General features: G+C 37.2%; 4 protein-coding genes across 4 annotated transcripts; all 4 read right to left on the bottom strand.

Annotated features, from left to right (window-relative positions):
* Nucleotides 1-73431: 73431 nt before the first annotated feature.
* On the bottom strand, nt 73432-74010 carry LOC149142682 (RING-H2 finger protein ATL70-like). The gene has a single exon (XM_089451556.1). The coding sequence runs from the start codon at nt 74008-74010 to the stop codon at nt 73432-73434; it is 579 nt and encodes a 192-aa protein (XP_089307682.1).
* A 4944-nt stretch (nt 74011-78954) lies between these two features.
* LOC149142681 (RING-H2 finger protein ATL70-like) lies at nt 78955-79533 on the bottom strand. The gene has a single exon (XM_089451555.1). The coding sequence runs from the start codon at nt 79531-79533 to the stop codon at nt 78955-78957; it is 579 nt and encodes a 192-aa protein (XP_089307681.1).
* Nucleotides 79534-97668: 18135 nt separating this feature from the next.
* Nucleotides 97669-280753, bottom strand: LOC149142680 (putative protein phosphatase 2C 44). The gene is made up of 3 exons (XM_089451554.1): nt 280474-280753; nt 280213-280316; nt 97669-97869 (listed from the first exon to the last, which is right to left on the bottom strand). The coding sequence occupies exons 1-3, from the start codon at nt 280751-280753 to the stop codon at nt 97669-97671; spliced, it is 585 nt and encodes a 194-aa protein (XP_089307680.1).
* Nucleotides 280754-283138: 2385 nt separating this feature from the next.
* On the bottom strand, nt 283139-287266 carry LOC149142679 (putative protein phosphatase 2C 44). Its single transcript, XM_089451553.1, has 3 exons — nt 286987-287266; nt 286715-286818; nt 283139-283237 (listed from the first exon to the last, which is right to left on the bottom strand). The coding sequence occupies exons 1-3, from the start codon at nt 287264-287266 to the stop codon at nt 283139-283141; spliced, it is 483 nt and encodes a 160-aa protein (XP_089307679.1).
* Nucleotides 287267-288358: the final 1092 nt, after the last annotated feature.

Raw genomic sequence — 288358 nt, 5'->3', positions numbered from 1 at the left:
TCCTCATAATGTGCTATCATTTCCTCCATGAAAATTGACCACGTAACAAGTTGTTTACGAGAAAAAAGCCCTTCATACCATAAAAATTGATCCAGTTCTAAATATGAAGATGCAATACATACCTTTTGTAACAGTGGTACACCATGTAGATAAAAATATTGCTCCATTTGAAGTATCAAATTTACTGGATCCTTGCCATCAAACTTCCTCATCTTGTTTTTTCTTGATTTTAGGTGCTCGATCTTGAAACAACTGTAACTTTGTACTTTCAGATCTTTAAGTTCTGCAATTGTGACCTATAGTAGCCCTCTATGTCCTCTTTCCAATGCCACTAGTCTAATCCAAACTGGATTCTCCAAAAAATAGTTATGCACAATCTCCCAAGATGACCTGATTATAGAACTTTCCAGAAGAGTGAACTTGTATGAAGTGCCACGTGTCATTGTTTTGACCTTTGCCTCTAAACATTATCTACAAGAAACTATAGTCTGTCCAATTTCTGTAACTTCTTACAAAATTTCAATCCGATGCTCAAAAATAAATTTATGACGATGTTCCCTAGGTCACCTGTTTGGAATGTAATTCAGGAGTCTGCAAAAATACCAACTTCCTCAGATCATATCTCTGCAAATATAGCGTGAAAAGCTCTGAAATTTGGATCCGAGATTCAACGCGATTATTTCTCAATTGGGTTTGTTTTTTAGCTTTCGAAACATCACAGAAAAACAGTTATAGCGAAAATGCCACGATGACGTGTTTGGAGCAGCGAAACCCTAAAATCCAAGGCTTTGATACCAAATGTTATGAAACTAGCTCACAAAAAGATAGAAAAGAGAGATCAACGCCTTAGAATTCAGCCTCTTCAAGGGGGAAACCTCATTTACATTACATAAATGAGCAATTCTCAGATGATACAAATGAAAAGACCTCCTTTCTATATAGGAGTCTAAGGGTTCATAATATAATCAGAGCCGACATAGCAATAATAATGTAAGGGCACAATAATAACAATAATGGGCTTCTATGGGGCACAATAGTAACAATATTGGCACTGCATGGTTACATCAATATAATAAGGGGGTTGTAGTAATAACAATAAGGGGTTACACTAGTAGTATAGGGGCCTAACATCTAATGGTCATTGTAAGTTTCTGATAAGGAAAATGAGGTCTTAGTTTTCATGTTATTTTAATTCATGTCAACTTACTTGCTACTGAAAAAAAGTGAGGTTGTTGTTGTGCTTAAGAAGTTTTATGAATTTATGAATTTATAATTTTTTGGTTACTTAATAATCTCATCCATTGTAGTTTAGTCAGATTGACAAAACATTAATATAACAAAGAGTGTTATCCATTGTATTTTGAATTAAAAGTGATATGAGATTACTTACGCTATGAAGAAAATTAATTAAAAAAGACTATACTTATAATAATCCAAGGAGATATTTACCCAGTACCAACCTCGGTCGGCATGACACAACATGACATCAATTTGTTGGCAAATCTACAAATCTTGGCATTTACATGCAATGTAAATTACAAGGTTAAACAAGATAAGTCCACAAAGAAAGCTTAAGCCCAAAAAGAGTACTGGTAGCGTACAAATACTACATATGCCCCAAATTTGCAAACTTTTATACAATTTTCCATGCCAAACTTTATATATGAAGATACAGTAGGAAGGATACAGTTGCATTTACTCATCAATTTAAACATAGTAACAATCACACCAGTAAAAGAGATGAAATAAATATATTCTTCCAGTGATGTATGAAGCATTCAGATTTGGTATATCAAAATTTACTCGCAAAATATTACTAACACCAAAAGTTGAAAACCAACAAATCCTTTCAAAAATATCAAGAAGTGGGCTTCAACACTCTGTTCGTAAAGAAGTAGAGGAACATATACCTAGCAAAGCTCTGTTGTACCATTCAAGCTGGGTTCAAATCATCAAGATACAAGTCGCCCCAAATATGTCTTATAGCAAGCAAGTAAATATTAGAGCAATCGATTTTGGCAATATTAACTACAAGAAGTCTTTAAAAAAGGCATCAGAAAAGGGGTGGTAACTTGGAGAGAAATGAGGAAATATGTAAGCTTCAGGCTTCTGAATTATTTTGGCTCCTTTGGTTTAGGGTGGTTGTTTGAAGAATAATGGGCTAAGGAGCCAATAATTCCTGGTCTAGATTGTTGTCCCATTTCCAATGGCGCCTCTCTAGCCTCGATTGTTTTAACTTTTGGCATCCCCATTTTTAGATTTTCTTCCTAGATGTCTTTTTTCTTCAATACTGAAGTGGCCAAAAATCCTCATCCTCCTTACCTGAGGCAGTTGTGGGGGGTTTCTATAGATTCACCACATGGTTTGTCTACTTTGGACAAGCCTCTATAAGGTAGCAAAAAAAGTAATAGTGTTGACAATGGAATGTTGTACTTTAATAAATCGAGTGTTTTTATAAATCCAATGGTTACAGCCACTGTGTTTCTTGTAGGTTAAGAATTATTAGATTTTGGTGAGATTTTTTCTTACATGTATCTTCATGAAAATTTTGGTATAGGTAGACAAGGATTTTTCAACCCTTATGCCATAACAGTTTCATGTTCTCTCAAAAGGCTTCCACCTAGAAATGAATGAGGGTTTTGATGATATTTACCCACACTGAATTGGTTGAGATTGGAAATGTGGCCAAATAAAATTTTGGAAACCATTGTTTTATGTAAGAACCACATTCATTTTGGAAACATTATTTTATGTTAGAACCACATTAATTTTGGAAAGACTGTTATATGTTAGAACCACATTCATTTTGGAAACATTGTTTTATGTCAGAACTGCATTCATTCTGGAAACATTGTTTTATGTTAGAGGTGCATGCATTTTGAAGCATCATTTTATGATAGCCGTCATTCATTCTGGAAACCATTGTTTTATAATATACCTTCATTTCTGGAGAACTATCAAATATTGTCATGGGTCCTGTTAGCTCTGCTACATTCTGTAAAGCTGGAGGCCAACTTTGCCCGTGGTCGTGCTCAAAGAAAGGCTCGCGGTGGTCATCCTCACCTTCCCCTTTACCTCTCTTACCCTCCTGCGTCTTTACTTCTTGTGTTTTCATTCAAAACCTCAGTCAAGCCCTTTCCTGTCACGGGCTTGGATACACACAAAACCTTGTAAATTCGCGACTGCACGCTTACCTGCCTTCATAACTCCACTCTCCAACCCAAGCCGTTGATCTCCGTCGCTTTGATCTAACGGCTCCCATTGCAGAAACCTGCACAGCCGTTCTCCACTGTCCGATCATCTTACCTCGCGATTGGACGGTGATCGCACTTCCCGCTTCCGTTAACTGCCCGTGCGTTAACTCGCGATCACAGTGGTTTTGTTCATGTCCCATCTGCCACGTGTCGGCAAGTGATTCATATCACGAGCCCATGTATGAATACCACTACGGCTCCAAATGTGGTGTGGGGAATACCGCCTGTTAGGTTCCTATAGCAATAAGTTTCATTTTTCATGATTGACAGTGGAAGTGCCAAATATGTTCATCCTTGCATGCTGCAGAGGTTTCATATTTTGTGAACAGGAAAAGAAAATGAAAAAAGGTAAAGAGGGTGTGCCCTAAAAGAATAATCAAAGGGAAAAAAGATTAAATTGGTCAGGAAAAATAATAGAAATGAACCCCAAATCAAAAGACAAGGAAAGTGGCCAGCCAAAATGCCACTGCTATCTCATTTGCAGCTTCACAACGTGAAAATACTGCTTCTTATCACACTTGATGGGTGGCCCAATAGTTCAATCTCAACCATTCCATATTTGAATTTATTGTTGTAGAATAGAGAATGAATATCTGTCCAAACAGTTCAAGCTTGGCAGATGAGTAGCTAGGCAGAGAATTTAAGGAGCCCAACTACTTAATCTGGGCCCTCGGAAGAAATAAGGGTAAATTTAGATAGGAGGGCAGTCAAAAGAAAAGAGGACAATCAGGGTTTGCCACTTCAAGTGCACCCAATCAAACGAAGAAAAAATGCTAGGTGTATTAGGCTGGGTAGGTAGCTTGAGGTTGCAGAAGCAAGGTCATGATCAGTTTTTGTCTTGTCAAAGAAAGATTCATCTCATCAATGACATTGGTATCATAGTAGTTGTTCGGTTGCATAACAATGGAAGCATGTCTAATTTCCCTTCATTCCCCCATAAATCATTTACTAACATCCCCTCAAGGAGCTTGGGATCTACCCAAGTGTCTTGTTTCAGTTCGTTTTCATGCTAAATGCTGAGTTGAGTCTTGACTCCACTTAGGGAAAGAAGCCACATTTCTCGTGTAAAAATCCTCATTCCAAGCTCCATTCATTTCTTATGGACCTAAGTTTCACTTAATAAACTTCGCATCTCTCCTTACAGTTTCACTGCACAAAATCATTTTAACTTCTAATTTTTTTGTATAGCCCCCTAAACTACTTTCCCATCCCTATTTCTACAAAAACTATGTAAAAACCCCAAAAAATATTAAAATATTCCTACCCCATAGCACTATAGCTATGTGACACAGTTCTAGGAAATTTTAGTCCATTTGGGACTAATATGAACCCTTCCGCGTCCTAACCTGGAGTTAATTCAACCTTTGGTTAAGTTAACAACCATTGTTCCCCCCCCCCTTTCGCTCATAAACCTTACCCTTCTGTTCTCCACGCTCATTATTAAAGTTTGGTGTTTAAATGTTTTAAATAGACATTAAACTATATACCCCCGTGCACAACCCTAAACCCCCTTACCCAAAGTCTAACCTTAGTGCATACATTACACATTGAATCTTAAGCGGGTCCCGCTCCAAACTTGCACGTTGCTCCGCTTCCGTCATTCGCCGTCCGATGTTCTGTGCCGCAGATCTAACGGTGGGCGGTCGATTTGAAATCTCAATCCGCCGGAGGTTAGCGTCCGGGGGATTGGCGGTTTCGCTGTTGTACCACTGCCATGCGTCATCCTCCTAGCGTGTTCAGAGGCCCTCTCCCCGATACCGCTCAGGCCCAAATGTGGTGCGGGAGAATACCACAGACCACTCTCTACCCCTGACATTAGCACCACGTCGCCACTGACGTCACCTCCGCATTGACTCGTCGCTACCCTATCCCTTTGCCACCTCACCTGCTTGCATCATCACCCCGCCAGCTTATCCGTCGCCACGACATTGCCTGAGTCAGCAACCACATCACCACGCTATACCCGTTACCCGCCAGATGATGTCATGCTGACGTCGTCTGAAAAAAGTGCCAAAAAGTCACAAATTTCATAAAAACATGCGAAATGACCATTTTCTTTCATTTTCATTGGACAACTTGGGAGCTCTGTGTTCGCTGTTTTACATCGTTTTACCACCCAAGTTCGAATTCGATCATCCACGCCACTGCCGCCTACACTTTTAACTCCATCGTTCGTCATTGTACCAGATCAACCACCCTCAACGACATAAATCCAGGTATTTGACGAATTTCACCTGTTAACCCCTATTTTCGTCATTTTCTCCATTTCACTCGCTTAAAACTTTGAAAATTCTCAAACTAAAGTCACTCATACACCTAAATGTTGCCTAAAATTCACTGATTAACCCCCTGTTCGAAGAAAACACTACGAAATTGCACCCATTTTCAAATTCATCGTTGAAAAATCATTTTCAAGTTCTTGTTCCCGACAAAAAACTCCATATCGGTCGTGCATTGTCCCCTTTCACCAAAATCCTCTGCAAAAACTTCAGCCATTGGGCTAAAATGATCCCCATTCCCTCTGTATTTGCCCTTGCAAGCTTATCAACCCAGTGAATTCATCAAAGAGAAGAAAAGCCTGTTTGAACCTGGTAAATTTGCATCTTTTCTCATAAGCTACAGACAGTGAAGACTACTGCCTCATTTTAACTCATTTTCCAGCCCCTTTGTAAATCATCACAAGCAAGCTTTATCAGTCTGTTGTTGCCCTAATCTTCATTCCAAATACAAGAACAGAAAGACTTCAATATGGCCACTCCAGCAGCTTTAAACATTACTCATATCAATCCACCCATCAAAGAGCTTGAAGAAATGCCTCTAGTTGATAAGGATTACCTCATTCAAGATTTGGTTGGGGACAGGAATCACTTGCATACCTTCTGTCAGTTGAGAAACAGTTATTTGAAGAACTGTGACATGTATGGCATATGGGAGTCTAATTTACCTTTTTACTTCCTTCCTTCTGTTAATATTTTTCCTGAGATTATCCATCTATGTGCTGAAAACTATGATCCAACCCAAAGAGCTATCAAGTCTCCATCTGGGAGCATACTCTTCCATATCACTCCTGATTCTATCAACCAAATGCTAAATTTCAAGCAGACTCAGCTTCTAGTCCCTTTTTCTATGAAATACCTGTTGGATGAAGGCTCCAAGCTCTCCAGCTCTGAGATTGCAAGAATTGCCAAGACATTCATGAGGGCAGACCGCCAGCCTACAGAAACACCTCCATTCCTATATGTCAACTTCAATGAGGTGGGAAAACTGCTTGTAGATATGATTTCCTCTGTGCTTGGTTTTAAATCAAGTGAGCACATTGATGAAACAGTGCTGGTCTTATTGTCTGCATACAGCCCAGGACAACCCCCTGCTGTCAAATACAACTATGCCAAGTTCATTGCTAATAAAATGCATGACCAACTAGTGAAGCTGGATAGGGAGGGAATCTTCAAATATTCATCATATATCTATCATTTGTTCATGTATTACCAGTCTGAATGTTTCCAATGTCCCATCAAGAAGTTGGATTCAAAGGGTGAAAGAAGGTCTGCTATTTTTTGGTCATCAATCTTCCATCAAGTCCAAGACTCTCCCTACTCTTACTGTGAGTTCATTGACCAATTTGTTTACCTAGTCTCCTGTCTCTTGAAAAGAAATCCTCCTCCTAGATTATCATATGACATGCAAAAGATATTGCAGTTGTCCAAAAATTACAAAAAAGGTGATTGGTATCTCTACCAAAATCACATTGTCATTAGAATCTATGGTTGTGAGCTTTGTCCTTACAGGCTCCCAAGATATGTACCAATGAGACTGTTTGCCCTAGAATATTACAGGCAACTCATAAATTCTAATCTCACTCATTTTCATATTGCCAAGAAGAAAGCTCGCCTGAAATTTAAAGACCATCTAGGCCCCTTTATTATGAACAAGAAAGAAGGTTGACATGATGTTGATCAAATATTGGGGCAAAAGCTCAAGTTGAAAAGGAGTTTCTAGTGGGTTCCTTATGACCCAAATGGCTTTATCAGTGCGAGAAAGGTAAAATATAGGCTGACAACCTATGAGCATTGTAGAATCCCACAAATTTGAACAATATGCCAACCAAGATGAGTGGGTCACAGGGACACTAGTTGAGGAGTTTACCCAAGAAGAAATTATGGAGCAAAATGTCAAAGATTTAAAAAAAAACTCTTGACTTGGATTCTTTTGACCAAGTAACTTTAAAACTTCCACAACAAATCAGAGAGGGCTCATCCAGTGCTGCAGCTTCACAAGCTGCCCAAGATCCATCTGCATCAGCAACAGGTACAACAAAAGGAAAAGAAGTGATGCATGCAGAGCAAGAAATGGTTACAGAATAGCCTGCCACCTCAATGAAGCAAACTCAAGGGCAGGCCCCTCCACAGCAAACAGAGGCACTACAAGTGCCAGCTTTACAAACTCCTGCTAATGAGGAAAGAGGTAAGAAGCGAGACCGAGAAGACTCCACACCTGCTAGTGGGTCTACACAACAACCTGAAGCCAAGAGGCAAAGAGTTGATCCTCCAGTTGAGGAGGAAATTAGTGAATAAATCCTTGAAAGTCCAAGGAGAGACAGGGAAACAAGCCAGCAGACACCTACTAGCTCATTCCAGCAAGAGCAAGAGAGGCAGCATGGCATGGAGGTGTCCTCCTCAACACAACAAAGCAAGCGGCCACCTAGTATCAAAACTGCTTTCATGGAAATCAAGGCTCAAAATGAACTGTTAAGAGTACAGTTATATGATCAGTTCCTCAAGGCAACACCTGCCAAACAACAAAGATTGATGGTAGCTTATGACTTCAAAGAAGAAAAAATGATTCTTAGCCATTTCAAGCCGAAGATACAACAGCCACAGTCAGTTGCAGATTATGTGAAGACAAATTTAGAGGTCCTTGCCAAGGACATTCACCCCATGGACCAAATAGAATTGCACAAGCAAACAGGTGAGATGGTCTATGCCACTCTAGCAGATAAGGCCATGCTGGCCCATGAACTGAAGGAATCATTGAAAAACACAAACACTCAGTTGGATTTGGAAAGAATATCTTCCTATGCCAAAGATAACAGAATAAATACTTTGGAGGAAATCATTGTTGATCTATGGCATGATCTTAAGAAGGACGCCAAAGCCATTCAAGCCCTCATGAGGAAGAAAGAGGATGATATTGCTGCACTCCAAAAACAATTGAGGTTGTCCTCAACTATGCACCCACAAATAGCAAAACTTGTGCAAGAGAAAGAAGTTGAGGATACAATGGATCTACTGATGCAAATGAACCAGAGAATAATTCAGATGGAGGGAGAGTTGGAGAGATCACTGCAGGGCAAGCAGGGAGAGTCGGCCTCCCAGCCACCTCAAACAACTCTAATTGTTGCTACTATTCCTCCTACACAAGCAGTGGTGACCCCTCCTATTATCCCAGCATCCACAACAGCTTCATCCACTACAGATGCTACAACAGCAGCAACAACAACAGCACCTGAATCTAGCATGAGCATGGAAGAAATGATGAAAGCAGTTAAAGAGGTAGAACTTCACGCAACAGAGGTGAAAGAGGCCAAAAAAAGTTGTCCAAAATGGAAGTAAGCTACGATAAGTCCAAGATGACAGTAGCTGAAAAAACAAGGGAAATTAAGGCCTTGAACGACAAAATAAAAGCCTTGGAGAAGGAGTTGACTTTGGACAAGACTCTAGCTGAAATAAAAAAGATTTTGTGGGCCAAAATTGGCCAATCAATCACTAGACAATGGAAATCGATCCAAACCATGCATGAACAGATAGAATTGATAGGCCTAGCTCAATTTGAGAATCAAAGGGCTAGGGCAGCATTGGGAAATATGCCTGAGCAGGCTACTAAAATGATTCATTTCTTGAACACTCATGCCAAAGAAGAGTTGGCAGCATAAAATATCAGTAACAGGACAAATAATATTTTGACAGCAAAAAAGGCACTGACCCTAAGAAATTCTGTACAAATTCTAGAAAGAAAGTGTCAGGAAATGCAGGCAGAAGTAGATGATTTCAAACTAAAGCTTGCAGCATTGCAGAACAAAGGATTTCCCAGCCTATTGACCAGCGCTAAAGACTACTGACCCATGAACAGTATGTTACCAGGATGAATAATTATATTTCAAATCAGATTACAACATCCACAAGTACCTCAGAGGAAACAGGACCTCCATCTGGACAGAGCCTTTATGACAAGTTGGAAAACATATTTTACATTGAGCATGAGATCAATCACTTGTTTGAGGTCCTGCCTAGTTTTTACAGATATACCGAGGCAGATGAGACATTAATAAAGATACAAAGACATCAACTGCCTAAAGAAGAATGGTGGCAGGCAATGCTGGAAATTTTGCCCAGGTAATTTTGGTCTTTTTTCCTCTTCTTTCAGCTTAAGGTTTTGGTCAGCTACAGGTCAGTTACATGTCAGCAAAATCAAGTACGCAAACAACAGGCAGAATAGGTCAAAGCAGTGACTCAGCAAAGCATTGGGATGGCAAGCCCAAAAACGCAAATTTAAAAGCGTAGCCTCAGCCGACTCAGTTGGTCCCAAAAGTCAAAATTTTCTGACAAAGTGGACATCTATCACATTCATTTTTACTGCAGCATTTACTCTTTCATCTACTATTCCTTAAGAGTTGGTAAAAGAAGTTATGAGTTATTAACTCATCAACTAGATATTTTGTATCTCTTTTTTGTATATATACCTCCCCACAGAACGTATTTGGGGTTGGTGATTTTCTCTCTAAGACATTGCGCTGTAAATTTTCAAACTTTCTAATACAAATGCCTGGTGAAGTTCATGGTCATGCACTGTCTAGATGTGAAAGTAATGAACTATGTTCTGCTACAGAATTCCTGTGTCATTTAATGGAACAATAAGTTTTCCTAAACCGTGTTTCGTCTTTTTTGTGTTTACAAGTTTTATATATGTTTCATGATCTTAGCAATAGAGAAGAAGAATAGCTCAAGACTTGTTTGAATACACCTTGTGCTCAATCTCTGTTTCTAACTATGTTTTCTTCAGAATTTGTCATAAATATGAATTCTTAATTGCTCATGTTTGCACTAATTCCTTCATTATGAATGTTGTTTAGGAATTCTTAATTGCTCCTATATAATAATCTCACACTTTCCCTCTATCAGCATAGTGAAAGATCCTTGACTACCTTTCATTCCCTGATTCCATGCCATTGATTTCCAGATTTGAAGAATTGTTCCATAGATGCCTATCTGACTCTATAGCATTACCTTTTCCCCAAAGAAATACTTCCAGCAGTACACCATCATTGACTCCATTGCCCAATAGTCTAGACTGTTCTGAGACTGCATCCCAGTTCTGCCTGGAATCATCATCCAACCAAATTTGAAACAAAACCCTGTACATCATAACTAGCCTAAAATTACTCCAAAACAAAGCTAAAATATAAAGAGAGAGCCCTCTCTGGTTGCAGGTAGGCTAGTATCTGCAGCTAAAAGATTGGTTAGTGGTTACCTCGACCGTATTCCCTTCAGGAGGCAGGGAACAACCTGAGTGATAACATTATTGGCGACTCCACTGGGGACTTTGAATGTTTGCAACTACTGTCTATTTTCTAAAACTAAACATGGAGCCTGAAGGTAGCTAGGTAGCCTTTGAAACTATATTTTTTGTGCATTTACAGTAGTAGACAAAAGTTGTTGCGGTCAATCTCCGGTATAGTTTTAGGCTAGAAACAGTTGTTCCAAAAAATTCGATCAGTTTCCCTGTTTCAAAATATTTAAAGAAGAAACCCAAAGCCTCCCATATTTCAAGGAAAATAACAAAAAAAAAAATTAGAAGCTGGCTCCAAAGAAGAAAATATGATACACCAGGTCAAACCTTGACCCAGATCCTCCAGCTGTTTTTGAAAATCCCAACTTGATCCCTAAGATCCTTAGGAAACAAGAAATTCAAGAAGATTTTGTTGATTCAAGTCCTGAAATAGTTCAACAGAACTTTATCCCAACTCCTGCTAAAGGTTCAGTCCATCCTCACCTCACAGTTGCTTCCCCTAGTTCTTCATCCACCTCTCAAAACACCTTCTCCACACCTCCATCCACTGCAGATATTTCAACTCCTATCCCTGTTGTTCCAGCTGCCCCATTTCTTCCCGGTGCTCCATTTATCCCTGTAAACATGGAAAATAGATATGCTCCTTTATAGTTACCTAGAAATCCTGGGGCTATGCCTCAAGATTATCAAAGTAAGATCACTTATTTTTATGGTACTGGTACATATACAACCCAACAACATACAAAGAAAATGCAAGACTATTTTGAGAACTATGAAATTGACGATGATGATGTAAGAAAGAAGATTTTCATCCAAAGTCTAACTTGTGACGTTAGGACTTGGTTTAGAGCACTTGCTGCAAACTCTATAGCCAATCCTGATGCCCTTTATCAGTCATTTTTGAATAGGTGGGAAAAGAAGAGGGATCCATTGCATATCCTATCAGAGTATGACAGTATAAGAAGAGGCCCACAAGAAACTGTCCTAGATTATTGTGCTAGATTCAATAGTGTATACAATGCCATCCCTCAAAACCTTAGACCTCCACCTGACTTAGCCCTAATCAAATTCCCTGATGGATTTGATTCTGACATGGCATATGAACTGAGGGAAAGAGCCCCTCCAACCTTAGCAGGCATGCAAAATATAGTGGTTAGTGTGGAGGCAAACATTATTGCTAAGCGAAACCGAGAAAGAGTTGAAAGAAGAACAAGTTTCAAGGAAGAACCTTTAGCATTCGAACAAAATCTTGATGCAATCATCAAAGGCATGGAAAGACTTGGAGATAGAGTAGAGACCATTGAAATGAAATCTTCTTGGGAAGGGCATCCAAGTAACACAACAAGGAACCCAAATTTTAGAAAAAACCAAAATCCAAATGTTGGAAGGATTGGCCCTGACCAGAACATCAGACCTCCATTTCAAGAGAACTATGTCGAAGCCTCAACATATAGTGAACCAACAGAGGACCCTCACATCAACTTGATTGGTTTAGACAGTGAACACCAAGTCTTTCTAACACAAGAAGATCAAGAGGCTCATAACATCAATCAATTTCAAACCAAATCCGGAGAGTCATTTGATTTTAGGGAAGGCTATGATGCGACAGTCTATGAGGTTCATAAATAGTACAAGTTGAGAAGTAGAACCATAGATGTGCCTGAACCCAGCAAGCTGAAAGATACTAAACAGCCAAAGAGAGCAAAAGATAAAGTTTTCTCGATAGAACTCCCTGCCAAAACAGACTTAAATCCAACGGAAGTCTCTGTTGAGGACATATCAGATGAACAACCCTCTAAAAATCAGCCATACACTCCCTCTCCTCCAAAATAAAATGGAACCGGACCTCCTAAAAACAACTTAAAAACAAATTTGATTCAAAAACAAATTCAGCATGAGGAGAAATTCATTGAAAATCCAGCTGAAAAGGAAAAGTTTGTTGTCCACAACACAAAACTGCAGATAGAAAAACCATTTAATTTAGAAACAGAAATTGGCAAGATAAAAGTAGTTGTTCCTCTCTCTGAATTGGCTAAACATGAGGTGTACAGGCTGCAAATCTATAGGTCATTACAAATATCAGAGAGTAGGGATGCAGTTAATGTTCTTGACGATCGACTAGAGTTAATTTTTGGTCTAGAAGTCAATGGTAAAACAGCAGATGGAGGAGTTCCTCCATTTTATGTGAGTTTAAACATTCATGACAAGGTGCTCCATAATGCTATGTTTGATTCAGGAGCTTCCCACAACCTAATGCTAAATTCTGTGATGGAAAGACTGGACCTGGACATCACAAGACCCTACAAAGATTTATTTTCATTTGATTCTAGCCAGGTCAGGTGTCTAGGCCTAATTAAAGACCTTTGTGTATCCTTAGTCCAATATCCGGCGAAAAAAATCTTGATGGATGTGGTGGTAGCTGACATTCCACCCAAGTATGACATGCTTTTATCCAAATCTTGGGGTGCAAAACTCCAAGGATCTTTACAATTAGACATGTCCTATGCCACTATTTCAATCTTTGGACAGCCAAAGAGATTGTACCGTGAAACCCTAATCAAATATGTGGTTAGTAGTCAAGAAAAACCCCAAAAATTCCCCATCTATTCTCTGCATCCTGACATGGATTCATTTATCTTATACAATGCTGACATGTGTCCCAAAACTGATGCCAAGCTCCTGATAATAGCACAACTAGAAAGCATGAATGAACAATCTGCTGCTCAAGATCAAAAAAGTTGATGTGATTAATGTAACAAAGGGAAGTGATATATCATGTGACCTACAAGACCCAAATCTTCCCATTGAACAAACTTCTAAAACTTTTAAGACAAGTCATAACCAAGAAATCTTATGGTACTTAGAGTTTGATGGCCCGGTAAACAAATTAGGGGCAAGGGCAGGGGTTTGGATACACAACATGCAGAATGACCATGCTGAAGGTCATGCATATAGGTTAAACATCAGATGTACAAACAATATGGCCGAGTATGAAGCCCTGCTGTTGGGACTCAAACTCATTAGAGGTCTTGGGGCAACTAAGGTTTCAATTCTAGGGGATTTAGATCTGATCATATAGCAGATGAAGGGAAACTTTGTTACAAACGATCTAAGGTCGAGGGCTTACAAAGGGGCAACAATTGAGATACTTAACGCTTTTTCATAATCTCAACTCACCAAAATTCCTAGAAAACATAATTTACATGCACATAGCTTGGCAACTTTTGCCAGCACTTGCAAGCTTCCTTTTGAACCCAACCACAATTTCACTGCTGAAATCAAACATATGCCTGTTCTCCCAGATAATGTCAAAAATTGGCAAGTCTTTGAAAGTGACACACAGATAAATAATTGTCTGACTTTGAAGGAGGAATTCTCCAGCACGAACATTAATACTAGCGTTGTGGATGATCAACAACAGATAGATAGAATTGAACAAAATATATCAGCTGAAACAACAAATCTGATCTTGCACCCAACTACTTTTGATGACAAGAAGGTACAAGAACTGAGGCAAACAGACCATGATGAAATAGCTGAGGCAGAAGATGAAGTAATTGATATAAAAGACAATTTTCTTCCCACAGGTTTAACCCCTTTGGAGGATTTATTCGATTCAAATGACATTTCAAGGATGCCAAAAATGCAACCACTGAATGCTGAAATTGAGGACTGCAACATTGGAACCACAGAAAATCCAAAAATGGTAAAACTATCCAAAGCATTGCCTGCTGATCAGAAGTTGAAATATATTTACTTGTTCAAGGAATTCCAAGATGTCTTTGCCTGGGGTTATGAGGACCTCAATTCCTATGATACTTCATTCATCCAACATACTATACCTTTGAAAGAGAATCAAAAACCTTTTAAACAAAAGCTTAGAAGAGTGAATCTTGTCCTCCTCCCTCTGATCGAAAAGGAAGTTAAAAGAATGTATGAAGCCGGAATCATTGCACCTATCAGGTTCTCAAAGTGGATCTCAAATATAGTGCCCACTAGGAAGAAAACCGGAGAGATAAGACTACTTGTTGACTTAAGAAACTTGAACAAAGTCTCCCTCAAAGACCATTACCCTTTACCAAAAATGGACCATATCTTACAACGGGTGGTGGGAGCTTCTAGGATCTCATTGCTAGATGGATTCTCAGGATTCAATCAGATTTTGGTCCACCCGGATGATCAAGACAAAACTACCTTCACAACACCTTGGGGAACCTTTAAATATGTCAAAATGACTTTTGGACTAAAAAATGCAGGGGCCACATTTCAAAGAGCAATGCATATAGCCTTTGCCAAAGAAATCCATGATTTCTTAGTCATATTTCTTGATGATCTCACTGCTTTTTCAAAATTGGACGAAGAACATTTAAAACATCTTAGACAAGTGTTCTTAATTTGCAGAAAATATGGCATATCATTGAATCCAAAGAAATCACTGTTTGGCCTGGAAGAAGGAAAACTCCTAGGTCACATTTTTTCAAAAGATGGCATTAGGATTGACCCGGACAGAATTCAAGCTATCCTTCAAGTCCCCCATCCAAGAAACATCAAAGAACTGCAAGCTTTTTTAGGGAAGATTAATTCCCTAAGAAGGTTCATTCCAAATTTGGTTGAGTTAATTAGACTGTTAAATAATATGTTGAAGAAATATTCTAAGGTCAAATGGACTATGGAAGCCAAACAAGCCTTTGAGGACATCAAAACAACCCTAACAAAAACACCAGTCCTCACCAGCCCCAAGTTTGATAGAGATTTCATCATTTTTTCCTTTGCCTCTGAGCATACTATTGTTGTTGTCCTATTACAAAAAGATGACCAAGGATCTGAGAAGCCAATTGCTTTCTTTAGCAAAGATCTTAGAGATGCTCCCTTAAAATATCAGATCATGGAAAAGCAAGCTTATGCCCTTGTAAAAGCCATCAAGGATTTCAAAGTTTACATCTTGTACTCTCATGTGATCGCCTATGTTCCAAATGCTGTGGTGAAGGAAATTTTAACATCCTAGAATATGATATTGAAATTAAGCCTACAAAATTGATAAAAGGACAAGGGCTAGCCAAACTCATGACTAAAACCAATTTCCAAGCCCTTGACATCAATGAACTGGACAACGACGAGGAGATGGCGACTCCACAACTCAATCAAGTCTTTTTACAATCACCCTAGTATGCTGACATACGTTTTGTATTGTTAAAACCGCAAGCTCCCCCAGGGTTGTCCAGGACTAAAAAGAGATTCTTGAAAATGAAGGCATCAAAGTTTTGTATTTTAGACAGTGCCTTGTTTTGGAAAAATCATGAAGGTATTTTGCTTAATTGTCTAACATTGAATGAAACTGACAAAGTTATGAAGGAATTTCATGCAGGGGACTGTGGTGGACACTTGTACTGGAAATCAAGAGCTGATAAAATCCTAAGGGTTGGATTCTATTGGCCCTCCATGTTTGTTGATGTGAAGAAATTTGTTGTTTCATGCCATAAATTCCATATCTTTGAAGGCAAGAGAAAGTTGTTTCCTTTACCCCTAAAACCTGTTTCAACTGAAAGACCTTTTCAGCAATGGGGTTTAGACTTCATTGGTGAAATTCACCCCTCCTCTTCTGGCCAACATAGGTGGATTTTGACTGCCACGGACTATTTCAACCAATGGATAGAAGCCATCCCTTGTAGGCAAGCCAATGACTCCATTATTATGCAATTTTTAGAAACCAACATCTTGTCCAGATTTGGCTGTCTAGATAAAATTATTACAGACAATGCTGCTACTTTCAAATCCAAAAGAATGATCACTTTTTGCCACAAATACCACATTACTTTAGGCCATTCCAAAGCCTATTATCCTCAAGGTAATGGCTTAGCTGAGTCCTCCAACAAAAGCCTTGTTACCGGGAAAAGTGTCTATTTAGAACTGCTCTATCCCACTAAGGTGTGACAACTACCTTAGAAACAAACAGAGAAAAACTACTTTCGTATTTCCTTTATGAATTATAGATAGAGAGGAATAGAAAGAACCAACCTGTGTCTTGTGCTACTCCTTTGATCCAATCCCTCTCTTCTTTGATAGTCTCCAGTTACCTGCTCCCTTGCTTGCCCAGCTTCACAAAGTACCTGTAAGATCACAGTATAAGAGAACTATAAAAAGACATGGATCTATATTCATAAACAACTTAGGATCAGATTTAAGTTAACCATACAAAATGTAACAAGCATCAATGATACAAAAGCATGGAGGAAAACTAAAATAGTTTTTATTGATAAACAAGAAAAGATCCAGGAGGAGTTATAACGAGTGGTTCCGACCCAGCATCAACCTCCCAGCAAAGAAGCCCCTCTTCGCCTCAAACAAAGCATAAATCACCCAACAATCTGATGTTTGTCTCTATAAACCAACAGTAATTCCTTACAATATGAAAAATTCCAGCCTCTGGATCTCTGGGATGAGGGATCCATATATAGATATCTGTAAGGAGGATGAGTAAGCTTGTGATTTGATTAGTGTCTTCTCTCTATCAGTTCTTGCTTCCACTTGGAGACTGAGGGCCTCTTACTCATCCTTGGTCGAATTCAGTGAGGCAAGTGTCATAGGAGAAGATTCTGGAAGCTTCCATTGCCTTTCCACCTCGTGGAATGACACTTCCATTTGTCATTTCTCGCCCATCGCACCCTACAGAAGGGAGTTTTGAAATGCAACACACCCTCACAGTGCATTTGGGTGAGATGCAACGCACGTAGCCAGTGGAGCAGCTGCAATGATCCTGTTTTGACCAATTCTGAGCAGTTTCTGGTGGAGAACTTCTGGGAGAAGCTGTAATCTGTTGACCTTGTTCCTTTAGGGGTTAGAACAACACTTTTAGGGACTTAGGAGCCCTTGTTTTATGGACATTTCATGCTTAGAGTTGTAGGGAAAAAAAATGTCTATAACAGTTGCCCCCTAAAGTATGAGACCGTTAACCTTTTGGTGTCGGGTGAAATGCTTTATTATGAGGATCCGAAGTTCTTTCAATGTTGGGAGGAGACCTGTAATAAGATACAATACAATACATTATCTTCAATTTGTTTTCATGATCTAGCTGAGGCAGGCATTCCCATGCTCAACTTTATAAATTCATTTTCATGTACATAGGACAGATAATCGTCTGAGTCTAGAGTGATGATTCTGATAGAGCCATCATCCTTTTGGTAGGATGATTATCTGTGCTACAATGTTGTACATTTAATGTCTTTATTTCCCCAAATATATATCGCAGCCCGGATGGATGAAACTAGATCTGGGGTCTTCAATCTCGTCCGATCTTCACTCGAAGTACAAGTCAATCCATGTGAGAAATGTTCTGAAGTCGAACATGGAAAGACATCGCTTGATTACCAGTTAATGTTGTAAATTGTTAACAAGCGTGAGAGGAATCACTGATAATGATAATCATCCTCAAGGTACTGCAGTACAATTCACGTGGTGTGAATAAAGGACTTGGCGTCGAACACCACGTAAAATCTTTCGGTCGAAGGCCATTGATGTAAACCTGTCGCCGGAAGTGAGAAACTTGCCATTGAGGCATGCAAGCTTCAAAGTACTGAATGGGGTGTTCCTAGATCAACTTCTTGGATAATGAGCTGATGTCGACAAGAAGTGATCCGTCACAGGAGGGCCTTAATGAATCCCACACCAATGACACGGAACGGAACAAATGATTTTGATGGAGGTGAAAATGATCTGGTGATATAAGGTTCAGGGTGGCGGTCATGAAAGAATGGAGTATAATGTATGGTAGTGGGTGAGACACAGGTGACTTCTCTGGATGACTTCTCTTGAACATATCGGCGACACTGATGTGATGGATTGGTAGCATTAACCCCAAATGTGGATGGTATGGCGTGACCATGGTGATGTGACCAGTGAATGAAACAACCCAACCCGACTCAGACATGGAGTGGAAGTGTCATGTTCAAGAGCGACTTGCTACCAACAAAGTTTCTTTGAGTTTTCTTCCCAATTTTTCCCCAGTCATTGCTGACCAGTACCTCTTTATTTTTGTCAAGCTTGACGAGGATAACATATGCTTGTTCTATAATTTGCCCTTCGGGCAAACCCATCGCTATGTTTTAATGAGCCTAGCGATAGTGAAACTCGTTCTCGTCTAAAGACAAGTTTTTTGCTATTAATATTTTTAATGAGTTTAACGACAAAGATAACTCGGTCCTTTTCAATTTTAGAGAGTCTGAAAAAGAACATAAAGGTAGCTCCAAATTTCCTTTTTCGTCATCTAATCCCTTAAGTCTGAAAAAGTATAAAACAATACAGAAGGGATGAATTTTCGATAGTTTTAATGAGCCGAACAAAACAAGCGCTCGATCTTTTTGTGTAATAATCCCTCAGGTCCAAAAAGATTAAAATCTAGAGGAGGGATAGCACTTCCTATCCCTTTAACGAGCTGGAGAGGCCAATGGCTCGGTAATCTTTTCATATTTTACGAGTCAGTTGAAAAGAGCTTAAAGGAGACTCGTCTTTTGAGGAACGAGTGATAAAACGGGTAGCAGCTGATTCCAGGAAAGGTTTGGAATTTTCCAATCACGGCAGTGTCACAAGGATAGCTAGTGAAATCACTCTTCGTAGCTATTCCTCAAAATGGGTAAACAATCAAATGGAGGTGAATGATCGGCCAATGAAAAGTGGAGGTGATGGTGCAGACACGACCAAGGTTTTAACGGCTGAAGTACTACGTTCACGATGGTTATTTATCGGGGAATAGTTCATTTTTTAATGAGCTTAAACGCAGTTGGAAACATTTGCTCATGTCTTATGTTTATTTTTTAACGAGCTTGAACTATGTGCTAAAACTGCTCGATTAATCCAGTCGTGTGATAAGAATGTCTCATATAAAAACGGCAACTTTTAGAGATTTGCCCCACATCCTTTCTTTATGCAAGTTAGGAAATGACTAATCCTACGAGTTTAAAGGGGGAGAGGTCCTAAAAATTTAAAAAATAAATAGTCGTTCTTCGCTTGCATTCCAAAAGGTTTGCATGCCCCCAGGTATAAAACAGAGTTTCAAGGTTACCCCTTCTTTAGTCCGTTAAAAAATTTGTTTTACCGAGAGAGGCCTACCTCTTACAGGTTACCCAAAGATCGTTCTATTCACAGTGCAAAAGAAACACTTCTCCGGCGATGTCTACCGAAATAAAAAAAGGTAAGCGGCGGTGCTCGCCAACTCACATAACTTTGACAAGAGAATCTTGTTCCAGAATAACCCCCTCTTCCAATCACGGACAGGGGTACAGACTAGCCATATTCTCCTGCGGAAACCTACCCTATACCCGAAGTTTTCCTGTCGAGGCAGACTAGGGTGCATGCCCCCTGGGTTTCAGTCGTATCCCTCCCAATCACTCGCACTCATCGGGAGGACGGACTAGAGATTGAGACATTTCTTGCGTGAATAGACCATTCAGGGATGGTATATGACTATTTTCTCTGTATGATCTGGGAAATGAAAGCTGGTCCGCGAGCTTGACCACTCTTCCTCCGTGCGGGAAACACATTACTCTAAAGAGTGTGGAGACAATTGCTCCCATGCAATAAATATACTCTCGTCCAAGGAGTAGATTGTAATCCAGGGGTCCTCGAACTACCATTATGTTCATGTGAACAGTTTTCCCTCTCAATGTTATGGGCACATCGGGAAGGATCCCTAATGGTCGACTGGTTCCTTTATCAAAGCCTGTCAGATTTCTCATCTCAGGTAAAAGCGATGGCGAACCAAGCGCTTTCCAAGCAGTTGAGGAAAGGATACTCAGCGACGCCCCCTCATCTATGATGGTACCAGCCATAACCATTCTATATATTTGAACAATAATTCGGAATGGTATACTAGCTGGTAAACGGGGTCTGCCTAGTTGATTCCAGTCGAAGGAGACAACTAGGTTGCTTGGAGGTGGGACCGAATAAACGGCCGGGTACGACTCTGACGAACTTCCTTCCTGCAGTAAAGGAACGGGTAAATTATCCCCATGTCCGTTGGAGTATGTGCTTTTAAAAAGAATTTGGACGGTGTCATCCTTGTTCTCTTCAGTGATTGTATCATCTGAAGATGGAACCTCTGAAGGCAAGACCGGGTCAACTGCCGCCTCGACCTTTTGACTTTCGTCTGGTATGGATTCAGATGGTTCATCTTCAATGACAGATGCATCGGCCGACCACCTGAGCGGGTCAACCAGATTTTCAACTAGTGACGGACTCGGCAAGAGTTTTTTATATCCAGGAGGAAGTCGTAACAGTGAAAGCGGACGATCATCCAAAACTCTTTTAGCTTCGTCTAAGAAGTGACAACGGTGGACGCATGATCACCTTCACACAGTTTACAAGGAAATCTATATTTTCCTTTTTGTCCTGGGGCTTCACTTTCACTAGTTGACGGTGTGTTTTCAACACGATCATCAGAGGTTGATGACACCGGGTTGTGCAAACGAGGAGTCCAGTCCCTTAAGATCTGAGGGATGCAAGGACAATCTCTGTGAAAATGGTCTCCTTTGCAAATGACACATGGTGATTTAGGCCTGGTCGGTGCAGTGTGTGGATTTTCGTTAGACGACACTCGTTTGCCCCCATTCGCTTTTGGCTCCTTCTTCTTCTTCTCTTTCTTCTTCTTTTCCTTCTTCTCCTTAGGAACCTGACTTTTGGCTTTACCAGCCCCATCAAGCGAAGAGGAAGGAGGAGAGGAAGAATTAGAGGAAGTATAAGGTTGGTGGGTAACTCTGGACTCGTCTAATTACTGATTCGATTGTTCAGGAATAGTGGTGTTCTGAATGAGAGAGGTTGAGAAGAGCCATACAGGCAAACCAATTGTCAGTCCTGGAAGCGACAATGTGGCCATATGGGGTGCACCAACATCTCCCCAAGAGGAGAAGGGACTAGGATTTCCTCCAAGGGGAATTCCTTGGTTGGTGGACTCTATCTTCTCAACCCAAGATCAACGTAGGAAAGGGGTAATGAATATTCCGTTTAAAATAAATTTTCAGACGCTTTGACACAACTTGTTTTTTCAGTTTTTAAGAGTCGAGAAAAAACAAAAGATGACTCTAGTCACCTTCGATTTTTAACGAGCCTGAAGTGAAAAGTGCTCAGATGGACCTTTTCCATTAAGGAGTCTGAAAAGGAATGAAAGGGACTACTCTGGACATCTAGGTAGAGGGAGTACCAAACCAATCACAAAACTGCAAAATACTTTTTACGGTAGGGCAATCAATCTTCCCGAATGCTGTGTTCAGTGCATTGCGATCGATAGGGCGGCAGAGACGGCTTCCTAAGGATAAAGGATTTAAGCCTATAGGGGTCTCCCAAAATATACTCGACGGTACGTGGGAGCAAAAGTGCGGACTGGCACTTATCGTCTCAAAGTGGAGGAATCACCCAACCATCAGTGAGGACAACAGTTACCAGGCTTTACGACGCCGGAATATGTCTCTAGCCTAGACCTATAAATGTTGTGCGTTAAGTTCCAAAGCGTTGTTAGATTCATTGAATTTATTTTAAGTTGATCTTGTTTATGAAGTTTGCCTTTCGGGTTCACCATGAGATGTAGATGTAATCCCTAAAATGCAATCTAAATATGATAAACAAACTTTTATCTCTTTTGTGCAATGAAAATCCTAGCTACTAGGGGAAAAGAAAGACATAATCTTTTCATAAAGAGCAAAGAGCACACTGTAAATGCACTTTCCTAAATCGAACCAAACAGACTGCCTATATGCAAATGCACATGCATGTATTTGTTTTCGACTTTCTTAGTATTGATGCTAAAAAGAAAGTTGATGTACAAATCTGAATTTCTTTTCAAGCGACAAATATAAACAAGCTCTTTTTTCGAAATCAAAAACAGAGATGATTACGACACCTTACGATTTCGAAATGAACACTCGTTCTTGACACTAGAAAATTACAAATTCAGACCAAAGGAAATACTAACAGTATAATCGACCATCAACAGCAATCAAACTTTCTCCTATGATTGAAATTGGCACTTGCGACAGATTCAAATCAAAGGACGACAGTACGACTATTCTACTTTTGCAATGGAAAACTGTAAACGACTCAAAAAACACACAAAAACATCTACAGTTCTTTTGTACAAAGGAGGCAGAATAACAGCAAGAAAAGAGGTTTCAAACAGACATATACTGATCACAGGCAACAAAATTCAGGGATAGAACTGGAAAGAATGAAGCACAAGAACCACAACTGCACATAGCCAGTCTGATCAGCGCACCTATAACACAGAGAATCTGAAATGCAGCACAGGTTGCCCCTTCGAGAAGTGCGCTGAAATTCAGGATCTCTGAACAGTACCTGCACTGGGCCAGAAACGAGACTCTGTCCGGGTTCCAGGTCACAGTTTGTAGTTCAGTCCTTGGTTTTTGGCCGAGTAAAAAGCAATTAGTAATGCAATAATCAGGGGTAGATCTAAGGAAGAATTAAGAGCTATCACAAGGGCAATCAGATAGTTTGTGAATCAGCTGTTGAAATCATAAACAGATTCAGTGAATGGATTGAAGCAGCAGTTATCTACTTTGCATTTGTTATGGCAAATGCAGTTCGAAATCTACTTATAAGTTTATGAAACAAACAACAAAGAATGATACATAAACAAACTAATTAGACATTCCCCAGCGAAGTCGCCATTTTGTTACCGAGAAAAGTGTCTATTTAGAACTACTCTATCCCACTAAGGTGTGACAGCTGCCTTAGAAACAAACAGAGAAAAACTACTTTTGTATTTCCTTTATGAATTATAGATAGAGAGGAATAGGAAGAACCAACCTGTGTCTTGCGCTAATCCTTTGATCCAATCCCTCTCTTCTTTGATAGTCTCCAACTACCTGCTCCCTTGCTTGCCCAGCTTCACAAAGTACCTGTAAGATCACAGAGGAGGAGAACTATACAAAGACATGGATCTATATTCATAAACAACTTAGGATCAGATTTAAGTTAACCATACAAAATGTAACAAGCATCAATGATACAGAAGCATGGAGGAAAAACTCAAATAGTTTTTATTGATAAACAAGAAAAGATCCAGGAGGAGTTACAACTAGTGGTTCTGACCCAGCATCAACCTCCCAGCAAAGAAGCCCCTCTTCACCTCAAACAAAACATAAATCACCCAAGAATCTGATGTTTGTCTCTAGAAACCAATATCAATTCCTTACAATATGCAAAATTGCAACCTGTGGATCTCTGGGATGAGGGATCCATATATAGATATCTGTAAGGAGGATGAGTCAGCTTGTGATTTGATTAGTGTCTTCTCTCTGTCAGTTATTGCTTCCACTTGGAGACTGAGGGCCTCTTACTCATCCTTGGTCGAATTCAGTGAGGCAAGTGTCACAGGAGAAGATTCTGGAAGCTTCCATTGCCTTTTCACCTCGCGGAATGACACTTCCATTTGTCATTTCACGCCCATCGTACCCTACAGAAGGGAGTTTTGAAATGCAACGCACCCTCACAGTGCATTTGGGTGAGATGCAATGCACCTAGCCAGTGGAGCAGCTGTAATGATCCTGTTTTGACCAATTCTGAGCAGTTTCTGGTGGAGAACTTTTGGGAGAAGCTGTAATCTGTTAACCTTGTTCCTTTAGGGGTTAGAACAACACTTTTAGGGACTTAGGAGCCCTTGTTTTATGGAAATTTCATGCTTGGAGTTGTAGGGAACAAAAATTTCTATAACAAGCCTCATCAACATCATCAAAAAGGTCTTGGAGGAAAATAAGAAAAATTGGCATTAAAAACTTGTGAATACACTATGGGCAGACAGATTGACCACTAAAATATCTATTCGTACAAGTCCCTATGAATTGGTTTATGGAATAGAGGCAAGATTCCCTTCATATTTGGGAATCTCTGTGGTCAAATTGTTGCAAGAAATACAAGCAGAGCCTAATGATATTCAAAGAAGGATCAATCAATCTATTCACTTGCAGCAGAAAAGAGAAGAAGTATATCAGAGAACCCAGATTCTACAAGATAAGCTCAAAAAGATCTTTGATAAAAGAACAAAAGCTGAAGATTTCTTCATAGGAAACAAAGTGTTGAGATGGGATTCTAGAAGAGAGGATAAAGGGAAACATGGCAAATTTGATTTCCTATGGAAGGGGCCTTATGTTATTCATGCTGTACAAGGTAACAACACCTATTTTTTGAAGAGTTTGGATGGCACAAATACTGAAGAAGGCCCAGTCAATGGGAGAATGCTCAAACATTATTTTGATCCCCTTTGATGAACATAACACAGCTATATATTGTACATAAATATTTCTATTTCCAGAATTTTCATTTACAGCAGTTAGATAAGGAACCAAATGCAGTAGATTTTGAGGAAAAAGCCAAGGAATTATATCACTTTTGGTGTATATTTTGAAATTACAACAAAGGATCAAGAAGAAGACTTGGGAAGTATAAAAATGATGACAAATACTTAGAAAAACCAGCAAAGACAGAGTTGTAATTTCACACAGATCATCTCATAAGGACTACATACAGGTTACAAAGATTCAGATCAATGGTCTCCAAGACAAGAAAATTTCAAACTACGCTAAGAGTTGAAAAATAAGGCAATCTGACCTGCTGTTCTTGGCCTTTCACAAGGAAATGCCATCCCCAAGTGGAGCCACTGTTAGGTTCCTATACCAATAGGTTTCATTTTTCATGATTGACAGTGGAAGTGCCAAATATGTTCATCCTTGCATGCTGCAGAGGTTCCATATTTTGTGAACAGAAAAAGAAAATTAAAAAAGGTAAAGAGGGTGTGCCCTAAAAGAATAATCAAAGGGAAAAAAGAGTAAATTTGTCAGGAAAAATAATAGAAATGAACCCCAAATAAAAAGACCAGGAAAGTGGCAAGCCAAAATGCCACTGATATCTCATTTGCAGCTTCACAATGTGTAAATACTTCTTCTTATGACACTTGATGGGTGACCCAACAGTTCAATCTAGACCATTCTGTATTTGAATTTATTGTTGTAGAATAGAGAATGAATATCTGTCCAAATAGTTCAAGCTTGGCAGATGAGTAGCTAGGCAGAGAATTTTAAGAGCCCAACTGCTTAATCTGGGCCCTTGGAAGAAATAAGGGTGAATTTAGATAGGAGGGTAGTCAAAAGTAAAGAGGACAATCAGGGTTTTCCAGTTCAAGTGCACCCAATCAAATGAAGTAAAAATGCTAGGCGTATTAGGCTGGGTAGGTAGCATGAGGTTGCAGAAGCAAGGTCATGATCAGTTTTTGTCTTGTCAAAGAAAGATTCATCTCATCAATGACATTGGTACCATAGCAGTTCTTTGGTTGCATAACAATGGAAGCATGTCTAATTCCCCTTCATTCCACCATAAATCATTTACTAACATCCCCTCAACGAGCTTGGGATCTACCCAAGGGTCCTGTTTCAGTTCGTTTTCATGCTAAATGCTGAGTTGAGTCTTGACTCCACTTAGGGAAAGAAGCCACATTTCTTGTGTAAAAATCCTCATTCCAAACTCCATTCATCTCTTATGTCTAAGTTTCACTTAATAAACTTAGCATCTCTCCTTACAGTTTCACTCCACAAAATCATATTAACTTCTAATTTTATTGTATAGCCCCCTAAACTACTTTCCCATCCCTATTTCTACAAAAACTATGTAAAAACCCCAAAAAATATTAAAATATTCCTACCCTATAGCACTATAGCTATGTGACACAGTTCTGGGAAATATTAGTCCATTTGGGAATAATATGAACCCTTTGGCATCCTAACCTAGAGTTAATTCAACCTTTGGTTAAGTTAACAACCATTGTTCACCCCCCCCTTTCGCTCATAAACCTTACCCTTCTGTTCTCCGCGCTCATTATTAAAGTTTGGTGTTTAAATGTTTTAAATAGACATTAAACTATATACCCCCGCGCACAACCCTAAACCCCCTTACCCAAAGTCTAACCTTAGCGCATACATTACACATTGAATATTAAGCGGGTCCCGCTCCAAACTTGCACGTTGCTCCGCTTGCCCCGTCCGTCGTCCGATGTTCCATGCCGCAGATCTAACGGTGGGCGGTCGATTTCAAATCTCGATCCGCCGGAGGTTAGCATCTGGGGGATTGGCGGTTTCGTTGTCGTACCCCCACCACGCGTCATCCTCCCGGCATGTTCGGAGGCCCCCTCCCCGATACCGCTCAGGCCCAAAGGTGGTGCGGGAGAATACCACAAACCACTCTCCGCCCCTGACGTCAGCACCACGTCGCCACTGACGTCACCTCCGCGTCGACCCGCCGCTGCCCTGTCCCTTTGCCACCTCACCTGCTTGCGTCATCACCCCGCCAGCGTGTCCGTCGCCACGACATTGCCTGAGTCAGCAGCCATGTCACCACGCCGTACCCGTTACCCGCTAGATGACGTCATGCTGACGTCATCCCAAAAAAGCGCCAAAAAGTCCCAAATTTCATAAAAACACGCGAAATGACCGTTTTCTTTCATTGTCATTGGTCAACTTGGGAGCTCCGTGTTCGCTGTTTTACATCGTTTTACCACCCAAGTTCGAATTCGATCATCCACGCCGTTGCCGCCTGCAATTTCAACTCCATTGTTCGTCATTGTACCAGCTCAACCACCCTCGGCGACATAAATCCAGGTATTTGCCGAATTTCACCTGTTAACCCCTGTTTTCGCCGTTTTCTCCATTTCACTCGCTTAAAACTCTGCAAATTCCCAAACTAAAGGCACTCATACACCTAAATGCTGCCTAAAATTCACTGATTAACCCCCTGTTCGAAGAAAACCCTGCGAAATTGCGCCCATTTGCAAATTCACCGTTGAAAAATCATTTTCAAGTTCCTGTTCCTGACCAAAAACTCCATATCGGCCGTGCATTGTCCCCTTTCACCAAAATCCTCTGCAAAAACTTCAGCCATTGGGCTAAAATGATCCCCATTCCCTCTGTATTTTCCCTCGCAAGCTTATCAACCCAGTGAATTCATCAAAGAGAAGAAAAGCCTGTTTGAACCCGGTAAATTTGCATCTTTTGTCATAAGCTACAGACAGTGAAGACTACTGCCTCATTTTAACTCATTTTCCAGCTCCTTTGTAAATCCTCACAAGCAAGCTTTATCAGTCTATTGTTGCCCTAATCTTCATTCCAAATACAAGCACAGAAAGACTTCAAGATGGCCACTCCAGCAGCTTTAAACATTACTCCTATCAATCCACCCAACAAAGAGCTTGAAGCAATGCCTCTAGCTGATAAGGATTACCTCATTCAGGATTTGGTTGGGGACAGGAATCACTTGCAGACCTTCTACCAGTTGAGAAATAGTTATTTAAACAACTGTGACATGTATGGCATATGGGAGTCTAATTTACCTTTTTACTTCCTTCATTCTATTAATATTTTTCCTGAGATTATCCATCTATGTGCTGAAAACTATGATCCAACCCAAAGAGCTATCAAGTCTCCATTTGGGAGCATACTCTTCCATATCATTCCTGATTCTATCAACCAAATGCTAAATTTCAAGTAGACTCAGCTTCTAGTCCCTATTTCTATGAAATACCTGTTGGATGAAGGCTCCAAGCTCTCCAGCTCTGAGATTGCAAGAATTGCCAAGACATTCATGAGGGTAGACCGCCAGCCTATAGAAACACCTCCATTCTTATATGTCAACTTCAATGAGGTGGGCAAACTGCTTGTAGATATGATTTCCTCTATGCTTGGTTTTAAACCAAATGAGCACATTGATGAAACAGTGTTGGTCTTATTGTCTGCATACAGCCCAGGACAGCCCCCTGCTATCAAATACAACTATGCCAAGTTCATTGCTAATAAAATGCATGACCAACTAGTGAAGCTGGATAGGGAGGGAATCTTCAAATATTCATCATATATCTATCATTTATTCATGTATTACCAGTCTGAATGTTTCCAATGTCCCATTAAGAATTTGGATTCAAAGGGTCAAAGAAGGTCTGCTATTTTTTTATCATCAATCTTCCATCAAGTCGAAGACACTCCCTACCCTTACTGTGAGTTCATTGACCAATTTGTTTACCCAGTCTCCTGTCTCTTGAAATGAAATCCTCCTCCTAGATTATCATATGACATGCAGAAGATATTGTAGCTGTCCAAAAATTACAAAATAGGTGATTGGTATCTCTACCAAAATCACACTGTCATTAGAATCTATGGCTATGAGCTTTGTCCTTACAGGATCCCAAGATATTTACCAATGAGACTGTTTGCCCTAGAATATTACAGGCAACTCATCAATTCTGATCTCACTCATTTTCATAGTGCCAAGAAGAAAGCACACCTGAAATTTAAAGACCATCTAGGCCCTTTTATTATGAACAAGAAAGAAGGTTGGTAGGATGCTGATCAAATATTGGGGCAAAAGCTCAAGTTGAAAAGGAGTTTTTGGTGGGTTCCTTATGACCCAGATGGCTTTATTAGTGCCAGAAAGGTAAAGTATAGGCTGACAGCCTATGAGCATTGTAGAATCCCACAAATTGAACAATATGCCAACCAAGATGAGTGGGTTGCAGGGACACTAGTTGAGGAGTTTACCCAAGAAGAAATTATGGAGCAAAATGTCAAAGATTTAGAAAAAACTCTTGACTTGGATTCTTTTGACCAGGTAACTTTCAAACTGCCACAACAAATCGGAGAGGGCTCATCCACTGCTGCAGCTTCACAAGCTTCCCAAGATCCATCTTCATCAGAAACAGGTACAACAAAAGGAAAAGAAGTGATGCATGTAGCGCAAGAAATTGTTATAGAACAGCCTACCACCTGAATGAGGCAAACTCAAGGGCAGGCCCCTCCACAGGAAACAAAGGCATTGCAAGTGCCAGCTTTACAAACTCCTGCCAATGAGGAAAGAGGTAAGAAGCAAGACCGAGAAGACTCCACACCTGCTAGTGGGTCTACATAGCAACCTGAAGCCAAGAGGCAAAGAGTTTATCCTCCAGTGGAGGAGGAAATTTGCGAAGAAATCCTCGAAATTCCAAGGAGAGACAGGGAAACAAGCCATCAGATGCCTACTAGCTCATTCCAGCAAGAGCAAGAGCGGCAGCATGCCATGGAGGTGTCCTCCTCAACACAACAAAGAAAGCGGCCACCTGGTATCAAAACTGCTTTCATGGAAATCAAGGCTCAAAATGAACTGTTAAGAGTACTGTTATATAGTCAGTTCCTCAAGGAAACACCTACCAAACAACAAAGATTGATGGCAGCTTATAACTTCAAAGAAGAAAAAATTATTCTTAGCCATTTCAAGCTGAAGATACAGCAGCCACAGTCAGTTGCAGATTATGTGAAGACAAATTTAGAGGTCCTTGCCAAGGACATTCACCCCATGGACCAAATAGAATTGCACAAGCGAACAGGTGAGATTGTCTATGCCACTCTAGCAGATAAGGCCATGCTGGTCCATGAACTGAAGGAATCATTGAAAAACATAAACACTCAGTTGGATTTGGAAAGAATGTCTTCCTATGCCAAAGATAACATAATGAAGACTTTGGAAGAAATCATTGTTGATCTAGGGCATGATCCTAAGAAGGATGCCAAATCCATTCAAGCCCTCATGAGGAAGAAAAAGGATGATATTGCTGCACTCAAAAAACAATTGAGGCTATCCTGAACTATGCACCCACAAACATCAGAACTTGTGCAAGAGAAAGAAGTTGAGGATACAATGGATCTACTGATGCAAATGAACCAGAGAATAATTCAGATGGAGGGAGAGTTGGAGAGAGCACTGCAAGGCAAGCAGGGAGAGTCGGCCTCCCAGTCACCTCAAAAAACTCTAACTATTGCTACTATTCTTCCTACACAAGTAGCGGTGACCCCTCCTATTATCCCAGCATCCACAATAGCTTCATCCACTATAGATGCTACAGCAACGGCAACAACAACAACACCTGAATCTAGCATGAGCATGGAAGAAATGATGAAAGCAGTTAAAGAGCTATAACTTCAGGCAACTGAGGTGAAATATGCCAAAGAAATGTTGGCCAAACTGGAAGTAAGCTATGATAAGTCCAAGATGACAGTAGCTGAAAAAACAAGGGAAATTAAGGCCTTGAACGAAAAAATAAAAGCCTTGGAGAAGGAGCTGACTTTGGACAAGACTCTAGCTGAAATAAAAAAGATTTTGTGGGCCAAAATTGGCCAATCAATCACTAGACAATGGAAATCGATCCAAACCATGCATGAACAAATAGATTTGATAGGCCTAGCTCAATTTGAGAATCAAAGGGCTAGGGAAGGATTGGGAAACATGCCTGAGCAGGCTACTAAAATGATTCATTTCCTGAACACTCATACCAAAGAAGAGTTGGTAGCATTAAATATTAGTAACAGGACAGATATTGTTCTGACAGCAAAAAAGGCACTGACCCTAATAAATTTTGTACAAATTCTAGAAAGAAAGTGTCAAGAAATGCAGGCAGAAGTAGATGATTTCAAACTAAAGCTTGCAACATTGCAAAACAGAGGATTTCCCAGCCTATTGACCAGTGCTGGAAGACTGCTGACTCGTGAACAGTGTGTTACCAGGATGAGTAATTATATTTCAAATCATATTACAGCATCCGCAAGTACCTCAGAGGAAACAGGACCTCCATCTGGACAGAGCCTTTATGGCAAGCTGGAAAACATATTTTACATTGAGCATGAGATCAATCACATGTTTGAGGTCCCGCCCAATTTTTACAGATATACCGAGGTAGATGAGACATTAATAAAGATACAAAGACATCAACTGCCTAAAGAAGATTGGTGGCAGGCAATGCTGGAAATTTTGCCTAGGTAATTTCGGTCTTTTTTCCTCTTCTTTCAGCTTAAAATTTTGGTCAGGTACAGGTCAGCTACATGTCAGCAAAATTAAGTACGCAGACAATAGGCAGAATAGGTTAAAGCAGTGACTCAACAAAGCATTGGGACGGCAAGCCCAAAAACGTAAATTTAAAAGCGCAACCTCAGCCGACTCAGTTGGTCCTAAAAGTCAAAATTTTATGACAAAGTGGACAGCTATCACAATCATATTTACTACAGCATTTACTCTTTCATCTACTGTTCTTTAAGAGTTGGTAAAAGAAGTTATGAGTTATTAACTCTTCTACTAGATATTTTGTATCTCTTTTTTTGTATATATACCTCCCCACAGAACGTATTTGGGGTTGGTGATTTTCTCTCTAAGACACTGCGCTATAAATTTTCAGGATTTCTAATACAAATGCCTGGTGAAGTTCATGGTCATGCACTGTCTGGATGTGAAATTAATGAACTGCATTCTACTACAGAATTCTTGTGTCGTTTAGTGGAACAATAAGTTTTCCTAAACCGTGTTTTGTCTTTTCTGTGTTTACAAGTTTCATATATGTTTCATAATCTTAACAATAGAGAAGAATAATAGCTCAGGACTTTTTTGAATACACCCTGTGCTCAATCTCTGTTTCTAACTATGTTTTCTTCAGAATTTGTCATAAATATGAATTCTTAATTGCTCATGTTTGCACTAATTCCTTCATTATGAATGTTGTTTAGGAATTCTTAATTGCTCCTAGATAATATTCTCACACTTTCCATCTATCAGCATAGTGAAAGATCCTTGACTGCCTTTCATTCCCTGATTCCATGCCATTGATTCCCAGATTTGAATAATTGTTCCATAGATGCCTATCTGACTCTGTAGCATTACCTTTTCCCCAAAGAAATACTTCCAGCAGTACACCATCATTGACTCCATTTCCCAATTGTCTAGACTGTTCTGAGACTGCATCTCAGTTCTGCCTGGAATCATCATCCAACCAAATTTGAAACAAAACCCTGTACATCATAACTAGCCTAAAATTACTCCAAAACAAAGGTAAAATATAAAGAGAGAGCCCTCTCTAGTTGCAGGTAGGCTAGGATCTGTAGCTAAAATATTTGTTAGTGGTTACCTCGGCCGTATTACCTTCAGGAGGCAGGGAACAACCTGAGTGATAACATCACCCGCCGGCAAAACCATTGTTCCCTGGCCGTTAATCTCCGCACACCTTTCATGCCCCATCGTCGTCGGATCTGCCTGACTGCGATCCGACGGCCCACAATTCACTTCTCCCGTTTCCTCCCATTAGCTGCCCAATGACCACTGGATCTCCCCACCCGAGATCCAACGGCTTGTGATCGTCCATAGCCTTATCGCCCCGATATCCCTCGCCGAAAGATCTATGTTGCTCATTCACTCAATCCAACGGCTAATCTTTCTCCACCATGCCTCCGTCATTTTGTCCACGCCCATAGCCTGTTCTGTGCTCCCGAAAAACGTAGGTGGCCAGCTACCAGTCCCAGTATTGTCTATATTAACTCTTCAACCACTGCAATCAAGGAAAAGCATGGCCAAAAAAGAGAAGGACGCCCTCGAGTAGATCTCATCATTTATCAGTTATGGTGCTCCTCTCAGACAACATTCCACCTGCTCATGAAGGACAACAAAATATCAGAAAAGATTAGATCTATCCATTAAAGCCAGCAGATCGTAGCAGAGACTCCATCAGAGAGTGAATGTGATTGGTGGTTCATTATGACCCCTCCACGCATAGCACAGAAGCATATATTTGTAAACAAACTCTATATATACCCAAAACACAGATGTAATCATGTTTGATGGATATTTTTGTGATGTAAAGTTTGAATTCTGGAGACTGTAACTACTGTGATACCTCCAGCGTCTCGTCTTCATTTTCAGCTAATGAAAGCTTCTTTTGCTGTTAATTTCTCACTTTCCACTTTTTCTTTGTTGTTCCAGGCTGTGCCTGTTATGCATTTTTCATGTTCTCTTGATGTTTAACATTAGAGAGGCTTTCATCCCACCTCTGTGTTAAAATCTAGTATGTTTCATTAAGTGTGTATGCAGGTTTCTACTATTTTAATTCCAGAGAGCTGTCATCCTGTCTATGCATTAGGAAATAGATTTACAAACCTTTTTAACTAGTTGTAGCTGGCCATCATAGGGTCTTGTGCATCTGATGGTGTGCTCATTATTCTCCATCCTCCCCTATTCCTCAAACTATGTGTAATTGGTGGTCTAAAGCCTTGTAGTCTCGGGGTGTTCACCCATGTCTAGTGTTAAGCATAGTAGAAGTGGTTATCTAGCTTGAATATGCATCATTCCTTCCATTCATCCACCATTTTCCAACATTTTTTTTGAGTTTGTAATGTTCCCGAGCATCTCTGATATACAACCTAGGAGAGTTTCTTGGGGTGATAACAGGTCCAATTTCTCATTTCATATGTTGTAATCGACTAGACACATGTTTTTTTTGGGCAAAATCCTTACTAGACAATCTTTACCACATTTGAGTATTGATCCATTTCTTCTCTGCTTCAGCGTTTGGCCAATGGCGATAGGCCATTAAATCTGCATTTGAGTTTTTGTTCATTATGATTTAGGATGGTATTTTCAACTGACATCAGACACTTTGTAAATGGCATTTATCATAGATTCTCTCAATAACAAATTGATACTTGGAGTGTTGTACTTCCGTTGCAACACATCTACTTCATAGTTACCTAAACGACAGAGATTTTCTTTATGGAGTAGACCACAATCCACTAGTTTCAAGTCAGACACAACTTAATAAAAGTGGCATTTTTAGTTGGTTGAACCCAGAAAACACTACTTTATGATAGACCTACATTCATTTTGGAAACCACCGTTTTATACTAGACTTGCATTTTTATGAGAACCATGTCATATTGTCTAAGTTCAAATTTATCTTTTCTTGTGTCGTAAAAGACACATGAAGACACTTCTGGCTAAAGCATTATTAGACAATATTTGCCTCATTAGAGGATTGATCTGTTTCTTCACTACTTCAATGGTTGGCCAATGGCCACCTGCATTTGAGCTTTCATTCGTTATGATTTAGGATGGTGCTTTCAAACGACATTAGGATCACTTCACAAATGAGATTTTTCATTGATTCTGTCAAGACAAATAATAAAACTTAGTACTTGGAGTGTTTCAACTCTATCTCAACAGGTCTACTTTGTATTTTTCCAAAATAGCTGTAAGATTTTCTTATGGAGTATCACACAATCGACTTGTTGCAGGTCAGCCATAACTTAATGAAAGTGGGATTTTTAGTTCACTGAAACCAGGAAACCACAGGAATGAGAATGCAATTTGTGTCAAAGTGTGACAATGAGATTGAAGAAAGCAAGGAATATACCAAATTATGCAAGGAATGAGATGGTCAAGATATCAACATTGACGCTTGTCACATGGAATGAGTCGATCTTGTGGACAAGATTGACCTTCCTAGAATCTAACGATATCTAGTGACAAGCAAGCCAATCAAAAACTATCTTTCTCTAAATATGCAATTTATAAACAAAGGCAAACAAGTGTTTTAGGCCTACCTTGGGTCCAATGCAAGTTTGTGGAAGCCTCGCTCCTTTCATCCAAATGAGCTCCCCTATAGAGAATCTACAAACACAAACAAGCAAACAAATTAAATAGCACCTGAAAAGCCAATATCATAAAGCATACTTATCATGATGATCAAGGAATTCATGAAACAAATGACATAAGACAATTTTTTGAGAAAAATGATTTTGATTGTATTAATTCAAATCAAAGAAGAACTTTACAACCTGTGCCTTGATGTTGTACAAGCTCCTCCCAGGGTCCAACAAGAAGTCTCCTCTATTTTGACAAGTTTCACTCTCTTCCCAATGAAGCCAAAAAGGTATGTGATCTCTCCTCTCAAGCTTAACTAGGAAGTCTCAATTCCACCAGCATTTAGCCTGAAAAATGTTCAGCTTCTAACCTCCCTAGCAACTAGCCCAATGCCTTAATTTATAGCGCAATGGAGGGAAGTTACTAGGTCCTCCTTCAAAGGGATAAAGCCCTCCTTCAAAGGGATAGCTTCTCTCATCAAGGGATTAGCTCCTTCCCTTTTGGGATGCATGAACCACCTAAGAGCGAACAATCCACATCAAAATTCCTTCTAGAATCATCTAGAATTAACCCAAAGTGAGTTTTTTAGAATAAACTTGCACCTTTTTAACTTTCATAGGGGTCCGCATCCACTCCTTTAGAGAGAGAGTGGGTAGGTCTGCAGGTAATGTGAACAGGGGGTGCGGGACCGCAGGCAACAGTGAGAGAAAGTGCAGAACCAGAGCTTTATTGATTTTTAATGTCCTTCTCTCATTTTCAAAGCTTGACATGAAGAGCTGAGGTCTGAGACTTTCTTAGGAGGACATTGTAAGTGATGATAGACCCATACTGACTACAAATAGTCATGGTGATGATATTTTTGTGTAACAGATTGTCCCCGAAAGTGCAAAGTCTGTAGTAGATGAGGATTTCATTTATTGTCTAGGAAGAGTGAAGTACTTTATCATTTCGAGGATCATCTTGTGGAGAGCCAGGTTGGAACCTGTAAAAACATTCAATGCAAAATACATATATGAGATCATATCATCGCTGAGGTAGGCATTCCCATACTCAGATCAAAACTGGCTAGAGAACTAACTACTGCTTTGATATAGGAATGATCTTGTAATACATCACAAGTATAGACACAGTATGGATGCAACCATCTGTTTATGAATAGTCCACAGTATAATGAATACAAAATTGCTCGCAGCCTGGATTGTGGAAACTAGATCCAGGGTCTTCATTTTTACTTCCTGAAACAGTACAATTCTATCCATGCGAATGAATGTGTTGAAGTCGAACATGGTAGAAACCACTTGCTTACCAGTCAATGATGTAAACTGTTAACAAGCATGAGAGAAACCACCATTAATGCCAATGGCTCTCAAAGTACTCAGTACAATCCATGAGATGTGAATAGATGTGTTGATGTCGAACATGTCACGGAGTCATTTGATCGAAGGTAAATGATGCAACCTATCATTGAAGGCGAGAAACCTGCCATTGAGGCATGCAGATCCCAAGGTACTGACGATTTCTAGATCATCTTTCTAGATAATGAGATGAAGTCGATAGAAAGCGATCCGTCGTAGGCAAGCCCACAACATGAAATCATAGATCAAGTTTGAAGAAATTTAGTTGCAAGGACTGACTCAGGGATGATCAAGATGGATGACAGATATTTTGTAGATGAATGGCTTATTTGCACTGACCTATTGAACACATAACGACACGACATATGGTTTTGTGACAATTGACCCAAAGTTAATACCCAGAAACCAGCTGAAGACTTTCAATGTGGTTTGATCAACTGTAAGGCAAAGGATTTCCAAACCCAGGTGAATAAAAGTGTCATTTTCAAGAGTGGTTACAAAGTATGACAAACAGGCTCATTTTTCTCTCTTTCCCCCCACCATTTCTAGCAAGTACCTCTTTATTTTTGATAAGCTTGAGGAGGATAACATTTGCTTGATTATAAGCTCATCCTTCGAATGAGTCCAACTTAGTTTAAATTCGAACCCTAAGAAGGAGTAGTCTGTTCCTGTTTGTAATTGAACAGATCCTTTACTGTTAAATTTTAAAGAGTCCAGTATAGGAGAAACTCGACATTTTTCAATTTTAGAGAGTTTGAAAAAACTTAAGAAAACTCCAGGGTTGACCGTTTTCGTAAATTTGTGTTTCCCAAGCCCGAAAAGGTGTAAAATAATACTTGAGAGAACCACTTGATCATTACGACCAATGAGTAATTTTCGTAATTAGTTCCTCTGATCTGAAAAAGTAAAAAAAGTGATCAATGACACGTCATTTTATAACCAATATCGAATTTGAAACGACAAAAATCCGGCAATTTTTTCATGTTTTTATGGTCAGGAAAGGATCTGTAAGTGGACAATCTTTTTAGTTCTGTTTTAACGATTTTAAAAAGAAAAACTCGAAAATCTTTTCATGTTTTAGGAGTTAGAAAAGAGCTTAAAGGTGATTCTAATGTTTTTTTGTCGAAAATGACCAATTTCGCCTGAAAAATTTGTTATCCTGAACAAAAACTAAAATATTACTCATACCTGTTTAAAATGGATAAAAATGCTACAAAAGTTACCTTTCTAAAGTGAAACATAAACAAATTTACAATTCATTTATTCAAAAAACTTATAAAAAGGGATTTTGTCAATTCATTTTTACCGTTTGGGATTTCGGTGAGAAAATAGAGCTTTTGGTCAGAAACTTCCCGTGAAGATTGCGGAAAATCCGTCCGTCAAAATCGAGCGTCGTCTCCTCCAGGTAATCAACATCATCCTACGCTTCAATTTCATCCGTTTCAAATTGTTTTTTAGGATTTCATTCCATTTTTTAGAGGATATTTAGGCTAGAAATCTACGCACGGGGGCCCGCAGGCACAACACAAGTAACCTGCGGACCCCGATTTTTTCTCAATGGGAAAAATTCAGGGGTCCGCACCTGCCATGAAGGCAAGGTGCGGACCCATGTACTTTCTCTAACAGAGAGGGTGCGGTCCCCACAGCAAGGGTTTTTAACCCTAAATTTCTCAAAATTCACCCAAGAATTTCCATTTTTAATATTCTAATTTTCCTTTTTGTTGGATGTAGAGTATACATCATGCTTGATTGGCAAGAACGGGAGCATGAGGACGTAGATCTTGCCGCGATAAATCACCAACCTTCGATCGATGCATTGAAGGCATGCGGCTTGTACAAATTCTGGGCCATAGCTGGCATGAGGGCCGAGGTGGACTTTCTGCAGTGGCTGGTAGACAGGTGCATCATACAGGACCAATGCTTCTTCATTGGTGATCACCAGCTCAAAATGGAGCTGGCAGACATATACTTTTTGACTGGTTTGCCTAAGAGAGGTGAAGACTTGACTCTATTCGGGACTAGGCCAGGTGGCCAGTCTGTTGATAGCCTCCGGCTAGAGTTCTGTAACAACCAGACTAGAGACAAAGGGATAAACATCAAAACCATATCCCATCCTGAACTCACAGTGATCACGTTTACTGTTACCAGGCTCTGTGGGAGCGTCGTACTACATATAGCCACTGGATCCCAGATGCGGATGGCAGTTGACTGCTTTCGAGTAGGGAAAATTTTAAGAACCCCCCCTTAATTTACATGTATAATAAATGGGCGAATCTCCATGGTATATAGGAAAAATGGAAGGCGATTTTATCAATAATATGATATGTATATATAATTTTTTGGCGAATCTCTCACCAGGAATGGCGAATATTTTACTCAGTTATAAAATCTTATGTTTATTGAATACACAAATGAAATCATTGCATTTCTTTAAAATATCTTTTGAAATCAAAATTACCGAAATTACATATCGATATCCTAGTGGGTGTACAATAAAATTCACCCGTGCCATTCACAAAAAGCATGAGAAAAAACGTAATACTATATATAAAACTAAGAAAAATTCAAATTCATCACTTCTAGGGACCTCGTAACCACCCTGCCAATACACAAGTATGTTCTTGATTGCAATTAGAAAAATTACCCAAATTACAATCTGTTTACTCGAGCATATGTTGGAAAGTTATAGAAGGATGACTAGTGCAATCAATCCATTCCTTTTAGCCCTGGATTTGTTTCTGTTTAAAACAGAAGTATAAAAATATACTTGTCCAATGTCTATGCTTTAACCATTCATCTTAAGATGTTTTTACAATATAATTTCCTAAGTCTATTTAATATCTTCATTATCATAAAAACCAACCCATATCCATCTTAACTCCACATCTACCACTATTAGAGGGATGAAATATATTTATCCCTCTGAGCACTTGGTAGACCCAGAATTAAGATGGATCTAAGATGATAGAATTTCCCCTTTAAATAGTCTATAATCACATGAATACCATGGTATTACCATGGGTCAATATCGTGGGTTATCATAAACTTGGAGCTTAAAAATTACTATTAGTAATTTATAAAAATTAATAAAATTAATAGTTGATTTTTATTTTATTTTTTATTTTAACCAAGCTAAACTGTTTAAAATACATTAAATTACAACATCCATTTTTACTCTTAAATATTTTTTCACTCTATGCTAGTTTTCATATCATGATATTTGATACCTGTCGGGGCTTAGTAGATCCAAAGTAAATATGGATCTATGCTGGTTTAATTCCCCCATTTAAATAGGATACATTCTAGGTTAATACCATGGGTCAATACCATGTGCCATTTTGGTGAATACCATGGGTCAATACCATGTGCCATTTTTATTTTCATTAATACTAATATTAGGGTTAATAATGTTTTTTTGCATGGTATTAATAACAATCTAGTCCATGGTATTTGTCCCATAGTATTTTGCCCATAGGTTTCACCTAAATATAACACATTTTTTGAGTGTTCGTAAATATAAGGTGACTTATGGAGTAAATATAAAAAAATGTTTTATTTGTTTACGATACCTCTCATTTATTTATATTTTTATTAATTTACCATACCTCTTTTAAAAATATGGTATTTGACCCATATGATTCACTTAAATAAAACCTCTTTCTTGAGCCTTCATAAATAGAACGAGGGTTATGGACTAAATATAAAAAGAGGTTTTATTTATTTACCATGCGTCTAGTTTATTTATATTTTTATTTATTTACCATACATTTTGAGTAAGTATAAAAATAAGTTTTATTTATTTACCATACCTCCACTTTACTTATATTTTTATTTGTTTACACCCTTGCATGTATATAAGGTGACTTATGGAGTAAATATAAAAAATGTTTTATTTATTTACCATACCTCTCATTTATTTATATTTCTATTAATTTACCATACCTCTTTTATAAATATGGTATTTGGGCCTTTTTCCCATAGGATTCACTTAAATAAAACCTATTCTTGAAAATGGGCGAATGGAAGGTTGTAACTCCTAATTTCAAGGGCTAAATTTACCTTTTTTACCCTCTCCCTTAAAATAAGGTGGGCTATTAGAGGTGATTTGTAAAAATGTACTATGATACAAAACATTCGCCCACTAAAAATTTAAAAACCCTTAATTTCGCCAAAGGGCAAACATTCGCCCCTAAAATTTTCTATGCTTTCGAGGCACCATCTTTAACTGGTGCGATGCTGTGTTGCCTAATGTAAAAGGCAAATTGACCAGAGCCAAGAACAGACAACCGAAGACCTTTGGATATGGTGCTTTAGTTGTGAGCTTTGGTCTGGAGAGGGTCCCAATGTTGGTCCCGTAGCACCTCATCGTTGGAGCTGGACTTCCTTGAGAGCCCAAACTGATGCGATGGGTTGCAGTTATGGCCCATCATCCTGATGAGGGGACAAAGGTCGTTCGATTCAAACCTGAGTATTTCCATTGGTTGGAAAACCAGGTTTTTGCTATTCAGTACTTTCCTTACGCTGGGGTAGATTTTCGCGGTGACCCAGACATGGCTCTTCCACCAGGAGAGCAATGGGATAACTCAAGTAAAATCATTTTCAACATTTTTCTAGCTTAATTTTTTTTGTTTTTATCTCGTCCCAAAATTGATAGTAAAGTTTCAAATGCAGATGTGGGTCCACAGCGACCAGCCGCTCTCTAGCCTTACGAGAGGAAACAACCAACTGCAGCGGCACCAGCCCCACAGGACGAGTCAGCAGAGACCTTGGCCAAATTGGAGAGCCATCTAGAGTGTTTGACATGAGACATTCTGGAAACTGGCATAGATGACATTCCTCGTCGACTACAGCGCTATGTGATTGGGGTCCCAGGACCTTTTAGGAGGTTCCTTTGTAAGGTGGCCCATACAGTGGTTTCTTATTGAGATCATAACTAGTGATAGGATGATCGTCTATTGTAGACACATGTGACATTTTTTCTTTTTGTACCTATCATTTTTGCCGATCATAAGGTGCTTTTCAACCTATGATCGAGGACGATGTATATTTTGACACACTCCTATATTATACTATATGACTACTACCATCTTATCTTGTAAAACATGTTATGGAATGTTTTTAAATTTATTTGTATGATTATTGCAAATGTCTACTTAACATCTTAGAAGCAATCGCATCTGCAAATGTATTTAAAGATCTTGGAATATGCTGATATTCAATATAATCAAATTCACGTTCCAAGAGATGCACTCTCAAAAATAATCTCAATAATACTAGATTTCTAATGGCATATACTCTATTAAGCTGTAATACAATGAGTTCAGAATCTAAACTCACTATCAAACTCCGAATCCCAAATGAAATAGATTCAGATAATAACTCAATCACTGCACTATACTCAGCAATGTTGTTCGTTGTTTGACCGAGGCTTACACCATGCATAGATACAAACTCGTCAGAGGGCGAATAGATAACCCAAGCTGTGGAAGAAATGTTGCGTGTATTATGACAAGCACCATCAGCAAAACCAATGTATGTTTGGAGAGGCATCGACATCTGCAATATCAATAGTAAAACCACGATAAGCAGGAATAATGACGAAAAACACTCTCTAAGCTAAGCACACTTTTTAAACTAAAACACACCAGCTAGAAAGAAAACTATCCTAACTAAAAATCTCCACACCCATTTTAAGCATAATACCTCTTCAGGTAAAGACCATTTCTGGGTTTACCTAAAGAGACCCCGTCAAATTCTACCAATTCATAGGTCCCTTTTGCCAGCTTTCGCTTGACAACATAGGGACCATGACACATAGGTTAGAATTTTCCAGCACCTAATTTATCATTTCCTTGATCGTACAACAAGACTAGGTCTCCTTCTGAAAAATTTTGAGGGGTCACATTTCGATCATACTGAGCTTGAATACGTTTTGCATGAATTTCGATTGCTAATGCAGCATCACGTTGATTCTCATCTAGCTGAACCAAGAATAACAAATGTCTTTCCTCTTCGGAAGTGGTTGGAAGTAACTCGATGGCCATTTGCAATGATGGGATTTCGCATTAAATGGGTAACACAGCTTCCATACCATAAACTAGTTGGAAAGGAGTGAACCTTGTTGACATTTTTACTGAGGTTCGCTACGCCCAAAGCGCTGAAAATATCATGTTATGCTAATTCAACCGATGAATCCCAATGATTAGTCAGATCATGATGACTAGAACTTTGTTGATGGCTTCAACTACACCATTAGCTTGTGGATAATATGGAGTTGAACTATTGTGACGCAAGCCAAGCTGGCCTGTAAGTTCAATCATCATAACGTTTCGAAAATGACACCCATGATCAATGATAATCTCTTGTGGAACACCAAACTTAGCAATTATATGATTGAACACGAAAATCGCAACTGTTTTTCCGTCTGCCTCAGATGTAGGCATCACCTTGGCCCACTTGGTAAAATAATCCACCGCAAGGATTATATACACATGCCCCCGGCCGAGTGAGGGTTACATGTAATAAAATCGATACCCCATTTTTCCAAACAGATCGACGAAAATTATAGGGTGGAGAGGAGCAGGTGGAGCGCGCATCTTTCGATAAAAAATTTGGCAGTTGTGGCATTTTCGGACCGCGTTAATACAATCTTTAAACAAAGACGGCCAGAAGTAGCGAGCGCACAATATCTTTTGGGCTGTGGCGTACCCAGACATATGACCACCACAAGCTCTAGAGCGATAGTCATTTAGAACCCTTTCAGCTTCCTCATGAGTTAAACAACGTCGAAAAACAGAGTCTGCCCCATGATGATAAAGAGTATCTCCAATAATTGTGAATTGTTAGGACTGGAATCGTATTTTTTGACGTTCCGACCTTGAAATTTCTGGCCAAAAGGATTGGGTCTGGAGATAAGCGATGATATCTCCATACCATGGATCTAAAGTGGTGATTAGAAACAAGGATTTGTCCGCAATGGGCTCTTCCACCACAGTTTCCATGTCAGCACGCGGGAAGTCACACATTAACTCCGCAAAAACTAAAGATTTCTTCGACTTAGACTTTTCAAATTCCAAGTCAAACTCCTGCAGGATGAAAATCCATTTGGAGTACTTTCCCCCTAGCAATTGCTTGGTCAAAATATAGATCATAGGGTTGCAATCAGAAATTACTGTAGTTTTACGTAGTAAAATGTAATGATCAAAACGTTGGACAACTTGAACATCTACCAATGCCAATTTCTCCACATGTGAGTATTTTAGCTTAGTTGGATTTAAAGTTCGACTAAGGTAATATATCACATGTTCGGTACCAAATTCATCTTCTTGAACTAACACCATTCCAATGGTGGAATACGAGGCGGCGAGATACAAGAAGTAGTCCTGGTTGTAGTTGGGAGGATGCAATAACGATGCATGGGTCAACGCGTGTTTTAGTGCATCAACAGATTTCTCAGCTATCTCATCCCAAAAGAATGGAGTATTCTGTTTCAACAACCGGGTAAAACCCTTTGTAATCTCGGTGTAGTTAGGAATGAATCGACGTAAAAAGTTCGCTTTCCCTTGCAAACTTTGGAGTTGGTGAAGACTCGAAGGAGGATGCAATTTGACAATAGGTTCAACCTTCGAGGGATCGACACGAATGCCGGCTTTTGAAACAACAAACCCTAGTAACTGACCCATTTCTATACAGAAAACACACTTGCGTGGATTCAACCTAATCCAATAATGCCTACACCTCATAAAGATTTCTCATAAATGAATGAGATGATCATCTCGATGTAATGAATGAGCAGGAAAACCATCGAGATAGGGTTGCACAATGTGCTTGATATCATGAAACACGTAAGACATGGCCCTTTGAAAAGTTTCTCCCGCATTCTTGAGCCCAAAAGGTAATTTGCAATAAGAAAATGCACCCATGGACAAATGAAAGCCGTTTTTGGTTAATCGGCACGTAGAATATTGATTTGATTGTATCTGGAAAAACTATCCATGAAGGAAAATATTTCACTGTCGGCACAATCATCAATGATTTGATCGATATGGGGAGTTGGATAATTGTCTTTTGGACAGGCTCGATTAATGTCCCTATAATCGATACATATTCTTATTGTCCCTTGCCTTTTGCTAACCGAAACAATATTCGATACCCAATCTGTTAACGGAGTTGGATAAATGAAACCTGCTTTGAGTAATTTTTCAACTTTTGCTTTAATAGAAGCAGCTTTTCTCGGGTGGATCTGACACAAACGTTGTTGGACGGGTTTAGCGTCTTGGTAAGTTTAGATTTCATGAACAACAATTGCGGGGTCAATTTGTGGCATTTCCTCATATGATCAGGCAAACACGTCATAGAATTCTTGAAATAGGGCCTTATATATTTGAATTTTATCTTCTGTACACAAGGCACCTATATGAATGTTTTCAACAATTCCAGGCTTAACTGAAATATCAATAGGAATAGTTCGAGAAATGTTTCCCAAATTTAACTCTGAATCAGGATTTTTCATTGGATTTTGAGGTTCCTTGACATATTCAGTTGTAAAAATTGATGAAAAATCATTTTCAAAATGATCACTCTTGGGTAAAAACGAAGATCTATGATGAAGATCTTCCCATGGTAAATCATCGACACATAGGATTTCACAAATTTTCTCATCAGTGTGAACAAGTTCGGAAAGCATTGTTGAATCCGAGTTTGATGTGAAAAGTGATTCCAAATGGACCACATTCATTGAGTCAATTTTGGTTGAAGATGGGTCGAAAATTGACTGCACGGCCTGATACGCAATTTCATATGGACTCAAAGGCATAACATCACCAAATGAGTCTATCTCAGATTCGAAAGGTGCGATCCAAGGATCATCATAAACAATGGTGTCTGACGAAATCATATGAATGGCTGCAGTAGAAGACAATGTGTTGATAGGAGGAAAAGGAAAAATTCCCAGTAAACCAGCATATTTAACTAGTCCTACTCCAACATCCTTATATGGGATAGTCGTTTTGCCGACATGCTGAATAATTTCAGAAGAGGTTGGGTCGGATGAAAAGTAAGTCAGCTGGTCTATAGTTACGATCTTTCCATTATGAGGGAACTTTATAAGCTGAAAGACCGATGAAATGACCGCTGTCATAGTGTAAGACCAACTACGACCCAAGAGAAGGTTGTAATCTAGAGGGGCATCAAACACCTCCACATCTAGATTAACAGTTTTCCCTTCTACCCGTATATGTAAATCCTGTAGAATGCTAAAAGGATGAAACCCACGGACATCAAAGGCCTTTAGAATCGTCAGGGATTGATTTAGCGAAGGAGAACCAAGCGATCTCCAACACTGTATCGACATAATACACGTTGAGGCTCCCTCATTAATCATAGTCCTATAAATAGGTCTATTTTTTGACTAACACTGGGATCTGGAAAGCCATTTGATGAGGTAAGTGCGGTGTACTATTTTCTAGATCGAAAATTCTAAGGTTCGAGTCCTGAACGTCAACAGCTCCTACAGCCGACAACAGTAATTTATGCTGTGCTGGACATGATTGTAGCATTTCCAAAGCCGACATTGCTGAAGGTGAAACAGCTAAATCTTCAACAATGTTATAGTTCTGAGTCGCTCTCACATGTGGATTGAAAGCTGACTTTCGAAGTATACCCTTGGTGGGCGGTTTGATTACTAAGTCTGGATTAGGTTTCTCGATCTGTAGCGGATCGGAACCGGAAGCTGAGGTTGATGAGTTAGAATGAGAAGATTTCGCTTCTTTATCATCAACAGGACTTTTACGACCATAATCATGCGATCGAGTCGCAATCCTAACATGGGACATCATCAGTATGGGGTTCCTCATTAGCGTTTGAGGAAGAACCTATCATCTTACTATCTTGACTTGGAAAAGGATCCTTCAAAACAGCAGGCGTTTGGGAACCTTTGACAATTTTCGCAACCTCTGCATGATGAGGGCAGTCTCTTGTAAAATGCTCTTCATCACAGATGAGACAAGGATAACGAGGTTTGCGTTTCCCATCATTTGATTCCGCTTTTTCTAGTTTCTCTTTCAAAATTTTATCTGTTTTATTTTTCTTCTTCCCTTTCTTCTTACCACTGGATTTTGATTTGGCTGTAGATGACTCTACATCATGAATATCGGCAGAAATTTCTGTAGAAGAATCTCCTGTCGGGGAATCTGGCAAGGTTATGATAGGAGAAGAATTCTTGGAAGACTTCTTCTTACTTTTGGTATTAATTGTACCAATCATACGATCAGCGGCATGAGACCCTGAAGGAGCTGCAGTGATTTGATTTTTCTTAGGAAGATCGAGGATTTTCTCATGTAACGTACCTGACTGCGTATAAACTAAGCCAAAGTACTGTGCCTGAGAAATTACTTGCTCCTCAGTAACGCCTCCGACCTTAGCTACATCCCCAGTGATCTTTGGCAGTAAAGATTTTACAAACCATTTGGCTAAGATCTGATCCGGAATAAAAACCTTCACTAAACGTTGTCGACATCTCCATTCATGAATGTGATCTGAAATGTAAGTGGACGTTGACTGCTTTAATGGTGTTAATAATTCCGTGCCATTGTCATATCTAACGGGCAACTGAAAATGAGTTAAAAACGAAGTATCTAACTGACTAAAGTTATAAAAAGTGGCTCGCGGTAACTCAATTTACCACTTGGCCGCAAGACCAATTAAAGTGCGTTGGAAAAGCCTTAAACGGATTGAATCATCTGAAATGGAATTAGACGCACACCAGAGGTGATAAGTCATCACATGGTTCGACGAGTCCTCTCCTGATTTGCCTTCAAACTTAGGAATATCACTAGGCAACTTATTCGACATTGGTGGCCAAAACGGAAGATAGTTAATTGGATCGTTTGTAAGGTGCGCCAAGTCAGGCAAGTCCAAAGTTGCGATAAAAGGTAACTGAGGATTACGGTCCCTAAAACTCTGGGTCATGAGACTAGCCCCAGGAGGAGGATATCGAGGATAACTATGAATTGGAATTGCATTTGAGATATTGTATCCTCCCGGAAAACAAGGATTAACCGGACCGTACTGGGATTGTTGAGGTTGTTGATATGTATACCTAGGGTACGGTTGATACTGATAGATTGGTTGCTGCATAGCGGGACCAAATTGGTATTGTCCTTGGTACGGTTGATGAGTAAATTGAGGTTGACTTGTGACAACCGTACTTGAGCCAGGTTTTCCTACAGGCATCTGAACCGAAGTTTGAATTGTAGATCTAGACTAAGGTAAAGATGTCTAAGGAGTTGATACAGGAACAATGGAAACCGGAGTTGTCGATACTCCAAAAGTAGGTGGGGTAGATTGAACAGATGTTGCCGCAGTTGCAGCAGCCGTTTGAGGTGGAGTACGAGGCATACCAGGCCCAGGCTGAGAAACTATAGAACGTACAGAAGTTTGAATAGTAGACTGGACAGGTTGCTGGGGTGAACCAGAAACTAAGGGTTGTCCAGTTTGAGATCACAACTGTACATTCGCTTACAAGACCTATTAAGTTTGACATGGATCCCACACTAAGTTCATTCCGGGGTACAGACCCATAACAGGTTGAGAATATTGAGGACCATAATTGGGTTGAGGGTAGGGTTGAAAATTCAGAGGTACATTTCCAGTTCCTTGAACATATGATTGACCAGAAGGTGGTTGGAAACCTTGGTTCGAGTACTGACCTTGAGGTTGATAACCTTGAGGCACGTACTGATACTGGGGTTGATCTTGAGGTACATATTGATACTAGGGTTGACCTTGAGGTACATATTGAGTCTGGGGTTGACCTTTAGGAACGTACTGTCCCGTAGGTATGTACTGTCCTTGAGGTTGCCCCCTAGGCGCAAATTGGGTACCTTGAGGTTGCCCCCAGGTGATAATTGAGGACTTTGAGGCTGCCCCCCAGGCGGTAACTGGGCACCTTGAGGTTGAGGATCAGGAATAGTACCTGACGTCATGAGAATATCTTCTACACTCAACGGCTTAGTACCATTATTTCCAGTTAATAAACCTTGTTCAATAGGTTGAGGAGATTCTCCTGAAAAAGTACCAGTAAGTGACTGATACCCAGAGGGAGCAGAAAGACCACCATACAAAAAGGATTATGGAGATTGAGAAAACATGGACAACTGTCTTGACATATTTAACGGAGGATAGTAACCTCTAGGTGTTGGGCGATAAGGAATACGAGGTCGTGAAAAACTTAGTCCCGGGTTTTCCAAAAAGCTAGTCAATGAAAGATACCAAGCACTGCTCCTAGGTGGACTGTAAAAGATTGACTCGCGCTCCCTAACTTCTATAATAGGCTCATTTTCAGGATAGGGATTCCTACTTCTTCTTCTGGAGTAGAAAGTTCTTCAATAGCTATAAGTTCAGAAGGAAGATTTTGGGTAATTATTCTTTCTAGCCTGGGTGAGCCAGGACCACTAGAAGTTGGAGAGGTAAACCGCGATGTTGGAGTAGCAGCAAATTCAGTTTCAGGTTCGGATATTTCAGGTTCCTCACCTAAATCACTAGTAGATGAAAAGCTACCAGTAATTTCGGAAACAGACACAGACTGTGGATTATAATCTGCTACTAAAGCTTGAAAATTAGGATGTACCACCAAATAAGACTCACCTTCTTCAAGTGACCCAACTCTATTGTCTTTAGGAGTTACGAGGGCTCTTAACCCTTCAGGCTGGCTCGTTGAAAACGCAGGAGGTTGGCCCCGAATTCTACGGGACTTCCTCGGTAATTTAGCCATGATTAAATATTTTAACTACTTCACACGAAAACAAAGTAAAATCTCAATGAAAACCACCTAAAGCCTCTAAAGAACCAAACAAATTTGAATCACATGCCTAAAGAATCTAGGAGATCAAACCACACACAAACAGGAACTTTCCGTACTGAAAACACTAGTTGGTGATGAAATCCAACGTCGTAGAGTTCAATACAGAAATGGTGGTTGGAACAGTTACCCCGGCAACCTGCTTAATGAATAGGCTGGCAAAAGTTCCTCCACTAAACCGTCTCGAGTGAAGAGAACCCCCCAGAAAATCCAAGTGAGTCTAGCCGACGTCTGCTCCAGGTACAGTGGGATCTTCCCACCACCGTCACCTTAGGAAGAATCCTATAGAATATGGTCACTATGGTTACCAACGGAAACAAATATACCTGGGGGAATAGTCTATGATCCGATACGCACACAAGGGCAGAGTAACAAGCTCAATCCCCTTGAAGGCTCCTTGACATAATCCAAGGTTTTCCAACAAGTAACCCCAGGCTCCTCGACAATGGTTAATCTGAGGTTTACCATCAAGGAAAATTTTAAGGATGGAAAATTTTCTTGAAGTTTAAAACATTGGCGAATCTCACTAATCCCTAATATGCAAATTATAAATGTTTATTGATATATTTGTAAAACTAATCAAATTTATAATTATTTTATATATAGTCTCTCTATAATGTTGGCGATTTTTAAGGTAAAATAATTTTATATTCTAAAATTTGGGCGAATCGTCTTTTATAAAACTGGAAATTAGCGAATCTTTTTTGTGGAAAAATCATGGAAAATTAGCCCACTGGGCGAACATTAGCCCCTAAAATTTTCCATGTTTACCATTTTTAATACGTGAATATCTGGTGTCGTTCCGAATGAGGAAGGATTGATTCCCACACTGGTTTAGACACGATCTCGTGCTTCTCCTTTAAGAGGAGCTTTCCTAGAGCATAGATGCAACAATTGGATTTTTCTCCTACCGTAAGATACAGCTACTTGTTTGTTTTACTGTCTTGGAGAATTAATTACTCCCTACTCCAAGACACTAGCCTAAGCTATGTTGGTGTAATAGAGCCCTAGAAATAAAAATATTACTAGATAGATTTTACTTTAAGCGTTATTTTTATTTGATTTTGTTTAAGTCAAGAGGTGTGGAGATGAAACTCATGGTGTGAATACTCGACTCGAAATCACTAAAAAATGCACTTAAGATGATTAAGCAATATTTTCCCTTCAATGAACTTCTAGCTAGGAAAGAGTTTGAGAATGCAAATGCTTGTAAACACAAATCTTTCTTAACAAACAAATTAAAAGAAGAGCTTTTTGTCTTTTCCAATGCACTCAAAACGAGACAACTAGTTATTTTCACAAAAATTTCCCTTTTCTTTCAAACACTCAAATACTACAAAAACAAAATTTTTCCAAAAGAGATTTTTGATTTTTTATAAAACACTAAAAACTATGGAAATAACTTATCTTGAAATCTATAAACTGTAAAAAACTATTTGAAGTCAAAGCTTACAAGATGTCTTTTTCAAGGATGTTTTACTTAGCTATAAGCAAACTAAGGACTAATTTGTCCAAAATAAAAAATCAGTCGAAAAACAACCAATTTTTGTTTTCTTTTCTAAAAATGAAATCCAAACTTTTAACACAAGTCCTTTTGAAGTTTCTCAAAGAGAAAACACAAGGTGGATTCCTCAACAAAGGTAGATTTTGCAAATAGTCAGAATCATAAGAAGGCCAGTAAAAACCAAGGTGATTTGAGGCTTTTACAGCTTCCAAGCTCTGAGCTACTACAAGACCAAAATGAAAACCAAGCCTGGCAACCAAAACTTCTAGGAATTTCACCTAAAACCCTAACACCAATGGAATTAACCTAAGAAAATATTCTGACAAGTTACATGCAGGTCTGGGCAGGGGATAATAACATCTAAACAAAAACTAAGCTGACTAACAGAGAAAATATTAGGTTTTCCAAAATTTTGACAGGGTCCGCAGGCCCACGGTACACACAGGTGCAGTACCGCTCTATGCGAAAAGAAAAAGTGCGGATAGGTCCGCACAATGTTGCAAGCTGAGGGTGCGGTCCTCTCCCAAAGTTATGAAAAACAAAAAAATAATCCTAGATCTACTAAATCTACCCAATTCCACACACAACAAGCCAAAAACAGAAACAAAAGCACAGTTTCTCAGGTCAAAGTAAAGCAAATCAAGAAATCAAGTCCCCAGCGGAGTCACCATTTTGTCACATGGAATGATTCGATCTTGCGGAAAATATTGACCTTCCTATAATCTAACGATATCTAGTGGCAAGCAAGCCAATCAAAAACTATCTTTCTCTAAATATGCAATTTATAAACAAAGGCAAACAAGTGTTTTAGGCCTACCTTGGGTCCAATGCAAGTTTGTGGAAGCCTCGCTCCTTTCATCCAAATGAGCTCCCCTGTAGCGAATCTACAAATACAAACAAGCAAACAAATTAAATAGCACCTGAAAAGCCAATATCATAAAGCATACTTATCATGATGATCAAGGAATTCATGAAACAAATGACATAAGACAATTTGTTGAGAAAAATGATTCTGATTGTATTAATTCAAATCAAAGAAGAACTTTACAACCTGTGCCTTGATGTTGTACAAGCTCCTCCCAGGGTCCAACAAGAAGTCTCCTCTACTTTGACAAGTTTCACTCTCTTCCCAATGAAGCCAAAAAGGTATGTGATCTCTCCTCTCAAGCTTAACTAGGAAGTCTCAATTCCACCAGCATTTACCCTAAAAAATGTTCAGCTTCTAACCTCCCTAGCAACCAGCCCAATGCCTTAATTTATAGTGCAATGGAGGGAAGTTACTAGGTCCTCCTTCAAAGGGATAAAGCCCTCCTTCAAAGGGATAGCTTCTCTCATCAAGGGATTAGCTCCTTCTCTTTTGGGATGCATGAACCACCTAAGAGCGAACAATCCACGTCAAAATTCCTTCTAGAATCATCTAGAATTAACCCAAAGTGAGTTTTTTAGAATAAACTTGCGCCTTTTCGACTTTCATAGGGCTCCGCACCCACTCCTTTAGAGACAGAGCAGGCAGGTCCGTAGGTAATGTGAACAAGGGGTGCGGGACCACAGGCAACAATGAGAGAAATTGCGGAACCAGAGCTTTGTTGATTTTTAATGTCTTTCTCTCATTTTCAAAGCTTGACATGAAGAGTTGAGGTCTGAGACTTGCTTAGGAGGACAGTATAAGTGATGATAAACCCATAATGACTGCAAATAGTCATGGTGATGATATTTTTGTGTAACAACGCTGACATTGATGTACGGTGAATTGACATCAACATCAACCATAATGCACATTGTTTCCTTAGACCAACATTGTGTGGGTTAGCCGAATCGACTTGACTATTCTGATGCAGAAGTTAAATCCTTGTTGCATCAATATTAGAAGCTAAACAAGTGATTTCAATATAATTTGAAAATCCTATCTATCCTAACTATCCTACTGGCCCATTCTATCTCTATAAATATTTTCCTATGTATTGTATTCACCCTCCTCTCTGGCCAGGATTTCTCTATCAATATTTCCCTTCGTATTGTATTCACCCTACTTTCTAGTTTGGGTCCCTTGTACATGGGATTTATTTTGTATTTTTCAAGCAAAACTTGATTGGATCTAACCCTCTTCCCCAGAATGTCTATATGGAAGGCAGCTCAACCACCATTGATCCAAAATGGATCTAAGATAGACTTTTATGTCTAAGGTGTTCCTCAGAGAGGGAAATGAAAGTCCAAGGATACTCTTGGAAATAGTCCCATTGCATAGATCTTCTCATTCTGAATCTACTACAACTTGAATGGGCTAAAATGGACTTTGGATGAAGAAGTTATTGCAGAAAGAAGATTGCATTTGTCCTTGGGAAAAGGAGGCATTTCTTATAAAAATGGCCTAAAAGTCTCCCTAAGGAAATCGTATTGCAAATGTGCAAAGGGATGGACTTAATTCAAATGTAGAAGTACCCCTGATCAGTGATCTTCGATATATCGGATTGGAGGTAGGCCTTTGCCCGATATCGGGCCCCCAATCAAAGCGACATGTGACTGGGAGATATGTGACAATGTGATTGCGATGAACGATATCAGTGATCGGTGATCAGGGTGATTAGTGATTTGAGGAGCAAAAGGCATAGACCCCAGCCGATGCGATACGTGAGGTGCGATATCTACGATCAGCGGATCGGCAGATCGGCGATCGACATACCCAAAGGACAGACCCCCGGGCCATTGCGATTGCGATTAGTGATGAGGACCTAAACCCGATAGGGATTATGGACCTGATTATATAAAATTTGAAATCCATGATTTTCGGATTTTCTGTGTATTAGAGCCTTTCCCCTATAAAACTGAAATACTAAGGAAATGACCCAAAAGTGATAATGCTGAACCCAATAGGATTTATAGACCCCATTTCATTGAATTTGAAGTCTTGGAATTTGGGAATTTCAACATATTTCCCTTGTATTTGGGTTTTGGTCATTACTCCATGCAATAGTGATTTGCGATAGAATGGTGGACCCGAAAGGTTTATAAATGCAGCCCTATAAATTTTGAAATCCATGGTAAGCGGGATTTCGGGAGGGCCTCAGGCAGTAAGTGGTTTTGAATGGGCATGGCACGAACCCATACACTGGCCAACGCGTGGCATGGCTAAGGAGAGAGAAAACCGTCTTTTCGAGCGAGTAACCTCTATGCACATAAGCCACCCAAAATGGATTGTCAGCCATTGGATCGGAGATCATGCAGATCAAAGATGGGCTTGTGATAGCCATAAAAGGTAGACCTGAACGGGTTTATAGGCGCTATTTCATAATGTTTGAAGTCTGGATTTTTGTGCCTGATAGTGTATTTTCGTTAATACTCTGTGTAATGGAATTTTGTTCCATTTTCGAGTTTTTTTCCTAAATAAAGGCCCGAATTCTTTGTAATGGCCCCTAATCATTGTGCCACACAGAAAGCGGGCATTTTGTAAACAATGATGCATTTTGTAATGTGCAGAGCCATAGAGCCAGAAGCCAGAGGGTCAAATGAAGAGACAAAGGAATGATTATGCGCAGAGAAATGGTTGGGGAAGCCGAAGAGTCGAAAGAATGGCTTGAAGAAGCTAGAGAGTACAATTGATGAGGTAGAGCTATAGAGCTATAGAGAGTAGGCAGAGTGAAAAGTGCAAGTAGCTGAGGGAGTCTTTGGGATCGCTTGGAGGCGAGCAAGTGAACCAAAGAGCTGAAAGTTGTTGAGAGAGTCACTTGGAGGTCAAGCGAATTACAGAGGCATGCAAAGGCCGAGAGAGAGAGCTCAGAGAAGCCAAAGCCAAAGAGCCAGAGCCATAGCCACAAGCTAGAGCTAAGAGCCACAACCACAGCCACAGCCACAGCCAAAGCCGAGAGCCAGAGTGAGAGCTAGAGCCAGAAAGTCGGAGAGCTTCAAAGCCAAGGATAAGATGGTGTTCTAAGCCCATTGTGTTCTATGTAAACCAGTGGAGTTGAGTGTGGTGCTTGTAAAGGACTTTGCCATAATCCTAGAGAGCCTATTCGAGTAGACTAGAGCTTAAGGAGACGTAGCCTAGGAGTTTTGGGTGAACTCCATATTATATTGTTGTTATGTGGATTGCATTTGTTGCTTTATTTACTGTCATATGTATTTTATATCAGTTTAAGAAAGCCAACTTAAAGCAAATAAACAGTAAAAGACAAACACAAGCATACACCTATTTTCAACCACTTTTTAATGTTGCAATTGGTTAATCATAAGGTCTTGGGAATATATAAGCTTTCAAAGTGAGATAGGTTCTTGTAAGCTTGACAAGAAGCCTTTAGACCCCATTTTCAGATCAGGTGGTATCAGAGCTTGAGATTGGTTGATCCCACCTTCAGGAAGGTGATATCAAAGATGGTTATACTAGAGAAAGTGGTATCATGATGCAGGTGCTCAGAAGCACACACTTGAACCAGAGAGTTGTGGAAACTCTGAAAGCCTTGAAGAGATTGATGGTGTTCCAAGGGGAGCCACTTCTTCATTTGCTTCACCTCCTCATGAAGGGCATAAAGGTGAAGGAGAAAGGTATAAATTTGGTTCTAATCATATTCCTTTCGATTATGTTCACCATGATAAATTTCCACATAGATATGGGAAAAGAATTGCATTTTCCTTTTGTGGTTTAGATAACCATAATGTTTCTAGATGTTGGAAGAGAATGGCCACATACAGAAGACTTTTGAAGGAAAGGAAGCAAGAAGCCAAAGGTCCATTGGGCAAGGCAAGTCATGCTGTTAAAAGGATGCACATGCAGTGCACTTACTGCCATAAGCAAGGGCATGTTGTTGAAAGATGTTGGACTCTAAATCCAACAATGCTTCCATAAAAGCTTAAGAAAGTGGAAAGAGAAAATGGCAGAAATGGAAAGGAAGTTTCCATGGATGATGTGTTTTAGGATGATTCACATGTTGATGTTGATGTGAAGATAAAGGAAGGACCTTTGAAAGGGATTGGTAAGAAATTGCTAGAGTTCTTATCCAATTAAGATTGCATGTCTATTGTTGCATCTATTTGAATTTCTTTGTTAATGAGCTGAAAGTTACAGGTTTTTACCAAGAAGGTGAATGGAAAAAGTTGAGTAGGAGACTCACATTGTTGCTGCAACATTATGTTCATTTCAGCTTCGAAAGTACAGTGTGCTTAAGCGAAACTTAAAGGATGAACTGCATGTCTGAGAATGATATGCATGAACACAGGGATGTTGATGATTTCCTTGTATTTGAACATGTATGTGTAATTATCTTGAAGGGTTGATTGCTTTGTTGTAACATGCATGTAATGTTGACTTGGGAGAAGTTAACTTGGTCTCCAAGATGGAGATAATGATGAAGTGTTTCATCTTTGAAAAAGTGTCCTAGAGGTCTTTTTCTACATGCTTGACTTGAAAGTTCATTTGTTTTAAAGTCTTGTTTTGTGGGCTTGTTATCTAGTCCATAATTTGTATGCAGATGTAAGACATGGTGATGTTCACAAGATGTGAAAATCTATTTCTTTTGTTGAAGTAGGAGTTTAGGCCATCTAGTTGTTGTCTGTATTTTTGTTGTTGTTAAAAGTTTTTGTTGACAGCTTTTCAAACAGGTACAAATGAAAATTTTGTAAATCAGATGTAACTTCACATTGGTTTGAGCCACCTTGGATCAATGTTCAAGGCATAGAAGTTCTTAAAACTACCTTCTGTGACCATCTCAGTAGGAGTTCTACATGAAGTCAAGGAGGAAACTAGTTCTTCCCAGGATGACCAACACATCCAGGAAGGAGAGTGGTCAAAGGCTTTGGTTCGGAGGCACTATGCAAGGAAAGTGTATGGAGGTTGAAAGAAGGGGGTTTTGTTACTCTCATTACTGTTCAGATCAGTATGTCAGCCTTTTGGAGACCAAAATTTCTTTTAGTGGGAAGGTGTGATCCAAAATTGATCTAAGATAGACTTCTAATTCTAAGGTGTTCCTTAGAGAGGGAAATGAAAGTCCAAGGATACTCTTGGAAATAGTCCCATTGCATAGAAATTTTCATTCTAAATCTACTGTAACTTGAATGGGCTAAAATGGACTTTGGATGGAGAAGTTATTGTAGAAAGAAGATTGCATTTGTCCTTGGGAAAAGGAGGCATTTCTTCTAAAAATGGCCTAAAAGGCTCCTTAAGGAAATTGCATCGCAAATGTGCAAAGGGATGGACATAACACAAAGGTGGAAGGACCCCCGATCAGCGATCTCTAATATATTGGATTGGAGGTACGCCTTCGCTCAATATCGGGCCCCTAGGCATAATGACATGCGACTAGGTGATATGAGATAATGCGATTGCGATGAGCAATATCGGCGATCGAAAATCGAAGTGATCGATGATTGGAGGAGAAGAAGGAATAGACCCCCTCCAATGTAATACGCGAGGTGCGATATCGGTGATCGGCAGATCGTCAATCGACATACCCGATGGATAGACCCCCGGGCCATTGTGATTGCGATTAGCGATCAAGACCCAGACCCGATAGGGATTATGGACCTCATTGTATAAAATTTGAAAGCCGAGATTTTTGGATTCTCTGTGTATTAGCACCTTTCCGATATAAAACTGAAATACCAAGGAAATGACCTGAAAGCGATAAAGCCGAACCCGATAGGATTTATAGACCTGATTTCATAGAATTTGAAGTCCGGGAACTTTGGAATTTCAATTTATTTCCCATGTATTTGGTTTTGGGCCATTACACCATGCGATAGAAAGGCAGACTTGAAAGGTTTATAAATGCAGCCCTATAAATTTTAAAATCTGTGGTAAGAGGGATTTCAAGTGGGCCTCAATCGATAAGTGGTTTTGAATGGTCATGGCTCGAACCCATACACTGGCCGATAAGTGGCATGGCTGAGGAGAGACAAAACCACCTTTTCAAGCGGGTAAGCTCCGTGCACATAAGACATCCAAAATGGACTATCAACCATTAGATCAGAGATCACGCAGATCAATGGTGGGCTTGTGATAACCATAAAAGGCGGGCCTGAAAGGGTTTATAGGGGCAATTTCATAATTTTTGAAGTCCGGATTTTTGCACCCGATAGTGTAATTTCTGTAAAACTCTATGTAATGGAATTTTGTTATATTTTTGGGTTTTTGCCTAAAGAAAGGCTCGATTCCTTTGTAACAGCCCCTGATCATTGTGTCACGTGGCAAGCGGTCGTTTTGTAGACAATGATGCATTTTGTAACATGCAGAGCCACAAAGCTAGAAGCGAGAGGGCTAGATGAGGAGAGAGAGGAATGATTACGTGCAGAGAAACGGCTGGGGAATCCGCAGAGCTGGAAGAATGCCTCAAAGAAGCCAGAGAGCTCAATTGACTAGGCAAAGTTATAGAGCTATAGAGAGCAGGCAGAGCAGAAAGTGGAGGTAGTTGAGGGAGTCTTCGAGATCACTTGGAGGTTGAACGAGTGAACTAGAGAGCTAAAAGTTCCTGAGAGAGTCTCTTGGAAGTCAAGAGAATTGCAAAGGATGTAGAGGCTGAGAGAGAGCTCTTAGAGAAGCCAGAGCTAGAGAGCTAGAGCCAGAGCAAAGAGCCAGAGCTAGAGATAGAGCCAGAGCCAGAGCTAGAGCCGAGAGCGAGAGCCAAAAAGCCAAAGAACTTTAGAGCCAGGGATAAGATGGTGTTTTACACCCATTGTGTTCTGTGTGAACCAGTGGAGTTGAGCATGGAGCTTGTAAAAGGACTTTTCCATAATCCCAAAGAGCCTAATTGAGTTGACTAGAGCTCAAGGAGACGTAGCCCAAGAGTTTTGGGTGAACTCCATATTATATTGTTGTTATGTGGATTGCATTTGCTTCTTTATTTACTTTTATATGTATTTTATATCATTTTAAGCAAACCAACTTAAAGCACATAAACAATCAATAACAAACAGAAGCATACACCTATTTTCAAGCACTTTTTAATTCTGCAATTGGTTAATCATAAGGTCTTGGAAATATATAAGCTTTGGAAGTGAGAGAGGTTCTTGTAAGCTTGACAAAAACCTTTATGCCCCATTTCCATATAAACCAGCCACAATAGGGGCTAGTAACCCTAAAGGACTTGACAAACTTTGAACCAAATACGCTCTCTCTTGTACTCGAGTCTTGAGCATTAACACCAATTAGACTTCATCATCAAAAACCTTCGCAAGGACTTGGCACTTATATCACATCTCCACTCTCATAATCCAACAAGTTTATTCTAAGACACTCTTGAGTTAGTAGTTTAATATCCTTTGCAACACTACATATATGCATTGATATTGTATTTAACATTGTAATATGAATTGAGCACCTTTAGTGTGATGTTGTTTTAATTATCTGGTTATCGATGTTGTGTACATTATGTTGTAATATAACTGTGAGTGTGTGTTAGTGTGTACATATTTGTGATGTGACAGTATTCTATAGTTCTTTGCAAAAAGCATCATCCCCTTTCTAACCTTGGGATTCCCTTGAATGCCTTGTTTGTCCCCTAAGCCCCTACACCTGGGAAACTGGATCACTCAAAATGTAAAATTGAATATTCTAGGCATGACATCCGGTATTGAAAACAAGATTGTAAGAATGTTATGTGTTCAACATCCCTAGATGATGGGTTTCAAGGAGTTGAATGCCTAATGTGTTTTTCTGTAACTTAAAATGCACGATCATGCACTGTTGCATAAACTTTGTAATACCTCAAGAAAAAAATCTCTACCTCTGGAGGGCCTTGTATTGTGCTTGATAAATCCCCCAAATTCTGCGAACCAGGAATTTAGTGGTTCTTCAATATGACTTTAAGAATTTCTCTCTAACCTGGAAATCAACTTTTCATCCATAATATTAGATTATTGATGTGTGATTGAATTATGTCCATTATTTAATTCTACTATTATTTCAGGGTCATCATTATATTGCATTTTGTGAGAATATGGGTTAGATAGTTTGGTTGTGGTTGTTTGAATTCCATCTCCACGGGTGCATAGAGTCAAAGAGGGCCAAAAGCCCAACTTCTCCACTGGATCTCAAAACATTTTCTAGAGTTGGGAATAGGCATTGGAATGAAAATAGGTTAGATCCCTAGTGAAGTTCTTTTTGGAAGTGAAGCTAGACAATAATGATTGGTTCTCCACATGCATTTACAAATCCCACAGCTATACTTGTGTCACATTCCATGGTCCAAAATCAGCCACGAAACATATATATTCTCATTGTGGAATAAAGAGTGAAATTTTGCAATAAATAGTAAACATTGTATATGCTTAAAAGTATATAACAATAAATACAACAACACCAACATACAAAAAGGAAAAATGAGGATATCATCATCATAACACACAAAAACTTGTAGAGATTGCATAAGGCCAGTGAATGTGTATGAAATATTGTTTACTCCACAATTTATCCAGTTGCAAAAATTGACATGTTTTCTGAGCCTTAATCTAAAACTGGTTTTAGGGAATTCCTGAGTATAAACCTTCACATATTACTATACCTATAAATCAAATTATAACAAACTACAAAATATAATCCAATAAAAATTTCAACATGGAAAAACTATTTCAAGGAGTTATTCTTGAGTGAGCCTCTGTGTTGCTTCCTTAGCCAAACGTTTTTCCTTTGCCTTTGTTTTTGCTTGATATTTGGTTCAAATAATGCCACATCCCCATTGTGGCCAATACTCAAACTTGCCATTGATGTTAGGCTAGAAGGAGAGTTAATTTATTAAGTAAACTGTGTAATTTTGATTTTATGTGGCATTCTTTGATGAATAAAACATAGTGACTGAAGATATCATTAATTTATGTAAAATTGTGATCAGATTACTAAATTGTTGGAATTTTATCTGTAGTCAGCTAACCTCCCTCCTTCCAGTGGTCTGTGCAATAAAACCCATGTCAAGCTCATAAGCACTCCTTCAAAAACTTTAGCAGAGAAGAATTGAAAATAGGGGTCTTTCTAAGAGTGTAAACTTTAGGTTGTGAAACCCTAAGAATGAAGCAAGAACATGGATACATGTCAGATGAGTAATAATTCCAGGCAAAAACCATCACACGAAATGTGATAATCGTGTTTATAGCAAGTGGGAATTTAATATGCAAGCTACCAAGAGTCCATTACAAGCTTCGAGATTCGTTTTCACAGTCAATTACACTTGACCAAACCAAGAACTAAAAATGAAGCAAGAACTTGGATAACTACCAGACGAGTGATAATTCAAAGCAACAACCATAACCCAAAATGTGATAGTCATGTTTCCAACAGGGGAAATTTAACCTGCAAGTTAGAAAGACTATATTAGAAGCTTTGAAATTCGTCTTCATAGTCAATTACCCTTGAGAAAACCAAGAACCAAAAATGAAGCAAGAACTTGGATGACTGCGACACAAGTAATAATTACGAGTTAGCTTGAAATGTTATCCAACATTGCATAATCAACAAACCTATCTCAAATACCCTAAGCATAGAGTTTCCCTATGCAAAATGAAAACGCAAAGAAAATTTCAAATGCAATACAGACCAAAGTTCCCCTATGCAAAATGAAAATGCAAATGCAACACATGCTTCTAGAAAAGGATGGCTTATGAAAACACAAATGCAACCACATTCCTCCAAAGAAGGGTGGATTATGAAAACTCAAATGAAACGCATGCCTCTAAAGAATGGTTGCTTTCAAAAATTACCATTGCAAAAACAAACCCAAGACTGCTTTCAGATATGAAAGAAAATCAATTGTCAAATAACCAACCGTTAATGGTTTTAGAAACTGTAAAATGTGATTGAGGTAGTCGATTGCTTTATTCAATCCATGGTAGAGGATTGTTCAAACGTCTAATAATGGATCAGATAGTCAATATTAGGACATAATGTTAGCCTCACACTCTTAAAAACAATTATAAATCCAAATTAAACTATTAATTAAATTAAATCATGAGAGTTAGTTTCTCAAACTAAGGAGTTTAGTTAGGAGGAGAGATTCTCTCCAACTAGTTCTCCTAAATTAGTGTGTAAGTTGAGAAAATGTCTCAACCAAGTGAGTCTAAGATATATGCACTATCTCAAGACCACTTGCTCATGTATTTAAATGTATTATGAAATTATTTGAATAGAAAAATAGAAATACATGAGCATGAGAGACCACATGACGGCTCTCTCCCTTTTTCGCCAGTTTGTCTTTTATGTGTTGTTAGTTTGATTATTGTGTGTTAATTTGCTGTGTGTGTTATATGCTGCGTGATTTGAAACATGTGGTATCAGAGCTGTGGTGAGATTTGTTAGAGCCTAGCAGAGCTTAAGGGTTTGAGAGTCGAATATTTTATGATTGGAATCTGGATGTGGCCTTATTTTAATGAAGCCCCAGTATCCTGTGGTCTTCACTCTCTTGGCCCCGCTGGGCATTTGGGTATCCTTCATAAATATTTATGTACGCTGTAAAAAATTTCTCAGGCTTGTCGCGAAGCGGAAATGGAGCCCACGCCCAGCGCTTGTAATTAGATGGAGCTAAGAACCAAAGTGTGGACCATCTGACCATCCATCCATTCATTGCCTCTCTGGCTCTGGAAGTTTGAGGGGGCGAGATTCGTCCACTGGACCAACGTGGGTTCAGGATAGGCTGTTGTTTTTGAGAGATGTGAAACCATGGGGGTTGCAGGAATGGAACTGTAGACCTCCTACTGAAGGCCAATAGTGCGAAGGGGTTCGAAATGATGAAGAAGAGAGGGAATTCTTCGTCTTCATTCCCAGACAAGGTGCTGGAGCATGTGTTGTTGTTTGTGGAGACCCGCATGGAAGCATATGGAGAATGGAGTGATAAGTTGTGTGTTTTGTGAGTACTACGAATGGTTGCAGTGAAATTTTGATGCACGTTGACCTATTCATTGTATTAAGAATCTATTGCACATATATTTGAACCTGTGTGCACCAACATGAAGATGAATGCAAAGCAAGTGTTGTGTGAATGCTACCATCACATTGAAGAAACAAAAGGCCCAGTTCAGTGTTGCCATTGCAACAAAGGAGGAGCATCGTGCATCAAATTATGGTGCATTGAATTGGTAAATCATTGTAAATTCCTTTATTTTTTTTTGATAATGTTCGACAAAATTAAGATAAATTGCGCCAAGGATGGCTAGCATCCTAACTGTATTTATGAAGTGCCAGAAGTATGAGAGAAGTGCAATCATTTTGTTTCATCTTCGGTCAACAGCCTCTCATGACATATTGTGCATATCAATGTGTCGTCCTCACCATCAATGGTTTCAGAAGAGGCAACAAGAGCCATAGTAGTGGTTAAGGGATAGTTCCTATAGAGAGCAATGAATCAGTCTTGAAAATTAGGACTCTATAGAATTAGCAGTATTACTATCGTTTTCCAAGAGTTAGAGTACCCGATTACAATCTACAAAACTTCCACTCCATACACGTTACGCTAGAGATCAGGTGTTGTTGAATGGGGTCTTTTTTTTGGGTGGATGCTAGAAGAATACCATTAAAGACTTGCTTTCCCTAGTTGAGGAATCTGTACCCATGGGAAGCCAACAAACCTGCATGGAGTGACCAACAACATAGAACCTATTTTCAAGTGTGAAAGAGACAGAGTAACATAAGCCATTGGATCGTTGCAATAGTCACATGGAACCTACAAGAAACATTGGACCAGGAATAACCTTAAAGCCTGTGGAGGAGCCATTGTACAACACCTGTAAAATTTCTAGTGTAATCCAGCGAGAAGCCAGCCAGCAATAAGCCAACGAACAGTCAGCGTGGAGGACAACTAAAAATAAAAAAATTCCAGCGTCTTAAAGTTTTTTTTTTGGAAATTTAAAGTTGAATCTAAGAAGTGAAGAAGCCTTTGTTGGAGAGATAAGGAATATTTGTAATTCTTTATGTAGTCGAGTGATAAGATGCATATTTTGTATCGAAGAAATAAGAAAATATTTGGGAGAGATAAGGTAAATTTTTTTTTTAGATTTTGGAGCAATAAGTGTGCATTTTTTTTTAAAGTCCAGAGTGGCATGTGAGATTTTTTTTTATAAAGTAAGGGACTATTTATTTGTAATGGAGTGATAACGTGTACTTGTTAAGGAGGTCATTTTCAGATTTCGTTGAAGAAAGTAGGTGAGTCATTTTTGAAGACAAATTGTTTCAAGGAGTTCTCATTGTTTGGTAAATTTCATTCACAATGTTATGAAGGTGAAGGTTGATGTAATTCATTATTTAATAAAAACATATCTTTTTGTGGTGATCATGTCCAAGATCCACCCAAAATTGAATAAGGGGATCATAGGACACATTATGTCGTGGATGTGTTTGCATGAATTGTGTCGAGTTTGTAAAACGCTCTTTTCCTTATGCTTCAACAAAACAACTACATGCACATAAGAAAAATTTACATCTACAAGTCATCAATGAAGCTCCTGAAATTAAAGCTCACATAATCACTTAAGTTCATAAGCACAAAGCGCCACATCATTGACTTGATAAAAGCAATCTTCTGCAACAACATTTCACAACAGCTAATTCATGCCATCAGGTTAGGGACGCTACAAATCAAGCACTTCAATCCTAACGACATCAACACTTTTTGTATCACTTGCAGATAAACTATTCTTGAATTGTACAGGTGCATTTTTGGTTGTAACCGATGCCCTCATTTGATTTGTTAAAGTGCATCATTAAGTCAAGTCAGTTGTTACTTGAACATTGAATTTATCATTTTTCATTTGGGTGCATTTTCGACAGTGCTCTACACCCATCATTTTTCAGCACATTTTGTGCATCACTAAGTGCAGTAATTAAACAAGAGTTCAAGACAATAAGTAATTCAAGAAAAAACAATCAAGCAAGTGAGCGTGTTCATAAAAAAATGAAGCAAGTTAAATCACATAATCAAGCATGTAATCATCATTAAACGAGCGTGACTTCTAATCTGCAAGTGATCATCAAAACAAGCATGTGTCTACAACAAGCACACTAAGATCAAGTGAGCGTGTCAAGTAACCAAATCAAATGCGATAGTGCAATGCACAACAAGCGAGGCTGTGTAAAGTTCATTACAACATTCATAAAGTTTCATTCAAGCAATGTGATCGTCATCAAGTGAGCATACAATCAACAATTCAAGCAAGTGTTCAAAAGCATCAGCAATCAACAACCAGTACAAGTGAGCATGTCATTTCAGTGATCAACTCAAGTGCGCAATTTTCAAGAATGAATTCTACACCAAGCGAGCATGACTTCAAAGTAAGCAAGAAATCATGGTGACACACATTCAGCTACCCCAAATTCTTCACAATTTAATGTTATCATCAGCCAATGACATGGTGCACATCAACAAAACCACTCTTTTTGACATTCAAGTGCATCTTCAACATGCACATGAAACGATTGAGTTCTTTCAACTAGAATCGCAACTACAGAGAATTGAGTTGCAAGAGAAGCATGTTGCTTCCAAGTCTTTTCCAGATACAACTGATCATTCGACTTCATTCATCCAACCAGCTTCAAGTGTTGAAGTTGTTCCAATCCAACTTTCTTCCAAACCCATCATCAATCCATGGGAAGAAATTCAAATATATCAAAATCGACACAGCTTAGGATATGTCGAAGATGATGACAACTTAAATATCACTGATTATTCAAAGCCCATTCATTTCGTCAATGCCAGATTACTTGAACATATCACCTCAGGAAGTTCTTCACAAGTTGCAGACAGACATCAATGCACACAAATTGAAAGTGCAGAAAAACAGAAATGAATGCAAACTCAAGTTGCAGACAAACCGAAATGTGATCATTGTCAAAGAAATGGTCATCTGGAAGATCATTGTTTTGATCTTCATCCTTGTCACCATTGTGGCAAGCAGAATCATTCATTAAAGAAATGCTACAAACAAGACCAACCTGCCAGATTGAAGATAAATTATTCATGGATTGATCCCTAGGAATGGTCATCCACAGCCAAAAGATTGTACAAGTTTTACAATCAAATTCACTCACACATATTGTAGCCAACAGTCAAATGAAGCTGGTACTATCATGCAGTTGAATAGGGGAGTACAACAGTGAAACTCTCCTACACCTGAAGGGGGGGAGTTTAGAATTCAGACATAATTTGAAGAATATTGTCTCTCCTTTCAGCTGACAAAGGGGGGGAAATGTCAATGAAATTGACAAGTGGTTATTAGATTGAAAGTCTCGACAATAGCAGCGAAGCAGCCAGTGGGCATCTTCATCGGCCAGTGGGCATCTTCATCGGCGAGTGGGCATCTTCATCGGCCAGTGGGAATTTTTCATCAGCAATAAGCATAAGCAAATTCGCTAGTGGGTGATCAACAGCAAAAGCAACAGTGAGAAGCTTTCATCATAGCGAAAGAAACATTGAGTTGTTTTTCGACATCTTCAGCTAGTGGGCGATCATCATCAATAAATACGCTAGTGGGCATTCTTCAAATCTTGTTAGTGGGCACCAGATGTTGTTTTCAAGCAAAGGATAGTTGGATCCTTTTGCAGCTTGGCACATGATGAAGTTGTCAAACGACATTCAGAGATGAATCAAACATGTAGTTGATACATGTTCTCTTCATATTTAAGTTTTTTTCAGCATCCAGATTTGGCGGTTTTTTCAGACAAATGATTTTTGAGGAGCAACTTGAGAACTTGGAAGATGGTTCCTTGTTATTTTTGGATTTATCATTGAGGGGGGGAATGTTAGCCTCACTCTCTTAAAAACAATTATAAATCCAAATTAAATTATTAATTAAATTAAATCATGAGAGTTAGTTTTTCAAACCAAGGAGTTTAGTTGGGAGGAGAGATTCTCTCCAACTAGTTCCCCTAAATTATTGTGTAAGTTGAGAAAATGTCTCAACCAAGTGAGTCTAAGATAGACGCACTATCTTAACACCACTTGCTCATGTATTTAAATGTATTATGAAATGATTTTAATAGAAAAAGAGAGAAATACATGAGCACGAGAGACCACATGATGGCTTTGTGCCTCTTCCACCAGTTTGTCATTTATGTGTTGCTGGTTTGATTATTGTGTGTTAATTTGCTATGTGTGTTATATGGCTGTGTGATTTTCAACACATAATAGCAGTTGGGGAAGTTCTTCCCAAAAAAAACCTCTTATAGCATAAATATTAACATTATAAAAAAATCAATTTATATTTTTATTGTTTTATTTTTATTTTTAAATTTCTTATTACCTAATTAGGCTAGTCTTATTGAAAAATGATTATTATTCAATAATCATACTCCTCCTCCCATTATTTATAATATCAACGTTATAAAAAAAAATCAATTTAGTTTTTAATTGTTTTAATTCTATTTTTAAAATTCTTATTATCTAACTAGGCTCGTCTTATTGAATAATGATTATTATCGTGTGCAAAAATCTATTGATTTACTCCTCCTCCTCCAATTGAATAACGATTATTAGCTTGTGCAACAAGCTATTGATTTCCTCCTTAAAAAATTCAAATTATTTTCTTATTGTTTTAATTTTATTTTTAAATTTCTTATAACCTAACTTAGCTAGTCTTATTCAATAATGACTATTAGGTTATGGAAAAAGCTATTAATTTCCTCTTCTTCCTAAAAAAACTAGCAATTTGCACTATATGTTGCAAAGGAAACATCGTAAGATAGTAGCAGTGGCGTAAAAAGGAATAACATAGGAAAAAGAAGTTAAATTTTTATAAATTTTTGTTTCTTTAGTGTTGTTTCTTAAGAAAAAGTTTGAAATTTAAGCTTTGCATATTTGAGCTACAACAATTCTTTGAAATTTAAGCTTTGCATATTTGAGGTACAAGGGCTTTCGGCTAGTCATGTCTCTTACTTAGTGAAGTCATGTCTCTTAGTGATTTCTCTAAATTTTGTTAGTTCATGTCATCTAATTGTGAAATGCTCCACATGAATGTTGAATTTTTTTAGAGTCGAAAACCAGACTCATTAACTTAATTTTTAAAAATTGGTAATGAAAAATCCAATGAATGAGTGAAATATGAACAAACACGAAGTCCAATACAATTGGTAGCTTACTGTTATTGTAATAGCTAATGGTGGGAGAAAAGTGGCGCAATGAAACAAATTGTTTATTCTTTATGTTTTTTTAATTAATGTTTTATTTATAGTTATGCAAAGAATGATAAATTTTAGATTAAACAAATTATTAAAAAAAAATGAATTTATCGAAAATATATTTAAAATAAATAATACAATTATTTTTTATTGTATTAATTCTATTTTTAAATTTCTTATTACCTAACCAAACTAATTTTATTAAACAATAATTATTATTCAATAATCATCCTCTTCCCATTATTTGAAAAAAAAACAATTTTTTTTAATAATAATAATTATTTTTATTATTTTAATATTTTTATTATTTTAATTTCTTATTAGTTAACTTAGCTACTTGTGCGACAAGTTATTGATTTCTTCTCCTAAGAAAATCAATTTATTCCCAATCCTCCTCTGTTTTGGTTCTTTCATATTAAATTTTATTTAATATAATATTTGTATTTGTAATAAATATTATAATATCTTAAAAGAAAACTCCAGGCCTCTTCATTATTGTTTGTATCACACGTTACGTACGTGACACGCTCTGTATCTAATCTTATTCAATATAAGATAAATGAAACCGTATAAAACGTTTGGCCTTTCATACTTAATTGTCACTAATATAATATTTGTATTTGTCATAAATAAGTTAAGTTTTTGGAGTGCTTATATTGAGTGTTGCTAGAATGAAAGATTTTCCAATTATATATGATATAATTATCATAAAGATATATTTGGTTGAAATTACGGATACTATAAAAAAATAATTAGTTTAAATTGCTGATATTTAATTATGATTATTATTATTTATGATTAAACTAATTTATTAATTTATAATTAAATTAAATTATCATTAATAAAATTAAGTTATATGAAATTAACAAATAATAATTAAGCTTATTATTGAAGTTATATATTGAATAATTTTGGGTGGAGAATAAATGTATGCTAGATTCTTTTAAAGGCGTAGAGATTTATGTTTTTGCATGCCATTTCTTTGCTGAGATGAAATTATATATGATTTACTTTAATATATTAATATGGCGGGTTAGGGTCATTTGTATTTATTAAATCAATTTTATATTTTAAAATAATAAGAAATTTTATGCTTTAAAAATTATAAAATATTATATAATAATAAAAAATATTTAATGAAAGATTATTATTATGCTATTGAATTAATTAATTAACTCTTTTATATTATAATCTGAGTTCTTTCTAATTTTAATATAGATATCTAATTATTTTGAAAGAATTTATTTTCCTTTCATAAACACGATATAAAAAAAAAAAAATTACATATTTATATTGTAATGCATTTTTATTAATAATTTAGAGCATAGTTTTAGGTATAACATTGAAACTTGAATGTGATGTTTTATAGTCAATTTCATGTTATTACTCTTTTAATAATATATTTTTGTTATTTTCAAATTTTGGTATACAATAGATTTTTAATAATTATGAAGGAAGCTCTTTCAAACACAAAAATAAAATGATTACATATTCATATTGTAATGTATTTTGTTTATAATTAAGAAACAAATTATATCATAATTTTTAGTGAATAAAGAGAACTTGACTTTCATGGTAAGGAGTTGATTTCAGGTTATCAAAATTGTTTTAATGAGAAACAAATTTAACATCTAAAGACTTCTACTTTTTACTTATAGATGTTTAATAATATTAAAGGAAACTCTTTTCAACATAAAGGCAAAATGATTAGATATTCATGTTGTATTTCATCTTCATTTATGATTAGTTCATGAATTAAAGACCATCACTTTTGGTATACCATGGGAATTTGACTTTCATAGTGGATAGTTGATTTTAGGTTATTATTGTCATCAAAATTATTTAATATATACACATAAAAATACATAAAAATATATTACAATATCCATAAATTAATAGTGTAAAAGGATTTAAATCTAAATGCATATTCTAGCTTAATGTACAAAAAATATAAGTTCACTACAATATATTATTTAATATAAATTCCCTACAATATATTATTTCTCAAGAAACTCTTTAGAACACTTTCATGTATGATTTATCTTCAATATTGACTAGTATAATAAACCATCAGAAATTTTTTGTTGTCAACTTACCTTGAACACTACACATTCGTCTTTGATCATTACACATTCGTCTTTTTCCATGAGAGTGCCATAGAAGCCTTCTCTGAAGGAAATTGTAGTTTTTGTTAAATAAAATATAAATTTGCTATACAAATATATACAAATAATAATAAACAAATATAATATTAAACTTTATAAAAAAATCCATCACAAATAAAGTTTTTATAATCTTTATTTAAGTAAAAATAATACAATGATAAATTATCTTATTAATTTAATTACAATTTTCGTTAATATAAAACTATATATTTTTTATTATTTTCACACCCATTTAACTATATTTAAAATAAGTAGAACTAATTGCTTTACAACCCTGCTTCAAATGTAAAAATTAATTTATACATTTTCAAAGTTCAGTAAAAAGGCAAAACCTTGTTGTATCTCTATAAAGTTTAAGAGGTTCACAACCTTCCTTGATAACCTCAATGGTTTTAACTTTTTGGTTCATTTTCGAAGCGTCCTCCTCGCAGTTGACCGCATCACATAATTATCCTCCCATGAGGATCTTTGTATCTATATGATTGTGGTCTTCGCAGGCCTACAATTTCTCATGTATGGCCTGATCTTTGAATGAACGCCATCAAATGGAACTAGTACACTCCGAGTCTTGATACTCGTACATGTATGGTGTAAACCGTGATATTATTGCGATTAGTATGCAGAAAACTTCCAGTTCTGTAGGTGTGTGGACGGCAGAATAATTTGTTGTTTAGGGTGGTTCTATTAGGACTAATTTGTGGTTTAGGGTGGTTCTATTAGGACTATTTACAAAAAGCAGATTAGTTGGGATTTACTTCTTGTTTGGAAGGTTTTTCTAGTTTTATCGTTAATTTTTATTTTTAATGTTTTAGTGTTTGAAACTGATTTACAAATACTCTCACAGATATTTGTAAATAGTCCTACCCATGCTAAAAATCCCTAGAAAAACTATATTTTACTGAATAAAAACTATTTTTTAAGAAATTTATAGTAGAAAATATCTTTTAAGAAATCTATGGTTAAAAATATTGTCTGAGGCTCACAACGTCATACTTTGTGGCAACTCAATTTTTTTTGGGTCTATAATCAGTATTGAATTTATTTTTTGGTCTCTAATGAGTGTTGAATTTATTGCAGATTTTAAAAACATCTTAGACTCTATAAAGAAAGGTCAATTGTTTTACTACTTTCTTGACTTTCAGATTTTGAAAATATTCCCGTTATTTTATCAAGGTTTGGTTTTATGTTGTTACATTTTTTCAGCATTGGACCCCAGGAAAGTCGCCTTGTTATCTTCCCATGTAAATTTATTATGTTTGGTGTGAGTTACTCCTAGCACATTCTGTTGCCTGTTCCCGTGTAGCATGAACCTATTGTGCGTGTCACCACTGCACCTATTTGCTGAAAATTGTTGATATGGATCTTAAATAAAAGGTCAAGTCAAGAATCCCAATTAAAGTCCCAGAATGCAAGATACGAGTCTAAAACCAAAGGCATTATCTAAAATAAATAACTCAAAAATAATAGAGTTTTTACAAATGGAACTATGATTTATGTCTAGTATTAAGTTGGATGCAGAAAACTTCCAGTTCTGTAGGTGTGTGGACGGCAGAATAATTGGTTCTTTAGGGTGGTTCTATTAGGACTAATTTGTTGTTTAGGGTGGTTTTATTAGGATTCAAAAGGCAGATTAGCTAAGATTTATTTGTTGTTTTGAAAAAAAATTATTTTTATTATTAATTTTTATTTTTAGAATTTTGGTATTTGGAATTGATTTGTAAGTATTTCCACGAATATTTGTAAGTATTCTTATCCATGCTGAAAGTCCCTTAAAAACACTGTATCTGTTCTACCAAATAAGGACTATTTTTTAAAGAAATCTATAATAAAAAATATCATTTAAAAAATCTATGGTAGAAAATATTGTTTGAGGATCACAACCACATACTATGTGATAACTCTTTTTTTTTTCTAATCAGTATTGAGTTTAATTACAGTATTGAGTTTAATTACAGATTTTGGAAATATCTTAGACTCTCAGACTCTATAAAGAGAGGTCAATTGTTTCACAACTTTCTTGACTTTCAATTTTTGAATTATCAATCTTTTATGTTGTTACATTTTTTCAGCATTGGACCCCAGGAAAATCGCCTTGTTATCTTCCAATGTAAAATTTATTATGTTTGGTGTGAGTTACTCCTAGCACATTCTGTTGCCTGTTCCCGGGTAGCAAGGAGCTATTCTGACTGTCACCACTGCAGCTATTTGCTGAAAATTGTTGATATGGATCTTAAATAAAAGGTGAAGTCAAGAATCCCAATTAAAGTCCCAGAATGCAATATACGAGTGTAAAACCAAATGCATCATCTAGAATAAATAACTCTAAAATAATAGAGTTTTTAGAAATGGAATTATGATTTATATCTAGTATTAAGTTGGAATGTGTGATCCAGGAATGTGTGATCCAGGCCTCTTAGGTAAATTCACATAAGGAGTGAAGAATAAATATTAAACAGATTTTTCACGAATTGCAGTGGCTTCTTTAACCATCATTTTGTGTACAGGAGTACCATATCTGTTCCAGTATATAGGACGAGAATGGTTTTCTGATTTTCTTCTGATATGTTTAGAAACACCATAAAAAATACTTATGAACATATGCCATAGAAACGAACCAAATCAAAGTAACGTAATTGGAAGAATGAAAATATTGAGTTATTGCTGTATCTCAAACTAGTTTAATTTTTTTCTGTGCAGTCTGGGCAAGGAATTAGCGAAGTCAGGTTAGAATTGGAAGGATGAAAATAATGAGTTACTGCTGTATCTCAAACTAGTTTAAATTTTTTTGTCCAGTCTGGGCAAGGAATTAGCAAAGTCAGATTAGAATTTGCGAAAGTAGTACATGCAGCGAATAAGAAGATCTGAATCAAAGTAACTTTAGGCTGGGACATTTTCCATCTTGTGTTTTCAATATGAAAAATCAAAATCGTTTTTCAAATTAATCACATTATTGAAATTTTGTCCAAACATTTTACATTAATCAAACGTCACAGATATCTGACATAACATTTTTGAGATAAAAAAATAATTCCACCCAAAAATGACAAACTCTTCATCTCAGTTCCTATAAATCACGCGTCCTCTCTGATGAATTATAAGATATTGATATAATATGGAAACATAGGAAAGCAAAAAGAATATTTTTTTGCGAATGAACACAGTTTTAGGGTGTGTTACAGTACAACCTCAGACTCATACTACTGTAAAAGGGCGGAACGCATCACGATCAACTACTGTGAGAATAGTAGTTGTAGGGGCTTCTTGTGCGAGAGGACTAGAATGCAGTGACGGAAGAGGAGAAGTTCGGCAGATGGGGCATGTTGCGTGCAGGCGAAGCCATTCGTCGATGCAATGAATGTGGAACATGTGAGTACAATCAGGCATAACCCTCACAACCTCCGACTCCTTGTAATCGCTCAGGCAAATCGAGCAACACTTTTTATCCTCTGCTTCGTCTAGTTCATTTCCTTCTGCAGATTTGAAGGATTGGCAAACCTTCTGAGAATATAGCATCCTGGGGAATGAATCCAAGTTCTCCTCATCGATCCCAATTACAACGCGATCATGGTTCAAATGGGTGGTATGAAGGCTGATTGCGCGATGGTTGGCCCATCTTGGTGGATCAAGTAACCGACTTCCGTAGCGAGAACGTATGATGAAATATGGAAGTAAGAAAACGATGACTATTATGAGCACAACTACCAACGATAACACCACTCCAAACTCTCTAGCAGAAATTCCAGTATCTGGTGAAGTTGAATTTTGGTCCATCTCACTGTATACTGATAGCTATGGTTGGCATATGTTGTGAGACTGATTATTAAGCCGGCCGCAATGCATCGACTCGGTGGTTTGCATTCCCTGGACATGTAATGGATGATCGAAGGATTTGTGGGGAAAACTGTAAGAAGATATGAGGGATTCTTGATCTACGGTCCTCATTTTGTCCGGTGAGATGAATGGTTGCAGTTGAACTTTTCCGCTGTGAAGATAATTGTTAGTTGACCAGGCACATAAGGCGCCAGTTACGGAATCTTCATGGATTTCTTCCTTGCGCATCGTTGGTGCTTACATATTTTAATAAGAAATCCACAGTAGTTGTCCGGAATCTTGGGATGAAGACAGGTAACACAGAATCCGCAAGAAAGCGTGTTGCAATGCGATCCGCCTGTCCAACTAAAGAGGAAAGCAAATTGGTGGCGTTTGCATTTGGGGAAATGAGTCGCGCGATGGACTCGTCCAATACAATCACTCTCTATGACTATCTTTTAAACGACTACTCGGATGTTATAGGGTTATAGAAAGAGGTGAGAGAAAGAGGAAAGAAGAAATTATTTTAATATTTATGAAATTAAAGATAGTTTATGAGACATATTGTTTCTTTATCTGCGTGATGTATTTGATTTTTTCTTGTAAAGCTTCAAAATAAATGTTTATAGTTTTTCGACAAATCTCTCTCTAAATAGATTATACCAAGAGCTAGCTGCCAGCGTATTTGGGTAATTTTCCGTGTTGTCTTTGAACGCCTCACATTCTAAAATGAAATGTTTTTCTGTTTCCTCAGAACCAAAAATGCATACTCTTTCCTCCCACACTTCTTTTGGTCTTTTCCAGTGGCCACGGAGTTGATGAGAATTAGTCCTTAACTAAGCAATAAAAATTTTGGCTCTCCAAGAGATATTGGCCTCTATGTATGCTTTTGGTTGATGATTATGAGTGAGATTAAACACTTCAATATAGTATTTTTTCTTTATTCCTAGCTCCTTAGGTAAGTCTGTGAAACTTTCCCATAACAAAAGCTTTTATCTGTTTGTTGTTGTTTATGGGACACAGGTTCAAGCAAATACTCCATTTACTAAACCATTTGTTATTTTGCTGCATCTAAGTATATTTTCTGTTGCACAATTTGTCATTAGAGACAACCTTAGGCCATCTACTCTTCCATTTGCTCAATTTTTTTTAAATACCTTTTGACTAGCGCATAGCAATTTCTTAATAGGAGGAGCGCTTGTTTCACTTAACAATGTAGCATAAGGAATTGCACTATTAATATTGAATTTGTTTGTAATCAAACACTTCTGAATTTTCACAATTTGTCTGTACTACATGTCGGATGCACTGTTGGCCCATAGTTCACAACCATAGAAAGTCAACGGAATCACTAAAAGCCCAAAATAATTTTGAGTGGTTTTCTACACCTATTTTGAAAAGCATAAAATAATTTCCAATCTCCAAAATTCTTTTCTTTCTTTTTTCTTTCTACAACCATTACAACCATTACATACAAGCTAACCAACATTTAAGTTGTTCTTTAAAAAATCCAGCAAGTACACAAGCCAATAGAGTTACCCATTGCGAGTTGTTCGCTAAAAAGTCCAAACACTTAGCAAGTACATAAGCCAATAGAGTTACCCATGGCCAGTTGTTCACTAAAAAGTCGAAACACTAGCAAGTACATAAGCTAATAGAGTTACCCATTACATCCCTACGCTTTTTAAATTTCTATTTGAAATATGGGTGATTTCACCACATAAAACATTACAAAAGATTTATTCTTGCAACCAAATTACTTAAAATAATTGATATAAAAGTGTGTTATTAATAATTTTAGTTTTTTTATTAATTAGATGTATCATTTTATTTTAATTATGGATTCATTAAGTGTTTATTAAAATGCAATGTTACTTTTTAATGCTTAAAATAGAGTTAGTTAGTTGTTAATAATACGAGCAACTGTATGGGGAGGTGTAAAGGAAGGAAAATTGAAAGAGTGGGGAATGTGGAAGGCAATAATCAAGTCAAATATTTGGACAATGAAATACAAAACTAAAGAATACTTGATAAATGTCAAGTTAAAATAGAGTTATGTTAGTTGTTAATAATACTACCAACTAAATCAAAATAATTGGACTCCCAAAGCAATTGTGGGGAGGAGAGGCGAGAGGTTAGGGTTTTAGCAAGAAAATCCTAATAAATCTGTAGAAATATCTGGACAAGAAGGGACTGCACCAACAGAATACAACAGACGTGCTGACTCGGGCCATGAGCAAATTGGTGGGGGGGGGGGAGAGATCCCCTGCTATCGGAATATAACAACACGGAAATCCTGCCAGCACAAAGAAGCGATAGGAAATAATGGCGGCCATGGCAAGGGACCTCCTTTCATGGAAGCAAAATGAAAACTGGGTCTAGGAGGCCAATGCCTACCGCGAGCTGCAAAGAAACCGAGATTCATTATACCCAACAACAAGCTAGAGGAATATGGAAGGTATATGAAGGATCATGCCCTTATATGCAAATTTATTGGAGCATTTGCAACATAAAAGGAGCCGATTAAATGGATTCAACATAGATGAGAGCTAAAGGGCCATATTGATGTCAAAATGGGAGCAAAAGGCTTATTTCCAGTGATATTCTCAAACTTGGAGGACAAAGAGAGGGTTTTTGAGGATCGGCCCTATTTTTTCAACAATGCAAAGCTTTCTATAAGACATTGGGAGGAATGTTACAACTGAGATCAGGAAAAGCTCCTTGTTGCCCCAGTTTGGGTTTGGCTATTCTCCCTCCCAGTGGGTTTCTCGGATCCAGAAATCTTAGTAGGGATTTTCAACTCTATTGGAACCTTTGTTAAGGTTCTAGACTCTACGCGACGGGGAAGGTACACGTCCTATGCTAGAATCTACGTCTACATGAACATTACAAAACCATTTCCATATTTCATAGACTTAGAATATCATGACGAGATCTGGCAACAACCCTTAGATTATGAGCACATCCCTTTCAGATGTCGGCGCTGCCACGAATATGGACACTTGTACCGAGCTTTCCTGTTGAACTAGAATGAAAACCATACAATTGAGAAAAAAGAATGCTAAATGAAGGAAAGTGAAGATGGGGAAGGGTTCCAGGACGTCCATTGACAAAAAAGGAATCAGAGGCCTACCAGAAACTAGAGAGCTAGCCAAAACGAAAAACAGAAGTGAAACCAGAACTGGTTCAAAGTCTTATAGGAGGAAGAAGGAGGGACAATCCCTAACATTACAATGGAAGCTGAAAATCCCCAAAAATCTCCCCAAAAGGAAACAAGCCAAGCAAAAAGCGGTAATAGAACCTCAAGGAAAGGAGAACCCCATGCAAGTGGTAGAGAATAACCACATGGAGACTGGTAACCAGAAGAAAGACTTCAGTATCCAGGAATAGGTGATGAGGTGCTTACTACAAGAATGTAGGCACTTGGAAGAAATTATATAAGGAAACCTTCGAACAATACAAAGCCAAACAGGGTACAACTATCATAGTTCAACTGGAACATCTAGGCTCCCAAGCCAACCAAGTGCAAGACCCAGGACCCTAAGGAAAAGTTGGGAAGAAGAGTGGAAGAAGAACTTTGAATGAGTCCATCGAGATGCTTAGGGAGCTACTAGTAAATTCATCAGTGTTAGAGGTATTCCAACAACCCCCCAAACTGTTGAAATGATTATTACATCTTGGAATATGAGAGGCCTCAACAAGAGATGCAAACAAAGGGATCACAACCACATATTATGTAATAACTCTTTTTTTTTTCTAATCAGTATTGAATTTAATTACAGATTTTGGAAATATCTTAGACTCTCAGACTCTATAAAGAGAGGTCAAATGTTTCACTGCTTTCTTGACTTTCAGATTTTGAAAATATTCCCATTATCTTATCAATCTTTTATGTTGTTACATTCTTTCAGCATTGGACCCCAGGAAAATCTTCTTGTTATCTTCCCATGTAAAATTTATTATGTTTGGTGTGAGTTACTCCTAGCACATTCTGTTGCCTGTTCCCGGGTAGCAAGGATCTATTCTGACTGTCACCACTGCAGCTATTTGCGGAAAATTGTTGATATGGATCTTAAATAAAAGGTGAAGTCAAGAATTCCAATTAAAGTCACAGAATGCAACATACGAATGTAAAACCAAATGCATCATCTAGAATAAATAACTCTAAAATAATAGAGTTTTTACAAATGGAATTATGATTTATATCTAGTATTAAGTTGGAATGTGTGATCCAGACCTCATAGGTAAATTCACATAAGGAGGAGTGAAGAATAAATATTAAACAGATTTTTCACGAATTGCAGTGGCTTCTTTAACCATCGTTTTGTGTACAGGAGTATCATATCTGTTCCATTATATAGGACGAGAATGGTTTTCTGATTTTCTTCTGATATGTTTAGAAACACCATAACAAATACTTATGAACATATGCCATAGAAACGAACCAAATCAAAGTAACGTAATTGGAAGGATGAAAATATTGAGTTACTGCTGTATCTCAAACTAGTTTAATTTAAGGAATTAGCAAAGAGCTTAGAATTTGCGAAAGTAGTACATGCAGCGAATAAGAAGATCTGAATCAAAGTAACTTTAGGATGGGACATTTTCTATCTTGTGTTTTCAATATGAAAAATCAAAATCGTTTTTCAAATTAATCACATTATTGAAATTTTGTCCAAACATTTTACATTAATCAAACGTCACAGATATCTGAAATAACATTTTTGAGATAAAAAAATAATTCCACCCAAAAATGACAAAATCTTCATCTCAGTTCATATAAATCACGCGTCCTCTCTGATGAATTATAAGATATTGATATAATATGGAAACATAGGAAAGCAAAAAGAATATTTTTTTGCGAATGAACACAGTTTTGGGGTGTGTTACAGTACAACCTCAGGCTCATACTACTGTAAAAGGGCGGAACGCATCACGATCAACTACTGTGAGAATAGTAGCTGTAGGGGCTTCTTGTGCGAGAGGACTAGAGTGCAGTGACGGAAGAGGAGAAGTTCGGCAGATGGGACATGTTGCGTGCAGGCGAAGCCATTCGTCGATGCAATGAATGTGGAACATGTGAGTGCAATCAGGCATAACCCTCACAACCTCCGACTCCTTGTAATCTCTCAGGCAAATCGAGCAACACTTTTTATCCTCTGCTTCGTCTAGTTCATTTCCTTCTGCAGATTTGAAGGATTGGCAAACTTTCTGAGAATATAGCATCCTGGGGAATGAATGCAAGGTCTCCTCATCGATCCCAATTACAACGCCATCGTGGTTCAAATGGGTGGTATGAAGGCTGATTGCGCGATGGTTGGCCCATCTTGGTGGATCAAGTAACCGACTTCCGTAGCGAGAACGTATGATGAAATATGGAAGTAAGAAAACGATGACTATTATGAGCGCAACTACCAACGATAACACCACTCCAAACTCTCTAGCAGAAATTCCAGTATCTGGTGAAGTTGAATTTTGGTCCATCTCAGTGTATACTGATAGCTATGGTTGGCATATGTTGTCAGACTGATTATTAAGCCGGCCGCAATGCATCGACTCGGTGGTTTGCATTCCCTGGACATGTAATGGATGATCGAAGGATTTGTGGGGCAAACTGTAAGAAGATATGAGGGATTCTTGATCTACGGTCCTCATTTTATCAGGTGAGATGAATGGCTGCAGTTGAACTTTTCCGCTGTGATGATAATTGTTAGTTGACCCGGCACATAAGGCGCCAGTTACGGAATCTTCATGGATTTCTTCCTTGCACATCATTGGTGCTGACATATTTTAATCAGAAATCCACAGTGGTTGTCCGGAATCTCGGGATGAAGACAGTTAACACAGCATCCGCAAGAAAGCGTGGTCCAATGCGATCCGCCTGTCCAACTAAAGAGGAAAGCAAATTGGTGGCGTATGCATTTGGGGAATGAGTCACGCGCGCTGGACTCGTCCAATACAATCACCGTCTGAGTATCTTTTAAACGACGACTCGGATGTTATAGGGTTATAGAAAGAGGTGAGAGAAAGAAGAAAGAAGAAGATATATTGATATTTATGAAATTAAAAATAGTTTATAGGATAGATTGTTTCTTCATCTGATTGATGTATTCGGTTTTTTTTACGAAGGTTCAAAATAAATGCTCACTGTTTTTGACAAATCTCTAGCTAAATAGATTATACCAAGAGCTAGTTGCCAGTGTATCTGATTGTCTTTTAAGGCCTCATATTCTAAAATGAAATGTTTTTCTGTTTCCTCGTTTCTAGAAGAACCAAAAATGCATACTCTTTCCTCCCACACTTCTTTTGGCATTTTCCAGTGCCCACGGAGTTGATGAGAATTAGTCCTTAACTAAGCAATAAGAAGTTTGGCTCTCCAATATGATGATTATGAGTGAGATTAAACACTTCAATATAGTATTTTTTCTTTATTCCTAGCACGTTAGCCCAAGTAAGCCTGTGAAACTTTCCCATAACAAAAGCTTTTATCTCTTTGTTTATTATGGGACACAGGTTCAAGCAAATACTCCATTTACTAAACCATTTGTTATTTTGTTGCATCTAAGTATTTGTTCTCTTGCACAATTTGTCATTAGAGACAACCTTAGGCCATCTAACCTCTTCCATTTGCTCAATTTTTTTTAAATACCTTTTGACTAGCGCATAGCAATTTACGGAGCAGCGCATGTTTCACTTAACAATGTAGCATAAGGAACTGCACTTTTAATATTGAATTTGTTTGTAATCAAACCCTCTTGAATTTTCTCAATTTGTTTCTACTCATGTCGGATGCACTGCTGGCCCATAGTTCACAACCATAGAGAGTCAACGGAAAGCCCAAAAAAAATTTGAGTGGTTTTCAAGTACCATAACTCTATCTCTCTACACCTATTTTGAAAAACATAAAATAATTTTCAACCCCCAAAATTCTTTTCTTTTTTTTCTTTCTACAACTATTACATACAAGGTAACCAACATTTGAGTTGTTCGTTAAAAAATCCAAACACTTAATAGATACATAAGCCAATAGAGTTACCCCTTGCGAGTTGTTCGCTAAAAAGTCCAAACACTTCGCAGGTACATAAGCCAATAGAGTTACCCATTCCTAGTTGTTCGCTAAAAAGTCGAAACCTTTAGCAAGTACATAAGCTAATAGAGTTACGCATTGCATCCCTACGCTTTTTAAATTTCTATTTGAAATATGGGTGATTTCACCACATAAAACATCACAAAAGATTTATTCTTGCAACCAAATTACTAAAATAATTGATATAAAAGTGTGTTATTAATAATTTTAGTTTTTTTATTAATTACCTGTATAATTTTATTTTAATGATGGATTCATTAAGTGTTTATTAAAATGCAATGTTACTTTTTAATGCTTAAAATAGAGTTATGTTAGTTGTTAATAATACGGGCAATTGTATGGGGAGGTGCAAAGGAAGGTAAATAGAAAGAGTGGGAATGTGGAAGGCAATAATCAAGCCAAATATTTGGACAATGAAATACAAAACTAAAGAATACTTGATAAATGTCAAGTTAAAATAGAGTTATGTTAGTTGTTAATAATACTACCAACTAAATAAAAATAATTAGACTTCCAAAGCAATTGTGGGGAGGAGAGGCGAGAGGTTAGGGTTTTAGCAAGAAAATCCTAACAAACCTGTAGAAATCTCTGGACAAGAAGGGACTGCACCAACAAAATATGACAGACCTGCTGACTGGGGCCATGAGCAAACTGATAGGGGGGGGAGAGATCCCTTGCTATTGGAATATAACAGCAGGGAAATCCTGCCAGCATAGAGCAGCAATATGCAACAACGGTGAGCACGGCAAAGGACCTCCATTCATGGGAGCAAAATGAAAAGCGGGTCTGGGAGGCCAATGCCTACTGCGGGCCGCAAAGAAACTGAGAATCATTATACCCAAGAACAAGCTGGAGGAATACAGAAAGTATATGAAGGATCATGCCTTTATATGCAAAATTATTGGAGCATGGGCAACATAAAAAGAGCCAATTAAATGGGTTCACCATAGATGGTAGCTGAAGGGCCATATTGATCTCAAAATGGGAGCAAAAGGCTTCTTTACAGTGATATTTTCCAACTTGGAGGACAAAGAGAGGGTTTTTGAGGATGGGCCCTATTTTTTCAACAACGCAAAGCTTTCTATAAGACATTGGGAGGAATGTTACAACTGAGATGAGGAAAAGCTCCTTGTTGCCCCAATTTGGGTTTGGCTATTCGCCCTCCCAGTGGGTTTCTCAGATCCAGAAAGCTTAGAAGGGATTTTCAACTCTATTGGAACCTTTGTTAAGGTTCCAGATTCTACGCGATGGGGAAGGTACACCTCCTATACTAGAATCTAAGTCTACATGAACATTACAGAACCATTTCCATATTTCATAGACCTAGAATACCATGACGAGATTTGCCAACAACCCTTAGATTATGAACACATCCCTTTCAGATGTCGGCGCTGCCACGAATATGGACACTTGTACTGATCTTTCCCATTGAACCAGAACGAAGACCCTACAACTGAGAAAAAAGAATGTGAAATGAATGAAAGAGAAGATGGGGAAGGGTTCCAGGATGTCCATCGACAAAAAAGGAATCAGAGGCCTCCCAGAAACTAGAGAGCTAACCAAAACAAAAAAGAGCGCCGAAACCAGAACTGGTTCAAAGTCTTATAGGAGTAAGAGGGAGCGACAATCCCTGACATTACAATGGAAGCTGAAAATCCTCAAAAATCTCCCCAAAAGGAAACAAGCCAAGCAAAAAGCGGCAATAGAACCTCAAGGAAAGGAGAACCTCATGCAAGTGGTAGAGAATAACCACATGGAGACTGGTAACCAGAAGGAAGACTTCAGTATCTAGGGACAGGTGACGAGGTGCTTACTATAAGAATGTAGGCACTTGGATGACCAGAAGACCAGAAGAAATTATATAAGGAAACCTTCCAACAATACAAAGCCAAACAGGGTACAACTATCATAGTTCAACCGGAACATCTAGGCTCCCAAGCCAACCAAGTGCAAGACCCAAGACCCTAAGGAAAAGTGGGAACAAAGCGTGGAAGAAGAACTTTGAATGAGTCCATCCAGATGGTTAGGGAGCTACTAGTAAATTTTGGAAGGGTAGTATCACTGTTAGATGTATTCCAACCCCCCAAACTGTTAAAATGATCATTACATCCTGGAATATAAGAGTCCTCAACAACAGATGCAAACAAAGGTATCTTAAAGAGATATTAAAGAAAGACAAGCCAAACATCATGATAATACAAGAAACAAAAATCAGTGAAAGAAAGCTGAAGGAAATTTTGGAAAATTTCAAACCCCAGTACCAAGTAATGGCTTAGGATGCCAATGGCAGTGTGGGAGGGCTAGCGATCCTATGGAACCCTAGGGAGATAGTGTTTGATGAATGGATCAACCTACCAAAATTGATCTCAGGCAAGTTCCAGAACATCGGATCCAGAGAATGGGTTCTGCTCATAGGGGTTTATGGACAACATATCGCAGGGGAAAGAGGGACATTTCTCTGGAATCTGGCAATATTGAGGATCCTATACCTATAAGACCTATGGGTTTTTAGTGGGGATTTCAATATGATTCCCTCTCTAGCTAAGAAGAAGGGAGGAATGAGAAGAACTGACACTGATATCGATGCCTTTGGAGACATCATTGCGGAGCTCCACTTAGTGGATCTACCAGCGATTAATGGAGTTCACACATGGAATAATAGGAGGGGAGGAAGCCACCAGATTCCCTCCCACATGGATAGATACCTAATTTCAGAGCAAGCCATAAGAAGAGACATATTCATGGAAGCCTCAGTCCTCCCATGTATGGTCTCTAATCACTCTCCAATAAGATTGGAGATACACTTGAAAGTGCAACCTAAGAACCACCGTTTCTGATTTGAGGCATTCTAGTTAAGAGACCCTGATATTTAAAAAAAAATTGAGGAATGGTAGAGAAAGAGCAAAGAGAAAGGAAGAAATTGCATGTATACTATCCAACTAAAATTTAGGGAACTCAAGCACAAAATAAGGAATTGGAACAACGAAGAATTTGAACATATTATGAATTCCCAACACCAGAGGAACAAGAGAATGGGGGATTTGCAGCAAAAAATTATTCAAGAAGGGAGATTTGAGGATCTTGTGAAGGAAGAAGGAATGTTAATAAACCAGCTGGAGGAAAGAAGAAAACAGGAGGAAATTCTTTGGAAACAAAAATCAAGGGTGAACAGGCTTGCGGGAAGGAGAACGAAATACTCATTTCTTCCATAAAGCTATGGTCCAACACAGACAACACAATATAATATATTCATTGAAAGATGTGGATGGGAATCACAGGGTTCAACATGAGGAAATCGAGGATATACTAGTGAACCACTTCAAAGACCACCTCACAGAACCGCTGGAGGACAGATCTGAAGCCATACAAAGAACTACAAACAACATCCCACAACTGATATCACAGGATCATAATCTAGCCCTGATGCAAGCTTCCATGTTGGAGGAGGTGGAAGAGGTTGTGAAAGGAATGCAAAAAATTAAGTCCCCTGTCCCTGATGGGTTCACAATGAAATTCTTCTCGGAAACATGGCGCTTCATGGGACAGGACACTCTGGAGGTGGTGGAGGAATCTCACCGTAATTGGAAGGTATGTCCTAGTTTGAATGCTACTTTCATTTCTCTTATTCCCAAAACTTCAAAATCTAAAGATCCCAAGGGTTTTCCCCCATTGCGCTATGTAATGTCATTTATAAAAGAATTGCTATGGTCATTGTAAAGTGCCTTCAAGCTTTGTTTCCCAACCTCATATCCCCAGAGCAAATCGGAGATTTGTAGAAGGAAGACAAATCCTGGATGGGTTTGTAGCCAATCAAAGAATAATGCATTTGCTAAACACAAGAAAGATTCCAGGGATGACGATTAAGTTGGATCTCTCTAAGGTCTATGACCGGCTAAGCTGGGCCTACTTAAATGACATCCTCAAAGCTTTCAGTTTCGAACCAAAGATGGATAAATTGGATACATGCCATGATATCTTCTGCTATTATCTCCATCCTGCTAAATGGGTCTCCCACCCCCACCTTCAACCCAACCCGTGGCTTAAGACAGGGAGACCCTATATCTCCTTTCCTCTTTATTCTTGTAGCGGAAGCGCTGGGACGTTTTATTAAAAATGAAGTATTGGAATCTGGGCTTCGGGCCTGAGAATCTGGGGCAATGATTTGGCCATCACACACCAACAATTTGTGGATGACATCATGCCCTTTTGTCAAGTATCCTTAAGAGAAGCTTGTCAAATAAAATAAGTCCCGCTCACCTTCATGGAGGCTTTTGGGACAATGATAAACAATGATAAATCATGTATTTTCTTTTTTAACGCCCAGGGAAATGTTCGAACATACCTTGCGAGGATCTTGGCGTTTGGCATTGGATCCCTCCCATGTAAATATTTAGGAATGCCCCTATCTGAAACTATTTGAAGAATGCATGCTATAAATTGATTTTTCAAAAGCTCCATGGAAAGCTCAGTAGTTGGGCCTTCAGATTCCTTTACTTAGCAAGAAGGATAATTCTCCTCAAAGTTGTGCTTTAGTCTATCCCCATTTATAAACTCTCTGGGATGGCCACCATGAAAATGGATTTCTCCAAAATGGTCAACATATTTAAAAAAATTCTTTGGGGTGGTGCACAACATGTTAGGAATTGGGCTTTTGTCTCTTGGCCAGGCCTGGTGAAAAAGAAAATCGAAGGGGGACTAAGCCTCAGAGATTCCTACACTCTAAACTAAGTCATGGGAGAAAAACTATGGTGAATATGGATAGGTGAAGGGATGGACCTTTAGAAACAAATATGGACAAGAAAATATAACATGTTGGGGAGAACTGAAGACATTCTCCGATACAAGGACCCTCCTAAAGGATCGACAGTTTGGAACCTCGTTGCTCAAAACATGAACCTCATCCATCAGCATGTGTTTTGGGAAATTCACCATGGTAAAACAACAAAATTGTGGCATGAATCCTGGCAACAAAGAGAGAGGTTGATTGAAAGGCAAGATCTGAGAGACATATTTATATATACCAGATATAGGAACATCCATCTAGTAGAGAAATTTTAGAGATAAGAACAAGGGGCAGGGGATTGGAGACGATGGAAGAAGAAAGAAGATTGGCATCATGCTACAAAGACTGAGCAGTGGAACCAGTTAGATAAAGAACTGCGATCGAGAAAACTAACTGTCCTAAATGACCCAGATATACTGAGATGGGGTCATACCACAAAAGGTACCTTTACCATAAAAGAAGCATATGATCTTCAAACAGGGCAAGCCCAGGAAGGACATAGTATAATATGGAAAAATATATGGAAGGGAGGATGGTGGCTGAAGATGGCACATTTCTTGTGACTGGTAAGTAAAGGACGTATCTTAACATGGGATCAACTCCAGAAAAGGGGAGTTCATGGACCTTCATTGTGCTGGATGTGCCAACAACACAGGGAAGATCTGGTGCATATGCTTAACACGTGTCCATTTGCTAAACATAAATGGAGGCAAATGCAAGGAGTTTTTGGAAGAATGGACCGAGACCAGCATAATATCTGGGAAAGAATTACCCTCTGGAGAAGCCACATATTTTCTAGCCTGGTTATAAATAGAGCTTCGAAACTGGCCTTAGGACTAAACTTATGGGCCATATGAAAATAATGGAACTATTGAATTTTCAAAAATAAATCCTCAACTCAAGAACAAGTCTGCGAAGGAATAATTTAAAACATTAGAGAAATGATCTTAGCAGATCAATGGCACCAAGAGGATTGGCAGGTACCCCCTTAGGAAGCTTGAATTCTGAAAAAAACTTAACCTATCTCAGGAAATGATAGCTCTCTTTGCATGGAAAAAATGCAGGGTAGGTATGACATCTCTCGATCACTTTACTTCTCTGGGGAAAGGATTTATAAAACTAGGTATGTGGACTCAAAAGGTAACCCTAGACTGGCTGGTCTAGGTAGCCTCTTCCAGGATTCCCAGACCAACACTCGGTTAATATATGCTCTCTTGCAGGTTCATCAGCAACAATGAAGCAAAATTTTCTTCAGCCAAGTAAGGCTTGCAAATAGCCCTCCGCATGGGATACTGAAACTTAATGGTTGAGGGAGATTCAAGCCTGGTCACCAGCATGTTGAAAAATTTGAACCATGTATCCAAGTGGGATAAGCTCAACCATAGTTGGAGAACTGCCAGATTAATCCAAGAAATCATAGAGTTGATTCACAGGTTTGACTACATCATGGTCAATCACGTTAGACGAGAAGGAAATAAAGGGGAAGACTTCTTAGCCAATTGGGGTTATAATCATCAAAATGACTTGGTGAAAAAAGTTTGGCCATTCTAGCCTTGGGATGGCAGGTATCAGGCCTTGCCTGAAATCCTAGTGCAAGGTTAGAGGTAAAGTCTCGAATATGGCCCTCTAAATGGAGAAGACCCCAATCGGTGTGCAAGTCGGTGATTGGGCAGTTGAATAGAGGATTAATGGATTGTACCCCTGAGTACAGTACCATAGACCCCCATACTCCCTAGGTGGTGGGTTCAGTGGCCCCTTACATGGAATGAATATGGGAAAGGTGGCAACGAGAGTTATACTAGTGTTAGCCTTATCAGCAGCAAAGGGAGGAAGTTGGGTGTTATTGCTCAGATTGCTTGCGGACAGGGAGACTGGTACAATAGATGAGTTTTGTGATGCCATCCATAGCAACAAGTATATCATCTATTTGCGGGAGACAACGGTTATGTACTCAGATATCTCTTAGCCCTCGTAATGTTGACTTGCTCTAGTTTTCGTTTGAAGGGAAGGGGAATTTTTATGGATGAGAATTGTGAAATTAAGTAGTGTTAAAGGATCTGTGGGCTTAGGCTAGTGGCATTTTCCTAGTCTTGTGTCTATCTGTAACACACGCTTGGTATTTTATCTACTTCTCTCTACTTTGAAGTCCTTATTTCCCGCAAGGGGATTCTAATAATATTAGATAGCGGAACGAGTGGTGTATCTTGTTGGGGTCCGGATGGTATAGAGAGAGATAGGTAGGATGTAGAGTATGCCAATCCACCTGCAATCTAGGTGATATCCCTTGGTTTAGATGCATGTGTAGCTGCAGGGAGATAGGTGGAAACCTTAGCATGAGGAAGAAGGTCCATAATTATGGGAGGAAGTCTGACAAGGGAGCGGTGCTGGTTATGACAGGCATATAGGAAATGGCAGCATCATGGGGTTCAGGGATGAGTGGGTGACTAGGTTGGGTTCTCTGTTTGCATCCTGGGTAAAGGGGAAAGGGTATGCTTTCCTTGGTCGGCTGAGTGATGGAAAGTGGCAGCGCTCACCAACCTGTAACTGGGGAGCGGAATATTTGTTTGAGGCTAAGAGGAGGCATTTGAGGTGAATGGTAACCACTAGGGCTAGTAGTGGGTCGGCTTTATCCGGGGAATTGACCTATGACCATGAAGGGATCGACACTGAAATCTATGGGGGAGGGGAGAAAGAAGGTGGGTTGGCGAGCTATAATATTACCACTTGTGTGCAAGGCTACTATTATATTACGTTAAATTGTCATTGGATAATGACTTGTTGCAATGAATAGGGTTGGGATAGCAAAACAATGGCTTGTCCTATGCAAATCTGTGGTCAAGGAAGACGGGCCAAAGCAACCAAGACGAACACGGACCCAAGCACGTTTGAGGTCTGCAGAGGTAGGAAATATGTGGAAATATTAATCAATGATGAGGCAAAGGCATACCGAGAAGGCATAAATGAGGGAATTCACAAAATACTCGAGGAATTGGAATAATAATTTAAATAGGGGAGTGAGATAGACACGAAAATCGAGGATAGGAGAAGCCTTGTCCTAGACCCAGGAAACACAAGGGGAAAAATCACCCAATTTAAGAAATACCTATACCTATACTGGTTGATGAAAAGCCTGCTGGGTAAGGCTATGGAGTAGATTTCTATGGGCATGGTTGTCACTATCCAAGGCATGTCGAATTATAAAAAGGAATTCTAGACGGTGTAGTTTCAACTGCACAAGCAGGACGCTAGACTTGGAAGAATTGACAAGCACACGCCTTGTATCTTGGAACAGACTGAGCTGCTGAGAACAAATGCCAAAAGACCCAACGCCTGTGGAATCAACTTTTGCTGAACAACATGACTAGAAATTCTCTCTTGTTGGTTTTGTTTATATATGCATATATGTTTTACATTTCCTTATGCAAATATATATGTAGGTAGATATCTAGAGTATGAACATGAATTTGAAACTTATATAGCTTGGATAGAAAGGTTGAAACTCTTTTGTTATTGGATGGCATACAATGCGGATAGGTGGCCAATGGACTTGTTTTCCCACTGGGCAAGTTGAGTCCACCTAGCCAATATATGTGGTGTAAATTTTCTTTATAAACTAATGAAAAAGAGGATCTAACAAGATTAACAAAAAAAAATAATACTAGAAACTAAATAATACTTGATAAATGTCAAGTTAAAAGAGGGTTATGTTAGTTGTTAATAATACTAGAAATTGCACGAAGAGGTGCAAAGGAACGCCAATAGACGGATTGGGGGAATGTAGAAGGAAACAATCAAGCCAAATATTTGGAAAATGAAATACAAAACTAAAGAATACTTGATAAATGTCAAGTTAAAATAGAGTTATGTTAGTTGTTAATAATACTAGACGAGAGGTACAAAGGAATGTTGATAGAAGGAGTGGGGGAATGTGGAAGGCGATAATTAATTCAAATATTTGGAAAATGAAATACAATAAAAATTTGAGTTTTTATATATCTTCACAGTGTGACCGTTTTAACATTTTTGTTGAAGATTAGGTTTGTTTGTCTTCATTTGAGGTTTGAAGGCCCTTCATGTGATGACCCTAAATAAGACCACCTCTACCACCATAGCCCTTACATGAAGCTGGTGCCTCATTTCTTCCAATCCTATGAGTTGCTAGGGATGAAAAAACAAGTTAGATGGGAAAGAACTGAAACTCCGTCGCAGCTGGATAGATGAATGTACATATAATATTAGTTGAGATTAGTAGCTAGCACTGAAAAATCAGCCCTAGAAATGACATGCAACAAGTGAAATACTCTACTATAAGAACTGGAAAAGAGGGATTGCAACTTGTGAGGCCTTATGTTACTTGAAATATATGGTGCAACACTCACCATTATCTCAAAACATTCATTGTCCTCACACCCATAGACACTAAAAATAAACTCGCCCCTTGATAACCCTACACTTTTATTATCTATGCAGATCTCTTCAACAAGGATCATGTTTGTATTCTCACTGCAAAATACAAGACCTGCATATAAATTATTTAACAAACAAAGATCCTCCTAACACACACTAAAACCTGATAAACTTTTTAATAGTGTTGCACCATGATCCCAATTTGATACAATCCCTTTGACTTTTTTAAATTTGTGGCAAATTGAATACTTGTCGACTCCACTGAATTGTCATTGTACCTCACCCAATTTAACATAAAAAGTGACTCTTATTTCTCATTTCAAAAAACTCAAAGGTTGAATTCGATGGGTTTCCTCCCAAATTTATTAAGACCACATAAATTTCCATTTCTTGGAAGCAGACCTAGGATGGAATATTGCGCAATGTTCAACAAAAACTGCAAAAATTGGCTCTAGCATATTTAAACTCTAATTGCCCCAATAGGGTGCCTACTAAACCAATATGACAAAATGGTAGTATCTTAGCTTCCTTCAATGTAAATATCGAACACTAAAGTACCATAAGGAGAGTCCCAACTTAGTTTTTGGTAGCAAACTTCACTCCTTTCTCAATAGAACACTTGAGTTCTGGTTTCATTGTTTCCAAACCCTGTTGTTCAAAAGGAGAGATGGGGCACAACCCGAAAACCTCCTCGATGCCACTTTTACCCAGTCTCACCTTTAAGGAAAAGAAAGGAAATTCAATAATGTTTGACTGAACATATGTACATTCCACAATATCTAGCACTCCATTCAAACCCTTTAAACATGTGTCAACAAATATTGCTCCAGCATACACCATAGACAATGTTGCAAAACCTTTTGGAGTGTCTGCTTCGACAAATTCAGTTCCTCCATCTTGAGTATGCTTAGTTAGAGCTTTGATTTCATCATCCAAAATATTAGTATTTGGTTTTAGAGTAGCTTGTGAAAGGAGGTGAAGGATAGTGACACTGGCATGCCCTCCTACAACAAGGACATTCACTTCTTCCATAGGGACACCTACTTTGGCAGCATATAATGTGTTTTCTCCAACAACATCAAACATGGTGACACCAAAGAGTTTTTTTCATTATAGGTTCCAACCTTCTTGAAAGCCTTAGCAATAATGGGTACATCTGAATTAACTGGATTGTTGATCATGTTTACTAATGATTCAGGGAAATGTTTTACAATGGATATACATAGGGATTTGACAATGGCAACATCAATATTGAAAATATCGTCACGTTTGAAGACAAAGACATTGAGCACAATATAAGAAAAATTAAGTAATTTTCCAATTGTTTCACCATTTACTAGGATGGAACTAATAATATGAATCTGTTCACACCAATACTTTGGTATGAATCAACTAGATTCAGCGTACCAAAGTTATTGACCTTCCATGGAGCCAAAAAATCAAAAGAAGGGTGGAACCGTGTTGCAAAGATGAGAGCTTTAGCATTCTCTATTGCTTCACTTAGTTTAGCAACACCCTCTATCACACTTTCCTTGACAAATTGAATTTTGGAATCATTAGTGGGGAAATTGTTCTTCGCAGTGCCCATGTTGCGGACACCAGCCCTGACATTGAATCCTTTGGATAAGAGTTGGGTTATAATATGTTTTCCAATGTTTGTTGTGGCACCTGCAACGAATAGTATTTTAGTCGTCCTCTGTTCATTTGGTTCCTATTAGAATAAGGAATTACTAGGGGGGTGAGTCAGTAATAGTGAGATTCTTAAATCCTTTTCCTAAATATGATTTTAGTCCTTTTTATTTTCTGTTACTTATGAGAGCATTCATTCATAAATCAAGTGAGCAGCAAGTTTCAAGAATTTGTATGTTTATATAACCAATCACATGAGTAGCATACAAACTTTTACACTGATGTTCTCATGTCGAAACATGTTGACGATGTTGGAAATCTGTCAAGCAAGGGGTCTCCCTAATGTGATGTCCCAATTAGATCTTACACCATTTGGTGTAGGAGCCCCATCTAGAGTATCATCTCGGTTGCCATATATCTCAAAGATATGCCTTGGCTCTAACTATTAGCAAGGGAGAAGGATGCAATGGTATCATCGAAAAGAAAGAAGGTGTTTATGGGGAGTGTTTAGTTGCAACTGCGTTAAGTTTATTCTAGTGTAGAAAGGGGGAAAAGTGAGCCTCTAAGTGAGAGGTAATAGTACCACCCAAGAAGAGACGCACATGAACCAAGAGGGTTTGTCTAACATTCAATGAAATAGTCCACAGTGGATGCAATAGTCATTACAACCAACAAATGAATAAAGATTTGTCTAATATCCAGCAAAATAGTCCACAAGGATGGGACATCAATAACAACCATTACAACACATTATCAATAATATAAGTACTAAAATAACCGAAATAGTTTAACTATATTAGCACATGTGAAAGAAAACATGAAATAGAAACATCTACATCATAGTCTTACAAACATCCATAATCCATGCATGAAGAACATGTTGGCCTTGAATTCTTTTGTTATTAAGTAAAGGTCCAAGAAACATGTTTACAATGTACATCACTAGCTCTAGTAGGGGAACATTGGAGCCACTTCTTTCTTCTCAAAGAACAAGCTTATCTCTCTAATACCTTGCGAGAGCAACCAAGGTGTAAAGTCCTCTTCTTATTCAATGAGGGTGTATATATAACCAAGGGGTGATGCTTCCCATTTGTGAATCTTTGACTACCCTATGTTATACAAAAAATGACCTCCTCATCAGCTCAGAGGAGAAGGACAATTTGGCTAGAAGAAAATACTGGGTTACAGGCCCATTTGTCAGGGTAACACACCCTAGAAACATAGAAAAGGAGTTATAACACTCATCATGACTTTTCAAATGTAATTAGTCCTTAGTTTAATGCACTTTTTCTCCTAAAGGGTAGTGTTATTAGATATTTATGATATTTTGGAAGTCAAAGCACAAGCTGAGTGACTAACACTCTGTTTTTCACTCAAATGTTGTGGGAAAAGGAGGAAACATCTACCTCAGGCACAACTAAGGACATTTATATTCCTAACAGAGCTTCACGAGAAGGGAAAGAGAAATAATGTGCGCAACATCCAAGATTTTTCCTCATTGGAACTCATGAAAGAATAGGCAAGGAGATATCCTCTCCTCATCTATAAATTAGAGGCTTGGCCATTGTAACAAGGATCAAAAATTTTGAGATCAATATTGTTATGTTGTAAAAGAGTTGAGATAGAGAGAGCGAGAGGGAAAGGAGCCAAGGAGCTAAGGGAATACTTGATTTAACAAACATGGTTGTAATCATTCTTCTCTCATCTGATAATATAGATCTTCTCCTATTTTGTCTACTTGATGATGTTGAAAACTCCTTTCTGTATATGTTGATGTACATGATGATAATCTTAGATGCATGGTAGATTTATATATTCCTATATGTTAATGCTTTTAATTGTCAACACGTATATGTTGTGAAGGTTGCTTCCTTTCTTTTCTATGTGCAGGTTCTCCTCTAGGAAAGGCTGAAGTGGTCCTCCCTTCTCCACATTGAGATATCCGACAAAGATTCACTAGAGATTGTGAGGTAACTCTTCTCTTTTAATTTTTCGATTATGACAGTAACATGAATATATGCATGTGTATTTGAATAGTTGTAGGTCACCTAATTCTATCTGCCTTGGGTACCGAGAGAATTGAGAGGGTTTTTGTTGTCTTCAACCACCTGTGCATTAATCCCTCAACTAGAATTGGCAACTCCACTGGGGAATGCTCTATGTTCCCAACTTTTCTCTCCTTCTTCCCTCACCAAGCCTTCGTGTTCTTCTGGATTCTGATTCTGATCACCTAGTATGCTTCTGAACCTTTTCTACTACTCACAACATCTGATTAAACCTTGATTGAACCCTTTCTGCATCATATTTCTCTGTAATACACAATGCTATAACGTACCCTAGTGTCTGGCACAGAGTGTTAGTCCTACTATTAATGCTCTGATTTTCCTTCTGAGGATAATTATTGAACCAATAGCTTGATATCCACCCAGTTCTATGGATTCTTAGGTTGATAGGTTGTATGTTGTCTGGCCCTTTGGATTTGTAACTATGAATTTTTCTTGGTTGGTTGTTTGCATGCTTATTTTTATTTTTATAAAATAGTTTAATTGCATTTTATTTTTAGAAAAAATAAAATGAAGAAATTTACTTTAGCTTTCTGTTTTAGCTGGTTTGATTTTGTTTATATTGGGTTAGTTTTTAGAGAATTGTATGTATGCATTTTGTACATGTGTTTACTGCATTTGGATGTATCCTGTTGAAATGATGTATACATTTCCACCTGTAAGAAGCTCTTTCATCGAATGAAAAAATTAAAGCATTTCCTTGCATGGTTTGAGTCAGAGTCTCAATGAACTCCATACGTCAACACCCCCTCCGGAGACATTAATACAAGTTCGCATAAAATAAACGCTTAATAAAAGTAATCAAAAACTCTCTTTTCTGAGCTTACACACAAACTAGTCTAGGCTAGGATCTTGGGCAAGGTAGTGGTGAGTAAACTACTCAAGATCACAAAATTGAGACTAGTGTCGTTAATGAGAGTAAAATCTTGTTGCACTCTATCATCCAGGACTGCTCCCTTTAGAAAGGATTTAAATGTGAGACAACATTGGAGTGTGAGAGAAGGTATCCATGCCTTTGATTCCATTTCTACTGGGTACTCTTTGTGCTGGGGATCCCCTCAGGGATATCAAAGATGAGTCTGGGACTCAGGTATCCTGCCCACATAGTATATTGTCTATGACCGTGTCCCCCCCGGTGGTGTCTGTGATTTGAGGTAACCTTACTGGCCAAAATTTTTAGGGATGAACACAATGTGACTGGGGTGGGTTGCCACGGTACTTAAACAAATGAACCTATTCTACCTTTGGTCTATTGGGATGGTTTTTGTCTTCATGAGAGTGCTTGGCCCCTCATGCTGAGGTTCAGGTGAAGCTCAAGAGAATCATAACTATATATTTGGCGATCACTCTCTTTTAGCCACCATGATACTGGGTTTCATATTTGGTGAGTGTTGGTTATTAGACAAAGTTATGCTCCCTGACTTCTTGCTGTTTTCCTTTATAGTTTTTTTATTTTTTATTTTTCTTTATTTTTAGGTGTTTTATTGTTGACACTAAGACTATGAAAAATATCATTTTAAAATTTTTGATAAAATATATCTGTCAGTGTGGCTACATTTAGCGCTCATTGTTTATCCAGATGACAATGAGGTCTTCCTCCATTGACTCTAGAGGACCTGTTGAGCCTTAGTGAGTTGGATTCTCCCTCTCCGGGAAATTAGACTCTAGTGTCCAACACTAAATTATAGTACCTAAGAAGATTTTTAGCGAAGGAGTAGTAACTCCTTAAAATTCTCCACTCAGCAATCCTCTTGGACTAGTGTTGGTTTAGGTAGCACCTGTACCTTTCATGCCTTCATCAATACCCACATCCAATATTCCTCTAACAACTAATGGGTCATGGTCCTCTGTGGAAAATTTTTCTCCACCATCACTTCCCTCGCTTATGGGTAGTACTACACAGCTCACTCGTTACCCTTCTATTCAAACTATGCCTAGTCTGAGCAACCTAGTTACACCAGCTATGAGTGGAATTGAGCACCTCCCTATTTTCACCCCTTTCATGTCTTCTCTAGGACCTTTGATTATTGCTCCTAATAGCATTGTTAGCACCGCTACCTTGAGTAACACTTTTGGCTGGAACCCTTTGCTAAGTTATAGCCCCGAGGTTCAGTTGCCTAGGGGAAATGTTTCCAACATACATATACTAATAGGGGGCATTATTGTTCCCCTTCCACCTATAGGACAACCTACATCTTCACCGATCAACTTACCTCCCCCAAGTGGACACTATTCTAGTATCAATGATGTGCCTATTTTAAACTATATGGCTAGTAGTATCCCTAAACTAGGTCTTGTTACATGCATTTGGGCACCCCCTCCTCAACCACAACTGAGTTAAGGGTCACTTTTTATCCTAGGCGAAACCAGCCTTTTCCCCCCTATCCTAATATCCCATATGGACAACCATCTTATATGACTGCACCACGACAACCTGGAGGTTATTATCTGATGAGACTTATGTATCCTGTAGGGAACAACTTGATGCAGGGACTCCTTGGTCCTTCAATTCATTCTTCATAACCTTTGTTAGATTTAGGGGCACCAACACCTTTGCCTTATTTGGAAACGCTTAATATCCCAAGTTTGCATAAATGGAATACTGATCCCATCAATCATAACTTGCATTGGCCCCCAATCCTCTGCAAGATACCTATTGACATTCCGAAATTTGAAGGGAAACAAGGGCATGATCTGACTAGACATGACACCACCTAGCATTTATGATGTGTATCAAACTCCATGGTGGATGACAGTATATGGCTCAGAATCTTCCCCCATGCCCTTACTGGAAATGTCACCAAGTGGTACCTTGAAATACCACTCACATCACTCAATACCTTTGTTTCCTTGGCAATGGAATTCCTAAAGCACTTCCAACTTCTTATCCCCTACGAAACTGGAACATAACTCCTTACTACTCAATGCTAAGACAACTCTACCCACATCTCTGATCATATCCATGAATGTAGATGTAGGAGGAGTCTTGTCAAAACCCCCATTCCGGAATACCTATTAGAATATTGGTTCTGTAAGTCACTTCTTTCCCAAATTTCCAATGACATTTCCTTACTTGGTGTAGTCATAGAAGACTATATATTCATCGTGCCTGTTAGCTCTGCTATAAGACTAAGATTTTGATGGGTAAAAAATAGGTTTGGCAGTGCCGGTTGTGCCTTCAAGGGGGTCGCAGCAGTTGGTTTTCCTTCCCTCCTTCATTTTCTTTATAACTCTATAGTTCCCGCTACCTCCATTTTCTCCTTCCCCTTCTTTCTCCTTATTCTCCCTTAACCCTGTTATTTCTGTTTTCCTCTATAATCCTTTATAAACCCCGTATAAACCCTTTTTCCCTCGGGTCCCGGGCGCAAAGCTAAACCTATAAAACCATGGTCATATAACTGCGTGCATACAAAAAGCGTTACCGCCGAGGCCCTCCCCTGTCACATCAATCAAATCACATGCTTTAAACCTTGGTCATCTGATCATTTCCTGTGAGATCTGACGGTAGTCGCTCTTCCCGACACCACAACCTGCGCGTTCGTTAATCCGTGGGGAAAGTGGTTTTCCTTTGCCACGTGTCGCACAAAGACTGGATCGCGCCCTCACGTATGAATACCGCCCGCCTCCGATAAGTGGTGCGGGGAAACCGCTTACTGCCATCCGCCTGTCCTCCCGCCCATTAATTTCCGTGCACCTTTCGCACCCGATCGCTGTCGGATCTGCCCGACTGTGATCCGACCGCTCACAATTGTCTCCACCTGCTTCCTCCCGATGGCTCCCTCTGATTCAATCTCCACCGTTCGTCTGTTGGATCCAACAGCTATTGTTTGTTCCTCGACTTGATCTCGCCTCTGTCATATTATCCCTCTTCATAGCCTGTCCTGTGCTCCTGAAAGACGAAGGTGGCCAGCTGCCTGTACCCGGCACAGTTAGTCTTCAACCACCACATTCAAAGAGTAGTATGGCCGAAGGACAAGAAGGACAAGTCTCGAGGAGTTAAAACGTTTATCAGGCACGGAATTTCATCCATATTTCATTCAATCTTCTCAAGAAGGACAACAGAATGTCAGGAAAGGTCAAATTCATTCATTGAAGCATCAAATTGTATCAAAGACCCATATCAGAGAATTAAGGTGGGTGGTGGTCCATTATGACCCCTCCACACATAGGATAGCAGATATTTTGTAAAAATACTCTATATATACCCAAAAACAAGATGTGATAATGGTTGATGAATGTTATTTTGATGCAAAGTTCAACTTTTGGAGACTGTAACTACTGTGATACCTGTAGCTTCTGGTCTTCATTTTCAGCTATTGTAAGATTCTTTTGTTGTTAATTACTCACTTTCCACTTCTTCTTTGTTCCAAGCTGTGCCTGTTATGCATTCTTTTCATGTGCTCTTGATGTTTAGCGTTAGAGGGGTTGTCATCCCACCTTTGTGTTGGAATATAGTATGTATTATTCAAGGTGTATGCAGGTTTATGTTTTCTTGGTGCTAAAGAGATGTCATCCTGTCTGTGCATTAAGAAATAGATTCACAGACCTTTTAACTGGTTGCAGCCGGCCATCACATGGTCTTGTGCATCTGCTGGTGTGATCAGTATTCTCCATATTCACCTATTCCTTGAACTGTGTGTAATTGGTGGTCTAAAGCCTTGTAGTTTCGGGGTGTTCACCCATGTTTGGGGTTAAGCATAGTAGAAGTGGTTATCTAGCTTGAATATGCATCATTCCTTCCATTCATCCACCATTTTCCAACATTTTTGTTGATTTTGTAATGTTCCTAAGCATCTCTGATATACAACCTAGGAGAGTTTCTTGGGTGATAACATAAATTGGCGCCGTTGCTGGGGAAAAGAAATTAAAGTTCAGCTTCCCTGGGAGAACAAAACAGTTCTAGATTTTGATGATAGACAAGGTCTGGGCACATTTTTGGTTGTAATCATCTATCTGGCGACTCCACTGGAGGAAGACCAACATTTGGCGACTCCACATTGAAGTTCTAGCTCAGTTTGTGAGACATACTCGAAGAAATCCTTAGAAATCACGAGCTGAACCATTGCCTGACCCTGAAAAGAGTGTTAAGTCGAAGAAAGCATCACAAAAAGGGGCATTAGGATCAGGTAAACCTAAGAAAACTTCCTTGGTTGATTAAATTTCTGAAACTTCCATTGGGTTATGGAGTCTACAAAATCAACACGGATCTGTCTCAGATTTTCAAAGGAGTTTCAAAGGGAAAGCTAGCTAAATTAACTAGATCCTTTAGATTTAAATGAAATGTAATAGAAGACTAGAAAAAGGTTCAAATAAGAAAAAGAGAAGTTAATAATTCTTTAACTTAATATCAAGAGAAAACATTTAAATTATCCACAACCAGAATCAGAGTGTATCTTTCAACAAATTATGTTCATCAACTTTTTGTAAAATATTTTATATTTAAGAACACGTAAGTATGGAAAGAAATAAACACATAGACAGTGAGAGAAGCACTTCACCAAATAGCCCAACACATGAATCCTATGAAGAATTTCCTTTTTATTACTGATCAACCCATCAAATGGAAAGAGTACAATCGCTTTATGGAATGAAAAAATCAACCCTTCATACTTTAAAAAGGGAAGTATTTATAAGCTTTATTTACAAAATATCATGTCAAAACTGATCAAGATGTATTTTAGGAACTTCTAAAACAAATTATATCTTGTTGTTACAAAATATAGGAAAATCAAAATTGCTTAGATAGGTAGTCGTAGCTTTCTGCAACTGCTGAATATCTGGCCCTTGATTTTCAATTGTGCTGTTAGTCCTGCGTTTGAAAATAAAATCATTTTTTCACTTTAGTAACTTGCACAATTTATCCCAACATTCTTCACTTGGAATAGACATCTTTAGTAATCTTTTGTAAACCTCATCTACTTTAGTGTACTTGGTAAAGGTGGGTTTAATGATAAACAAATGTTTGATCTCATGCTGGACATTCAAATCATTCTCTAAGGTCTCCAAGAAAGCTTTGCCTATAACACAACCTTTCATGCCTACAACTTTGGAGTTGTCCCTTTTCTATATCCACCAACATTTTTTAATAATCATTTAGAGGAATCCGTTTTTCATTTAACACAAACAAGCTTGCAAACCCTTTGTTACCTAGCACTTCAAATTTGCTGAAGAATCTCTAAACATCGATTCCGAGAATTTAACACTTCTCTTCCAACTGCAACAAAAGATTTCTTTTAGTCAATACTTTCTTTGAATTCCAAAATCATTTCAGTCCCGTCTTCTATCCCTAATTCTTCCACCTCATACTTGTTTTGGAATTTACGAACCTAATGAGGTCTGTGGCATCATTAGGCTTATCATATAGTTGTTTTTGGTTCTCCTCAATGATTTCTTTAGATCTTTTATTAATTCATTCTACTCAAAATTAATCTATATATTTTATTTATGGAGTTATGGATATATACCCATATTCTCTCCTTATCTTTAGCTAAGATATGACCAATGGAATCTTATTGTTTTAGTTGTTGCAACCCCTATGCTAGTCTTTGAGATTCCTGGAAATCTCTTGATTTCTTCACCCTGTAAAGACATCCCTTCCATTTATTTTTTCCAGTTTGTCTATAGCTTTTGTAGTCTTTTCAATAGTGGTCATTGATGTAGAAGTTCTGTTGTAGGTATGGCTGCGAGGGGTACAATGTTTAATGGGACTATAGCTAATTGTGTGTTTTATTGCTTTCCTTTGATTAATTTATCCATCTTAGCTTCCATGTCTATGATTTGAGAATTATGCTCAATTATTAGCTTCAACATGTATTCCTTTTGTGCCTTTGTCTCTTCTATTTCCTTGGTTTGCAGGTCCTCCGGGTCTAGAAGCTATAACTACTTTCGAAGAGTTGCAATATCAGAATTTTTCTCTTTGATTGTTTTTTTTTTCTTCTTTGAGATTCTCTGGATCATATCCTATATTAATGACTAGTTCTTCTAGTGATTTAATCCTGGTATGCTTTGCTAGAGAGGAAATATTTTCAAGTTCGAGCTGAGACTGAATATTATTCAGTGACACTTGCAATTTAAAAGCGATCATTACAGTGTGGGTTACGGTGGAATATATCATTGTCCATGTCTGTTTATGCATCTCCATCTGGTAAATGGGATGGATATCCTTGGTGTCAAACTCAAAGGAAGTATTTTTGTAATCTTCTGCCTTTTGAGGACCTGAGCCTGAAGAAAGGCCATCTCCATTCTTCCCTTCTATGTGTCAAAAGATGATAAAGGTCTATTATGAGTAGAATAAGTTTTCTTTCAGAACTGGTTATATGTGTGGCTTTGAGGAGCTCATTTTTGAGCTTTATATCCTTTTATTTGTCAAAAATACTTTTTTTATCTTTCTCCATGAACCAACTCTGATGTTTGAGTTGAATCTAGATTTCCTTGTGAAATTGATGATACTGCTGGAGACCCTTTATCTTGATAGTTTTTCTGTGCTGAAGAAAATGGACCCATCAGGACCAAAATGTTTGAAATTCTTCCTCCTTTAAATAGTCTGTTTTGTGACTTGTTTTGGTTTTCTTTCTATAAATCTTAAATTCTTTGGTTGAGAGTTTTGTGACTGATGGGGAACCTTATTCCCTTGGAATTTTCTATGTCTTTTCCTATGGACAGGAGTGGATGTTGTCAAAAGATGTTATTCTGCTTCCTGTAAAGTGTCCTCCTTCCACTCAATTTGGTTCATATATTTCAGAATTTCGCACCTTTGTGTGTGAACATAAAGATTGGTATTTTGTTCCACCCTTACGTTATAAATTATACCAAATGGGTCATTAGACCAAGTGAATCTGAAATGAAACTTCATTTTCTTCAATATAATATCCGCCTCCTTACTTGTTTCCCTGTTGTTGCAGATAAAAGGTCTAATTTCTGCCTAGATCTTGAATTGAGATTTATTCTTGGATGAAACAAAATGAATTTCATTTGAGTTATCATATGCCTGATTTATTATAGAGCAAATACTATCATGGGGAGGTATTTGGGCACCTTGTAGGGTGGAAACTCACACCCATACACTTTGATCTCCATGTAATTTTGGTACAAGTACGAGTCACCTGTTTTGGCCTTCTCACTCAGGTGTGAAGTCTGCTGAATTTGCTTACTGATCCTAGGCTCTACTCTGTTGCTTAGTAGACTCATTGTTGGATGAATGAACTTTTCAATATAGTCTTTGAAGCTATATTCCTTTGAATCATTCCTCACCAAAGAAGCCCAGAAAATTACTTCTTGATCATTTTCTTCTTCATGTAGCTTCTGGAGCGTGAATGGAAACTTGTCTGCTTGATAGAAAATGAACATGTAAACCAAAATGGATGCATACTTGAACATTCCTTTAGTTAAAAACTTCAAGAATTTTTCATGTATAGCATCAGCAATAAATTGACTGAAATTAAAAATTATGGAGGGTTTTTCTTCACTAGAAAAGATAGGCAGAAAACCTAATATAGGCTCATCTACACACTCATCTGAATTATAACCTAATAAACGTGAAAGGACGGAGACAATTTGCTTTGATTTATTGGGGAATATAGAAGAGGGATAAGGGGGATTATTTTTGGGTAATTGGGCATCTTCAAGCAAAAATATTTCAAAACTATGAGCTCTCTTGGACATAGTTATTAAGTAGTTATTAGTTTATATTACAATTTAGTTTATGCTTCTATTTTTTATTTCATCTGATGTTAACAATCCATTCCTATCCATCCTTTATATCTTTCATCTTCTTTAACTCTCCATATGTTAGAGAAACCTCTCCACTGGTAAGTAGGCCCAATTGATAACCAATCAAAACTGCCATCCCAAATGGAAAAGAGTTTGAATTGGGTCTCTAACTGGGTGATCTACTACTTACTTATGAGTACAATTTTTGCCATGAACAAATCCATAAAATTTTAGTTTGATCGAACTAACTGGTGGTGGCTTTCATTACTATGTATTCAACTTCTTACTTATATAGGCATAGTTACTATGATGTTGTTTCCTTCAACAATTCCAAGGTGCCTAAGTATTATTTTTTTCCTGGATGTCAACCTTCCAATTTTTTGAGAACCAATTTCTAGCGAAACGATTTCTTTGGTACTTTGGATAATATTTTTCCAAACATAATTAAATGACTATTTTTTGTTCTTGAAAATTCCCATCTTCATTTCTTTCTAGGTCTCCTATTGAATGGAGCCTAGCAATAGTTTCCATGCTCTATTTATAGTCATTTTCTTAAATGTTGAGTCCCTCCAATTAATTATGGTATCTAGTCTACTATAATAAAATTGATCATATTCTATAGTGATGGTTATTCCTCTATCTCATAAGTTGGAAGAGAAAGAGTAATAGTATAGTCAATTATCAATTGTTTCCTCTGCTTGATTATAGATATGGAAATATGAGGGGCTAATAAATCCTATATCTTGAAGATTGTACCATTTCAAAATTTTCTTATGTCTTTCTTAGCACATGAAGAGTGTAACTTTGGGGAAATTACATGGAAACCACACCTTTTTTCTAGATTGGGTTGTTCAGATTTTGGTCATAGTCAATCATTGAATTGTAGGATTCATTGAGACTATAGTGCATTATTATTGGTATCTGCATCTTAATTTTTATGTACCTACCTTAATTTTGATTTTCCTCTATTGTAGAACCTCACATATACTTTCAAGTGTCTTTGATGAAGTTTGAAAATTACATTGATCCTGTTGTTCTCTTGAAGACAATTTCTAGCTAGGAAACTATTGCAAGGTACTAGGATGCATGTTTTTAAAAACAGGGGTTATTATGGATTTAAAACCCATATTTGATGTAAAAAAGAACACCCTTCATATATTTAATGAAATTTAGGACTACTTTGAACTATGGCAGATACTAACATAGTTGAAGGTGATGAAAGAATAATTAAGAAATATAGTAGACTCCCTTAAGATTCACATGAATATATTGGTTATTTTATATAGAGAAAAACACATAGGGTAATATTTTAATGGTTTTAAAAAAGAATATGATTTAAGTTACTTGAAATCAAGGGAGCATTGTATATTTTCAAAGGTATCAAACAAACATTCTCGATTTGATCATAGATGGTAGATTGAAATAAAACTTTTCCAAGTGATGTAAGGGAAATTGGTCCTTAATAGAACCTCTTAAATATTTCATGTAACTTTCAATTTTTTCAAATGAAATAGAATATGAAACTTACAGGAAAAAAATATTGACCAAATGCAACAAACTATTATTTGTTGAAAGAATAATATTTTGACTAGAGTTCTCTAAAGGTTTCTTTTGTTAATACAAAATACATATTTTTATCTCCAAAGGAAAATGCTTTACGTGAATTCTACATGAGTTTTATAGAAAATAAACATAAAATCTTTTTTCTACAAAAACTTTTTTCTAGGATCTAGCTATTTAAAATTGAAAGTGTCTCCAATGGTCTAGTCATAAGATGTCATTTGTCCTCTTTAAAATTTGACTTCTATTTAGCACCTCAATTTACTTTATTAAACATAAAATATTAAACTTTATGTAACTCATACAATAATTTTGTTTTAAACATAGTTTTTCTTTTTAAATATTTAAAAATTTCAAAATCTATAAGAAATAAGGTCTTAACATTAGCTCCATCTAGGGACTGCATCTCCTTATGGGATTTTCAAAATCATTTCATGTTCGTTCACCTCAATATATGGAGACAAAAAATATAGAAAATCATCACTATTCCAATGAAATATTAAATCAAACTAGTAATTTACAAAGAAAATGAAATAAGAATAATTGGATTCTTCAGTATTATTTGAAATGATTTAGTTACTACCTATTTACAGGAAGTAATAAAATTTCACCATCCAAATTCTGCAAAATGAATGTATTGTTCCTCTTAGAGTTAGCAATGTTGAAAGGCCCTAACTAAATATTATTACACTTTCCATGTTTTCCCTTCTCCAATCTTGTAGCATCCCATGCAAGAATAAGATCTCCCTGATTTAACTCTCTTTCTCTATTTTTTCTATCAAACATGTTCTTCATATTGTCTTGGTATTGTTGTAGACTTATGTAAACATGTATCTGTCATGTTCAAGATTGATAAGTTGATGTGTTATCCTTATGAAATAATCTAACACTTCTTAAGATTTTTGCAATAAATTCATTACAGGAAATTCCAATTGAGTAGGACAAATGACCTTAATACAATAACCATCTGGAAAGGATATTTGTTGTTTGATCTTCTAATAGAAACTTTGTTGGACAGAAGATAATTTTAGATGAATATCCCAACTCTTTTTATGATCTAGCGCTGATACCTTCTTAATCATATTAACAAGACTTTTGTTTGAGCATTCATCTAATACATTTCCCTAGTGATAATATGTTGTAGAACTATGAGAAGAAAAATGATATTTATGACAAAATTTAGTCATTTTAATTAAGTTCAATGCTTGAGGATTACCAATGATAATTTCTCTAGGACAAATAAATATAGAAAAAAATATTCTCCTCTAAAAAGTTCATTTTCCACTGTATTATTCGCAGCCCTTGTTGTAATGGCCTCTACCCACTTGGTAAAGTAATACATAGCAGTTAAACTCCATTTATTTTGACTATTGGATCATGGGTGTATTTCTTCAATGAAATATAAACCCCATTGAATAAAAGGAGATTCCACTAAGACTAAAATTATTGGAAGATATGGAAATTTTTATTTCCCTACTAACATTTGGTAAGGAATGCAACTTTGGACTTTAGTAACAAATTGAGAAAATAACTTTGGACAATAGTAACCTTATCAACATATTGTCTTCCACATGGCCCTTCATGAACTTCAACAATTATTCCATCTATCTCATCTTTAGTTAGAAGCCACAAAAATATGCCCATGTGTTCTTTCCAATATAATTTTTAATTGATAATGAAAAATTTTATCACCTTGAATTTAAGAGATGTTTCCTAACTTTTGCTTAATTCTAGTGAACAATAAAAATTGGGAAGAAAGAAAACAATATATTTATACTGCAAGGAGGAAGAAATTTTTTCATTTACTATTAGAGAAGGTTCTTATGTATTTTTCTATGAAGTATAATATATAAACTACATAATAGAATTAACGCCTATTACCTTGCAATTGGATTCCTTGAAATCTTTCTACGCATTGCCCCTTACTAATTTGGTTGGTGTACTCTCTAGGTCAAATTCCTGAATCTTAGCAATCCACTTGCCTATCTTTCCATGGTTGTTTGATTCAGTTAAAAATGTTTTCACTAATTATTTGGTACATATTAAATTATCTTAGAATGTAATATATAAGTATTAAAAGACAAGGGCTTGAACAAAAACATATTCCTACTTGTCTATAATATCATATTTTAAATTTGTATCCCTCATAATCTTACTGAAAATTCTATTAAATTTTTAAAATTATCTTCATTTTTCTACAATAACAAAACTACTAATGTTAAATCACAAGAAAATGAAAATATATTAAAAGTTTTACCAATCATGGTTGGAAAGTATTGGATCTTTTGTGGGTGCATCTTTTATCTAGAAAAAATATAACTTTGACTGCACTATCTTGATCTTTCTTGAGAATAAAAAGATCTTTCTTGAGCATATGCATTATGTCCTTCACTATTTCTACATAATTTGGAATAAATATTGTCAAGAAATTAATGTTTTCTATAAATATTGTATTTCCTTCTTATTTTTGGGATGAATTATAACCTGAATTGAAAACACTCATTGGGGACCTATTTTAACCCCTTCCTTAGAAACAATGTGTCTTCACCTTCTTTCATTCAAATTTTTTATTTTTAAGGATCAAGTGAAGTCCAAAATTTCCTACATTTCTAAACAGCCTATCAATGATGCTTCAAATGTTATAAATATGAGTTAGAGATTATAATAAAATCATCCAGATATATTACAATGAAGTTACTTTAAGCACCAGAATTTATTTGTATGGCTCTTTGAAAAGTCACTCTGGAATTCATTAAAGCAAAAGCAGCTTTGCATAGATGAAAGTTCCCCGTGATTTTGTTACAATTGTCTTACTTTGATATTCGTCCTATACTAATATTTTATTGTAACCTAAAAATTTATCTAAAATAGATAATTTGGCTACTTCAGGTACCTTTTATACAACGAAAACCATATTAAGAAGTGGGTAATTATATTTAAAACATGTTCCACTTTAGTTCCTAAATTCCAAACGTAACTTAACTTCTCCACTTCTTTTCCTCATGGGAACCATGTTATTAATCCATTTAGAATATCTTAATGGTACTATACTTTTAGCATCTAGTATCATTTTCACTTATTTTTCAATTATAAATAGCATAATGGGATTATATTTCCTAAGGTTTTGGTTGAAAGACTTAGAACTAAGATTTAAAGGAATATTATGTTGAAGAATGGAGGTATTATAGGTTTTAAATCATCATATTTCCAAGAAAACAAAAGAATGTACTAATGAAACACACCTATGTGCCATTATTTTATCTCAGGTGGTAATTCCTTAGAAATCATGATATACATAGGTTCTTCTATTGTTCAAACATTTAATCTTTTGTTTCTCATGACCGATGAATAACATATGCACTGATATGAACACGGTTTTGATAAAAAAACCTTCTCGAATGGTACTAGTCCCTTGGGAATAAAATTAGTTTATAATTTTATGAGGCTATGATGTGCAATTGTGTTCCTCAATTTTGAATTATGATTATAAATCTCTACTTCATTTCCTTTATCTAACTCATGATAAACATAGGGAGATGAGAATTAATCAATGAATTCCATGATTAATCTTATTTTAGCATAATGTTCAAAACCTTTGCGGTGTGTAAAATAGTTAGTGATTGATGACCTATGTATTACTTTAACCCCATACTGTAATCAAGAATTAATTGACACTTAAAATTTACTACTTAACATAAACAAATAATCAATTGAAAATTTCTCTTCTGTTTGAATAATACTTATGTTAAAAATGCTAAAAACACTTTTCAATAGAGTCTCATACTTATTTTCCATATGACCAAAACCTTGGGTGGTTAGAATTTCAGAGATTTATCCCCTACTCTACCACCAATTCATAATCGCCAAAAAATGTAAGACAAATAATTTTATGTTTTATTTTAGCTTCAAGTCCTAAGAGCTTCATATTTTGCCACATTATTTCTGACTTCAAATTTAAGCTTAAATGGTAGAGTAATTATTTCCTTTCAAGGTGACATTGGAAAAACTCTAGCACATGAGCCATCCTTTAAGGTAGCTCCATCAAAATACATCCTCCATACTTTATTTGTTGAAAGCTATGACATATTTTATGTTTCATATGTTGCATTTGGAATGTTAAATTGATTGTTTATAGATAGAATATAACACCCCCATTGTTGATTAACCGCAGATACATAATGATTAATTTGGTGTTTGACATCATTGACATTGTAGGAAAACTTGGCATCATTGTATAATATCATGCCTTCCCATCCAAAAGCTAGAATTGTAGCAAACATAATGTCCATTTGAAGGCAACCTCCAAATTTAAACAACATGATTTAGATAAGAGCATCTGAAATTTTGAATGAATATTTATTACAACTATTCCCATGACCATATTTTTGACAAGAATAGGTGCTAAATATATGACAACATCATAAGTTAAACATATGCATTCCACTTTATTTGAATAAATGGAATAAAGATCATGGTATGGTCTAGTGATAGATAATCATATCTTTTTCCATAATAGAATTAGGTATCTGATTATGAAATTCCCTTGAATCCATCATACAATTATATGAAAGAAAATCATGAATTTTCAAGGTGAAAAAGGGAGGAGGTTGTTGGAAATATTATGCCATTATTGTCGACAAGTGGTAGCAGATGGAAGTAGGAGGCATAGGTGTCAAGTAAATACCTTAGGGAGTAGGTTCTAGGCACACAAGCAAGGCGAAGGATCCGAATTAGTGCAATGGCTTTGGAGCCAATTCTGGAGTAGTAGATCATCTCAAGAGAAGATGGAAACTAAGATGGAAATTGATTTGAAAGATATTTCCAATGGTGTATAAAAGTCCCAAAATGGCCTCTTTGTTTGAAATATATAGCCAAACAAAGATCTATGTCTCCAAAGTCAAATAATTAAGTTAAAGGAAATTTGGAGGAGCCTTCGTGCATAGCCAAGTTTGGCACATTGTCAAAGTGTAGTGGAAATGATACCAGATCCTCTAAGAGGTAAATTTGAGAAAATGTGGCAGACACATTTGTAGTAGAAAAAATTTTCATTGGAGAAAGAGGAGGACTAGGATGACACCATCCTAGCAATGGTACCTCAAAGGATTCACCACGGAGGTTGGCCGACAGTGCCCAATTCTAGGAAACTAGGTGGAAGTCATTGGGACACTATAGCTAAGAATTTTCCAATGGAGAGCGAGCACTAGAGCCCACAATACAAGCTAGCCTAGTAGAAACAACTTGGAGGGTGAATCTTGGAAAATTGTGTAAGGTGCACATGACTAATCACTAGGAGGAAAGCGTCAGGCTACGTGGAGGCTTTTCAATGACATTGGAGATAGCCCTTTAGACAATATTTGTGGTCACAATAATAAATTTCCCACAAATTTTATCGCAGATATCAATGGTGGAGAGATACCTCAGGGACACCCCTCAAAGCCATAATATGCTCAAGAGTGGTTTTGAGGACAAAAGGCTTGAACCAAATGGTTTTTGAGAAAAAAAAATTAGAAAGGAAAATGGCCACAACATAGGCCTTGGAGGACCCTTCTCTCTCCTCTCCCACAATAGGACAAGCAGTACCTCATGATTGGCCCTGACAATAGAGGACAATGACATCAACATCAACCAATAGGAGTTTGACACGTGACAACAGTATTCAACATTTTTGGGCACCCAAGTGACCCATTTTTAGGTGCACATGTCACCAGTCATAGGTTGAAACATGGCATTAGTGATGACATTATGTCTAGGCAATACCCTAATAGTGAATAAAAATCCATAGAGAGAGTGTTGGGTGACAAGAGTCGAGACATGTCAGTAGCTAACTAGGCCTAGAGAGTTGTTCCATTGGATCTTGGTGTAGTTAGAAGATCCCACAGGACAACTCATCCTGTAATGCACAACCATGCAAGATTATTATGATGCTTGTAGTAAAGAATTGGGTAGCAGGAACCAAGACACAAAGGATAGATAACATGAAAATGAGAACCAATTAAAAATGTCTCAGGCAGTCTCCACGAGGCACACCGACCAAGTGATAAGACCATAGTGGGTTTACAAACATTCACACAAAGAAAGTGCTGAGATAGAAGGGGATATAGTATAAGTGTTTGCACATGAAACTATGCCACAAATAGCAACTGGGGGTGCAGAGAATATGAATATTCATGAATAATCTTGGTCACTTCGTGTAGAAGCACACCTAATGGCATGGAGCCATTTATATAAGGAATTGACACTTGTAGGGCTCAAAAGTGTTTAGTACCCAAAGTGTTAAGCCATGGCCACAGAGATCGGCTCTATGGATAGAAAACCAGGTAAAGGAGTTGAGAAAAGGTGCTTCAAGGTAAAATAGCAGAACTATTATTTTTAGCAGTCAAATTGTGAAGTTAGGCGAAATTAACTACACATAAAAATAGAAGGAGCACTGTTAAACACTGTACAAAGCCATAATTGAAGAAAAAAATAGTTTGACTTAGTTTAACTTGCTGATAATGGATTTTGAGATTAGATAACTTGGAGAACATGTCTAGAATACTTGAATATGAAGATTAAATATAGTTAGAAAATAGATACGAAGAGGATAAAGGAAAACAAATAGTGATGCATGCAAAAATCCAAGAAGCCAAAATTAGCAAAAGAAAAACTATAAAAGAGGTTTTGATCAAGAAAAATGGATATAATTTTGGAGAAATATATTTTCTTGTCGCAAGGTATTAGTATCGTGTTCACAATAATAAGATGTTATTGTAGGTGTTCTTGAAGTGGAGATTTAGATTTAAATGTTTTTGAAAGTAGAGAAGGAAATCATTTATAAAAGTGTTAAAATGGATAAAAGATGGAACATTGAGTTTCTAAAGCAAGTTGCATCCTACTGATTAGGGGTAGGTGCTCGTTGGAGTCGGTGATGGAGAATAGTTTTGGTCGTAGCTCCATTCATTTTGGCTAATAAATGAGGGAGTTGTAGCTTCCTCCTAGTTGTAGCCAGAACATTTCATTTGCAAGTTGTAGCTTGCCCTGTTAATAAAATGGAGAAGAATCTTTGATTTATTTACTTATTCTTTGAATGTTCCATTGATTCCTAAAGTAATTATTGCTTATTGATAAAAAAAAAATTAATGTTTTATTGTGAGAATAAAATTTTAAATTAGTGAAATTGTTACAATAATCATTCGCCCCACCTCTTAGTATTGTTTTAGTTTCCAACATAGGCACCAATTCATATTTCTTTCTTGTAGATATCGACCAAATAACATAGAGGGATTCTCATCTTGAAAATTGGAAGTACCTTATTGTGTTATTGAATTTGAGGAATAAATCAATTTGACCACTTCTTTCTAGTATACAACATCCTTAGCCAACTTTGTGAATGGAATAGGAATTTTAAATTTTTTCTGGTTCCTTTTGAAATTTAATTCAGTAGAGACCTTCTCTACATTAGACTCACCTTCATTGACTAGAATTTCTTGTTATGAAGTAGAGGCCCTTGATATTATCCTTAGGTGGAGTAATAGAAAACTGCTTGGTTTATTAACATGTTTATCTGGGGTTACTATAGGAATTGAATCATGCTTCCTATCATGTTCATCTTGGAGAATCAGAAAAATTATTTATAATGAGAAAGGAGAGAAGGATTTATACCTTCATATGATTCTTGTTCCTAGTAAGGAAAACCTCAATGTGTACCACGAGCTTGATAAATATAACCATTAAGACGATTTACTTCATATGTTGATTGTTAAGGTTCTTCTTCAATCTAATCATCTATAATTAGGGTTTGAATTTTGTGATCAACATTTTGTTTTTCCCTTCGCGGAATCTATAGATTGAGGGGCCTCCAAAACTAACTAGGTGGTATATTTGTATGCTCTCAACCTTACTGTAGTGTCCCTTCTTGGTGAGATAGCTTTGATGACACTTAGAGATGGAGGTTTTGATATAATGATATAATATTATGTGCGAGAAACTTTTTTACATTCTTATATTCTATAGACCTGGTTTGGGTCACCTAGTTGTTGTGTGTTTAGGATAATATCTATGGTTGTGTGTATAAGAATTGATTTTGGTTAAAACATATTATCATTGTTTTTTCTTTTGGTATCTTAGTTTGGCAATATGTGTATGACATGGATGTTGATTCAGGATTGAGACACATAGATCCATGGATGATCATGGTTATGTGGAACATATGGTTAATTATGATTTATGGATGGTACATGATTTATATGATTAAATATGTTTAATCTTGCAATGAGCAAGATGTGGTAGGTACATAGTTATTTGCAAACAAGGATGCTCAAATTGTAAATGACTGTGGAAGTCAATATACATGTTTTTTATGATTTTATATGCTTAATATTGTATTGAGAAGTATGTGATATGGAATGTGGTTATTTTCAAACGAGGATGTTCAAATTTTAAATGGAAATGGAGGTACTTTCTTTAGAACAAAAATGGTTGTGGAAGTCATGCATAATATTTTGTAAAATGTGAATAAGTCAGTTATGAAATTCATTGATTCCCTTGATCTATGAGATTGTGATGTGTGTAGGCCTTGGAAAAATACCTGACAAATGAACCATCAGATGGGTATGAGCTCCCAATCAGTACCTTAAGGTGAAACGTGGAGTTTCAAAGGAGAGTAGATCAGAAGCCATGGAAATTAGAGTGTGGAGTCCTAAATCCATGAAAGGTAAAGATGTGAAGTATTGTATCTATAATAAAATGTTTAGGGCATAGAGTCTTGAATATTTAGAAACATCAAGGTGTGGAATCTTGAATCTTTAGAGTAGATGAGGGCATAGAGTCCTCAATCTACTAAGGCACGAAGATGCATGCAATAGGGGTAAGGAATCCATATGCTCTGAAAGAAAAATACCACTCATGGGAAGCTCAGGGATGAATTTCCTTAATAAAACATCTTTTCTAACAATCCTAGAGTGAATTTCTAAAAATAAAAAGTCATGTCTAGCATCTCAAGCATGACTTTCCAAAAATAGTAAATCACCTTACATAAATTGGCAATCAAGTATAGTTGAAGGAAAATCACTTAACTTATTTTTAATCAATCCTAATCGTTCAATCTCGAATTAATCCTCAATTTTATTAATATTTTAATATCTTTTATGAGACTATGATATTATTATTAAAAGAGAATTACAAGTCACCTTCATCTCCTCAATCAGTTCACATCTCTCTCATTGATGACTCTCATGGCTATATGTAATTCTCTCTCTTTTAATAATCCATTATACTCTATTTTATGCACTCATCAAATAATGGCATATTCCTCTTCAACTCATTAAATACATGCCATAAAATTTTCATCTTACACTTTCTTTAATTCATAAGTTACACTATCCTTAACTAAGACATGCATACCTCTCCTTAATGGCATGAGTTAACTCCTTTAAATGGAATACAATGCTTGCAAATTACTCCTCCTTTATGACAAGAATTTTTTTCTCCTCCTATATATTTGTCTCATGTATTATCACTTAGTGGGAGGGAAGTGAATTGTGATACCAAGAGTTGGAGAGGTTAGAAAAATATTGTGAGAGTGAGAGACTTGGAGAGTAGCCAATTACTTTTGAAATGATTTTGAAATTCAAAATCTAAATTAATATGTAGCTGTACTTGGTGGAGCTTACCATGAGTGGCGTTGGGAGGAAGTGAAACTTATCTTCCTCGGGTTTCCTTGGATATCTCTCTACTGCTATATTTTGGTACTATTTGTGAGCTCTTACAGCTCGGGGGTTCCAGGGGGGAAAATTCTCCTTGGATATGGTTGGGAGGAAAATCAGATGGTTCACAATGATTTGGTAAGGATATTGGAGCAGGAGCACAATCTGATTGGAGCTGGAGCATATTCCCATATTTTTGGAATTGTATAAATACACGACCATGTATGTTCATAAGAATTCTTGAAATTTTAGTTTATTATTAATTTAAAAGTGTTGTAGAATTTTAAAATTCATTGGAAATTGCTACTTGTGAATGTTTATGAGGTATTTACAAATTTATTTATGAGCTACCCAATAATTAATGGTAGTTGTAGTTGAGAATGTACACGCAGGGGGATTAAAACAATAATGTGTTGCCAAAGTTTTAAGTTCTTTTTATAATGATTTTTTTTCCATTCAGGTTGCCATGAGTTGACTACAATACCATACTATCATAAGTTTGAGTTTTTTTTCTCCATGTACAGTTGTAGATGATGTTTGCACACTAAGTGTTTGAGAAAGTGATAAATGAGATATTAGGAATGTTTTTGTTGTTGTTGTTTTAATAAATCACATCTTTGGAAAATTATGTTACTTTCCAGCTCAACATTAGGGTTATCTATGCCATTTGACCATTTAACACCCCATTTGATTCCAAAAAAATACTTTGAAGAACCTAGATCAAAAATCTAAGCAACTTTACAAATTGTTGTTGTCAATTATATGCGTATGTTTTCAAGTTTTTGAAGAGAAACTAAGATTGTTTAGTCCCCGTGATGAGCCCCATAAATAGGTAATTATATGGGCTCATTTTTCCTCCTAACATAGTTAAATCAACCATTCTCTTAGATTATTACATGTTTTTTTATTATATTTATGCTTATGGAGTGAATTGGGTTAGTTATGATGCCATGAGTTCTAATATGTGTTTAATGTAGATTTTTGTTGAATTTTGAAGACAAAGTCAAAGATTCAATGGACAATTGGCAACAATAATTCGAAGTGGAAAAAGGAAAGGATTTATAGGAGGGAATCCCCCTCATTTATTACTTCCCACTTCGAATTCTCCTTCATGTAGCTCGGAGCACAAATAGCCAAATCAATGCACTAGGAGGCAGCCGAGTAAGTGGAGGATAACCTATGTTTATCTCGAGCTTTGGGAGCCAAGCCTCCTTGATTTTAAGGAAGCTATTGGGAGCTTTATTTGTATAAGTAGAGAGGTCTAGGGCCTCACTAGGGTTGAATTTTTGTTGAATTTTTGTTGCAGTTTTGCTCTGCTAAACTTCGAGCTTACTCTTGGTGACAGTTTCATGTAATCCTATTACTATTTTGATAATAAAGATTAGATTCTTCTTGAGCTACCGTTGAGTTACCTCATAGGGTTGAAGTTCTTCGGTTAGGGCCCAATCCAAGTAGCCAAGCTCCTCTTGTGTGTATTTATATGCTTTGTTTCAGTTTATGGATTAGTTGATGTTAGATGAATTTCTTTCTTGGTTAAGAATAGTTTACTTTTGGTGATTCAGAAGGTCGTTTTCAGTTGTGTTCTCTATAGCAGGTTGAATAGTGATAGAAAGAAGATACAAAAGGCTAGAAATAGTTCCTTAGCCTCCTTTCCTCCCTTTGGGACCATGAACTGAGGCCAAGACCCTCTTGTTGCCACAAAAACACAAATTTTCCTTCTCCATAGGATTTCTAGTGTAGCAGTTTGTTACAAGGTTAATGCTTTTCTTTAGATCTCTTTCACCATGCTCATTTCTATCTTTGTGATAAGTCTTCTTCCATGCTTTCTCTCATTATAGCATTTTTCAACATTTCTTTCCATAGCTCATAATTTAGATTAGCTTGATGCAAAATTCTGTCTTTTTTGATGTACTTAATTTCCTTTCTTGCTTGATTTCATTATTTGACTGACAGTTCTTTTGCAGCAAATTTCTTCTCATAGTAGGTTAGCCTATCAGCCATCATGTTCTCTCCCTGATCTATGCCCTACAGGTTGTCCAAATTTCACCTCAAATCTGCCTTAGTTTTCTATGTTTTTGCATAGGATTTCTTCCTCTCTCCTAACCATCTTTCCCTCTTCTAGTGATCCTTGGTGGACCCTAGACACCATGACACATCATCCCAACATTCATATAAGCTTTCCACCCACTCTCACACCTTTAAAACCTTTAAAACTACTCTCAGCATCCTCCTGTAGACCTCGTGTGGATCCCCTGCGTCCTCTTGTAGATTTTCCTGTAGGTTTCCTTTTGAAGACCGATTGTGGGAAAATCCTCTAGAAGGCCACTTGAGACCTCCTAGGATCCATCCACATCATCCTACATCCTCTCAAGTCCCAAAACCACTCTCCAACGCGACCTATTTGCTGCCACATTCACAAACAAATAAATTTGATGCATGACAAATTCACATAAAAATACATAAAAATCCAAAAAGATGTTTTTTCCTCATTTCCTTCTAGAAATAGCTTGAGTAGATGTCGTTTACTTCCTTGAGTAGGTAATGTCATTCATTTAATGGTTTTCATATTTATTTATGCAAAAGTATGGTTAGTTGGTTAAGTAGGGTTTGCTAGGTTTATTTTCCATTTTAGTCTTTTCCCTTTCTGCAAGTAGAGCAAGCTCTGTAGAGTAAGCTTTCCTTTCTTTCATCACATATAGAGCTTCTTCTAGAATCCATAGAAGTTGGCTTGAGGTCCTAGTGATCTTGCACCAGTTGACGAAGTGATAACCTGTAGTAAAAACTAGTACTTGTGCATACAACACTATCGCTTTCAAGTTTGTTACAAACTACCGGGTTGATAAGAGTAAAGTAGGTAGCCCAGGAGTTGCAGCATTATTGTTGCAATACTGGTGCTCACCACTTTTTGGCATTGTTGCCAGGAAAGCTTCAGAGTATTTTGTGATTACTACTTTCTTCAATTTCTATCGCAACATTCTTCTAAGTAGTTTATTTCAACAAAAGTAGAATAGTTGTTTCTTTTAGTTTTTTCATTTCCTTGATTTCTTGTTCAATTCTACAAATTTCATTTCAGCAAAAGTAGAATAGTTGTTTCTTTCAGTTTTTGCATTTCCTTTCTTTCCTTTTCAATTCTACAAATATCATTTCAGCAAAGTTCATATCAGTTAGTTACAATTTGTATTTTTCAATCCATTTCAGTTTTGCATGTACAATCAGTGAAAAAAACAAAAACCAACCAAAAAGATTTCCTTTCATGCCTTGTAGGAATAGATATAATTTAGGAAAATTCTTGCCCAACACCCCCACTACATCACACAGCCAAACTTCTCTCTTCTTCAGTGGCAGTGATCAGGAAGAACCTTTAGGAGAACAACCAGAGATATTTGAAGAACTTATAGGGGAAGAAGAAGAAGAAGACATCCCTCCTGAGCCAATGGCTGAAAACAAAAATTCTAGAGGAAATGGAGAAATAATAGATGGTACCTTTCCCATCCGGGAGACTAATGGGGACACCAAAATGAAGAATATAAGTCCTTCCGCCCTACCTCATTTCCTTGGTTTGACTACAGAAGATCCTGACACCTTATTTTTTGAGTTTACTATCATCTGTTGAACCTATGGCTATGCACAAGATGAGAAAAGTTGAAACTATTCCCTTCTACTCTCAAGGATGCAGCATTGTGCTAGTACATGGGGTTACCTAGTAATAGCATCACAACTTGGGCTTAGATGCAACAGGCCTTTAATAAAAAATATCGAGACTACTGTAGGTCAAAATATACCAAGGAAGAAATCTTCTGAATGATGATGGGAAGTGATGAGTCCTTGAAGGATTATGAAGAGAGGTTCCAGCTCAGTTACAAAAGGGCCAGGTGCACACTTGACCTTGAATCTCTAAAGTTGGTTCTGTTCAGGGGAATCCTGGAAGACCTTCTAAACACCCTCCATCTACTGGCTGGGGGAGACATCTACCAACTATCTTATGAGGACATAAAGGTTGTATTTATAAATCATTCTAGAGCAACCAGAAAGAGAGGTAGGGGGAGTCAACCCATAGCCAGTACCGCCTCTTCCAATACATCCATCAAAGGTGAACTCAGAAACATGTTGAAAGACTTCAAAAGTGAGATGTTGTAGACTCTTGCCATGCAAGCGGATACCTTTCATATCAAAAGGAAACAAGAGGAAGCAGAGAGGGCTTTGGCCATCTTTTGTCCTAGATGCACCAAGAGGCATCCTAGGAATGAATGTCCATTAAACTCTATAGAGGTTTGCTCAGTCTGTGAAGAATATTATTCTACAGATAAGTACCCTTCCTTGCCCAGACTTAATGTTGTATATCAAGGGGCCGAAGGAGCCACCGAACCACTCTATTTCATGAACCAAAGGAGACCGCATGGACCTAGACCATACTAGCAGGGGATGCAGGGGACATCTCAGGCATACTACAACCCCAACCAAGTCATCTTCCATACCTTCTTCGGGCCCTCCTACTCATCCTTCCTGGTCCATGCCTCCTCCTTGGCACTTTCCATCTCAATATCATGCCCAACTATGCCCAACTAGCTACTCATTCATTTCAATCCTATGCTCAGCCGCAACCTTAGTGGAATGCATCTTATCAGGGGTGGAGGCTGCAATACAACTCTCCTCCCACTCTTTTGCCTCCACCACTTGCTTAACCACAACCATTGCCTCCTGCTCCACCAAGGCAATCCCAAATTCCTGCCCAGTCGAATCCGAACCCGAACAACAGACATGCTCAACAAGTATATAGTGGGGAGCCATCATGCCCAACTTATGTCGTGGAGATCTAGGAGATTAACTTGTGATCTGGGAAGGTTCTGCCAGATAGCTAGCCTCCACCTAGGGAGGTTGAGGAAGATAAAGGGGAAAGTGAACCTAAAGCAATTCCACCCTTTCCTTAGAGACTATCCAGGACAACACAGCCTACCCTAGAAGACGTTGAACTTCTGGGAGAATTGAAACAGTTATGTGTGACAACACCACTTCTCCAAGCCATAAAAGATGTACCTATATACAATAGGTTGATCAAAGAGAAGTTCTTTAGGCATTTAGGAAGGCACAAGAGAGATGCCCCCACCATCAATGTGATAGGACAACTATCCAACCTGATGTTGGGGCAAGTAATTTGTCTGAAATATCTGGACCCTGGAAGCCTAGTAGTTGATGTCCACATAAAAGGCACCCTTATCCCACATACCTTGATTGATCTGGGAGCTTCCATTAATGTGATGACAAAGGACACAATGCTAAAAATTAACCTCCAGGGATCCTTGAGGAAGACCATGACAATACTGCAGCTAGCAGACCACTCCATCATGACCCCTGAAAGGATTGTGGAAGATGTGACAGTCTCCATTGATTCTTGGGAGTAACCCGCTGATTTCTTAGATCTCTAGCAGAAGGAAAAGCTCACTGGGTACCCTCTCATCCTAGGAAGACCCTAGTTGGCTACTGCTAATGCGTACATCAACTGTTGAGCTGGGAACATCACCATCAAGAATGGGCATACGTCCAAACAGTTAATACTATAACCTCCTGCCCAACCCTTGCTAGAACATGATCTACCTCTTTGGTTGGAGGAGGAGGAGGATGAGGATGAAGTCTATTCTGCACAACTTTGTGCATTAGAAACCACCATGGGGAGAAACCACAAGATGAGGATTATATCATTGAAAATGTAATTTAGAATCCACCCCCCAGTATCTTACCATTAGAGGACATAGTGAAAGAAACCAAAAAAAACCGCTTCACTGATCTCTGTTTGGCCGACTTGACCTCTCTCCATGTTAATAATATAGAGTTTGGCCTAGGAATAACCTTGAAAATCAATCCATCCCTATCCACTTCCCATGAGAAGGAGTTGTGCAACTTATTGAGAAAACATTTAGATGCCTTCGCCTAGAGTTATAAGTAGATGAAGGGAGTGCACTCTTTAGTATGTATTCATCATATATACATTAAGGAATATTGCAAATTAGTGAAGCAACCTCAAAGGAGGATGAATGCAACACTTAAAGACATTGTTAAGGAAGAGTTGCGAAAATTACTTGATGCAAGATTCATCTACCCCATCTCTGACAGTGAATGGGTCTCTCCTTCGGTGCTAGTGCCAAAGAAAAATGGCAAGTGGAAATTTTTTTTCAACTATCGGGAATTGAACAAAGTCACTAAAAGGGACCATTTTCCTTTGCCTTCATAGATCAAGTGTTAGATGGTCTAGTGGGGAAAAAGCTTTTCTCCTTCCTAGATGGGTTTAGCGGGTACAATTAGATTCAAATCAGCGTAGAAGACCAAGATAAGACCACTTTCACTTGTCCTTGGGGTACCTTTGCATACCGGGTCCTTCATTTTGGTTTTTGTAACACTCCAGCCACTTTCCAGAGAGCGGTATTGAGTATATTTTCTAAACTGGTTCATGATGTAGTGGAAATATATATGGATGATTTTAGTCCTTATGGTTCTGACTTTCAAGAAGCTTTATCTAACCTAGGAAAAGTTTTGGACAAGTTTATTGAGATGAACCTGTCCCTCAGTTTGGAAAAATGTGAATTTTTTATGACTATAGCGACCATGCTAGGTAATGCAATATCGCAACAAGGATTACAGGTGGACCCCAACAAAATTGCCATCATCCAAAGGATCCCACCTCCTCAAAAGGTGAGAGATGTCTAAAGTTTCCTAGGCTTAGTTGGGTATTACCGAAGGTTCATTAAATATTTTAGTAAGCTAGCCTCTCCCTTGTTTGGTTTTCTAGGCAAAGATGTCAAATTTGTATTGTCAGAAAACTGTCAAGAAGCCTAAGATACCTTGAAAAGTAAACTTGTGACTACCCCAATTTTGAGAGGCCCAAACTGGGACCTACCTTTCCACATTCACACAGATGCCTCAAACAAAGCAATAGGAGTAGCATTAGGTCAAATTGATGAAAATTTACCTTATGCCATATAATTTATAAGGAAAAATTTGTCAAAGGCAGAGTTAAACTACACAGTGACCAAGAAGGAACTCCTAGCTATTATGCATTCTTTAAACAATTCAGACATTATATCACAGGCTATCAGACCTTCGTGCACACTGATCATGCTGGAATTAGATATTTAATGAACAAACCGGATATAGATGCTTGCATTATTAGATGGTTACTTTTACTGTAGCAGTTTGATTTGACCATCGTTGATAATCATGGTAAAGAAAATGTTGTTGCTGACTTTTTGTCTGGAGTATATTTGCTTGCGGGTGAAGAAGGAATGGTGGATGATCAAATACTAGATAAGCACATGTTTGCTATCTCAATACTCTCTCCATATTTTGTTGATATAGCAAACTACTTGGTTTCAACATAGTTCCCACCACACCTATCCTCGAAGGAGAAGAGAAATATAGTGAGGAAAAGCACCCCTTTCACCTGGATTTGGGATAATCTCTTCAAACTTGGACCAGATTAGATCTTGAGAAGATGTGTCAAGGAGGAGGAATTTTTTGACATCCTCTTGACCTGTCATGATGGGCCTTATGGAGGTTATTTTGCAACAAAGAGAACTGGCTTCAAAATCTTGCAAGTAGGCTACTATTGGCCCACTCTTCATCAAGATTTGAGGAGATACACCACCCAATGTGATCAGTGTCAAAGGATGGGGAAACCTACTCCAAAGGATGAGATGCCCATGCAACCTCAACTGACTTTTGAACCATTTGAGAAGTGGGGCATGGAATTTGTGGGTCCTATCAACCCTCCTTCAAAATAGAAGCAATACATCATTATGTGTACTGATTACCTGACAAAGTGGGCAGAAACAAAAGTAATCAAAGCAGCAACAGAGGAAAAAGTAGCTGAGTTTTTGAGAGAAAACATATTCTACAGGTTCGGGTATCCAAGAGAATTGGTCATAGATCAAGGCAGTCAGTTCACTTCCAATTGGACTCAAGACCCGCTCACACATCATAAAATCAAGCACAGGACTTCCACCCCTTACCATCCACAAGCCAATGGGTAGGTGGAAGTCACTATTAGAGTTTTGGAAGGAATTCAGACTAAGGTAGTGAGCAACAGTAGAAAATATTGGGCGGATAGATTAGTTGAGGCCACCTGGGCCTACAACACAACATGGAAGACCACCACATGGTTCACACCCTATGAACTGGTCTATGGGAAGAAGCCTTTACTGTCAATATAATTTGAATTCAATACACTAATGATGGTAGCTCAGCTGGTCCTAGAACTCAGCCATGCACAGAAGGAAAGACTACTCCAGCTCAATGGATTTTATGAACAAAGATTGCAGGCCCATCTCCACACAGAGATAGTTCAGCTTTAGAGGAAGATATGGCATGGAAAAAATATGAGGGAGAAGCAATTCCAAGAGGGATATTGGGCACTGCTCTATGATTCAAGGTATAAAAACTTCAAAGGCAAGCTAAGGACAAGATGGCAAGGACCCTACACTGTGGAAAAGTGCAATGACAATGGTTTAGTTCTGATCATAACCATTGATGAGGAAGCCATCCCCACGCTTTTCAATGGACATAGGTTGAAAATAAACAAGAAGCCTCTCTCCAAGTGAGAGTTCATTGAAGATCTGAATAAGACAGTGATGGTAGTGGAGAATGTCTTAGCCTCCATTTCACCCACTCACTGAAGAAACAAAAAAGAGAAATAAAAAATAAGGACTCAAGTGAAAACCTCCATGAGGTGCTTGAATCCTCTCATTGAGTTGAAAACCTCTTCTGAGGTGGCTCAGTGATGCCCAAAAAAGAAAAAGAAAGAAAAAGAGAATAATATTCCTGGGTGAAAAACTCCCTTGGGGATGCCCAGGGTAGGCAATTAGGGTGAAAACCTCCTTAAGGCACCCTAGTTGTCTTCAAAAAAGAAAAAAAAAAAGGAGAGAAAGAAGAAAAGGAAAATTGAATTTTAATGTGTACTACAGGTTGCAGGAGGACCACAGGGAGCAAGAGAAGATGCCAAATAGCATATTTCACCTCCTCCACACTCTTCTCCATCATTTATGACCTTTCTTCCATCCCACTGTGTTTTTTCCAGAAGCTATGTGTTCTACAAGAGGCCCTGTGTTTTCTACAGGAGGCTCCTGTAGGAATCACAGAGAGCCAGAAATGGTTCCAAAAGGCAGTTTGAGGGGCTAGGAAACTTTATGAGGAACATGTAAACCCTCCTACAACTATCAACCCTACTTACCATCCATTCCACAATTGAATCACATCATCATCATCAATTTTTTCCCTTCCTATCACAGAAAAACATAGAAAACCAGTTTTTAGAAAAAAAAAAACAAAAAATAAAGGAAGCAGCACCTCAAATCTCACATGCAGCTTACATAGTACCTCTCCATCTCCATCAGCAACTCTGGCATCGTCCTCACAGCTTCCAGTATATAAATATGCTGAAATTTTAAAGGGAGAAGTAGCTATAGGAGCTCGTGTAGGAATTCTTGTAGCAGCTGATCCCATTAAAATCAAGCCACAACAGGAAAAGAAGTGCAATCATGGGTTCGAAGGAAACATCTAAAGCTTAGAACCAGCTAGAGGATACCTACACAAGACAAACAACCACACATCAGAAAGCAGAGAGCATGCAGCAGGGGAAACACAAGCATGCAACAGTAAAAGGAACCAAAATACATCACAACACATACATTGGACTCACAGGTAAGTGACTAACGTGCATCTCTGTTGCATTTGTGTAATTGAAAGATATGAATAAATGAATGAGATGGTTGGGGTTGAAAAAAAAAAGGTGGCAAGTTAACTTGGCCACCTTCATCAAATTGACTGCACTCATCTGAAGATGTCACCACACGTGCGCATAGTCAACTCAGAGAAAGATCCCAAGGACAGGTAGTGGAGGGTTTGCAAACTCCGATGCAATGATGAGAAGTGATTGCAGGAAGAAACCATAATGACAAGGTAGGTTGGGCCCAATGGTCCAAATATGGCCAACATACCTATTTTCCATCTCACCCGATCACTGGAAATATCTAAAAGAAGGAATAAGTACTCATCCTTAAAACACTCTCACCACCTTTTCTTTCATTCTATCCTCATCCACTTAGCTGCACCAAGATCCTTGTCACCCCACAGCCTTGAAACCATTATTTTCCATCGCTCTCATCCATTCTCCTACTATTGGCGTTCTACAGGTGCACTTACAGCTTCTACAGGAGCACCTATAGGCAGTTTTACAGGAGGGGCAGCGAACTGTTTTTAAGGAGAAAACATGGGTTTTTTACTCGATTTATGGCTTGAGGAGGTAGGTTACATGCATACCCACCTTGATTATGAATATGTGCAAGAAGTGATATCATTTTAAGGAGGAATTGAGTCGATGAAAGAAGAGGAATACATAAAAAAAAATTTGCCTATTTTGAAAAAAAAAAATACAGTTTTCCTCTGTTTTCCTGTTTTCTTCAAAATTCTTGTCTCCATCTCTACATTTGGTGTTCAAAAAGGGTATAAGAAAAATGACAGGAGGATTCATGAGGAAGGAGCCCACTAATTCAATCAAGCTCCATGAACATCCCCAAGTTGTAGCCATATTCACTAGGGCAAATTGGATGACATCTTTTGAGAAATTCTGAGGGTTCAATGAGGAAGTTACTCAGGAATTTGCCCTTTCTTTAGTCCCTCACTCAAGAACCCATGCCACTATCACTTATAGAGGCCTTTCCATGGAACTAACCCTAGAATTAATCAGTAGGGTTACTACCCTTCCTCTTGGATTACCTTGGATCAAAGATGAAAAACCAATTGGACAAGCTGCCAAGAAAAACTTCTTCTAAAACAATGAACATCTTGTAGAAGATAAAAATGGCATTAGAAGGACAAGCATACCCTACCCTTGGGATGAGTTCAGTTACCAAATCATCAAATATATTTCTTGTGAAGGGAGGTATAGCATAGTCTATGGCTACCATTTTAGAATCCTTCATGAGCTGAGATATGGCATGGACACTCCAACACCCCAGAAGCTCAGCATCCCCTATTTCCTCCTGCAGTCCCTCATAGACTCCAGCATTAATTTCAAGGCAGGGAGTCCAGATTAGCTGGCTCACCATGGGTTAATCAAAATTTTAGTGGAAGAAGCCCTCCATACATTCACAATCCCCATAGCATGGGAAATTTTCTGAAACATGACAGCAGAAGATGACATAAAGGCCCTCACCTATGATATCAGTCCTTTTGATAGTGAGGAGGAAGAGTAGCAAGGGGGAGAAGGGGAAGAAGCTAAGGAACAAGAAGAGAAGAAGGAAGAAACCAAAACAGAGTAGGAAGAAACAAAACAAACAAAGACAGAGAAAAAGATAAAAGGAGGAGAAAAAGGGGCAGAAAATACAGAAGTGTCTCCTGAGACTGCCGAAAGAGAGGTAGTAGCTTCTATCACTGCACTTAGCACCCCAATTAAACCAAAACAAAAGAGGAAGAGGCAGACCTCAATGTATTTCAGGGCTAGGAAGAGCACGAGGATCAAAGCAGGGAAACCCTGGGCAGCCTTCTTCTAAAGTGCCTATTGTTATTGAAGGTTCACCCTCTGCCCAAAGAAAGGAATCCCCTTCCAAGGCACCTATCACTTATGAAAGGGGGACTCCTAGATCTCCAACATGGAAGGAAAAAGTAGAACTACATGACCCAAAACCAGTTCTACAAGAGGCACAAATTGTTCTACAGGAGACCTTGTCAAGACTACAGGAGACTGAAAAACTTGAAAAAAGGGTACAAGGATAGCCACAGGGGAAGGAGGAAGCAACAGAGGCACAAGAACCTGACTCCCAACCTAGTGGTGGCTCTTAGTACAACCTTCTTGAGGGGGGGGGATTATTCCACAAAAATTTGCAATCCCACTATTCTTTGAGTTGGAGAAAGAAAGAATAAGGACCCATAGGTGGATGCAAATAGACAAATCCAAGGGAGTTGAGGATATTGGCCATATGGAGAATCAAGTCAGAGAAATGGGCAGAGAATTAAGTGTTGTCAGACATAGAGAAGCAACCACAAGAACTCACCTTGAAACAGGAAATGAATTGCTAAGAAGACAATTGCAAGAGAAGTAGACACAATTGGCATACATGGCCAACTAGTCCATTGGGGCACTACAATGTAGAACACTAGCAAAATCCTATAGATTATACCTCAAGGAACACTGGTTATAGTTTCAAATAAAGACTTTGGCGCAAAGAGGCACAATGCCTTTTCAAGACTACAAATAATTTATGGACCTGTGTGACCAAAGCTCATCAGAAGAGAAGGCAAAAATAGCAGAATTCTATCTGCATAACATGGCCCTCATAGACATGAATGTGTGGGACCCCATTACTAGGCTAGGGGACCTGCAACTAATGGCCATGGCATCATGGATGAATCATGAGGAGTTAAGGGCAATAGAAATAAGAAAGTTGATGATAAAGGAGTATAATGAACCCTTAATGATCAGAGCTGAGCCATCAGATCCCATGGCACTCATCAACACACGCCAGCTACTTGCAAATAATCATCAAATTGCCCCTAGATATATAAGTGATCAAGCACAGGCCATTGCACATTTTGAGGACATGGAAAGGTTACTTAGGGATGACTGTGTACATGCTTGTATGATGAGGTGGAACACCTTACCACACAATTTGCAGATCAGGGAGTATCACTCCCAAACAAGGATGAAAGAGGCATTAAGGAGAGTGCCACTGTACGAGCGCTCCATGCAGAGTTTGAAGGTCAATTGGATTGGCCTCAAATTGAGTCCCCCATTGCTGCTAGGCATGCTAGAAGGCAGAAAAGAGGAAGAAGAGCAATAGCAGTGGGAATACATAGACAGAAAGGCAAGATTCCATGACAAATAAGAAGAGATCACATCAGAAGCATGGGATGTCAGGGAGGCCACGAGGACCATCAAAGATGAGGAGATGGACTAAGTTGTTTAGAGGATGAGAAACACCTTCAGTAGGGGGGTGATGATGATCCCCATAAATGGGTAATTATATGGGCTCATTTTGCCTCCTAACATAGTTAAATCATCCATTCTCTTAGCTTATTGCATTTTTTTAATTATATTTATGCTTATGGAGTGATTTGGGTTAGTTGTGATTCCATGAGGTCAAATATGTGTTTAATGCAGATTTTTTTTGAATTTTGAAGCAAAGTCAAAGATTCAATGGATAATTGGCAGCAATAATTCAAAGTGGACAAAGGAGAGGATTTATAGGAGGGAATCCCCCTCATTTATTACTCCCCACTTCAAATTCTCCTTCATGTAGCTCGGAGCAAAAACAACCAAATCAATGCACTAGGAGGCAATAGAGCAAGTGGAGGATAACTTATGTTTATCTCAAGTTTTGGGAGCCAAACCTCCATGATTTTAAGGAAGCTGTTGGGAGCTTTAGTTGTACAATCAGAGAGGCCTAGGGCCTCACTAGGGTCAATTTTTTGTTGAATTTTTGTTGCAGTTTTGCTCTGCTCAATTTCGAGCTTACTCTTGGTGACAGTTACATGTAATCCTATTAATATTTTGATAATAAAGATGGGATTCTTCTTGAACTAGCACTAAGTTAGCTCAGAGTGCTGAAGCTCTTGGGTTAGGGCCCAATCCAGGTAGCCAAGCTCTTCTTGTCTATATTTATATGCTTTGTTTCAGTTTATGGATTAGTTGTTGTTAGATGAATTCCTTTCTTGGTTAAAAATAGGTTGCTTTTGGTGATTCAGAAGGTTGTTTTTAGTTATGTTCTCTATAGTAGGTTGAATACTGATAGAAAGAAGATAAAAAAGGGCAGCAATAGTGTCTTTTCCTCTTTTCCTCCCTTTAGGACCATGAACTGAGGCCAAGATACTCTTCCCACCACAAAAACACAAATTTTCCTTCTCCATAGGATTTATAGTGTTGTAGTTTGTTAGAAGGTTAATTATGCTTTGCTTTAGATCTCTTTCACCATGCTCATTTCTGTCTTTGCAATAAGTCTTCTTCCATGATTTCTCTCATTATAGCATTTTTTAGCATTTCTTTCCATTTCTCATAATTTAGATTAGCTTGATGCAAAATTATCTTTTTTTTTTTTAATGTACTTAATTTCCTTGCTTGCTTGATTTCACTGTTTGACTGGCAATTCTTTTGAAGCAGGTTTCTTTTCACAATAGGTTAGCCTATCAGCCATCATGTTCTCTCCCTGATCTATGCCCTACAGGTTGCCCAAAGTTCACCTCAAATCTGCCTTAGTTTTCTATGTTTTTCCATAGGATTTCTTCCTCTCTCCCAACCATCTTACCCCCTCCTAGTGATCCTTAGTGGACCCTAGGTGCCCTGACACATCATCCCAACCTTCATCTACCCTTTCCACCCACTCTCACACCTTTAAAACCTTCAAAACTGCTCTCGGCATCCTCCTGTAGACCTCCTGTAGACCTCCTATAGATCCCATGTGTCCTCCTATAGATTTTCCTCTAGGCTTCCTTTTGAAGTCCGGTTGCGGTAAAAGCCTCCAGAAGGCCACCTGAGACGTCTTAGGACCCATCCACACCATCCTACATCCTCTCAAGTCCCAAGACCACCCTCCATCACCACCCATTCATTGCCACATTCACAAACAAATAAATTACATGCATGACAAATTCACATAAAAATACATAAAAATCCAGAAAGATGTTTTTTTCTCATTTCCTTCTAGAAATAGCTTGAGTAGATGTTGTTTACTTCCTTCAGTATGCAATGGAATTCATTTCATGGTTTTCATATTTCTTTCTGCAGAAGTAGGATTAGTTGGTTAAGAAGGGTTTGCTAGGTTTACTTTCCATTTCAGTCTTTGTTTGCATTATGATACAGGTGTTGTCCTTGATGGAAACTCACTCAGAGGTATGATACAAGTGTTTTCCTTAATGGCAACTCACTTAGATGACAAATCATAGTGCAGCAGGTCAAGAGAGAGGTATACGTAGGTTAACCTTGATGAAAGTGCTATACACGTGGGTGAGCAGAACAAAAGGCGCGTATATGTACACTCGCAGGTTCACAGAAGGAAAAGCGTGTACATGTTGGAAAATTAAGTTTTGGTCCGTGGTATTAGGTCCATGGTATTTTGGCATTGGTCCGCGATATTTGGTCCGAGGTGTTGACCCCAGGTATTTGGTCCAAGGTATTGATTCTACATGGTTTTGGACCATGGTATTGAGAGAAGCCTAAACCTATATAAAGAGAAGATCACTAGCCCAAGGGTGTGCAAGTGATGAATATCTGATGAAGGGTGAGATCCAGTATGCTGGTTATGGGTTGGTGATGTTGTGCTTGATCTGAATCAAGGATGCACCTATGCGGTTGATGATGGATGATGGATTGGGATCATAAGGCTTGGAATGTATTATCATTATGTGGTTTGATCATGGATAGACTAGATCTGAATTATTGACGCATGTTTTATTGCATGAATGTTATGATCTGGGTATGACTGATGTCTGGAACAGTTGCAAAGTTTTGAGTTAATATCTGCAGATGTGTATGAGGGTTCACTTTGGTAAAAGCAGGTATGTACACCAATTTGATTCATCGTAGTAGCATATACATTATGAAGTATGATATTTGAAGTTGCAGTTGGGTCTGGTTGTTATTGCAGAGTTCTGTGTTCTGCTCTGTGTTCTAGTTACTGTGTTTTGACGATAGGGTTTCAGTGATTCAGTATTGGGTTATTTAGAGATTGATGATGCAAGTGTAGTTGATGATTGAATTGCAGTGGTGATTATTTTGTATTTATGGATCTAGTTTGAAAATTTATGAAACGTGGTCCCTAGAAGAAAGAGAAGGTTGTAGCCTTCCATAGGTCAGCACCTACGTACTAGTACCTCAACTAGTACAAGAGCCAGGGGATTGGAGCTCCCTTCCAGTAGTAGCTCGAGAACGAGAGAAGGTTGTAGCCTTCTGCAGGTGGGTGCCTGTGTACTGGTATGAGTCTGCACCAGTACAAGATTGTAAACAGGTTTTTCTTATATTAAAGAAAATAGCAGCAGGTGGTCTTTGTGCCACATTGGGTTTCGACCTTATATCATGGTGTTCATGTGCGCTTCTTATGTGTGATCATCTATTCTATTTTACTACACCTATTTACTGTTCATATGGTTAATGAAGTTCTGATCCACTGATCAAAGAACAAAATATAAAGGATTAACTGAATCATAAGTTTACTGGATATACGCTAGTTGCATTAAACATGGTTGCATGTACACGCGGGTTCCCTTAAATAAAGTAGCATATATGTATCTGAGTATGGAAATGAAAAAGTGGTTGATTTGATAATACTGATTCACCCCCCCTCTTAGTATTATTTCCAACAGTCTTTTCCCGTCCTGAAAGTAGAGAAGCCTCTGTAGAGTAAGCTTTCCTTTCTTTCATCACATATAGAGCTTCTTCTAGAATCCATAGAAGTTGGCTTGAGCTCCTAGTGATCTTGTACCAGCTGACCAAGTGACAGCCTACAGTAAGAACTAGTACTTGTGCATACAACACCGTCGCTTCCAAGTTTGTTATGAACTACTAGGTTGATAAGAGTAAAGTAGGCAGCCCAAGAGTTGCATCATTATTGTTGCAATATTGGTGCTCACCAACCTTTTTTAATATGCCAACATTTGAAGTTTCAATTTCCAAATTTTCTGAGTTGAATAGGTTGAAGAAGAATCTCAAATTCACTGTTGCCAAGTGTTTGGAAAAATGCCTCAATGGTTGTAGATTTCATGCTTGCAAAGTGTTTGTCAAAATGCCTTAATGGCTGTAGATTTCATGCTTGCAAAGTGTTTTTCAAAAGACATGAATGACTCTAGTTTTTGTGGATATAAATTGTTAGAGTAAAAGTCATACTTACCGTCCTGCAAAGTGTTCGTGAAAAGACATGAATGGTTGTAGTTTTTTTGCATTTAAATTGTTAGAGTAAAAGTCCACTTACCATTGTTTTTATGTACTAGAAATTTATGAATAGACTATTTGATGGATGTAGCTTCTTATGTTTGCAAGTTTTTGGTATGAACGCGAAAATTAATTTAATAATTTGCTAAAGTGTGAATAGAGAATACGATTGTTGTTACGTTTATTATCTAAGTCTTTCATAAAAAAAGGGGTTGCTGGAAACAATTTATAGTGAATTTCTATAGGATTTTGTGCAAGTGAGCGTAATAAGTTTTGTCTGAGCTACATGTGTTCATGGGTGCACGTAGTAAAAAATGCTTGATTGTGGGCTCCTCTGTGGTGCTTGATGCAGTTTGATTGACTTGAATATTGTGGCTTCGATAGTTCGAAATCTTGGGAGATTTGGTAATGAAATCTAGTAGTTGGAGATTGGCCCTAAGGGCTAACAATGTTTCTGGGAGGAAGTGAAACTTATCTTCCTCAGCTTGCCTTGCATATCTCTATACTGCTATATTTTTGTACTATTTGTGACCTCTTACAACTCGGGGGTTCCAGGGGGAGAAGTTCTCCCTGGATATGGTTGGGAGGAAAAATGGATGGTTCACAATGAGTTGGTAAGGATACGGAGTAGGAGCACAATCTCATTGGAGCTGGAGCTTATTCCCATCTTTTTGGAATTGTATAAATTGTTAGTAGTAAATTGCTACTTGTGAATGTTTATGAGATATTTACAAATTTATTTATGAGCTAACCAATAATGAATGGCAGTTGTAGTTGAGAATGTACATGTAGGGGGATTAAAACAATAATGTGTTGCCAAAGTTTTAAGTTATTTTTATAATGGATTTTTCTCCATTATAGGTTGCCATGAGTTGAATACAGTACCATATTATCATAAATTTGAGTTTTTTTTTCTCCATTTACAGTTGTAGATCAAATTTTCACACTAAGGGTTTGACAAAGTGATAAATGAGATAGTAGGAATGTTTTTGTTGTTGTTGTTTTAATAAATCACATCTTTGGAACATTCTGTACTTTTTCTCTCAACATCATGGGGTATCCGTGTCAAGGGGACATTTAACCTCCCATTTGATTCCAAAAAAGTACTTTGTAGAACCTAGATTGAAAATCGAGGTGATTTTACAGATTATCGATATCATTTATATGCATCTGTTTTTGTGTTTTTGATGAAAAACTAATATTGTTTAGTCCCTTTTTAAAGATGCCAACATTTGAAGTTTCTATTTCTAAATTTTCTGAGTTGAATAGGTTGAAGAATAATCTCACAGTCATTGTTGCCAAGTGTTTGATAAAATTCCTCAATGGAGATTGCATGCTTGCAAATTGTTTGTCAAAATGCCTCAATTGCTGTAGATTGCATGTTTGGAAAGTGTTTGTCAAAAGACATGAATGGTTGTATTTTTTGTGCATATAAATTGTTAGAGTAAAACTCCTACTTACCATAGTTTTTATGTACTAGAAATTTATGAATATACTATTTGATTGATGTAGCTTCTTATGTGCAAGTTTTTGGTATGAACGTGAAAATTAATTTAATATTTTGCCGAAGTGTGAATAGAGAATAGGGTTGTTGTTACTTTTACTATCTAAATATTTCATTAAAAAAAGGGGTTGTTGGAAACAATTTTATAGTGACTTTCTGTAGGATTTTGTACAAGTGAGCATAATAAGTTTGGTCTGAGCTACATGTGTTCATGGGTGCATTCTTGTGCTTCAGTGACTATAGAAAAAAACTACTTGTGCCCAATTTATGCAGTTTTATTGTCTTACATCACTTTTTGAAGAATAACATGTTTCTGAATTAGTAACAATAGTTGCTTTTGTTTCAACATTCATTATATAATTCTCATGATTGCAGCATTGCCTTAATAACTGGGATTGGGAATTATTGATGAAATTGGAAATGTCATTGGGTCAATATATTTTTTATTCTATTTCATAAACATATCATATTTATTAGATTTATTGATGAAGAGAGACATATTCTTCCCTCAGTTACCTTGCTTTAGGTAGGTTAATGCTCATACACTTATATGTGATTTTTGTAAAATAAGTATAATAATTTTCTGGTTATGATATCAAGAGTCAATAAATGAAGCTTACTTAGCATAATCTAGGAAATCAAATAGGTTGATCTAGCTTAATGTTTGCACATGGAATTATGCTAGAATTTATTTCTACTCTTACTTAGAGCTCATGTATAAGTATGAAAAGAGCACATATTATGATATTTTAAACTTCAGAGGAAATGGTTTTTTGGAATTGGCCTTAAGGGAAAGTTATCCTTGACTTCTTATGTTATATTCTTACATTGAAATAGTTGAAGGAACATGATTACATGATAGCTACGTTAGTCATATTATGAGTAAAACAAAATAAGAATAAAAATAAGAGTTGAGTAATAATTTTCAATGTGACCTTTACTTCTCTATACTATTGATGGTTGGTAAGGTGGGACCTTACATATGGTATCAGAGCCAAGTTAAAACATTAGGGCCTAATGGAACAACATGCTTGCTTGCAGGTTGATGCATGAATGGTTATTTTGCACACATGCTGAATTATTGTGTATGTTGACTTGGAAGAATATTGGTTGCATAAAGAATATTATTATTATTATTATGTCATTTAGAAACTCATGAAATAAAAAGAATGGGTTTTTATATTCATTTGAATCTTTGTGAAGACAATTTTAAGAAATATGATAAAGGACTTAATGACATGTAGGGAAAGGATGTGCTTGAGAAGTCGTGGTTAAACCCGAGCATGTGTATGGTTTGATTTTCACTGGGTGAGTGAAATATGTGGAGTGGATGCATGGTTTCATATATGTTTAACGCATCATTATCAATGTGATATGGGCCTACTAAGCATGTCTACTAGTTGAAATTGCATCTACCAAGAAAAATATTAGCCTAATCTAAACTATATCATGCCTACACTAATGGAAACTTAATAGAAGCTAACCTAAAGGATGTCATTTTTAACTGTGAATGTAGATTCAAGAATAATTTATGTGCATTAATTTGATGTGTTAAAATATGATTTGGGAATACATTCTTAATGATTAAGAATGGAATTCCTATGATTTATTTGACATGACTTTGTGTAGTTTGGGTTGACTTTATGCATCAAATAACTTGAAATTACTCAAATACTAGGTTGAGGTATGACCTTCCTAATAAAAAAGAGGCTTAAATGACTTTTGCATGAAGGGTTGTGGAAGCCATTTGAAGGAACACTTGAAGGTTATGTTTTCCCTAAGTTATGTATGGGTGTGGAATCCATACTAGCATATATATATATATATATATATATATATATATATATATATATATATATATATCTTACATAGTAATTTCTTTTTTAAACTTAATATATACATTATTTGTCACATCTACATGATGACCCTTAAATTTTACTTTCATAGGTAAAACACCTCATTGATTCCCAACATCCATTTTATTTATCCTCTATCGAGGAGCATTGGAATGTCTCTACATTTTTGAGTTTTAGCTTGACACACAAACTTGGTTCAACATTATATTGAAACCTTGCTTATCCACTCCCTTATTGTTGAATTTATCCTTCTACGATTTTAAGGCCATGGTTATGTTAAGTTATTAGTCTAGCACAAATCCACTCACATAGTTTAAGGACAAGAGGTTATTATCTTTTTATGTTTATAATGCTTCATACCAAACCTTATAAACATTATGCCACCACTTACAATACTTAATTTTGACACACCTTATACTATTGTACTTTACACACAAAGCATGTTTATATCCTTGATATTAGATTTATTATGCTTCCCTCTAGTAGGTTATATACTATGTGATATTCGACAAATTTTTTTATCCCTTGAAGGTCCTCATGGCACCTTGCACTTACATGGGTGCCATATGGTAATATATTCATGCGAAAGAACTATGCAGAACATGATTTATGTGTCGAATCATGCCCTAAGAATGTGGCTTTTGTTTCAATAGTGGTGAATAGTTCAGTGTAATTGATGGTGGGGATGAATCTAACACTATTAGGGTAACTACCTACACTCATCCCCCATGACACAATAGTGTGATTTTCAATTGAACTGGTTTGAGATCCAAGCTCTAGAACCGCAAGGTTAAATTGGAAGAAAAGAAATGTTTTTCCCTACATCTGAAGTATTTTTCACTATCGTTTGACTTTCTCTTCCTAGCATTTTGATGATAAAAAATGTCGCTTGTCGTCCGAGGCAAGGCTTATAGAATATGATCTAAAATAAACCTTGTACATTGCAAATACTTGTTTCTCTTTACTATATACCTATGTGCAACTTTTCAAAATTATTAGCATGGGTTATGACATAAATTTGTAGGTTTTAGCCCTATACACAAATTACCTTCATACGAATTCTAAAACACAGAAAATAAACAATGCGAGAGCATAACACATCAAACACATATACACAGAGATTTTCCCCTCGATCGCAAAACCAGGACTACCAGCTTGATTTTTCATTATGTTCCTTTCAATATTACAATACATATTTATGCATGTTGAAGCATCCAATACCATGGACCAAAAAACCACCGCGTCCAAAACCATGTACCGAAAACCATCGCATCCAAAACCATGTGCGAAAATCATGCAAAAAACCATAGGTAGCTCTGCCCAACCTAATATAGGGTCCAAAAACAAAATTTTTTGGGGCTCTACCATAGACCCCATAGAGGGGGGTTACCTACACCCCTCAAACCCCCTGTGATCCCCCCTGCTACGAAATCGACGCAACGAAGGGGGGGATCCACCCCCCCTCTAACCCCCTGGTTAACTACGTGGGCTAGTCATGGAAAGAATATAACACAACGCAACATTGTCCCACTTATGTTTTTCTTTCCACAGGGGGACATAAGAGAGCTTAGTCATTTATCTAGCCCTACAATGCCCATTGTTTCTCTACACCAAGAGAACTTCTCAAAGCTCATAGATTTTGTCAATGCATCTACAATATTCTTCAAAGTGTCCACCTTTACCAGCAACATATTTTTCTCTTCTATCCCTCACAAAGTGATACTGAACATCAATGTGCTTTCTCTTTGAATGATATGCAGGGTTATTTGCCAAGAAAATTGCACTTTGGCTGTCACAGTCTATCCTTATAGTTCCCTGTACTAACCCCATACATGAACACAATCTCTGAAACGAAACTACTTCCTCGCTTGCATGAGTGGCTGCCATGTATTCTGCCTCTGTAGTTGATAGTGCCACTACATATTGTTTCTTACTCATCCAACTAACTGCACCTTCAAATATGTTAAACACATACCCACTTATAGATCTTCTCTGATCTAGATCTCCAGCCCAGTCTACATCAACAAAGCCGAATATCTAACACTTTGTCCAATCCTGGTCTTCCTTGGTAGCATAAACCATAATCACTAGTGCCACAAAAATACTGGATAAATCGCTTCACTGTTGTCTACTGCTCCTTCCCTCATTTTGACATAAGCCTGCTCAATACTCCTACTGCATGTGCAATGTCTGGTCTATTACAAACCATTTCATACATCAGGCTACTGACTATACTTTCATATGGAACATGGGACATGTCCTCTTCCTCTTCTTATGTCTTGGGACACTGTTCATCAGATAACTTCACACCTACAGGAATAGGAACCTTCACTGGTTTACTATTCCGCATATTAAACCTCTATAGTATTGTCTCGACATACTTCCTCTGGTTTAAACAAATATTCCTCTCTACTCGATCTCTTTTAATTTCAATGCCCAAAATATAATTTTCAACACCAATATCTTTCATGTCAAATTTGGAGGACAATTGGGTCTTCAAATGCTGGATAATTTCTTTGTCATTTCCAACCAGCAACATATCATCCATATACAAGACTAGATAAATAACACGGTCACCAATTAATTTAAAATACACACCGTGATCTACTTTGCTTATGGTGAAGCCAAGTCCCCATATAAATGTATCAAATTTTTTATATCACATCCGTGGTGACTATTTTAACCCATATAGAGACTTCATTAACTTGCATACCACTTCTTTCTTACCCTTCACCACAAATCCTTCAGGTTGGTTCATGTATATTTCCTCTTCTAGATCCCGGTGAAGAAATTTTGTCTTCACATCCATCTGTTCTACCTCAAAATCAAAAGCAGCAGCAATAGATAAAAGTAATCTAATAGAGGTCACCTTGGCAATAGGAGAAAAAATATCACCAAAATCAATTCCTAGCACCTGGGAAGAACCTTTTTCTACCAACCGAGCTTTGTATTTCTCCACCTTCCCTTCTACATTTGTCTTCTTCTTGAACACCCATTTTCTACCAATGGGTTTCCTTGCAGAAGACAACTCCACCATATCCCAAGCCTCATTTTTGTGTAAAGATTCCATTTCATCAACCATGGCCTCTTTCCATAGTTTTCCATCCTCTGACTCTACTGCTTCCTTCACGGTTCTAGGATCATCATCAATAATAGATAAAGAAAAATTTGAAGAAAAAGCATATGGACTATACCTTTCTGTCTGCCTTCCTTCTCGAACTGATCTTCTTACACTCTGAGTTTGTGGTTCTTCACCTTCTGATTCCTCCTCTATTGTAGAGTCTGATTATTCATGCTTAAGCTCAAAATCTATCTTCTCAGGTTCCTTTTGTTGTACTTCATGTTTAATAACATCTTTTACGTCTCTGAACACCACATATCGACTGTACACAACCTTCCTTGTTACTGGGTTCCAAAGCTTATAACCCTTTAAACCATCCTTATACCCAATAAAGATGCACTTTTTAGATTTACTATCCAACTTGGTTCATTTCTCCTTTGGAACATGTACATATGCATCACATCCAAATACCCTTAGATGTGAAAGAGAGGGTTTCTTACTAGTCCATACCTATTGTGGAGTCTTATCCTCCAACACTAATGAAGGTGATCTGTTGACCAGGTAACATGTTGTCTCCACCGCCTCCGCCCAGAATTCCTTTCCTAACCTGGTACCACTGAGCATGCTCCTTGCCCTTTCCATCAACGTCTTGTTCATTCTTTCTGCAACTCCGTTTTTCGCAGGTGTGTATGGATTAGTATTTTGCCATGCTATGCCACACTTATTACAAAATTCTTCAAATTGCTTGCTGCAAAACTCTCCTCCATTATCTATCCTCAACACCTTTATCTTCTTCTCTGTCTGGTTTTCCACCAAAGCATTAAATTATTTAAACCTTTCAAAGAGTTCAGATTTCTTCCTAAGGAAATATATCCATGTATTCCTTGAGAAGTCATCTATAAATGGTACATATTACATAAACTTACCTAGTGATGGAACCTTCACAGGTTCAAACACATCACTGTGCACAAGTTCTAATATATGTTTCGCCCTCTTAGCACCAGAGGGGAAACTCACCCGATTCTGCTTCCCATATACACAATTTTCACAGAAAATCAAAATCCAGAGAGCTATTACTCATACCTTCTACCATACCTTTACCATGAAGTATTAGAAGACCCTTCTCTCTAATATGTCCAAGCCTTTGATGCCATAGCATGGTCTTCTCTCTAGAGACCACTATATTTTCTGCTCCACTTTCAGGAACCACAGAACTGTTGTACCCATCAACAACAGTGCTACCTTGCAGCTTGTACAGAGTTCCAATTCGAACTCCCCACATCAATACCTATGCTCCCCAAACCATCTTACATGTATCCTTCGCAAACACTATTTTTACACCCGTATCATCCAACTTGCTTATAGAAATCAGATTTCTGGCCAATGCAGGAATATGCAGAACACTCGGAAGTGTTCTAACCCTTCCGCCTTGCAACTTTAAATTTACATTTCCGCGACCAACGATTTTGGCCTTCCTATCATCCCCTATGAAGACTTCACCACCATTGTATTTCTCATACTCACAGAACCACTCTCTATGGGGAGTGAAGTGAAAGGATGAGCCTGAGTCAATCAACAATGGCTCATGATCTACATGTGTACTTGAAGAAGCCAAGTACACATCCCCAACTTCATCTGAGGTGGTTTTCACCTCTATAGAAGGAGCATCATCAGATCCCTTCCGTTTCTCAGGAGCTTTAGATTTACAATCCCTTTTGTAGTGCCCTTCCTTTCCACATTTCTAGCACACGACCTTTACAGGTTTTCTTGGAGATTTAGATCTCCCTCTAGATTTATATCTCCCACTCGATGACTTATTTTGGTTTCTATTATGGGACCATCCTCGTACAAACAAGGCATCATCATTTTGGCTCTCCATATTTTTCCACCTCATCTCCTCCATCAATAAGGATGAGACTATTTCATCAAACTGCGAGGCAATTGTATTGATACCTATTGCAATAACCAGATTGTCCCACGAATCTAGTAGAGAACACAAAAAACTGATGCACTTATCTTCATATGATATATTAATATTAATAGATAATAATGACTTACGACAGTATTAAATTCATTCAGATGCTTTGCCCCCAAGTATCCATCTTTCATCCTCAGGTTATATAGTTTTTTCCACAGGAACAGTTTATTCATGAGAGACTTAGATTGGTACAAAGTCCCTAACTTGTCCCACAAAGCCTTCATCATACCTTCCCCTGATACACTCAACAATACCAAATCTAAGACACATAATCGTATTGTGCTCTTTGCCTTCCGATCCAACTTCTTCCATTATTCATCAGATGCTCCCGTTGGTTTAGTACTCGGATCTACCGTTATCTACTGATCTTTATCCACCAACAGATCCTCCATCTTGAGTTTCCACAACTAAAAACTTTGACCATTAAATTTCTTGATCTCTATCTTTCCACTGCTCACCATCTTCTTTCACCACCAGAATCGGTCTCACAGATCTCCCACTGAACAGGGTCTACTAGAGGCCTAAGAAAAACTCCTCAGCAACAAAGGCATCCCCTTGAAGCCAAATGAGCTCTGATACCAAATGTAGGTTTTAAACTCGTACAAAAATTACCTGCATATGAATTCTAAAACACAAAAAATAAAGAATTTGAGAGCATAACACATAAAACACATATACACGGAGATTTTCCCCTGGATCTCAAAACCGACACTACCAGCTTGATTTTTCATTATGTTCCTTTCAATGTTACAATACATATTTATACATGTCGAAGCATCCAATACCATGGACTAAAAAACCATCGCATCCAAAACCATGGATTGAAAACCATTGCGACCAAAACCAGGGACCGAAAAGCATCGCGTCCAAAAATATGTGTGAAAATCATGCACAAAACCATAGGTAGGTCCACCCAACCTAATATAGTGTCCAAAAACAATTTTTTCTAGGGCGATGCCCTGGACACCATAGAGGGGGGATACCTGCACCCCTCAAATTCCCTGTGCCCCCCCGCTACACAATCGGTGCAAGGAATGGGGTGTTGCGCGCCCCCTCTAACCCGCCCATTAACTATGTGGGCTAGTCATGGAAATAATATAACACAACCCAACAAAATTTTCTTGATTTGGTGGTATAATTATAGATCAAACCCTACTATATTCTGGAGTTTTTCCCGGGACAACCATACTTTGCACAAATTGTGGCATTGCTACACATTCCTCATGGGATTTATTATTGGGTAAATTATTAGAATTAAGTCCTGAGTTAAAAACACTAACTTTATTATTTTCCAGAATGTTTCTTTCCATATGCTTATGACCTTAAGTGCATTTTCTACTATGATTGGGCAGTGTAGTCAAGATTTTTCCTACCCTCCTACAACTTGGGACGTTGTTTTGTAACACAATTATTTTAATAATATTGTTATAACTAATTTCTAGGTAACCCAAGACTACACTAAAGAGTTTATCTTGTTGCTGAAAATATTTTCCTTGACCAGAATTGAGATTTTGTTCTGAGACATATTTAGGGTTAATTACTTAAAATGTTACTTTATTTCCACCTTGGCTGTTACAGAGAGTCATTTTATGCTACCCCTCATAGGTTCTTTGTAAACACCTCCTCCCATATTTACCTAATTTCACCAATCTTCCAAGGTAAACATTAGACAAACAATTAGTATAACATTACCCAACCTCCTAGATTCAGTTGAGGAAGTGAGGCGTAAAACTAACCACCGAATAACAACTCACAAAATTACTTAGGGCCACAGGACATTGAGGGGAAAAGTGACCACCCTAGGTGAGGAAACATTGAGCTTGGGTTTCTTTTTATTGACCTAGGCTCCCAACTGCATGAATGAAAAGGATTCGGTGTAGTTAAGGGCCTCCATCATCATGCATATGACTACCTAAGTGTGGTTGCGACACAAATTTTCTAGTTCAAAGGGTGCAGTCCTTAGATTTGAGTGATAATTCGAGGTCAAACTCTACACCACTGCCTAAAACTTCTTGAAACTTCTAATAATCATTATTGACATGACAACAAAGCTAAAACTTCAAACTTGAATAAGAAACATGACCTAGATTTCCTAGAATACACTATACATTTCCTTAAACACATGGCAAACATGTAAGGTACAAGTCATGAATGCATATCCGATCATAAGAGTCTGAGATTCATGTGAGAGTCATCATGAAGGCTTTATGCCCTCTCCACATATCTGCAACAACACTTATCAATCCATATATTCAATAATTGATCAATAGCTAAACAATTCATGAAAATATCCATAGAATATGCACATCATATAAACAACATATAACCAGAAAATAAACAACATGTAAACCATGCAAAGCCAACCATAATATCACCAATATAATTTCTACAATTACTCATATATTACCATAGGGAAATTTCTCATATTAACATATGAAAATTCTAACCAAATTATGGACTTCCACGTACCACCTAACCATAGATCAAGCTGAACCAAATCTCTTTCAGCAAACCACCCCCACGCCATATTCAGATTATGAATGTCGGATATTGTGGAATAAAATAAGCAAAACCAAACTAGGGCTTCCATATGCCAAACCACGTCAACCCTCAACAAGTGATTCCACCTCATGGTCAAACGTCACTAACACCAACCAAATTGGTCTCTACCAAAGTTTTCCAGGGCTCCAGGAACTAGTAACTCAACGCACAACCTTCCAAGGCTCCGGGAACTAGTAACTCAACCCACAGCCTTCCAGTGCTCCAAAGTGCGTTTCCGACTTGGCTCCTAGGACTAGTAACTCAAACCACCAAGGGCTCTAGAGTGTTTTTCTGAACCTATGATCTAGGACTAGTAACTCAATCCAAGTCATTCCAGGGGTTCTAGAGCATTTGTTCCAACCCAAATCCATAAGGATTTATGAGCACCAACCAAAAACCAATAATGTGGAAAAACCCACAACACCATAACTATCTAGGAAATGGAAAGGCAAATATAAAGCCATTACCAATCAAAATAATCCTCCACACCAATGACAACACATAACCAAAAAATCCCATCTATATACCATGCATTCATAAGTTAGCAAGGAAATCACACATGAAACTTGCTACTTGCAAATAAATCTAGTTGTAGTTTTCATCCACATGTTCCCTTATCCTTTCCTACTTTAATTTGTATTCTTTGTCCAAATTGAATGTATTCCAAAGTGCCCCAAGAATGCTCCAAGATTTATTTAAGGGTGTAAGAGTATGAGAGAAAAGAATATAGCTCCAAAACTAAACTGAAAAAAGTTTGTGAAATTATCCTCGCGAGCCTTATTACCATTAAGACATCTACTTTTTTCATTTTCCTTCAGTTACCCTCTCATGCAAATATGTGACCTTTCATCTCCCTTTTCTCCTATTTTCCTTTATTTTCTTCAATAAATGTCAATTAGTTCCTCTTTTCCTTTGCGAGTACCTTTGCTGATTTCCATAACCATTAATTAATCACCAATGACACCCATCACTACATTTTTCCCAATATTCAACTTGGAATACACATATCATGACCTCATCCTTATTTTATTTTTCTAGGAAATCAACTAGGGCTTATTACAAACCCGTCCACCTAGGGTGGACACTTTTCTTTATTTTCAATGAAAAATATAAACTGGAAAAACATATACTTCCCATGGAGATTTATTACAAAGCTCGATGCAAATTTTACATCATATAATACTACAAAGATCATGACCATAATACCATGAACACCATACCTCTTATTGGAGCTTTATGACACATCTTGATGTAGTATTTACATACATATGCATATATATACCTATCCAAAACACAACATCAAAACATATATCACAATACATCTGCTCAACCAGAAAATAGAGAAGGACACATAGCCCACCCTTGATCATCCATATCCCATGTAGCTTCATCAGGCCCAAAATGCTCCCACTACACTTTATCTTTCTCAATTGCTTGATTCCAAAGCATGACCATATTCCAGTGCAAAATGGAGTAAGGTTCTGTTGGAATTATCCTTATGGTTCTACCTACAATATAGAAAATTCAATCACATGATCAACATCCTTCACATGTTAGAGGTAGTGCAAGTTGGTAGGCCACTGGTCTAATCGTCTCAAGGATCTCTAAAGGCCCGCAATACCGAGGTGTCATCTTCGCACATATTCCAATCCTCAAGGAACTCCTCTTTGGCTTGCTGTGAAAGTACACATGCACCCCAACCTGAAACTCCTTAAATAACCATTGTTGTTCTGCATAATGTTTTATCATGTATTGTGTTTCATTTTGTAACCTCCTCCTCCAAAATTTTCCAAAGTTAATTGGTCTGCTAGAGTTAATATGTGCCAAGAGGTTGCTATGATCTAATTCAACCCCCCATGTAAATTTGAGGAAGTGGAACCAACAAAAAAATACCAACCTAACCTTCTAAACATGCTGCGGAACCTCCAAGAGCCAACCAACCTTCCCAGGTGACCAACCCCCAAGGCAACCCAACATCTTACTGGCCTAGAGACTTAGTCACTCTGATGACAGGGGCATACATGCAATTGGGTCCCTCCAAGCACTCTCACAACAAGGGAATGCAAGCAAGTGTGGTATTTTTCAGCTAGTTCATAGCAAACAACCCTTGATTATGTGCCACTTTTTCGGGGCCAAGTATAAGGCCGATGCCCAGATCTTCATGAAACTCCTAGATATGAAAAATAACATTGAAAAAATGATACAAATGCAAATACTTAAACAAAGGCTTGAATGGACCCCTACTAGCCATGACAAACATTTCATTAAACATATCACAAATATGCATTCTACAGGTTGTAACAACATATCTGAGCATAGGGCTCTCATACTTATCTGAGAATCACTAAGAAGCATTAATGCCTTATCATATTAGGTCCATTATCATCTATTAGGTCATATATTCATTGTTAATTCCTTTACAAATAAAAAAATGATGAGAGCCATATATCATAATTTTCATGAAACATAATCGTAACCAAATTATAAACAACAAAAATAATAAGGATACAAAAGCCATAGAATCCACATATAAAACAATAGATTAAACATGAAATACCAAAGACAAGGAACTCTTATTAATGAATGAAAAATCTAACCAGGTTTAGGACTTACACGATCCACCTGACCATAGATTGGTTGAACCAACTATTTCTTTCATCCAGTCACCTCGATGCCATATTCCAAGAATGTACGCAAGAATCATCACTAAAAAGAAGAACTGAATGAGCAAGGATGCCACACATTTATCCACCACGCCAGGAGGAATTTTAGCATCTCCTATTCATTAGGCTTTAATGCAACCCAAAATCTAATTGAGGGGTCACTAGGCCATGATCGAGACATCACTCCCCAAGATTTATGGTATATCATGACATTCATGCACTAGACATTCCTAGGCTTGATCAAGGGTATGCACCTCTACCATTTACTATATATCCCACCATTCACCAGTCAAGGATTCCTTGGCTCACCGAGGCAACACAAAATCCAACTTTATTGAAACCAACGGTCTGGTTCAAGGGTTACTAGGCTGTGGCTTTACCACAATCCACAATGTAGTTGAGGGATCACTAGGCCATGAGTTCTTCCTTTAAGATATCCACCTCATTCAACTTCGAACCTTTCCATAAATCCATCGTTACCGAAGCATGATAACCCATCACCTCAAGGCTATCTAGTAAAGGCAAGGATAGGCTAAGAAACTTTGTCACACTCGAAAATACTCATGGAAATGACAACAAGAGAACCAAGAACACACATGCATAACCATTCATGCCCAAAATAGCAAGGAAATTACACATGTAAATCGATATGTGAAAATAATTGTGTTGTAGTTGTTATATCCTTCTCTTACTTTCTTTCCTTTTCCTTCTTTTCTTTTCTTGATCCAAGGCTGAAGTTCTCCAAGAACACTTTAAGTGTATAAGAGTGTCAGAGAGATAATAGCGAGGGAGCTCCAAAACTGAGCTGACAAAAGGTTAACCTAGAAAAAGCTATGAATTAATCCTCAAAACCTTTTTATTAATAAGTCCTCTAATTTCTTGAATTTCCATTATTTTCCTTCTTTTTCCTCCTCACATGCAACCTGTGACCTTTCACCTTCATTTTCTCCAATTTTCCATTATTTTCATAAATAAAATGCAAATTAATGCCTCATGCCTTACCAAAGCCTTTGCAATTGCCTTTGCCAATTTCCTTAGCCATAATAAACTAAAATGAATGCCCACTAAGATGTTTTCACCACAATTTAGCTTAGAATATGTGTCCCATGACCTTCATATTATATTTATTTTTACATTAATTTTTAATAGGGTTGTTACAAAACCCTACCCCTTGGGGGAACACCATCCTTGGTATTCAATGACACCTGCAACCTATTAGTGTCTATCAGTCCTTCCAGTAACCAGTGATCAAATGTGCTCCTTCAATGCTTATATTAGAGTCCTAGGTCAAGTTTTTTATGGTTTCTGTAGGTCTTCAAAAAAAAAAACTTTGATCATTGGCTGGTGTGTCTAGGTCAATGCTACTCCCTTCATAGTTCATGGTTATCATTATTCATCATGGTCATGTCATTTTTCAAGTGTTACAGGTCATATATTAGTTAAATAATCATAAAGGTCTTGGTCTATGTCATCACCTGTAATTATCATCATTATGTCAGTTTTAAGCTAAAAAAGACATGTTTATGGTCTTGAGTCCACACATAATGGAGTTAGCATGTTAGGAGGAATATGTAATAAAGATAAAGGTACTACTTTAGCTCATAAAAGTATTTCTGCAAAACACCTCACGTTGGTTTCAAAATGAAGGATGAGATGTCATGTCATGACATATGAAAAAAGTGAATTTAACTCTTATAAGAGACCATACAAGCATTATTTTTACTCATTCCATTGGCATGGAGCACTAATTCACTAGAAAAGCCCATATTAGTACAACACGCATCGAAGGACACTCTCAAAAGATGATTGGCATCCCCTCCAAAGCTCCACACTACATTTTCAGCCAACCGCGCTACGTTTTTACCCTACTAACTACGTTTTCATATGGATGCTACGTTTTCTTGCAAGTGTGGCTTGAAATGCATATCCAAGAACTTTCTTCAACATGTGAATGTCTTCTTAGCTCATCAAAGGTATGTCAAAGGAAAACACCACCTCAGGAAAGTGAAATTTTCAGTTTGAAGGTGTGGAACCCTCTCCTAGGGTTTCCACGCTACGTTTTCATTTTTTCACTCTATGACTTAATTGGCACACAACTAAACTAGTTTGCCCACATTTCCTACCCTTCCTCACATTGATATAAATTTCCCCTATCATTTCTATGCCTTCTCATTTATCCCCATAGCTTCTAGGGAAAACCCAAGAAACCATGCTACGTTTTCAGCAGAAAGGCTAGCGTGGACTACGTAAAAATTACTTTCTTCCCTTCCCATCACTCCCTATGCTATTTATAACTTCCCTAAGGTCCTTAAGACCCCTACCCACCTCCCACATTTTTTCCATTTCTTAATTCCCTCCATAACTCAATTTTCCCCTCACTTCAAATTAGAAAAACTAAATCCCTAGTTTCCCTAACTAAAACTCTATTTTTTCCATTCCTCATAGCCTAGTTTATTGTGAAACATTTGAACATGGAAACTGAAAAGAAAACCTACAACAAGGGAGGAAAAGTGTCAAGATTTGAACCCCTTAATGCTCAGGAGTTGGTCTCCTCACCATTTTCCAAGCAGTGTTCCCAAAATGTTGGTTGTTTAGGGTTTTGTGAGAAAATCCAACAAGTGGGTTATCATACTAAACTAATGAGCCTGTTTGCCACAAACCTTAGAGGAGATAAGGTTAATATTGTAGAGGTAGACTTCATCATTTTATCAGAGACAATAGTTGTTGCCACAGGGATACCCAACCGTGGGGAAAAGTGGTTCAAAAATTTAGATTCGGACACTTCAAATTACAGGGCTTTCATCAAAATTCAATTCAAGGAGGCTCCCAAGAGTATTTTTCCGTTTGGACCTTTGCTTGAATATTTTTCTCCATTAATGAATTTCATAATGAAATATTTTACTTGTGAGCGCAGGTTTTCAGCAGTGTATAAGTATCATATCATATTGTTGATGCACTTCACTAGTGTAAAGCCTCTCATGCTACCTCACTACCTTTACATAAATTTAGCTAAGATGGAAAATAAAGTGAAAAATAGAAAGGGTTATCATCAAGCTAGTCTTTACCACCATGATTTAATTAAAATCCCTGTCCTCCACCATCTTGAACAGAGGAACATCTCTTGGGAAACTTTCATGCGGAACACAATATTTTTTCCTTCTACTAGTCATCCTACTAGCCATAGTACACCACTAGCATCATCCAAACCATGGGAGGTTAGCTCATCTATTAGATTTTCAGTGAAGAAGACACGTAGGGAATAAATCTCTCAAACCTACATCAGAGGGAAGAGGCTTGGGTTTACTCCTAGAGAAGAGGAAAAGGCCAAGCCTACCTCAATTGATAGGGAACTATCTCCACATCACCATGAGACATCATTCCATGAGCATATTCATGAAAAATAAGGAAAATCATTGAATCAACTTGTCATGGAGAAAGAGGCTGAGATTAGAGGTTTGAAAGATAACTTGGATAAAGGCAACTACATTATTGCATTTTTGCAGTAGGAAAATAGGAAACTCAAAGTGAATCAAATGCTATGTCAAAACCTAGAATGCATGTAGAGGATGAGCCCGACAAAGGTAAGAAATTCATTGGGTTAGAGAAAATGGAGGATATTGAAGTTGAATTCAAGCTAAATAGGCCTAGAACCAAGGGCATGAAGAGGAAAGGAGAGAAAATGAGTGCGGCATCTACACCTTTGGAGCTGGAAGACATTAACAAATCCATTGAACAAAATTTTGAGACAAATAAGGAGTATTTGCTGGATAAAGTTAATTTCCACTTGGAGAAGCTCCTTGAAAGGGCCAATAGAGGCACCAACTTGAAAAGACACATGGCTAGCCATTACTACACATGGAACAAGATTTGTCAAATTAGGGTTAAGAGCATGAAGGAAAAACTCAAGAAAACCGTAAAGAAGCTCAAGAAGAAGGACAATTTGGAGTTTATTTTTGATGCATCCTTTATAGTTTGACTTATCTTTGAGAGGGTCAATGAAGAAAAGTTTGAGCAATTTTGGGAAATTTTTGAATTTTTGGGCATTTTTCCAATTTTTAGCAGGTTTTGGCGAGAAAAGGTAATGTGGCCCACACTATGTTTTTGTTGGGGGGCTATATTTGAAAAATCGACTAGTGTACTAGATGACTTTTGACCTCTACATCAATACTAGCAAACCGGACTTTTGATAAAACATGACCTGGGAGGTCTAAAAGTGAAAAAAAGTGCCTAAAAAACACCTTTTTTCCCTCTTTTTGAGCAGCACCTTATATATTTAGAGTAGATGTGGGAGAATTGCGTTCTGTAGGGATAGAATCACTATTTTCAGTGCTGGAGGAATCTATGTTGTAATAGACAAAAAAATATTTCCAATGAGCTATCATGAGCTAAATTTGGAGCTCAGGAACCCCTCCAAAAGTCACTTACAAGCAGCACGCTATATATTTAGAGTAGATGTGGGAGAATTGCGTTCTGTAGGGATAGAATCACTATTTTCAGTGCTGGAGGAATCTATGTTGTAATAGAAAAAAAAAAATTCGAATGAGTTATCATGAGCTAAATTTGGAGCTCAGAAACCCCTCCAAAAGTCACTTACAAGCAGCACGCTATGTTTTCTCCACACACACTGTGTTGTGAGGAAAGTTGCTACGTTTTTTCTTAGAACTCACTTTTCTCAGTTTGCTCAGTCCAGTTCAACTTTTTCTAATGTATTCCTTCTTTTGTGAGTTGAAATGATTTAATAGGAGGTAAATAAACTTGTTAGAGTAATTTCCATGTAATTTTAGGCCTCATTTATGAGGAGAAATTTAGTCAAAGTTTAAAAGGAGGATTTGTTTTAACCTTCGTAAACGTTAGTTTTTGTTGAGCACTTCATGTAATTAGTTCCTAAGCTAAAGGATTTGACCCTAAGAGCGAAAATGGTTATTTGGTATATTTATATCTAGTTTTGAGTCAGATTTGGGGTTGGACATCATTGAGTAGAGCTCTTGGAGCTTGTACTTCATCACTTTTTACAAGAAATCAAAGGACAATTTCAACTATTATTCAAGAATTATTTTGTTGTGAGTTTTCATATTGTTTTCTCTATGTTATATTATTATGTGATTGATAATTTCATCTTCTTTCCATATCTATGATTTTCAGTGATTTTCCTAAGAGGTTTAAACATAATTCTTAAGTTTAAGCTCTGTTTTGTTAGGAACTTCATGTTTATGTTACCTATCCTCTCATAAATGAATTCATTCTTTCCATGCTCATTTTGATCTTTTATTTTCCCATTTCTTAATTCCCTCCATAACTCAATTTTCCCCTCACTTCAAATTAGAAAAACTAAATCCCTAGTTTCCCTAACTAAAACTTTGTTTTTTCCATTCCTCATAACCTAGTTTATTGTGAAACATTTGAACATGGAAACTGACAAGAAAACCTACAACAAGGGAGGAAAAGTGTCAAGATTTGAACCCCTTAACGCTCAGGAGTTGGTCTCCTCACCATTTTCCAAGCAGTGTTCCCAAAATGTTGGTTGTTTAGGGTTTTGTGAGAAAATCCAACACGTGGGTTATCATACTAAACTAATGAGCCTGTTTGCCACAAACCTTAGAGGAGATAAGGTTAATATTGTAGAGGTAGAATTCATCATTTTATCAGAGACAATAGTTGTTGCCACAGGGATACCCAACCGTGGGGAAAAGTGGTTCAAAAATTTAGATTTGGACACTTCAAATTACAGGGCTTTCATCAAAATTCAATTCAAGGAGGCTCCCAAGAGTATTTTTCTGTTTGGACCTTTGCTTGAATATTTTTCTCCATTAATGAAGTTCATAATGAAATATTTTACTTGTGAGCGCAGGATTTCAGTAGTGTATAAGTATCATATCATATTGTTGATGCACTTCGCTAGTGTAAAGCCTCTCATGCTACCTCACTACCTTTACATAAATTTAGCTAAGATGGAAAATAAAGTGAAAAATAGAAAGGGTTATCATCAAGCTAGTCTTTACCACCATGATTTAATTAAAATCCCTGTCCTCCACCATCTTGAACAGAGGAACATCTCTTGGGAAACTTTCATGCAGTCCACAATATTTTTGCCTTCTACTAGTCATCCTACTAGCCATAGTACACCACTAGCATCATCCAAACCATCGGAGGTTAGCTCATCTATTAGATTTTCAGTGAATAAGACATGTAGGGGATAAATCTCTCAAACCTACATCAGAGGGAAGAGGCTTGGGTTTACTCCTAGAGAAGAGGAAAAGGCAAAGCCTACCTCAATTGATAGGGAACCATCTCCACATCACCATGAGACATCATTCCATGAGCATATTCATGAAAAATAAGGAAAATCATTGAATCACCTTGTCATGGAGAAAGAAGCTGAGATTAGAGGTTTGAAAGATAACTTGGATAAAGGCAACTACATTCTTGCATTTTTGCAGTAGGAAAATAGGAAACTCAAAGTGAATCAAATGCTAATGTCAAAACCTAGAATGCATGTAGAGGATGAGCCCGACAAAGGTAAGAAATTCATTGGTTTAGAGAAAATGGAGGATATTGAAGTTGAATTCAAGCTAAATAGGCCTAGAACCAAGGGCATGAAGAGGAAAGGAGAGAAAATGAGTGAGGCATCTACACCTTTGGAGCTGGAAGACATTAACAAATCCATTGAACAAAATTTTGAGACAAATAAGGAGTATTTGCTGGATAAAGTTAATTTCCACTTGGAGAAGCTCCTTGAAAGGGCCAATAGAGGCACCAACTTGCAAAGACACATGGCTAGCCATTACTACACATGGAACAAGATTTGTCAAATTAGGGTTAAGAGCATGAAGGAAAAACTCAAGAAAACCGTAAAGAAGCTCAAGAAGAAGGACAATTTGGAGTTTATTTTTGATGCATCCTTTATAGTTTGACTTATCTTTGAGAGGGTCAATGAAGAAAAGTTTGAGCAATTTTGGGAAATTTTTGAATTTTTGGGCATTTTTCCAATTTTTAGTAGGTTTTGGCGAGAAAAGGTAATGTGGCCCACACTATGTTTTTGTTGGGGGGCTATATTTGAAAAATCGACTAGTGTACTAGATGACTTTTGACCTCTACATCAATCCTAGCAAACCGGACTTTTGATAAAACATGACCTGGGAGGTCTAAAAGTGAAAAAAAGTGCCTAAAAAACACCTTGTTTCCCTCTTTTTGAGCAGCACCCTATATATTTAGAGTAGATGTGGGAGAATTGCGTTCCGTAGGGATAGAATCACTATTTTCAGTGCTGGAGGAATCTATGTTGTAATAGACAAAAAAATATTTCCAATGAGCTATCATGAGCTAAATTTGGAGCTCAGGAACCCCTCCAAAAGTCACTTACAAGCAGCACGCTATATATTTAGAGTAGATGTGGGAGAATTGCGTTCTGTAGGGATAGAATCACTATTTTCAGTGCTGGAGGAATCTATGTTGTAATAGAAAAAAAAAAATTTCCAATGAGTTATCATGAGCTAAATTTGGAGCTCAGAAACCCCTCCAAAAGTCACTTACAAGCAGCACGCTATGTTTTCTCCACACACACTGTGTTGTGAGGAAAGTTGCTACGTTTTTTCTTAGAACTCACTTTTCTCAGTTTGCTCAGTCCAGTTCAACTTTTCCTAATGTATTCCTTCTTTTGTGAGTTGAAATGATGTAATAGGAGGTAAATAAGCTTGTTAGAGTAATTTCCATGTAATTTTAGGCCTCATTTATGAGGAGAAATTTAGTCAAAGTTTAAAAGGAGGATTTGTTTTAACCTTCGTAAACATTAGTTTTTGTTGAGCACTTCATGTAATTAGTTCCTAAGCTAAAGGATTTGACCCTAAGAGCGAAAATGGTTATTTGGTATATTTATATCTAGTTTTGAGTCAGATTTAGGGTTGGACATCATTGAGTAGAGCTCTTGGAGCTTGTACTTCATCACTTTTTACAAGAAATCAAAAGACAATTTCAACTATTATTCAAGAATTATTTTGTTGTGAGTTTTCATAATGTTTTCTCTATGTTATATTATTATGTGATTGATAATTTCATCTTCTTTCCATATCTATGATTTTCAGTGATTTTCCTAAGAGGTTTAAACATAATTCTTAAGTTTAAGCTATGTTTTGTTAGGAACTTCATGTTTATGTTACATATCCTCTCATAAATGAATTCATGCTTTCCATGCTCATTTTGATCTTTTATTTTCCACCCTACACTACATCGACAAAACCCCAACGTATGAAAAAGGCATACCTACCCTTCTCCTTTATATCTCTTGCAATAGAAAAAATTGATCTTTGACCTAGTTCCCTATTTTTCCCTCTTGATCTAGCAAAACCCTAAAATTTACAAAACCCAAAAGTATCATAAAGGAATACCTACCCTACTCCTTTATATCTCTTGCAACTGAAACCTTTGAATACCTGACCTAGTTCCCTGATTTGTACCTTTGATCCAACAAACCATAAATTTGCAAAACGCTAGAGCTGAACATATCTAGCCTAATATTGTTTTCCCACTCCAGTCATATATGGTTGTGAGCTTTATAGAGAGAGCCTTCTCTAGTTTAGTAATGCTAGTTGCTGAACCCTAAGTGTTTTGAGGTTACCTCTGTCAATATCCTTTCTCAGCCTTGGGATATTGTGGAGGATAACATTTTGGCACTGTTGCCATGGAACACAAGATCATATCTTCCCCAGGAAAGAACAAAAAGGATTATATCTAATTTTTGATGGTGAACAATGATCAAACACAGGAAAGGTTGTGCATCTTTCACCTGGAAACTCTAGTGTCAAAGAATCAAAAGGTTTAGAATTTTCATGGGGACTTGATTGTTTAAAAACTAATAGTTTGAAGAACTTCTTGGTGACTTAACTATTTTCAAGATGCATTCAACTACTTGAAGGTATGCGTCTATGAATTAAGATCATATTCCTAGTTTTCCAAACCACGTTCCTTGTATAGTTTGGAAAACAAGGCTGCCAAAGTTTAAAGGTCGGGATGGAGAAGATGCTACTTTGCATTTGGTCAAATTTCATTTTCATATTCATAGGTTAAAGACTAAGTTTCCTGAAGATTTTCTGAGAATATCTTCATGGCTACCTCGAAGGAAATAGCGGGGAAATGGTATGAGAGTCTACCATCTACTAGTTTATATTCTCTAAAGGGTTTTCATTCAGTTTTCTTTCAACATTATCAAAGCTGCAATTTTTCCTTATCAACGATGGATAGAAGTTGTGAGATTTCTAAAAGTTTCATTAATTTTTTTGAAAATTTCTATGAGGATGAAGAATTTATAGAAGAAGAGATATTGAAATCCCTTTATGATTTTTCCTCCCAAAAGAATGAATAGTTTCCTACTTGGATGAAACAGTCTAGGATCAAAATAAAGAAAGGCCTATTCTAGATCCTGAAAATGAAAATCACCAAGCCAATGTTGATTTCTATAAAACTTAGTTTCCTCCTCTATTTGAAGATGAAATAGATCAGCTCCTGAAGAGCCATGATACAGCCCAAGCTAAGGTATGTTTGTAGTTTTCACAAAATCAAGAATGTGTGAGTGAAACTTATTCCATTATTGAAAATGCAAATCTGGGTTTAAATGATGACAGTTGTTAGCCCCCTAATTTGCTCTCTTTTCGCCATTTCCCCTTCCTAAATTATAACCATTTACCACTGTTTTACCTCTCTTATACACCCTCATCTTGCACCAGTCCAAGAATGATGACATATTTTGTATGCACTTTATTTTTCATATTTTTAACTTAACTTAGCATTAATTAATCATTTATTACATGATTTCTTACTTATAATCACTTTTTCTAACTTATCAGTATCTCCAATGTTTATTTGGTAGTCAAAGTACTTACCGTGACTGCTGATCCTAGTGTAGAATCGGATCTTGCACTGGTGCCAACATAGCAAATCCTTGCAGCAAATCCAAACCTCCTTGACCACCGCCTCGTTTTTAGCAGCTTCAACCATGACAATAAGATCAATCTAAAGGCAACCGAGCTTCAGCCACGACACTAAGATCAATCCAAAGGCAACCAAGATTGAATTTATGAAGAACGAACAACTGGAGATTGGTTATGACCATTTTTGTTAAACTGTCTAATTTTGAAGGTTGAAAAGCTAAATTCTGCATTTGATTATGTAATTGGTTAAATGATCTATTTTTTCCTTTGGCCAAAGATATATATAGTGAAGAATGTAAATAGGATGAGATAGTTTTTTGATAGAAATTTTGTCTAGAATAGAGATACGGCCTGAGAGGCAATAACATGTTACTATATTTTGTTATCGCCCAAATCTGGGCTGGACAATGTATTCGTGCATGTATTTACCTCAGTGAATTAATAAAAAGGGAGCCTCGCCTCATGTTTTATAAATTGTGTTTATGTGTTTGAAGCTGATGAATTGGTTGAAGTACTGAGCTACATTTTCATTTGAAAGGGAAGCCCACTGGTTGGCTAGGGCCCAGCCAACCTAGCACATTTACCCTATTTCCTATTTCTTGTAATTTGTGTTTATATTGTCAACTGTGATTTAATTTCAAGCACGTGCATTCCTGTCTGAGTGAAAGTAGATTCTTGGTGTGAAGTAGCTAAATTTCCTTTTCCTACACCTGATTTCAGACTGGTTTTCCCCGCCTGGTCCAAGCAGGAGAAATAAACCTGCACTAGTGCACGTTGATGTGATATTCCTTCTCTGCAGTTCTATTTGGTTGGTTTTCCCCACCTATTCCAAATAGGAGAAATGAACCTGCACTAGTGCACGTTGGTGTGATGCAACAAGCCTTTCTAGTTTACTTCTCACAATTTTCTTGCTTTCGTTAAACACTTTATGACATGATAAATGTATATGGATTGTTTCCTTATTTTTGCACTCTATCAAAATCAGAAACATTCATTTTTATGTGTGCAATTTGATTTAACAATGTAATAGCACTTGCAGTAACTAAACACTTATTTTAAGAATTAAATGCTAAGTGCAAGAAACTCTGATCCAGTGTAAGAACTAGTTTCTTGCCACGGGATCTGAGTGCTTTGAACTTGGAAAAGTTCAAGCCCTTGCAAGAAGTAAAACGTCTTTAGTAAAGACACCATTTATATCCTCTGCATAAATCTTTGTTCCTACACTAGTGCAAGCAGACTGCGATAGTGCATGACAGATTAGTGCAAGAATGAAATCTCTGAAGAATCAGGTTTAAAGGGCCTATCTGATGAGACTGCTAAGTGTCTCTACTAATGAAAAATACACACTCAGTAGTTAAGCAATAGTTATCTAGAGTGATTTCCCTTTATTTCTAATTTCCTTTTGCAGATGCATTCTTTCTTGTTCCAGTCTTAGATTATTTTGATGGTTCAAGTTGCCTTTTCTCTTTTAGCTTGATTTTGCAATCTTTCCTTTAAAGAAAGTATTGATTTATATTAGAAACATTCATTGTTGGAAATAATACTGAGGGGGGGGGGGGGGGGGGGGTGAATCAGTATTATCAAATCAATATAACTTTTTCATTGTCATACTCAGATTCATATACGCTACTATAGTTAAGGATACCCGCTTATATACGCGATTGTGTTTAATGCAACTAGCGTATATCCAGTAAACTTATGGTTCAATTAGTTGATCTTCAATGAGTGCATCAAAACATTATTAACCATATTAACAGTAAAGAGGTGCAGTAGAATAGAACAGATCATCACACATAAGGAGCACACATGAACACCATGATATAAGGTGGAAACCCATTGTGGGTGAAAACCACCTGCTGCAATTTGTCTATATCTTCCTTTAATAAGAAACTTCCTTTTACAAAGATTCTGTACTGGTGCAGTCCTTTACTAGTACGCAGGCTCCAACCTGCAGAGAGCTACAACCCTCTCTCATTCTCTAGCTTCTCCTGGAAGGGAGCTACAACCCCCTTAGCTCTTGTCCTAGCTGGGATACTAGTACATAGGTGCTGACCTACAAAAGGCTACAACCTTCTCTTTTCTTCCAGGGACCACGTTTCATAAATTTTCAGACTAGATCCATGAATACAAAACAATCAATGTTGCAATACAATCATCAAGTTATACCTGCATCATAAATCTCTAAATCACCCAATACTGAATCACTGAAACCCTGTCATCAAAACACAGTTACCAGAATAGAGACCAGAGCCCAAAAATCTGCAACAACCACTAGAACCAAACATCAACCTAAAACACCAAATCTCATAACGCATACGCTACTTGACTATATCAAAACCGTGTGTATACACTCTTTCACCAGAGAGAACCCGCGTGCAGATCTAAAGATAATTACTTATACCTTCGCTACCATTTCCAACTTGATCCAAGCATCACAAAGCCATAACCATCATACTAGATCTTCACACTTCATCAGACATTCATTACTTCCTCATCCACCTTTGCCTAATGATCTTCTCCTTATATAGGTTTAGACTTCTGTTATAGACAATTTTGTGCCTTACAGCAACAGGCATGAATTGTCAATAATCCAAGGGATCCAAAGTCCCTAAACATGATGTTCCTACCCCTAGAGGAACAAGGTCAGCAAACCAACAGCTCTCAGATCAGTTCTCCACCTGAAAACACTCAAAAACAAGCAATCCTGAAATCAAAGCAGGTGCTCCACTAGGCTTTTGCGCTGAAACTCAACTCCTCCATGGTGTACCTGCATTGCAAAGCAAGTGGAACAAAGGCCACCTGCGCTGAGCGAGATGGGACAAGTGGCACATTGAGTCATTGCTCTGGAATCTTCCAAAAATGACAATTGGATCAGGGATTTCGCCTTGTGATGAGTCAAAGGCTCTGTTTCTCCAAGTGGAAGCAAGGTTCTCCAAGTGGACTCAAGAACTGAAGATCAACTGAAGAGAGAGAGGACACAAGGCAGCTACACATCAGTTGTAAGCTGACTCATCCCTTCTCAATTCATCTATATATTGAGCTCTCTCCTATGAGCTCAGGAGGCTGGAATTTTGTGCAAAGTAATGATATGCTGTTGGTTTCATTATAGAGCTATTGGGTGATTGCTTGAAGGAGGTGAAGAGGAGAAATTCTTTCTGCTGGGAGGTGTTGCTAGATTGGGGCCTTCAATGGTTGTAACCTTCTCAGAACTTTACTTCTTCATTAATAAAAGCTATTGAGGTTCTTCTATATGCACTTGTTTCAATGATGTGTTGTGATAATTGTATATTTGATTTATGCTAATCCTTGAATCAGTTATGATTGCATGCTTCTTGTAGTTTCCTTCTTTGTTATTTTACAGGATCTCATTGTAGTTGGGCCAGCAAAAGCGCAAGGAGCTGGGAGCAAGCAGCAAAGAGAAGATTTTAGGATTCGACATTAAGCGCAAGGCAACGGTTAGTGCATTCCTTCATTCTCTCTTGCTTTCATAAAGAAGTAAACCTTAAGTAGTTTTCTTTACAGTTGTTGCTGAGGTACTATCACCCTTAGAGTGGGATAGGGTCATCCGAATCGGATACTTTTCCCTACAACAAACTGGCGATTCCGCTGGGGATCGTATCTATTTGATTGTGTTTGTAGTATTTTGCTATTCATTTCCTGAACAAAAGAGTACCAAATCGAAAAGCTTTTGACTATATCAAAAGCGAAGTAGAGGGCAGCTACTCTAGCTCATTTCTGAGCATGTTCATGATTTGAAGAGCTGATCTACAAGGATCCTTGTAAGCTCTTAGTGATAGCTTTTCATCTTCCTTGTCATCCCTTCGCGTGTGCTTGATTGATTGCTTCTGATTTGAGCAAAAACTGTGCATTTTTTAGAAAATTGTGACCCGGAAACTGAGAAAACGCAACTTTCGTTTTCCAAAGCAGGTAGTACACAGGCTACCTGCTTTGCAACGCAGGTCCCGAAGGGGCTACCTGCGCTGAGAGCCAGACTGGCTGTGCAGCACCTGCGTTGGCCCAATTTTGCCTTGAGCAGTTGGGGTTTCCTCCCTTTTTCTTGCCTGTTTTCACTATAGGTTTTGCAGCCAATTACCAGTCTTGTACCTATTCTGAAACCAACATTACTTGCCATCATTCCGCCTCTGTTATATAACGAAATTGTACTTGTTCTTTTGTATTTCTTACTTCATTTACAATTTCCCATAATGAAGAGTAAACTAGTCTTGCTTTGGCCTCTTAGATCTGAACCTGTGTTAGGTATTTTGCTGGTCTAAAGAGTTAGCTTGTTTGCTGTCCATAGCTGATTAGTCTTTTTACTTTCGTCATTATGGTTTGATTTCATGTATTTCTAGTGATTAAACAAGTAAATCTTAAGGTGTCTTCTGATTTTGGACAAGCTTGTTTACTTTCGCTTTAAATCGAAATCAAAGTTAAATAACAACTTTCTTTTTGTAACACATCAACATTAAGAAAGGGAAAAGAAAATACATGCATTGTGCATTTTGCATTTGACTGTTTGCATGACGATTTAGGAAATATTGCATTAGTGTGTGCTCTATGATCTGTGTGAAAAGATTTGCCTTTCTTCTCCCTCAGTAGTTAAGATTTTCAAAGTTGAAAGATTGAAAAGTTTGCTTCTCATCTTAGACTGCATTCAGGAATTTGTTACATACATCTCGTGGTGATCCTTAAAGGCAAACTGCTAAACAAGATCAACATTAAAATAAATTCAATTTACATAACAACGCTTTGTAACATAATGCAAACACATAGAGGTCTAGGTAGAGACGTGTTCCGGCGTCGTTAAACATAGTGACTATCGATCTCTACGAAGGTGGGTGATTCCTCCTGAGAGTCGGTGGCACTAATATGGATTTGTGCTCCCACGTACCGTCGCGTATATATTGGGAGACCCCTATAGGAACAAAGCCTTTATCCATAGGAAGCCGTGTCGGCCGCCCTACTGATCGCGATGCAGTGAACACAGCATTCACGAAGATCGACCACCCGTACCGTAAAACGTATTCTGTGGTTTCGCGAAAAGTTTGGCACACCCTCTGCCTAGAACTCCAGAGAAGTTTCTTTTGGCCTTTTTCAAACTCTATAACTGAAAAAGTCCATCCGAGCATTTGTCACTTCGGGCTCGTTAAAACATCGAAGGAGACTAGAGTCATCTTTAGCTTTTTCTCGACTCTTAAAACATGAAAAAGCAAAGTTGTGTCTAAAGCGTCCTTAATAAAATTTATTTTAATCGGAACATAATCACCTGTTATTCCCACGTTGATCTTTCAGTTGAAAAGTATGGAGCCCACCAACCAAGGAAGTCACCTTGGCGGAAGTCCCAATCCCTTCTCCTCTTGGGGAGATGTTGGTGCGCCTCATATGGCCACATTGTCACTTCCAGGATTGACAATTGGCCTACCTGTATGGCTCTTTTCAACTAATGTAGTTTAGATCGCCACTAATCCTGAGCAGTCAAATCAACAGTCAGACCAGTCTAGAGCTACCCACCAGCCTTCCACTTCTTACAATTCTTCCTCTGATCCTTCATCTTCGCAAGGTAGAGCCGGCAAAAGTCAGCCTCCCATGGAGAAGAAGGAAAAGAAGAAGAGAGAAAAGAAGCAGAAGGGGCCTATGGCGAAGGCGACTGGGGGAAAGCAAAAGACATCTGACAAAAATCCACACACTGCACCGACCGGGCCTAAATCGCCATGTGTCATTTGCAAAGGGACCCACTTCCACTGTGACTGTCCTTGTATTCCTCGGATACTAAGGGACTGGTCCCCCAGGTTGCACAATCCGGTAGCATCAACCTCTGATAGACATGTTGATTGCATTCCGTCAACTAGCGAGAGTGAAGGACCAAGAGGGAGACCAAGATCACCCTGCAGACTGTGTGAAGGCGATCACGCCATCCACCGTTGTCCATTCTTAGATGAGGCGAAGAGAGTTTTGGAAGATCGTCCAGTTTCACCGTTACGACTTCCTCCTGGATACCAAAAACTCGTGCCTAATCCCTCGATAGTTGAAAATCCAGCTGGCCCGCTCAAGTGGTCAGCTGAAGTGTCAATCATTGAGAATGAACCTGCTGAATCCAGACCAGACGAAAGTCTAAAGGTCGAAACGGCAGTTGACCCGGTTCTTCCTTCAGAGGTTTCATCCTCAAATGACTCCGTCATTGAAGACCCATCTTCAAATGACACCCTCACTGAAGAGGATAAGGATGACACCGTCCATATTCTTTTCATCAACACAGACTCTGATGAGCATCAGGGCAATGCGCCCATTCCTTTATCGCAGGAAGGAACATCGTCAGGGTCGTATCCGGCCGTGTATTCGGTCCCACCACCAAGCAACCTAGTTGTATCCTTTGATTGGAATCAACTAGGCAGACCCCGGTTACCAGCCAGTATCCCATTCAGAATCATCGTCCAAATCTACAGAATGGTGATGGCTGGAACTATCATTGATGAAGGGGCATCTGTGAGTATCCTTTCCTCTATTTCTTGGAAAGCACTGGGTTCCCCGACGCTTTTACCTGAGATGAGAAATCTATCAGGTTTTGATAAAGGAACCAGTCACCCGTTAGGGATTCTCCCCAATGTTCGTATTACATTGAGAGGGAAGACAGTTCATATGAACGTGATGGTCGTCCAGGGACCCTTGGTTTATAACTTACTCCTTGGACGAGACTATATATATTGCATGGAGGCAATAGTGTCCTCACTCTTTAGAGTTATGTGTTTTCCGCACGAAGGAAGAATGGTCAAGCTCGTAGACCAACTTTCATTTCCAGGATCACGCATCGCAAATAGTCAAATACCATCCCTTAACGGTCTATTCACTCAAGGAATGCCTCCACCCCCGGTTCTACTTCCCGATGAATGCGAGTGATTCGAAGGAAAGAACTGGGACCCAGGGGGCATGCACCCTGGCCTGCCTTGGGCAGAGGAAACCTCGGGTATAAAGTTAATTTCCGCAGAAGAATGGAACTAGTCCGTACCCCGTCCGAAGGAAGGAAAAGAGGGTTGTTCTAGGATAAAGTTCTTTTGTCAAAGTTATGTGAGCGAAATAATCGGCTCCCTTTGTCTAGAAATTTGGCTCTCCTGAGGGAGGAGATCCATTTGTGGCGGCAAGTAGCCACCATCTTTAAAGGCAAGCCTCACCCATTAAAACGTATGTTTTGAAGGATAAGTAGGGGCAGCCTCCAAAGAAAGAGATGAAATTGCTGCAACAAGTAGTCACCATCCTTAGCAACCTAGTAATAGACATCGCCGGAAAAAGAGTTTAGTTTGCGGCAGCAAACCGAACCATTTTTCGGATAATAAGTAAGAGGAAGACCCTAGAAATTATACTTTATACCTGGGGCATGCGAACCTTTTGGAGTGCAAGCACGGGACGACTATTTATTTTTTAAATTTTTAGGTCCTCCCTTTAAACCTGTAGGTCTAACCCGTTAAACTCGTAGGATTAGCCGTTTCCAGCTTGCATAAAGAAAGGATGTGGGGCAAAAGTTAAAACTTGCCAAACAGGAGCATAGCTTCGTGAGATAAAGCTCCTTAAAAAATAGCTATCTCACCTGAGGTGTTTCTTGTATTAAGACTGGTATAATCGAGCAGTTTTAGCAATGTTCATGCTCGTTAAAAAATAAACGCAATATCCGAGCAGTTTTAGCACATAGTTCATGCTCGTTAAAAAATAAACATAAGTTGTGAGCAATCTTCCCCTAGAGTTCAAGCTCACCCAGAAAAAATGAACCGGTAAATAACCTTGGTAAATGTAACCTTTGACAGCCATATTAAAGCCCTTGGTCGTGTTCTTGCAGTCTCACCTCCATCCGTTCATTTGGCCAATCGTTCATCTCCATATGTTTATTTACCCATTTTGAGGAATAGCTGCGAAGAGTGATTTCACTTAGCCATCCTTGTGACACTGCCGTGATTGGAAAATTCCAACCTGTACCTGGAATCTGCTGCTATCCCTGTTTATCACTCGTTCCTCAAAAGACGAGTCTTCTTTGAGCTCTTTTCACTGACTTGTAAAATATGAAAAGTTTGCCGAGTTTTGGCCTTCCAGCTCGTTAAAGCGACCGGAAAGCTATCCTTCCTCTAGATTTTAATCTTTTTGGACCTGAGGGATTATTGCACAAAAAGATCGAGCGCTTGTTTTGTTCGGCTCGTTAAAACAATCGAAAATTCATCCCTTCTGTATTGTTTTATACTTTTTCGGACTTAAGGGATTAGATGGCGAAAAAGGAATCCTGGACTTGACTTTATGTACCTTTTCAGACTCTCTAAAAATGAAAAGGACTGAGTTATCCTTGTCGTTAGACTCGTTAAATTCATTAAATAGCGACAAACTTGTCTTTAGACGAGAACGAGTTTCCCTATCGCTAGGCTCGTTAAAACATAGCGATGGGCTTGCCCGAAGGGCAGGTTATAGAACAAGCATATGTTATCCTCCTCAAGCTTGATAAAAATAAAGAGGTACTGGTCAGCAATGACTGGGGAAAAATTGGGAGAACCTCACAGCTTTAATGGTAGCAAGTCACTCTTGAACATGACACTTTGTCCTCCGTATCACATCGGGTTGGGTTGTTTCATTCACCGGTCTCATCACCATTGTCCTCGCCACACCATCCACATTTGGGGTAATGCTACCAATCCATCACATCAGTGTCGTTATATGTTCAAGAGATGTTGTTCTGCAAAGATTCAACCGTGTCCCATCCACTACCATACATTGTCCTTCATCCATTTCATGACCGCCACCCTGAATCATACATCACAGTTTGTTTTCACCTCATCACAATCACTAGCACCGTTCCGTGTCACTGATGTGGGATTCATTAAGGCCCTCCTTTGACGGATCGCTCCTTGTCGACATCAGCTCATTATCCAAGGAGTTGATCTAGGAACAACCCCTTCAGTACTTTGAAGCTTGCATGCCTCAATGGCAAGTTTCTCACTTCCGGCGACAGGTATACATCAATGACCTTCGACCAGAAGATTTTGCATGGTGGTCGACGCCAAGTCCTTTATTCCCACCATGTGAATTGTACTGCCGTACCTTGAGGGTCATCATCCTTATCGGTGATTCCTCTCACGCTTGTTAACGGTTTACATCATTGACCGGTAATCAAGTGATGTCTTTCCATGTTCGACTTCAAGAAATTCTCACATGGATCGACTTGTGCATCGAGTGAAGATCGGAAGAGATTGAAGACCCCGGATCTAGTTTCATCCATCCGGGCTGCGATATATATTCAGGATATAAAGACATTTGATATGTACATCATTGCAGCAGATGATCATCCTTCTCAAAGGATGATAATTTCAGCAGAGAATTATTAGTCTATCATCAGACGATCGTCTGTTCTATGTACCAAAATGTATTTATAAAGCTGAGCATGGGAATGCCCGCCTCAGCTAGATCATGAAAAAGTATGAAAAATAATGTATTGTATTGTATCTTATTACAGGACACTTCTCAGCAGATTGAATGAACTTCAGATTCTCCTAATAAAGCATTTCACCCGATAAATGACCTCATACTTTAGGGGGCATCTGTTATAGACAATTTTGTGCCTTACAGCAACAGGCATGAATTGTCAATAATCCAAGGGATCCAAAGTCCCTAAACATGATGTTCCTACCCCTAGAGGAACAAGGTCAGCAAACCAACAGCTCTCAGATCAGTTCTCCACCTGAAAACACTCAAAAACAAGCAATCCTGAAATCAAAGCAGGTGCTCCACTAGGCTTCTGCACTGAAACTCAACTCCTCCATGGTGTACCTGTGTTTCAAAGCAAGTGGAACAAAGGCCACCTGCGCTGAGCGAGATGGGACAAGTGGCACACTGAGTCATTGCTCTGGAATCTTCCAAAAATGACACTTGGATCAGGGATTTCACCTTGTGATGAGTCAGAGGCTCTGTTTCTCCAAGTGGAAGCAAGGTTCTCCAAGTGGACTCAAGAACTGAAGATCAACTGAAGAGAGAGAGGACACAAGGCAGCTACACATCAGTTGTAAGCTGACTCATCCCTTCTCAATTCATATATATATTGAGCTCTCTCCTATGAGCTCAGGAGGCTGGAATTTTGTGCAAAGTAATGATATGTTGTTGGTTTCATTATAGAGCTATTGGGTGATTGCTTGAAGGAGGTGAAGAGGAGAAATTCTTTCTGCTGGGAGGTGTTGCTGGATTGGGGCCTTCAATGGTTGTAACCTTCTCAGAACTTTACTTCTTCATTAATAAAAGCTATTGAGGTTCTTCTATATGCACTTGTTTCAATGATGTGTTGTGATAATTGTATATTTGATTTATGCTAATCCTTGAATCAGTTATGATTGCATGCTTCTTGTAGTTTCCTTCTTTGTTATTTTACAGGATCTCATTGTAGTTGGGCCAGCAAAAGAGCAAGGAGCTGGGAGCAAGCAGCAAAGAGAAGAGTTTAGGATTCGACATTAAGCGCAAGGCAACGGTTAGTGCATTCCTTCATTCTCTCTTGCTTTCATAAAGAAGTAAACCTTAAGTAGTTTTCTTTACAGTTGTTGCTGAGGTACTATCACCCTTAGAGTGGGATAGGGTCATCCGAATCGGATACTTTTCCCTACAACAACTTCTTTCAATACCATGGTCCAAAACCATGTAGAAACAATACCTTGGACCCAATACCTAGGATCAATGCTTCAGACCAAATACCATGGACCAATACCAAAATACCATGGACCAAATACCCCGGACCAAGACTTAGTTTTCCAACATGTATGCACCTTTCCTTCTATGAGCCTGCGTGTGTACGCATACACGCCTTTTGTTCTTCTCACTCGCATGTATATGCACTTTCATCAAGGTTAACCTGCATATATCTCTCTCTTGACCTGATTTACTAAGATTTTTCCTCTGATAGAGTTGCCATCACCTATATCATACCTCTGAGTGTGTTTCCATCAAGGACTACACTTGAATCATAATGCCAACAATCTCCCCCTTTGGACTTGATGGCAACCACCACACCAAGTCACTCTCCCCCTTTGACATCAAGGTCAAAGCGTAGACCAAGAAGTTCTCTCCCTCTGCTGTCCATACTCCCCCTAAGTACCTATTGAAATCTCTGATTGGGCTCCCCCTTTGTATATGCCAAGATGTACCAGTCTGTTCATGCTCCCCCTGAGCACATGCAAGGTCTTTATAACAAAGACTAGCAATCCATTCAAGACCAAGATAGTCATTAGCCACTATCATACATCATATATGATCTACACCATAAGCATCAACATCCAAACCGGCAATACCATTCCTTTGATCAAACAGCAAGATGTATCATTTAGCCTCATAAACTTCATCAAAGACTTCTAACCATAATGCCAACAATGCATTATTTGAAGTATATGCTCCCCATGAGCCTGTGCCAATCACTATATATCATGACTGAACCATTCCTGATTCTGTTCTGCTGCCTTTTCTTCTGAACTCCATATACGCGACTCTGCAGCCTCTAGCTCACGTATATATGTGACTTATCTTCATTATATCAGCATATTCAAGATGGAATACTGAAGGTCTTCACTTTCAGTTTCCCCTGCGTCTGTTATGTTAGCTAACTGAGTTATGTCACACCTTTCTGTCTCTAATTATGTCTTCTTCAATTCATGGAATTGTGATGATGTACAGTCCTCTTGCTTTGAATTTTGAAATTTTCTCCTGAATTCCCTTGCTTTATGTCCAAGCTTTTGCATGTATAACATCTTACATTTTTCATGTTCCTTCTATTGCAATCAATTGCGTTGTGTCCAAGCGCATTGCAGGCAAAACAATATCCTCTAAAATACCTGGATTGTGATGATCTTGTGTGATCGTCTTGAACCATTCTACTTCTACATCTGGCTGCAACATGTCCATGATTATGACATACGTAACATTCAATATTATTCAATGGAGGAAATATTCGTTTGTCACTTCCATAGTTCGGAGTAAAGGATTTTATTTGAGGAATTTCTTTCCTTGGCTGTTCCTTGTTGAGCATTTCAGATTTCTCATTAGAGTTCCTTGCCTCACCTTATGAGCTAGATTCACCTTCAACCTATTCATAAAAGCCAAGACCAGTTTTCATAGTAGGGGATCTTTGACTCAACCTGTTTTTGTTCTTCCTTTTCCAGACACTGCTTCCTTATGTTTTCTTCAACTTTTCTTCCTTCTTCCACTTGTTGCCTTAATTCGATCACTTCATGTTCTTGTTCTTCAAGAGCTTCCCTATTCTACTTCTTTGATTTTTCAAGATCTTCTTTTAGAGAGAGGATCTTCGATTCAAGTCTCTGAATTCTTATGCTCTGATCTTTTACTACATCCTACAATTGCTCCCTTACTCTGGTTACTGACTCCAATTGTCGTTTAATCTGGTAACTTCTTCTGTTTCTACATCCTTCTTTTCATATGCCATGAGACTTCTAATGCCTTCACTACTATTGAATGAGTCATTAATTTTAACATGGGTATAATAGCTTCTATTACCTTCTTCAGACATCTTTCCTTTGTTATGAGGGCATCTAGCAGCGTAGTGACCAACTCTACCACATGAAAATAATTTTAAAGGTAGCTTACCTTTGAACCCTCCAGTTCCCTGTTCAAGATTCTTGACAAAATTTACCTCATATTCTCCTTTTGAAATGTATCCTGATACTTCGAATGTGGCTTCTGATGGTCCCTCTTTTCTCATCTCATAAGCAGTTAAGATTCCATGAATCTACGTCATGTTGATCTTCTACAAATCCTCCTTTTCTTCTATGGCAGACACTTTGGAATCAAATTTAGCACACAGGGATCTCAAAACCTTTTCAGCTAAGACAACTTCCTTAAATTCTTCACCCAGATTCCTCATACAATTTACAATCTCATCTATACGCAGGAAGTAATTAGCTATGCTTTCATTACTATGCATCTTAAGATTTTTATACCGGATTCTGAGAGTTTGAAGCTTTGCTATTTTTACCTGTTCATCTCCTTCATAGCTTAGAATGATTTTGTCCCATATTTCCTTGGATGATTTGAATTGCATGACCTTCATAAATTCTGATTGTGACAAACTTCCCAATAAGACAGTAACAACTTTTTCTTTGAGTTTTCATATTGCTTTCTCTCTGCTGTATCTGTAGGAATTGCTAATGGGTATGTGTATCCTCCTTCCACAATTCCCCAAACATCCATTCCAAGCAATTGTAGATATGCCATGGTTCTTATCTTCCAGTGGGTAAATTTGCTCCTGTCAAAGATTGGTGGCATGATTGATGCCTCTATTTCTTGATTAGCTATTCTAATGGATCTTTCCTTCAAGCGATCAAGCTTCTTCTAAGGGACCTGCTCTGATTCCAATTGTTGGAAATAATATTGAGAGGGGGGGGGGTGAATCAGTATTATCAAATCAATATAACTTTTTCATTGTCATACTCAGATTCATATACGCTACTTCAGTTAAGGATACCCGCATATATACGCGACTATGTTTAATGCAACTAGCGTATATCGAACAAACTTATGATTCGATTAGTTGATCTTCATTGAGTGCATCACAACATTATTAACCATATTAACAGTAATAGGTGCAGTAGAACAAAATATATCATCACACATAAGCAGCACACATGAACACCATGATATAAGGTGGAAACCCAATGTGGGTGAAAACCACTTGCTGCAATTCATCTCTATCTTCCTTTAATAAGAAACTTCCTTTCACAAATATTCTGTACTGGTGCAGTCCTTTACCAGTACGTAGGCTGCAACCTACAGAGAGCTACAACCCTCTCTCGTTCTCCAGCTTCTCCTGGAAGGGAGCTACAACCCCCTTAGCTCTTGTACTAGCTGAGATACTAGTACATAGGTGCTGACCTACAAAAGGCTACAACCTTCTCTTTTCTTCCAGGGACCACGTTTCATAAATTTTCAGACTGGATCCATGAATACAAAACAATCATTGCTGCAATACAATCATCAACTTATACCTACATCGTAAATCTCTAAATCACCCAATACTGAATCACTGAAAACCTGTCATCAAAACATAGTTACCAGAACATAGATCAGAGCCCAGAACTCTGCAACAACCACTAGAACCAAACAGCAACCTGAAACACCAAATCTCATAATGCATATGCTACTTGATTATATCAAAACCACTTGTATATGAGCTCTCACCAGAGAGAACCCGCGTATAGATCTAAAGGTAATTACTTATACCTTCGGTGCCATTTCAAACTTGAGCCAAGCATCACAAACCCATAACCAACATACTAGATCTTCACACTTCGTCAGACATTCATTACTTCCTCATCCACCTTTGCCTAATGATCTTCTCCTTATAAAGGTTTAGACTTCTCTCAATACCATGGTCCAAAACCATGTAGAAACAATACCTTGGACCCAATACTTGGGATCAACACTTCAGACCAAATACCACAGACCAATACCAAAATACCATGGACGAAATACCATGGACCAAAACTTAGTTTTCCGACATGTACACGCCTTTCCTTCTATGAACTTGCATGTGTACGCATACGTGCCTTTTGTTCTTATCACCTGTGTGTATACGCACTTTCATCAAGGTTAACCTGCGTATATCTCTCTCTTGACCTTCTGTACTAAGATCTGTCCTCTGATAGAGTTGCCATCACCTGTATCATACCTATGAGTGAGTTGCCATCAAGGACAACACTTGAATCATAATGCCAACATTCATACCATCTCTAACATTGCCTGTGCTTCATCTCTAAGTTTATGGATCTCCCGGGTTGACACTTTAAGTATTGATGAGTTTGCTTAAGTGTTATTCTTTCTCTCAACATTTTAGCGCTGTTGCCGGGGAGGCGATTTGATTTGGTAAGAATTTTCTGATTATACAATAGAGGTAAGTTTTCCTTTATTTTTGCAGTATTATTTGGAAAAAAAAATTGATGGAATTTTACTGGAGTTAATTGATTTTTGATAGCATTTTTTATTAGAAGTTGTTTTGTTATTTTTCTTTCTTTTTTGAAATAAATTCCTAGAAAAAGTAAGGGTTCAAAGCCTACTAAGGGCCGAAAGAATTCTGAAAACAATTCTCATATTGGCTCTCCTTCTGTGAGAAGGAAGCACAATCCAATTCAAACCCATCATGTAGGAACAGTCCACCTGGATCCTGGTGACAACAGCTCAGGTGTGGTCCAGTCTGTGGGGAGTAAAAGGGAAAAAATGGTAGACCATGAAGATCATGTGGAAGGGACTGATGACAACCAGGTAAGTAGGAACAATCCACTTTTGTGTTTTCAATTGTGGACCCTGATACTGTGGCGCAAATGAATAATGTTCCACCATCATCTCTCCCTCATTTCCATGGTAAATTTCAAGAAGATCCTTACTCTTTTTTATTCAAGTTCGATATTTTGTGTAGAAGTTATGATTATTCAACTGACGCTCATAAGCTAAGATTATTTCCTGTTACTCTCAAGGCCTCATCTCTATGCTAGTTTATGGGGTTAGGAGGAAACACTATAGCCTCTTAGGATCAGATGAAGAGAGTGTTTTTGTTTAAATATAAAGAATATTGCAAAACTCGAGACATGCAAGATGAGATTTTTACAATCATACATGATGATGATGAAACTCTTGAAGATTACCTAGAAATATTTCTATATATTTTACAAAGGTCGAAACTTAAGCTTGATTCTAGTACTATTAGAACCTTGTTCTTAAGAGGACTTATTGATAATGCTAGAAATAAATTAAATTTGTTAGGGCAAGGTGATATTTCTCAACAAACTTTTGAACAAATTTGTGAATTATGTAGGAAATTTTCAAGAAATCAGTATAGATCTCGTAGAGGAACTCGAAACAGAAATAGATAAACCGAATCTACTGATGCTATGATTATTGGATTAGAAAATAAAATGGAGAACATGAAAATTGATATAATGAAAACTGTTACCAAACAGTTGGACTCTTTAAAATTTCAACAAAAACTCATAAAGGAACAAGAGTCATTATGTATTTTCTGTCCTAAATGTAGAGATAAGCATCCTCCTAAAGAGTGTCCTCTTAATTTTAAAGAAACTAACAAGTGTGCTATTTGTGCAGAAGACCATGTCACATAAAAATGTCCCTTTATACCAGGACTTAAAGCTATATTTACAGGGGGACAACCTAAAGCTGAATACTTGTATGCTATGGGAGAAAAAAGAAAGTGGCCTCAGGTAGGTGTAGGTATGGCTCCTGAATTTTCTCCATACTATTTTGGTTATAATTCACATGCATATTCTTATCCTAACATAATCAGCAGTTGCAGTATGGGAATCAATATCAACATGGGAAACCTTCTCAACCATGGCAACAACGTTGGAGAGGGCCAACTCATTCTCTATATTCCCACTAGCCACCAATGCAGTCATATCCATCTACGCATACACCTTATTCAATGCCTCAATTTCCGAGTCAGTATACTCCACCATTACCTTTACCTCCACGTTTTTGACCTCCTCAGTTGCCTACTCAACCTATGCCCAATCCTAAGAATAATAAAGTAGTGCAAATGATCAATGTAACAAACCCACCTTTACCATTCGAGTACCAGTCTATCCCAGTTGGGGTTCATGATATCCAATTAAGATCGGGAAGGACTGTAACATTAGAAAATAAGAAGAAACCTAGAGTGATTGTTGAAGAGAAAGAGGAAGAGGAAACTCTTAACCATTCTCCAAAAGCTATCACTAAGCAGCCCTTACCCTCGGAATCCTTGCCATATTCTTCCAACCAGCCTCCCTTCCCACAGAGACTAGTAATGGAAAGAAGTGAGCCTATTTCTGAGACTAGCTTGGCATCAGAGCTTCAGAATATTTTCATTAAGATACCTCTGCTCCAAGCCATCAAAGATATCCTTATTTGTACCAAGATTATTAAGGAACTTTGTCTCAAGAAACCCAGGAAGAAGAAACTGGAACCCCAAACCATTCAATTTGTTGGTAGGGTAGCAGAGTTGATGACGGGATGTGTGTCTATGGAAAAATATATTGATCCCGGAAACCCTGTTGTCTCAGTTTAGATTGGTAATGTCCTTGTCTCTAATGTTCTTATAGACCTGGGGGCAACCATTAATGTCATGACTAAGAAAACCATGGATCAACTTCAATTATTTCATCTTCGCCCTACTCCCACTATGCTTGAATTAGTAGATAGATCTAAAATTAAGCCAGAAGGAGTATTGGACGATGTGATCATCTCATTAGATTCTTGGGAATATCCTGCTGATTTCACTGTGCTTTAGCCAAAGAACCTAGTAGGAGGACATCCCTTGATCTTGGGTCGAGCATGGCTTACTATAGCCAATGCATATATTGGATGTTGCTCAGGTGATATGTATATTTCACATGGAGAATCTAGGAAGAAAGTTACCTTATACCCCCCTGCCAGATCCATTCAGGACCTTTGAGATACTTTATGGTTGGATCAAAGTAGTGATGAGGAGACTCAACCCAATTCCCTTATCTATCAGTATACTCTGTCTTCACAAGAAGATGAGATTCAAGATTTCCTGAATAATCTAGACACTATGCCTAATCTTGAGCTATTGAGCCAGACTTTCAGGCTAGGTTTTCAAGATAATCATGATTCTCATTCTTTTGTACCATTGCATTTGACCACCCCCTTGAGTACTCCTGAGCCTAATACTACTCTTGTTGAGATTAGCCCCGGTAAATCCGCGTATATTAGTTCATATTTGGACTCATCTTAGCAAGAGCAGCGCGTAAATTTGTTGCAAAACCATCTTAGTGCCTTTGCATGGTTATATGAAGATATGAAGGGTGTTCCTCCTGAAACTTGTACACATCATATCTATATTCAGGAAGGAACCCGACCTATCTGACAACCCCAAAGGCAAATGAATCCAGCTCTAAGAGATATTGTGAGGAAAGAAGTATAGAAACTCTTCGATGCTAGTTTTATCTATCCTATTTCTGACAGTTAGTGGGTCTCTCCACTAGTGTTAGTACCTAAGAAAGATGGAAGATGGCGTATTTGTATTGATTATCTAGAATTAAACAAAGCCACTCTCAAAGATTATTTCCCTCTCCCTTTTATTGACCAGGTGCTTGATACCCTTGCAGGAGTAATATTTTTCCTTTTTGGATGGCTTCAGTGGTTATAACTAGATACATATTTCACCCGAAGATTATGATAAAACTACTTTTACATGTCCATGGGGTACATTTGATTATAGAGTTCTTCCCTTTGGTTTATGTAATGCCCTGAATACCTTTCAAAGGGCAGTCCTAGCAATTTTTCTGATCTAGAATTTGCAGAAATTTATATGGATGACTTTTTTGTGTTTGGTGATTCTTTTCAGGAAGCTCTCGAAAATATGGAAAAGGTACTTCTTCGTTGTCAGGAAGCCCATCTCACCTTAAGTGACAAGAAATGTAGATTAATGTGGAAAGCGAGGGTGGTACTTGCCCATTTGATTTCTGGTAAAGGTATCCAGGTTGATCCAGCAAAGATCGAAATCATTTTGCATCTTCCTGCACCCAAAACTCAAAGGGAAGTAAGAGGCTTTTTAGGACATGCTGGTTACTATAGGAGATTCATTGAAAATTTTTCTAAGATAGTTGCCCCTCTTTTCCGACTTCTAGCTAAGGATAGTGAATTTTCTTGGACCACAGCTTGCCAACAATCTTTTGAAACATTGAAGGAAAAGTTAGTACATGCACCAGTTTTGAGAGGTCCTAATTGGTCCCTGACTTTTCATATTTCCTCTAATGCTTCAGATTTGGCTATTAGCACAGCTTTAGGACAAGATGAAAATAAAAAATCCTATGCTATTTATTATATTAGTAAGAATTTGTCTTCCGCTGAATTAAATTATACAGTTACAAAGAAAGAGTTTTTAGCTGTAATTTTTGCAATTAATAAGTTCAGACACTATATTACAGGATATGAAGTATTTGTACATACTGATCATTTTGTGATCAAATATTTGAGGAACAAGCCATTAACTAGTGGTAGAGTCAATAGATGGTTACTATTGTTGCAGGAATTTAATATTACTTAATTGTTGATAGACTAGGAAAATCTAATATTGTAGAAGATTTTCTTTCTAGATTAGATAATCTTGGTGAAACAACTCCTGTTAATGATTTTCCGGATGAACATATTTTTGCTATGTCAACAGATTTCCCATGGTTTGCTAAAATTCCTAATTACTTGGTCACTGGGAAAACACCAGCCCACTTATTCACTCGTGAAAAGAGGAGTATTGCTCAAAAAAGTGTTGCATATTCCTGGATTCAAGGAGATCTCTTTTACACTAGTCCAGATCTGATTATCCGTAGGTGTGTAAGAGAGGAGGATGTGTTTGACATATTTAAATCTACTCATGATGAACCCTGTGGAGCCCACTTCACTGATAAGCGGACTGCATATAAAATATTGTGTGTTGGTTACTTTTGGCCTTCCTTGTTTAAGGATGCCAAACAATATGTCAGGCATTTTGATAGTTGTCAGCGAATGGGCTAGCCTAATCAAACCAAAGAAATGCCTTTATGCCAGAGTTATGATTGAGCCATTTGAAAAATGGGCTATTGATTTTATAGGGCCAATAAATCCAACATAATTAAGTAAAAAGCATATCTTGGTTTGTACAAATTTTGTTACAAAATGGGTAGAAGCTAAAGCTGTTCCTTTTGCTACAGAAACAGTTGTTGTTGATTTTCTTTTTACAGTAATCTTTACTAGATTTGGTGTGTCTAGAGAAATTGTTTCTAACAATGGTCTATAGTTTATTTCTAATTTGGTACAAGGTTTGATGGAGCAATATAAGATCAAGCACAGGAAATCCACGTCGTATCACCCGTAAGAAAATGGCCAGGTGGAATCCATAAAGAAAGTGATCGAGTCCATTCTTACAAAGACAGTAAATATTCATCGAAAAGACTGGGATAAAATATTACCAAAGGCTTTGTGGGCATATAGAACCACTTCGATAAATAGCACAAGTCATAGACCATATGAGCTGGTATATGGCAAACAAGTTCTGTTACCAATTGAATTCTAGATCAAAACTTTCAGAACCGCAGTTCAATTAGGACTAGATCTCTCTGAGGCACAACAACAACGTCTTCTCCAATTTAATGAGTTAGATGAATTTCGTAGGGATGTTATTCAGCAGAACATATTAATTCAGCGGCAACACAAAAGGTGGCATGAAAAGTCTATCAAGATAAAGCAATTCCAACCAGGTGATTGGGTGCTCCTTTGTAATTCTAGATTTAAAATCTTTAAAGGGAAATTCCACACATGTTGGATGGGACCTCATGAAGTGATTCGAGTATTTGAGAATGGAGCAGTGGAAGTTAAAACTATTGATGGAAAAAAATCAGTATTCTTGGTAAATGAACACAGGTTAAAGAAGTATTTTCAGCCACCTACCAAGAAAGATTTTACACAACAAATCCAATAGAAATTCGAGACAGTCGTGGTAAATGGTAATACCAACCTTTTGAAAACATGAATTCTTCTTCTTCTTAAAAATAAGAAAAAAAATAATAAAAAATAAAAGTAAGGAAAAGAACATTTTCCTGTAATTATGAAAATCAATTTGCTGACATGATTGCAGAAGGATCAACCTGAAAACCGGCTTGGTGGAAGGAAGATCAAAAATTTCTAATAAAAAGAAAATGTTGCTTGATCTTTAGATATGCTAGTGACCACCAAGTAAAAGTTGGTTTAGTGGAACCAACCTTTATACAATTGGGGTAATTAGCATGGATATTTTTATTCAAGTAACACTTAATTTTCGATGCAGTTATTTTTTCTTGCACCAGTGCAGGCAGAACTTCTAGAAAATTTTCTACCTTTCTTCATATTCCACTTCTGTAATATTCCCTCAGCTTTCTTCTTCAATCCTAGAATGATTAACCTTCCCACATTCTTCTAAATTTTCCGTGTCCGCTTCGAAAAAATCTCACTTTACCCTTGAATTTATTCCTTATCCCACATCTGTTTATTCCCTGTTTTTGCACTATTCCTGGAATCCTTGTAATAGAATTCCTTCCCATTTGGAAATTTCCCTTTTCCCACTTCCTTGTTCCCTCATAAATTTATTGCAGGATCTCGTGCACAAAGAGAAAAAGGATATGCTCTAAAGTATCAAGGAAGGGTGAAGCAAATTTCCAGTATAAGTTGAGGAAGTCATGTGGAAGTCCAGCCTATATTTTGCTTAAATTCTATGTTTTTAGATATTATGCTTGAACTAGTGCCAGCATATTGTCCTATATGATAAAGCAAGCAGAATGGTACTAGCAAAATAGCATAATTTAAGCGGTGCAAGTAGACCAGTGCAAGCATGCACCCTATTAGAACATAGTACAATTTATTCTTCTCATGGCATACGTCCTAGGAAAGTGGTCATCATGAAAATTTATATGAAATCCTTTCACTTAGCTGACAAGTACTTGTGCTATCATGCTAACTACGAGAAAATCATTTAAAGTACAAGGTGTTTTCAAGTTAGGAATCATGATCATTTTTTTAATGAATGCTAAGTTAGTTTTTTGAATTATGAAGGAATGCAGAAGTGTTTAACCATTTCTTGGACATAATTGCCCCCTTTCCACCATAATCCTAGATGTCCTTCACTCATAATTATTACCTCACCTAGCCATTAAAATTCCACCATAAGTACCAATTCGACCTGATCTCAAAGATTGTGCATCTACAGTGAATGAACGAGTGATAAGATGGAAAGGATGGTCGACAGTTGGATCCTTGTTTATAAGAACCGATTCTCCCAGTGTTGCATATAAAATTATTGACTGTTGATAGTCGTTAAGCAACGATGCCGCTTGTTCGAAACGAACCTTCGTCTCTTAGTATGGTAGAATAGACTAGCGAGTATCTCAATAGTCTTGCACTATTACAAGACTTGGTTTTTCTTCATTTCTTACAGAAGTTTGATGGGCACGATAAAGAAGTGGCTTTATAGTTTGCCAGAAGTTTCGAAAACGGCCGAGTAAAAATTGGGCCTCCCAAATTTAAAGTCACAAAATAATTTATAGCATCAACGACAGGGTTGGAAAATACTAATGAGCAGTGGTTCAAAAATAAGAAACTAGAAAGGAACCGATGGCAGCATTTTGTTGTCGATAAGAAGATGGATGTAGAATAGAAGGAAGGAGTTCCATGCAGTGCCCTGGTGGGACAGTGGAAAGACCTCCTTTTCATCTTATAGAAGTTTGTAACCTATGAGGGAAGATACACCTGCACTTTGGTATATCATTTTAGGATGCTGTAGCATTTAGGAGCCGGCCGACACATCCGATGGAGGATGAATTTCCCCTATTTTTTGCTTAAGAGCTTGGAAAAAATGGCCAAAGGTGTACAGGATGGATGGGTAGACCAGGCCAACACGAAGCTATACCACCATGACCTGATAACGATTCTGTTCCTCAAACAACTAGAAGTTAAAGGCATGACATGGGAGGCACTGTTAAAAAAACTGCATAAAGAGACATCTGTTGGAAAGGAGATAGAGGATCCGTCCAGCACAAGTAAGGACCCGAGTAAGAATGAAAGGGGAAGTCCTTCTTGGACTAGTGCAAAAAGGAAATGATCAGAAAAATCAACAAAATAAAAGGAGCCATATTCAAATGAGAAGACAACTAGCACACCTGTTGAAGTGACTCCTTCTATGCCACCAATACAGGTACATACCTCTGAAAATGACAACCTGTCAATCCTTGCGTATGCAACAAAATTTTCAGAGTTCGAAGATGATGCTCTCTTGGCCGATTTCATTAAAAATCCTCAAAAAAAGAATAAAGTATCAGATGTAGGCAAAGAACCACAGTCCCCATAGGGCGTTGAATCTGCTCGTGCACTAGCACTAGAAGAAACACCAACAGAAGAAGAAGAAGAAGCAGGGGCAGAAGAACCAAAAGAAGAAGAGGGAGTAGAGGAAGGATAATTTCTTGATGTAACCATGAGGGATATCGAGGTCCCTAAGGAAGACACAACCCCTTCTGAAACAAAAAAATAAAAATAATTGGTAACTCCTGCTGCTCGTGTAGTTGAGCTAGAGCTTCAAGTGTAGAACTTAGAATAGCTTATAGCTAAAACGTAGGAGGATAAAGAACATAGTGGAGGAGAATTGACTGTGGAGATCCGGAAAAAGAAAAGAGAAGTTAATGTCTGGAAGTACCAAACTGCACAATGTTTCAAGCAACTTAAAAAGGTGACAAAGAAACTGAAGAACATCAGAAAGAAGAAGTCTGAAACATTGCAATCTGATCACAGTATCCCAAAGTAGGATTGTGCTAGAATGGTCAAAGTTTTGAAGCTTTTTTGCAGAGGTAAAGAGTTGTGTGAGGAAACACAATAGTTTAGGGATGGGAGGATGTTAGCCCCATAAGTTTCTCTCTTTTTGTGATTTTCCCCTTCCTAAATTATAACCATTTACCGTTGTTTTACCTCTCTTATACAACCTCATCTTGCACCAGTCCAAGAACGATAACATATTTCGTATGCACTTTATTTTTCATATTTTTAACTTAACTTAGCATTAATTAATCATTTATTACATGATTTCTTGCTTATAATCACTCTTTGTAACTTATCGATATCTCCAATGTTTATTTCGTAGTCAAAGTACTTACCGTGACTGCTGATCCTAGTGCAGGATCAGATCTTGCACCGGTGCTAACACAACAAATCATTGCAACAAATCCGAACCTCCTTGATCACCGCCTCGCTTTTATAAGCTTCAACCATGACAACAAGATCAATCTAAAGGCACCCGAGCTTTAGCCATGATAGTAATATCAATCCAAAGGCGGCCAAGATTGAATTTATGAAGAATGAACAGTTGGAGATTGGCTATGGCCAGTTTTGTTAAACTATCTAATTTTGAAGGCTGAAGAGCTAAATTATGTATTTGGTTATCTAATTGTTTAAACGATCTATTTTTTCCTTTGGCCAAAGATCTATATAATGAAGAATGTAAATAGGACGAGATAGTTTTTGGATAGAAGTTTTGTATGGAACAGAGATACAACCAAAGAGGCGGTAACAGGTTACTGTATTTTGTTATCGCCCTAATCTGGGCTGGACAATGTACTCACACATGTATTTGACTCGGTGAATTAATAAAAAGGGAGCTCCACCTCATGTTTTATAAATCGTATTTCTGTGTTTGAAGCTAATGAATTGATTGAAGTATTGAGCAGAATTTTCATTTGAAAGAGAAACGCGTTGGTTGGCTAGGGCCTAGCCAACCCACCACATTTACCCTATTTCCCATTTCTTGTAATTTGTGTTTTTATTTTCATGTGTGATTTTAGTTCAAGCACATGCATTTCTGTCTGAGTGAAAGAGGATCTATGGTGCGGAGTAGCTAACTTTCCTTTTCATGCACCTAATTTCAGACTGGTTTTCCTTGCCTGGTCGAAGCAGGGGAAATAAACCTTCACTAGTGCACGTTGGTGTGATATTCCTTTCTGTAGTTCTGTTTGGTTGGTTTTCCCTGCCTGGTCCAAGCAAGAGGAATGAACCTACACCAGTGCACATTGGTGTGATGCAACAAGACTTTCTAGTTTTCTTCCCACAATTTTATTTCTTTCGTTAAACACTTTATGACAGGATAAATTTATATGGATTGTTTCTTTATTTCTGCACTTCATCAGAATCAGAAACATTCATTTTTATGTGTGCAATTTTATTTAACAATGTAATAGCACCTGTAGTAACTAAACAATTATTTTTAGAATTAAATGCTAAGTGCAAGAAACTCTGATCCAGTGCAAGAACTAGTTTCTTGCCACGAGATCTGAGTTCTTTGAACCTAGAAAAGTTCAAGCCCTTGCAAGAAGTAAAATGCCTTTAATAAAGACACCATTTATATCCTCTACATAAATATCTATTCCTGCACTAGTGCAAGCAGACTACGATAGTTCAGGACAGATTAGTGCAAGAAGGAAATCTCTAAAGGAGCAGGTTTAAATGGCCTATCTGATGAGACTACTAAGTGTCTCTGCTAAAGAAAAACACACACTTAGTAGTTAAGCAATAGTTAGCTAGAGCGATTGCCCTTTATTTCTAATTCCCTTTTGCAGATGCATTCTTCCTTGTTCTAGTCTTAGATTATTTTGATGGTTCAAGTTGTCTTTTCTCTTTTTAGCTTGATTTTGCAATCTTTTCTTTAAAGAAAGTAGGGATTTATATTAGAAACATTCATACCATCTCTAACATTGCTTGTGCTTCGTCTCTATGTTTATGAATCCTCGGGGTTGACAATTTAAGTGTTGAGGAGTTTGCTTAAGTGTAATTCCTACACCCAACAACAGTCATGAGGCTAATGAAACTATACACGAAGTTGTTGTGAGTAGCCAATTTGTGATGTATATTTCCTACAAGGAGATCAGCTAATAGGGACTATTTGCTTTCATGAAGAGGATAGAGTGGACATGTTTTATAATCTTGAAGAATGTTTTATGTTCAAGGATGATTTAAACTATGAATTGGAAAGAGTATGAGTATGAGAGAGACAATATGTAAGAGATAGAATTAGACTTGCTTATGCTTAAGTAATTTACAGCGAACACTTGGGTAGCAAAATGTCATAATTCCCTATGCCTTCCTATGGATCAACAACCAAGATTTGTTTCAGATCAAAATGAAAGGATTACTTGTATTTTTGTTGGATTTCAAGACAAGATAACATTTCAGATTTTTAAGGATCCTTACACTAATTTTCTACAGTCAACAAAGAAGATTGATTTTCTTGTATTTATGGATCATGAGCACATCTTTAATGGATACTTGGAGTTGCCTAGTTTTTGTTTTTTCTGCCTTCTTAAGGAAAGTTTGAGTAGGATTCAAGTAAGTATCCATTTGCTAGATTTGTTACACTAGAGGGATAATTTCACATGATATATATATATATATATATATATATATATATATATATATATATATATATATATATATATATATATATATCCAGCAAGTGGGTGGTTATGATCAGGATTTGAATCCCGAGGTGAATGACCTAAGATGTCGATGTTCTGTTTCCATAATTAAGTTCAGTTAGTAGTCAAATTTAGAGTTAAGTCAGTTTAGTTTGTCAGTCAGTTTTCAGTTTGGTATTTTTGTTTTTGACTCCATGCCTAATTGATTAGGCTACTTGGTCTATAGTGTTCTTGAAACCTCCTAAAGGAGCTTCCATCCCCATCTGGAGCCAATGTTAGTTTCTTTTAGTCCTGCCAGTCACCAGTGATCAAATGTGCTCTTTAAAATTTTTTGTTAGGGTCCTAGGTCAAGTTTTTTATGGTTTCAATAGGTCTTCAAATAAAAAAATTTGATCATTGGTTGGTGTGTCTAGGTCAATTATACTCCCTTCAACGTTCATGGTTATCATTATTCATCATGGTCATGTCATTTTTCAAGGGTTACATGTCATGGATCAGTTAAATAATCATAAAGATCTTGGTCCAGGTCATCACTTGTAATTGTCATCATTATGTCAGTTTTAAGCTAAAAAATCCATGTTTATGGTCTTAAGTCCACACATAAGGGAGTTGTCATATTAGGAGGCATATGTAATAAAGGTAAAGGTACTAATTCAATGCATAAAGGTATTACTACAAAACTCCTCACATTGGTTTCAGAATGAAGGATGATGTCATGTCATGACATATGTAAAACATGATTTTAACTCTTATAAGAGACTATACAAGCATTTCTTTCACTCATTCCATTGGAATTGAGCACTAATTCGCTAGAAAAGGTCATCTTAGTACAAAAACCATCGAAGGGCACTCTCAAAGGGTGATTGTCTCCCCCTCCAAATCTCCTCGCTGCATTTTTAGCCAACCACGTTGTGTTTTTACCCTACTCGGTACATTTTCATCCAGACGCTACGTTTTCTTGCAAGAGTGGCTTGAAACAAATCTCCAAGCACTTTATTCAATGGGTGAATGTATTCTTAGCTTATTATATGTATGTCAATGGAAAACACCACCTCAGCAAACTGAAATTTTCGATTTGAAGGTGTGGAACCCTCTCCTAGGGTTTCCATGGTATGTTTTTAATTTTACACCTTATGAGTTGATTGGCACACAACTAAACTACTTTCCCAAATTTTTCTGTTGATTCTCGCACTAACATACATTTCCTGTATACTTTCTAACCCTTCTCATTAATCCCCATAGATTCTATGGCAAACCCTAGACCCCAAGCTACATTTTCAGTAAAAAGGTTAGCATGCACTATGTAAAAATTCTTTTCTACCCTTCCCATCACTCCCTATCCTATTTCTAACTTCCATAAGGTCCCTAAGGTCCCTACCCAACTCCTATATTTTCCCATTCCTTAATTCCATCCCTAACTCCTTTTTTCCCTCACTTCAAATTACAAAACCTAAATCCCCATTTTCCCTAATTAAAACTATATTTTTTGCATTCCTCATAATCTAGTTTGTTGTGCAACATTTGAACATGGAAACTAAAAATAAAACCTACAAAAGGGAGGAAAAGTGTCAAGGTTTGAACCCCTTAACACTCAGGGGTTGGTCTCCTTGCATTTGCTAAGCACTGTTTCCAGAATGTTGGTTGCCTAGGGTTTCGTGAGCAAATTCGACAAGTGGGTTATCATGCTAAACTAATGATCATTTTTGCCTCAAACCTTAGAGGAGATAAGGTTAATATTGTATGGGTGGACTTCATAATTTTTTCAGAGACAATAGCTTCTGCCACAAGGATACCGAATAGTGGGGAATAGTGGTTAAAAAACTGAAATTTGGACACTTCAAATTACAAGGCTTTCATCACAATTGGGTTCAAAGAGGCTTCGAAGAGTATTTTTCCTTTTGGACTTTTTATTGAAAAGTTTTCGAAATTAATGAAGTTCAGCATGAATTATTTTACATGTGAGTTAAGGTTTTCAACAGTGTATAAGTATCCTATCATTGTTGATGTACTTCACCGGCGTAAAGCCTGTCAACCTACCTCACTACCTTTAGAGAAATTTAGTTAAGATGGAAAAGAAAGTGAAAAATAGAAATGGTGATCACCAAGCTAGTCCCTACCACCATGATTTAATTAAAATCATTGTCGTACACTAGCTTTAATAGAGGAACATCTCTTGGGAAACTTTCATGCAATCCATAATATGTTTTCCTTCTACTAGTCAACCTACTAGCAACAGTACACCACCAACATCCTCCAAACTAAGCGAGGTTGTGTCATCTAGCAGGATTCCAATGAAGAAGGCACATAGGGAAGAAATCACTCAAACCTACATCAGAGGGAAGAGGCTTGTGTTTACTCCTAGAGAAGAGGAAAGGGCTAATTCTACCTTAGCTGATAGGGAAGCATCTCCACATCACCATGAGACATCATTCCATGAGAATATTTATGAAAAACAAAGAGAATAATTGAAGCATCTTGTTATGGAGAAAGAGGGTGAGATTATAGGTTTTAAAGATGATTTGGCTAAAGCCAAATACATGAATGCATTTTTATAGCAGGCAAATAGGAAACTCAAAGTGAATCAAATGCTAATGTCAAAACTTAGAATGTGTGTAGAGGATGAGCAAGAATAAGGTAAGAAAGTCATTGGTTTAGAGAAAATGGAGGATTATAAAGTGCAAGTCAATATAAAGAGGCCTATAACCAAGGGAATGGAGAGGAAAGGAAACCAAATGAGTGAGCCATCTACACCTTTGGAGCAGTAAGACATTAAAAAATCCATTGAACAAAATATTTAGACAAATAGGGGGTATTTGTTCGATAAATTTAATTCCCATTTGGAGAATCTCCTTGAAAGGGCTAACAGGGCCACCAACTTTCAAAGGCACATGGCTAGGCATTATTACACCCAGAACAGGATTTGTCAAATTAGGGTTAAGAGCACGAAGGAAAAATGCAAGAAAACCCTAAAGAAGTTCAAGAAGAACGATCAATTGGAATTTATTTTTGATGCATCCTTGATAGTCCGTCTTATCTTTCGGAGGGTCAATGGAGTAAATTTTGAGCAATTTTGACAATTTTTTGGATTTTTGGGTATTTTTCCAATTTTTAGCATCTTTTGGCTAGAAAAGGTAATGTGGCCCATGCTACTTTTTTGTTGGGGGCCTCTATTTGACAAATCGATTAATGTTTTGGATGCCTTTTGACCTCTACATCAATCCTAGCAAGTTTTACTTCGACTACAACATGATTTGGCAGGTCAAAAAATCAAAAAAGTCCCTAAAAACACCTTTCTACCCTCCTTTTGAGCAGCATGCTACGTTTTTGGAGTAAATCTGGAATAATTGAAATTTGGAGGTCTAGAATCAATATTTTTCAGTTCTTGAGGAATCTATGGTGTAATAGATAGACGGAGACTTCCAGTGAGCTTTCATGAGCTAAATTTGGAGCTCGAGAATCCCTCCAAAAGTCATTTACAAGAAACACTCAAAGTTTTCTGTAGGAACGCTCTGTTTTCAGGCAATTCGCTACGTTTTTGCCTGGAACTCACTTTTCTTAATTTTCTTAGTCGAGTTAGAATTTTCCTGATGTAATTGTTATTTTATGAGTTGAAATGATCTAATAGTAGGTAAATAAGCTTGTTAGAGTAATGTCCATGTAATTTTAGGCCTCATTTATGAGGAGGAGTTTAGTCAAAGTTTAAAAGGAGGATTTGTTTTAACCTCCATAAACATTAGGTTTTGTTGAGCACTTCATGTAATCAGTTCCTAAACTGAAGGATTCAACCTTGAGGGAGGGGAAACGGTTATTTGGTCTATTGATATCTAGTTTTCAGTCAGACTCAGGGTTGGACATCAGTGAATAGAACTCTTGGAGCTTGTACTTCATCACTTTTTACAGGAAATCAAAGGTCAGTTACAACTATTATTCAAGAATTACTATGTTGTGAGTTTTTGATAATGTTTTCTCTCTGTTATAGTTTTATATGAATGATAATTTCATCTTATTTCCATATCTATTCTTTTCAGTGATTTTCCTAAGAGGTTTTAAACAAAATTATTATGTTTAAGCTCTATTTTGTTAGGAAATTCATGTTTATGTTACCTATCCTTTGATAAATGAATTCATGCTTGCCATGCTCATTTTTATCTTCAATTTTCCACCCAACACTACATCAACAAAACCCCAAAGTATCACAAAGGCATACCTACCCTTCTCCTTTATATCTCTTGCAACTGAAATGTTTGATATTTGACCTACTTCCCTGATCCAAAAAAACCCAAAATTTACAAAACCCCAAAGTATCACAAAGGCATACCTACCCTGCTCCTTTATATCTCTTGCAAATTGAAACCTTTGAAGACCTGACCTAGTTCCTTGATTTGTACCTATCATCTAGCAAACCATAAATCTGTAAAACCTTAGAGCTGAAGATATCTAGCCTAATATATTTTTCCTACTGTAGTCATATTTGGTTGTGAGATTTATAGAGAGAGCCCTCTCTTATTCCACAGGGCTAGCTGTTGAAACCTAAGTGGTTTACGGTTACCTCCATCGATCTCCTTTCTCCACCTTGAAATATTGTGGAGAATAACACAACCAACAAAGCTGCTGAAAGAAAACCATGTTTCCCATGGAGCTTTATAAGTAATCTCGTTGTAGTATTTATGATGACCACTATTGAAAATATGACGAGAATACCACTTACTGGTTCTTTATAACACATCTCATTATGATATTTACAATAAAAACCATATATACAACCATACTATCTATGGAGGTTTATAAATCCATCTCGATACAATATTTACTATAATATGCAGATATACACATATGCACATTTTCTTAAAAAGTAAAAAAAGGATGCGATGCCCATATCAACAACAAGGGAATCTAGAGGCTCACACCTCCGCCCTCAAAGTAGTAGTAGGACTTAACTCCTTACCAGGAAGTCTAGAATCCATTTCCAAATTCAAATATGCATCCAATGTTTAGTGCTACAATCCTTCACTTCTTGTTCCCGTAGTGACCAGTTACCGACTCATTGTTACTAGGCATGCTCCCAACTACATTTGATTCCATCTACAAATGCTAATTACCGAGACAAATCCATCCCTAACCTGCCCTTCCTTGCTACATAGTGTCTTGAGAAATATGGTTACCCCCTTGGATGCAATCACACACCTTCCATGTTCCATGGGTATCCCCTTCTTTGCTACACAGTCCCTCGAGTGACCCTTCCCTTGGAAGGGCTTCCTCGCATCAGAAGGTCAAAATACCAAGGCATATTCCTGCCTCAAAACCATCATACCAGTCATAACATGCTCATGGAAATAAATGGACACTATTGAGTAACAATGTCCCACAATGGCCTTACTCTTGAAGTTCTTTACCAACATACATCTTTTTGTTACAATTTATTTCACTGTTGTTGCTAATTCTTTTAGTTAGTTTCGACCACCAAACTATGTTTTTCCATGCTTTCCTATATGAGACACATAACTTCCATTAGATTCAAAACAAATCGAAATAATTTCACATCTTACCTCATACACTTTCAATCCTCTTTACTTCCTATTACAAGAAGTCAAACTAGTGGTTTGATCAAAACATCATGACTAAACATGTCACATCTGGTTAGCTCAGAACATAGCCATCGTAATCAAAATCATATATCACATGTAACCATCATAAACTAGAATCATATATCACATATAATCATTATAAATCAGATTCATAGATCACATGCATAATAAAACCAAAGTAAAATATTGATACTTATCCTTTAATCAATCCTTAGCTTCTACCGTTATCATTTTTCCTTTCCATATGCACACCGGATTGGTTATCACACCCAACAAACACCTATTCCCTTTTCTTATCTTCAATAATGTATCACATGCATACACCCACACATGTGTACAACACCATACAATACTTTCACCTACACCTGACATACAAAACATACACCTACACCAAGTGTATGATACAATACAATACATACACCTACATCTAATGTACCACACCACACAATACATATACTATAAATAGTACAACAAAACGAATACCCATGTCATGATACCACGACTACAAAATGCACATATATGGTACCGCATGTACACAACACAAATGTATGACATGAACACAATACCACATGTACACTCATACAATATGTATTACACGTACACATTACCACCTATAGATAACACCACTTGCACAACATGTACACAACACCACTTGTACAAAACACCACCTACATAACGTGTACACAACACCACATGTACACAACACCATGTGTACACAACACCACATGTACACAACACCATGTGTACACAACACCACCTGCACAACATGTACACAGAACCACATGGACACAAACACCACATCTACAATCGTACACACAACACCACATATGCATAGTACCATATGTACAACAAGCACACCACACCATATGTACATAGCACTGCATATGCACCATGTATAAAGCACCATATGTACACGACATCACATATCTAATATGTGCACAACACCATATGTACACAACAACACATATCCAACATGCAAACAACACCATATGTACATAACACCACATAAGAAACATATATACAACACTATCTATACACAAAATTGCATAAAAAATGTGTACACACCACCATCTATACCTAGTATTGCATAAATTACATGTACACAACCTCATCTATACATAACATTGCATAAGCGATATGTACACAACACCATATGTACAAACCATTGCATGCGCACAACACCACAAGTGTAATATGTACAACATATATAGAATAGTAGTACTACACATCAATAGACCACACTAAATCTACCAAGAAACCTTGCTTCTAATGTATTTGCACTACTCATGATTGTTCCATCATGTCGTCGATCACATTGCTTCCATCCAGCTGGCTTACCCCTCAGGATTACCTCCCATAGCATAAACATAGACATAGTATAAACATATAATATCAATTCATCCACATGATATTGACATCATATATCTACGTGGGCTACTCTTCCCACTTGATTCCTCATAAACCAAGAACCTCTTCATGTCATTCACCAGCATAAGCAATCATTCCTCCACAAACATGATCCTTGGCGATCATATTCGACAATGACATGCATACATACATAATATAAACATTAACATAAAACAATTATGATCTCTAACAACCCTGTTAGAAAACGAAAAACATAGATACATATATGCATATAAACATTAGCATAAAAAAAATCATGATCCAAGATGACCCTGTTAAACACGACATACATACATACATGTATAGATAAATAAACATCAACGTAATTAGTATCACAACATAATTACCATATAGCGTAAGGTCTATGTTAAAAGAACTCTCTTTATCCAGGCAACCCATGCACAACATTGAGAATATCAATTCACAACATAGTCAACGCATTTGAAACCTCAAATCCAATCAGATTACATTTCTTGATTACATTTCTCATGACTATCCTACCACCATCAATTAACACCAATCGATCCAACCAATTCAACCGATTGTCATACTCTTGCCTTTAGATTCCCTTACTCATGCACTGAGCTCCATTCGGGTCTTACATTACCTGTTGGGTTCCATCAAACTCTTCTTGAACCCCATTAACTTTCCTCCTTCCCAACCAATTCTGAATACCCTCAAAACATGAAATACAAGAACACACGACAAAGAAGAAGATAACCATGAAAACCAATAACAATACAACATCAAAAACAAATTCGAATGATCATGCACTACACACAATCAAGATGGCAAGTCGAGCACAACAAATAAAAAATACCCAAAGCACAAGACTAGCACAAACACCATGACTCAATCCCCATGGCTTCCCAATACTTCCAACGAAACTAAACCTAAGCCTTCTTCAACATTTCATGGTAGTATCGTTTTCCATGCAATCCCTTGCATCATATTGCCACACAAAAATATCAATGCATAAATAAACATAACAATACATCAGTTCCTTATGTTGTTGTGCCAAGCACAATGCCTTGTAACTTAACACACATGTTATACACATGTTCCAAATATCAAGACAATATATCTATTAATTTGAAATCAACCTTTACCAAGTCTAACAACCATGTCATAATTGATAATCAAATCTCATTCATTAGTCATAATACATAATGTTACAAGTATAAGCTATATACGCTCAAGTACATATCAACTGTCTCAACACATATGTGTTAGTACAACCATAATAAAAGAATATCATTTCTTCATGAAATATTATAGACACATAATCATATCATGCAATTAATCAAACATTCAAATAGAAGATATACAACATAATAGACACCAAACTCTCAAACACCAATAGATGACATAAGTAATCTCATACCTTAATGTATATCAATGGATGTGATCTTGTTTGCACTATCAATCTAGATTAGCATGATATAACGTCACACCATATTAACTCAAACATAAATAAGGTCATAATATCCATCATAGTAACTAGCTAACATGTTCACATCAAAAAATGATAAGCAATTGTCATTCATGCATAACAATCACATCTGCATAGTTAGTCCAAATTGGTATGACATAATATCACAACTATGTCAGCTTATACTTGAATATCGTAACCCTAACCATCCTCATATGCCAATCCAAATTAACACGATTTATGTGATATCAAGATATTAAATTAAATCACCTTAATCATCAAGTTAACTAACATATAACAACAACAAGTTAGTCATATAACACAATCATCAACAACATATAACATAGTCATCAAGTTAATACCATGCATGACTAACCAACACATGTACATATGATCACACTAATAAACTAACATCTATCATGTATGTAACCATAAAATCAATAGAATGAAAGGCATACACATAACCATAATGCATATACTAACCCTTAACCTACATACTTGCATATCCACCATATACACCTGTATGACGATCTGCTTTTACCCCAAGGTCCAGTCCTGCAACTTCACTTTCATTGTCTACATCTCTTGCCCTATCTCAGCTGACACATCAACATCATAACACACCAAGAACATCATGATGACCTAAAAATCCTACAACGACCTCATGTGCGGTGACCATGCCCATAATAGTGCATGCACAAGAACATATAGGCACTGAAATGTATAACAAATTTCATATACAGTCGACATGCATTCATGAGAAACACATCCCAACAAAAATTTCATCAACTCCAAAAGAACATCGCAACATAAACAATGACCACTAACATGCATACACAAAAAGCATATAGACCGTAATCATAAGGGCACCTATGCAACCGACATGAATCCATGACCAACAAACCGCCCATCTAGTCCAAGAAGTGACCTATGCTCTGATACCACTCTATAATTACCTCCTCCTAAATTTACCCAAGTTGATCGGTGCGTTGGGGTAAAAATTCAAAGAGAGGCTACTATGATTTGATTAAAATCTCCATGTACAGTTAAGGAAGTGGAATCGATAAAACACAACTAACTTGACCTTCTACACATGCTACAGAACCTCCAGAATCCAACTAACCTTCCCACATGACCAACCCATGAGGCAACCCAACATCTTACTAACATAGAACCTCCATTTCTTCGATGGCACGTGCATGTATGCAATTGGGGTCCTACAGTCTCTTTCACAGCAAGGGCATGCAAGTGACTGAGATATTTTTCGATTAGTTTAAAGCAAATGACCCCATATTCCATGCCAATTTTTCAAGGCCAGGTCTCAGGCCATTGCCTAGAACTTCATGAGACTCCCAAAAATAAAAAATAACATTGAAACAATGATAAAAATGAAAATACTTGAGAAAATGCTTGACTATACCCCTACTAGCCATGATATATATTTCATCAAACAAATCAGAAATATGCATTCGGCAAGTCATAGCAACAAATCTGATCATACGGGTATCATACTTATCTGAGAATCACTAAGAAGCATTAATGCCTTATCACATTAGTTTCCTTATCATCTATTAGGTCGTATATTCATTGTTCATTCATTTATAAATCAAAACATGATGAGATCCATAAAACATCACTGCCATAAAACATACTTGTAACCAACATGTAAAGAACAAAAATAATAAGGATAAAACAACCATAGAATCCACATATAAAATAGCACATTACATATGAAATACCAAGGACAAGGAACTATTATTAATGAATGCAAAATCTAACTAGCTTTGGGACATCCATGAACCACCCATCCATAGTTTGGCTGAACCAATTCTTTCATTCAACCATTCACCCATGTGCCATATTCCAAACATGAATGTGGGACTCATCACCCAAAAAAAGAACCAAATGAGCATTGATGCCACCATATTTCCCCAACTATACCATGAGGAATTTTACTCTTTCTTAGTCCCTAGGCTTTACCACAACCCATAGTCTAATTCATTGGTCACTAGGCCATGATTGTGACACCACCCTCCTAGATTAACCCTATATCCTGCCATTCACTGGGCAAGGTTCCTAGGCCTAATCAAAGGCATCGACCTCTAGGATTTACCATGCAATTCATCAGTCGATGATTCCTAGGCCCACCGAGGAAACACAAATTTTAGCTATACCGAAACCCATAGTCTAGTTTAGGGGTTACTAGGTTGTGGATTTACCGCAACCCACAATATGGTTCATGGATCACTAGGACACGTGCTCTTCCCTTCATATATCCACCTCACTTAGCTTTGAATCCATTTGGCAATCCAACTTCACCAATCCATGAGAACCCATAACCTCAAGGCTATCGGGAAATGGAAAGGCTATGCTAGAAAATATTGTCACAACTGGAAAAACCTTTACTAATGGCTACAAGAGAACCAAGAACACACATGCATAACTGTGCAAGACAGAAATAGAAAGGAAATCACACATGAAAATCAATACCTACAAATAATCTCATTGTAGCTACTAGATCATGCTCTTCCTTGCTTTCCTTTTCCTTCTTTTATTTTCTTTATCGAATGCTGAAGTTCTCCAAGAAAAATCTAAGTGTTGAAGAGTGAGAGAGAGAGAGAGAGAGAATAGAGATTGAGCTCCAAAACTTAACTGACAAAAGGTTGCTTTGGCAAAAGCTACCAATTGATCCTCAAAAGCCTTTTTATCAATGAAACCTCTAATTTCTTCAATTTCCATTATTTTCTTTCATTTTACTCCTCACATGCAACCTGTGACCTTTCAACTTCATTTTCTCCAAATTTCCATTATTTTCCTAAATAAAATGCCAATTAATGTCTCATGCCTTTCCAAATTGTTTTCCATCTCCTTTTCTAATTTTCGTAGCCATAATAAACTGAAATGAACATCAAATAGGATTTTTTTGCCCACCATTCATCTTGGAATACATCTCCCATGACATTGGTCGTATATTTTCTTTTAGACAAATTTTTAACCAGGGTTGTTACACCTTTAGATTCTTCTTGATAACCTACATTTTTTGGTGCATCTCTTCCAACCCAACATATCTATTCCAATAAATACCCTATTTTCTCAATTACTCCATTTTATGGGAGTATTACAATTCTATCCATAGAGTGCCTGAAATGGACTCATCTAAAAATATTCCCGATACCCATTATTATACGCAAACTCCACAAGTGGAATATACGCTTCCCACATATGTTATTAATTCATGGTGTATGTTCTCAACATGTCCTCCAAAATCCTATTGAACCATTACGTCTATCCATTTTTCTATAGATGATAAGCTGGACTGAAGGCTGACTCTATCCTGAAACCCACAAAAAAATCCTTCCAAAACTAGGAAGTGAACTTCACATATTTTTTGGATACAATCTTCCTAGGAATACCATGGAAAACTTAGATGATTGAGATTATGATTGCATTATATTCCTCTTTTTGAGAGGATCAAAATTGACCTAAAGGTCACATTATTTGGACAGGAAAAAGTTGGTTTTTGAATTTATTTATTCACTCAAGTGTATTGGGTTAGGTTGGCCCTAAGAACATGTCAAATTGTATAGGTAAATACCAACCCCAAGTGGACCCTAATGAAAGCCTATAGATAGAAGATACCTCAAGCTCATTTGGACACATTCATGAAGCCATATTCTCTTCCCTTATTGTCTTTGTTTGCACACGTCTGATGGAGGAAATCTCGCGCAAAGGTTCTGAAACTATCAAGCCAAACCTTGCACTGATATAGGGTTTTTTGGATCTTAGACACCAACATGTTGAGTATTTTTGTCCCTAGATGTTGGTACAGTATGGTCCTGAAACCATCCAGGGAGCCTTGGATGTTATCACAAAGTTCTTATGGGAACGTCAGGTAGGATGGGGTTTCTTTTGCTTCATTTCATCCACGGACACAAGGACCATATGGTCTTGAGAGCATTCAAGTTTCCATAAACTATTGCATAAAATTCTTATGGGAGCGTCCAAGGTTTCATAGGCAAATATGGAGGTTTTGGTCCTTGAACGCTCCCATAGAGTGGTCCTAATAGCGTCCAAGTTTTTCTATACGCACACACAATAACTAGAAGAGAGGGTATGGGGGTTTGGAGCAAATATTGTGAGTTGGTCCCTGGACGCATGCATAGAATGGTCTAGGGAGAATCTAGGCTACCATAGATGCTAACATTCAGCTCACAAAGAGTGTCTATGATTGTTATAGAAGCTTACACAACTCCTCCTCCCTGCGTCCAACACTCGAAGATGAGATTTTAGTATTATGAAGATTTCTCTTAGTGACAAGAGTGTTTAGTACAGTGACAACAATATCAAACAGTTGACTACAGTCAATGACAACACAGTGCAATCCTCAAAATTATGGTTGTGATTATAAGCATGATTATATGTATTTCATAGATATCATATTTTTTTTGTTTCATAGATAAAGTTATGGATCAGTGTACTCTCTCTTGGTGAATCATTTGATGACGATCTAAGAAGAAGAAGATTTGCAAGGGTTTTCGCCATAGTGAGTTTTTCCCTGGTCTTAGACCAATCCTGGTTTCTCTATGTGTGTGCATGTCTTTCTTCTATTTTTCCTTTATGTTTCATTGCATTGATGATGATGATTTTGTTATTTCTATGTAATTACCTATGCTAATGAATAATGGTGTAGATGTGAATAATGTAAATATGATATGGGGGTGAAATTAATGTATTAATGAAGAAATGGAATTATCAAAGAAAATAACAATGTGGCCCTATGAGAAATTAACACTGTATCAGAGGTGGGCTGAAGAAAAGCCATGGAGATCACCCTGATCATGACACCTTTAGATGGAAACAAGAAGAGGATGGAGGATACCTAAAAGAATTCTAGAGTTTGAGGAAAGCCTTAGGCAACTTTATTATTAGGGTTTGATGGATTCTATGAGGTTAGAGTTGGAGAGAAAACCCTAGTTTATGGAAACAATACGAGATATGGAAGCTAGTTGGTCAATGTGAAGATGCTCAAGCACTTGAAAATTATTTGATGAAGCCCTATATGTGATAATCCCTAGCAGAATTGGTTGGATAATTGAAGGTAACATTGGTATATGGACCATGAACATTAATATCTTTGAAAGATTGGTTCAAGAGGGAGAGGATCACCTCTCATTGAAGATATGCATTTATTGACTTATGATTCCTCTTACTTTTGTTTGGACCTATGGATCTAATGATTATGTTTATTCCTTATACTTCTTGAATGGATTTGATGAGATTTGATGAGTAGATCCTTCTTGAGGATCATTTGAGATCCAGGAAAGAAAATCTAGATCTAGAAAGAGATAAAGAGGTACTAGATGAAAAGATGATAAAGTGCTTCAAGCAACCTATGTCTAATGTAAATATGCACAGGTATTTGAATGCCACAAGGTATGCAAGGTAGGTTGTATTTCAGTTGTAACATTGGATGGCTCAGTAAATGCTAATACATGATGAGAATGCATATTTCTTTGATGGCTCACACATGCATATGAAATTTACTTGGATATATGTTTCCTATGATGAAATAATGCACCTAATGCTTAACATTTTTACCATCTTGAATTCTATGAGGTTATCTAATATTGATACACTTGATGATTGGCTAACATCCATCTGTTGGACATATTGATCCTATAAGGAAGGCTAACACCTTGAATCTAGTAAAGGATAGTCTTCAACCTTGTCATGATGGATTTCATATAGAAGGACAACTCATTTATTCTTATACATGATACTACTAGTAATGCTTGTGATAAGCATGCTGAAAGAATATGGAAGAGAGATTGATACTCTTGTTGTTTTGGTAAAGTTTTATTTAATGAAATAACTTGATCTCATTGACCATGATTGTTAAGAAACCAGCTCAAGAAAAGATAGAAAAGATAGATAAACGCCTTATAATTTAGCCTCTTTGAGGAGGAAACCTCCTTTACATTACATAAATGAACAATTCTTGGATGGTACAAATGACAAAACCTCCTTTCTATATATAGGAGTATAAGGAGTCACAATATAACCCATCCAACCTAAAGATAATAATATAGATCCACAAAAATAACAATAGAGGGATTCTATTGGGTATAGTAATAACAATATGGGGATAATAGGGGCACAAAAATATTAATAAGGGGTACAACTACAATAGTAATGGGGTAATCACTAGTATTATAGGGACCCAACATGCCCCTCTCCTTCAAAAAAGTGTTATCCTCAACACTTGAGAAGTTGTGGATGCTTCTGTATAAAATTCTAATCCTCCCATGTGGAATCTTTAGCGGATAAGTTATTCCACTTGATAAGATACTCCGAAATTGATCGATTTCGTAGCTGTCGAGTTCTTGTTTCTGTGACTGCTTCCGGTTCCAACATAATTTTTACTTCCTCGTCAAGTTCTGTCAATATTGTTTGAACTGGGAGCTTGTCGCCTATAACCTTCTTTAAACATGAAACATGGAAAACTGGGTGCAATCAAGAAGTTGCAAGAAGCTCCAATTTGTATGCCATAGTATCAATATTTTGCAACACCTTGTATGGACCATAATAGTTTGGTGATAATTTATTATCCTTCTTAGCTTGTTTGAGGGAAATTTTCTTATATGGTTGTAGCCGTAGGAATACCCAATCACCTACATCAAAACTTCTTTCGCTACGATGTTGATCTGCCTGTTGTTTCATTCTATTCTGTGCCAACATGAGGTTATCCTTTAACAATTGGATGACTTGTTGTTGATGTTCGATGTGATGTTCCACTGGTTGAACCTTAGAATCTTCTCTTAAATATGATGTGATGGATGGTGGCTGATACCCATAAAGTGCCATAAATGGGGTCATTTTTGTTGTTGTATGGAAGGAAGCGTTATACCTCCATTCAGCCAAACGCAACCATTTGACCCATTGTGTCTGTTTATTAGATACAAAGCAACGAAGATATCCTTTCAAACATTTGTTCACTATCTCAGTTTTGCCATCAGATTGAGGATGATAAGATGAGACATGAGCTAACTAAGTACCAAGACAAGAAAATAATTTTGTCCAAAAATTTCTAGTGAAAGTGGGATCTCTTTCACTTACAATAATCTTTGGGTTTCCATGTAGCTTTTGAATTGTTTCCATAAATGCAGTAGAAACTGTACTGGCTTTAAATGGATGTGATAATGCACAAAAGTGTGCATACTTGGTAAGTCTGTCAACTACCACCATGATGATACTCTTTCCCTTAGACTTGGGTAAACCTGTGATAAAATCCATTGAAACCTCCTCCCAATGTTGGCTTGGAATGGATAAAGCTTGTAATAGACCCGGTGTCTTAATTGTTTCAACTTTATTTTGTTGGCAAACCAAAAATTCTGCCACAAACTTTTGAATATCTGTTTTAAGGCCATCCTAAAAAAGTCTCTTCTTAACCCTGTGGTAAGTTTTTAAAAATCTTGAGTGCCCTCCTAAGGAAGAAGTGTGCAATTCCATAAGAATCTTTTGTTTTAGCTGGGAATTCTTACAGAGGTATAAGCAATCTTTGTACCATAATGGATCATTTTGCCAGCTAAATGTATCAGACATGCTAGAATCTTGTTGTAACTTTCGAATAAGTTCCCACACTTCTTCGTCATTCTTACATTCCTCCCTTGCTTCGTTTATCCAATCTGGTTGGATAATAGAAATGGCGCACAACAATGCTTCCATATCCTCATCCTTTCTTGAGAGTGCATCTGCCACCACATTTTGCTTCCCTTTTTTGTAGATGATTTCAAAGTCATAACCCAACATCTTTGTGACCCACTTTTTTTGCTCTTCGGAGGATAATATTTGTTTTAAAAAGTATTTAAGGCTATCATGATCCGTTTTTACCTTGAAGTGTCTTCCCCTTAGGTAGGGTCGCCATTTCTTAAGTGCATGGAGTATTGCCAGCATTTCCTTCTCATAAATAGCTTTGTGTAAAAACTTTCCCTTGATTGGACGACTTTCAAAAGCAATGGGTCTTTCATCTTGCATTAAGACAACACCAGTTCCATTTCCTAAAGCATCACATTCCACAATAAAGGTTTTCTTGAAGTCCAGTGTAGCTAAGACTGGTGCTTGGCACATTACCTCTTTAAGATGTTCGAATGCCTTTGTTGCTTCCGGAGTCCATGAAAATGCATCTTTCTTCAATAATGTTGTTAGAGGTGCTGTTATTCTCCCAGAATTCTTAACAAACTTACGATAATACCCTGTCAACCCAAGAAATCCTCGCAGATGCTTTATGGATGTGGGAATTTTCCATTCCTTAATGGATTTAATTTTTCTAGGGTCTACCTTAACTCCTTCATGAGATACAATATGACCCACATATTCCACCTCTTTCACTCCAAAGAAACATTTGGATCTTTTTGCATATAATTGTTTCTCCTCCAATAGTTGTAGCGCCCTGCTAACATGTTCAACATGATCCTTCCAAGACTTGTTGTAGATTAGTATATCATCAAAAAATACTAACACAAATTTTCTAAGAAATGGTTTGAAAATTGAATTCATCAAACCTTGAAATATTGAAGGTGCATTGGTAAGGCCAAAAGGCATGACCAAAAATTCATAATGACCCTCATGAGTTCTAAATGTTGTTTTCAGAATGTCTTCAGTCTTAATTCTGATTTGATGATATCCTGAATGAAGATCCAACTTGGTGAAGTAAATTGATCCATGCAATTCATCCAGTAATTCATCAATGACAGGAATGGGAAACTTATCTTTAATAGTGAGCTTGTTGAGCTCCCTATAATCCGGACACATGCACCATGATCGATCCTTCTTGTGCACCAATACTACTGGAGCATAGAAAGAACTTTGACTCGGTTGAATTATACCAGCCTCTAGCATTTCTGCAACCATACGTTCAATTTCACTCTTTTGGGCATAGGGATATCTGCATGGCCTGGTGTTTGGAGGAACACTTCCTGGAATCAGATGAATAGCATGATCATGATCACGAATAGGTGGGAGACCTTTGGGAGTCTCAAATATCTTGGAATGATTGTCCAAGACTTTTTGGAGATTTGGAGAAATAGATGACTCCAATGTGGAAACATCTAGCGAACATAATTGTGCAATTACACCTATTTTTTCCTTTTTAGAAGCTTTGTCATACCGTTAGAGTTGATTATCTTTCCCGGTTTCCTTGCAATAACCCTTAACTCAACTTCCTTTCCTTCCACAGAAAATTTCATGAAAAGTTCTTGAAAATTAAAAGCTATTGTACCCAAGGATTGTAGCCATTGGACTCCTTGTACAACATCAACACCTCCCATTGGAATGGAAAGCATTGGGCTAGTCAATACATATTCTCCCATGGATAGCTTGATATTATGGCACTTTCCCAAGCAATTTATTGTTCCTCCATTTGCAACCATCACTTGACACTCTGGTGCTGGATATAAGAACAAATTCAATTCTTTTGCTACCTTACAATGAGTAAAATTGTGGGTACTTCCTGAATCAATCAACACTATTACCTTTTTCTTCTTGGTTTGTCCTTCTATCCTGATGGTTTGAGGAGTGGTAATTCCCGTCAATGCATTACAAGATATGGTCAGATTCATTTCTTCTTTATCTAGGCTTTGTTCCTGGAGTATATCCTCTTCTTTTGACCTTTCTTGTTCCTTTTCTTCTTCCTCTTCACAATCTATGTAGAATAATTTCTTCTCAGCACACTTATGAACTTTAGTGTATTTACTATCACAACTGTAACAAAGCCCTTTTTCTCTTTTTTCTTCCAATTGTTGTGGTGTCAACCTTATAGGTTTTGGAAGACTAGGGGCAACAACACTTCCATCTTTATAGTTGTGAGTGGTGTGCTTCCTGGTTTCCATAATTTTGCTTTCCATTTTTCTTGCTAATCTGATTGCCTTCTCTAATGAATCAGGTTCCCAAAGGCAAACATCATGTTGGATATTATCCTTTAAATTCCCTATGAACACATCAATCCTATGCTCCTCTAGAATATTTTTTACCATTATGTTCAATTTTTGGAACTCTTTAATGTGCTCCATTATTGAACCCTTTTTTTTGAGACTTATCAATTGGCTAAAAAAAGTGTTGCTTTTTGTATCCTCATAATGTGCTATCAATTCGTCCATAAAAATTGCCCAAGTGATAATTTGTTTATGAGAGCAAAGCCATTGATTTACAAACTGATATGGTTCCAAATATAAAGTTGCAATACGCACCTTTTGTGTTTTTTTCACATTATTGAGATCAAAATATTGCTCCATCTGTAATATCCATGTTGCGGGATCCTTGCCATCAAACTTCCTCATATCGATTTTTGGAATATGGTGTGTCTTCAATCCAACATTAGGGTCTATGGAATCATGATTAACATTTCTTTTGTTCTCATCATGAGGTTCCTTTACTACCCTTTCACCATCAGTGACCATTTCCTGTAGCAACTTATTCATACTTATCTTCAATTCTTCCATGTCTGTCTTCAAATCTGTCTTCCAATCATCCATCTTAGCTTCCATGCCATTCATCTTAGCTTCCACACCCTTTATCTTAGATTCCATGCCATTTATCTTATCTTCTGTTAGCTTTTGTGAGACTGACATTTGTTGCACTGGGTCTTGTAATTTTGATATATCATGTAGCATTTCTTCCTCTTCTTCATGACTCATGCTACTGCTTTCATGGTGCTTACTAGTTGTTTGCATTTTCTTTCCTTTGGGCATGAGTTATCGATAAAAATTCTCTAGTATGCCCTTTGAATTCCTTCAAAATAATTTTTCAAACCAAGCTTAAGAAAAAATTTAAAAAAATCTACACACTTTTTTTCACTTTGTTGGAGCTCGATATTGCCTCTGATGTATCTTTGTAATTTCTGATCATCCAGTTATGAAATTGCGACCTATAGTAGCCCTCTATGTCCGCTTTCCAATGCCACCAGTCTGATCGCAATTGGATTCTCCAAGGAAGAGTTATGTCAAATCTCCCATACTGACCTGATTATAGACTAGTTCAGTAGAGCGAACTTGTACGACATGCCACGTGTCCTTGTTTCGACCTTTGGCTCTGAAAAAATACACAAGAAACTATAGTCCATCCTCTTTCTGTAGCTTCTTATGAAATTTCAATCCAATGCTGAGAGAGAAATTTATGATGATTTTCCCCAGGTCACCTATTTAGAATGTAATTCAAGAGTCTGCAAAAAGACCAACTTCCTCAGATCATATCTCCGCAAATATAGATCAAAACGCTATGAAATTTGGACGTAAGCTTCAGAACGACGACTTCTCAAATGGGTTTGTTTTAGCTTCTGAAACGTCATAGAAAAATCTCTAGTGAAAATGCCACGATGACCTGTTTGGAGCAGCGAAACCCTAGAATCCAAAGCTTTGATACCAAATGTTAAGAAACCAGCTGAAGAAAAGATAGAAAAGATAGATCAACACCTTAGAATTCAGCCTCTTCAAGGGAGGAACATCCTTTGCATTACATAAATGAACAATTATTGGATGGTACAAATGAAAAAACCTCCTTTCTATATATAGGAGTATAAGGAATCACAATATAACCCAGCCAACCTAACAATAATAATATAAAGCCACAAAAATAACAATAGAGGGATTCTATGGGGCACAGTAATAACAATATGGGGATAATAGGGGCACATCAATATTAATAAGGGGTACAACTACAATAGTAATGGGGTAATCAGTAGTATTATAGGGACCCAACAATGATAATAATCGTACCCTTGATGTTAGAGGTATATCTATGAGATTGATATTCTAGATCTCTTACTACCTGTGGTCTGGTCTTGATGGAATGTGGTTAAACTCAATGTTCTAACTTGATGAAGTGACTTGATAGAAAGTGCTCATAATATTTGAGATATGATGTTGCATCTATATGTTTCTTTGAGTCTAACCTTTGGTGAAATATTGATGTCAAAGCCATTATAGATATATGTTTATGATATAACAGATCTATTGTTGCTTGACTCTAGTAGAGACAGGTTGATAACATGAATGAAGATGAATGAAGTAGATTTTCAGTCAGAAGGAGAATATCTTCTCAAGATTCGTGCTTGCATTACTCTCTGATTTATGTACTCTTGAAGTGTGATTTATCTAAAATTATTGAACTATAGTATAGTCTCATATTTTAATCTTGTACACAAATTAGGTTTTATGTTCTAGACACAGGCACAAAATGTTGAAAATAGCAACAAGAAATTATAAAAATAGAAATGCTAAAAATAGCATTGCTATAAATAGCATTTCAGGATATACTCCAACTCTGTTGAAAATAGAAAAAAAATAGAAATGCTAAAATTAAAATTGCTATAAATAGCATTTCGGGATATATTCCAATTTTAATTTGTCATTGAATTAAAATTGAGAATTAAAATTCGAATTTAGTTTCACTAGTTGTTTGAAAAATAAGTAATTAATTCATCTTGAGTTAATTAATTGGTGAAAATCAAACATGAAGTCTTTGTGAAGACATGCAACAGTTATCCCTTTGATTGAGGAAGTTATCCCTTAATTAAGGAGATAAGGATGAGTTGTATTTGAGTTACAATCAATTAGCTCAGTTAACTGAGTTAAGTCCAGTTAAATTAGTTCCAAATAGTTTGAGGAACTAATTGTGAGTTTAGTGGGTTAATGCATGCATGCATGCAACTAGTGTTCTCGAGATAACTGAATATTCTCTCATAAATAACTTATGCATGTCAGTTTAGACAAAGACCCAGTTGAGATTAAAGATAAGGACATTGTACTATCAGTTGGAGGAATTTTCCTATAAAGGAAACTCATCCATGTAGAAGGAATCCATTTCCTTCAGGATTGCACGGTTACTACAGAGGTTAGCAGTAGTGTGTGAGGTGAGAATTACACAGGTTGTAGTTGGAGGACCCAGGAGAAACTACCCAAGGAAATAGGAAGCTTCGAGGACTAAAGGAAGGCATATGTGTTGTCTATTCTGTCTATGAGAAGCAGTGAGGGATTGTACTGAGAGCTGGATAGCTTGAGAGCTAAAGCTTTGTGTAATCGTGAGATATTTCCACTTGTATGATAATACAAATAGCAGGGTTTTTAGCTGAGGCTTTCCTGAGAGTATTATTCTATGTTTCATGTGTGCTTGAATCTTCTTCTCTGTTATATGTGTTCTTTTTTATATTGCTCAAAATCGATTAAGCTTCTGCAAGTTTGATTGTAGAAGCAGATTAAGTATTTTTCTTTAGTACATTGCATAATCAGTTTAATCTACAGTGAGAATTTCTACACAAAACTCGAAATCTCTTCCTTGGACACACACATGCAAAGGCCCAGGTAGCATCCAGGAAACTAAAGATGCTCTCATGCTAGCTTGAAGGGATGATTTCTAAAGATGTTTGAGCTCTGAATGAAGGTGTTTTTGACATATTCTGCCACTGTAATCGAATTTCCTAGGTTGTTTGGTTAAATTGTTGATCACATAAAAATGAAGTATCTTGCTTGAAATCAGATGTTAACGTGGACGATGTATGTACCAGAGATGTTTTGTAGATAACAACAAGATATGCAAGCAAGAAAATCTTGAATGTTTACCATAACATGAACATACAGATTGAACTTGTGTTTGCAGGTGACTGGGACATACATATAGATACGTCACTACGTTTATGATACAATAGTTTGGGATGATTTAGCTGATTGATAAAAATGATAAGTCATTAGTGTTGTGTTGTGATACTTGACAATAAATTGAAATTTTTTATTGATGATTCAGATATGCTTTGACTATATATCTCTCTACGATATATAATTTGGACTTGACCTCATGACTAATGATCTCATTTAACAATTGTTGGTTTGCCTTGATGTATATTCTATGTGAGCATAATGATTTCTATGGGCATTTAGAAAAATGATTTTGTAATGGCCTCCTTGTTTGTAACACAATGGTTGAGGTACTGTTAGTTGTGATTCAACATGAAATTGAAACCTGCATGACTCATCCTTGGAGTATGCATTTGCACCTAGCAATAGAAATGACTTATGTTATGATTATGAGAATGACCTGATGAATTTTGGATTAATATTGCATGAATCATTACAACTTGTTGGCATGATAATAAATAAATTCAATATTGTAGATGAGCACCACCTATCTCCTGGTTGAAAGGTTTGATACTATGATGTTGATGACTTTGATAATGGTTGTGATTTGACTTGTAGACATTGATATTATGCCTTTATTGACATGGTGGTATAAAATTGATTTATGTAAGGCTGATTATGTTTTCTCAGTAAGGAATTATGCTTAGAGCATTGAATGGGGAAAACTCCTAAATCCATCTATGTCTATATCTAACAATTATATGATGAAGTTACGATGATGAATTCTAAGGTACGGCTTTGATTTTGATTATTGCTTTGGTTTCATATTCTTATGGTCTACTCTTGATAGGTGGTGAGCCTCTCATTATCTAAATCAGAGGAAGATAACTTCTAAAGCTCGAAATGATGTATCATGGCGTGATGAATCAATTTCTGGAATTTGGAAAAGAAATTCTATATTTCAAATCTATTGAATATTTTTTTTATATAATGAAAATTCAAATCCCAAGATACTCTGTTTTGATGTTCAAAGATGTTGTTGAACTTGACATGTCATCCGAATGTTGACTATGTGCATAAAACCTAAATAAATTCATGAGTGAGCCACTTCATTTACCTAGTGTTGCCACCAAGTATCCCTCGAAATATCTGCATGAGATATTCTATTTATTTTTAGGCTCAAATATTTCTCTTATAACATGTGACTGCATGGATGTACTGTTGTTGATATATATCATTGTTAAGAGCATTTGGATGTTTCTTTAGTATGAGATCTTCCATGATATCTTGGATGAGAGGTCCATAGTGAGATTGAGGATGAGTACGGTGTTGCTAGCACAAATAACTATGAAGCTGGATGAAGAAGCTCCTTAGGGAGTTGTCTGAGCATGATTTGGATATGACATAGATACATTCTAATGACATAGAGTGAGATATGGTTGCAATAAACTCCCATATTTATTGTTGGGGCATATATATTCTCATACCTTAAGATAGTGCAGTTGTTCGAAACAAGCTCAGGATTGTGGTTGGCATCTCCATGAGAGGGCAGATGATTATGGTACCCCTTTATGATTTATATGATTTTTTATGTTTTGAAATGATATTTGATTTGATGTCATGTATGAACAAGAAATGGCTATTACTAAGAGAAGCTAATACCAAATTTGAGTATGATGATAACAATGTTGATTCATGACATTGAGCCAACTCTTCCTCCATGTTTGAGCTCCTAGTGTGAGGAATTGAGGTACAAGGGCTCCTGGAGTTGAGGGAACTCTGGAAAATAGGGTATGAACCCTACCTATTACCCATAGCATTGAATACAATGCTCCCCTATCTTCATATGGTCATAGAATGTTTCTCCCCTGTTTGGTCATTGTAGAGTGTACCTAAGTTGGACTCATACCCATAAGCAGGATTTGTCGGGAATATCACTCCTTGTTTGGCCAACGAGTTAAGAGTGTACTCGGGGTGTACAGGCCAAGTTGATTATGATGTAAATGTTCTACCACATAAATTTTTAGGGTCATCAATTGCAAGATCAGTAGGAAATAGGATGGGTTGAGAAAACTGTATGCGATTCTAGGTTGAGATTGAGCTCCCTGATGAGATCCCAGGGTCGATACGTGCTCCCCTCTGTGTTAATATATCCTATTTCTTGATATCAGGTGGTATATGTATAGCTCCCCCATGATATTATGGGTCGAGATTCATTCCCCGATGTGTTTCCAGGTTGAGATGTGTTCCTTGATGATATTTTCTTTGATGACAATTGATGATGATATTCTACGTAGTAGGGTGCTAGTAGATATTCTAGGTAGCATCGTGATAGATAGAGGGTGATAGCTTAATCTCCCCTCTGGTAAAAAATTCTTCTTCTTCTAGATTCGAGAATGTTCAACATACGAGAAAGAACAATAAAGAGATAAGCAGGAATATGCAAGGGATAGATCTAGATGTACATTGATTATTTATGATGATGAGATAATTGAGGTGGTCATTGTATGACACAGATGATCAGGGATGATACATGGTGAAACTTGAAGACACAAGAATGGAATATTAATCGATGGACAAAGATTGGTTGGTGGAATTCTCCCTAGTTGAGAGGGAGTGTTAATTTTTGCAACTATGGTCAAATTCCACCTTGTATAGCTCAGATTACCAACATGATGATTCCATTAGGTTCCTCTTTTTGAGAGGACCAAAATTGACCTAAAGATCACCTCATTTGTACAAGCGAAAGTAAGTTTTTGAATTTATTTATTCACTTATGTATACTGTGTCAAGTGAGCCCTAAGAACATGTTAAATTGGATAGGTCAACCTCAATTCCAAGTGGACCCTCATCAAAGCCTATAAATAGAAAATACCTCAAGACCATTTGGACACATTGGTCAAGCCATATTCTCTTCTCTTATTGTCTTGGTTTGCACAGGTCTGATGGAGGAAATCTTGTGTAAAGGGTCTGAAAATATAGGGTCAAAGCTCACATTGATATAGGGTTTTATGGATCTTGGACACTGGAAAGTAACTGAGTATTTTCGTCCCTGGAAAATGGCATAGTATAGTCATGACCACGTCTAGGGAGCTTTGGACGATGGCACAAAATTTTTATGGGAGTGTTGAGGAGGCTTGGTTTCCAATTGCTCAGTTTGGTCGCCGAGCGCATGCATGGTATGGTCCTAATAGGATATCATATGCAATAGATGCTCACAAAAAATCCTTATGGGAGCATCTAGGGTTTCAGAGGTATATATGGAGCTTTCGGTCCTTATACGCTCACATAGAGTGGTGCTGAGAGCGTCCAAGTTATCCCCGATACACGTGAAGTAACTGGAAGAGATCTCTTGGGGGTTTGGAGTAAATCTGGTGAGTTGGTCCCCTAACACACACACATAATGGTCTAGGGAGCATCCAGGCTACCATAGATGTTGGCATTTGGTTCACAAAGAGCGTCAAAAATTGTTATAGATGCTCGCACAACTCTTCCTCCCTGCGTCAAGGACTCGAAGATGAGATTTGAATATTCCAAAGAATTCACTCAGTGGCAATAGTGTTTAGAAGTGTTCAAAATAGTGACAATAGTATCCAATAGCTGATTACAGTCAGTCACAAGACACTACACTCCTCAGAATCAGGGTTGTGATTATAAGTATGATTAGATATGTTTCATGTATATCATATTTATTTTGTTGCGTAGATAAAGTTATGGACCATTGTACTCTCTTTTGATAAATAATTTCATGACAATCTAAGAAGAAGAATATTTGCAATGGTTTTCCCCATAGTGGGTTTTTCCGTGGTTTTCGACCAATCCTGGTGTCTCTATGTGTGTGCATGCTTTTCTTCTATTGTTCCTTTATGTTTCGCTGCATTGATGATGATGATGTTGTTCCTTCTATATAATTGCATATGCTGATGAATAATGGTGTAGATATGAATAATTTAATGATGATATGTGGTGAAATTAATGCATTAATCAAGAAATGTAATAATCAAAGCAAAGAACAATGTTGACCTACAAAAAACTAGCATCTCCTTCATGAAACTCTGAGTTATGTCGCTCTAAGTTTTAAAATTAACTTTTCTAAATGAGCTACTTTGGTCAACCTACCAACCACAACCATAATAGAATCATATGACTTCGATGTCCTTAGAAAACCCATAACGAAGTCCATGGTAATGGCCTTTCCTTTCCACACTAGAATCGAAATCAGGTACAAAAAACAACCTAGATTCTTACACTTTGTTTTTACTTGTTGATAATAGAAGCACTTTGCAACATAGTCAGCCACCTCTCTCTTCAATTTCGTCCAATGATAGAAATTTTTGACCACTGCCAATGTCTTCTGATATCCCAGGTGACCTAAATATGACTTAGCATGAAATTCCCTCAACATAGCTTCTCTATCTTGTTTTTGTCTAACACATAGATCTTATTCTTAAATCTGACCAAACTATATGTCATGAGATGATAATCCACATCCCAATCACCTGTATCCTATTGCTATAACATGTGCTCAAGTTGTTGGTACTTGTCATCCTACTTTCCAACCTACAAGATCTACTCCTATATCTCCCATATGAACTCATAGTTGCAATGCGATTTACCTGCAACCTTTTGTTATGAACATATACAACCTTGTTCTCCTTACCCTCAATGTACATGATCTAAAAGTCAAACTCACTAAGAGTGGCCAACAACCTATATTTCCTGGAATTCAGATTAGGTTGTTCAAACAAGTATCTCAACCCACTTTGATCACTCATCAAAATAAACCTCTTGACAAGAAGATAATATCTCCACATATTCAAGGCATGAATGATAGTTCGCAACTCTAGATCATGAGTCAAATAATTTTTCTTGTGTTTATTCAATTTCCTTGACTCATAGCATACCATATGTCCTTCCTCCATCAGGGCCCCATCAAGTCCTCTATTGAAAGAATATATACAGAACACAAACTCTTAATATGGATTTGCAATCTTTAAAACTAGAGCATTTGTAAGCAACTACTTCAACTACTCAAAACTAGCTACACGCTCCTCACTCCATTAAAACTTCTCCCCTTTTCTTTGCAAAGATGTAATAGGATATGGAATCCATGAGAATTTCTTGATAAACCTCCTATAATAACCTGTTAGTCTCATGAATGTTGTTACCTCATCCATATTCCTAGGTGTTTCCCACTCCATGATAGCTCTGATATTTTTTGGGTCCATTTTTATACCCTCCTTGGAAACAACATATTCCAAGTACTGAACTTGTGTTTGAAATAAACTGCATTTATTAAGCTTGGTATACAAATGCTACTCTCTGAACAATATTAACACTGCTACTAATTTTTCTATATGTTTTTTCTCATTCTTTGAATATATCGATATCTCATCAATGAATACTATCACAAACTTGTCCAAATAAGGACGCAACACACTATTCATCAAACACATGAAAGGAGTTGGAGCATTAGTCAAACCAAAAGGAACCACAACAAAATCACAATGCTCATACTTGGTCTAGAAATTTGTTTTGTAGATTTCCTCATATTTAATGCATACTTGATGATATCCTGATCTCAAGTCATTCTTTGAAAATACTATTGCTCCCTTGAACCGATAAAAAAACTCATCAATCCACAGAAAAGGGTACTTGTTCTTAATAGTCACCTTGTTCAATGTCCTGTAATCAATGCACAACCTAAGAGTACCATCCTTCTTCTTCAGAAATAATACTGGTTCACCACAAGGTAACACACTTGTCCTACGATATCACTAATCAAGAATTTCCTTAAGCTATAACCTTATTTCCACTAACTCTGGAGTGCTTTTCCTGTATGGTGTCTTCGATGCTACTATTGGTCGTGACTTCAACTCAATAGAAATTTCCACTTCCATGTGAGGTGATAACTCTGAGATATCTACTGGAAATACATCTTGAAACTTTTGCAAAACTAGGTACCTCTTCAAGGCATCAGCATCCTCAACATCCTTCACTTTTTCACTAAATATGAACGACAAACAATACACATCCTTTCCTACTATACACTTTTCCTACATAGTTGTAACAATTCTCACTTATGTAGGATTCTTCTTACCCTATAAGATTCACCCATATCCATCATCATCTAATAACTCAATAGCCTTATCATAGCAATCTACCTTGGTATTTTGAATCTAAAATCAATATATACTCAATAACATATTGTATGATCCCAACGAAAGCACATTTAGATGTACTAATATAGACATACCATTTAGCACAAATTCACAAGATATTAACCAATGATGAACTCTTTCCTTAGTACCTATGTCACAGGGGCTTCATTGGAAGAGAAATACCATACTATGTCCATTCATATTGGGGGATATATATTAAGATAAAACTGACATAATATATTGAGCATATAATAAGGGGTAAAGGGTTTATATTGGAAGGTATAGAAAAAGGAGCTAAAATTTAATGAAAAAATATAAAGGGGTATAAAAGATATTAATGAAAATACTGATACCTACAATATCTAGTGAAAGTAGGGGTTTTTAAATTGGGAAGGTGTATTAAGTTCCTATTGCTAAGGGGGTTAAATATTGTGATTTTTAAATATATATTTTCATTGTATAGTGAGAGGTAATTGAGTGAAGCCCAAATGACCTACATCGAACTACACTAGCAAAGACTCTACATGCACTTCCTTATTCAAGAAACACTTATCCAACAAGTCATAAATGATATAACTATATTTAGACCTCGGATCAATGAAAATAAGAAAACTTGATCACAAAGCTTACCTTCCATCGTGATAATAGATGCTTGATGATCAACTTTCCTATTACCCATTATTTCATAAATGTGAGGAATACTTTTTCCAACATCCCCAATTATTTTCACCTTCTAAGCATTGTAAATATGTAGTTTACGACCTCGATGTTGTGGCAAAAAAATATTCTATGATTATCCTTGCCATAAGTCCAACACTACAAAGGTTTCTTTCCATCACCCTTGTTCTACTCCTGGGACTAAAATCCCTATCCTCTGTCAACTCCATTGAATTCCTTGTACAATGTTTCATTCTCCTTGTCATCTATATCCTTAGGTTTTCCTCTCTTCTTGGACCACTTTCCTTATTCTTCTCATTACATTCCCAGTCTTTCTTAGACTCAGTCTTTCACTTCGATTGCTGATAACAATGCTTCAACCTTCTGATAGCATCGTCCAGTGATCTAGGCTCATCAAACTCGATTATGTCTTTGAATGATACCAAGAACCCACTGACGAATTTCTCACTCTATTCTTTATCCTCCTTAAGATATGGTACATATCTCAAAAACTAGAAGAATCTACTAGTATACTCTTCATCGGCTGTAGATCCCATATTCAACTAATAGAAATCATCTTCCCTATCATCATAATATATTTTAGATAGGTACTTCTTCCTAAAAGTTCTCTCAAACTCACTCTAGGTCAAATCCTCTTCTCAAATGCCCCTAACATTCTTTACATCTTCCCACAAAATGTCTACTTTTCCTTCAAGACTGAAAGTAGCTCTCCTAGATTTTATATTTTTTTGAATAATCATGTAATCTAAAAAACTTATTCCTCTCAAGAAACCAAGCCTTTTCATCTTGTGAATTCTTCATTTCTCCATCAAATGTAGGAGGATTTCCTTTGTTTAACTCCTCTAGTAAGTATTTCTTCTCACTCTTGCCATAAAGATGGTGACAGTGATGTAAATGATGTATCTCTAAACCAAAACTACAATAAAACCCATGGGCATTACTCCTCATATGAGGTGTATCCAAGAGCTTACACTCTTTAACTATGTCATCCTTGTCAAACAACCTATATCGTAATTAAGACCTACTACCATATGCCCCATTAGTAATTTCCTTCAGTCAAGGACTTATCCTAAGCAATCCCTCTCTCTGCAAATCTAATTGAACCTGAAGGATGAATGCACTAAATTACTCTTTCTTTTCCTGTTCCCTCGAAAGACTTTCTTGTGAACGAATGATCCTACCATTATCTTCCTTACAACTTGTAATCTCTGCATTCAAACTTGTCAATGTATCTAGTATGTTAGGAGAGTACTCATCGCCATGTTTTTCATCTGATCTATAAGGAGAATCACATGAACTATATTACATCATTTTTCTTTTTGTCTATGATCTTCTTCTTCCTACAAATATATCATGTCAGATAAACAAAATATAAACATAATCAACATAACTCAGTGAAGTTCAGGAGAGGCTATCTTGTCTGCATAATCAATCCAAACTAGCACAACATATGTATATATGATGAAATAAACATATCCATCATCTCGACACCAACATCATCAACCTCTACATGACGAAACTACTAAACTAATGATTAGCACAATGCATGCATAACAAACACATAGGCAACTAACATGGATGCATGAAAAACACATTTTTCCCATCCAGTCCAAGTTTTTGAAGCTAGAATCTATGATACCAATGTGTAAACACCTCCACTAAAATTTACCCAAATTCACTGATCTGCTAGGGTAAACATGAGATGAAGGGTTATCATGACCTGAACTGACTTGCTAGTTGGAGTTAAGGAGGTGGTGCATACAACTAACCACCAACTAATAAGTCACAACATTCCTCAGGGCTGCAGGACACTCGGGGGCTAAAGGGCCACCCAATACAATGAAATCTTAATTTGTACCTTCTTTTTACAAATATAGCCTCCCAACCACATGCCTCACAAGGCCTAGGTGCAGTCATGGGCTTCAAATCACAAGAAAAACACTGCCTCAGTGTGGTTTTCACCCAAAATTTCCAGTTCAAAGTGTGTGGTCCTGAGATATGAGCCATAATTCAAGGTCATCCTCTAAACCATTCCCAGTACTTCCCGAGGCTTCTCAAAATCATTATTTACATCACAACAAAGCTATACATTTAAAGTTGAATCAGAAAATTAACTTAGACTGCTTAGAACACACTAGACATTTTTCCAAACACACAACAAACATGCAAGATAAAAGTCATGAATGCGTATCTGACCATTAGAGTCTGAGATTCATTTGAGAATAAGCATGAAAGCTATATTCCCTATCCATATATATGCAACAACACTAATTAGTCAATACATTCATGAATGGATCGATAGCTAAACAATTCATGAAAAGAGCCATATATGATACACATAATATAAACAACATATAACCAAAAAATAACTCACATATGAACCATAGAAACCCAACCATAATATCACCAATGTAATCACTATAATTACTCATAGGTAGCTATAAGGAAATGTCTCATATTAACATATGAAAATTCCAACCAAGTCAGAGACATCCATGTACCAACCGACCATAGATTGGCCTTGTTTATGGAAAATTTTGAGCAAACGTAAGCAACTTTTGGTTTATCCATCCAAGAGGGATAAACTTCGTTACGATGATTTAATTGGTCAATTGGGTATCCGTGGGCTAAAAACCCGTTAATTTTGACGTTTTCAATTCCAATCCAATCTTTAGAGATCCAGGATCCAGTCGTTCTTTTTTCTTTTTATTTTTCTCATTTAGAAAACGAATCGAAGAGGGGTTACACATGATCATGCTTGCTGAAAGACCCCCTGATGGTATGTATGGGTCCTCATTATCCATCGATACACGTTGTTCTTCGACTTATTGCTAGATGGTAAAGATTTTATTGGCTGTGAACCTCTATCAGATTATTTACATAGGGGGGTAGGAAGCAAATTGTTTAGAACCGAACAATATCTCCCCTATGTAACACAATGGGATTATTGTGCTACTATGTTCGCAGAGGCAATAAACGTAAATGCGCCGAAAAGATCGATTGGGAAATATGTATCCCAAAGGGCTAGCTATAGCAGAGTGATTATGCTAAAGTTGGGTCGAATAGTTTTTATTTTATAGTCTAAACCAAATATCTCTTTTAGCCAATCACCCTCATGCCATATTCCAAGCATGGATGTGGGATCTCATGGAATAAAAGAAAACAAAACCAAACTAAGGCTTCCAAAGGCCAAACCATTTCAACCCTCAACCAGTGATTCCACCAAACGATCGAACATCACTAACACCAACAAGATCGATCTCTACCTAAGTTGTTATGGATCAAGGAACTAGTAACTCAACCCACATAATTCTAGGGCTCCATGGCATTCATCCGACCTAGCTCAAAGGACTAGTAACTCATCCCACCAAGGGCTCCAAAGCCTTTTACTGAACCTAGGCTCGAGGGCTAGTAACTCAACACAATTTGTTCCATAGGTTGTAGAGCATTTGTTCCAACACACAACCATAACGAATTATGAGCACAAAGTAGAAAAAAATTAAGTGGAAATACCTATAACATCATGGATATCTAGGAAATGACAAGGCCAAGATAAAACCACTATCAATCCAAGAAATCCTCCATCTAGTAACAATTCAAAACTGGAAAATCACTTGCATATGTCATGCACTAATAAATTGCAAGGAAATCAAACATGCAACTTGTTACCTACAAATTAATCTAGTTTTTGTTGTTGGTCAACCCATTGCCTTACACTTTCCTATTTTCCTTTGCCTTATTTCTCCAAATCCAATGCATGCCAAAGTGTTGTAAGAATGCTCCAAGAGTAATCTAAGGGTGAAAGAGTATGAGAGAATAGACTAAAGCTCCAAAATTGAACAATCAAAATGTTGTGAATTGATCCTTAGAAGCCTCTATATCATTGAGGCCTCTATTTTCTTTAGTTTCCTTCATTTTTCCTTCAATTTCCCTCTCATGCAAATATGTGACCTTTCATCTCCCTTTTCTCCTATTTTCCTTTATTTTCATAAACAAATGCCAATTAATGGCTCTTTTTCTTTGCCAATTTCCATAACCATTAATTTATCCTCAATTATATAAACCACTATATTTTTCCCAACATTCAACATGGCATATGTGTCCCATGACATTGGTATTATTTTATTTAAATAGGAAATCAACCAGGGGTTGTTACATTCTTGAAGCCACCGTGGGATTAATATTTGTGCATCAACTACATAAAATGTATTTTTTATTAGAGTATATATAGAAAAGACCTTAATTGGTCAAGGTTTTCAACCTTTATTATATAATTTCCATGAGGAGTTTCATTAGAATTATTAATAAAGAAAGTTTGGCCAATGTAGAAGGAGCCTTATAACATTTCTTTTTAACTAAGGGTTTTCCCCTTTCTACTAACCTAAATATTTCATGCTCTATAATTTGAGTTGCAGGTGAAACTGGCATGGCCAAATATGTAAATTTTCTTCTTCATTCCGAGACATATAAACTATGTATTTACTTTCTTTTGTTGTATTGAGTATGTTATTGTAGTCGTAGTTATTACTTTATGGCATTGTTAGTTCTATTTTATTCTTGTGTTTTAGACATGCATATAAGGGTATTCTTTGCATATGTATCCATGTGCTATATAGTCCATGTATTATTATGAATGCATAACCATATAAATGATACAATTATTATTTAGTTTTACAAAGCACAGAGTATGCGAGAGGCCTGGTTAACTCTTTTCACGGGTTCCCACCCAAGGTTTCTCGTTAAGGACCTATTATTATCTTTTCACTGACTTCATTAGTCGTCTCCAATCAATGCGGTTTCCCTTCCTCATCTATGGCCAACACCATGCTAACCTAGGCATCAACTTCACCTTGTATTCAACTAGATTACTTGTCCTATGATACCGACCTTTCTCTATAGTTTGCAATGAATTTAGTTTTTATACAATTGAAACATTATCATTTAAGGTTTATTTCTTGCATATTTTATATTTGTTTTTATTACCTAGGTAATCCTTTGCTTTAGTTAACTCTCTCTTGATTTCATTTCGTACCAACCTATACAATGGATAACAGGGTTGATTCCTAGTTAGGGTTTCTTCCCAATTCTTCACAACAGAGGAATAATTAGTCTTACATGTACAAAACTTATAGTTAAATAATTTCCCCCCTAACCATCAAGTTTCCTCTATTAGACAAAACAAATACACACACACACACATGCACACACACACATACATTTTTTCACAGAAAACAATTTAGGATTTAGCAATTCACTTTCTTGAATACACCTAGGGGAACATATATATTCATAGCAAAATTCTACCTAATCCATTCAAGACTCTGAACTACATAGGAATAATATTTAACATAGATTTGCTAGATAGGCATATACTTATCCAAAATTTCGTGGAAATATGTTAAATGCTACCATGATCCTCCCAACTTTTGAACTACATTTTGTAGTAGCTCCCTCGAGCCCTAAACCCTTCCTTCTAGGACAACATCTCCCTATTTCTTCCTCAACTTACATCTCCTTAACCCCAAGTGGAATCTTGTTAATTCTAGGCTAAGGTCTAGTTTTTTTTTTCCCACTAATGCCTTTCTTTTTTTTCCAATTGCGTTTATCTCCCATGGTCATTTTTAAAACAACTTCCACCCATGAAATTTATCTCCTGTCATGTATTCCTTTGGTGGTCTACTCAACAAATAGTTCTTTGTGGAAAAATGAAGGTTTTGTTTTTTCCTACCCTCTTCTTGGGCATAACTAATTCCAACTATTTTCTTGGATGTTTGGAATCTAATCTATAACATGACAGCCTTTAATATATCTCCAAAAATAATAATACACAAAACAATTTTATTTTCATTTGTCAAAATAAATATTTACATTGCCATATCATATTACTTTTTACCACTTGAATTTTCAACCACATGTACAACATAAAAATGATTGATTTACCAAGGGCATCACACCTGATTTTCCACTCTAACCATTTTCTATTGTGGAATTTGTGATAACTTATGTTATGGAGATTATTGATATTGAAGACTTTGTCTTTGTAATGCCTTTTGTACTTTTGGAGCTAAAGGATTACCATGTCACTTTATTTTTCCCCATAGTTCAAATCGAGGAAGAGGAATTGAATTAAAAAAATGAAAGTGGTTCCTTTATTTTAACTCGAGGAAATTTAGGCTCACTATAAGTATGAGATTCAAATGCTTCAATTTGTTCAATGAGATAGGGTGTTGGAAGTGAAAGTTATTTTTTAACAAGAAATAATTTTTTTTGGGGATAATTCAGGTAATTGGATCTTAGGATTTTCTTCTAGAATCTCATGGTTCACTTTAAGAGTCTGAAGATTCTCTTCAAAAGTAGGTTCTTGCGGAATAGTTGAAGAAGAAGCTGCAAGAAAACGCCTTTAAACTAACTTGCCTAATTAATTATTCAGGATTACATAGTGATGAATTCTCTTCATGATCTAGATTGACTCTTGTAAATTTCTTATGATTTCCTAGGTTTTTCACAATGGAATTTACCAAGTGAGTTGTTGAAAATAATACTGAGAGGGGGGGTGAATCAATATTATTAGGTCAAATTCTTTTTCACAGATTTGTATACGCTATTTCAGTTAATGAAAACATCTTGTATACACAGTTCTAACTATTGAAACTCGCATATAACTTGCAAACTTATAATTTAATTTATTCTTCAGATGTTGATCATTAATCTGTGTGTCAGTACCATATAATAGTAAGCAGGAACATAAAAGTAGAGCAGACAGTCACACAAAAGAACACAAGATATAAGGTGGAAACCCAATGTGGGTGAAAACCACCTGTTGCAATATGTATCTATCTTATTTCAAATAGAAAATTCTTTTTACAATGATTCAGTACTGGTGCAGACTTATACCAGCGCGCAGGATTCAACCTGCAGAAGGCTACAACCTTCTCTCGTTTTCCAGACTCTCCTGGAAGGGAGCTACAACCCCCTTCGCTCTTGTACTAGCTGAGGTACTAGTATGTAGGTGTTGACCTACAGAAGGCTACAACCTTCTCTTTTCTTCTAGGGACCACGTTTCATAAATTTTCAGACTGGATCCATGAATATCAATCAAAATTCAAATAGATCTGCAACAACCAATCTCCTTTGTAAAAATACTGAATCAACTAATAACTTCTCAGAATGTTGTAACTAGAAAAACAATACCAGTAACCTGAAACCAATTCTGAACCTAGAACACTACAATAATAAATAGAAGCAACTAAAACATATTTGAAGAGACGTACACTACTTCACCAATAGAAACCTGCATACATACACAGATGTGCCAAAACCAACCGGCGTATACACATTCTTCACTTGCTTAACCTGCGTGTATACGCGCTTCTGCTGTTCCGAACCTGCGTACAGATCTATAAAAGATAATTTATCCTCAGACGTCAGTTATACCCAGATTATCAGTTTTATAGATCTAATCATGCGCCAAATATAATAGATCAAAATCACACAATGATACTACAATTCAAGCCTTGAGATCTTGACCCATCAACTTAACCATCTTGTAATGCTCAGGTTCCTCCTTGATTCAGGTCCAGCTATCTCTCACCAACCAATCACCAGTTCTCTAGATCTTGCTCCTCTTAAGATATTCAATACATAAGTCGATGCCCTTGCCAAATGATCTCCTTCCCTTTTTATAGTCTAGGCCTTACTCAAACCATGGTCCAAAACCATTGAGAACTAATACTAGGGACCCAATACTTGGGTTCAACACTTTAAATGCAATACCAAGGACCAAAACCATATGTTTAAATATGTCAGACTAAATACCATGGACCAACCATAAGATTTCCCAAATGTACGCGCTTTTATTTGCATGAAAGTGCGTGCATACGTATACACATCTTTATATCAGTACATCCATGTGTATAGGTGACTTTGATATGAGGAACCTGTGTATACCTTATTTTCTTTCGTTTTGACGACCATTTGAGTGAGTTTCCATCAAGGAAAACACCTGTGCCATAGTGCCAAACCTGTGTCATAATGCCAACAATCTCCCCCTTTGGACTTGATGGCAACCCAAAATCACTCAAAATCATTCTCCCCCATTGACATAAAGGGAAAAGGGTTATGCTCCCCCTGAATACATGCTGAATCCTCTGTTCTGTTGTCCAAGCTCCCCCTCACTATAGGCAAGGTTTGCAAGAAGATGATCTACACAAGATACATGACTTTATACATAATAAAAGACCTTCCTATCACCAAATACCCATACATACAACCATCTCCCAACCAAGTGGGGATATACTAGGAATGACTCATCCACCCAACCAAGTGGGGATACACCAGAAGTTTACACATGACAAATAAGTACAGTACATCATTCATCCCAGGTATAGTGGGGAAACCGAAATAGGCCATTACATGACACTGATAAAAGAAATACAAGACATAGAGACACCATATCTATAGCAAGACTCTGACAGTTATCAACAGTAAACATCAACATCATTTGTCAATCATTATTCAGACTAGCACCCATGTTCTCCTTCTGCACCTGTACCACCTGTAATGAAACCAAATTTGAAACAAGATCTTCTAAGATAATGCCAACAATGCATTATTAGAAGAATATATGCTCCCCCTAAACTTGTGCCAAATGGTCTCTATCAGACCCATATCAGACTCTTTTCATCCTGAGCCTAGCCCCACTGCTTTTCTTCAAACCAAGATATACATGACTGTACCTTAATAAATTGCGTATGTACACGGATCCTCCTCATTCAACTCACGTACAACCATTTTTCTCTGAAACAGATAGGATTCAATAGCAAGATGATGCATAAACTACCCCCAACTTCAGTTTGAGGTATTGAAATGTCTCCTTGGCTAGTGGTTTGGTGAGAATATTAGCAACTTGTTCCTTAGAGGGAACATACTCCAATTTGACCTTTTGTTCTAGTGCTTGTTCTCGAAGAAAATGATACTTGATCGATATGTGTTTAGTCTTTGAATGCATGACAGGATTCTTTGAGATACTGATTGCACTTGTATTATCACAAAAAATGGAGATAGGTGGAGTACAAGTGATTTGAAGGTCTTGCAATGTTTGCATCATCCAAAGGAGTTGTGTGCAGCAAGATGCAGCAGCTACATATTCTGCTTCAGTTGTAGATAAAGCAATAGAGCTTTGATTCTTGCTGAACCAAGATACTAATCTAGGACCCATGAAGAATGCACCACCATTAGTGCTTTTTCTGTCATCCACGCTTCCTGCCCAATCCACATCTGTATATGCATGAAGTGTAGATTTGTACCTCTAGGATACCATAAGCCATAGTTTTGAGTTCCTTGAAGATACTTGAAAATTCTCTTAACTCCCTGAAGATGAGTTTCCTTTGGATTTGCCTGAAATCTTCCAACTATTCCCACTGCATGCATAATGTCTGGTCAGGTACCTGTTAGATATAGCAAACTACCAATCATGGATCTATAGGTTGGTTGATGTACTGCTACTTATTCATCATTTGTGTTGAGGCTGCATCCTGTCACCATAGGGGTACATACTGGTTTCAAATCCTCCATCCCATATTTCTTCAAGATCTGCTTGAGATACTTGGTTTGTGATAGAAAGATGCCATCTTTGTTTTGTTGGACTTGTAAACCAAGAAAATATGTGAGCTCACCAAGCATAGACATTTCAAACTCTTTCTGCATTACCAAGTCAAAATTTTGACTCATGTCTTCTTCATTTCTACCAAATATGATATCATCAACATACACAACAAGTATTAGCAACCTATCATTTTCAATTTTTATATAAAGATTGCTATCAGTTCATCCTTTTATAAATCCTTGTTGACGTAGGTATTTATCCAAGTGATAATACCAAGCCCTTGGAGCCTGTTTAAGGCCATAGAGAGCCTCTTTGAGTCTGTACAAGCTTTGGATCATTTCCAAGGATAAACCCATCTCGTTGCTCAATATACACTTCTTCATCCAAGTCTCCATTTAGAAAAGCAAACTTCACGTCCATTTGAAATACTTTGAACTTCTGAAAGCTAGAAAGAGCAAAGAACATCCTTATGGCCGCCAGTCTGGCAACTGGTGCAAAATTTTCTTCAAAGTCTATGCCTTCCTGTTGAGCATACCCTTTGCAAACAATTGTAGCCTTGTTTCTAATCACATCTCCATTTTCATTCAGCTTATTTTTGAATATCCATTTTGTTCCTATGACATTCTTATCTTTTGGTCTAGGGACCAACTTCCAAGTGTTATTCTTTTCGATCTACTCAAGTTCTTCCTCCATGGTTTTTACCCAACATTCATCTTTTCATGCCTCTCTTACATTTTGTGGTTCAGTGGAGGAGAGTAATGCTAGATAGCTTGAAGCTTCTGAAATGGTTCTTCTTGTCTGTACACCTGCCTCTTTTTGCCCCAAAATTTGAGATTCTAGATGATTCTTCTAAACGTACCTAGATGGAGTCTTTTCTTCTAGCCTTATCTATTCTTCTGGTGCCTCATGGGTTTCTTCTTCATCATGAATCTGATTTGATGTTGATGGATAGTCCTCATCATCTTCGAAATCTTCAGATCTTACCTGCCTAGGAGTGTTTCCTTCTTCATCAACCACTACAACAATACTTTCAACAATTTTTCCAAGCCTTTTATTGTAACACTTGTATGCTTTGCTGTGGGGAGAGTAACCAAGGATAATGCCTTCATCTACTCTAGGTTCAAACTTGCCAAGGTTTTCATCAGTATTTTTGATGTAGCATTTGCTCCCAAAATTTTTGAAGTATTTTACCGTGGGAGTCTTACCATACTATAGTTCATGAGGAGTCTGAGTGTTGTTTACCCGGACATTTGTCTTGTTGATTATAGTAATTGCGAAAAAAGTGGCTTCACCCCAGAAGGTTGCTGGAGTTCTAGACTCATCAAGCATAACACGAGCCATTTGTTGAACCAGTCTATTCATCCTTTCCACTACGCCTTTTTGCTGGGGAGTCCTTGTAGTAGAGAATTCCCTCCTTATTCCATGTTCTTCACAAAAATCAAAAAACTCATTGAGGTAAATTGTCCTCGTCGATCAGACCTGAGGCATTTGATTCTGCGATCTGATTCGTTCTCCACCAAGGCTTTGAATGATTTGAATTTTTCGAAAGCTTCATCTTTATGCTTCATAAGTCCTATCCAACACATCCTGGAAAAGTCATCAATGAAAAATATAAAGTATTCTTCTCCTCGAGGTGACCTTTTCCTAGATGGACCACATACATCAGTATGGACAAGTTCAAGAGGCCTGCTAGCTGATCCTTCCTTCTCAGGGAAATTAGTTCTAGTTTGCTTACCAAATTGACATGATTTTCATATTGTATTGCCTGGAATTCTGATGTTAGGTAGATCACGAACCTCCTGATATTTGCATGCTTTCCTTATCTGTGAGAAGCTTAGATGCCCCAATCTTCTGTGCCATAGCCCGTGTTCATCATTCTTTCTTAGATAACATTGTTGTTGTCCTCCCTTGAGTATATATAAATTATTTGGAGTTCGTATGCCTTTGATCACTATTTCTCCTGTATCAAGCTCACGAACAATGCATCCATTTGATCAAAATATTACTTCATTTCCTTGATCACACATTTGACTGACACTTAATAAATTATGCTTTAAGCCATCAACATACATAACATTTCCAGCCTTGACATTTTCTTTCAAAAGAACATAATCTTTACCTTTTATGAGTGCAGGGGTGTCATTTCCAAATGAGACCTTCTTTTCTTTTTCTAAGGCACTATATGACTGAAGTTTATCTTTATCACTTGTCATATGTTTTGAGAATCCACTATCGATGTACCACTGATTTTCTTGTCCTTCTGCATATAAGGCTATCCCACATCTTTTTGGTTGCAATTCATTCTTTTTCCATGTTTTGAGACACAATGAAACTTGCTCCTTTTGAGTTGTTTGCTGAAACCTTCTCCTACTTTTAGAATCTTCATGATCGAAGTTATTCCAAATATAAAATTCTACATCATTCTCAAGATCATAAAAGCTATTTTAGGTCCATTTCATGATCCCAGTCATACTCATTTGTTTTTGAGCTTCTCTAGTCATGAATGTCTTGTAGGCAACACATTGATCTGCTTTGTGACCAAAGTTATGACAAGAGAAACATTGGCCATTGAAGAAACTCCTGCGATTATCAAATCTACCAACCAAATGATTGTAGTTTCTATTGACATCCATTCTTGAGGCAAATTGAGAATGATTTACTTGTGGTTGGTTATAGCTTCTATTCATCCTTGAAGTAGATTGCCCCCGATTTACCTGGTAGTCTTTGTTCATTCTTGAGGTAAATTGTCCCTGATTTACCTAGTGATCTTCATAAGGTCTTTGCTATCAGTTGTCAACCTGCTCACTTCTCCTTGCAGCTTCAAGATAACTTTTGGAGGTAGATGGCCTCTGTGCTTGAGACGTTTCTTTGGTATACCCAAGAACTGTCTTGATTAGAGGAGAACGCTACACTTTGATAATCTCATCTAAAGTTTCAGATCCTTTAGCAAATCTAAGATTAAGAGCTTTCATTTTCTCAATGTACTTTCTAAGTCCCACAATTTCACATTCTAACTTTTCATTGTGCTTCTCCATTTCAGCAAGTTGGGATGTGAGAGTATCTATAATCATATTCTTTTCTTCTAAACAAATTTTGAGTTTAGAAATTTATTCATAGAGAGCTTCTTCATCTATATAATCCAAGAAATCATTATCTTCAAAAGCCATCAAAAGTCTATAATCATTACGTTGTTCATCTTCATCACTAACTGAATATCCATCACTGTCTTCATGTGTATAATAGTTCTTCTTGATTACATTATGTTTTCTGTTCCATCTAACTGGTTCCTTACCTTTGTCAAGTTTACCTTTATGAGGACATTTTGCAGCATAATGACCGACTCTCCCACAAGCAAAGCATTTGAAAGACAGCTTACCTCTGAATCCTCCAGTTCCCTGTTGAAGATTCTTGACAAAATTAGATTCTTCCTCTTCTTCTGACATATGTTCTGACTCCTTGTAATCTCCTTTTCCTGAGCCTTTGAAAGTAGATTCTCTCCTATCTGATGGTCCACCTTTTCTCATTTCGTAAGCAGATAGGATTCTGTGCAATTGTGACATGTAAGGCTCTGTAGATTTTGCTTTTCTTCTATGGCAGAAACTTTTGAATCAAACTTAGGAGACAAATATCTTAGAACCTTTTCAACCAAAACAACTTCTTTTATTTCTTCACCCAAATTTTTCATACAATTAACAATCTCATCTATACGTAGGAAATAGTTAGCCACACTTTCATCATTATACATTCTGAGATTTTGATATTTAATTCTGAGAGTTTGTAGTTTTGCTCGTTTTACCTATTCACTCCTTCATAGCTCAGAATGATCTTATCCCATATTTCTTTTGAGGTTTTGAGCTGCATAACCTTGACGAATTCTGATTGAGATAGGCTCCCTAATAGAGTATTGACTGCCTTTGCATTTGTTTCATACTGCTTCTTACCAGCTGTATTTGTAGGAGTTGCTGATGGAAAGGTCTATCTTGTTTCCACAATATCCGAAACTTCTGTACCAAGAGATTGAAGATAGGCAGTGATTCTTACCTTCCAATAGACGAAGTTGCTTCCATCAAAAATTGGTGGCCTGATTGATGCTTCTTTTTCGTAGTTGCTCTTGATGATAGATATTCCATCAAGTGATAAAGCTTCTTCTGAACGACATTATATGATACCAATTGTTGAAAATAATACTGAGAGGGGGGTGAATCAGTATTATTAAGTCAAATTATTTTTCACAGATTTTTATACACCACTTCAGTTAATGAAAACAGCGGGTATATGCAGATCTGACTAATGAAACTCCCGTATAACTTGTAGACTTATAATTTAATTTATTCTTCAGATGTTGATCATTAATATGTGTGTTAGTACCATATAATAGTAAGTAGGAACATAAAAGTAGAGCTGACAGTCACACAAAAGAACACAAGATATAAGGTGGAAACCTAATGTGGGTGAAAATCACCTGCTACAATATGTCTCTATCTTATTTCAATTAGAAAATTCTTTTTACAATGATTTTGCTATGGTGCAGACTTATACAAGCACACAGGCTTCAACCTGCAGAAGGCTACAACCTTCTATTGTTTTCCAGACTCTCCTGGAAAGGAGCTACAACCCCCTTAGCTCTTGTACTAGCTGAGGTACTAGTACGTAGGTGCTGACCTACAGAAGGCTACAACCTTCTCTTTCCTTCTAGGGACCACGTTTCATAAATTTTCAGACTGGATCCATAAATATCAATCAAACTTCAAATATATCTGCAACAACCAATTTCCTTTGTACAAATATTGAATCAACCAATAACTTCTCAGAATGTTGTAACCAGAAAAACAATACCAATAACCAGACACCAATTCTGAACCTAGAACACTACAAAAATAAACACAAGCAGCTAAAACATATTTCAAGAGATGTACGCTACTTCACCAATAGAAACGTACGTACATACGCATATGTGCCAAAACCAACCGGCGTATACACATTGTTCACTTGCTTAACCTGCGTGTATAAGCGCTTCTGTCGTCTCGAACCTGCGTATAGATCTATAAAGATAATTTATCCTTAGATGTCAGTTATATCCAAATTATAAGTTTTATAGATCTAATCATGTGCCAAATATAATAGATCAAAATCACACAATGATACTACAATTCAAGCCTTGAGATCTTGACCCATCAACTTAACCATCTTGTAATGCTCAGGTTCCTCCTTGATTTAGGTCCAACTATCTCCTACCAACCAATCACCAGTTCTGTAGATCTTGCTCCTCTTAAGATATTCGATACATAAGTCGATGCCCTTGCCAAATGATCTCCTTCCCTTTCTATATTCTAGGCCTTACTCAAACCATGGTCCAAAACCATTGAGAACCAATACTAGGGACCCAATACTTGGGTTCAACACTTTAAATGCACTACCAAGGACCAAAACCATAGGTTTAAATATGTTGGACTAAATACCATGGATCAACCATAAGATTTCCCAAATGTACGCGCTTTTCTTTGCATGAAAGTGCGTGCATATGTATATGTGCCTTTAGATCAGTACATCCGTGTGTATACGTGACTTTGATATGAGGAACCTGCGTATACCTTATTTTCTTTCATTTTTAGGGCCATTTGAGTGAGTTTCCATCAAGGACAACACTTGTGCCATAGTGCCAAACCTGTGCCATAATGGCAACATGAATAATATTATAATTCCATTTCCTTATTCACCATAAAGAAATTGGTTCAGTCATTGTGCTAGGGAAAAAATATTTCTCTTCTTTACTCCACGACAACAATTCTAATTTGATGTTGTTACCTTGAATATACTTTCTAGGTAGGAAAATATGCCAAGTCACCATGACATGCATATGTTTTGACAATGGAGTTCCTATAGATTTAAAACCTATCTTTGATGTAAAAGAAAAAAACCTCTAGATACTTAACCAAAAGGTTTACTTTCAACTATGATAGATACTAAAGGATATGAATATGATGAAAGAATAATTAAGAAATATAAAAAAGTCCTTTTATATTGACGGGAATATCTCGTCTATATAATATAGTAGAAAACACACAAAATAATATTATAATTCTTTAGCAATAGAAGAGGATTTAAGTTACATGAAATCATGGTGACAATCTATCTTTTCAAAGGTATGACACAAATAGTTTGATTGTATCATAGGTATCAGAATGAAATATAATTTTGTTGGTTGATTTAAGGGAAATTTGTCCTCATTGTAACCTCTCAAATTTTTCATATAACATTAATTTTTCTTAGATTAAATAGAATAGGAAACTCACAAGAAATAAGCATTCATAATAGCTAAAAAAAAAAACCATTTGTTGAAAGAAGAATATTTTGATTAGAATTCTCTGAAGGCTTTGTATCTTAATACAAAATACATATTTTTCTCTCCAAAAGTTAACCATTTACATGATTTGTTAATGATTTTTTATATAAAATACGTGTAAGAACTTTATTATTACAAAAAATATTCTTTTGGATCTAACTATTTAAAATAGAAAGTGATCCATGTGGATATTGGTGGCGGCCTACCTATTCTACTTTGACCCCCGACATTTTTTTCCAATCAATGTCCTATCTGTTAGCACAATTACCTATTTTGGTAGTTTGTTTTTGGTACTTTTTGGTTCCTAAACGTCTGGAGCCATTTTGAGGCCGTAAATGACACTTCTTGGGGAAACAAAAAAGTATGGATAAAATATCCTTGTTTGCAGTGGAAACTTGTTGTCTATATATATAACTTTATAAAGGGCTATTGTACATGGAAAATGGAGATCATATGCCAAATTTATGAGCTTAGGAAGTTGACCTTCCAACTATCCCCATTAGGTCCCATAACTTTCAACACTTCACCTCCCAGGGTATGTTTCTAGATGTTTAGGTTTTCTCAATATTTATTCATGATAAAAAGGAATATGAGCCTCATAATAACACATTTCAAAAGGCATGTATATGTCACATATCTTCTCAGAGATAAACTACTACTACCTAAGCTAGTTTGATTTCACTCTACATGTAATTAGTTTCCAATATTTACTATTTATTAATCAAAGTTCAATCTCCCTATATCTTTATGTTTTTGGTTTAAATATATATTTCATTTTGTTCCTTCATAGATCTAGATTAGTGCCATCAAAGAAGGCTTCAATTTATTTGGTTTTATTTTCATGTCCCAAATGTGGTCGGGATTTAAGGAGTTTGGTCTCGAACTAGTTGAACCCTTGTAAGACCATACTGAGTGACCAAGAGAACCACCCATGGAAGAAAAGAATAAAAATGAGGAAGCAAGAGAATATTTCAATTTGTTTCTTGAAAAATCACTTGAGTGACAGAGGAACAAAATGATGGAACACTTTTCCCAAATCTTTCAGTGCTCACCACTAGGTGATACATCTTCGTCTAGTCATCACTTTGGAGGTGCCAACCCTTTTAAGAAATAACTTAACTTTGATATTCCTATTTTTGAAGGGAAAATATATGTAAATGTCGTGGAAAATTTGTTAGATCTATTAGAATTATATTTTTTGGTCCATGATTTTTTTGATAGAGAAACTATCACTTTTTCAATACTTAAAGACCCCCATGTCAAATACTGGCAGAGAAATTATTGTGAGAAAAATGCCATGAAGGATTTTTCATCATTTTTAATCAAACCCTCTTATAACTCTTTTAAATATGTTTTTAAAAAACAATATTATTTGATTGGATGTTGGGAAGGAAAATACATAAAATGGACCACACTATGGCATGAAAGGTACCATGACATGCCAAAGTTAATGAATTTATTTCATAAATTTCCCACCAAGTTGGGTATAAAGGACTTTGAGTGACCTCTGGTGCTAAAGTATCATGGCTTTTTATAAAAATTGTATAGAAAGAGATGAATTTTCTAGACATCTCCTCACTTGGCCCAACATGCCGGTATGCTAGAACCAAACGAAAATTTAATTAGAATAAGAAAGACTTTGGTTATATGAATCTGAAGCAAGGGAAGGGCACCCCACAACCATAGGAAAAAGGACAAAGCTAAGGTGAAATATCCTAGGACATCCCATCGAGTCCATATGTAAATAATAGAAATTTGAAGATGAAGAAGGACACAAGAAAGTGGTGTGAGTTCCACACAAGACTAACTCATAACACAAATGAGTGTCGAATGAAGTAGTCATTGGTGAACAAGATGAAAACCTCAAATTCATATGTTATTTCCAACTCTAAAGAATACCTCGACAAGGGGTAATAGATCATTGACATAGAGCCAAATGCCCCCATTGCTACCACCAATATCTAGCATGAGGACCTTAAAGATCAAGAGGAAGGTGAGAATCTCTTCTACTCACAGATGTGGGTAAAGGGGGCTCGACTATGCTTGACTGTTGATAGTCGGAGTCCAGAGAACCTCATTTAGGAAATTTCATTAAGAAGTTGGGCCTACCAACAACACCACACCCATAGCCATACACCATCATGTGGCTCCACCAAAGGAAAGATATATCTGTGACCCAACATTGTTTCCTACGCAACAACATCTATTATTCACAAACAAGGTATTTTGTGATGTTACTCCCCTTAAATATTTTTATGTGTTTTTGGACCAAATATACTTGTGGAAGTGCTATGTTGTGTATGAGTCAAGACATTGTACTATTATTATTATTTTGTGAAGAAAAATATATAGATAATGTTGCCTACTATTGTTTCTCTAATCTCTACTAGGCAATGTAGTAAGATCATCTCCCAGACTCAGAAATTTTTCTTCATCCCAATTCACTTTCAAAGTAAGGGTAATATCATGGCAACATCCAAGCCTCCACATAGGGCTCCTCTATGCAGAAATATAAAGTGGAAATGATCATGGAATAATACAAAGACATCTTGTGCTCACCCACAGGGTTACCTATGCATTGTCCCCTCAAGCACTGTATTGATCTAGACCCCCCAGGAAGCTCTACCCGGTGGGTCAATATATCAATGATCTCTTTTGTAATATGAGGAAATCAAGTGTTACATCTAGGATCTTCTACAAAAAATGCATATCCGACCAACTTCCTCACCATTTCGGAGCTGAATAGTACTCATGTCGAAGAAGGATGGGACCTGGAGGCTATGTATTGATTATTGAGCCCTTAACAAAATCAGAGTTAGGAAGAACTAATTGAGTCCATGGATTGATGAACTTATTGATCAACTCAATGGGATCAAATATTTCAAAAAGATTGATTTGAAGTCTAACTATCACAATGTTCCAATAGAACCCATAGATTTGTCGAATACTACTTTGAAGTCCAAGAAGGGCCTTTTTGAGTTTATGATCATGGTATTTAGTTTGGAAAATTCCCCTGCAACTTTCACGAGGCTCTTGGATGACATCTTATGACCTTTCACTAACTTTTTGGTGTTTTATATCTCAACGATATTCTTATCTCTAACAACAGTTAGGAAGAGCACTTATAACACATTTGGTAGGCCTTGGACACTTTTTCGTAGCACAAGCTATGCGTAAACTTGGAAAAATGGTCCTTTGGAATAGAGAAGGTCTAATAGCTAGTTTACATTATTAATGACCAAGGTGTGAATGTGGATCCAACTAAGATCTAAGTCATTTGCGATTGTCCGACCTTGATGAGTCTCACAAAGCTTCAAAAATTCTTGGGCCTTGTTAATTTTTATCACTTATTCATGTTCAAATTCTTTTATATTACTTGGACCTAAGATAAGTTACCAAGTGTGGAGAAAAATAAAATTTCTTTTTTTTTGGGTCACAATAGAGGGCATTCATTGAACTAGAACAATGCCTTTTCTCTACGCCAATCCTCACATTTCCATACCTGCAACAACCATTCGAGATTGAGACATATGCCTCTTACTATGCTATTTGTGTAGTCCTCACTCTACAAGGGAATCCAATCGACTACAATAATGACTCTCTCTAATATTTTTTATGAGAGACCTTACCTATCACAAGGAGATGTATTCCAATGTGTAGGCTTGTCGATAATGGAAACATTACATTTCAGGGAAGGAGATGATTATCAACATAGATCACTAACCTCTTCAATTCATGTAGACATATTGAAAGTTATAAAATGATCACCATCAGAAGTGGTGCAAATATATGAAATAACTCCATTTTAAAATTAAATACAAGAAGGGTAGCACCAATCATGTTGTACATTGCCTCAATTGGCCCTTGATTATATCATTGATCACTGTTCTCAACCCTTGCAGGAATGATACTTCTTGATGGTTGAAAATATACATAAATGATCCAAACTTTTTCACCATATACCAAATATTGATCGAATGAAAGCAAGTTCTAGAGTTCCACCTCTAGGATGCATTATTGTGCTACCTATGACACCTTTCTGTTCCTTCATGAAATTGTGCCAAGCTAATTTGGGAGGCACATTGCGGTCAAGTAGCAAGGAAATTTGGCATGGAGAGGAGAGTCATTGTACTATGGAAGTATTTTTATTGGTCAAAACTCTGATAGGATGTTGCAAATATATCACATCTTGCACTTCTTGTGTCAATGCCAGGCCAACCATTAAGAAGCAAGGCCTATAAAAAACTTGTCGTACTCCTAGCTGACCTTGGGAATCCATCCCCACAGACTATATTTCAAGCCTTCCTTATACCAATCATGGCAATTACTTTATGCTTTTTTTTTTCGTTTAGATATTTTCTAGGATGGCCATATTAACTTCCTCCAAGCAGAGAATGAGAACATAATTCATTGTCAATCTCCTTTTCAAATGACTGTGGGTACATTTTGGAATCCCACAAACCATCATATACTATCAGGATAGCAATTTGTTCAAAATATTTTGGTTGAGATTCTATTCATTGTTGGATACCAAGGTCAGAAAGTCAACTACCTTCCACCCCTAAGCTAATGGCCATACAAAGGTCGTCAACATGATGATAGTGTACATACTGATGAGCCTCATTATTGGTTAACTATATAGACCTTAGTACACCTCCAAGCTCATTTAAATCAACTCTTCTCATAATTCCTTACATATTTTTATTATATTTTTCTTAATGAGATGACTAAAAGTAAGATGTTATGTCTAGTGGACTAATATGCATAGATTTCAGGTTTTTGAGAGAAAATCATGGAAATTTTGGCTAATTAAGGGAAAAAACTTGAATGAGGCAAGGAGGAGATATTGTAGGAGATAAATCCTCTCATTTAATCCTCACCCATTCAAATATTCCCCCATAAAATCACACTAGCTTGGAGTTACAAGCAGTCGAGTCATGAAGATTAAAAGGCAGATAAGCCAGTGAAAGTTAGACAACCAGTTCATCTTGATTTTGGGAGCCGAGCCTCCCTAGATCTAAGGAAGTCATTGGAGAATTTATTTGTGTAAATAAGGAGGCCTAGAGCCTCATTAGGATTTGGATTTTTTATGTAAAAAATCACTAAGCATTTTTGAGTTCAAGATTTGTGGAAGATATTGTTATGTAATTTTTCTGATATGATATTGAGAATGAGAATTTCCTTGATCCATCACTAAGTTGACTCAGAGAGCTAAAGCTCTTGGGTTACAGCCCAGCCATAGCAACAAAGGCTCCTCTTCTTGTACTTGTATGCTTTGTTGATTTCATAGATTAATGGTTGAATTGGTTTTAGCACTATTTCATTGAAAGTAGTTGTGGATTTGATTAGTTTTCTTCCATTTTGTGCATTTCTTTAGTAGCAGCTTAGAAATATAAAGGAATAGAAAAAAGCTGATAGTATGTAGGTTTGGCCTCACTCCTCCCTTCAGGCACTATGGTTTGAGGAAAGAACTCCTATGCAACCCCAAAAAGATAGAATTATGATTTCTTATGGAATTTAGGGTTTTCTGCTACTTAGGCTAGCATCTTCTTAGTTTTCAAGAATAGGATTGAAATGTCATTTCTGATATCTTCAGCCTTGCATTATATCTCATAGTGTTTGCCATTATTCTGCAATTTTTTCCATGCATGAAATAGGCATCTAGATAATGGAATTATGGTTTCTTAGTTGATTGAAAATCTTTCTCATTTGACATGATTCATGGATAAACTCCAGTGATTGATGCAGTGTAGGAGTTTCAATAGTACAAGCATATCTAATTACCAACAACCCTAACCTAACTTCCTCCATCCATGATCATCAAAGGCCACTAAGTCCCTCACCCAATTCATCATTCCAAAAGAGCAACTTTCCAGGGTTGTTGAGCAAATCCAACCATACTAAAAACTCTATTTTTAGGTCTGAAGAAGTCCTAGTCATTCTCTTGCCTTATTTACCCTATCATTCACCTTCCATAAGCCCTACACCGGATTCCAAATCACTCCTATTTCTCTTGACCGGATCCTATAGGAGCATTAGGACATCCTATAGGATGACCTATAGTGGCCTATTTTGAGGCTGAATTGTGGAAAAAGAATCCGAGAAGATATGAGAAGGCCCCTACTTGCCTCCTAAGCCATCTGACCTTCCACCACCATCTCTAACCCACCTGCCACATCACCAAGAGGATTTAGAATTCACATTTTCACACAAAAAAGACAAAAATGAAAAAAACGTTATTGTGTTCATTTACATGCACACCAGTAGAATGTTTGGTTATTTCAGATTGCATGCCCAGGACAATAGGATTACTAACATGTTAACTTAGCATTATTTTAAAGAAAAGCCGCTTAGAAGTTAGTTAGATGAATGGTTTGTTTAAGAATTTGATTTCAGTCTTTCCTTACTACAGTAGACAAGATTTCAGTTAGTGCAAAATCCCTTTTTTCTCATTCGTAATCAAGCTTCTTCTAAATCAATAGAAGGTTGGTTTAAGAAACAATGGTTGTCTATCGCCATCTTATTAGTGACAAAGAGTGGACCCATCACATCTTCTTGTGTACACATCACTATCACCTCCAAGTTTATAAGAACCCTGGGTTGTGTTGATGCCTCAAAAATCGCTGCAACAACATCGGGGATAACCACCCGGTCCCGACCTTAGTACAGCTCCTTTTCCGTTTGGAATAGTGGCTCCGACTGGGGATAATGGGACCAGTTTCCCAAAAGTGGATAAACGGGATGAATGGATGATTTATAAACTAAGCTAGTGGTGAGAGAATAATTAAACTATTAACAAGAATACAAAAACTATGAACTATCCCGGGAATCTATTGAGCTTTAAAGTGTAGCGTTTGATGGTCTGTGTCTAAAGACAGACATATAGATGACTCCATCTAACAGACATAGATATTAATTCATTCAAGATTATTGTGCCTAAATAGTTAAGCAAAGCGATTAGAGCGATATTACCACACTCATCATTTATATTATCGACATATACATGATTAAAAGGAAAGCATATCATAAAACATCCAATAGTTGAAAGAATGTAGAATTGTTGTTAAAGCGCATGCATATAATCAACAATAGCAAGGATAATCAAATAACAATTCACATAACAGGAATGAATTCAGACATAGATAGAAATACCATATGAGATGCTTTGACACTCCCAATATCAATCGCTACTTATAATTCTTCCTTCAACGCAGAAACATTCTCAACAAAGACAATAGTGCACAATTGCATAAAAAGCCTCCTTGTTGAATTAAGAACAACTAGTCCAGTTTCATAAAAGAATATTGACTGAAGCACAATAGTGCAAACTTTAGCCTTTAAGTCTGGTACAAAACTTTACCACCTTTTCCAAAACAATGAAAGGGTCTATAAATACTAAAATAATCTAAATATCTACTAAACTGAAATCCTACTAAATCAGTATCAATAAATCTTGATCTTGTTTAGAAAATCTTCGGCAAAATCACATAACCAATCTTGTGTCGACGCGTTTCGAACCAACCAGTGTGGTTCATCGTCAGGACAAGTTGAAGAAGCAATCTGGCTTAGCTCGATTAAATATAGTGTGCAGAGACTCCAACGGCTAAAATTATAACGGCTAATTTGACCTAATGAACCTGGTCAAATCACTAAAAAAAATTTAATTAATATTTTTCTAGAAATAGTTAAAATTGGTAAAAAGGAATTCATTTGTCAATTTAAAATAAATAGATATATTATTAATATTATTTCTATTAATAGAATCTGTAATATAAATGGTTATTATATGTTAAATGATTTATTATTATTTATTATTTAAATAATTAAATAATAATAAGTTAATTTAAAATAGATATATTATTAATATTATTCCAAATCTCTAGTATAATATTAATACTTTAATTATAATGGTCATTATATAATGATATATTACTATCCAATTATATTATTAAATAATTAATATTTAATATTAATAATGGATATACTATTAAAATGTTAGTATAAAGATAAATAGATATATTATTAATATTGTTTCACATATTAAGAGAATCTATAGTATGATACTCATATTTTAATTATACTGGTCATTAAATAATATATATTAAATGATTTATTATTATTCTATTATTATTTAAATATACGTGAATGGTAATAAATCACTACTCTTTTTATAATTAAGTTACATTAGGTAATTATGTAATAAATTAATGGTCCAATGGTAAGTTAGATTTCCATTATTTATTTCTTTAAAATATATCATATTCATTATTTAAATATAATGGTCATTAAAATAAGTTATATAAAGTAATATATGTTTATCGAATCTTTTATAACTACTTAATGATTTTTAATCCCAAACAAATTGTTAAACCATTATTATTCCTAGAGTCTTGTTATCCTAGGAAATGCCAATGTTAATTCATAATAGTATCAATAATATTGGTAAATCAAAATTTTTATCCTTTAGACTTAATGGTCAAATAATCAATGTTAGTTCAATAATAGAGGTAACTAAGACCTTAGGTAAATAAATTGTTACCTACAAGGTTGAAACTAACCTTATTGGTCTACAATTTATCCTTTAAACTTAAGGTCAAGTTACCATTAATAATCGATATTTATTCAATATTTATTTATTTATTCAATATTTATTTATTCAAAAATATATTAAAGTCAACTATGTCATAAGGTAAGTATTATATTCATTATAAGGATTAAGAAATGGGGTCTTAATAGACATTGATAAAGGGAAACTCAATGTATAATTAATAAATCTATGAAAAAATAATAATAAATGTCCAATGGTATCATAAACCGATTAAGGATAATACACTAATAAGCCGAGACTGATTCCTAACTTATTAAAAACACTCCAAAAAATCAGACAAATCTGTCAAAAGAAAATTCAAGGAGGGGAAGATAGAAACCCTAAGACCAAACAAAAACGGCGAAAGAGGAGGCTAGGAAGACAAGGCTGGGACCCAGCAACTGCTGATCTTCCAGCCATCATCCCTATTAAGATTGATTGGCCTTTTCTCAATCTCCAGGGCCTCTCTAAATTTACGATGGTGAAACTGTGCAACTTTGGCAATGACTTGAGCCTCCTCTATACATACATGATGCATAGTCTTCCCTGCATGCTCAGCCAGGGCCGAGGACTTGGTCCTACCATGTCTTAAATCCGCTGAATGTTTGCTAATCCTCTGATTGATAGAGCGACCAGTCTCACCAATATAAGGGGTGCCACAGGAACTTGGAATGACATAGACGCCCTTCAGGGTCAATCGGGTCTTTCACAGACTTGAGGGAGCCACGGATCGTATTGAGAGGTCTGAAGGTTGCGGGAACATTATACTTCCTCAGAATCCTCGCAATCCTGTCCGTGGTTCCTTGGATGTAAGGAAGATTCACACCCATGATATGATCACTAGGAACCCTTCGGATAGAAGGCTCCTTCTTGGCCCTGAGGAAGGCTTTTAGACCGAGGTGCTTCCTGTAACCATTCTTCTCAAAGACTTCTAGGAGGTGAGCCTTCTCCGACTCCAGGCTTTCCTCATCCGAAATTCTAACAGCACGGGTGGCAAGTGTGCTAAGAACTCCTATCTTCTGAGCGGGAAAATGATGCGACGAAGCATGTAAGTATTGCTCAGTGTGCGTCTTCTTTCTATACACCTGATGAGAAAAGGAGCCATCCACCTTCTTTGAGATGAGAACATCCAAGAACGGGAGACAACCATTATCTTCTTTCTCCATCGTGAATTTAATGGCGGCGGATTGGCTATTGAGGTGACTGAAGAAACGATCCAGCTCTTCAGGTCCATGAGACCAGACCACACCAGTGTCATCAACGAATCTTTTCCAAAGCTTTGGTAAGAGGCGAGAGGAGGCCAAAGCCTTAGACTCAAACTCCTCCATGAAGAGATTAGCCACGACAGGGGACAAAGGGGAGCCCATGGCAACTCCGCAAGTCTGCTCATAGAATTCTCCCTCGAAGCTGAAAAAGGTAGAGGTAAGGCAAAGTTCAACTAACTTAGCCGTATCAGGGTCAGTTAGCTTATTAATTACCTTCATGGCCTCATTGATAGGAATGCAAGTATAAAGAGAGACCACGTCGAAACTTACCAAAATGTCATCGGGCTCAAGATTAATTTTCTTAAGATCCTCAATGAACGAAGCTGAGTCTTTGACAAAGGACTCAGTCTTCCCAACCAAGGGTCTCAACTTTGCAGCGAGGAACTTGGCCAGGAGGTAAGTCGGACCACCGATGGTATTGACAATTGGTCTCAGGGGGACCCCATCCTTATGGATTTTAGGAAGACCATAAATCCTGGGAGTGATGGGGTTACCCTCAATAAGTTTCTGAGCTAGAGGAATCGTGGAATTGCACGACCTGATCGCAAGAGCGACCGCTCTGGAAACCTTTTTGAGGGGATTCTTCGAAAGCTTCTTATAACTACCACTGTTACACAGATGGTCAAGCATCTTACTACTGTAATCATTCCTATCCATGATAACGGCAGCCCCACCTTTATCAGCTTTTAAGACCACGACTTCACGATTCTGGTTCAAGCTCTTCAGAGCCTCAAATTCAGCCTTGCTGATATTGCTACGGGGAGGCTTAGCCTTCCTAAGGGTCACGGAAATCGGTGGCATGATTCATCAAGTAGGCTGCTTGCCTTTAAATATGAGATGACTTATCGTAAGCATTGGCTCTACTTTAGGAGGTTTGTTGAGGCGCGAACTGAGCTGGGCGGCATAGGTGGCATCCTGAATATCGGGAATTATATACCCGATCGCATCTGTTAGACACTTAAGGGCGGCTCTCTGTGTATGCGGCTTTACCAGGAAGAGCCAATATGCTTCCATAGTTAAACTGTTAATCCCAGCGTTTAACCTCCCCTTTTCCTCTAAATCAGGATAACATGATTGCTCCAATGTGTTTGTTGTTGTCAACTTTCCTGGTGTACATTGGGAAATCATATTCGATAAGTAGAGAGTGTTGTTGACTAGTTCAACCAGATTGCTGGAAGTTTATTTACATCTTGAAGCTGCCCTCTCTGCTTTCATCATCTGAGAGTGCCATTCTGTGGAAAGTATATCTTTATGTGTTTCTAAGATTCTGGGAAAATTTGCTGCTCTTCCTTGTTCAGAGTCTTGCCAGTCAAGAAATGCAGTTATGATTTCTTCAGCTTGATCCAATTCATTCCTGGCCTTCTCTACCTGCTGATTTATGGATGTCGTTAATTCACAGAGTGGCTCTGCCTGAGCAATTTGTTGACGCAGAAGCCTAATTTGAGATATTAATGCATTGTTTATTTGTAACGCTTCTGCTCTGAATTCAGCCACTTGTGGAGCGCCCTTTATTATTTCGAGCTGTGATGACAATTGAGCGATTTGCTCATCCTTTGTTTTCATCATTTGCTCGTTTGCTGCCCTTAATTGTGCCAATGCCTCTGATAATTCCTTCTGTTTCTGGATCGCGCTTTGGTCGATCCTTTGCTTTTCTGCCTGCAATTGCTGAGTTAATTGACTGTTCACTTGCTGTTGTGTCGACAATTGCTGCTCTGCCTGCTCTGCCTTCTGCTTTGTCTCAGCCAATTCTGCCTGTAATGCGAAAATTTCTTGGTCCTTGGTTTTCAATAGAAGACTTACCTCCGATGCCTTATCGATTGTCGCTGCCGAATAGGCTCTCGCATACTGTGATAGTTTTGTTAGGTCATCGGAGGGGTCAAATTCCTCCTTCCAAACCACGCTGCCTGTAACAGTTTTCTCCGGGAAAAGGGAAGGTTGATCAACCCTTCTTCTTTTCCTTTGTCTTTTAACCACTGCTTTATGCCTTGGGCTGTAGAAGACATCCAGGGGAGGAATATATTCTACTTGGAGAATGATTTGGTCGGAGGGGTCTTTTGGTATTACCTCAGCATCCTTAGAAATGGGTGGGCCACTGGTTCCACTTAGAACCTGAGGTGAAGTGATGTCCTGTGTATCGTTGGTCTTGGAAGTGTCTGTATCCTTGGAACATTCCAACCCACTGATGATAGAGTCAAATTGCTTCCATTCCTGGAGCAATTTAGGGTCAATACGAGTATCTATATTGACATCAATGGTGGTTTGTTTTTGCTTTTCAGCTCGGGACTCCTTCCGCACTTCTTCCTGCTCTTTCTTCTGTTGCTCCTCTTGTTCCTTCTTTTGTCTTTCCTCCTCCTCTTTCTTTTGTTGTTCCTCTTTCTCTTTCCTCTGTTTCTCCTCCTGTGCTCTCTTCTGCCTTTCTTCTTTTTCTTTTCTCTGCCTTTCCTCCTGTTCCTTTTTATGATCCTTTGTTATAACCGGAGGTTCCTTTGACTGTTGTCGACCAGGCTCGCTTGATGATGTCGCTGGGGTTGTTGCTAGTAAATCTAGAGGCAGAGTTTGCAAACTCTATTCTCTAAGTTTATTAAACTCAGTCAACCCTTCATCATTATATTTCATTCTAGCGAATTCTCTAGCCTGACCTATTGATTCGGCTGAAACGAACAGGTCGTCAAACATATCTTCTTTATGCTCAAATTTTGTCAATTTGGCCTGTTCTAATGCATTATAGGCAACTTTCTTTGGATCAAAGTGCCTATTTGGGAGAGTCGCCAGAGTCAAGGATTGAATTTTTGTGGCTTCCTTTTTAGCATGTTTGAGATCATGCAGAGTATAGACACCACACCTGAAGGGAAAAGAGGACCAGCCCTTCTTCTTTTCATTCTTGAGAGTCTGTGTAACACTCTCAGCCGTAATCTGATAAGCGATTTCTGTCGCTAGCAGTTTATCTGGTATGTACAAAGGGAGAACATGTGGTTTGGCTTGGCTACCGAAAACTCTAACATAAGTGAATTTTTATTCTCCAAACCAACTCCCTACCGCTATTAAATCAAACGAAGCTTGATAAGAAATCTTGGGAATGGGTTTATCAAAAATAGAATAATAAATAGGCACCATAAAGGCATTGCAGATTTGGTACACATGGTGCTTGTAAGAGGACTTCCATAATTTCTGATGGTATATGTGGATAGCCGTGGGATCTTGTGGCATCCACCTCCAGCCGAGCACGGGAAATTCGGAATTGAAACATAATGTATCTAAAATATATGCACTGTAATAGAATGGGGGAATTTTCCTTTCAGAGACGACAATCTGATTTCTAAAATCTAGAACAGCTATGGCTAGTTTATCTCAGAGAATAGTGGCCCAATCCATTATTTGACTGTTCACTGCAGCTTCCATTAAAGGAACCATCTCTATGGTGAAATTAGATCATGCAATCCCCACAATCTACACATCATTATTCCAGCGTAGCAATAAGGAGAAGCCAGGGAATCAACTGAGTACTTACCGAAAGATTCGTGTTTGTGCTTGGCCGGATTTTGTCTCCAATCCCAGATGGGTTCGGATTCAACTTCATTTTCACTTGCGAATTTCTCCAGGAACGCCTTATTGTATATATTCTCTAGCTTAGGAAAATGTTACATTTGCCTCAAGTCCTCAGCTTTGAACGACCCGAAAATTCTTCCGTCTCTGGTGCTGAAGGTTCTATCCAAGATTTGGATTTCTTCAATCGCGCACCGCACTACGTCTGTGTATGGGAGAATTTTCTCCCTGGCTGCTATCCTGTGAAGGAAGGAGTCAGCTAAATCCTTAAGAGTGCACTCAGATTTCCGAGTGGAATCAGCAGTGGCTTCTACTATTGTCACCGTAGGTTCTTCAATTTCGATTAAGTTGTAGGTACCCTGCCAAGTAGTTCTGCCGAGACCTGAACATGTTGTATCTGAAATTAATCCTTTCTTCTTGTCAGTGAGAACCTGTCCTACAGCTGGCATAGTGGAAGCGCCTGAGGTCTCCTTGGATTTCTTCCCCATTTTGCTTGAGCTTTCTCCTTTGGATGAATTCTACACAGAGGCGCAAATATACGTAATACAGAGAAATAGCAATGAAAACTTGCAAGTGATGAGAAATATTGACAGATGCGTAATAAGGGATTAGCTTTTAAAATAGGCGCAGACACAATCCATGGGAGAATTTTAAGACTTACGATCACATTAAATGACCGTTTAAAACCTGCCAATCTTAAATGCCCATTATATCGTTAATCGGACGAATGATTCATTTAAGCATGCTGTGGGCATTTTGGCGGTTGTGCGTAGGAGAATCATTGTTGGACGGATCAAGCCTTTAATATGAAACAAATCATGATATCCCTTCATTTAACGGCTTTTTCGAAAACTGTGCTTTATCGTAATCGGTCATCGGGGCAAACTTAAACCTTTTGTATTAACACTATTCAAAACCTCCGATTGCCGATAGCGATATCGCATCGCATCGGAATGCATTACCCGGGCGCCTTAACAATGTGGATGAAATACTGTCGATCACCGATCACCGACTGCGCATCGCATCGGGGCATTGGCATCACATAAGATATGAATTATATATCGCTGATCACCGATCGCCGATTGCGCATTGCATCGGGACTAATGGCATGGGGGCGCTTTAAAATGTGTATGATGTATTGCCGATAGCCGATAGCCGATAGTGATATCGCATCGGCGGAGACCAATGTGGCACTTACTTATGCTCCCTTTATGTCATTGCGATATGCGATCTTGCGATCGCTTTATCGCAATGAAAAAGGATTGTTTTATTTGATCACATGGGTTTTTCAAAAGGTTTTTATATAATGTATTCATTTGGTTTTCAGACCATTTTGAAAGATACAATGTTGATACCAATTAAACTCTAAGGGACCCATTTCATATGATAATTTTGGGAATAAAAATGTTATGAAATGGGGGGTTGTTGTGGAGCACAACAATTGGCGATTCGCTGGAAGAAACAGTTATCTCTGAAAAGTATAGAAATACTTAAACTTTTTCAAAAATAGAATTCTAATTAAAGGGGAAAATTCTAATATAACTAGGTATATATGTATTCCAAATAAAATGAGACTATTTTGTTAATTTCCTCTCTTTTTTAAGAAAATAAATACATTCTAAGTTTTAAATAGGCCTTTATTGGTTTATATTGATAAAACAGAAAACCTTTCCAAATCAGCTTTTATAGTAGACTCATCTGTCATAGGTAGAGCCTCTGTTGCCAACAAACGTTTATAGTTTCGACAGGGATACCTTTTAACCATGCTATTGTCCATTGTCCCATCCAATTAAGAGTGTAATTAACAGAATGAATTCAAAACATGTTTTCATATTTTTTATTCCATTTTTTTTTCTATTATTAATAAGATAAAAAGCGATTGTCCTGGTTTGGTGGCTAGCTATTGACAATGGCATTCACTGGTAGTAATCTAACCGAACAAGCCGGCTCGTGATGAGACCCCTTGTCTTATAATTCTAAGCCATTACCCTGTTATGGTATGCAGTATTGATAATGTCGGTTAAACTATTTCCCTATGAACATGGTAAGTAGGCTTGTAATAAGACCTCTTATCTTTTCTATCAAATATTTTAGAATTACACTCTGAGTAATCATAAACTTTAGTGAATGGGATGAACAATTTTCTCCTTAAGAGTAAATGGATGACAGGGTAAGAGTTGAAGATGCTGAAATTGGATCAGCTTCTATCTTGATATTGATAACCTTTTGAGACCAATTTGAAAACAGAAAATGATTTACAATACTTCTATACTTTGAGAGGAGTTCACAAAACTTGAAGTATGTTTTCAGAATATAATGATACCTAATTTCCTAGAAATTATCCCTTTTGGTTAAGAGTTCTATTATTTAAAAGCAAATATCCATACTACTTCTGTGGGACAACTTTTCAATCACATCAAAAGGTCAATGGAAGTTACTTTACAACTTTATTTCCTAAAAATTCTACAAACTACAAAATCCTATTAAAATAAAAGGAGAAGGGGTTACCTCCTCAATTGAAGAATTTTTTCAAGATCAGGCCATTAACAGGGAGAGAATCTCTCGAACCTGATAAATCTTGCAATATAAAGGTCGAATGGCCTATCTTTTCACAGATCTGAAATGGTCCTAGCCACATCTTCTGGAACTTGGTGTGTTTACCCTTGTCCTCATGGGCTTTGTCCCATTTCATAACTAAATTAACGACTTGGAATTGTTTTGAACGGGATGAGACTGAATCAAAAGATGCCTTGATGACTTGCTGATGTTTGGCATGAATGACCCTGGCTTTTTCTCTTTCCTCTTCTAATTTTAGAATTTGGTCATGTCTAAGTTGAATAGAAGAGGAAGGACATTCCTCAATGAATTGAACTAGGGCTAGTGAAGGAAGAACAAGATTTGTGGGCAGCACTGCTTCTTTTCCATACACAAGATTGAAAGGGGAAGATCCTATAGAAGCTTTCTGTGTTATTCTATCAGCCCAGAATGCAAACGTTAAGGATTTGTGCCAGTTTTTATGATTCTGTTCGATAGTTCGCTTAATGATCTTGATCAGATTTTTATTAGTAGACTCTGCTAAACCATTACCCTGGGGATAGTAATTAGGAGAATATTTTAATTTAAATCCTCTTTTAATAGCGAAATCAAACATAGTATTGCCTGAAAAGTAAGATGCATTATCAAAAACAAGAGCATTTGGGACACCAAACCTGGTAATGATGAATTTATCTATGAATTCAATGATTGCTTCAGAATTTGCTGTCTTTAAAGGGATTGCCTCAACTCACTTAGTAAAATAATCGGTAGCGGTAAGGATATACTTATGCTATTTGGAAGATGGTGGAGTAATTTCCCTAATGATATCCAATCCCCATTGCTCAAATGGTTGTTCAATGTTGACTGGTTGCAGAGGGAAAGCTGGTTTATGTTGTCTTCCACTCGAAGTTTGACAATTGAGGCATTTCCTTACATACTCGTGGGCATCTTTAAACAAAGTGGGCCAATAGTAACTAGCATGAATAATTTTGTGAGTTGTTGTATCAGCTCCAAAATGTCCTCCCGCTGGTCCATCATGTAACTCCTGCAAAACCTTTTGTGCTTCAGTTTTCTCAAGGCATCTCAATAAGATGGAATCATAATTCTGCTTAAAAAGCACATCATCAATAATTGTAAAATTCTTTGCTTTCAACCTAATGGCCCTTTTGTTCTTGTAAGATAGGTTTGAAGGTGCATAACCATTCTTTAAATAAAATATTAAATCTGCATATTGAGATTCAGAATCAGTAACACTTATCTGATTGATTTCTTCAGTTTGACCTGTATCACTTGATTCTGGAATATTGGATGCTCCTGCCAGTAACCTGCAAAAACGTTGGCCCCTAACAATCTTTGCTGGCCTAATTTCTAAGTCATACTCTTGAAGCGTTGTGACCCAATTTGCCCTTTTTTCACCCAGTTCTTTTTGGATTAAAAGTTGCCTAACTGCAGGGAAAGGAACTATAACTTTGGTGTGGGTTTTCAAAAGGAAGGGTCTATAATGCTTGACTGCTTTAAATACAGCAAAGGCTTGTTTTTCTACATCGGAGTAATTCAATTTGGCACCCTGAAGATTTGAACTAAAGAATGAAATGGGCGCTTCAAGATTGTGATCATTTAGCTGCGTGAGTACTGCAACATAAGACAAGTTGGATGCGATGGTATACAATGTAAAATGATTAGAAAAATTTGGAGTATTTAAGGCTGGGGCATTGATTATTGATTGCTTGATTAGATCAAAAGCTTCTTTTTCTGCTGATCCCCACTTAAAGACTGAATTTTTCTTAATCATTGTTTGAAGTGGCAAAATAATTTGAGAAAAATCTGGGACAAATCTTTTAACAAAATTGATCTGGCCTAAAAATGACTGCATTGATTTTTTATTGTGCGGGAAAGGGATTTCAGAGATTTCTTTGATCCGATCAGGATCAATATAAATGCCATCTTTGGACACAATAAAACCCAAGAGCTTCCCTTGATCAAGAGCAAAGAAAGACTTTTTAGGGTTAAGAGAAATACCATATCTTTTGTAACGTTTAAAGATTTGATTTAGATCATGCAAATGATTATACCTCTCCTTAGAGAATACAGTAATATCGTCTAGATAGACGACTACTATTTTATTAATCAACCCTCTAAAAGTTGTATCCATCGCTCTTTGAAATGTTGCCCCTGCATTTATAAGTCCGAAAGGAATTTTCTGATATGCATATGTTCCCCATTTTGCTCTGAATGTGGTTTTAAGCTGGTCATCAGGATTAACCAAAACTTGGTTATATCGTGAGAAACCATCAAGAAAGGACATCAATTCAGAGCCTGCTACTGATTGGAGTATTTGCTCCATAGTAGGTAATGGGAAATTGTATTTCAAGCTCACTTTGTACAAATTTCTGAAATCAATACAAATTGGGATGTCGCCATTTTTCTTTCTGACTAGCACCATATTAGAGACCCAGTTTGAGTGTCGGATAGGAAAAATAATCTTGGCTTTCAAGAGTTTGTTAAGTTCTGATTTTATCTGGCTCTCTAAGTTTGGATTTGTTTTTCTTAACTTCTGTTGAATCGATTTCTGATCGGGAAGCATAGGAATGGTATGCTGGATAATGGATGTATCATATGTCTTCAAATCATCGTATTTCCAAGCAAAGACCTGTTTATTTTTCCTTAACAGTCTTATGAATGCCTCCTTTTCTTCCACGAAAAGTCCTAATCCTAAATTAATATTTTGAGGAGCATGATCAGTACCTAGATTTATCAATTCAAACCTAAGGGTAGAACTTTGGAGCTTTGCATTAGTTATAGGTTTAAACCCATCTTTGATATCATAAAGATCTTCAAGCTTTACCACTGGATTAGGAATTTGATTTTCCTAAGGTGTTTCTTTTATCTGTAGATCATGGTCACTTTCCTCAATAATTTGATCGTCATAGGACTTTTCAGAAGTTAGAAATTGTAAAATATCCTCATCACGGTTGAATACTCTCCAATTAATGACATTGTCAGGAATTGAAGGCCTAAAAATCAATTCTACGGAAAATCTATCCAGGCTGTAGTCTTCAGAAGGTAGAAGCTTGGAAGCTACATTGGCTAGGAGATCGGCTGCCGAGTTTTGAGACCTGGGAATGGAGGAAATGTTGAATGCGGAAAAGTGCGAAGTAAGTTCTTGTACTAGCGATTGATAATGCTTGAGGTGATTTGAAAGACAATGAATTGCATTCCTCACTTGTTTAACAATAATTTCATAATCGCCGAATACTTTCAAATATTGCACTTTAATACCGATCTCTTTATACAGTCCCTGGACTAAGGCTTCATATTCGGTTGTATTGTTAGTACATTCAAATTCTATCCTACAGGACAACATTGTCTTTTCTCCTTGTGGGCTAACCAAAATACATCCTGCTCCTAAGCCCTCGCTGGACTTAGAGCCATCCAAATATAAAGACCAAAATAAAGAAGTATTAACAAATGTATTAACAGTTTTCTTAGCATCATTGAAACATCTAGACCTATCAGTTTGTGAAAAATTCTCAATCTGAGATGTAAAATGATTGACTGAAAAAGGAGACGGTTGGGCAGTAAAGTTACCAAAAAATGACTCTGATGAATAATTCCCTAAAATGCTGTTGTTGAATGCTACCGGCTGGTTTTCTTGTTCAAATTCAGTAACTGTATGGGCCATATGTTTTTCCCGATCGATCCTAATTTGATTTGGATTACCCTTATAGGGAAGCCACATATGTGACCAATCAGTAGAAATATATCCATGCAATTTTTCGGACCAATCCCTATTCAAAATTAGACCGTAAAATTCAGGAATATCGGCTATTAGGATATCAATCCCTTGTACTACTATGGGATCAGCAGATAACCTGATGGTTACGGACTTAATCTCTCCAACAACCTGTACCTTGGTCCTATCCAACTGTACAATATGAATAGCAGACTTCTGGGGTTCAATGTTCAGTTTAGAACAAACTGAAGCTGGCATTATGTTAGATGATGCCCCTGAGTCAATTAAATAGTTGTGTAGGTTTCTGTTGTAAATCTCATACGTTAGAAGGAAAGGTGGAGTATGAGAATTTGATCTATCGCCAATCAGAACTGAATCGGTAGCTTCAACCATACCGGGAGGAGGTTGGCCTGAATCATTAGCAACTTTTGCACTGGGAAGAGGTGTAGAAGGAACAACATTCAATTCCTTACGAAGTAATTTCTGCTGATGCTTTAATTTACTAAGCTCAAACATAGTAATGTTTGCTTTAGTTTTCTTCATGTCATCAACAATGTTATATTCCATTGAATCAGATACCACTAATGTTTTAGATGTGGAAGGAGTATTAGAAGTTGAAGGCTGGTTTTGGGGAACTGTTGCAGGTGATTTCTTTGCAAATACCTTTTCCTTGGTTGTAGTGGCACTTGCACTCCTTTTCTTTGATGATACCTGAACAGGTTCAGAAGTACTTTTGCTCCTAGTAGTGACTGGGAACGCTTCTTCTTCATTATCAGTATCGGAGTTGGGGAGTATAAAATCCCACATTCCATGACATTCTACTACTTCTTCTTCATCATCAGTCAATGCGATTGTTTCTTCTTCCTCTTCTTCTTCTTGCTTCGAGTCTGCATTAGATATGACATTTGGGGGCTTTGATTCATTTTTCTTATAAGTCCTAAAGGGTCTTTTGGTTTAGGTTTTGGCCACCTGTTTCTTTATTTCAACCATTTCATTTGATAAAGTTTTTAGGACCTTTTGCAAACCTTCCATGTCGTATGGGTCTTTTGGGGTTTTCTTTTTCGAGTCATCTTTAAAAGAGACTTTTTTGGCTTTTTTGTCTTCCAGAGCAGCCTTCTTCTCTAGAGCATTTATGCGCTTTTCCACAGCAAGTGCTTCTCTCATGTTTTCGGCTAAGGTAGGTTTCCCAGCCCTATCTACAAAAATGGCTATATTGGTAGGTAGGGCGGTGATATACCATTCGCTTCGGATTTTTTCACTTGGTTTGGAGGCTGTAGGGATTTTATTCAGGAGTTTATTGAAGCGAGCATTAAATTCCTTAATTGGTTCCCTATGCTCTATTATCATATTGGAAGGATCGTTTATTAAAGTATCCAAAGACCTATCATCTCCATATTTGGTAAGAAACTGCTCTTGGAAAGTGTTCCAACTGGTAATGGAACCAGAGGGTAAAGAGAAATACCAGGATCCTGCTGATCCTTGCAAGGTGTAGGGGAAAAGTCTAACAACAACATCTTGTTCTGTTACTCCTTTTAAGTTGACTGCTAACATGAAATTATTAATGTGTTCCTCAGCCTGGGTTCCATCATCTAGATTAAACTTGGGTAGCCATTTTTCAGGATAATCTGGTAATGGATGCAATGGCCCAGGCATATTGACTACACCAGGTCTGGTCCATGGATCTGCCATTGTAATAACAACAGTGGTTGATACAAGTGTTGGAATTCCGGATGTATGGGAAGGAAATAATGCTGAGGAGTGAGCAGGCTGGGATGTTGAAGCTTCTAATCCCTAGTGAACAACAATATGTATTGGGGGAGTGGATGGTTGACTTTGCAGAGGGGAAGATGCAATGGAGGATATGGATGAAAGCTCTTCACTGGCAGATCCTTCAGTATGTTTCTTCGCCTTTTTCCTTTTGGGTAAAGGGAACTCAATGGGTTCAATACCGAGCTTTTCGCTCTGAAGTCTGGTGAGAGGATGAGATAAATTAAACTGCGAAGTCGCACTGCTTTTTGATACCTCAGATTTCTGTGGTGAAATCGAGAAGCTCTGAAGTTTGTGGATAAGAGACTGGACTTCAGGTGATTCAAGACTTAATTGTTCTGGAGTATGATGGGTTTGAGCAGTGGTAGTTAATTCCTCTTCTTCTTGTTTGGATACTAGAGAACCAGCATGCGAATGAGAAGTTCGAGGGGATTTGGAGGTTCAAGCCCTCTTAGAATGGCTTGCATATTTGGGTTTGTTTGCCATTCACAGTCAGGCCCTCCTTCTAGCGCCAAAATTGTTGATGCCTCGAAAATCGTTGCAACAACATCGGGGATAACCACCCGGTCCGGACCTTAGTACAACTCCTTTTCCGTTTGGAATAGTGGCTGCGACTGGCGATAATGGGACCAGTTTCCCAAAAGTGGATAAACGGGATGAATGGATGATTTATAAACTAAGCTAGCGGTGAGCGAATAATTAAACTATTAACAAGAATACAAAAACTATGAACTATCCCGGGAATCTATTGAGCTTTAAAGTGTAGCGTTTGATGGTCTGTGTCTAAAGACAGACATATAGATGACTCCATCTAACAGATATAGATATTAATTCATTCAAGATTACTGTGCCTAAATAGTTAATCAAAGCGATTAGAGCGATATTACCACACTCATCATTTATATTATCGACATATACATGATTGAAAGGAAAGCATATCATAAAACATCCAATAGTGGAAAGAATGTAGAATTGTTGTTAAAGCGCACGCATATAATCAACAATAACAAGGATAATCAAATAACAATTCACATAACAGGAATGAATTCAGACATAGATAGAAATACCATATGAGCTTCTTTGACACTCCCAATATCAATCGCTACTTCTAATTCTTCCTTCAACGCAGAAACATTCTCAACAAAGACAATAGTGCATAATTGCATAAAAAGCCTCCTTGTTGAATTAAGAACAACTTGTCCAGTTTCATAAAAGAATATTGACTGAAGAACAATAGTGGAAACTTCAGCCTTTAAGTCTGGTACAAAACTTTACGACCTTTTCCAAAAAAATTAAAGGGTCTATAAATACTAAAATAATCTAAATATCTACTAAACTGAAATCCTACTAAATCGGTATCAATAAATCTTGATCCTATTTTCCTCAACGATCTGACAATCGGCGGCATGATTCATCAAGTAGGCTCCTTGCCTTTAAATCTGAGCTGACTTATCGTAAGCATTGGCTCTACTTCAGGAGGTTTGTTGAGGCGCGAACTTAGCTGGGCGGCATAGGTGGCATCCTGAATATCGGGAATTATATACCCAATCGCATCTGTTAGGCACTTAAGGGCGGCTCTCTGTGTATATGGCTTTACCAGGAAGAGCCAATATGCTTCCATAGTTAAATTGTTAATCCCAGCGATTAACCTCCCCTTTTCCTCTAAATCAGGATAACACGATTGCTCCAATGTGTTTGTTGTTGTCAACTTTCCTGGTGTACATTGGGAAATCATATTCGATAAGTAGAGAGTGTTGTTGACTAGTTCAACCAGATTGCTGGAAGTTGATTTACATCTCGAAGCTGCCCTCTCTGCTTTCATCATCTGAGAGTGCCATTCTGTGAAAAGTATATCTTTATGTGTTTCTAAGATTCTGGGCAAATTTGCTGCTCTTCCTTGTTCAGAGTCTTGCCAGTCAAGAAATGCAGTTATGATTTCTTCAGCTTGATCCAATTCATTCCTGGCCTTCTCTACCTACTGATTTATGGATGTCGTTAATTCACAGAGTGGCTTTGCCTGAGCGATTTGTTGACACAGAAGCCTAATTTGAGATATTAATGCAGTGTTTATTTGTAATGCTTCTGCTCTGAATTCAGCCACTTGTGGAGAGCCCTTTATTATTTCGAGTTGTGATGACAATTGAGCGATTTGCTCATCCTTTGTTTTCATCATTTGCTCATTTGCTGCCCTTAATTGTGCCAATGCCTCTGATAATTCCTTCTATTTCTGGATCGCGCTTTGGTCGATCCTTTGCTTTTCTACCTGCAATCGCTGAGTTAATCGACTGTTCACTTGCTGTTGTGTTGACAATTGCTGCTCTGCCTACTCTGCCTTCTGCTTTGTCTCAGCCAATTCTGCCTGTAATGCGAAAATTTCTTGGACCTTGGTTTTCAATAGAAGACTTACCTTCGATGCCTTATTGATTTTCGCTGCCGAATAGGCTCCCTCATACTGTGATAGTTTTGTTAGGTCATCGGAGGGGTCGAATTCCTCCTTCCAAACCACGCTGCCCGTAACAGTTTGCTCTGGGAAAAGGGAAGGTTGATCAATCCTTCTTCTTTTCCTTTGTCGTTTAACCACTGCTTTATGCCTTGGGCTGTAGAAGACATCCAAGGGAGGAATGTCTTCTACCTGGAGAATTATTTGGTCAGAGGGGTCTTTTGGTATTACCTCAACATCCTTAGAAATGGGTGGGCCGCTGGTTCCACTTAGAACCTGAGGTGAAGTCATGTCCTGTGTATCGTTGGTCTTGGAAGTGTCTGTATCCTTGGAACATTCCAACCCACTGATGATAGAGTCAAATTGCTTCCATTTCTCGAGCAATTTAGGGTCAATACGAGTATCTATATTGACATCAATGGCAGTTTGTTTTTGCTTTTCAGCTCGGGACTCCTTCCACACTTCTTCCTGCTCTTTCTTCTGTTGCTCCTCTTTTTCCTTTTTTTGTCTTTCTTCCTCGTCTTTCTTTTGTTGTTCCTCTTTCTCTTTCCTCTGTTTCTCCTCCTGTGCTCTCTTCTGCCTTTCCTCTTGTTCCTTTTTATGATCCTTTGTTATAACCAGAGGTTCCTTTGACTGTTGCCGACCAGGCTCGCTTGATGATGTCGCCGGGGTTGTTGCTAGTAAATCTAGAGGCAGAGTTTGCAACCTCTGTTCTCTAAGTTTATTAAACTCAGTCAACCCTTCATCATTATATTTAATTCTAGCGAATTCTCTAGCCTGACCTATTGATTCGGCTGAAACGAACAGGTTGTCAAACATATCTTCTTTATGCTCAAATTTTGTCAATTTGGCCTGTTCTAATGCATTATAGGCAACTTTCTTTGGATCAAAGTGCCTATTTGGGAGAGTCGCCAGAGTCAAGGATTGAATTTTTGTGGCTTCCTTTTCAGCATGTTTGAGATCGTGCAGAGTATAGACACCACACCTCAAGGGAAAAGAGGGCCAACCCTTCTTCTTTTCTTTCTTGAGAGTCTGTGTAACACACTCAGCCGTAATCTGATAAGCGATTTCTCTCGCTAGCAGTTTATCTGGTATGTACAAAGGGGGAACATGTGGTTTGGCTTGGCTACCGAAAACTCTAACATAAGTGAATTTTTCCTCTCCAAACCAACTCCCTACCGCTGCTAAATCAAACGAAGCTTGATAGGAAATCTTGGGAATGGGTTTATCAAAAATAGAATAATAAATAGGCACCATAAAGCCATTGCAGATTTGGTATAGATGGTGCTTGTAAGAGGACTTCCATATTTTCTGATGGTATATGTGGATAGCCGTGGGATCTTGTGGCGTCCACCTCCAGCCGAGCACGGGAAATTCAGAATTGAAACATAATGTATCTAAAATATATGCACTGTAATAGAATGGGGGAATTTTCCTTTCAGAGACGACAATCTGATTTCTAAAATCTAGAACAGCTATGGCTAGTTTATCTGAGAGAATAGTGGCCCAATCCATTATTTGACTGTTCACTGCAGCTTCCATTAAAGGAACCATCTCTATGGTGAAATTAGAGGAGTCATGCAATCCCCACAATCTACACATCATTATTCCAGCGTAGCAATAAGGAGAAGCCAGGGAATCAACTGAGTACTTACCGGAAGATTCGTGTTTGTGCTTGGCCGGATTTTGTCTCCAATCCCGGATGGGTTTGGATTCAACTTCATTTTCACTTGCGAATTTATCCAGGAACGCCTTATTTTATATCTTCTTTGGCTTAGGCAAATGGTACATTTGCCTCAAGTCCTCAGCTTTGAACGACCCGAAAATTCTTCCGTCTCTGGTGCTGAAGATTCTATCCAAGATTGGGATTTCTTCGATCGCCCACCGCACTACGTCTGTGTATGGGAGAATTTTCTCCCTGGATGCTATCTTGTGAAGGAAGGAGTCAGCTAAATCCTTAAGAGTGCACTCATATTTCCGAGTGGAATCAGCAGTGGCTTCTACTATGGTCACTGTAGGTTCTTCAATTTCGATTAAGTTGTAGGTACCCTGCCAAGTCGTTCTGCCGAGACCTGAACATGTTGTATATGAAATTAATCCTTTCTTCTTGTCAGTGAGAACCTGTCCTGCCACTGGCGTAGTGGAAGCGCCTGAGGTCTTCTTGGATTTCTTCCCCATTTTGCTTGAGCTTTCTCCTTTGGATGAATTCTACACAGAGGCGCAAATATACGTAATACAGAGAAATAGCAATGAAAACTTGCAAGTGATGAGAAATATTGACAGATTCGTAATAAGGGATTAGCTCTTAAAACGGGCGCAGACACAATCCATGGGAGAATTTTAGGACTTACGATCACATTAAATGACCGTTTAAAACCTGCCAATGTTAAATTCCCATTATATCGTTAATCGGCCAAATGATTCATTTAAGCATGCTATGGGCATTTTGGCGGTTGTGCGTAGGTGAATCATTGTTGGACGGATCAAGCCTTTAATATGAAACAAATCATGATATCCCTTCATTTAACGGCTTTTTCGAAAACTGTGCTTTATCGCAATCGGTCATCGGGGCAACCTTAAACCTTTTGTATTGACACTATTCAAAACCTTTGATCGCCAATAGCGATATCGCATCGCATTGGAATACATTACCCGGGCGCCTTAACAATGTGGATGAAATACTGCCGATCACCGATCGCCGACTGTGCATCGCATCAGGGCATTGGCATCACATAAGATATGAATTATATATCGCCGATCACCGATCACCGATTGCGCATCGCATCGGGACTAATGGCATGGGGGCACTTTAAAATGTGTATGAAGTATTGCCGATAGCCGATAGCGATATCGCATCGGCGGAGACCAATGTGGCACTTACTTATGCTCCCTTTATGTCATTGCGATATGCGATCTTGCGATCGCTTTATCGCAATGAAAAAGGATTGTTTTATTTGATCACATGGGTTTTTCAAAAGGTTTTTATATAATGTATTCATTTGGTTTTCGGACCATTTTGAAAGATACAATGTTGATACCAATTAAACTCTAAGGGACCCATTTCATATGATAATTTTGGGAATAAAAATGTTATGAAATGGGGGGTTGTTGTGGAGCACAACAGGTTGATAATGTAAAGTTGGTAACCCCAGGAGTTGCAGCATTCTTGTTGCAATACTGGCGATCATCACTTTTTGGCATTGTTATCGGGGAGGTGTCTGAGTAAGATGTGATTTCTACTTTCTTTCTTCCATTTCTTATCTCCAAAATTATTCTATTAGCTTCATTTCTGCAAAAGTAATTATAAGTTGGCTTGATTTATTTTTTACTCTGCAAGTGAGATTTCATTCAGCAATGGGTTTCCATTCAATGTGTTATTTCAATTCTGAAATTAGTCTCAAATCTTGAAAACAAACCACAAAACAAAACAAAAACACTTCTTTCATGCCTCTTAGGAATAGGGATAACTTAGGAAAATTTCTACCAAATACCCCCACCACTTCAAAAAACCAACCTTCCCTCTTCTTTGGTAGCTGTGGATTGGAGGACCCCTTAGGCGAACAACTAGAGAATTTTGAAGAGCCTATAGGGGAGAAGAAAAAGGAGAACCCATTACAACTGACCTAATGGCTGAAAATAGAAATAACAGAGGAGATAGAGAAAGAATTGAGGGTGCCTTTCCCATTAGAGAAACTAATGGGGATACAAAGATGAAAAGCATAACCCCCTCTTCTCTTCCCCATTTCCATGGCCTCACCTCAGAAGATCCAAATAATTTGTTGTTTGAGTTTGATGTCATATCCAAAACTTATGATTACACCAATAATGAGCATAAGTTGAAAGTATTCCCATCTACTATCAAGGATGAACCTCTGTGCTGGTTCATGGGTTTACTGGGGGATAAAATCACAACCTGGGCTCAGATGCACCAAGCCTTCAACAACAAGTACTGGGATGACTACAGGTCCAAAGAAACTAAAGAAGAAATTTTTAGGATGACCTTGGGGCACGATCAATCACTCGAGGATTATGAAGAAAGATTCCATATTAGCTACAAAAGGACCAGGTGCACACTTGATCTTGAGTCATTAAAGCTAGTCCTACTCCGATGGGTAAGGGAACATCTTCTAGATACCCTAAACCTGCTAGCAGGATGGGACATCTACCAACTACCCTATGAATATATCAAGACTGTCTTTAGGAATCATTCTAGGGTAGCTAGGAAAAATGGTAAGGGTAGTCAAAAAATGGCCAACCCATCCTCTTCCAACACATCCATAAAAGGTGAAATTGGAAACATGCTGGAAGATTTCAAGATTGAAATTCTGCAAACCCTTCCCCTACCGATGGACACTATGCACATCAAGAGAAAGAAGGAGGAGGCAGAGAGGGAATTATCCATATTATGCCCTAGATTCACAAGGAGGCACCCTAGGAATGAAGGTCCATTAAACATGATTGAAATTTTCTCAGTTTGTGAAGAAAACCACTCCGTCGAAGGGGTGATTGAACAACTTTGATACATAAATCATAGGAGACCCCATGGGCCCTGGCCATACAAATAGGGCATGCAAGATTCATCCCATGCATCCTACAACCATAACCAGAAAACATCCATTCCCCCTTGGGGTACCCTTCTCATCCCTCCTAGTCTACACCTCCTCCTTGACCTTTTTCATCTCAGTACTGTTCCCAGCTGACCAGCTAGTCATTTCAGCCATATACTCTGCCACAATCTTAGTGTAATATGTTGAGTCTTGAAACTGTCATTCATTTCCATTACACTTTCACTATTATATCCATTATATGACCTCCATTTCACCTCCATTTCACTACTATGTCACTACATTCATCCCACTTTCATTATAATTGGGCCACATTTATGTTTTTCCAAACCTTATTAATTCTTAGACTTTTTAAGTGAATTTGTGGTTAAAAATTAGAAAATAATGTGCATATGCTTATACCTAACAAGTGGGTTGAGATTGTTGACATGCGTAGGTCAAAAGAAGACTTCTAGAAGACCCTTATGTGGCACTCTAAGGCCAAATTCGAATTTGAGTGGAAAGAATCATGGGATCATGAGGATATGTGTCACATCTCCTAATTGTATTGAAACTCTAAGAAGACATGTGTCTTATCAGTTCCTATTTTTATTAGGACTCTAGAGGTATAGGGAGAGATTCATGCACTCTCATTAATGAGATGGCTTCTCATCTTTTTGTATAAATATGAGATATCTTTCCTTCATTTGTTAGTTTTTGGAAGCTTAGAGTTTAGAGCTTAGCTTGTGAGTCTTAGCTTAGCTTGGAGTTTTTAGTTCTTCCTTGTTGGCTTTCGAAAGCTTTGGAGAGTTTTGTTGTACTTTGTAATTTTGAATAGTTTGAATAAAGCTTTGATGTTCTCAACATGGAAGGAGGTGTGGAGTAGATGTCATGGAGCATATTAGAATGTAAGGTAGAGAAGATTTCATTTTGTAATTTTGCTTTGATTTCATTATGTCATTTGATTTCTTTCAAGTTTGACAGATTAGATTTTCCATTCATGCAATTTTAATTCATGTAAGTGTGTTCAACCGGTTGATTGTAGATTAGCTTTTCTTTACATGTTTTTGCATCAACTAGTGACATGAGATTAACCTCTCTGCTGACTTTGATTTTCTTAGTTTTTTTTTTTAATTCCAGTTATGTTTTGATTTTAGTCTTCTTTACCTACTTTGTTAGTTAGTTTATAAATCAAATTTCTCATGTCATTGATGATTACATCCGAAAGCCATAGCTAGGCTAACTGGCGAGGGATCAGATTATGAATGTTGTGAATTGATTTTAGTTTTACTTTTATGAAAATAGATATCAGATTGCTCATGTCATTGACGATTATCTCTCAAAGCCATAGCTAGACTAATTGGAGAGGAATCAGATTATGAATGTTGTGATTTGATTTTAGTTTTACTTTTATGCAATTAGATATTAAATTGCTCATATCATTGATGGTTACATTCTAAATCCATAGCTAGACTAACTGGCAAGGGATCGAATTATGAGTGTGTGATTTGATTTTAGTTTTACTTTTCTGCAATTAGATATTAAATTGCTCATATCATTGACGGTTACCTCCGAAAGCCATAGCTATACGAACTGGCAAGGGATCGAATTATGAATGTGTGATTTGATTTTAGTTTTACTTTTCTGCAATTAGATATTAAATTGCTCATATCATTGACGGTTACCTCCGAAAGCCATAGCTAGACTAACTGGCGAGGGATCGAATTATGAATGTGTGATTTGATTTTAGTTTTATTTTTTTTTTCAATTTTTGATTTCTTTGAGTGGAGTAGCTTAAATCATTTTTTTGTATTTAGAAAGCAGCAAAGATAATAATTTCATGATCAGTAGTTCATTATTTACTTGTTTTAAATAGCAACATATTTTCCATTCTTGTTCAAGCATTATTATTATCGCTAGTACATTCTAAGACCTTCTGAAGTGTCAAGTTCTGTAAATCATTATAGAGGACATAATTGCCTTAAAATATGTATCCATACTGGCCTTTTAGAGACTTAGGAATAGGATTTCCATTTGCATTAGACACTTTAGGAGATCGACAAGAACAAAACCCCAAAACAAAACAAAAACTATAAAACAATGAAGTAAGAAAAATGTTAATTAAGCACATATGGTGCACCACACTTCATCAGTTTACGATACCCGGATTGATAATTTATGTAGAGAAATTTAAGACGTTAAATTGACTAGACATTTTGGCGCCGTTGCCGGGGAAGTGTAATTAGGAGACCTTATTTCTTACATCTATTTTTTTTTTTTAATAATTCTTGAGTATGCTATTCTCTTTCACTTTGTGTGATGTGGAGGATCAGAAAAAAGGATTGTTATGTTTAAAAAAAAAATTAATAATTCTTGAGTATGCTCTCCTCCTGCACTTTGTGTGATCTAGAGGATCAGAAAAAGAATTGTTATGTTTAAAAAAAAGGGGGGGACAAAATAAACTTCATCATTTCATTTGATTCAAAAAAAAAAAAGAGAGAAAAAATAAAAACCCAACTACTTTGATAGATTCAGCTGACCAAGATTGACTGGTTATGGTTTATAGTGGTCCTCAAAACATTGTATCTTGTTTTAATAAGATTTTGCAACTTAGTTGCGGAATGTGGCCTGATTCCGCAGCTCATTTCAAGGTTTAGCAGGTTACAGGCATCCAATGAAGAAACTGACCACATGGGCATCTCCGGAATTGTCCCGACATGGATCCTATCCTAGTCACCTAGCCTAGATTGATAAAAAAATCAGCTTAAAATCTCAGTCAAAGCCCTATTTTTAGCATGTTTACCTTGAAGTCTTTGCTGCCTGAAATTGAAAACCATTAATCATTTTCATAAATTTTACAATTTTAGAGAAAAACAACTCCCGTGGTCTTTATTGATGATATCTTCGCCCTGTAATACACTCCACAACAGTTTCACGTCCACTTTGTATGGATCCCTCATGCTGCCAATAAGTCAAACCAATGCATCGCTGACCCTGCAATATGATTTCCATGGCTTCAACATGTCAATTGTTCCCAATCCAACGACTTCAGTTCAACATTACAAACCCCATGTGTAGTCTCTCGGTCGTGGTTTTGTTCAGCGATTCCCCACTTTTCTTTATGAAATGGCTTCACGACTCTTCAAATAGTGCGTTCTTCATTAGTGTGCCTTTCCTATGGTTGGATTGGGAATTTCTTGTCTCCCACATAGATTTCCAATAAGGATCAACAGTGTGCACACCACCACTGTCAAACAAAGGCATATTGTCTTACCTCTGATTCGAAACTTTACAGCGGAATGCAATAATTCAGGAAAAATGCAAAACAGAGAAAAATATCAAACTTTGAATGCACGATTTGGCCAAATGGAGGCGAATTTGAAAAAAATAAAACATGGGTTTTTTCGCCAGTAGGGTCAATTAGATAACCCAGAAATTGTTTTTACAAATTTGTGGTGGTTTGAGAGAATTTCTCAGTTTTCTGAAGCCTCTTTTTGCTTGCCTGTGAAAAAAAAAAAACGAATTTTAATTAATGAACAGGCTGTGATTTAATTCGGCATGCCTGAGGAAGAGAATTCTAATTAGGAATCAACTATGTGCTGGTATTCAATCTTAATTACACATCTTTAATGACTAACAGTTCCATGCAACCTCCGTGACTGTGCTTCAGTTTCACGACCGACAACAAAGACGTATCCAAAAATCATACGGCTCTGTTTTAACTCCATTATGTGAACCAAGCTTTGCACAAGTCAAGGATTGGATTCTTGTGAATTGTAACCTAATTGAATATGTCTCTCTCTCACCAAAATTCTCGTTTTCTACTCCCGCAAGTTTTTTTCATGAGCTCAAACCACTCGGACTCCATTCAGTCTTGCGGTTCTGTTCATGAGGGATACTTTGCCTCCACGCAGTCTTTCCTTTCATATGAATCTTCTTACTTCGTAAACCCTTCTTAACGCAGCCTCTTTGCATACTCAGTCACCTTGTTTTCACATAGCCTACGCATATATTCACTCTGTCTTCACATATATTCATTAGCTGTGGAATCCAGCCACTTTCCGCAGCTGATTCAACTTTCCGCAACTGTTTTTGTTAAACTCTAGGTTGCAGGTGTCATCAGAAAAAACAAGGCATGTGGGTAAGAAACGACTTGGACAAGGTTCAGGTCCTATTGGTTTAGCATGATTCATTAAGGAAAGTCATGGTCAATGGTGATCAAATGGTGAGGAGGTACATACAATTGCTTTAGTCACAGTCATCTGCTTCCATATACATTTTCATTCCATTTCCATATCCATATATGTCTGATTTCTATCCATGCAATCACTCCATTTCTCAGACAGTAAAGGGAATTCTGAAGAGTAGCTGAGAACAAAAATGATGGGGCTCATTGGGAGAGCTAAATCAGTTGAACACACATGGACTTGGACTTTCATTAGCTAGACCAAATGTGCAGTCAGGGATATGTGTTAAATGGTTGTTGTAGGAGTCATTAAAGCGGTTGAAAATATCATACAATTCCATTACTCTGAAATATTTTCATTATTAAAATTGTTTTTCTTCATATACCATTTATAAAAATTTTATTAAGCAAAATAGTGAAGAATGTTTTTTGAAAAATAGCAGAGAAGCTCATGAATAATTGGCCTTGTGCACCAGATGTGATCTTAGGCTCTTTCTCCGTGGCACTTGATTGCATAAAATCTCTTTTCCAATAACTTAAATAAGAAAACTAACGGTTGACTGTCTTTTAGCTATGGAATGCAACCTGATTCCACAGCTAGCTGGCAATTCCGCAACCATTTTATTACTTCTATAGCTTAGAGGTGTCAAGAGATGAAACGAACCATATGGGTAGCTGGGAAAATGTCAGTACATAGATGGTGTCAGATTCATTTGATCCATTTCGATAAAAAAAGCCCCGGTCAAAGGGAAGTCAAGTTGTGTGTTATCACTAAGTCGCCGCATGTCAAGAAAAAATACTAATTTTGAATCAATGAAATGAATAAGTTATTTTCTCACTTTTTTGAAGGTATTGATTAATTTTGGAATGATGATGAAAGATGAATGGCTAAATTTTTATTCAAGATTTTTAGCTACAGAAACCGTCGACATTCCGCAACTAAAGTCTAATTTCGCAGTTGTTCTCCAATTCCGCAACTGAAAAACCTCATTGTTCAAATCAGCCTAACTTTCTCATACAAAATCAGTCTTTGATGATTCAAGTATCATTGGAAATATCTCAACAAGATCTACACAATGATAAATCCATCATTAGAGTTTGAAATGGAAAATAATGAAATAAATTGCTGAAAAGAAGCAACATTCAACTTGGGGCACCAAATCTAAAGCAGGTATAAATTCTTTTGATTTTTCCATTGATAACTTGTTTAATTAATACAAATTCTTAGTTTTGTGTGTAAATGTCATAATTAGAGAGATTGATCACCTCTCTCCTTTGATAATATTACATTCCATTGTAGAAGAAGTATTAGTTTTTTACAGGTTCCAGGAGGAAGGACAAATGGCTAAAAGAGAATGGTGTCTCTTTAAGAGACCAATTTGTTTAATAAGAGGATGATCAACAAAAAAGATGAAATATGCTGATGAAAAATCAGATCCAAACACTTTAAAAACCTTCAAATACTATTATCTCCATCAAATCCACACTTCATAATAAACCATTCACCTGATTTCACTCCATATTTTCCATTTACATTTACATACACTTTCCATCTATTTTTGTCCATTCATAACCCATAAATAAAAGAAAGAGGCTCATTCACATGCTTATTACCCATTGCCATTTCTACTCTCCATTGCCATCTTCCATTTTCATCTTCCATTTCTTGTCATTTTCATTTCGCAAATAAGCCCTGCTTCAATGCAAATTATTGAGTCCATAGTCCTTTGATTCTAAGTTCCTTGTAAAACGCCTTGAGGCTTGCATGCCTTAATGGTAAGTTCTCATGCTAACAAACAATGAGAATACATTAATGTCCCTTTTTCGTTAGATCTTCTAGGTGACTCGACATCGGCAAAATCATTCGTACCTAGCAAGATGTGTTTGGGCATCTTGACTCTCATTGTCATCAATGGTGAGATTTCTCATGTTGACTAGTGGCATCAATTAAATGGCCACTAAGTCAACAATTTCCTACTATGTTCGACATCAGAACATCTTTTCACATAGTAAGAATTGTTTCAATGAGTTTTGAAGACATGAAGACCATTATTTTCAGCATTTGGGAGTAGATTCAACAAGTTTTAGTAGAAGCAATAAAAAGTCATCTTATCTCTTTATCCATGACTCCTCTTGTTAAGCCACTTGAAGAAGAATATGATCAGAATTTTTCGTCCACCAAACATACAACTCATCCATTCCAAAGGGTAAGTGAAGGTACGTCATTTTCTAACTTTTGACCATAGAATTCCATAAAAAACTATAATGATAATTGTTGGAAAAACATTTCTCTTCCTCATTTCATAAAATTGGCAATACTATTAGTTGGGGGGGGGAATAAATTCATCTTCATATTTTTCCATGTCCATATCATATTCAGGAGCCCACATACTTCCAACATATATCAATTATTACATTGATATTTTGAGCATGCAATGGCTTTTGAAAAAGTGCTGAAAGGATAAATTGGATACAAACAAAATCATGGTTGTCACACAATAACGAACCATCATGAAATCCAATAAAGATATACTTTGAAAATATCATTATGTAAAATTCAAAAAAAAAAAGATGGTTGAAACACAAGAACCAACCATGCTGCAATTCAAGTAAAACACTTTGCAGAAATATGAAGTTATCAAATGATATCATGCAAAGTTAAGCCAAAGCTCAAGGATAAAAAAAAGTTAATGTAATATATATTGCATCAAGGACATGCAATAACTTCAGTTGGGGGGTATGTTGGGTCTTGAAAATGTCATTCATTTCCATTACACTTTCACTATTATGTCCATTATATCACTTCCATTTCACCTCCATTTCACTACTATGTCACTACATTCATCCCACTTTCATTATCATTGGGCCACATTTATGTTTTTCCAAACTTTATTAATTCTTAGCCTTTTAAAGTGAATTTGTGGTTAAAAATTAGACAATAATGTGCATATGCTTATACCTAATAAGTGGGTTGAGATTGTTGACATGTGTAGGTTAAAAGGAGACTTCTAGAAGACCCTTATGTGACACTCTAAGACCAAATTCGAATTTGAGTGGAAAGAATCATGGGATCACGAGGATATGTGTCACATATCCTAATTGTATTGAAACTCTAAGAAGACATGTGTCTTATCAGTTTCTATTTTGATTAGAACTCTAGATATAGATGGAGAGATTCATGGACTCTCATTAATGAGATGGCTTCTCATCTTTTTGTATAAATAGGAGATCTCTCTCCTTCATTTGTTAGTTTATGGGAGCTTAGAGTTTAGAGCTTAGCTTGGAGTTTGTAGTTTTTCCTTGATGGATTTTGAAAGCTTTGGAGAGTTTTGTTGTACTTTGTAATTTTGAAGAATTTGAATAAAGATTTGATGTTCTCAACATGGAAGGAGTTGTGAAGTAGATGTCATGGAGCATATTAGAATGTAAAGTAGAGTAGATTTCATTTTGTAATTTCTCTTTGATTTCATTATGTCGTTTGATTGCTTTTAAGTTTGATAGATTATATTTTTCATTCATGCAATTTTAATTCATGTAAGTTTGTTCAACCGGTTGATTGTAGATTAGTTTTTCTTTACATGTTTTTGCATCAACTAGTGACATGAGATTAACCTCTCTGCTGACTTTGCTTTTCTTAGTTTTTTTTAATTCTAGTTTTGTTTTGATTTCAGTCTTCTTTACTTGCTTTGTTATTTAGTTTAGAAGTCAACTTTCTCATGTCATTGATGATTACCTCCGAAACCCATAGCTAGACTAACTGGCGAGGGATCAGATTATGAATTTTACTTGCTTTGTTATTTAGTTTAGAAGTCAACTTTCTCATGTCATTGATGATTACCTCCGAAACCCATAGCTAGACTAACTGGCGAGGGATCAGATTATGAATGTTGTGAATTCATTTATTTACTTTTCTGCAAATAGATATCAGATTGCTGATGTCATTGATGATTATCTTCGAAAGCCATAGCTAGACTAACTGGCGAGGAATCAAATTATGAAAGTTGTGATTTGATTTTAGTTTTACTTTTCTGCAATTAGATATTAAATTGCTCATATCATTGACGGTTACCTCTGAAAGCCATAGCTAAACTAACTGGGGAGGGATCGAATTATGAATGTGTGATTTGATTTTAGTTTTACTTTTCTGCAATTATATATTAAATTGCTCATATCATTGATGGTTACCTCCGAAAGCCATAGCTAGACTAACTAGCGAGGGATCGAATTATGAATGTGTGATTTGATTTTAGTTTTACTTTTCTGCAATTAGATATTAAATTGCTCATATCATTGACGGTTACCTCCGAAAGCCATAGCTAGACTAACTGGCGAGGGATCGAATTATGAATGTGTGATTTGATTTTAGTTTTACTTTTTTTGCAATTTTTTATTTCTTTGAGTGCAGTAGCTTAAATCACTTTTCTGTATTTAGACAACAGCAAAGATAATAGTTTCATGATCAGTAGTTCATTATTTACTTGTTTTAAATAGAAGAACATTTTCCATTATTGTTCAAGCATTACTTTCATCACTAGTACATTCTAAGACCTTCTGAAGTGTTAAGTTTTGGAAATCATTATAGAGGACATAATTGCATTAAAATCTGTATCCATACTTTCCTTCTAGAGACTTAGGAATAGGATTTCCATTTGCATTAGACACTTTAGGAGATCAATAAGAACAAAACCCCAAAACAAAATAAAAACTATAAAACAACGAAATAAGAAAAAGGTTAACTAAGCACATATGGTGCACCACACTTCATCAGTTTATGATACCTGGATTGATAATATATGTAGATCAATTTAAGATGTTAAATTGACTAGACAGAATACACCACCCTAGGGGTGGATGCCCCCATACAATAATGCTCTAGCTTTATTTCCTTCACCTCCTACTCAACCACAACTTTTATACCTTGCTCCACCTAAACAACCTCATATCCCTGCGCAACCAAATCCAAACCCGAAAAAAAGATCGGCACAACAAGCATACAATGGAGATAAATATTATCTTGCTTATGCTATGGAGATTTAGGAAATCAACCTAAGATCTAGAAGAGTACTCTAGGACAACCAACCTCTATGGAAGAGAGGAAAGCATGCCTAGAGTGAATCCACCACCCTTTCTTGAAAGATTAACTCATCCAGTCCAGCCTAACCCAGAAGAGAGTCAACTTCTAGGTGAAATGAAAAATCTGTGTGTCAAAATTCCACTTCTCCAAGCCATAAAGGATGTACCTATTTACATCAAATTGATTAAAGAGAAGTGTTTCAAACATCCAAGGAGGAGACAAAGAGACACCCCTACCATTAATGTCATCAGACAACTATCTAACTTAATACTGGGGCAGGTAATTTTCCCAAAGTACTTGGCCCTTGAAAGCCCTCTAGTAGATGTGAAAATAAGTGGCGCCATTATCCCACACACTTTGGTTGATCTTGGGGCTGCCATTAATGTAATGACTAAGGACACCGTGTTCAAACGCAATCTCCAAGGCTCATTAAAAAAGACCACAAAAATGTTGCAACTTGCTGACCATTCCATAGTAACCCCTGAGAGGATTTTTTGAGGATGTGATGGTCTCCATTGACCTGGGAGTACCCTACAGACTTCCTAGTTCTCTAGCCTAAGGCCAAGCTTACGGGTTATCATCTCATACTTGGGAGGCCTTGGTTAGCCACTGTCGATGCCTACATCAACTGCAGGGCTGGAAATATGACTATAAAAAATGGGCATATGTCTAAGAAGTTGGTCTTATACCCTCCTCCTCAACCATCCTTGAACATGACCTACCTTTATGGCTATAAGAGGAGGAAGAAGATGAAATCTAATAAGCCCAAATCTATGGCTTAGTAACTGCCATGGGAGGAGGATAACCAGATGAAGATGACTTGATTGAACACATACTCGAATGTCCAACTCCTAGCACCTTGCCCTTAGAGTAAGTAGTAAAGGAAACGACAAGAAACCATCAGATTTATCTATGCTTCGCTAATTCAAATCCTACCCCTGTCAAAACATTAGAGTTCAGCCCTGAAAGAACTTTGTAAATCAACTCGTCTCTTTCTGTACACCAAGAAGAAAAGTTGTGCAACATGCTAAGGGAACATCTAGATTCCTTTTCTTGGAGTTACAAGGAAAGGAAGGGAGTTCACCCCTCAGTGTGTACTCACCACATTTATATCAAAGAAGGTTGCAAACCAATCCGACAACCACAAAGGAGAATGAATCTAGCTCTCAAGGATATAGTCAAAGAAGAACTGCAAAAGCTGCTAGATGCATGATTCATATACCCTATCCTGCATAGTGAGTTGGTTTCTCCTTTGGTGTTGGTTCCAAAGAAAAATGGGAAGTGGAGGATTTGTGTTGATTATAGATTGTTAAAGAAAGCACAAAGAAAGATCATTTCCCTCTACCTTTCATTGACCAAGTGCTAGATGGTCTGGCAGGGAAAATGTCTTTCTCTTTGCTAGATGGATTTAGTAGGTATAATCAAATCTAGATTAGCCCAGAGGACCAGGATAAAAACACCTCCACCTATCCTTGAGGTACTTTCGATTATAGGATCCTTCCTTTTGGCGTATGCAATGCCCTTGCCACTTTCCAAAGGGTAGTCCTGAGTATCCTTTCTTGAGCTAGTCCATAATGTAATAGAAATTTATATGGATGATTTTACACCCTATGGGTGTGATTTCCAGGAGGCTTTGTCCAACTTGGGTAAGGTGCTGAAAAAATGCATTGAAATGAACCTATCCCTTAGTCCCGAAAATTTGAGTTCTTGATGACTGCAGGGACTGTTCTAAGTCATTCAATATTCCCGAAAGGACTGCAGGAGGTCCCAAATAAGAGAGCCATCATCCAAAGGCTCCCACATCCACAAAAACAGAGGGATCTCAGAAGTTTTTAGTTTTAGCTGGATACTATAGGATATTTATAAGAAACTTCCGCAAGTTAGCTTCTCCTTGTTTTTAGGTTTAGCTTGATACCATAGGATATATATATAAAAGATTTCAGCAAGTTAGCTTCTCCTTTATTTTGGTTATTGGACAAAGACACTGAATTTGTATGGTTAGAAAGTTGTCATGAGGCATTGGACATTCTAAAGGACAAGTTGACCAATGCACCTATTCTCCGAGGCCCAAATTGGGCCCTTCCTTTCCATATACATGTTGATGCCTCTTGCAAAGCCATAGGAGTATCTCTAGGCCAGATAGATGACAAGTTACCTTATGCCATTTACTTCATCAGTAAGAATTTGTCAAAAGCCAAAATGAACTACACAGTGACCGAAAAGGACCTCTTAGCTATTTTGCATTCATTAAAGAAATTCAGGCATTACATTAAAGGTTAACAAACATTTGTACATACTGACCATGCTGCAACTAAATACTTGATGAATAAACCTATTGTAAATTCCCAGATTACTAGATGGTTACTTTTATTACAATAGTTGATTTAACTATTATTGATATGCCTGGCATGGAGAATATTATTGCAGATTTTTTATTCAAATTGACTTCGCCTACAGGCGAGGAACGAATGGTTGATGATTAGTTACTAGATGAACACTTATTTTTCATTTCAATTCTCTCTCCATGGTTTGCTGACATAGAAAATTACTTCATGTCTGCATAGTTTCCACCGAATTTGTCCTCCAAAGAGAAGAGAAAGATTGTGAGGAAGAGCATGCCATTCACTTCGATTAGGGGCAACCTCTTCAAACTAGGCCCAGATAAAATTTTGAGAAGATGTGTTAGGGAGGAGGATTTATTTGACATCCTTATGACCTGTCATGACGGGCCTTCTGGAGGGAACTTTGCAGCCAAAATGAAAACATTAATGGTGCTATAAGCTAGTTATTATTGGCCCACTCATCGCGAGGATGTGAGAAGCTATACTAGTCAGTGTGATCGATGCCAAAGGATGGGGAAACCTACCCCAAGGGATGAAGTACCTCTGCAACCTCAAGTGACTTTCGAGACATTTGAAAAGCAGGGCATAGATTTCATTGGACCCATTGACCCTCCATCTAGGAAAAAGCAATACATCATAGTGTGCATTGACTATTTACCCAAGTGGGTTGAAGCCAAGGCCATCAAAGCAGCAACAATGGAGAAGGTGGCTAAGTTCTTAAGGGAAAATATATTTTATAAGTTTGGGTACCCTAGAGAACTGATCATTGATCACGACAGCCAGTTTACATCTCACATGATTGAAAATTTGTTAATCCAGTACAAGATCAAGCATAAAACATCCACTCCTTACTACCCACAAGCTAATGGGCAAGTGGAGGTAACCAACAAAGTGTTGGGAGGCATTCTGACCAAAGTGTTTAGCAACAAGAGAAAGGATATGGTAGATAGATTAGTTGAGGCCACTTGGGCCCACAATACCACTTGGAAGACCACCACTGGATTCACTCCTTATGAGATGGTATATCAGAAGAAGGCACTGCTATCCATTGATTTTGAGTACAACACCTTAAGGATGGAAGCACAACTAGATATAGATCTCACCTCGGTACAACAGGAGAGATTACTCCAGCTGAATGGGTTAGATGAGTTTTGAATGCAAGCCTTCTTGCACACAGAGGTGACTCAAGTTCAAAGGAAGACCTGACATGACAGGAACATAAAGGACAAACAATTTCAAGAAGGTGATTGGGCTTTCTTGTATGATTTAGGATACAATGAATTTAAAGGCAAGTTAAGGACTAGATGGTTAGGGCCTTAGGCCATAGAAGGATGTCATGATAAGAGAGGAGAAGAAGGACCTATAAACTCCATATTTTCATTCCTCCATCACATTTCACTTTAGGACAAGAAAAGGCACAAGAATTAGGCAAGGAGGACCTCAAACACCCAAAAAAATTCCTATTGTCATTGAAGACTCACCAAAGTAGGAAGAAAAGGTATTTCCTCTTAAGAAAAGTCAGGGAGAAGGATCATTAGGATAAGCCTCTCCGAAATATCCCATCACTTATGTTAGGAGGCCTATCACTGGTTCTGCCTCATCAAAAGGAAAAGGTATTCTACAGGAGATATATAAGGAACTACAGGAAGCAGAGGCCATCCTATAGGAAAATCTGCTAAACCTATAGGAATCTCATAAAATGGACCAAGAAGGTATCACTCAGCAAGAAACAAAGAAGGAAGATCTAGAACTAAGGGAACCTAGTCCCCAACCCAACCTTGACTCTGACTACAGGTTCGTTGAAGGGGGTAGGGTCATCACACAAAATTTTTCCATCCCATTATTCTTTGAGATTGAGAAAGAAAGGTCAAGAACAGATAGGTAGATGCAAATTGCCAATTCCAAAGGAGTGGAGGATGTGGGCCACACGGAGGAAAAAATAGAGGAGATGGGCAGATAACTCTATAGAATAAGAGATACAGAGCCAATGATGAAAGCTCAGTTGGAAGCAGAGAATGCATGACTATGGGGACAATTACAAGAAAGGGAAATCCAGTGGCAACTATGGCCAGTTTATCCTTAGAGGCAATTAAGTGTAGGATGACAACAAAGTATTATGCCTTTTGTCTTAAGGATCAGTGTCTATAGTTCGAAATTAAGACTTTAGCATAGAGAGGCACTATGACCTTCCAAGACTATAGACAATTTATTGATCTTTGTGATTAAAGCACCTTGGAGGATACAACTAAAATGTATGAGTTTTACCTACAAAAATTGGCCTTGACAAATTTAAATTTGTGGGACCCAAATTCAAAATTTGGGGACTTGCAATTGATGGCCTTAGCATCATGGATGAATCCTGAGGAGGCAAGAGCTACAGAGATGAAGAAGGTAATGGAAAGAGAAGAGACAAAAGCCCTCATGATAAGCGCTAAGAAATCTAACCCAATAGATGTCATCAACACCAACAACCTAATTGCAAATTATACTAAGCTTGTACCAGGTACCTTACTGCCCAAGAGAAAGCAATGACACACTTTGAACACATGTCCAGGTTATTGGGAGATGATAGCATGCAAGCATGCCAAAGCATATGGAACACGTCGCTCTAAAGCCTGAAAATCAGAGAATACCATTCTCCTCAGAGAATGAGAGAGGCACTAAACCAAACACCCATGTACAAGCAAGATCTAAAAAGATTGAAAGTCAATTGGATGGTCTTAACACTCAATCCACCACTACTCTTGGGAATGTTGGAAGGAAGGGAGGAAGAGGAAGAAAGAAGGCAGTGGGAAGAGATAGAGAGGAAGGCAAGATTCTACTCACAGGAAGAGGAAACTACAACAGAATCATGGGATGTCAGGGGTGCCACTAGAGCAATGAAGTACATGGATATAGATTGAGTTTCTCAGAGGAAGAGCAACACCTTCAGTACAGTGTGATGATCAACCTCATCATTGGGTAACTATATGGACCTTAATACACCTCCAAGATTATTTAAATAAAATCTTCTCATAATTCCTTACAAACTTTGATTATATTTTGCTTAATGAGATGAGTAAAAGTATTATGTTATGTCTAGTGGACAAATGTGCATTGGTTGCAGGTTTCTGAGAGAAAATCATGGCAATTTTGGCTAATTAAAGGTAGAAATTTGAATGAGACAAGGAGGATAGATTGTAGGAGATAAATCCTCATTTAATTATCATTCATTCAAATATTCCCCCATAAAATCACACTAGCTCGAAGTTGCAAGCAGTCGAGTCATGAAGATCAAAAAGAAACTGAGTCAGTGACAATCAAAGAGTCGGTTCATCTTGAGTTTGGGAGCCCAACCTCCCTTGTTTTAAGGAAGTTGTCAGATACTTCAGCTATATAAATAAATAGGCCTAGACCCTCCTTAGAATTCATATTTTTTATGTAAAAAAAAACTAAGAATTTTCGAGTTCAAGACTCGTGGAAGACATTTTTATGTAATTTTTCTAATAGGATAATGAGAATGAGCATTTCCTTGATCCAAAACTGAGTTGAATCAGAGGGCTGAAGCTCATTCTAATTTTTAGTGCTGGATCAAGGAAATTCTCATTCTCGTTATCATATCAAAAAAAATTACATAACAATGTTTTCCACAAGTGTTGAACTCGAAAATTCTTAGTGCCTTTTTACATAAAAAAATTGAATCCTAAGGAGCCTCTAGGCCTCTTTATTTATATAACTAAAGTATCCAACAACTTCCTTAAATCTAGCGATGCTAGGCTCCCAATCTAAACATGAACTGGCTCTTTAACTGTCACTGGCACGACTACCTTTTGGTCTTCATGACTTGGATGCTTGCAACTTCGAGCTAGCATGATTTGATGGGGGAATATTTGAATCAGTGAGGATTAAATGAGGAGGAATTATCTCCTACAACCTATCCTCCTTGTCTGATTCAAGTTTATTTCCTTTATTAGTCAAAATTGCCATTATTTTCTCTCAAAAACCTAGACATAACGTCTTGCCTTTACTCATCTCATTAAGAAAAATATAATCAAAATATGTAACGAATTATGAAAAGAGTTGATTTAAATAAGCTTGGAGGTGTATTAAGGTCCATATAATTACCCAATGATGAGGCTCATCATCACCCCCTAATGAAAGTGTTGCTCATCCTCTGAGAAACTCAATCTATATCCATGTCCTGCATTTCTCTAGTGGTCGCCCTAACATCCCATGCTTCTGTTGTAGTTTTCTCTTCCTGTGAATAGAATCTTTCCTTCCTCTCTACTAAGGTTCAATATACCAAGGAGGAGGTGTAGACTAGGAGGGATGAGAAGCCCCCACAAATAGGGAATGGATGTGTTCTGGTTAAGGTTGTAATATGAATGAGATGACCCTTGTATGCCCTGCTGGTATGGGCAAGGCCCATGGGGCCTTAGCCCTAGGCTTCCTCTAAATTTTGTTTTACATACTTTGTATGAAGCTTTAAAGGACCATTTTCTCTCTAATTTCTCTCCTACTCAAAGAATAATTCATTAGATATATCTAAGTGTTTAATTATAATGTTTGGTTCTTCTAGAAAAGAAAAAAAGGGTATATGGGAAAGGCTTGAGTTACCGATTTAAGGACTTCCAATTCTACAATATTTGGAGATCTAAATGTATAGCTTGATTTTTTTTTTCACATTTACTTATTAGATCCTACAAGTTGAGTACCTTCATGATTTATGCAAAAGAGGGGCTCCTAGGTATTTAGACTAAACGGAATTCCCTTGAATTTATAACATTTTAGATAGGTGCAACTTTACAACTAGAGGAGCGTTGTAGAAAAAAACCCTGAGATTTATTGAGATTAGTTTCCATCCTTCAAGAATTATGAAATTATTCTAAAACTATCTTGAAGGTTCTAGATTTTCTAGCTGAAGGGGAATTAGAAAACAAGGTAATATATATGAACTATTCGTGGGAGATGGCAGAATCCAAATTAAACATCTTGAGTCCTTTTTATTGCAATTTTGAAAAATGTCTTTTAACACATAATATATGCCTCTCACCATTAAGAGGAAGATGAATGGTAAAAGAGGGTAATCTTGTTTAATTTCCCAAGATGGGGTAAAATCTTCATATAGGGATACATTTAAAATAATAGAAAAGAAAGATTTAGTTAGTAAGGCTACAAACCAATGGATCAGTTTGTCGAAAAATCCAAGTGCTACAAGCAGGTGATCAAGGTATTTCTAGGTGGGTTGATCGGATTATTTAGTGAGGTCTAAATGAATGAGCAGTCTATATTTCTTAATAGTTTCTAATGAATGAATCAACTCTTGAGCTCATTTGATGTTGTCTAGGATCTAGCCCCTTTGTTCTTTGGATATAATTTTCAAAATAATTGGCTTTACCATATTAGCTATTGCATTTGGAATAATTTTATGAATGAAATTACATAGTACAAGAGGTGTAAAAGAACCATGGTATGCATGATGGTTTACGAGTATCGAATCTATTCCATGGGAAATATTGTGTCCATTGTCAGATATATTAGGCTTGCGATTAGATTACCTTCCTATATTAATGGGTATGTGGAGATAGTTAGCATTGCTCATAGCACTCCTTGTCATGGCTAATGTGTTATGGTAGGAGGGGCTTGACCCCCTACTCCAAAAGAATCCATACTCTAAAATCAAGAAACTTATCAGCTTTCCATTCCATTGTTGAGATCAGAGTGTGAGCATCAAACTATTGTCTCATTCTTTACATTTTAATATACAATAATGCAAACATTAATTTTTTCCACTCATTTCGGCTAGATACTTAGATTCTATATGTTAATTAGTAGGTTTAAATATGAATGCCAAATAAGTAAATATGTTCAATTTATAACACATATTAATAACTTTATTATTATGAAATGCTTAGTAATAAGCTTATGATTGCTATTTATAGAATGCTACAAGTTATTATTTTACATTAACAAGCCTTTAATTTATTTTATTTTATGTTAAGATGTTTTTTTTTAATATTTTGTTTTTGTTAAATAACTTTTAAAGTTGTATTTATATATCGAAAAAATTATTAATATTATTATTTTATTTTATTCACAAAAGCTTCCGACTTTGAATCTTATGGTTTACATAGTACTTCATAATATGGTCAATGTCAATTGAACTGCCCCATGATTAAAATGATACTCACTCAAGAGTTCACAAGGCTCGACTCAATACAACAATATTTATATGAATCAAGTCGTTGAACCAATGTTTGTCAAGGCATTATAATTCATCATATAAATAGCATGGATTTGAGTCTAGAAGGGCAATATGACAACCATTTTTCCCAACCAATCTAGATAACTGTGATTAATTATTATATTTAATGTATTAATATTTTTCACATTTAATTTTTTTATATATAAATACATAACACACTATGTTTATTGTTTTCAGAGGGCTCTCTAACCCAGTATAAAAGAGATGTTGTAAGGCTATTTTATGTTATGTGATGTGATGTAACCATTTTACTAGGTAATTAAATAAAAATAAGACGAAATAAAATAAATAAACAAAACCAATAAATTTTAATTATTAGCTATTAATAATCAAATCAACCTAGATCCATCCTAACTCTTGATCTATTAAGTATTTAGAAGGATCCAATTCTCACGTTAATTTTTTTTTCTCAAATTTTATCTTAAAAAAATACATAATTAAAATTGATGTAAATTAGTTATAATGTAATTATTTAAAAAAAAAAAAAATCAAAACACTCCAATGTAATTCTTTTAAACAAACAATTATCATTCATACATACATACATAAGTAGAGATTTTTTTTTGCTTTCTATAAATTTATTTAATTCTTTTCTAATACAAATATACCAAAATAAATAAATAAATAAAAAATTAAGCAAATTGTTATGATTTATTATTGTGCGTTATTTTCTTACTAATTATAATCTAAAATGTATTTAGATGCATAAATAAAAAAAATTCATTTAATATAATATAATAGTTTACTTCTATTCTCACAGGTTTGCATTTTCGAGAAGGGTAGAATCTTACATGAGTTTAGTTTCTTACATGATTTATTTTCAGACTATATATTACAACCTATTATCTATAAAAGGAACTATAGAAGAATCATAATAGAAGCTTGTCATAATATAATATAATTACATATTAGTCAGTAGGTTTAGTTAGCTTATTTATGAGAAAAGAATTATTTAATTTTTTTTAATAAAATCGAATATAATATTTTATTAATGATTTTTATTTATTAATATGTTTTATTTAAATTTTAAATATCCTATAAAGAATTAAAGAATTTAATAATAATATATTAAATTTATATTAGTATTTTCTTTTATTCAATACAGTGTAACTTCTTAACAGTTGGATAACATTTATGGTACTAATATTTTATTATTTACACTAGATTTTTTGAATTAATAAAATTAACATATAATAATATTAATTAATAAATATAAAGTCATTGCATGTTCATTATTATTAATATAAAGCTAATATATAAATATTAACTACTGTTATTTAACGAATGCTTAATCTAACGAGGTTGTAAATTTGTTGAAAACACAATGCAGATTCCATCATGATCCGATTAGTTTTATAAAAATCCTCGTTATAATTATCAAATCTTTGGTGCTCCAAGATATTTTTACGGTGTTGAATTCACTAATCCTCGTTATAATTATCAAATCTTTGGTGCTCCCAGCTATTTTTACGAATCTTTGGTGATCCCACATATTTTTACGGTGTTGAATTCACTAATCCTGGTTATAATTATCAAATTTTTGGTACTCCAAGATTATAATTATCAAATTTTTGGTACTCCAAGATATTTTTAAAGTGTTGAATTCACTTTCTCCATCAAAACATGATTCAAGCAAGTTTTTGTCTCTCTTGACATATTTGTCATGTTTATAGAACATTCAATTAATCAATTTATTTATATTCATTTAATAAAATAGAATATAGTATTTTATTAATAAATTACCTATCTTTATTAATATGTTTGTTTTAAAATTTAAAATATATTAATTATCAAATATACAAATTTTTATGAAGAATTCGGTCGAGAATACAAATCTAAAAAGAGATAATGATGACTTTATAAAAACCATTAAATTGTCTTATATCAAAGTAAAGGTTAACAAAATGGACAATGCCCTCAAGAAAAGGAAAATTCAGGTGGTTTTAACTCTTCCTAACGCCTTGCACTGCGGTGCATGGTGTAATGGTAGGGGGGATGGCTGTTGCCCCTCCCACCGAGGTTCGAATCCTGCCGAAGGCAGGCGGTTGATGGTGTATTGTTGTAAAAATTGAGATTGATGTAAAAAAAAAAAAAAAAGTCCTTCCTCAGCATACAAAAAAACTCTTCCTAACGCCTTACAGAAAACATGACTGAACAAATATCCTAAATGGTCCGAAAAACAACAAAAGTGGCTATGAAAAGGTATGCATTGCTAATACAAGTGATGACATCATTCATACTATATCTAAGAAATCAACATTTAAGAAACACTAAAAATAAAACACCATATATGTTGGAGAATGTGAGGGTCATCACTACCATTAATCATTATTCTAAAATAAAAATCAAAGAGGTTGATGATGGATGGGAGATAACAAATAATCGACTCTTATTATCAATTAAATTGTGTCTAATTAATTAAATAAATCTAATAAAGCTTTATCTATAATAATGATTCAAATAAATAATATATTAACTTTATTAATTAAAATAATATAATGTAATTAATAAAATATTACATTATATTAAATAAATTAAATTTTTATATAAATTCAATATATTATGATGATGATGACGATGATTAATATCCACTAAAATCAATGTGGTCTATTGGATCTCAAGAAAACAGAGTCTAATTATCATTCTTCAAAATTTTGTTTTAGTTATCAAGGAGCATGCACAGAAGCATTCCAAGATTTATATAGTTGGTCTGACTTAATAATTCAAGAAGATTTAAGGTGTGGATGATGATAAGGAATTGAGAGCGGACGTGGGAAATAGTTGAGCAGACTAAAAGGAAGTGTTTTTCATCTTCTGCCTTCTTAATATCACAAATATAACAAATTCTATTGTCCCAGGGAGTCTTGGGAGTAGAAAACCCCTTGATCGCACTTTGAATCTCATGAGAGTTAGTTGTAATCCTAGCAATGTTTATTTTCTTCTTAGTGCTAGTCAACATAGAGAGATAATTTTGGTTATCAAGGGTGGGGTTGATCACCTCTTGATAGTACCTTATCTTTCTCTTACCCTCTAGATCCTTACCATCCCACATCTTGTCTTTAAAACTAGACGTAATAGTATCTTTGATATTGCCCTTGCTTCCCATGATGATCTCCTCCTTAATCCCCCAAAGGTTGAACCAAGACTCAGCATCTTGATGCCACCCAAGCTTGAGGCACAGGTGGGGGTTTTGACTAAACTCAAAAGCAATTTTTAGGATCTTGTTGGATTCCATATTGTGAAGCTTCTTCTTATACATTATATATTTAAGCATAGCCACACTTTCGATGGGGGACATGCCCCCTTCGATCAAGAGGATAGGATAGGGATTATTTCCCTTGATCTTGAGGTTATAGGTTATGAATTGCTTTTGGATCATCTAAATCTTTCTCTATGACTCCCTAGATATACTGCACCCCCAAACTTCAGATCCGTATAAGATAACAGGCTTGAGGAGAGTCTCAAAAATGAATCTTTTTTTACTCCAAATGTAAAGATCGACTGACTTACAATTGTTTTCAAGCTCATAATAAGCTTTCCAACCTCCAATATTTGTTTTCTCGATGCTATAATTCCGATTGAAGAATCCTCATCAGCTCAATCAGAATTATAGCATCGAGAAAACAAATATTGGAGGTTGGAAAGATTATTATGAGGTTGAAAACAATTGTAAGTCAGTCGATATTTACATTTGGAGTTAAAAAAGGTTCATTTTTGAGACTCTCCTCATCCTTAATAGGAGTATTTAAGATGATGCCCATGGTGTCCGGAGAGTCATACAACTTCTTAAGATAGTTATCCCAATTTTCTATGGGAATAGAATGATTTTCTTTACTTTTATGAATAAGCACATTCCTCCAAAATTTTATGGGTGCAACTTTAGAAAGGTAGAGAAGATGTTCTTGTCTCTTATTAATATATGACCTCTTCTTCCACTTAATGAGAGATTTGTATATACTTATATTATGGATCTTAATGATCTCATTACGGGCGTCTCTAATTACTTTCCTAGCCATTTTATAGTCTTTGTCATACCAAAGATTGGAAGTTCTAATATTTTCTTATACGAAGTCTTATTAGAGAATTTTCTAGTGGTGGTGGAAAGTCTGGTAGTAAAATGGAATAGATTTGATCAATGTTATTATTATAAGTCAGGGATACTAAATCCCTTTCCAAATACATTAAGAATAGGTCGACATTACTTCTATCGAAGTGAATGTGACTTTTTCTCTCATTATTCTCCTGCATGTGGGTGGTATGCATTGAAATATTGAGGGATAAAGAAAAGGGTCTGTGGTGAGAGTCAGGCTCGTACTCGTTAAGAAGCTCAAGGTTTGGAATATGGTTAAGGACATGGATGTCATAAATCGCATAATCCACGACGTTGCTACCCAAACCATGGAAACAGGTCATCTGACTTGAGAGAAACCATTTATTAATACCATTACAAATGATTATATCCTCAGAACTACAAGATTTGAGGAGCTCGATGCCAAATAAGTTCTCGATTATGTCTTTAAATTTTCTCTTGAATCTATTAGCTAAGTTACCATCCTCATCAAGCCACAAGCGGTCGGGGTTAGAGTTGTTACTTAACATAATAACTTGGTTAGTAGCAGTTTGAGCATTAAAGTCCTCAAACAAAAGGATATTGCCTTCATTTCTGAAGTTGTAGATGTATTTTTCTAAGTTATTGAAAAGACAATTCTTATCTAGGTTGTTTTTCTTATGGTATGTAGAGTTGATATGGGAAAAATAGAAGATTGCAAAAAAGATCCTATTCGTTGTATAATCAAAGATCTCAATCCAAATATACTAATTGAAGGCATCAGTTTTGTGAAATCGGTTATTAAATTGCTTATATCATATTCAATATTTAATATTTCTTAAATTTAAGTGAAACACATTAACAAATATAAGTGATTTATTAATAAAATATTTTATTTTATTTTATTAAATGAAACTAAACAAATTTTGTCTAATAAATATGTCGAGTAAACTTATTAATTAACATTAATTAATTTTATTATATATTAACTTTATTGATACAAAGACGGTAGTGTAAATAGTTAAATACGTAGATCAAACAATTTTTTATTTATTTTTATATAAATTCAATATATTATATATTGTTGTTAAATTCCTAATATATCGTATTTAATTTTTAAATAAAACTTGTTGATATATAAAGAGATTCATAAAATATTATATTTTATTTTATTGAAAAATTTTAGATAAATGGTAATGGTAATGGTTCCAGCTTCTCTTGTTGTTTTCAATTATACCATCTCTTTAAATCTCAACAAATTTTCAACATTTAGTTTTCTTTTATTTATCTAGTCTCTACTTGAAATAAAGAATAGACTCTATACATATAATATGCATTTTCACATAGAGTTTCTCTATCTGATAAAATTAAAAATCCAGAAAACAACCATATCTCTACTATCTCATTGTCATAAATTCACAGGGAAACAAGATCACACTTTTACATGCTCAACAATGCAGAAAAATAACAATATTCTTTCCATGTTATTCACACAATAGTAAATACAAACAAGAAACGAGGACTCCCCTCCAGTGCCACTCTGTACCTTTCTGCGCCATTGATTTCGTTGTTAGACGATAGAATTAATATTCACAGCCTGATTCAAAGTGCTCCATTCATTATCCCTCGCAGCACATGGCATCTGGCCGCCGCGCAAGAAAAGAGCGTTTACACGTAATTGGCTGGTACGTGGCTCCCTTGGAATGCTTTAAGGGGAGACTTGGTCCACTCAACGGCCTTCACATCACAATTGATCCCATCCCATTTCAGAGTAATCAACCGATCCATATTTCCATTAATTCCTCTAGTTTTTCTGCCCATTTCTGGGTTTTATATAAAAAGTCTTTCGATTTACTTTCGTCTACGGGTTTCATATATCTCATCTTACTTTCATTGACCTCCTCCTCTCATCATCGAATCCATCGGTGGGGTGGAGTTGTTGCTACACTAATGAATAATATGAAGGCTACAATAACCCAACAATCACCAGAAAATTATGAAGGCTACAATAACCCAACAATGACTAGAAAACTATCAGGTATTTATTGGTTTTTAGAGTGCTAGATTTATGGATCTGCCTGTGTTTTTGTCTTTTAGAGTGCTAGATTTATGGATCTGCCTGTGTTTTTGAATTTTGTTGATCCATCTCTTTTTCTTATATTAATTCATCTATCCATCTCTGTACGGAAAAATACAAGGAGAGGCTCATGGAAGCCAACGCTGGAACAAAAAATTGTACTTGAATCTATTCACAAAAGCGGCAATTCACCAACGTTGGAAGAGATACGGAGGATTACCAAACATTTGCAGCAGTATGGCAAAGTTGAAAATAAAAGTTCTGTCTGCAAGTATTTGATTCTGATTTGGAAGCATTTCCAACACAGCAGGAATCATTAGGCATTCAAAGGTTGATTATGTCTGAAATACGCAAATTGCAAATTTGTTTTGTGGTCTTGGAGAAAGGGGATAGCTATGAGGTTCAATACACACATTTCATCAATTTGCTTTGAATTATCATTCTGCTTCCACATACTGTCTGTTTTAGCATTCTATTCGATTAGAAGAGAATTCTTGCCCATGTATACATTGTTAACGCTATATGAGTTCCCATAATGTCTGAGAAATACATGAATTCTGTGAGATACATATAGCTAAACATCACCTTCGCCCTCATTTTACTGAAAATCTAAAACATTTTATATCGTTGTTATTTTTTTGGCCGTTGATGCAGCCATTTTAATTTTTAGCATGCCCATTTAAATGATTTGATATGATTACTATCTGCTTTTATACGAGTACTGTCTGCTTTTTTTTGGGTCATTGATGCAACCATTTTAATTTTTAGGGTGCCTAGTTAAAACGTTTTATATGATTACTATCTACTTTTACAGTTCATGCGCCCATTTTAAATTTTGGATGGTCCCGAGTGGCCATAATGTCTGAGAAAGGCATCAAATTTTCTCATTGTAATAATATAAGACAGCTAGGAGGGAGGAGTGCAATTGTTTTAGGGTTTTGTGCTATGTCAGAATTTGCTTATACAATTTTTATTTGGGGATGCTGGTTTGAAGTTTAAATGAATAATACTTTGGAATTTCAAAACTCTTATGGTCACCGGTTTCACATGGTAAAACATAGTACCCAATCCTTTAATCCTTTGGCTGATAATAAGTGATAGATCATTGGAATGCTCGTCGAGTGTGGGTTATCGAAAAAACTTGGGACTCACTTCTTTGCAAAAATTGTAATTATGTTACGGTGTTCTTCTCGGAAGGACTCCCTTCAAGTGCCCTGTGCCATTGATTTCGTTGTTAGACGATGGAATTAATATTCACCGTTTGATTCTAAGTGTTCGATTCATTATCCCTGGCCGCACATGGCATCTGGCATCTCGTCGCGGCGCAAGAAAGGAGCGCTTACACGTAATTGGCTGAAGTACGTGGCTCCCTTGGAATGCTTTACGGGGAGACTTGGTCCACTCAACGGCCTTCGCATCACAATTGATCCCATCGCATTTCAGAGTAATCAACCGATCCATATTTCCATTAATTCCTCTAATTTCTCTGCCCATTTCTGGGTTTTATATAAAGAGTCTTTCGATTTACTTTCCTCCATAGGCGGGTTTCATATATCTCATCTTACTTTCATTGAGCTCCTCCTCTCATCATCGAATCCATCGGTGGGGTGGAGTTGTTGCTACACTAGTGAATAATATGAAGGCTACAATAACCCAACAATGACCAGAAAACTATCAGGTATTTATTGTTTTTTTAGAGTGCTAGATTTATGGATCTGCCTGTGTTTTTGAATTTTGTTGATCCATCTCTTATTCTTATATTAATTCATCTATCCATCTCTGTACGGAAAAATACAACGAGAGGCTCCACTCATCGATGGAAGCCAACGCTGGAACAAAAAACTGTACTTGAATCTATTCACAAAAGCGGCATTCATTCACCAACGTTGGAAGAGATACGGAGGATTACCAAACATTTGCAGCAGTATGGAAAAGTTGAAAATAAAAATCCTGTCTGCAAGTATTTGATTTTGATTTGGAAGCATTGCCAACACAGCAGGAATCATTAGGCATTCAAAGGCTGATTATGTCTTAAATATGGAAATTGCAAATTTGTTTTGTGAAGGTCTTGGAGAAAGGGGATAGCTATGAGGTTCAATACACACATTTTATCAATTTGCTTGACCTATCATTCTACTTCCACACACTGTCTGTTTTAGCATTCTATTCGATTAGAAGAGAATTCTTGCCCATGTATACATTGCTAATTTGTAATAATATAATGCATCTTTGATTCAACTGGTGAGGTCGACGGAATGTTAAGCCAACCACCTTACCTCCATTCTCGCTACAGTTTTCTGAATTCCTATAGCATAAGTTAAGGGGTGACACTACGTGCAATTCCAGGGATTGGGCAGATAAATGCCCCTCGGATCTGGCACCTAGGGAAAGGAAATCCTCTCTTTGCAATGCAGTTACTTGGGGCATCTTTCTTTAAGAACTTCAAAAAAGAACCTCTCTGGTATTCAGATGAACTATTCGAGTAAAATTAATGACAATACAGTAATCAAAAAATTTCCTAGATGCTTTCTCCCATGAGATGAGTTTGCGAAAAAAAAATATGCATGTAACAGTAACTATGCAAATAAGTAAATGATTGGAAAAAATGCCTTGCCTTCCACAATCCATCACTAGCCAAAATGAGAAATTTTGTGGTTGCATCTATGGTCGTGTCTCTCACATCTGGTTCTGAACTTAAATGAACTCGAGGTACATCTCCTAATATATTAAAAAAAAAACACCATTAAGTATACAGTTTCTCCTGTTACCATTCAAATGTTACTCTTGAGCTAGACCATTAAGATAGAATTATAAAGTTACAAATCAAAAAATTTTCTCATTAAAATTAATCTTTGCACAACATTTGTAGTGGTACCTGGCAGGAGTGTCACAAATCCACCCTTCTCGATGTTTTGGCGTTCAATACTTGGCTCATGATCAACAGTCAGCTCAATAGCAATGCCGTTTTTACATATAACAGCCCTCGAATCCCCTGTATTTGCTACAAAGAGTTTTTTCCCATCAACTAAAATAGCAGTGACTGTTGTGGAGCCACCGGGCCCTAAATCAGCTGCCTTTGCTAAAAATTTCCCATCAGTCCGGTTGTATGCATTCTTGATGGCACTTTCTGGGTCTGTCCAGAACTTCGGCTCCATTATTATCAGAGATACTTTTTAGCATTAAAATACTTAATTAGCATTTTACACCATACGAAACTTTGAAAATAGCAAGTGACAACCAATACAACGAATGGCAGATCAGTTGTAAAAGCATTTTACTGGATGTGCATTAGAGTCAGAAATCTCATCTAATATACAATTTTTTTCTAAAGAGTCATTTGAGAACCATCATATTTATATAAATGAAGGAAATTATCAAAAATGATAACGATTTGTCACAAACGCAATTTTTGCAATAAGGAAGCACTATTGCTTTATGCCATGACGTAATGCTACTATTGGGCGTTTTTTCTTTGGATAGGTGCAAGAGACAAATGAACATGTAAGTATAGGAAATATATGAACAGTTTAAGCTATTTGAAAAATAGTGTATTTACGCATGAAACATATTCAACTAGAAATATGATGGGGAAAAACAAGAAATTCATTATATGTGAGAAGTAAAATGTTGGAGAATCTTCACCTTTGAGGTTTGAGAAATGGACATGGCAATATATCACAACTAGAAAAATCTTGTTCATTGATGCAGATCATTGTTACAATTAACAATATATATCATATGCCAAAGATAAAACACAGGAAATTAACCCATGAAGTCAATGCAAGTAGAAACACCATAATAGAACCAATAGAGGAAAAAACGAAATTGTTTCACAAGTTACAATCAAGTTAGGAAATTGAGATAAACATATGCAATTTGGAAAATGGAAAGAAACTTTGAACCTGCTCCAATTTAATGTATAATTTTAATTTTTGATTGACTAGCGATTGCAAAACAATACATGTCACAATACAATCAACTATAAAATTTAAATAGATGTTGTTAAATTCACAGAGACCTTCCAAGTATTCCCTATGATTCATAGATGCTAAACCAGGTAGACCATTAGCATTGATTACAAGTACTCCCTCATGATTCATAGATGGTAAACCAGGTAGATCATCAGCATTGATTACAAGTATTCCCCATGATTCATAGATGGTAAACCAAGTAGACCATCAGCATTGATTACAGTGCATAACCCCAAAGGAATTGTAAGAGTTGAACTTGTGACATCCCATTTCTGAGAAGTTCAATGTCTAACTCCAAGGCCAATCAAGCCAACCCCAGGGCTCAAAAATAAGATAATAAAAATATATATACTTTTCGTAATGAGGCGTGATACCTATCATCCAGCTCATAAAGGATATAGGTTGGTAACAATTAAAATAGACTTACAAATTAGCTAATTTAGAGAGTTTCATTGTGGGAAAAATCAAGAATCTCATTCTAGATTACGATTTAAGTTGGGAATCAAACCCTACTCAACTAATGAAAGGACTGAAATTTTCTAAACCCCTTTCCAGCACTAATTTAAATATGTAGACTATAGATTGGTACTACCCAGGCACTCCCTAGGTGACATTATTAAGCAACGCATCAGTAGCTACAGAGTGATTGATACAGATGTGGATGATTCTTCTCCCTCCTATACTTTTTACATCTATACCTAATGACAAGTAATGGGCACTTCCACAGTATGTTGTAACTAGTGTACTTTTGAGCCTCGTCGACCTCTCTTTTGGTCACCCACTGCCATTAATAAAACTAGTCTTATCTTATCTTCTGTCGTCTGTTAATAAGAAATGGTACTGTAATATAAAAACAATACTAAATAGCCAGGACTAACTCTCACCAATTTAGATCCTCATCTAGGTGAGCACTTAGTGTCTATACTTTCTTCGCCATTGATTTCGTTGTTAGACGATGGAATTAATATTCACCGTTTGATTCGAAGTGTTTGATTCATTATCCCTGGCCGTGCATCACATCTGGCATCTGGCCGTGCATCGCATCTATCATCTGGCAAGTATGCATTGCACTCCGAATCCTCATGTGCTCTCTATTCATTAAGCAAAACCCTCTTGCGCTCTCTGTTCATTAAGCAAAACGAGAAACTTCCAGGATGTGGATATCATGCCAGGGGGATCCATGAGCATCGTGAGAGAAAGCCCTACTGCTGCCATTGTCAAATTCAAGGCTGGAAGTATCGAGCCAGCCCATCACCATACCTTTGGGCATGATCTTATTGTTGTCAAATTCAAGGCCGGAAGTATCGAGCCAGCCCATCACCATACCTTTGGGTATGATCTTCTTGTTGTGTCTGGATGATCTCGTTTGATAAAGTCAGCTTTCACAGGGGGTAAGTGGTATCTCAGAATAAACAGGAAGCAAGCAAGCGGCATAGCATTGGAAATATGGTAGAAGAAGATATGGCTAGGTCCAAACCCCCGCATATCCTCAAAAGCTAGATTTCTCCATCGTTCTTACAAGTTTAGTAGGTTTATTTTAGTGTAAGGAGCCTCGAGGCACTCGAGATATTAACTACCCGTTGTTCGTCGGTTCGATTCCCAAACGAAATACAAACCCTCCGCCGCTGAATTTCCGAGGGTTTCAGCACAAATTATCATGCAGGCGCCCTGTCAAAGGTACAACTTTTTTACAGCTCATTTGAGATCCAGTTTTGGGGTTCTGTTCTTTTGTTGTTGGGCTGAAAATGGGTTTACTCAGTGTTAGGTTATTTAGTTGTGTTAATTGAGTGATGCAAATCCTATCTAATTTTTGTAGAAATTATAATTTTTTTTCCTGGTGGTTCACGACGTCCGACACATTGTCTGTGAATTTTCAAGGTTTTTGCAAATTTCATTATTATTTAAATTCAGGGTTTTGTTGTAATTGTGGTTCAATTTTGGCTGTAATTGATCTACTGTTTATGTAAACTTGCAAGAGAGTAGGGTACAAGTCTAATCACTACTCCTCGAGGTGATAACAGTTTCTTTAGTCTCCATTTCAGGTACATTCATTCTTGTTGTTAGTACCTTGTCTGCGTATTCTATGCACAATTGCATTGAGTAGAGGTTATTTAGTTATTGGACATGAATTCCCGCACTTAATTTTATGACGGCCGTGTTCTTTTTTGTTTGTTTGTTTAAATTATATTTATTTATTGCATATGCACTGGGAGGTATGAGCATAACAAGATCCACTAGGCACCGGTAGGTATGAGCATAACAAGATCCACTAGGCACCGGTAGGTGTGATTGCATTAGTTTTTAGTAGCAGGAACAAGAATCTAGCTGTATCTTAGCCTGGACAATCACGGTTGCCCTCCGAGCATAAGATCCAAACTGTAGCCACGTGGGTTAATGGCGATCGTATGTTTAGTACTATTTTTTGCATGACCCTTTGGTGGTATTTGCTGTTAATTACCTCCATTATTGCCCCCGAAGATTTGTAATCCTATTTTATCGCTGTTTAAAATGATTTTCTTCACGGCCCGACCTAGACTCGTTCACATCAATTTTTGTCATTTTATGAATTTTGTGGCTATTGATTAGCCAATACTGAATTTTTAGTGTTTCTGACTAGCCCGTAGAGTAATACTACCTCGAGGCTTGTACCCGTTGAAAGTTGTCGCGTTCCTTGTATTGAATCTCCAAACTCTTTGGAATGGGAAGCTCTACCTTTTAACCCGCACATTAAAATTGCTACTGCTTTTAACAAGGTAGAACTTCTTGTAACCTATGGGAAGGCCATATACTCTTGTCTGTTACACGAACCTTTCATACACCTTTGTGTCAATTACCTTCATTTTTGCCCCAAGATATTCATCATCCATTTATAAATTGTTTGAAGTGATTGGCCCCGCTAGTCGGGGAAAATTATTTACAACAATATTCACCATTTTATTTATTTTGTGAGTGTTGATTAGTTAGCCTTGATTGTTTAGTTTTCTAGCTATCCGAAAGAATAACACCACCTTCTCCCTCATGAAAGGTCCCTGTTTCTGGTATTGAATTTCCAATGGCTGTATTCAAGATGAGAGTAATGGAATTAAAGGTGCCATAAAGATGATGTTGATTTGTTACTTTGAATTATAGAAATATATTGGGGTGAGGATTTGTAGTAGATTGAATTGGCAAAGAATACAAGGTTTGTGTATGTTCTAGGAAAAACCACATTGAAGACTAATAAGAGCACTGGGCCTTTTGAAGGATTAATGATTGACAAGCTCTACAGGTTTCTCCAAAACAATTGCACGTTGACTTTGTCTCCCTACAATATACCACTTGTGCATTTACTTCAAGTCAGAATGGTGCAAGAAATTTAGAGTTCGTTCACACAAAATTGTTAGAAGACAATGAAATTATAAGCTTTTACTCATAATAAATCTTTTAGGGCCTTAAAGTTCCTGATCACTCAAAAATAATATATAATTTTGTACTGTTGTTACTATTTTAACAGATTTATAAGATTTCAAAATGCAAATTTCTGTTGAGATCAGAAGAAATAAGCATTGAGTTTTTTACCATTTCCGCAATAAGTCATGAATCATGCAGAGTGAACTGGTACATACATGTTTAATGTTTTGTGACTGGCGGAATGGAAAAAAATGATAACAGCTCATTACTTTTCAGTTTCAATCCTTCTTTTACAGTAAGGCTCTTATCTTTTCATGAAATGCAAAGGCTGGTAAATTAAAATTTTCAAGAAATCCTAGATAGAGTTTGTTAAGAGGGAATTTTAAATTTTAATAGTAACTCCCTTTTATCCTTTGTCCTCGGAAATTTGTACTGTAGCCACTTTAGCAGCCATTGTAGCCAGTCAAGCATTGATTACAGCAACATTCTCAATCATAAGATAGTGCATGGCTCTTAGTTGCTTCCCTCGAGTGAATATTGTGCATACCTCACAAAATTACGAGGGTTAGATCTATTCACCTGAAGTTAACTATGTTCTCATGGTTATCTGCCTTGCAATTGTCATAGGATTCCATACAATCCTGAATATTGAATAGTGAAATATGACAGAATGAAATTAGATGTCCAAATAATAATAAATATGACTTGGAACTCAATCCTTGAAAATATTTTTTCCTCTCGTTGGCCCATTATCAGCTCAGCATTGGCATGTTTGTTGCGGTTTACAGTGATGATGGCTCCTCTTCTGGCTCTCACTCTGACCTCGTTATTGCTCTTCCTCAAACTTCCCAAGTCCTAGCTACTTCCACGAAACATTTTCTGGTGCAACACTACTACTGGAATGCTTTCCTCTAACTTAATTCATTGTCTAGGGATAACGCCTCTGGATTTTCCCCCCTTTTTGAGTCCACCCGGATCCCTTTTCCATCTTATTCTCTACTTTTCCTTTCTTTCCTTAACATAGATTTTAGACTGTTTCAGAGATGCTCTAGGCAGTCAATCGTTGTTCTTCCCAGTCCTGTTGACCTGTTTTGGTCATTTGAGCTCATTACAGATTTTAGGCTTTTCAGAGATGCTCTATGCACCTCCTTATTGCTATTCTCAATCGTTCTTCTACCTCTTCCCAATCGGTAGGTTTAATCTAGTTTGACATAACTAAACTTGTTGTCAATGTGTTTTTCCTTCTGGAGAAATTGTGATCTCGATTGAAACTTCAGAATATTTGATCTATATTCTTTGATGTTTTAAAAGTATTTATGTTAATAATTACGTATCATTTCCATAGAAGATTTATTTTCCCAACAGGCATTGATTCAACTGGTGAAGTCGACGGAATGTTAAGCCAACCACCTTACCTCCATTCTCGCTACATTTTTCTGCATTCCTATAGCATAAGTTAAGGGGTGACACTACGTGCAATTCCAGGGACTGGGCAGATAAATGCCCCTCGGATCTGGCACCTAGGGACAGGAAATCCTCTCTTTGCAATGCAGTTACTTGGGGCATCTTTCTTTAAGCACTTCACAAAGAACTTCTCTGATATTCATAGGAACTATTCGAGTAAAATTAATGACAATACAATAATCAAAAAATTTCCTAGATGCTTTCTCCCATGAGATGAGTTTGCGAAAAAAAAGAAATATGCATCTAATAGTAACTATGAAAATAAGTAAATGATTGGAAAAAATGCCTTGCCTTCCACAATCCATCACTAGCCAAAATGAGAAATTTTGTGGTTGCATCTATGGTCGTGTCTCTCACATCTGGTTCTGAACTTAAATGAACTCGAGGTACATCTCCTAATATATAAAAAAAAAACGCCATTAAGTATACAGTTTCTCCCTCTGACCATTCAAATGTTACTCTTGAGCTAGACTATTAAGATAGAATTAGAAAGTTACAAATCAAAAAATTATTTAAGTATGTTCTCATTAAAATTAATCTCTGCACAACATTCGTAGTGGTACCTGGCAGGAGTGTCACAAATCCACCCTTCTCGATGTTTTGGCGTTCAATACTTGGCTCATGATCAACAGTCAACTCAATAGCAATGCCGTTTTTACATATAACAGCCCTGAAATCCCCTGTATTTGCTACAAAGAGCTTTTTCCCATCAACTAAAATAGCAGCGACTGCTGTGGAGCCATCAGGCCCTAAATCAACTGCCTTTGCTAAAAATTTCCCATCAGTCCGGTTGTATGCATTCTTAGTGGCACTTTCTGGGTTTGTCCAGAACTTCAGCTCCATTATTATCAGAGATACTTGTTAGCATTAAAATACTTAATTAGCATTTTACACCATACAAAACTTTGAAAATAGCAAGTGACAACCAATACAAAAATGGGCAGATCAACTGTAAAAGCATTTTACTGGATGTGCATTAGAGTTAGAAATCTCATCTAATATACAATTTTTTTCTAAAGAGTCATTTGAGAACCATCATATTTATATAAATGAAGGAAATTATCACATGTCACTATTCTTCTACACACTATTATTTACAAAATATCCATATTCAGCATACACATAACTAACAATTTCAATTGCAACTCATTATCATCCACCCTTGCTTTCAACAATACCCATTCGCATGTCGCTATTCTTCCACACTTTATGCCTTACGGCGTTTCCTTTGCAACATTAGGTGCAAATGCTAGTTTTATTATATATTAACTTTATTGATACAAAGACGGTAGTGTAAATAGTTAAATACGTAGATCAAACAATTTTTTATTTATTTTTATATAAATTCAATATATTATATATTGTTGTTAAATTCCTAATATATCATATTTAATTTTTAAATAAAACTTATTGATATATAAAGAGATTCATAAAATATTATATTTTATTTTATTGAAAAATTTTAGATAAATTTTTTCCACTAAATGAGTGGACCAAACTTCATTAATTAACATTTGTTTATATCATATTAGGGTCGCCTTATATTATGATTCTTCCAATAAAAGAATAAACCCACACGGGATTCCATCACTCTCGAGTGTAATAGGTTTCAATTAAATTTATTTATAATTAATTTAAAAACAAAATAATAAGTAACTACAAAATAATATGTTAATGTAAGGACCAGCTTTAATAAATATTCATATATTATTAAATGAAAATGTGTAGACCATGCATATTCTGCCATTTTTGTTTTATATTATGATATCAAAGTCTATGTAAACCATTTCTATTTATATTATGATTTGAAAGTCTGTATAAACTCCGTTACAAATAACTTTCATGATAAAAGTCATCATAAACCTCTTTTATATAAACTCCGCTGCTAAACAGTTCATGATTGTAGAGTAAATCATACCTTTGTTGTTGTTTTTT

The sequence above is a fragment of the Pinus tabuliformis genome, chromosome X (genome assembly GCF_031772625.1).
Source record: "Pinus tabuliformis cultivar Carrire ecotype Pingquan chromosome X, CPIR1, whole genome shotgun sequence".
Classification (NCBI taxonomy): Eukaryota; Viridiplantae; Streptophyta; class Pinopsida; order Pinales; family Pinaceae; genus Pinus; species Pinus tabuliformis.
The sequence above is the reverse complement of the archived record's forward strand: the minus strand, read 5'-3'. Positions and strand labels throughout refer to the sequence as shown.

Excerpts from the sequence above, each read along its gene's own strand:
- LOC149142682 (XM_089451556.1), bottom strand. The coding sequence starts at position 74,010 with ATGGACCAAAATTCAACTTCACCAGATACTGGAATTTCTGCTAGAGAG.
- LOC149142681 (XM_089451555.1), bottom strand. The coding sequence starts at position 79,533 with ATGGACCAAAATTCAACTTCACCAGATACTGGAATTTCTGCTAGAGAG.
- LOC149142680 (XM_089451554.1), bottom strand. The coding sequence starts at position 280,753 with ATGGAGCCGAAGTTCTGGACAGACCCAGAAAGTGCCATCAAGAATGCA. Across the intron at positions 280,317-280,473 it reads ATTTGTGACACTCCTGCCAG|GAGATGTACCTCGAGTTCAT; the intron begins GTACCACTACAA and ends TTAATATATTAG. Across the intron at positions 97,870-280,212 it reads CTAGTGATGGATTGTGGAAG|AGGCGAGATCAAGTCGAGGA; the intron begins GCAAGGCATTTT and ends ATAATATGACAG.
- LOC149142679 (XM_089451553.1), bottom strand. The coding sequence starts at position 287,266 with ATGGAGCTGAAGTTCTGGACAAACCCAGAAAGTGCCACTAAGAATGCA. Across the intron at positions 286,819-286,986 it reads ATTTGTGACACTCCTGCCAG|GAGATGTACCTCGAGTTCAT; the intron begins GTACCACTACGA and ends TTTATATATTAG. Across the intron at positions 283,238-286,714 it reads CTAGTGATGGATTGTGGAAG|GGCGCCTGCATGATAATTTG; the intron begins GCAAGGCATTTT and ends TACCTTTGACAG.